The sequence below is a fragment of the Pelobates fuscus genome, chromosome 9 (assembly GCF_036172605.1).
Source record: "Pelobates fuscus isolate aPelFus1 chromosome 9, aPelFus1.pri, whole genome shotgun sequence".
In the NCBI taxonomy this organism is placed as follows: domain Eukaryota; kingdom Metazoa; phylum Chordata; class Amphibia; order Anura; family Pelobatidae; genus Pelobates; species Pelobates fuscus.
The window spans coordinates 168,642,684-168,886,503 of NC_086325.1; the positions used below are offsets into that span (position 1 = coordinate 168,642,684).

Consider the following 243,820-nt stretch of genomic DNA (forward strand, 5'->3'; position numbering starts at 1 on the left):
ACTCTAACCATAATCCTCAAATATAACCAAATTACCTAATTCAATCCACACTCACTAACTCTACCTATAAAACCTAACTATAACCATAATCCTCAAATATAACCAAATTACCTAATTCAATCCACACTCACTAACTCTACCTATAAAACCTAACTCTAACCATAATCCTCAAATATAACCAAATTACCTAATTCAATCCACACTCACTAACTCTAACTATAAAACCTAACTATAACCATAACCCCCAAATATAACCAAATTACCTAATTCAAACCACACTTACTAACTCTAACTATAAAACCTAACTCTAACCATAATCATCAAATATAACCAAATTACCTAATTCAAACCACACTTACTAACTCTAACTATAAAACCGAACTCTAACCATAATCCTCAAATATAACCAAATTACCTAATTCAAACCACACTTACTAACTCTAACTATAAAACCTAACTCTAACCATAACCCCCAAATATAACCAAATTACCTAATTCAAACCACACTTACTAACTCTAACTATAAAACCTAACTCTAACCATAATCATCAAATATAACCAAATTACCTAATTCAAACCACACTTACTAACTCTAACTATAAAACCGAATTATAACCATAATCATCAAATATAACCAAATTACCTAATCCAAACCACACTTACTAACTCTAACTATAAAACCTAACTCTAACCATAATCCTCAAATATAACCAAATTACTTAATTCAAACCACACTTACTAACTCTAACTATAAAACCTAACTCTAACCATAATCATCGAATATAACCAAATTACATAATTCAATCCACACTCACTAACTTTAACTATAAAACCTAACTCTAACCATAATCCTCAAATATAACCAAATTACTTAATTCAAACCACACTTACTAACTCTAACTATAAAACCTAACTATAACCATAATCCTCAAAAATAACCAAATTACCGAATTCAATCCACACTCACTAACTCTAACTATAAAACATAACTCTAACCATAATCATCAAATATAGCCAAATTACTTAATTCAAACCACACTTACTAACTCTAACTATAAAACCTAACTATGACCATAATCCTCAAAAATAAACAAATTACCTAATTCAAACCACACTCACTAACTCTAACTATAAAACCTAACTCTAACCATAATCATCAAATATAACCAAATTACCTAATTCAATCCACACTAACAAACTCTAACTATAAAACCTAACTCTAACCATAATCATCAAATATAACCAAATTACATAATTCAAACCACACTTACTAACTCTAACTATAAAACCTAACTATAACCATAATCATCAAATATAACCAAATTACATAATTCAAACCACACTTACTAACTCTAACTATAAAACCTAACTATAATCATAAACCTCAAATATAACCAAATTATCTAATTCAATCCACACTCACTAACTCTACCTATAAAGCCTAACTCTAACCATAATCCTCAAATATAACCAAATTACCTAATTCAATCAACACTTACTAACTCTAACTATAAAACCTAACTATAACCATAATCCTCAAATATAACCAAATTACCTAATTCAATCCACACTCACTAACTCTACCTATAAAACCTAACTCTAACCATAATCCTCAAATATAACCAAATTACCTAATTCAATCCACACTCACTAACTCTACCTATAAAACCAACTATAACCATAATCCTCAAATATAACCAAATTACCTAATTCAATCCACACTCACTAACTCTACCTATAAAACCTAACTCTAACCATAATCCTCAAATATAACCAAATTACCTAATTCAATCCACACTCACTAACTCTAACTATAAAACCTAACTATAACCATAACCCCCAAATATAACCAAATTACCTAATTCAAACCACACTTACTAACTCTAACTATAAAACCTAACTCTAACCATAATCATCAAATATAACCAAATTACCTAATTCAAACCACACTTACTAACTCTAACTATAAAACCGAACTCTAACCATAATCCTCAAATATAACCAAATTACCTAATTCAAACCACACTTACTAACTCTAACTATAAAACCGAATTATAACCATAATCATCAAATATAACCAAATTACCTAATCCAAACCACACTTACTAACTCTAACTATAAAACCTAACTCTAACCATAATCCTCAAATATAACCAAATTACTTAATTCAAACCACACTTACTAACTCTAACTATAAAACCTAACTCTAACCATAATCATCGAATATAACCAAATTACATAATTCAATCCACACTCACTAACTTTAACTATAAAACCTAACTCTAACCATAATCCTCAAATATAACCAAATTACTTAATTCAAACCACACTTACTAACTCTAACTATAAAACCTAACTATAACCATAATCCTCAAAAATAACCAAATTACCGAATTCAATCCACACTCACTAACTCTAACTATAAAACATAACTCTAACCATAATCATCAAATATAGCCAAATTACTTAATTCAAACCACACTTACTAACTCTAACTATAAAACCTAACTATGACCATAATCCTCAAAAATAAACAAATTACCTAATTCAAACCACACTCACTAACTCTAACTATAAAACCTAACTCTAACCATAATCATCAAATATAACCAAATTACCTAATTCAATCCACACTCACAAACTCTAACTATAAAACCTAACTCTAACCATAATCATCAAATATAACCAAATTACATAATTCAAACCACACTTACTAACTCTAACTATAAAACCTAACTATAACCATAATCATCAAATATAACCAAATTACATAATTCAAACCACACTTACTAACTCTAACTATAAAACCTAACTATAACCATAATCATCAAATATAACCAAATTACATAATTCAAACCACACTTACTAACTCTAACTATAAAACCTAACTCTAACCATAATCCTCAAATATAACCAAATTACTTCATTCAAACCACACTTACTAACTCTAACTATAAAACCTAACTCTAACCATAATCATCAAATATAACCAAATTACTTCATTCAAACCACACTTACTAACTCTAACTATAAAACATAACTATAACCATAATCCCCAAATATAATCAAATTACCTAATCCAAACCACAATTAATAACTCTAACTCTAAAACCTAACTCTAACCATAATCCTTAAACAAAACCAAATTACCTAATCCAAACCACAATTACTAACTCTAACTATAAAACCTAACTCTAGCCATAACCCCCAAATATAACCAAATTACCTAATTCAAACCACACTGACTAACTCTAACTATAAAACCTAACTCTAACCATAACCCTTAAACAAAACCAAATGACCTAATTCAAACCACACTTACTAACTATAACTATAAAACCCAACTCTAACCACAATCCCCAAATATCACCAAATTACCTAATCCAAACCACATTTACTATCTCTAACTATAAAGCCTAACTCTAACCATAATCCTCAGATATAACCAAATTACCTAATTCCGACCACACTCACTAACTCTACCTATAAAACCTAACTCTAACCATAATCGTCAAATATAACCAAATTACCTAATTCAATCCACACTCACTAACTCTAACTATAAAACCTAACTATAACCATAACCCCCAAATATAACCAAATTACCTAATTCAATCCACACTCACTAACTCTAACTATAAAACCTAACTCTAACCATAATCGTCAAATATAACCAAATTACCTAATTCAATCCACACTCACTAACTCTAACTATAAAACCTAACTATAACCATAACCCCCAAATATAACCAAATTATCTAATTCAAACCACACTTACTAACTCTAACTATAAAACCTAACTATAACCATAATCATCAAATATAACCAAATTACCTAATTCAATCCACACTCACTAACTCTAACTATAAAACCTAACTCTAACCATAATCATCAAATATAACCAAATTACCTAATCCAAACCACACTTACTAGCTCTAACTATAAAACCTAACTATAACCATAATCATCAAATATAACCAAATTACTTAATTCAATCCACACTCACTAACTCTAACTATAAAACCTAACTATAACCATAATCCTCAAATATAACCCAATTACCTAATTCAAACCACACTTACTAACTCTAACTATAAAACATAACTATAACCATAACCCTCAAATATAACCAAATTACCTAATTCAAACCACACTTACTAACTCTAACTATAAAACCTAACTCTAACCATAATCATCAAATATAACCAAATTACATAATTCAAACCACACTTACTAACTCTAACTATAAAACCGAACTCTAACCATAATCCTCAAATATAACCAAATTACCTAATTCAAACCACACTTACTAACTCTAACTATAAAACCTAACTATAACCATAATCCTCAAAAATAACCAAATTACCGAATTCAATCCACACTCACTAACTCTAACTATAAAACATAACTCTAACCATAATCATCAAATATAGCCAAATTACTTAATTCAAACCACACTTACTAACTCTAACTATAAAACCTAACTATGACCATAATCCTCAAAAATAAACAAATTACCTAATTCAAACCACACTCACTAACTCTAACTATAAAACCTAACTCTAACCATAATCATCAAATATAACCAAATTACCTAATTCAATCCACACTCACAAACTCTAACTATAAAACCTAACTCTAACCATAATCATCAAATATAACCAAATTACATAATTCAAACCACACTTACTAACTCTAACTATAAAACCTAACTATAACCATAATCATCAAATATAACCAAATTACATAATTCAAACCACACTTACTAACTCTAACTATAAAACCTAACTATAACCATAATCATCAAATATAACCAAATTACATAATTCAAACCACACTTACTAACTCTAACTATAAAACCTAACTCTAACCATAATCCTCAAATATAACCAAATTACCTAATCCAAACCACACTTACTAACTCTAACTATAAAACCTAACTCTAACCATAATCCTCAAATATAACCAAATTACTTCATTCAAACCACACTTACTAACTCTAACTATAAAACCTAACTCTAACCATAATCATCAAATATAACCAAATTACTTAATTCAATCCACACTCACTAACTCTAACTATAAAACCTAACTCTAACCATAATCATCAAATATAACCAAATTACTTCATTCAAACCACACTTACTAACTCTAACTATAAAACATAACTATAACCATAATCCCCAAATATAATCAAATTACCTAATCCAAACCACAATTAATAACTCTAACTCTAAAACCTAACTCTAACCATAATCCTTAAACAAAACCAAATTACCTAATCCAAACCACAATTACTAACTCTAACTATAAAACCTAACTCTAGCCATAACCCCCAAATATAACCAAATTACCTAATTCAAACCACACTGACTAACTCTAACTATAAAACCTAACTCTAACCATAACCCTTAAACAAAACCAAATGACCTAATTCAAACCACACTTACTAACTATAACTATAAAACCCAACTCTAACCACAATCCCCAAATATCACCAAATTACCTAATCCAAACCACATTTACTATCTCTAACTATAAAGCCTAACTCTAACCATAATCCTCAGATATAACCAAATTACCTAATTCCGACCACACTCACTAACTCTACCTATAAAACCTAACTCTAACCATAATCGTCAAATATAACCAAATTACCTAATTCAATCCACACTCACTAACTCTAACTATAAAACCTAACTATAACCATAACCCCCAAATATAACCAAATTACCTAATTCAATCCACACTCACTAACTCTAACTATAAAACCTAACTCTAACCATAATCGTCAAATATAACCAAATTACCTAATTCAATCCACACTCACTAACTCTAACTATAAAACCTAACTATAACCATAACCCCCAAATATAACCAAATTACCTAATTCAAACCACACTTACTAACTCTAACTATAAAATCCAACTCTAACTATAATCCCCAAATATAACCAATTTACCTAATCCAAACCACACTTACTAACTCTAACTATAAAACCTAACTCTAACCATAATCCTCAAATATAACCAAATTACCTAATCCAAACCACACTTACTAACTCTAACTATAAAACCTAACTATAACCATAATCATCAAATATAACCAAATTACCTAATTCAATCCACACTCACTAACTCTAACTATAAAACCTAACTCTAACCATAATCATCAAATATAACCAAATTACCTAATCCAATCCACACTCACTAACTCTAACTATAAAACCTAACTATAACCATAATCCTCAAATATAACCCAATTACCTAATTCAAACCACACTTACTAACTCTAACTATAAAACATAACTATAACCATAACCCTCAAATATAACCAAATTACCTAATTCAAACCACACTTACTAACTCTAACTATAAAACCTAACTCTAACCATAATCATCAAATATAACCAAATTACATAATTCAAACCACACTTACTAACTCTAACTATAAAACCGAACTCTAACCATAATCCTCAAATATAACCAAATTACCTAATTCAAACCACACTTACTAACTCTAACTATAAAACCCAACTCTAACCACAATCCCCAAATATCACCAAATTACCTAATCCAAACCACATTTACTATCTCTAACTATAAAGCCTAACTCTAACCATAATCCTCAAATATAACCAAATTACCTAATTCCGACCACACTCACTAACTCTACCTATAAAACCTAACTCTAACCATAATCGTCAAATATAACCAAATTACCTAATTCAATCCACACTCACTAACTCTAACTATAAAACCTAACTATAACCATAACCCCCAAATATAACCAAATTACCTAATTCAATCCACACTCACTAACTCTAACTATAAAACCTAACTCTAACCATAATCGTCAAATATAACCAAATTACCTAATTCAATCCACACTCACTAACTCTAACTATAAAACCTAACTATAACCATAACCCCCAAATATAACCAAATTACCTAATTCAAACCACACTTACTAACTCTAACTATAAAATCCAACTCTAACTATAATCCCCAAATATAACCAATTTACCTAATCCAAACCACACTTACTAACTCTAACTATAAAGCCGAACTCTAACCATAATCCTTAAACAAAACCAAATGACCTAATTCAAACCACACTTACTAACTCTAACTATCAAACCTAGCTATAACCATAATCCTCAAATATAACCAAATTACCTAATTCAATCCACACTCACTAACTCTAACTATAAAACCTAACTCTAACCATAATCCTCAAATATAACCAAATTACCTAATTCAATCCACACTCACTAACTCTAACTATAAAACCTAACTCTAACCATAATCCCTAGCTGAAATCAAAATCTCTAACTCTAACCATAATTTCTTATTATCTCCATAATAACCCCCATAACTTTAAACATGCACAAACCCTACTCTCGAGCCATCCCTGAATATCCATTACCTTAAACTCTCATCCACTATGCTTATTTCTAAATTTCCCAAAACATCACCAATCTCTAATCCAACCCGTAATCTTAACCTAAATCTCCCAATTCTAAATATCCATAAACTCTAATCCTAATTCCCTCAATCTAATCCTAAACCTTTCAACCCTAAACACACACAACTATTCCAACTTCCTACTCGTAATCCTAAAATCCCTTATCCTGCAAATGATAATCTTAACCCGAACCATCTAAAAACTAATCCTAACCTTTAATTGAAATACTAATTTCACTTTCCCTTAGCACCCCCAAACTACACCCTCCTAACCCCAGTACTATCTTCCTGAATGTTATACCGTCTCCTGCTTCCTTCTGACAGGATGGGAGCAAAAATGTTTCCCTCATGGCCCAGATCATCTGGAATAAAGCCCTCTGCTGGCCCTGGCATTGCTCATGGATTCTGAGCGTGGTCAGGATTCTGATCCATCCACGTTCTAGCTCACTTTTAGGTGCTGGGCAGAGAAGAAACATTGAGAATGTCGCACAGATACATGACCCAATAGGCTGGATGGCCTGGAGTGATTTTAAAATCTCCTAGCATGGTTGGGCACACCCCATGTAAATGTCTTATTAACCAAATTATATTGTTAACCCTGCCACACTTAATCCTCAATATAACATACCCTTGAACCCAGCACAATTAGTTCATAGAAATGTTTCTATTATGTTATTATTTAATTGCAGTGTGTCTATTAATGAATGTTGATATTAATGTAACAATGTTTCATTACTATAAACTGCGTCATTATAGTAAAAAACAGAAAGTTAGCATTTAGAATTTATAAAAAAAAAAACAGAGTGGAAGATAGACAGATCTATAAGATTAGGCAGAAAGAGGCTAAGCAAGTTATAAGAGCTTCCAAATCACACACAGAAGAGAAAATAGCACAGTCAGTAAAATATGGGGGACAAAACTTTTTTTAGATACATAAATGAGAAAAGAAAAGTAAATCAAGGATTAGTTAGATTAAAAACAAAAGAAGGAAGGTATGTAGAAGAGGATAAAGGTCTAGCTGACTGCCTCAATTAATATTTTTGTTCAGTATTTACAGATGAAAATGAAGGAAAGGGGCCTCAGTTGGGAAAAAGGACAAGTTAGTCATTTGTTACATGTGAGTTTACAGAGGAAGAGGTTCTATTTCAACTGTCAAAAGTAAAGACAAATAAGTCAATGGGGCCTGATGGAATACACCCAAAGTTAGTAAAAGAGCTTAGTGGTGTACTAGCAAAACCATTAACAGATTTATTTAACCAATCATTGTTAACAGGAATAGTCCCAAAAGATTGGAAGTTAGCGAATGTTGTGCCCATTCACAAGAAAGGTAGTAGGGAGGAGTCGGGCAACTATAGGCCAGTAAGCCTTACTTCAGTAGTGGGGAAAGTAATGGAAACCATGTTAGAGGATAGGATTGTTGAACATCTAAAATCACATGGATTTGAAGATAAGAGACAACATGGGCTTACTTCAGGGAGATCATGCCAAACTAATCTTATTGATTTTTTTGATTGGGTAAATAAAATAATAGATCAGGTTGGTGCAGTAGACATTGCTTACCTAGATTTCAGTAAGGCTTTTGACACTGTTGCACATAGAATGCTTATCAATAAACAGCAATCTTTAAGTTTGTATTCCAATATTGTTGAATGGGTAGGGCAGTGGCTGTTTGACAGGCAACGGAAGGTTGTAGTCGATGGAGTATATTCGAAGCTTGGGCTTGTCACCAGTGGGGTACCTCAGGGATCTGTACTTGGATCCATTCTCTTTAATATTTTTATTAGTGATATTGCAGAAGGTCTTGATGGTAAGGTGTGTCTTTTTGCGGATGATACTAAGATATGTAACAATGTTGATGTTCCAGGAGGGATAAGCCAAATGGCATATGATTTAGGTAAACTAGAAAAATGGTCAGAGTTGTGGCAACTGACATTTAATGTGGATTAGTGCAAGATAATGCATCTTGGACGTAAAAACCCAAGGGCAGAGTACAGAATATTAGATAGAGTCCTAACCTCAACATCTGAGGAAAGGGATTTAGGGGTGATTATTTCTTATGACTTAAAGGTAGGCAGACAATGTAATAGAGCAGCAGGAAATGCTAGCAGAATGCTTGGTTGTATAGGGAGAGGTATTAGCAGTAGAAAGAGGGAAGTGTTTATGCCATTGTACAGAACACTGGTGAGACCTCACTTGGAGTACTGTACGCAGTACTGGAGACCGTATCTTCAGAAGGATATTGATACCTTAGAGAGAGTTCAAAGAAGGGCTACTAAACTGGTTCATGGATTGCAGGATAAAACTTACAAGGAAAATGTGACGGAGCTCCCTGTACTCCAGCTGGGTACCTCCGCCAAGGATCGCTTCCTAGCTGGAACAGGGGACAACCGCAGCACTTCTGCCCACAGTCGCCGTGGCTTGACTGGGGCCCTGGAACCGTTCCTTCCTGGAGCCGAATGGGGAATTAGCTTTAGACACTCCCAGGCACTGGACGACACTCAGTCCTGGGAGCTTTAGTCCTTATAAGGACTTTCCCATTGAATCTCCTGCAAGCTGGAACAGCAGACATAGGAGTAAATCTTCTTTCCCACCAATAACAGGACGACAAACCGTTTTGGAGAATAAGCTGGAATAGATTTTAATGGTGCCACACTTGGCCTTTTATGCAAGTCCCCAAGCAAGGGGTACGCCCACATGGACCTTGTTGGGGACAGGGACACAAACTTAACAACCAATAACAACACGGTTACAAAGTGTGACACACCCAAAACAAACATACAATCCCTCCCCTCTGCTTGGGAGATAATGGAGGCAGATATTGCATTAACCCAATTATCTCCAGGCAGCAAAAACACATATTTTACAAAACCCGAAAAGTACCCCAAAAACACATAGAATCCCCACAATTATTATTATTATTATTAACCCCTGATCTGGGTGACCAACATATCCAAAATCACCCAGATCAGTTCAGGGGTTCAGGAATTCTATGGAAGTCCCATTTTGACCGACCACACGCATGGTTTCATGCCCAAAACAGTTCCAGAGAATCAAGCTGTGCGGCCGGTCTACTTCAAGTATTCAAAATAATGTTCGAATTACCGAACAAAGTTGTTCATGGATATAGTTAGTGTATAACTCTGGTTCTAGGGCATCTTCTTACCGAACGCCGTTCGACTCCCATTCGAATAGCTGAACATCCATGGAAGGTAAAGTTTTAGCGGTGTTTGTGCCTCCGAGTATCTGATTTGAGTTCCATGCACTCGAAGACCAAACACTGCTGGATGCGTTTAATTAAACAAGATGGCCCCCACGTGTTCGAACGCCACTTCGAATGGCGTTGGGAGTTCGACAGTTCGAATGCCACTTCAAAAGTTTGAATTGTTCCTGTTACAAGTCCCAACAGGCAACAATAGTGCTTTTAAACATAGGCTACCAAAGGGCCATAATAACAGGGCAGGATGCTGGCAAACAGGCCCCTCCAAGAGCTCTTGGCAAACTCAGATAAAAAGAAAGGTTAAAGGATGCATGGGTAGTGGATGCATGGAATAGCCTTCCAGCTGAAGTGGTTAAAACAGTGAAGGAATTTAAGCATGTGTGGCATAGGCTATCCTAGATATAAGATAAGGCTCTTATCTGCCGTCACATTCTATGTTTCCATGTTTCTATTATTTAAGTGTAAGTTAGCCAATGTTGTAACAATGTTTAACCCCTTAAGGACCAAACTTCTGGAATAAAAGGGAATCATGACATGTCACACATGTCATGTGTTCTTAAGGGGTTAATCACTCTGATCATGTCTGTACCTGAAACACTGTGAACATTTTTTGACAAAAATTTAATTCCATTTTTTTAATAGCATACCTGAAACTACTAGCATTGCTTTTATTTAAACAAGGGGTACCTAGCTTGCACATGATTGAATGATAAAAAGCATGTTTTTGTGTGTATAGATTGCTGTATGAGGACATGTAAACAAATAAAATTATAATAACATAGGAAAAAAAGAAAAGAAAATGCTTTAATAAAAAATGAAAAAATCTTCTGCAGTTATGAGGCATCAAGAGACACAGGATAATTGGATGAATTTCAACGCAGAGTCTACGAGATCGACCACAGTACCCGAGGAACTCCCAGCAGACCTGCTCAATCTCAGATAAAACAAGCTGTGTTAGGAGAGCGTTGCTTTGTGGACAAGAGGGCTGGATATTATCGGCACCCCCCTGAAGGTCTAAGAGCCCCTTGTGCTAAAAGTGATTTATCTTATGTCCACAGCTTCTGGCTGCCACTGGTCCTGTGGCCAGAGTATGTGATTCCTATATTAACAGGTCTTTGCAGACTGCTCTCAATTTATATATAACATTTTATTATCTAGAAACTTAATGAGAACCAGAAGCTTTGTGATCTCTTAAAATCTTGTGCTTTCCATCCAGCCAACACACAGCTCCTGAGTCCATGTCTGTTATAATTCTGATCTCCTGGGAAGCCAATAAACACTTAATGAAACGTTATATTAAATTCTACAGGAAAGGTTGGTACATCTTGTATCATTCAAAAAAAACATTTTATGTATGATTAAAGTACAAACTGTATTATAACTCCAGGGCCTGGCAACATTAAATAGGATGTGTTGGAAATTATTATTTATTCATTATATGTAATTTATTTGTATCTTCTTTTCCCATCAGTTAGGATGAAGGTTGGATGGTTCCTGCAGTAGATTAGTTTAAGGTGAAGGTTGGACGGTTCCTGCAGTAGATTAGTTTAAGGTGAAGGTTGGACGGTTCCTGCAGTAGATTAGTTTAAGGTGAAGGTTGGATGGTTTATGCAGTAATTTAGTTAAGGTGAAGGTTGGATGGTTCCTGCAGTAGATTAGTTTAAGGTGAGGGTTGGACGGTTCCTGCAGTAGTTTAGTTAAGGTGAAGGTTGGATGGTCCTGCAGTAGATTAGTTTAAGGTGAGGGTTGGACGGTTCCTGCAGTAGATTAGTTTAAGGTGAAGGTTGGATGGTTCCTGCAGTAGATAAGTTTAAGGTGAAGGTTGGATAGTTCCTGCAGTAGATTAGTTTAAGGTGAAGGTTGGATGGTTCCTGCAGTAATTTAGTTAAGGTGAAGGTTGGATGGTTCCTGCAGTAGATTAGTTTAAGGTGAGGGTTGGACGGTTCCTGCAGTAGTTTAGTTAAGGTGAAGGTTGGATGGTCCTGCAGTAGATTAGTTTAAGGTGAGGGTTGGACGGTTCCTGCATTTGTTTAGTTTAAGGTGAGGGTTGGATGGTTCCTGCAGTAGATTAGTTTAAGGTGAGGGTTGGATGGTTCCTGCAGTAATTTAGTTAAGGTGAAGGTTGGATGGTTCCTGCAGTAGATTAGTTTAAGGTAAGGGTTGGACGGTTCCTGCTGCAGATTAGTTTAAGGTGAGGGTTGGATGGTTCCTGCAGTAGATTAGTTTAAGGTGAAGGTTGGATGGTTCCTGCAGTAGATTAGTTAAAGGTGAAGGTTGGATGGTTCCTGCAGTAGATTAGTTTAAGGTGAAGGTTGGATGGTTCCTGCAGTAGATTAGTTTAAGGTGAAGGTTGGATGGTTCCTGCAGTAGATTAGTTAAAGGTGAAGGTTGGATGGTTCCTGCAGTAGATTAGTTTAAGGTGAGGGTTGGATGGTTCCTGCAGTAGATTAGTTTAAGGTGATGGTTGGACGGTTCCTGCAGTAGTTTTGTTAAGGTGAAGGTTGGATAGTCCTGCAGTAGATTAGTTTAAGGTGAGAGTTGGACGGTTCCTGCATTTGTTTAGTTTAAGGTGAGGGTTGGATGGTTCCTGCAGTAGATTAGTTTAAGGTGAGGGTTGGATGGTTCCTGCAGTAATTTAGTTAAGGTGAAGGTTGGATGGTTCCTGCAGTAGATTAGTTTAAGGTGAAGGTTGGACGGTTCCTGCAGTAGATTAGTTTAAGGTGAGGGTTGGATGGTTCCTGCAGTAGATTAGTTTAAGGTGAGGGTTGGACGGTTCCTGCAGTAGTTTAGTTAAGGTGAAGGTTGGATGGTCCCGCAGTAGATTAGTTTAAGGTGAGGGATGGATGGTTCCTGCAGTAGATTAGTTTAAGGTGAGGGTTGGATGGTTCCTGCAGTAATTTAGTTAAGGTGAAGGTTGGATGGTTCCTGCAGTAGATTAGTTTAAGGTGAAGGTTGGACAGTTCCTGCAGTAGTTTAGTTAAGGTGAAGGTTGGATGGTCCTGCAGTAGATTAGTTTATGGTGAGGGTTGGATGGTTCTTCAGTAGATTAGTTTAAGGTGAGGGTTGGATGGTTCCTGCAGTAATTTAGTTAAGGTGAAGGTTGGATGGTTCCTGCAGTAATTTAGTTAAGGTGAAGGTTGGATGGTTCCTGCAGTAGATTAGTTTAAGGTGAGGGTTGGACGGTTCCTGCAGTAGTTTAGTTAAGGTGAAGGTTGGATGGTCCTGCAGTAGATTAGTTTAAGGTGAGGGTTGGATGGTTCCTGCATTTGTTTAGTTTAAGGTGAGGGTTGGATGGTTCCTGCAGTAATTTAGTTAAGGTGAAGGTTGGATGGTTCCTGCAGTAGATTAGTTTAAGGTGAAGGTTGGACGGTTCCTGCATTTGTTTAGTTTAAGGTGAGGGTTGGATGGTTCCTGCAGTAGATTAGTTTAAGGTTAGGGTTGGACGGTTCCTGCAGTAGTTTAGTTAAGGTGAAGGTTGGATGGTCCTGCAGTAGATTAGTTTAAGGTGAGGGTTGGATGGTTCCTGCATTTGTTTAGTTTAAGGTGAGGGTTGGATGGTTCCTGCAGTAATTTAGTTAAGGTGAAGGTTGGATGGTTCCTGCAGTAGATTAGTTTAAGGTGAAGGTTGGACGGTTCCTGCAGTAGATTAGTTTAAGGTGAGGGTTGGATGGTTCCTGCAGTAGATTAGTTTAAGGTGAGGGTTGGACGGTTCCTGCAGTAGTTTAGTTAAGGTGAAGGTTCTATGGTCCTGCAGTAGATTAGTTTAAGGTGAGGGTTGGACGGTTCCTGCATTTGTTTAGTTTAAGGTGAGGGTTGGATGGTTCCTGCAGTAGATTAGTTTAAGTTGAGGGTTGGATGGTTCCTGCAGTAATTTAGTTAAGGTGAAGGTTGGATGGTTCCTGCAGTAGATTACTTTAAGGTGAAGGTTGGACGGTTCCTGCAGTAGATTAGTTGAAGGTGAAGGTTGGATGGTTCCTGCAGTAATTTAGTTAAGGTGAAGGTTGGATGGTTCCTGCAGTAGATTAGTTTAAGGTGAGGGTTGGACGGTTCCTGCATTTGTTTAGTTTAAGGTGAGGGTTGGATGGTTCCTGCAGTAGATTAGTTTAAGGTGAGGGTTGGATGGTTCCTGCAGTAGATTAGTTTAAGGTGAGGGTTGGATGGTTCCTGCAGTAGATTAGTTTAAGGTGAGGGTTGGATGGTTCCTGCAGTAATTTAGTTAAGGTGAAGGTAGGACGGTTCCTGCATTTGATTAGTTTAAAGGACCACTCTAGGCACCCAGACCACTTCAGCTTAATGAGGTGGTCTGGGTGCCAGGTCCTTCTAGGGTTAACCCATTTTTTCATAAACATAGCAGTTTCAGAGAAACTGCTATGTTTGTGAATGGGTTAATCCTTCCCCCTATGTCCTCTAGTGGCTGTCTCATTGACAGCCGCTAGAGGCGCTTGCGTGCTTCTCACTGTGATTTTCACAGTGAGAGCACGCCAGCATCCATAGGAAAGCATTATGAATGCTTTCCTATGTGACCAGCTGAATGCGCGCGCAGCTCTTGCCGCGCGTGCGCATTCAGCCGACGGGGAGGAGAAGAGGAGGATCGGAGGAGGAGAGCAGGAGGAGATCTCTCCGCCCAGCGCTGGAAAAAGGTAAGATTTAACCCCTTTCCCCTTTCCAGAGCCGGGCGGGAGGGGTTCCCTGAGGGTGGGGGCACCCTCAGGGCACTCTAGTGCCAGGAAAACGAGTATGCTTTCCTGGCACTAGAGTGGTCCTTTAAGGTGAGGGTTGGACGGTTCCTGCAGTAGTTTAGTTAAGGTAAAGGTTGGAAGGTCCTGCAGTAGATTAGTTTAAGGTGAGGGTTGGATGGTTCCTGCATTTGTTTAGTTTAAGGTGAGGGTTGGATGGTTCCTGCAGTAATTTAGTTAAGGTGAAGGTTGGATGGTTCCTGCAGTAGATTAGTTTAAGGTGAAGGTTGGACGGTTCCTGCATTTGTTTAGTTTAAGGTGAGGGTTGGATGGTTCCTGCAGTAGATTAGTTTAAGGTGAGGGTTGGATGGTTCCTGCAGTAATTTAGTTAAGGTGAAGGTTGGATGGTTCCTGCAGTAGATTAGTTTAAGGCGAGGGTTGGACGGTTCCTGCAGTAGTTTAGTTAAAGTGAAGGTTGGATGGTCCTTCAGTAGATTAGTTTAAGGTGAGGGTTGGATGGTTCCTGCAGTAGATTAGTTTAAGGTGAGGGTTGGATGGTTCCTGCAGTAATTTAGTTAAGGTGAAGGTTGGATGGTTCCTGCAGTAGATTAGTTAAGGTGAAGGTTGGATGGTCCTGAAGTAGATTAGTTTAACCCCTTAAGGACCAAACTTCTGGAATAAAAGGGAATCATGACATGTCACACATGTCATGTGTCCTTAAGGGGTTAAGGTGAGGGTCGGATGGTTCCTGCATTTGTTTAGTTTAAGGTGAGGGTTAGACGGTTCCTGCATTTGTTTAGTTTAAGGTGAAGGTTGGAAGGTTCCTGCAGTAGTTTAGTTTAAGGTGAGGGTCGGACGGTTCCTGTAGTAGTTTAGTTTAAGGTGAAGGTTGGACGGTTCCTGCAGTAGTTTAGTTAAGGTGAAGGTTGGATGGTTCCTACAGTAGATTAGTTAAGGTGAAGGTTGGATGGTTCTGCAGTAGATTAGTTTAAGGTGAGGGTTGGACGTTTCCTGCATTTGTTTAGTTTAAGGTGAAGGTTGGACGTTTCCTGCATTTGTTTAGTTTAAGGTGAAGGTTGGAAGGTTCCTGCAGTAGTTTAGTTTAAGGTGAGGGTCGGACGGTTCCTGCAGTAGATTAATTTAAGGTGAGGGTTGGATGGTTCCTGTAGTAGTTTAGTTTAAGGTGAAGGTTGGATGGTTCCTACAGTAGACTAGTTAAGGTGAAGGTTGGATGGTCCTGCAGTAGATTAGTTTAAGGTCAGGGTTGGATGGTTCCTGTAGTAGTTTAGTTTAAGGTGAAGGTTGGATGGTTCCTGTAGTAGTTTAGTTTAAGTTGAAGGTTGGACGGTTCCTGCATTTGTTTAGTTTAAGGTGAGGGTTGGATGGTTCCTGCAGTAATTTAGTTAAGGTGAAGGTTGGATGGTCCTGCAGTAGATTAGTTTAAGGTGAGGGTTGGATGGTTCCTGCAGTAATTTAGTTAAGGTGAAGGTTGGATGGTCCTGCAGTAGATTAGTTTAAGGTGAGGGTTGGCTCGTTCCTGCAGTAATTTAGTTAAGGTGAAGGTTGGATGTTCCTGCAGTAGATTAGTTTAAGGTGAGGGTCGGCTGGTTTCTGCAGTAGATTAGTTTAAGGTTAAGTTTGGATGGTCCTGCAGTAGATTAGTTTAAGAGGAGGGTCGGATGGTTCCTGCATTTGTTTAGTTTAAGGTGAGGGTCGGATGGTTCCTGCATTTGTTTAGTTTAAGGTGAGGGTTGGACAGTTCCTGCATTTGTTTAGTTTAAGGTGAGGGTTGGATGGTTCCTGTAGTAGTTTAGTTAAGGTGAAGGTTGGATGGTCCTGCAGTAGATTAGTTTAAGGTGAGGGTTGGATGGTTCCTGCAGTAGATTAGTTTAGGGTGAAGGTTGGATGGTTCCTGCAGTAGATTAGTTAAGGTGAAGGTTGGATGGTCCTGCAGTAGATTAGTTTAAGGGGAGGGTCGGATGGTTCCTGCATTTGTTTAGTTTAAGGTGAGGGTTAGACGGTTCCTGCATTTGTTTAGTTTAAGGTGAAGGTTGGAAGGTTCCTGCAGTAGTTTAGTTTAAGGTGAGGGTCGGACGGTTCCTGCATTTGTTTAGTTTAAGGTGAGGGTTGGATGGTTCCTGCAGTAGATTAGTTTAAGGTGAGGGTTGGATGGTTCCTGCAGTAATTTAGTTAAGGTGAAGGTTGGATGGTTCCTGCAGTAGATTAGTTTAAGGCGAGGGTTGGACGGTTCCTGCAGTAGTTTAGTTAAAGTGAAGGTTGGATGGTCCTTCAGTAGATTAGTTTAAGGTGAGGGTTGGATGGTTCCTGCAGTAGATTAGTTTAAGGTGAGGGTTGGATGGTTCCTGCAGTAATTTAGTTAAGGTGAAGGTTGGATGGTTCCTGCAGTAGATTAGTTAAGGTGAAGGTTGGATGGTCCTGAAGTAGATTAGTTTAACCCCTTAAGGACCAAACTTCTGGAATAAAAGGGAATCATGACATGTCACACATGTCATGTGTCCTTAAGGGGTTAAGGTGAGGGTCGGATGGTTCCTGCATTTGTTTAGTTTAAGGTGAGGGTTAGACGGTTCCTGCATTTGTTTAGTTTAAGGTGAAGGTTGGAAGGTTCCTGCAGTAGTTTAGTTTAAGGTGAGGGTCGGACGGTTCCTGTAGTAGTTTAGTTTAAGGTGAAGGTTGGACGGTTCCTGCAGTAGTTTAGTTAAGGTGAAGGTTGGATGGTTCCTACAGTAGATTAGTTAAGGTGAAGGTTGGATGGTTCTGCAGTAGATTAGTTTAAGGTGAGGGTTGGACGTTTCCTGCATTTGTTTAGTTTAAGGTGAAGGTTGGACGTTTCCTGCATTTGTTTAGTTTAAGGTGAAGGTTGGAAGGTTCCTGCAGTAGTTTAGTTTAAGGTGAGGGTCGGACGGTTCCTGCAGTAGATTAATTTAAGGTGAGGGTTGGATGGTTCCTGTAGTAGTTTAGTTTAAGGTGAAGGTTGGATGGTTCCTACAGTAGACTAGTTAAGGTGAAGGTTGGATGGTCCTGCAGTAGATTAGTTTAAGGTCAGGGTTGGATGGTTCCTGTAGTAGTTTAGTTTAAGGTGAAGGTTGGATGGTTCCTGTAGTAGTTTAGTTTAAGTTGAAGGTTGGACGGTTCCTGCATTTGTTTAGTTTAAGGTGAGGGTTGGATGGTTCCTGCAGTAATTTAGTTAAGGTGAAGGTTGGATGGTCCTGCAGTAGATTAGTTTAAGGTGAGGGTTGGATGGTTCCTGCAGTAATTTAGTTAAGGTGAAGGTTGGATGGTCCTGCAGTAGATTAGTTTAAGGTGAGGGTTGGCTCGTTCCTGCAGTAATTTAGTTAAGGTGAAGGTTGGATGTTCCTGCAGTAGATTAGTTTAAGGTGAGGGTCGGCTGGTTTCTGCAGTAGATTAGTTTAAGGTTAAGTTTGGATGGTCCTGCAGTAGATTAGTTTAAGAGGAGGGTCGGATGGTTCCTGCATTTGTTTAGTTTAAGGTGAGGGTCGGATGGTTCCTGCATTTGTTTAGTTTAAGGTGAGGGTTGGACAGTTCCTGCATTTGTTTAGTTTAAGGTGAGGGTTGGATGGTTCCTGTAGTAGTTTAGTTAAGGTGAAGGTTGGATGGTCCTGCAGTAGATTAGTTTAAGGTGAGGGTTGGATGGTTCCTGCAGTAGATTAGTTTAGGGTGAAGGTTGGATGGTTCCTGCAGTAGATTAGTTAAGGTGAAGGTTGGATGGTCCTGCAGTAGATTAGTTTAAGGGGAGGGTCGGATGGTTCCTGCATTTGTTTAGTTTAAGGTGAGGGTTAGACGGTTCCTGCATTTGTTTAGTTTAAGGTGAAGGTTGGAAGGTTCCTGCAGTAGTTTAGTTTAAGGTGAGGGTCGGACGGTTCCTGTAGTAGTTTAGTTTAAGGTGAAGGTTGGACGGTTCCTGCAGTAGTTTAGTTAAGGTGAAGGTTGGATGGTTCCTACAGTAGATTAGTTAAGGTGAAGGTTGGATGGTCCTGCAGTAGATTAGTTTAAGGTGAGGGTTGGACGTTTCCTGCATTTGTTTAGTTTAAGGTGAAGGTTGGAAGGTTCCTGCAGTAGTTTAGTTTAAGGTGAGGGTCGGACGGTTCCTGCAGTAGATTAGTTTAAGGTGAGGGTTGGCTCGTTCCTGCAGTAATTTAGTTAAGGTGAAGGTTGGATGTTCCTGCAGTAGATTAGTTTAAGGTGAGGGTCGGCTGGTTTCTGCAGTAGATTAGTTTAAGGTTAAGTTTGGATGGTCCTGCAGTAGATTAGTTTAAGGGGAGGGTCGGATGGTTCCTGCATTTGTTTAGTTTAAGGTGAGGGTCGGATGGTTCCTGCATTTGTTTAGTTTAAGGTGAGGGTTGGACAGTTCCTGCATTTGTTTAGTTTAAGGTGAGGGTTGGATGGTTCCTGTAGTAGTTTAGTTAAGGTGAAGGTTGGATGGTCCTGCAGTAGATTAGTTTAAGGTGAGGGTTGGACGGTTCCTGCAGTAGATTAGTTTAGGGTGAAGGTTGGATGGTTCCTGCAGTAGATTAGTTAAGGTGAAGGTTGGATGGTCCGGCAGTAGATTAGTTTAAGGGGAGGGTCGGATGGTTCCTGCATTTGTTTAGTTTAAGGTGAGGGTTAGACGGTTCCTGCATTTGTTTAGTTTAAGGTGAAGGTTGGAAGGTTCCTGCAGTAGATTAGTTTAGGGTGAAGGTTGGATGGTTCCTGCAGTAGATTAGTTTAAGGGGAGGGTCGGATGTTTCCTGCATTTGTTTAGTTTAAGGTGAGGGTCGGACGGTTCCTGCAGTAGATTAATTTAAGGTGAGGGTTGGATGGTTCCTGTAGTAGTTTAGTTTAAGGTGAAGGTTGGACGGTTCCTGCAGTAGTTTAGTTAAGGTGAAGGTTGGATGGTTCCTACAGTAGATTAGTTAAGGTGAAGGTTGGATGGTCCTGCAGTAGATTAGTTTAAGGGGAGGGTCGGATGGTTCCTGCATTTGTTTAGTTTAAGGTGAGGGTTAGACGGTTCCTGCATTTGTTTAGTTTAAGGTGAAGGTTGGAAGGTTCCTGCAGTAGATTAGTTTAGGGTGAAGGTTGGATGGTCCTGCAGTAGATTAGTTTAAGGGGAGGGTCGGATGTTTCCTGCATTTGTTTAGTTTAAGGTGAGGGTTAGACGGTTCCTGCATTTGTTTAGTTTAAGGTGAAGGTTGGAAGGTTCCTGCAGTAGTTTAGTTTAAGGTGAGGGTCGGACGGTTCCTGCAGTAGATTAATTTAAGGTGAGGGTTGGATGGTTCCTGTAGTAGTTTAGTTTAAGGTGAAGGTTGGACGGTTCCTGCAGTAGTTTAGTTAAGGTGAAGGTTGGATGGTTCCTACAGTAGATTAGTTAAGGTGAAGGTTGGATGGTTCTGCAGTAGATTAGTTTAAGGTGAGGGTTAGACGTTTCCTGCATTTGTTTAGTTTAAGGTGAAGGTTGGACGTTTCCTGCAGTAGTTTAGTTTAAGGTGAGGGTCGGACGGTTCCTGCAGTAGATTAATTTAAGGTGAGGGTTGGATGGTTCCTGTAGTAGTTTAGTTTAAGGTGAAGGTTGGACGGTTCCTGCAGTAGTTTAGTTAAGGTGAAGGTTGGATGGTTCCTACAGTAGATTAGTTAAGGTGAAGGTTGGATGGTCCTGCAGTAGATTAGTTTAAGGTCAGGGTTGGATGGTTCATGTAGTAGTTTAGTTTAAGGTGAAGGTTGGATGGTTCCTGTAGTAGTTTAGTTTAAGTTGAAGGTTGGACGGTTCCTGCATTTGTTTAGTTTAAGGTGAGGGTTGGATGGTTCCTGCAGTAATTTAGTTAAGGTGAAGGTTGGATGGTCCTGCAGTAGATTAGTTTAAGGTGAGGGTTGGATGGTTCCTGCAGTAATTTAGTTAAGGTGAAGGTTGGATGGTCCTGCAGTAGATTAGTTTAAGGTGAGGGTTGGCTCGTTCCTGCAGTAATTTAGTTAAGGTGAAGGTTGGATGTTCCTGCAGTAGATTAGTTTAAGGTGAGGGTCGGACGGTTCCTGCAGTAGATTAATTTAAGGTGAGGATTGGATGGTTCCTGTAGTAGTTTAGTTTAAGGTGAAGGTTGGACGGTTCCTGCAGTAGTTTAGTTAAGGTGAAGGTTGGATGGTTCCTACAGTAGATTAGTTAAGGTGAAGGTTGGATGGTCCTGCAGTAGATTAGTTTAAGGTGAGGGTTGGACGTTTCCTGCATTTGTTTAGTTTAAGGTGAAGGTTGGAAGGTTCCTGCAGTAGTTTAGTTTAAGGTGAGGGTCGGACGGTTCCTGCAGTAGATTAGTTTAAGGTGAGGGTTGGCTCGTTCCTGCAGTAATTTAGTTAAGGTGAAGGTTGGATGTTCCTGCAGTAGATTAGTTTAAGGTGAGGGTCGGCTGGTTTCTGCAGTAGATTAGTTTAAGGTTAAGTTTGGATGGTCCTGCAGTAGATTAGTTTAAGGGGAGGGTCGGATGGTTCCTGCATTTGTTTAGTTTAAGGTGAGGGTCGGATGGTTCCTGCATTTGTTTAGTTTAAGGTGAGGGTTGGACAGTTCCTGCATTTGTTTAGTTTAAGGTGAGGGTTGGATGGTTCCTGTAGTAGTTTAGTTAAGGTGAAGGTTGGATGGTCCTGCAGTAGATTAGTTTAAGGTGAGGGTTGGACGGTTCCTGCAGTAGATTAGTTTAGGGTGAAGGTTGGATGGTTCCTGCAGTAGATTAGTTAAGGTGAAGGTTGGATGGTCCTGCAGTAGATTAGTTTAAGGGGAGGGTCGGATGGTTCCTGCATTTGTTTAGTTTAAGGTGAGGGTTAGACGGTTCCTGCATTTGTTTAGTTTAAGGTGAAGGTTGGAAGGTTCCTGCAGTAGTTTAGTTTAAGGTGAGGGTCGGACGGTTCCTGCAGTAGATTAATTTAAGGTGAGGGTTGGATGGTTCCTGTAGTAGTTTAGTTTAAGGTGAAGGTTGGACGGTTCCTTCATTAGTTTTGTTAAGGTGAAGGTTGGATGGTTCCTACAGTAGATTAGTTAAGGTGAAGGTTGGATGGTCCTGCAGTAGATTAGTTTAAGGTGAGGGTTGGACGTTTCCTGCATTTGTTTAGTTTAAGGTGAAGGTTGGACGTTTCCTGCATTTGTTTAGTTTAAGGTGAAGGTTGGAAGGTTCCTGCAGTAGTTTAAGGTGAGGGTCGGACGGTTCCTGCAGTAGATTAGTTTAAGGTGAGGGTTGGATGGTTCCTGTAGTCGTTTAGTTTAAGGTGAAGGTTGGACGGTTCCTGCAGTAGTTTAGTTAAGGTGAAGGTTGGATGGTTCCTACAGTAGATTAGTTAAGGTGAAGGTTGGATGGTCCTGGAGTAAATTAGTTTAAGGTGAGGGTTGGACGTTTCCTGCAGTAGATTAGTTTAAGGTGAGGGTTGGACGTTTCCTGCATTTGTTTAGTTTAAGGTGAAGGTTGGATGGTTCCTGCAGTAGTTTAGTTAAGGTGAAGTTTGGATGGTTCTTGTAATAGTTTAGTTAAGGTGAGGGTTGGTTGGTTCCTGTAGTAGTTCCGTTTAAGGTGGAGGTTGGATGGTTCCTGTAGTAGTGTATTTTCAGGTGAGGGTTGGAAGGTTCCTGCAGTAGTTTAGTTTAAGGTGAGGGTCGGACGGTTCCTGCAGTAGATTAGTTTAAGGTGAGGGTTGGATGGTTCCTGTAGTCGTTTAGTTTAAGGTGAAGGTTGGACGGTTCCTGCAGTAGTTTAGTTAAGGTGAAGGTTGGATGGTTCCTACAGTAGATTAGTTAAGGTGAAGGTTGGATGGTCCTGCAGTAAATTAGTTTAAGGTGAGGGTTGGACGTTTCCTGCAGTAGATTAGTTTAAGGTGAGGGTTGGACGTTTCCTGCATTTGTTTAGTTTAAGGTGAAGGTTGGATGGTTCCTGCAGTAGTTTAGTTAAGGTGAAGTTTGGATGGTTCTTGTAATAGTTTAGTTAAGGTGAGGGTTGGTTGGTTCCTGTAGTAGTTCCGTTTAAGGTGAAGGTTGGATGGTTCCTGTAGTAGTGTATTTTCAGGTGAGGGTTGGATGGTTTGTGCAGTAGATTGGTTTAAGGTAAAGGTTGGATGGTTCCTTCAGTAGTTTTGTTTAAGGTGAGGGTTGGATGGTTCCTGCAATAGTTTAGTTCAAGGTGAGGTTCGGACAGTTCCTGCAGCAGTTTAGTTTAAGGTGAGGGTTGGATGGTTCCTGCAATAGTTTAGGTTAAGGTTCGGTTCGGACGGTTCCTGCAGTAGATTAGTTTAAGGTGAGGGTTAGATGGTTCCTGCTGTAGATTAGTTTAAGGTGAGGGTTAGATGGTTTCTGCATTTTTTTAGTTTAAGGAGAGGGTCGGTCAGTTCCTGTAGTAGTTTAGTTTAAGGTGAAGGTTGGATGGTTCCTGTAATAGCTTAGTTAAGGTGAGGGTTGGTTGGTTCCTGTAGTAGTTCCGTTTAAGGTGAAGGTTGGATGGTTCCTGTAGTAGTTTATTTTCAGGTGAGGGTTGGATGGTTCGTGCAGTAGATTAGTTTAAGGTAAAGTTTGGATGGTTCCTGGAGTAGTTTAGTTTAAGGTGAAGGTTGGATGGTTCCTGCAGTAGTTTAGTTAAGGTAAAGGTTGGATGGTTCCTGTGATAGTTTAGTTTAAGGTGAAGGTAGGATGGTTCCTGTAGTAGTTCCGTTTAAGGTGAAGGTTGGATGGTTCCTGTAGTAGATTAGTTAAGGTGACGGTTGGATGGTTCCTGTAGTAGTTTAGTTTAAGGTGAGGGTTGGATGGTTCCTGCAGTAGTTTAGTTTAAGGTGAAGGTTGGATGGTTTCTGTAGTAGTTTAGTTTAAGGTGAAGGTAGGATGGTTTCTATTATTAGATTAGTTTAAGGTGAGGGTCGGACGGTTCCTGCAGTAGATTATTAAATATTTCTTACTTTGTCTCTCTTGAAACTCTATTTTCCTGATTTATTGTGGGTCTTTTTTCAGTTCATAAATGTGTCGCTTCTATCGTATTAAACTAGATGTGCAATATTGCGTCTGTTTTCTTTTTTTTTTTTTTTTTTGTTTACCAAATATTGCATCACTGTCAGAATTGTGGTTTTCTGTTACAGGTAAAAAAAAATAGTTCATATAAAGTAGCGAACAATCAGAAAAAGAACTAAAACATGACACAATGATGAGTAACAATTTATATATATAAGACACATTCATACAAAACTCTGTAAATGTGACATGGAATCAATGTAGCAATCTCACAATTCTTCTGTCTGTCTTGTTACTGCTAACTCCTTACTCCACTAGAATTATTAGTGCGGTGTAAGTGACAGAAGACTTATACCAGTAAGTGGAGCGCTTTAACACATATAGCTTACCAAATGGTTTCTCATTCAATCATAGAATATAAGGTACATGTCGAGAAAAAAATATAAGAGATACAATATAGTGTAGACGGTTTTAAGATAATAATAGTTATTATAATAAAATGGTGGTGTCTTGATAAATGGAACACTCACATTTTAAGGAGCCTGTATATAAGAACACTGGCTCCGTATATTGTCTTGTGTGCTTGTTTAGGGTAGCACCGCCCGTCTCCTTCGATGCGGGGTATTTCTCAAAGACAAAAGATAGGAAAAGCAGACCAATGTGTAGATGGTATTTGTAAAACACAATATTTTAGAAATAAGTGGTGTGCTCACCTGGTCCTGAGCCTGTGGGTACTGGCTCTAGGTATATAGATATTGTGCCAATTTGAATGGGGATGGCACTACCCCTAGGAAGATATTCTTGAGGTTTCCAAAAAAAGGACTTAAAGGATCTTAAACGAAAAGTAATACATTTATTATAATATAAAACAAATAAAAACAATAGTAGCAAAGAGTCCTTAATAAAACGTCCTTTAAAAAAAGCCAATACGCGTTTCACTCCTTGCTATGGAGCTTCCACAGCCGACTGAGGAAGCTCCATAGCAAGGAGTGAAACGCGTATGGAGGATCGACCAGGAATTGCAAGATTTTCTGGCTGAAAATAGTTCAAGGGCATTCGCGGTTAAGTCCCCCTGAAGTCTATTTGCGGTTTTGGTCCATGCAAACAAGATGGCAGCCACCACGTGTTCGAATGTCGAATGGCGGCCACTTCGACTATTCAGGAGTTTGAAGTTCCACTTTGAAAGCCCAAAATGTGGCCATAAAAATCCAAAAAGGCACGAACAGTGATTTAAACCAAGTTATATCAAAGGCTGGCTAGTATGCCTCTCCAAGAACCAGTGGCGAGGTTACTTTCGCCACAATCATCTATCCCTGTAATACTTTTCTTTTACACATATCCCAGATACATAATTATTAAACAAAATCCAAATAAATCAAGGTTATTGGCTTAAACGATATGTAGAGATGGTAACAATACAAAGTGTGTCGTCAGCTAGTGTTGAACAAAAAAATCCAACGCAGTATCTTCAGTATATTCAGTGTGTCTAGAAAGGTTTAAGAGATAGTAAAAATTCCCAACCGGCAGATCTCTAACAAAATAGGGGCATCTCAAGTAAACAGTTCATATAGTAGGGATCAGTAAATATAATGTCAGGAATCCTCTAATTGATCCTTTTCATTGGGGATTTTTGCTGTCTCTTAGGGTTTTAGGGTTAGGTCCTTTCTAAATTGGAGAATTGACTCTTTAGACGATTTCCCCCTTTTTTTTCTTTATCTGGTAAGGGTGAAATGTGACTGCAGTCATCCACTAATAATATGTTTAACTTCACAGCAAGTGAATGCCGGGATACAGAATGGGGAAAGTCAGCTTGAGTCACGAGATAAGGACGTAGTGGGAAGACACAGACCAGCGTAATAAGCTTGTACTACTATTCAGTTCCTCCAATCCAAACCCCTGTAATGTTTAACAATACGGTGACAGAGTTTATCATTCTTGGTTTTTCCGCCTTCACTGATATCCAATTTCCATTCTTCTTCCTCTTTTTCTTCATATACCTGATCATTCTGTTGGGAAATGGGACTGTTGTGTACATTGTGAACTCCGACCCATCACTGCACTCTCCAATGTACTTCTTCCTTTGTAACCTGTCAACACTAGAGATTGTGTACTCCTCAGTTGTCATCCCAAAAATGTTGGCCAACCTTATCTCTGAGGACAAACGGATATCGTTTCATGGTTGTGCTCTTCAGATGTTTTTGTTTTTATCTTTGGGAACCACTGAGTGTCTTCTTCTCGCTGTCATGGCTTATGATAGGTTCACAGCCATTTGTCGCCCTCTAAGTTATAGCCTTATCATGTGCCAAGTAAGGTGCCAGCAGTTTTCTGCCTTTGCATGGTGGTCAGGAATTCTCCTATCTTTGATCCAGACCACCTTGATTTTTGTGCAGCCATTCTGTGGTCCCAATGTCATTGACCACTTTTTCTGTGACATTCCCCCTGTTTTGAAGTTGGCATGTGCAGACACGTACCTGAACGAAGTTTGCATTTTCAGTGTCTGTGTAGCCATCCTGCTGGCACCGTTCCTACTCATTCTGGTTTCCTACAGCCAAGTTCTCTACACCCTTCTTAAAATGAGTACAGTCGAAAATCGTAGGAAGGCGTATTCTACATGCATGTCCCACTTGACCTCAGTCACATTGTTCTACGGTACTGCGTCCTTCATGTACCTTCGTCCCAGGTCTCAATACTCCCTGGAGATAGACCGCTTTCTGGCATTGTTTTACAGCGTGGTGACGCCTTTGTTAAACCCTTTAATATATAGCCTGAGGAACCAGGAAGTGAAAACTGCAATTTTCAGACTTTTTAATATAATCTTTATTAGAAGTAAATAATTTCTATTTGTCCAAAACTATGGATTCTCCTGTCCACCAAAATTCAATGTATCCCTAAACATAGCACCCCAATGTTAATTGTAACCCACACATCACTTTTTATCTCTGCCCCCAACATTCACTATGCCCCACACATCCCTTGATACCCCTTCCCCCATCATTCACTATACCCCACACATCACTTATTACATCTGCCCCAACATTCATTGTACCCCACACATCACTTGTTACCTCTGCCCCATCATTTACTGCACCCCACACATCACTTGTTGCCCCATCATTTACTGTACCCCACACATCACTTGTTACACCCTCATTCACTATACCCCACACATCACTTGTTGCCCCCTCATTCACTGTACCCCACACATCACTTGTTACCCCCATCATTCACTGTACCCAACACATCACTTGTTACCCCATCATTCACTGTACCCCAGGGCATGAGCCCTGCTGGAACGCTTGGGAACAGCGTTCCTGTATTTTTTCCACAGCAGGAATGCCGTTCCCATTAGTAGTCCTGTAGGACCTGCCCTTTGATTAAGTATAATGCTGCATTTATTTGCCTGCCGCCAGAGCCCGGTGCACAGCATTCGGACTGCATCAGAAGAGCAGCGCGGGGAGCAGAGTCTGTGCGTCCCAGCCCCTGCCCTGTGAGTGGGGCAGTCGTATGGGAAAGGGGAGGGGCCAAAGAACAGGACAGGAAGTGGGGCAGCAGGGAGCACAGAGGACCTGGCAAGCTGGGCATCCAGAATAGGGAGATACTACCTGCATGCTGTCACCAAGCTGATCACAGCACTCCGGACACGACACAGAGATCCCCATGATGAAAGTACTGCTGCTTCAGCTGCATTTCACTAGATGGAATAATTGCTATGCCTCACTTGCTGTCTGACTATTTACATCAAAAGGATTTAGACTTTTACAAATGTGTGGCAAAGGGTTTAGTGTTCTGTTTATATCATGTTAAGCAGTATTCAGTTAGGAGGAAATATGAAAGACGTAAATATGAAAGACGTAAATATGAAAGACGTATTTAGAGATATTATATAAATGATATTGCAGCTTATGGCAATATTTAGTTGCATTTATAAAGTAATATGTTATAGTGTTTTGCTGTGGGAAATCACCATGCTTCCCCCTTACTGGGTCTGTGATTTAAGTCAGGGATAGCTAAAAACAGGGCTACAATTAATTTGATGCTGTGCTAGTCAAGGATGGTTAAGCATCATGGGAGGTGTAGTTCAGAAACTAAAGAATCAATTTTTGGGGGCATTTTCTGGTCTTCTGCATTGTTTAGGTTTAAGACACCCGGAGATTTTATGTTTTGGTTTACACACTCATTAGCAGAGCATAAGCATTGCAGCATCTGAGTCTTGGACCCAGGCAGTACCATGTCTTAAGCCGGCCCTGGTCGTATGGTACGGTCGGGCTCCCCTCAAGCCTGTCACTGTATGTAATGTGTATGTAACATGTATGTAACATGTATGTAACGTGGATGATCGGACCGCAGGTAGAGAGGTGGATCTTGGGTGAGTTCCCACACTTTTTCCCCCAGGACTTGACCGCTGCTGTACCCTACATATAACTTGTTACCCCTTCCCCAAACATTCACCTTACCTCACACATCACTTGTTACCCCTTCCCCCAACATTCACCTTACCTCAGTGGTGTATCCTGGTTTTGTGCTGCCCTAGGCAGGACAAAACTCAGGCGCCCCCCTCCCCCCCCCCCCCCCCCCGCGCCACCCCCTCCCAACCCTTCCTGCCTTCTAAATACACACACACACATTCACTGACAGATAGGCATACACTAGCTAACAGAAACACACACTCACTAACAGACACACACACACTAACAGACACACACAGTCAGACACACACACACACACACTAACAGACACACACTCACTCACTCACTAGCAGACACACACACACACACACCACACACACACACACTAACAGGCAAACACACACACAGTCAGAGACACACACACACTAACAGACACACACACACACTAACAGGCACACACACTCACTAGCAGACAAACACACTCACACTCACACTAACAGGCAAACACACACACAGTCAGACACACACACACACACTAACAGACACACACACACACACACACACTAACAGACACACACTAACAGACACACACTAACAGACACACACACACACACTAACAGGCACACACACACTCACTAGCAGAAACACACACTCACCAACAGACACACACACTCACACTAACAGGCAAACACGCACACACAGTCAGACACACACACACACACACACACTAACAGACACACATACAGTCAGACACACACACACACACACACTAACATTAACACATATATATATATATTTTTTAATTTAACCTTTATTTTACCTTTGGGAATGCTGGGGGGGGGGGGGGGGTCTCTATCTCCCTGGTGGTCCAGTGGCTGCTGGGTGGGCGGCACTGGCGGGCTATCTGCTGGGCGGGCGGCACTGGCGAGGGAGCACTTCTCCTGAGCACTCTGCTCAGCTCCCTTGCGCCGCAAAGTGAGGCTGGGAGCCGGAATATGACGTCATATTCCGGCTCCCAGCCTCACTCTGCGGCGCGCGAGGGAGCTGAGCAAACAGCTCAGAGGAAGTGCTCCCTCGCCAGCCGCCCGCCCATCAGCCGCAAGGCTAACAAGGCATTTGCCCTGGGCATTTGGGGGCGGCATTTTTTGCCGCCCCCTGAAAAATGCCGCCCAAGGCAAATGCCTTGTTTGCCTCGTGGCTAAAACTTCCCTGCCTTCTCTCACACATCACTTGTTACCTCTGCCTCCACCATTCACTGTACCCCACACATCACTTGTTACCTCTGCCTCCAACATTCACTGTACCCCACACATCACTTGTTACCTCTGCCCCCAACATTCACTGTACCCCACATATCACTTGTTAACTCAGGTAAATACAGCAGCTGTAGATGGCGCTGTGCAGTTCGGAGTACTGTTTATATATACCAGTGATGGCGAACCCACGGCACGCGTGCCACAGGTGGCACACCGGGCCCTCTCTGTGGGCACGCGGCCATAGGTTTGCCATCAATGCAGAGTAGGCACCTGCCTGCCCGAAACAGCAGTCGCCTACTCTGCTTCCGTGTCTGGAGGACCGGAAGCAGGGGGGAGGGATCGAGGAAGCAGCTCTCCTATCCTCTCTCGAGCTGTGTGGAGCGTTGCCGCACGTTACCATGGCAACGCTCCACACAGCATCGCGCGGGAGGACAGAAGAGCTGCAGGACCTGTCCTCCTGTCCTGCATACCACCACCGGACCACCAGGGATGGCTGTGTCCCCCCCCCTCCCCTTCACCAAAGGTAAGAAGAAGGGAAGGGAAGGGGGGGGGGATACTGATTTAAGAAGTATTTAATATGTAAAAAATAAATAAATAATTTAATGCATCTTCAACTCCTACCCACAGTGCCCCTACCCCCCCTACCCACAGCACCCCTACCCACCTGCACACAGCACCCCAACCCCCCCTACCCACATCACCCCTATCCCCCTACCCACAGCACCCCTACCCCCAGCACCCCTACCCTAAGGTGGGGGGGATACTGATTTAAGAAGTATTTAATATGTAAAAAAAATAAAATAATTTAATGCATCTTCAACTCCTACCCACAGCGCCCCTACCCCCCTACCCACAGCACCCCTACCCCCCTACCCACAGCAACCATACCCCCCTACCCACAGCACCCCTACCCAAAGCACCCCTACCCCCCTACACACAGCACCACTACCCCCCTACCCACAGCACCCCTACCCCCTACCCACAGCACCCCTACCCCCCTACACACAGCACCACTACCCCCCTACCCACATCACCCCTACCCCCCTACCCACAGTACCCCTACCCCCCTACACACAGCACCCCTACCCCCTACCCACAGCACCCCTACCCCCCTACCCCCCTACCCACATCACCCCTACCCACAGCACCCCTACCCACCTACCCATAGCACCCCTACCCACAGCACCCCTACCCCCTACCCACAGCACTCCTACCCCCCTACCCACAGCACTCTTACCCCCCCACACACAGCATCCCTACCCCCTACACACAACACCCCTACCCCCTACCCACAGCACCCCTACCCCCCACACACAGCACCCCACACACAGCACCCCAACCCCCCCACCCACAGCACCCCTACCCCCTACCCACAGCACCCCTACCCCCCCACACAAAGCACCCCACACAGCACCCCTACCCCCACTACACACAGCACACCTACCCCCTCTACACACAACACCCCTAACCCCCACACACACAGTACCCCTTCCCCCCACACCCACACCCCCCCCACACACAGCACCCCTTTCCCAAACACACACAGCACCCCTTTCCCAAACACACACAGCACCCCTTCCCCCAAACACACACAGCACCCCTTCCCCCAAACACACACAGCACCCTACCCCCCCACACACAGCACCCCAACTCCCCACACACAGCACCACTATCCCCCCCCCCCACACACAGCACCCCTCACACACACACACAGCACTACACACAAACACATACACTGTACCCCTCAATGCAGTATATGTGTGTGTGTGTTCAGCAGTCTTTATTTATTCAGCAGACTCCGTGTGTATTCAGCAGACTGCGTGCGTACTCAGCAGACTGCGTGCGTGTATTCAGCAGACTGTGTACTCAGCAGTGTGTGTGTGTACTCAGCAGACTGTGTACTCAGCAGTGTGTGTGTGTACTCAGCAGACTGTGTACTCAGCAGTGTGTGTGTGTACTCAGCAGACTGTGTACTCAGCAGTGTGTGTGTGTGTGTATTCAGCAGTGTGTGTATTCAGCAGTGTGCATGTATTCAGCGGACTGTGTGCGTGTTTGTGTGTGTGTATTTAGCGGACTGTGTGTGTATTTAGCAGTCTGTCTGTGTGTCGGTGTGTGTATGTATTAAGCAGTTGGTGTGTGAATGTGTTCAGCAGTCTGTGTGTATGTATTGCATTTGTTGGAGATACTAATAAATATAAGCTTAATTTAGATCATTATTTAAAATTTGTATAATTGAACTCTCTGTTGTGAGAGAAAGTTGTTAACTGTACGAGTAGTTTTTTCTAAACGTAATCCTCAGTATTCAGGTTTAATTGCTGTGTTGGCACTTTGAGGGAAAAAAAGTTGGCATGTATTGCGGTTTAGGCACTCGGGCTCAAAAAGGTTCGCCATCACTGCCCTATGAGGTGCCATTTTTCCAAACTAAAGAGGTTTACATTTGTTGATCTTTCTTTACAGCAAAAATGCTCTATTCCATTTATTAGCCCACAGGGGAGGGCTGGCAGCCTTAGGCCTGGGGGGCAAATCCAGTCAAGTGGCCCATTGCACAAAGAGGAGAGTAAAAACACCTTTCCCATGTGATTGAAAGTGTGTGTGTGTGTGGGGGGGGGGGGGGGGGGGGACAATCAATGACAGGCACACACACTTGCTGATTTGGCACACACTAAAAAACACACACTCACTGACAGGCACACGCTAACTGACAGGCACACAGACACACACAGAAAGACACATTGTTACAGGCATACTGACTCAGACAGACAGACATACTGACACACACAGGCATACTGGCTGACACAGACAAATTGGCACACACACAGAGACATACTTGCACACAGACATACTGACACACACACACAGAGATACATACTGGTACTCACACAGACACACACAGAAAGACACACTGTTACAGGCATACTGACTCAGACAGACAGACATACTGACACACACACACACAGGCATACTGGCTGGCACACACACACAGACATACTTGCACACACATAGACAGACATACTTGCACACACATAGACAGACATACTGACACACACACAGACAGACATACTGACACACACACAGACAGACATACTGGCACACACACAGACATACTGATGCGCACACACACAGACATACTGACATACTAACGCACACACAGACATACTGACATACTGACGCACACACACACAGACATACTGACATACTGACTGACACAGACATACTGACATACTGACTGACACAGACATACTGGCATACTGACTGACACAGACATACTCATACACACAGACATACTCATACACACACACCCAAACTTTACACTTTTAAAACCAGTGGACAGGGGCTGAGTAAGGGGACAAGGCTGTAGTGGGGGACAGGGGGTGGTAGTGGAGGGTATAAGCTGTAATTGGGGGTTTAGGAAATGTACGGGGGGATAGGGGCTGAAGCAAGTTGATGGCTACAATTTGGGAAAGGGGCTGTGGTGTGGGTAATATGGGTTGCAATTGGGGGAGAGGAGATGTAGTGGGGATGTTATGGGGCTGTGGTGGGGGGCATGGGGCTGAGGAAAGGGGCAGGAGCTGAGAGGGGGGAAAGGAGCAGGGAAAGGGTGGGACAGGGGCTGACCAAGGGGACAGGGGCTGAGGTAGGGGACAGGGGCTGACTAAGGGGACAGGGGCTGACTAAGGGGACAGGGGCTGAGGAGGGGGGACAGGGGCTGAGGAGGGGGGACAGGGGCTGAGGTAGGGGACATGGGCTGAGGTAGGGGACAGGGGCTGAGGTAGGAGCTGACTAAGGGGACAGGGGCTGACGAAGGGGAGGTGGGGACAGGGGCTGAGGTGTGGACAGGGGCTGAGGTGGGGACGGGCTGACTAAGGCTGAGGTGGGGACTGGGGCTGAGGTAGGGGAACGGGCTGAGGAGAGGACAGGGGCTGAGGAGAGGACAGGGGCTGACGAAGGGGAGGTGGGGACAGGGGCTGAGGTGTGGACAGGGGCTGAGGTGGGGACAGGGGCTGACTAAGGCTGAGGTGGGGACAGGGGCTGAGATGGGGATAGGGGCTGAGGAGGGGACAGGGGCTGAGGAGGGGACAGGGGCTGACTAAGGGGACAGGGCTGAGGTAGGGGACAGGGGCTGAGGAGGGGACCGGGACTGAGGAGGGGGGACAGGGGCTGAGGAGGGGACCGGGACTGAGGAGGGGGGACAGGGGCTGACTAAGGGGACAGGGGCTGAGGAGGGGAATAAAAAAAAACACTAAAGTGTATTTCCCCCCCCCTCCCTGAGTCTTACCTTAGGCCAGGGAGGGGTGGACAGCAGCCAACAGGAGCAGCAACCAGCAGTAGCCAGTGAAGTCGTCCTCTCCTGATGATGTCAGGAGGAGGGGCCGTGACTTCCTCTGCTCTTCTCCCAGACTCCCCAGCGGTCCTGTGAGAAGAGCAGTGAAAGTCACACCCCCTCCTCCTGACATCATCAGGAGAGGCCGGCCGACTCCACTGACTGCAGGCTGCAGGGAGAGTGAGGGAAGTTGAAAAATCTGACTCCTCAGCCAGAAGCAGGAGATTCAGATTTTTCCTTTTTTTGCTGGGTGTGGGCGGCCCTGGGTTTAGGGCGGCCTGGGGGGCAATTGCCTCCCTGCCCCCCTTCCCAGCCCGCCCCTGTTAGCCCACCTACTTTTTCTAGTGTCAAAACATCCTTCTTTAGAACAGGTGCCCAAAATTGCACAGCATATTCAAGGTGTGGTCTTATCAGCGATTTATAATTTATAATTTTCAGGCAAAGCTTTTGAACCGTTTTTGAATATAGAAACCTCATCTATCTTCCTCCAATCCTCCGGTACAATACCTGAAGGAAAATGATCTTGTTGTTTGTTGTTTCCACACGGACTCCTTTTGTTTTCACTCTTTCACCGCTTTATCTCTAGCCGAGACCATTTTATCGTTAATTGTGAAGAGACATTGCAATCTTTTCTAAAAACTGCAATGTACTAACTGGTGACATCACCTTTATCTCAAACAGTGATGGACTAACAGAGAATTACAGACTACATTTCATTTTCTGCTCAGACAACCCAGAGACAGGCTGGGCATCATGGGAAATGTAGTCTATCACAGCTGCATTGCGGTGCCAGACATTGGCCATCAGTGCTTTAGAGATTACACCCTTAGTAAGTGAACGATGTAGCTCGGTTTGTATAGTAATAAATTGTGATTTTAATGATCTTCCATTTTTAGCATATATAAGTGACATGATTCCAATGAACCTGCATCTATAAATACAAGATGGCGGCTGCTTGTAGGATCAATATTTTATCAATATTAGAATGGTTTGGTATTGTGAGGGAAGAACATGCTATAATTATAAGCTAAATTAAGTGTTACTCTCTTTTAATAAAGATCTCATTGTCTTTGCTAGTCCTTTATTAGTATAAAACCCTTGGTTTATGTTGCCTTTGATGACATCAAATGCTCTCTGGTATTCATTGATGGCCGCAAAAGGATTATATAACATTTTGGGCAAAATATGCAACCCAGAAGTCCCAAAGTTGACAGTAATATGGCAAAAACCTCAACGGCTACCACATATTTCCCTTTGGTGCTGAGATAGGCTGGGATGAAGGATGCCCACACAGTGAGGAAGATCAGCATGCTGAATGTGATGTGTTTGGCCTCGTTAAAACTGTCCGGCAAGTTTCTGGCTAGAAAAGCCACAACAAAACTGACCAGGGACAGGAAACCCAGGTAGCCCAAAGTGCAGTAAAACATCTCGAGGGATCCTTCGTTACATTCCAAGAGGATCTTACCCACCATCAGTTGTGTGTTGGATTCCAGAAATGGGGGGAACATGACCAGCCACACCATGATAATAATCACCTGGACAGAGGTGGAACTGAAGACCACAAGTGCTGCTGTTTGGTAACCAACCCATATCCTCAAATTACTCCCCGGTTTAGTGGCTTTAAAGGCTATGACAACAATGATGGTCTTGGCCAAGATGCAGGAGATACATACAGAGAAGGTAAGCCCAAAGAGGGCTTGTCTGACAGTACAGGTCAGCTTGACTGGGGTGCCGATGAATGCCAGGCAACAGAAGAAGCAGGCAGTCATGGAGAGCAGGAGAAGATAGCTGAGATTACGGTTATTTGCTTTAACCATTGCAGTTTCCCGAAACATGATAAAGACGAACAGGACCATCAGCGAAACGAGGGAGAAGACAACAGAGAACGAGGCCAAGACCAGCCCCAGCGGCTCCTCGTAGGAAAGGAATTCGATGACTTTAGGGATACACATGGTCCTCTTGCTATTCGGCCATTGATCCTCTGGACAATTAAAGCAATTGACAGAATCTGCAGGAGACAATAAGAAGAATCTCCATAAATCAATGTGACCAATGATATCTTTCAAACGCTGCATTAAATAATGTCTCCTAGAAGAAATGCTTCAAACGGTTAATTATAATTCACAGCAACTACATCAGAATAGGCAGTGTGGCAGACCTCTCGGCCTCTGGATTGTTATTTTAGACTATTTTGTCCGTTTGTTTGCCAGTCCCCGGTTGTTTGTGTGTTCCCTGATTACATTCCCTAAAAGACAAATGAACTACCTAATGGCGGGCCACCCTGCAGGGGGAACCTTTTTGACCTTATTAACATTATGGTTAACCGCAGCCACTTCCAACTCCTGAACAGTCGGCTGGGTGGTCGTCGTTCGTATGAACGAACACGTGGAGGCGGCCATCTTGGACAATTGAACGCCCAGTGGTGTTCGTCGACAACTACATGGAACTAATTTCGGACACTGTTTCCCACGAACACTGCTGAGATCACCAACCATCCATCTTTTCGTTCCAGTTCATACAAACGCCGTGCCGTTCGGTATATTGACAATCCACGAACGGAACTGTCCCAGATAGCTAAACCCATGGAGCTTATGCTTTCTGCCGAACACACAATGAACACCCTTTCAGCTCCAAGGCGATTTGACTGTATGTATGGGATCTGAGCGCTGTTTGGTTATATTGAGCGTTTAGATCCAAGCTATCTGGGGATATGCCGAACGTGGGGGTTCCGTTCGGTAAAATAAGACTTGTGTATTTTTATGTGTTTTTCTGTTTTTGAAAAATCAGTGATATTCTCTATACCTGGAGATAATTGAGTTACTTCATGGCTCTTAACCCAATTATGTCCAGGATAGAGAGGAGGAGTTGCACTGTTTGTGTGGGAGTGTTTGTATACTATAAATGCATATGATTGGTCACTGTAAAAATGTCTCAGTCTTCCACAAGGTCCCTATGGGAGTGTCCCTTGCTAGAGGACCTGCATACAAGGCTGACATGTGGCCACCATTAAACAGATCCTGCTTGACTCTCAACACAGAGCCTCGTCTCGTGCTTGGGGGGATAATTTGTATGATTCCTGTTCGGCGCCTAAGAGTGTTCGGTAGCTGACTTCGCATTCGGGAAAAAGAACAGCTTTGGCGGCGTTAACCCCTTCTCATACCCGGGGTGCCGGTACATCCAGCATTGTGTACAGTATACACATTTATAGATTCAACTCTTTATAATTGTTACATCATGACTTTATACCATCTCTAATCGCTGGATGAGACCACACCTTGAATATGCTGTGCAATTTTAGGCACCAGTTCTAAAAAAGGATATCATGGCACTAGAAAAAGTACAGAGAAGAGACGAGCTACAAAATTGACAAAAGGAATGGAACATTTTATTACGAAGAAATTTAAACCTCTTTAGTTTAGAAAAACGTTGCCTCAGAGGGGATATGATAACATTATACAAATACATTCTGGGCCAATACAAACCATTATCTGGAAATCTATTCATAAACATGTCTATACATAGGAGACAAGGTCACACATTTAGACTGGAAGAAAGGAGATTTAGTCTAAGGCGAAAAGGTTTTTTTACAGTAAGAACTATAAGGATGTGGAATCCTCTGCCTGAAGAGGTAGTTTTATCAGAGTCTGTACAGATGTCTAAACAGCAATTGGATTAATACTTGCAAAAACATAACATACAGGGATATCATTTCTAATTAGTGGGGTAATAGCTGCTTGATCCAAGGAGATATTTGACTGCCATTTTGGGGTCAAGAAGGAATTTTTGCTATTTTGTTGCCCAAATGGAAGCGCTTCAACTGGGTTATTTGCCTTCTCTTGGATCAAATAAAAAAAACATGTGAGAAAGGCTGAAAAAGATGGACGCAAGTCTCTTTTCAGCTATGTAACTATGTAGAAGGCTACACGGGCCATTTAATCCCTGACATGCCGGCATCACGGATAGGTAGTACTTTTATATTGTTTAAACTGAAATTGACAAGAAACATCTGAAACAGATTAATTTATTTTTTGTACTCACTTGTTTGGTTGGAAATTGTCCCGTCAGGGCACAGGACACAGTCAAAGCAGCAAACGGGCTGACCTCTCTGGGGCACTTTCCAAAACCCAGCCACGCAGTTGTCACTGCAGACTGAGCGAGGAGGCTAAAGGGGATATAGGGATCAGAACATTAAAGAAAAACAGAGCTCACTATTTTTATCCACTAAATAGGTAGATAGATAGATAGATAGATAGATGGATAGATACTAGGTAGAAACTCTGATCTACTGAGACAATGATGGAATTCTTATTCCTTGACTTGTAGAAAGTATTGGGTCACTAAATATAGTTTCTAAACTTTAGGTAGAACTTCAGCTATAGTCTCATGTTTCTCTAGAACAGTTCTTGATTGAGTACAAGTGCTCACTAAATCCCCTGCTTGTTGAGCAGTTATATTATTTTCCATTATTCAAATCTGGCCCCCACTGACCTCAATTAAGATGTAACTCAGGAGAGAAAGTTAGTGAAGTCACAATTGATCATGGTGACAACAAAACTAAGTCAATCACCCATCTTATTTCAGATTAGGACTTGGATTTCTTAACCATCTTTCCGTAATGATGACTCAGGTCAGCTCTATCTGGGTTTTGGGAATCAACAGCAGAAAGGAGCTAAGAACAGGATGGAAACTTTCATCAACTAATATGGGGACAGAGCAACTTCCTTTTGTGAAGATCAGAAAAAGTGCTATTCTGAAATAATAATAATAATAATAAGTGATCTCAGAGTTCTGTGTCTGAAGGCCTGATACACACATAATAAATTCGAGGAAAAGGAAAATAAAAGATAGAAAACCGACATGCAAACAGAGGACATTAAGGCTATTCTAAGAGAGCATTATAAATTAAAGACTAAATTCTATCTGTGAAATGAGGACAAGGTTCTCACAGTAACGTGTCCACCTGCCCACCGGATAAGTGACTCATTGAGGGCCAGATATTTATCGAAGGTTCCCACTTTCACATAACGGCCAATATTATTTCCGTCCAACTGCCAGTTCATGATTTCGAGGTATCCGTAAATATTCCCATTGGCGTCAAACGCGATCAATTCACCGGCCGTATTAACAAACTGCACTCTCTTCAAATAGTGCAGAAGCTGTCAGCCAAACAAAGACACATCCAATATTTCAGCTGGTTTTATTTAAATGCAATTTATCAGGCTATAATGTTTCCACAGAGAATACAAACTGAATTTCAAATTTAAAGCCAAAATAACTGAACTGAAAAGATTCTCCTAGTCCGTTTAACTTCTAGTCCAGATACTTTGGACTTACATTTGCAATTCACTTTGGTTTTACTTTGAATTCCTCACAATTCTCACAATATTAAATAACCCTGTGTGTGTTTTATAGACTGAGCTTATAATAAAATATATCAAACCTGCAAATATCTCTTAGCCACACTTATACAATGACATACCTTTATTGATATCATTGTACATTGATAAGTCACAACAATAAAACCATCTGCCTAATATCGTGTAAGTCCCCTGTCGGGCTGCCAAAACAGCTCTGTTTTTTCAAGCCATGGACTCTACAAGACCTCTGAACTTGTCCTGTGGTATCTGGCACCAAGACATTAGCAGCATGTTCTTTAAGTCCTGCAAGGTGAGAGATGGGGCCTCCATGAATTGGATTTGTTGTTCCTGCACATCCCATAGATGCTCAATCTAATTGTGATCTGGGCAGTTTGGAGACCAAGGCAAGGGGTTAAACTCTTTGTTATGTTCCTCAAACCATTCCTAAACAATGTTTGCAGTGTGGCAGGGTGTGTTATCCTGCTGAAAGAGGCCACTGCCATTAGGCAACACCATTGCCATGAAGGGGTGTACGTGATCTGCAACAATATCTAGGTAGGTAGTACATGTCAAAGTAATATCCACATGAATACCAGAACCCAAGGTTTCCCAGCAGAACAATGCCCAGAGCCTATCACTGCCTTTGCCAGCCCTCCTCCTTCTCATGCACTCAGTCATCCACCTGATTTAATAATTCATTAGATCAGGGACCTTCTACCATTGCTCCATGGTCCAGTCCTGAGGCTCATATCCCCACTAAAGGAGGTTTTGGTGGTGGTGGTGCTATGCGCATCAAACTACGATGCACTGTGGGTTCTGACAACTCTTTATCATGGCCAGTATTGCGTTTTTTTTAGAAAATTGAGTAACAGATGTTCTTTTGTGTGACTCTGATGCTGGTTCACTGGTTGTCATTCCATGCACCACTTTTGGTAGGTGCTAACCATTGCATACCGGGGACACCCAGCAAGACTTGCTCTAAACCAGGCCATCTAGCAATCACTATTTGGTCCCGCTTCCAACGCGTGAAATTCAAAAACTGACTGATCACTTGCTGACTATTATATACCATACCTTGACAGGTGCCATTGTAACAATATAATCAATGTTATTCACTTCACCTGTCAGTGGTTTTAATGTTGTGGCAGATCAGTGTCTGTGCAGCTTTCCAAATTGCCAAAAACATCATGAGTTAAACAATGCAGTGGTGTTCACATAACTCCATTATTTTACATATAAAGATTCAAGACATTTTGTGCTATGATAGAAATTAAAATGTATATTGTCAGAGTCACTCTGAACAGAGCAGACTCCATTTTGGTATTTTCAAGCTAACAAAAGACACAAGATTTCTATCTCTTCTGTAAAACTAACCACTTTGCCTCAAGTGATAAGAAATGAGAACGGGGGATGGACAGACTGTCTAAATGCTAATGGAATAGAATAAATTCTAAACCCAGACATTTGTGACAGAGAAGATTAAATAATTTAATTTTACTTTCGATATTGTATAAGATCCCATTGTAATTTAGAGGTCATATTTAGTTTATAACTGTCATATTAGAAATTACAGCAGGAATTGGAGACACACTGTCTGAAGAAAATTCAAAGAAACTCTTTGAACTGACAGAAAACTTAAGTTACAGATAACCATAAAGTTAAGCTAAATGACATTGACCTATTGAAAAAGTGGGCAATTCTCAACTATTTACTATTATTATCCCATAAATATCCCCACAATAGTGTGTAGCAGGGCCGCCATCAGGGGGTGACAACCATGATGGTTGTCATGGGACCGGCGGCCCTGGGGGGCCTGGACTGCTCTGGCAGTCCCGGGCCCCACTTTCTTTCTCTGCACACATAGATAGCGAATATCGCGATCTATGTGTGCAGCCGCGGGCCCCCGGCTCCCTGTTACCGCAGAGGGGGCCCAGCACACTGCTTCTGCTCTTCTCTTCTAATAACTCTCGCGAGACCCGGTTACCGTGGCAACGCTCTGCGGGTCTCGCAAGAGTTATTCGAAGAGAGAAGAGAAGAGTAGAGGCAGTGTGCTGCCTGGGCCCCCTCTGCGGTATCAGGGAGCTGGGGGGCCCCCCCACCGGACCACCAGGGATGGAATCTCCCCACTCCCTGAACACAGGTAAGCAGGGAGGGGGGAGAAACATTTAATTTAATAAAAAATTAATGGTAAAATGCCCCTTCCTCCCCCTCCCCCAGATTGCACATTAACACACACACTGCATACACTAACACAACACACACGCTGCATGTAGCGGAACGCTGGTCTCTCACAGACTATTTCCGCTGGTAGTCCAGGTGTGGCTCAGCAACCAGCAATCACCCCAGGCACAATAGCCACACTGAGAGAATAATCCAGCAGCATAGTAATCACCATCAGCAATAACATCCAATAATATCCCATCACATTTCCCAATCACTGGACGACACACAGTATCAGGAGTAGAACTGAAATTTAATGGCAACATTCCTGCTTTTATGAGATTCTCCCATGCAAGGGAGGGACTCACTGTTACGGTTACCCCCAGGCTAGCTGGAAGCTGGACCGCTTGGATAGTCTGGATCCCGCTTCAGCTAGTCGACCAGAAGAATCCTGTAAATGTAGAGCAATTCCACTAGCTATGGTACAGCTAGGATACCCTTTTCCCCACAAAACGAGTCGAGGCTGCGATTTGATGGTCAAGCAAGAACTGGTTTTAATGGCACACAGGTATCGGTATTTATGCAAAATCTCAGGTCCAGGGACAGCCCCCTCTGGACCTGATGGGATACATGGATAATAAAAGTGGTCAACCAATAGGAATTCATTGTATCTTTTGAATTTGTCACCGCCCAGCTTGGAGATAATGAATACAATGGTTGTGACAATGCAATTATCTCCAAGCACCCAAAATACCACGTTTCATAACTTCAACAGTTTTATACATAATTCGTGCATTCCACCATTCATTATATGGCCCTGGTCTGGGCGAAAAAGCTCACCGAAGAGCGCCCAGAACCACGAATTGTACGCTCAGTTTCATTGTTATAAAGTCCGTTCGTGTCTTTGGTTCCGAGCTTGAGATGGCGGCCATGTTTTTAAGTGAGTCAATAGGCAGCGGGACCTCGACCGCAAACTCGTGGAACGAGTAACGGCTAGAGGGTTGCACGAATCCCCGCTCTGTTACTGGATGTCTCAGTTGTTCGGGAGACAAACGTAGACCGCCGGGAAGGGGTACTTAACCTGCGGTTAACCGCAAAACTCAACGTTCTAATTGAGGCCACACGCCAGGCTGTAGGTGGTCCCTGTTCGTGAACCTTTCGGTAGTTCCCGTATCGGGAGATGGGGCACGAACGTAAATGCCCTGGGGCCGTCAATTAGGTTGCAGTTAACCGCAGACCGCAACTCTCTGGGTGATCAATTGGAGACACGCTCCACTCGTAGGGTGGTCGGCCGTTCGGTTGTTAGAAAGGTGACCTGGGTTAAGTGGCGGCACACGCCAGGGACCGGGTGCTCCGTTGTTCGTTTAACGAATGGGTTCAGGTAATCAGTTTGTGAGTTGGGTACAAAATTATAGTACCGAAGCAAAACATAGCAAAGGAACAACATATAACTTGTCTGTAGTGATTTTGTAACACTCACCACAATTAGCACAGTAACCAATCCAATAGACGTTACCTCCCACACATCTCCTCCCCTTAGATTAACAGTTAACATAATTATACAGTGGATACTTTTCCCCAATTCTTGGATGTACTCCAAATATGGGGGATACACCTTTAAATATATATATATATAGTACCCCTTGGTAGTCGTGATCTGGGTGAGGAACATATCCAAAAATCACCCAGATTGAACAGGGGTTCGGGAGTTATGAGAAGGTAAAGATTTGACCGACCGCATGGGTAAAGTAGCCGAAAATAGTTCCATGAGATCTGGCCCTGCAGTTGGTCTCTGTTTGTGCCTCAAAAGTCCCGAAAGGCTATGCCATCCATAGTTAGGTTTGTAACTGGATGAATCCCCTAGTTCGTGGGCCGTTCAACAGCACTTTCTGAACATGCGTTTCAACAGCACTTTCTGAAGCCCTGGAGGTCTTAGCGGTGTTCGGTTAGTCGAGTGTCCGTTTTTAGTTCCAGACACTCGACAACCAAACACCGCTGTTCGCGGGTTTAAGATGGCCGCCGCAACGTGTTCGGCTGCCGAAATGGCAGCCACCCAGGGAATACAGCAGAGGGTTTGTACGTTCAAGGGAATGTAGCAAGCAATCAGGGAGGTAAATTACAGCCCCACTTCACACCAGGGTGGTCTGGTGTTCGGTAGATTAAGTTTGTATACCGAATGCAGGGAGACAGTACAGTGTTAGGTGAACAATCAAACGAATTCTTCATATATAGGACAATTTTACAACCCACAGTCTTGCAGACAGCTCAATGTTCTTTGCTGCATAACTTATAGAGTCTGAAGTCTTTGCAATGTTATTTTATATGACCCTGGCTGGTTCTTAAAGTGCCCTACCAAAACTCCCATTAAGCCCAGCCATATTGTTTAACCCCTTAAGGACACATGACGTGTGTGACACGTCATGATTCCCTTTTATTCCAGAAGTTTGGTCCTTAAGGGGTTAAAGGGTCCCATCTTCCTGGGACCATAATAACTGGGCAGGCGGCGAGCAAGCAGCCCCCTCCAGGAAACCAGGGCAGAATCTTGTACAGCGCTTAGTCCGCTACACTGCATACACTAACACAACACACACACTGCATACACTAACACAACACACACACTGCATGCACTAACAAAACACACACTCTGCATACACTAACACAACACACACTACATACACTAACACAACACACACTGCATACACTAACACAACACACACACACACACACTGCATACACTAACACAACACACACTGCATACACTAACACAACACACACTCTGCATACACTAATACAACAAGCACTGCATACACTAACACAACACACACACTGCATACACTAACACAACATGCACACACACTGCATACACTAACACAACACACTCTGCATACACTAATACAACAAACACTGCATACACTAACACAACACACACACTGCATACACTAACACAACACACACTCTGCATACACTAACACAACACACACACTTCATACACTAACACAACACACACTCTGCATACACTGACACAACACACACTGCATACACTAACACAACACGCACTCTGCATACAGTAACACAACACACACACACTACATACACTTACACAACACACTGCATACACTAACACACACACACTCTGCATACACTAACACAACACACGCACTGCACACACTAACACAACACACACACTGCACACACTAACACAACACACACACACACTACATACACTAACACAACACACACACACTGCATACACTAACACAATACACACACTGCATACACAAACACAACAAACACTGCATACACTAACACACACCCACACTGCACACACTAACACAGCACACACTCTGCACACACTAACACAACACACTCTGCATACACTAACACAACACTCTGCATACACTAACACAACACACACTCTGCATACACTAACACAACACACACACTACATACACTAACACAACACACACTCTGCATACACTAACACAACACACACTCTGCATACACTAACACAACACACACACTACATACACTAACACAACACACACACTGCATACACTAACACAACACACACACTACATACACTAACACAACACACACACTGCATATACTAACACAACACACACACTCTGCATGCACTAATGCAACACACACTGCATACACTAACACACCCACTGCATACACTAATACAACACACACACTGCATACACTAATACAATAATACAATACACACACTGCATACACTAAGACAACATACACTCTGCATACACTACACACTAACACACTCACTGCATCCACTACACTGCCACACACTCTGCATTCACTACACTAACACACACTCTGCATTCATTACACACTAACACACACTCTGCATTCACTAAACAATGCACATACTCTGGATTCACTATACTGACACACACTCTACATTCACTACACTAACATACACTCTGCATTAACTGTACACACAGCATCCACTACACAAACATCCTGTATTCACAGTACACACACTACATCCACTACAAATTGAAACACTCTGCATTCACTATACACAGACACTGCGTCTAATACATCCACTACAGACACTGCATCCACTAAACACATTTCATCTAGTACATACTGTAACGGATCGACGGGCACCCCCGACTGGCTACCTCCGTTGAAGGATGCTCCTAGCGCTTCCTGAGGTCTCCAAGCACTGCAGCATACACCACAACCACCGAACCGGAGAAGCATACGAATGCTCTCAAGCATATGAATGCTGTAAACAGCTGAACAGGAAAAGCATACAACCAGCTTACACTCCTGGCAATCAGCATACAATCCAATTCCCCCAATAACGAGACGACACTTCGTTTTGAGGTCAAGCAGAACTGACTGTACTGGCACATACAGCCTCTTTTATTCACAATCCACAAACATAGTACTGCCCACAGGGTTTTGAAATACAACCAATCAATCCGTACAATACACACAGACACTCCCACACAAAATCCTCCCCTCTGCCTGTGATATGATTACTGAACACAATGGGTAATATGTAACGGATCGCCTGGCACCCCGACTGGGTACCTCCGTTGAAGGATGCTCCTAGTGTTTCCTGAGGACTCCAAGCACTGCAGCAGACACCATAACCACCGTAGACTCCTTCAGAGAGCTGACCAGGAACAAGCAGAACAAGAGCTTAGCAGTGATTCAGCAAGGGAGTATGACAAGCATAGCAATCCCTTGTAGCAGATTCCCCCAATAAGAGACGGCACTCCAAATTGAGGGTAAAGTAGAACTCAGGTTTAATGACACACACTCTGCTTTTATGCAATTCTCCCATGCAAGGGAGACGCCCACATACAATTATACATTACCCAATCACACAATGGTTACATCCCACAGATTCCCTCCCCTTAGCCTGTAACACAATTATCCGTACAGTTTAAACATACTTTTTACCCAACTTTCATAACTCTAAAACCATACATCCAATATTAATAAAAGTTACATATTATTAATCAGCACTAGTGATGTACCGAACTGTTCGCTGGCGAATAGTTCCTGGCGAACATAGCGTGTTCGCGTTCGCCAACGCGGGCGAACACATGGGCGGTTCGATCCGCCCCCTATTCGTCATCATTGAGCAAACTTTGACCCTGTGCCTCACGGTCAGCAGACACATTCCAGCAAATTAGCAGCAGACCCTCCCTTCCACACCCTCCCACCTCCCTCCCAGCATCCATTTTAGATTCATTCTAAAGCTGCATGCTTAGTGAGAGGAGGGAAAGTGTAGCTGCTGCTGATTAGATAGGGAAATTGATAGCTAGGCTAGGGTATTCAGTGTCCACTACAATCCTGAAGGACTCATCTGATCTCTGCTGTAAGAACAGCACCCTAAAAAGCCCTTTTTAGGGCTAGAACAGTAGAAATGTAATTGCAGTTGCCTGCCTGCCAGCTTCTGTGTCAGGCTCACAGTGCATACTGTGCCCATTTGCCCAGTGCCACCACTCACTCACTGCTGGTGTCACAATAGCTTAAGCTTGCATTTAAAACCAAAAAAAGTTTTTCACTGTAATAGATTGAAGAAGAGCAGTTAGTTGTCTGCCAGCTTCTGTGTCAGGCTCAGTGGATACTGTGCCCATTTGCCCAGTGCCACCACTCATATCTGTTTTCACAATAGCTTATGCTTGACATTTAAAAATATTTTTTTTTCACTGTAATAGATTGAATAGCAGTTAGTTGCCTGCCAGCTTCTGTTTCAGGCTCACAGTGGATACTATGCCCATTTGCCCAGTCAGTGCCACCACTCATATCTGGTGTCTCTATAGCGTGCTTTTACAAAGAAAAAAAGTTTTCCAGTGTAAGCTAATAGCAGTCAGTGTCCTTAAAGCGGGTGTGTCAGGCCTTCCTTCAGTGTGTGCCCTGCAGAACCCTGCCAGTGTACTTTGACAGTTGCCACTCATATCTGGTGTCTCTGTAGCGTGCTTTTACAAAGAAAAACAGTTTTCCAGTGTAAGCTAATAGCAGTCAGTGTCCTTAAAGCGGGTGTGTCAGGCCTTCCTTCAGCGTGTGCCCTGCAGAACCCTCCCAGTGTACTTTGACAGTTGCCACTCATATCTGGTGTCTCTATAGCGTGCTTTTACAAAGAAAAAAGTTTTCCAGTGTAAGCTAATAGCAGTCAGTGTCCTTAAAGCGGGTGTGTCAGGCCTTCCTTCAGCGTGTGCCCTGCAGAACCCTGCCAGTGTACTTTGACAGTTGCCACTCATATCTGGTGTCTCTGTAGCGTGCTTTTACAAAGAAAAAAAGTTTTCCAGTGTAAGCTAATAGCAGTCAGTGTCCTTAAAGTGGGTGTGTCAGGCCTTCCTTCAGCGTGTGCCCTGCAGAACCCTGCCAGTGTACTTTGACAGTTGCCACTCATATCTGGTGTCTCTATAGCGTGCTTTTACAAAGAAAAACAGAAAAAGCAGTTAGTTGTCTTCAAGCGGGTGTGTCAGGCCTACAGCCTATGCTCTGCAGACCTGTGCCAGTGCACATTGCCACTCATATCTGGTCTCACAGTAGCTTGCACGCATAGTACCACTAATTAAAAAAAAAATGACAGGCAGAGGTAGGCCACCCCGCAGGGGCCATCATGGTCGTGGTGCTGTGATTCCCTTTGCCCCTAGAATAATGGCCAGTTTTCAGAGGCCACGTACCCTGAACTTGAAAAGTTCTGACGACATAGTTGACTGGCTAACACAGGACACCCAATCTTCTACAGCTTCCGCTCGGAATCTTGACGCACCATCCTCCTCCAGCTTAGCTTCAGGCACCTCTCAAGATACCACTCACCCGCCTGCCGCCACCACCAAAACTAGCACCACAGCCGCTTCACTTGGTATGTCAGAGGAGTTATTCACACATCCGTTTGAAGAAATTAGTGATGCGCAACCATTATTGCCAGAGGATGTAGATAACAGGGATATGTCTCAGGCAGGCAGCATTACATACATGGATGTACGGTGTGATGATGATGATGTTGTACCCACTGCTGCTTCCTTTGCTGAGTTGTCAGATACAAGTGAAGCGGTTGATGATGACGATGCGTCCATGGATGTCACGTGGGTGCCCGCTCGGCAAGAAGAAGAACAGGACGAAAGTTCAGATGGGGAGACAGAGAGGATTAGACGAGTTGGAAGCAGGGGGAGGTCGTCGCAAGGAGCTAGTGGCACAGTCAGACAGCATGCATCGGCACCCGGGGTCAGCCCGACAGCACGCCAATCAACGCATGCTGTGTCCACCACCAGAATGCCGTCATTGCAGAGCTCAGCAGTGTGGCATTTTTTTTGTGTGTCTGCCTCTGACAACAGCGATGCCATTTGCAACCTGTGCCAAAAGAAACTGAGTCGTGGGAAGTCCAACACCCACCTAGGTACAACTGCTTTGCGTAGGCACATGATCTCACATCACAAACGCCTATGGGATCAACACATGAGTACAAGCAGCACGCAAACTCTAAGCCAGTCTCTATTCTGCTCTGTGTCAGTGTGTATCATGGTCTCTGAGGACGGGGAACAGTCTCTATTCTGCTCTTTGTCAGTGTATATCAGGGGCTTTGAGGACAGGTGTCAATCCATATCTGCCAAGTGACCCTATGTAGGGGGAACAGTCCCTATTCTGCTCTGTGTCAGTGTGTATCATGGTCTCTGAGGACGGGGAACAGTCTCTATTCTACTCTGTGTGAGGAGGAGGAACAGGAAATGAGTAGCTCGGCATCCAACCTTGTGCAAATGGGGTCTTTCATGCTGTCGTGCCTGTTGAGGGACCCTCGTATAAAAAGGCTGAAGGAGAACGACCTGTGCTGGGTGTCCACGCTACTACTATTCTGCTCTGTGTCAGTGTGTATCATGGTCTCTGAGGACGGGGAACAGTCTCTATTCTGCTCTGTGTCAGTGTGTATCAGGGGCTTTGAGGACAGGTGTCAATCCATATCTGCCAAGTGACCCTATGTAGGGGGAACAGTCCCTATTCTGCTCTGTGTCAGTGTGTATCATGGGCTTTGAGGACAGGTGTCAATCCATATCTGCCAAGTGACCCTATGTAGGGGTAACAGTCTCTATTCTGCTCTGTGTCAGTGTGTATCATGGTCTCTGAGGACAGGTGTCAATCCATACCTGCCAAGTGACCCTATGTAGGGGGAACAGTCCTTATTCTGCTCTGTGTCAGTGTGCATCAGGGTCTCTGAGGACAGGTGTCAATCCATATGTCAAGGTGTCAATATGTCATATGTCAGGTGTCAATCCATATCCATTGCGATTTAGGAATGTTAGGTGATTTCTGCCCTTTATGGATTAAAACCAGACTCTGCATCAACTGTGTAATTTTCCATGGGAGTTTTGCCATGGATCCCCCTCCGGCATGCCACAGTCAAGGTGTTAGTGCCCTTCAAACAACTTTTCCATCACTTTTGTGATGGAAAACTTTTCCATCACTTTTGTGGCCAGAAACAGTCCCTGTGGGTTTTAAAATTCGCCTGCCCATTGAAGTCAATGGCGGTTCGCCCGGTTCACCGGTTCGCGAACGTTTGCGGAAGTTCCCGTTCGCCGTTCGCGAACCGAAAATTTTGTGTTCGCGACATCACTAATCAGCACATTCCAAACACAAACATACCCAAAAATCATACGAATACGTCCAGCCGTTCGGGAGATAGTTATAAGTCACTTTTGACCGACCGCAGGCACCTTTTCATGCCCAAAACAGTTCCATGGATTTGGGCTGTGCGGTCGGTCTATTTTACACCGTGAAAACGACTAAGTCCCATTCGAACGAGCGTTCAAATCTTCGAACGGGACTTAGTCTCCAGCCGCGGTGTCAAAGAGGTACGGGTCAGCGGTGTTCGTGCATTTGGGTAGCCGCAAACAGTTCCATAGATTTGGCTGCACACACCGCTGACCGCGTTCGAATAAGTTAAAATGGCCGCCACCACGTGTTCGTTTGTCGAATGGCGGCCACTTCGACGACTTCGACACTTCGGCACTTCAACTGCATTCGAAGTGCCAGTTTAAAAGTTGTAACACTGCTCCCAAGTATTTAAAGGGCCAGGAACAGCATACAAAAATCCATTGTGCCCAAATACACTTCTTAAAGGGTTAATACACCCCAGGGCCATAGTCGCAGGGCAGGAGGCTAGCAACCAGGCTTCTCCAGTTCACAGTGGTGAGGTTGGTTCCGCCACATAATATAATTATCACAGGCAGAGAAATACAGTTTTTACAAAATATTAATAACTTCCAAAATATACATGTCATTCACATGAAACATACATTTTCAGAATCAGCATGCTTGAAATATACACATACTCAAAAATCAGGGCAATCGGTTCAGGGGTTAAAAAGTTAAGGGAAAGTCCTATTTGACCAAATGAAGCATGGCTTTTCTGCCCAAAACCAGTTCCACAGAGTCTTCTATCCTGGAGACAATTGGGAATTGGGAGGGGGGGGGGGAGATGGGGGCAACATTTCTGATGGCGGCCCTGGTGTGTAGTAATGTGCAATCATAGTGTGTAGTAATGTGCGATCATTGTTCGTATTAAGTACAATGATTTCAGTGCGTTACAATGCTTGTTATAGAATATCACTGAATCACTTCATACTATTGCCAATATATATTCCATGAAGTCTCTGAACCCTACGGACATGAGTCCAAATGGAAACAATAAGGGAGTTCGTACCAAGGAAGGATGAGACCATGAATAGACCTCAGGATCCTGGAATAATCGGGTTATTGGGTGATGATATATTTATATCGTAAGTGTGTAAAGCACTGTGTGCACAGCCTGCTATCTACTACCACATAGACCTATTACTTGACCTTTACATTTCCTACCAATTTGTCTGACACCTTCTAAAGATCAATGGTTTTCCTCTACAGAAAGCAAGTCCTATATTTGGATTATCTTACCTGCCAAGGTTGGAAGTTATTCTTATCAGCACATGACTTGCCACTGAATGGACCTTGGTTGGGTTTGCAGGACAATAAATTGTTTAAAGCGTGGGTTATCGCATAGAGAGCGTTGTACGCCATGTACACAGATTGGGATGTTGGATCGTTGTATTCTGTGATATCATTTGTAACGATCTTCTCTGATCCCTTACAAACTGGAACCTGGGCAATAACGCTAATATTGGCTGCACTCCACTTACAGTTAAATAATATCTCCCAGAACTGCCTTATAGAGAGCATCCTGGGGTATTTGAAAGGATTTAAGGATTGAAGGAACCTGGTGAAACTTGGTAATATTTTACGGCTCTTAGCAATTCCAATGGTATTATTGAGAAGGTGCCGAAATTCTGGTTGGAGAAGCACTGGAGAGGTGAACCAAGATTCTGTTCCTAGCCAAACCTTTCCAGTGAGGTTTTTCCGAAGAACTTCGACTAATACTACATATACCTCGGGAGCAGAGCAATAGAGGATGATCACTCTGGCTGTCGACCTTCGTACCATTTCTATAATCTTTTGCATCTGGTTGCCGGCTTGTTGGTAGCTGACTGGTTCGAAGAAGGCAATACAAATACTGTTCCTGATAGCTTCTGTCTTAAGTATTGATCCCCCTACCGTGCCATAGTCTGATGAGGATATCAGAATCCCGATCCAGTTCCACCCAAACTTTTTACATATCTCAATCAGGGCAGCTGCCTGGCCATCAACACTCACAATGGTCCGTAGAAAAGACGGGAATTCCAGCTTATTGCTCAGAGATGACGATGTTGCAGAATAACTGACCTGAGAACATAACAAAACAGTAATAGTTATTGTAAGCTGTCTTATTGTAAGTTGGGCCTCAATTTAATATTCTTGGATAAAGCTTTTCAAATAATCTCAATCTTTTACAAAACTCCCCATAGACTTTAAAGGTGACTTCTGTAGATGAAGAGTGCGTGTATGTGTCAGAGTGTGTGTGTGTCAGTCTCTGAATCTATGTGTGTTTATTTGTCAGTGTGTATCTGTGTGTCAGTGTGTGTATCTAAATATCAGTGTGTATCTGTGTGTCAGTGTGTTTCTGTGTGTCAGTGTGTGTATGTGTCAGTCTCTGAATCTGTGTGTTTATTTGCCAGTGTGTATCTGTGTGTCAGTGTTTGTATGTGTCAGTGTGTGTATTTAAATATCAGTGTGTGTGTGTATCACTGTGTATCTGAATGCGTCAGTGTGTTTATATGTGTGCATCACCAACACTACACACAAAAGCGCCCCTGCATAAACATTGCTCAGTGCTAAATACAACCCGACAAGCATGGGCAAAGGGTGGATCCCGAGCTGGCAAAGCATCATGGGAGTTTACAACAGATGGGTATCTTCCTGGCCACTCTTGCGATAGAGGGGGCTCAGTCTATATTAGTTCCGCTACTGCCTATATGTGACTGGACAGATACTGCCTATATGTGACTGGACAGATACTGCCTATATGCGGCTGGACAGATACTGCCTATATGTGACTGGACAGATACTGCCTATATGCGACTGGACAGATACTGCCTATACGTGGCTGGACAGATGCTGCCTATACGTGGCTGGTCAGATACTGCCTATATGTGGCTGGACACATACTGCCTATATGTGGCTGGTCAGATACTGCCTATATGTGGCTGGTCAGATACTGCCTATATGTGGCTGGTCAGATACTGCCTATATGTGGCTGGACAGATACTGCCTATATGTGGCTGGACAGATACTGCCTATATGTGGCTGGTCAGATACTGCCTATATGTGGCTGGACAGATACTGCCTATATGTGGCTGGTCAGATACTGCCTATATGTGGCTGGACAGATACTGCCTATATGTGGCTGGTCAGATACTGCCTATATGTGGCTGGTCAGATACTGCCTATATGTGGCTGGACAGATGCTGCCTATATGTGGCTGGACAGATACTGCCTATATGTGGCTGGACAGATACTGCCTATATGTGGCTGGACAGATACTGCCTATATGTGGCTGGACAGATACTGCCTATATGTGGCTGGACAGATACTGCCTATATGTGGGACAGATACTGCCTATATGTGGCTGGACAGTTACTGCCTATATGTAGCTGGACAGATGCTGCCTATATGTGGGACAGATACTGCCTATATGTGCCTGGACAGATACTGCCTATATGTGGGACAGATATTGCCTATATGTGCCTGGACAGATACTGCCTATATGTGGGACAGATGCTGCCTATATGTGGGACAGATACTGCCTATATGTGCCTGGACAGATGCTGCCTATACGTGGCTGGTCAGATACTGCCTATATGTGGCTGGACAGATACTGCCTATATGTAGCTGGACAGATACTGCCTATATGTGGGACAGATGCTGCCTATATGTGGGACAGATACTGCCTATATGTGCCTGGACAGATGCTGCCTATACGTGGCTGGTCAGATACTGCCTATATGTGGCTGGACAGATACTGCCTATACGTGGCTGGTCAGATACTGCCTATATGTGGCTGGACAGATACTGCCTATATGTGGCTGGACAGATACTGCCTATATGTGGCTGGACAGATACTGCCTATATGTGGCTGGACAGTTACTGCCTATATGTAGCTGGACAGATGCTGCCTATATGTGGGACAGATACTGCCTATATGTGCCTGGACAGATACTGCCTATATGTGGGACAGATATTGCCTATATGTGCCTGGACAGATACTGCCTATATGTGGGACAGATGCTGCCTATATGTGGGACAGATACTGCCTATATGTGCCTGGACAGATGCTGCCTATACGTGGGACAGATATTGCCTATATGTGCCTGGACAGATACTGCCTATATGTGGGACAGATGCTGCCTATATGTGGGACAGATACTGCCTATATGTGCCTGGACAGATGCTGCCTATACGTGGCTGGTCAGATACTGCCTATATGTGGCTGGACAGATACTGCCTATATGTAGCTGGACAGATACTGCCTATATGTGGGACAGATGCTGCCTATATGTGGGACAGATACTGCCTATATGTGCCTGGACAGATGCTGCCTATACGTGGCTGGTCAGATACTGCCTATATGTGGCTGGACAGATACTGCCTATACGTGGCTGGTCAGATACTGCCTATATGTGGCTGGACAGATACTGCCTATATGTGGCTGGACAGATACTGCCTATATGTGGCTGGACAGATACTGCCTATATGTGGCTGGACAGTTACTGCCTATATGTAGCTGGACAGATGCTGCCTGTATGTGGGACAGATACTGCCTATATGTGCCTGGACAGATACTGCCTATATGTGGGACAGATGCTGCCTACATGTGGGACAGATACTGCCTATATGTGCCTGGACAGATGCTGCCTATACGTGGCTGGTCAGATACTGCCTATATGTGGCTGGACAGATACTGCCTATATGTGGCTGGACAGATACTGCCTATATGTGACTGGACAGATACTGCCTATACGTGGCTGGTCAGATACTGCCTATATGTGGCTGGACAGATACTGCCTATATGTGGCTGGACAGATACTGCCTATATGTGGCTGGACAGATACTGCCTATATGTGGCTGGACAGTTACTGCCTATATGTAGCTGGACAGATGCTGCCTATATGTGGGACAGATACTGCCTATATGTGCCTGGACAGATACTGCCTATATGTGGGACAGATATTGCCTATATGTGCCTGGACAGATACTGCCTATATGTGGGACAGATGCTGCCTATATGTGGGACAGATACTGCCTATATGTGCCTGGACAGATGCTGCCTATACGTGGGACAGATATTGCCTATATGTGCCTGGACAGATACTGCCTATATGTGGGACAGATGCTGCCTATATGTGGGACAGATACTGCCTATATGTGCCTGGACAGATGCTGCCTATACGTGGCTGGTCAGATACTGCCTATATGTGGCTGGACAGATACTGCCTATATGTAGCTGGACAGATACTGCCTATATGTGGGACAGATGCTGCCTATATGTGGGACAGATACTGCCTATATGTGCCTGGACAGATGCTGCCTATACGTGGCTGGTCAGATACTGCCTATATGTGGCTGGACAGATACTGCCTATACGTGGCTGGTCAGATACTGCCTATATGTGGCTGGACAGATGCTGCCTATATGTGGCTGGACAGATACTGCCTATATGTGACTGGACAGATACTGCCTATATGTGGCTGGACAGTTACTGCCTATATGTAGCTGGACAGATGCTGCCTATATGTGGGACAGATACTGCCTATATGTGCCTGGACAGATACTGCCTATATGTGGGACAGATACTGCCTATATGTGCCTGGACAGATACTGCCTATATGTGGGACAGATACTGCCTATATGTGCCTGGACAGATACTGCCTATATGTGGGACAGATGCTGCCTATATGTGGGACAGATACTGCCTATATGTAGCTGGACAGATACTGCCTATATGCAGCTGGACAGATACTGCCTATAGAAACATAGAAACATAGAAACATAGAATGTGACGGCAGATAAGAACCATTCGGCCCATCTAGTCTGCCCAGTTTTCTAAATACTTTCATTAGTCCCTGGCCTTATCTTATAGTTAGGATAGCCTTATGCCTATCCCACGCATGCTTAAACTCCTTTACTGTGTTAACCTCTACCACTTCAGCTGGAAGGCTATTCCATGCATCCACTACCCTCTCAGTAAAGTAATACTTCCTGATATTATTTTTAAACCTTTGTCCCTCTAATTTAAGATTATGTCCTCTTGTTGTGGTAGTTTTTCTTCTTGTAAATATAGTCTCCTCCTTTACTGTGTTGATTCCCTTTATGTATTTAAATGTTTCTATCATATCCCCCCTGTCTCGTCTTTCCTCCATGCTATACATGTTAAGATCCTTTAACCTTTCCTGGTAAGTTTTATCCTGCAATCCATGAACCAGTTTAGTAGCCCTTCTTTGAACTCTCTCTAAGGTATCAATATCCTTCTGAAGATAGGGTCTCCAGTACTGTGTACAGTACTCCAAGTGAGGTCTCACCAGTGTTCTGTACAATGGCATGAGCACTTCCCTCTTTCTACTGCTAATACCTCTCCCTATACAACCAAGCATTCTGCTAGCATTTCCTGCTGCTCTATTACATTGTCTGCCTACCTTTAAGTCATCAGAAATAATCACCCCTAAATCCCTTTCCTCAGATGTTGAGGTTAGGACTCTATCAAATATTCTGTACTCTTCCCTTGGGTTTTTACGTCCAAGATGCATTATCTTGCACTTATCCACATTAAATGTCAGTTGCCACAACTCTGACCATTTTTCTAGTTTACCTAAATCATTTTCCATTTGGCTTATCCCTCCTGGAACATCAACCCTGTTACATATCTTAGTATCATCCGCAAAAAGACACACCTTACCATCAAGACCTTCTGCAATATCACTAATAAAAATATTAAAGAGAATGGGTCCAAGTACAGATCCCTGAGGTACCCCACTGGTGACAAGCCCAAGCTTCGAATATACTCCATTGACTACAACCCTCTGTTGCCTGTCACTCAGCCACTGCCTTACCCATTCAACAATATTGGAATCCAAACTCAAATATTGTAGTTTGTTGATAAGCCTTCTATGTGCAACAGTGTCAAAAGCCTTACTGAAATCGAGGTAAGCAATGTCTACTGCACCACCCTGATCTATAATTTTAGTTACCCAATCAAAAAAATCAATAAGATTAGTTTGGCATGATCTCCCTGAAGTAAACCCATGTTGTCTCTGATCTTGAAATCCATGTGTTTTTAGATGTTCAACAATCCTATCCTTTAACATGGTTTCCATCACTTTCCCCACTACTGAAGTTAGGCTTACTGGCCTATAGTTGCCCGACTCCTCCCTATTACCTTTCTTGTGAATGGGCACAACATTCGCTAACTTCCAATCTTCTGGGACTACTCCTGTTATCAATGATTGGTTAAATAAATCTGTTAATGGTTTTGCTAGTACACCACTAAGCTCTTTTAATAGCTTTGGGTGTATTCCATCAGGTCCCATTGACTTATTTGTCTTTACTTTTGACAGTTGAAATAGAACCTCTTCCTCTGTAAACTCACGTGTCATAAATGACTCATTTATCATTTTTCTTAACTGAGGTCCCTTTCCTTCATTTTCATCTGTAAATACCGAACAAAAATATTCATTGAGGCAGTCAACTAGACCTTTATCCTCATCTACATACCTTCCTTCTTTTGTTTTTAATCTAACTAATCCTTGTTTTACTTTTCTTTTCTCATTTATGTATCTAAAAAAGGTTTTGTCCCCCTTTTTTACTGACTGTGCTATTTTCTCTTCTGTGTGTGATTTGGAAGCTCTTATAACTTGCTTAGCCTCTTTCTGCCTAATCTTATAGGTCATTCTGTCTTCCTCACTCTGGGTTTTTTTATAATTACTAAATGCTAACTTTTTGTTTTTTTACTATTTTGGCTACATCTGTGGAGTACCATAGTGGTTTCTTGAATTTTTTGCTTTTACTGACAAGCCTAATGCAATTTTCTGTTGCCTTCAGTAGTGCAACTTTTAAATAATCCCATTTCTTTTGGACTCCATTTAAATTGCTCCAGTTTGATAATGACTCCTTTACACATATTCTAATTTTGGAAAAGTCTGTTTTTCTAAAGTCTAAAACTTTTGTTTTTGTGTGGTGTGACTCAGTCACTGTTCTTATATTAAACCACACTGACTGATGATCACTGGATCCTAAACTTTCACCTACAGTAATATCTGATACCAAATCTCCATTTGTTAACACTAAATCTAGTATGGCCTCTTTACGAGTTGGCTCTTCAACGACTTGTTTTAGAGACAATCCCAGTAGGGAGTTTAGAATATGTGTGCTCCTGGCACAAGTAGCTATTTTTGTTTTCCAATTTATATCAGGAAGATTAAAGTCACCCATGATGATAACTTCCCCCTTCATTGTCATTTTAGCTATTTCTTCAACTAGTAGATTATCTACCTCTTCTATTTGTCCTGGGGGCCTATAAATCACACCTACACGAGTTACTGTGTGATTACCAAATTCTAACGTAACCCAAACTGACTCTATGTTCGCCTCACTAACCTTTATTAGGCTAGATTTTATGCTATTCTTTACATACAGGGCCACCCCTCCCCCTTTCTTGCCTTCCCTGTCTTTTCTATATAAAGAGTACCCTGGTATTGCTATGTCCCAGTCATTTTTCTCATTATACCATGTCTCAGTAACAGCGACTAAATCTACACTATCAGTTGCCATTATTGGGACAGATACTGCCTATATGTGGGACAGATACTGCCTATATGTGGGACAGATACTGCCTATATGTGGGACAGATACTGCCTATATGTAGCTGGACAGATACTGCCTATATGTGGGACAGATACTGCCTATATGTGGCTGGACAGATACTGCCTATATGTGGGACAGATACTGCCTATATGTAGCTGGACAGATACTGCCTATATGTAGCTGGACAGATACTGCCTATATGTGGGACAGATACTGCCTATATGTGGGACAGATGCTGCCTATATGTGGGACAGATGCTGCCTATATGTGCCTGGACATATACTGCCTATATGCGGCTGGACAGATACTGCCTATATGTGGGACAGATACTGCCTATATGTGGCTGGACAGATACTGCCTATATGCGGCTGGACAGATACTGCCTATATGTGGGACAGATACTGCCTATATGTGCCTGGACAGATACTGCCTATATGTGGGACAGATACTGCCTATATGTGGGACAGATGCTGCCTATATGTGGGACAGATACTGCCTATATGTGGGACAGATGCTGCCTATATGTGGGACAGATACTGCCTATATGTGGGACAGATGCTGCCTATATGTGGGACAGATACTGCCTATATGTGGGACAGATACTGCCTATATGTGGCTGGACAGATACTGCCTATATGTAGCTGGACAGATACTGCCTATATGTGGCTGGACAGATGCTGCCTATATGTGCCTGGACATATACTGCCTATATGTGGGACAGATACTGCCTATATGTGGGACAGATACTGCCTATATGTGGCTGGACAGATACTGCCTATATGTGGCTGGACAGATGCTGCCTATATGCGGCTGGACAGGTGCTGCCTATATGTAGCTGGACAGATACTGCCTATATGTGGCTGGACAGATGCTGCCTATATGTGCCTGGACATATACTGCCTATATGTGGGACAGATACTGCCTATATGTGGGACAGATACTGCCTATATGTGGCTGGACAGATACTGCCTATATGTGGGACAGATGCTGCCTATATGCGGCTGGACAGGTGCTGCCTAGAATTGCTTGGAGATCAGAGGACTCAATATAGACAAATACTTCAGAATTTCTATATCCTGTCTGTCTATTTACTGTCAGGGTTATTGAATGAAGTGAGAATTGTAAAATATGCAAAGGAAATTGAAATTAAGGCCAAAGTAGCTGAACTGGAAGCATAGTTGAAGGAGAATTTTCCCAGTTTGATTATATTGGCCTTAAATTTGAAACTGACTTTGAATTTCTCACAATTCTGACTTTGTAAATAACCTTATAATTTTATTGCTGTGTGTTTTATATTCCGATACCCCACTCTCCCTGTTTACCTGGTCTTGTTTCCACTTACTTGGGGCACAGCCCACAGACTGAGCAGTCTGCCCATTGCCACGGCTGGTCCTGACACGGGATCCCCAATAACCGCCACAGCTGGTGCCTCGGAGACACACTTGTAATTTGGGATGTAGTTCCCATCGCCAGATATCGCCTGAAATGTCGCTCGAAGGGCTGGAATCTCGGAGAAACAAGAATCCCAAATCCGAAACCCCAGCGTGATGTTTGGCAACAAACTGGCATTTTCACTCACTTCTTCTGTGGCGAATAGCAACGCCAGGCTGGATTTATAGAGATCCAACCGAAATCTACAGAAACACAGAAAACTTATTTTAGACTCCATTGTTTGAGCTGTACGTGTCCCCTTTCTATTATTGTACAGCGCTGCAGAATAAGATGGCGCTATATAAATGTTAATAAAAATAACGAGTAGGACATTGCTCAAAAACCAAAATGATAAAAGTTGCTAGCTAGTTGCCTGTCCCTATGTCCTGGTGGTATGGGATGGCGTGAACCGTGCAGTTACCATAGGAACATATCATAGCTGGAATATCTGGTAACATTGCTATATAATCCAATATAATCTCAGTCAGTAACTCTGTATCAAACAAAAGAACAGAACTGAGAGTTACAGAAATCTCCCCGATGTGGGAAATACAGATTTCTCACTTTGTTTACAAATCTTCCTAAATCCACCAAATTCAACCTGACTTCCAGTCTAGCTACCTGTGCCCCCGGGCTCCCACCTGCCCTGCGCTGGGCCCCTCTGGGCCTCATTCCTACCTCTACATCCTGCCAGGGAGAGCTTATCCTGGCTCTCCACATTCAGTACCTGGACTTACACTCAGTGTCTATACTCACACTCAGTACCTGCACTCACACTCAGTACCTGGACTTACACTGAGTGTCTACACTCACACTCACTGTCTACACTCACACTCACTGTCTATACTCACACTCAGTACCTGCACTCACACTCAGTGTCTATACTCACACTCACTGTCTATACTCACACTCACTGTCTATACTCACACTCAGTACCTGCACTCACACTCACTGTCTATACTCACACTCACTGTCTATACTCACACTCAGTACCTGCATTCACACTCAGTGTCTATACTCACACTCAGTACCTGCACTCACACTCAGTGTCTATACTCACACTCAGTACCTGCACTCACACTCAGTGTCTATACTCACACTCAGTACCTGCACTCACACTCAGTACCTGCACTCACACTCAGTGTCTATACTCACACTCACTGTCTATACTCACACTCACTGTCTATACTCACACTCAGTACCTGCACTCACACTCAGTACCTGCACTCACACTCAGTGTCTATACTCACACTCAGTACCTGCACTCACACTCACTGTCTATACTCACACTCAGTACCTGCACTCAAACTCACTGTCTATACTCACACTCACTGTCTATACTCACACTCAGTACCTGCACTCACACTGAAGGTCAATACTCACACTCAGTACCTGCACTCACACTCACTGTCTATACTCACACTCAGTACCTGCACTCACACTCACTGTCTATACTCACACTCACTGTCTATACTCACACTCAGTACCTGCACTCACACTCAATGCCTGCACACACACTCAGTACCTGCACTCACACTCAAGGTCAATACTCACACTCAGTACCTGCACTCACACTCAATGTCTATACTCACACTCAGTACCTGCACTCACACTCAGTGTCTATACTCACACTCAGTACCTGGACTTACACTCAGTGTCTACACTCACACTCACTGTCTATACTCACACTCACTGTCTATACTCACACTCAGTACCTGCACTCACACTCAATGTCTATACTCACACTCAGTACCTGCACTCACACTCAGTGTCTATACTCACACTCAGTACCTGCACTCACACTCAGTACCTGCACTCACACTCAGTGTCTATACTCACACTCACTGTCTATACTCACACTCAGTACCTGCACTCACACTCAGTACCTGCACTCACACTCAGTGTCTATACTCACACTCAGTACCTGCACTCACACTCACTGTCTATACTCACACTCAGTACCTGCACTCACACTCACTGTCTATACTCACACTCACTGTCTATACTCACACTCAGTACCTGCACTCACACTCAATGCCTGCACACACACTCAGTACCTGCACTCACACTCAAGGTCAATACTCACACTCAGTACCTGCACTCGCACTCACTGTCTATACTCACACTCAGTACCTGCACTCGCACTCAGTGTCTATACTCACACTCAGTACCTGCACTCACACTCAGTGTCTATACTCACACTCAGTACCTGCACTCACACTCAAGGTCAATAATCACACTCAGTACCTGCACTCACACTCAATGTCTATACTCACACTCAGTACCTGCACTCACACTCAAGGCCAATACTCACACTCAGTACCTGCACTCACACTCAAGGTCTATACTCGCACTCAGTACCTGCACTCACACTCAAGGTCTATACTCACACTCAGTACCTGCACTCACACTCAGTGTCTATACTCGCACTCAGTACCTGCACTCACACTCACTGTCTATACTCACACTCAGTACCTGCACTAACACTCACTGTCTATACTCACACTCAGTACCTGCACTCACACTCAGTGTCTATACTCACACTCAGTACCTGCACTCACACTCACTGTCTATACTCACACTCAGTACCTGCACTCACACTCAGTGTCTATACTCACACTCAGTACCTGCACTCACACTCAGTACTGTCTATACTCACACTCAGTACCTGCACTCACACTCAGTACCTGCACTCACACTCAGTACTGTCTATACTCACACTCAGTACCTGCACTCACACTCAGTACCTGCACTCACACTCAGTACCTGCACTCACACTCAGTGTCTATACTCACTCTCAGTACCTGCACTCACACTCAGTGTCTATACTCACACTCAGTACCTGCACTCACACTCAGTGTCTATACTCACACTCAGTACCTGCACTCACACTCAGTGTCTATACTCATACTCAGTACCTGCACTCACACTCAGTGTCTATACTCACACTCAGTACCTGCACTCACACTCAGTACTGTCTGTACTCACAGGTCGCAGGGTGGTGGTCCTGGCTGGGCTGTAAATGGAATCGCCGGTTTAGATAACATAGTGTTGACGGGACCAATAAAATCCAAAGTGATATTTCCCTTCTCTCCATAGTCTGTAAGAGAAGAGGAGGACAGGAGACATTGTGGCCCTGAGGAGCCCCTAACAGCCAGGGGCCACATCACAAAAATCAGCTGCAAACACAACGCCATAATTTTATGAATTTTATGTGTAAGGTAAAATCTTTTTTCTGTGTGCGCAAATCACCTTTTTCTTCCTATTTTACGAGTTACGAAAAACCATCATTTAGAATCTGGAGAAGAGATTTCTGTGGAATCTGCATAAATTGTATTCCTGAAAAAAGACACAAATAATGTTATAATTCTATTTATTTATACAATAACAGAGTATTTCAGCTTGCAAACTTTTTATTGGATTAACATAATATTTAAAATATTAGGGAGCACACCCCACACTCAGCATTTAAAATCACTATATAAAAGTGCATATTTTTCTGACAATTTGGCACTTTTATTAATAAATAAAGGAACGCCCCGCCCCTGGCTGTCAATCCCCTGCTTCTCTCCGCTCAGCTAACGGGGCGCATTCTACTTTACCTTGATAAATAGCAGAAGACGTGCCTGAGAGTGATAGGTGCAGATTGGCTGAGAGTAGTCAGGACAAGTAAATAAATAGAGGAGAGTCTATAAAATCAGAGAAAGGAATATAAATATACAGCTACATATATGTGTTTATAGAAATTGCACAAATGGCGAGAGTATTGATAAATAAACAAATAAAAACAACAATGTATGTGAACACAACCCAGTGAAAAAGATTATATATATGTGATTCAAAGCACACCAGGACTTCCCTCAATGTTTTCAGGTGAAGTATCCCGATGAATCCCCGAAGACTTCCTCTTGTCTTCAATAGGTATATACACATAGATTAGGGGAAAGTCTTCTAAATGTAAATACAATAAAGAAACATAGCGTTTAACTGTGTGGGGACTGGCACTGGTTAATAGTTACAATTGGTCACTCACAGATTTGCAGAATTAAAAAAGCCTTGAGTGGTATCTTTCAGTGTCCAATATGTTGTCCCTCCTCACATGTTCCTTCACAGAGCAGAATGTATGTATCTCAAAAGGAAAAGATATATACACGAATGTAGTACACTTCCAGAGTTAGATATAAAAAAGTATTTAATGACTTACATAATAGTAAAAAACAAACGTCTTGTCACCATGCACGTCCTACGCGTTTCGTCCTAGATATGGACTTCCTCAGGGACTTGGTGCAGTAAAGTGCAAAAACGAAATAGCAGCATAAAACATATCCCCCCTCCCAGTCCTTATATACATCCCCATTTAGTCCCAAATGAACGTCAGCTGGTTTTCAGTTTTCGCGGTATGGAACCCGGTGACGTCATCACGTGTATCACGATGTTTCTCCTGATGACGTCATTACGTCCAACGTGTGCGTTCCATCTAGCGTTTCACAGACCGGGAAGTGGGTCGCAGCCATTATGAGTCTCTTATTCAATCGTATTGGCTCAGAACATTTGTATGCAAATAAAGGGAACCGGGGTAGGGGAGAAGAGAAAACAGTTAAGAGAACTCTGGATGGTACTACTCAGAATAAATAAAAAGCAAGATTATGTGTTCCTACTGCAGTTAATATTTATCATACAAACTGTGATTACAGGGTTTGTAAATACATCTCGCTATACAAAATAAAATATAATAAAAAAATATATAAAAAAATATAAACGGATGGAAATTCATGTGCAAACATGAATTAACTATTCTACATATGTATATATACAATTCTTGGATTTCCATGCATGTATCATTCTTACTGTTTGAAGGTTTTATATGGTACAGATATTACTGCTCTTCAGTGTACATTGGTCATACATTACAATACATTGGTCATACAGTGTTAGTTATCTATACACATTATTGTGATTGGTGAAACCCATTTATATCACACTTCTGTCCCTTTCTACTTAAAGGTGAATGGAGTTCATTTTATCCTTGAATTGAATGAAATCCAATATATGAAAAAATGATGAATATAAATAAAGAATAAAAAGCAGAGTAATAAAAAAAAAGGGTAAAAAATAAGTACGTAATCAAACATACTAATAAATATAAAATGAAAATAAAAATAAAAATGAAAATAAAAATAAAATAAAAATAAATATAAATAAAAATAAAAATAATAATACAAATAATAAAAAAAAAAAAAAAAAAAAAAATTAAAATATGTATCATTTAAGTCTTCAATTTTTTTTCGAATGGGAGAGAAATGTGATGATGTCCATGCACTACACAAGAAATGGAAAGAAGATAATTTATTTAGTCTTCAAAAAAGCTCCACAGGTCAATGTCTAAGTTTAGACCAAGAGGTTGGAGAGTTTTTAATTTGCTGATCCAAAAAGTCTCTCTTTGAGAGAGTTTTTTGGTCAAATTTCCTCCTCTCCAATATGGATCCACCTGCTCAATACCCAGGAACATAAAACTCCGCCAGTCAAATTTATTACAAGTGTTGCAATGTAGTGGTACTATATGTTTAATTGATTTCTTTCTAATATTGTTTTGGTGTTCCAATATTCTCTCTTTTAATTTTCTGCATGTTCTCCCCACATACTGTTTCCCGCAGGGGCATTGTAACATATAGACCACATTCCTCGTATTGCAATTAATATTAGATTTTATTTTGAATTTTTCTTTTGTGGTGAAGCTTATAAAGTCCCTTTTTTGTATAAATTTTTTTGTAACACATTTTTTAGGTTTTTTGTTCGCCTGAAAATCACTGGTGTTTTTTTTGGTAAAACTTTACCTAGAATAGGGTCTTGACGCAAAATGTCCCAATGTTTATTGAGGATCTTTTTTATTTTCCAGTGTTGTGTGTTGTATTGGGTGGTTGTGTTCACATACATTGTTGTTTTTATTTGCATATTTTTCCTCACTATTGTGACACAATCATTATGGCAAATCATTCATTTGCTAATATTCAAAAAGGTAGAAATGTAAGATTCGAAAAAATGTTCCACCAAAATACAGACAATATCCCTTTAAGGGATTCTGACAATTACTACTTCACCAAATTAGAACGTCTAATGGTGAAAGAAACAAAAAAGTGGTGGGAAGTGTCTTATCTAGAGGGTTATCTCAAAGAGGGATTAATCCCCAGAGGACTGAGAGTGGAGAAAATCCCAGCATGTGGCGTAGAGAATGAGGAATTCCTAAGAAAATGGGACTCAATCCTAGACACATGCTCTCAAAACCTCATGAAATTAATAATTGAATTTGAAAAACAAGGTAGAGAACAAATAGAGAGAGACATAAAAACACTGGAATCTGAGGGCAGTCAAAATATAGAACCCAATAAATATAAAGAAAAGGAACAAGAAATTTGCAATGTAATTAATAATCTGGAAGAAAAAATTGCAGACACTAAAAATAACAAAATGAAAAGGGATAGACGAGATAAAACCTTTAACACTTTTTCCACTAGTAATAAAATTAAGAATAAACACAAACGATTTTTTGATAGAGATAATAGAAACTTTGAGACATCACAAAAAAACACCCACTTCAGAAAATTTGACACATATAAAAGAAACACCTCACCCATTCGAACAGGAAATTCACCAATTAATCATATACAAAATTCACCCACTAAAATGAAAAGACTTATTAATAATCACACACGAAGTCCAATCGTCACAAGACGAAAAACCACAAACACTGTTTCACAGACTCAAAATCCCACTAAACAAAGGGGAAGAAAAGAATCGTTCTCCCCTAACCGACGTGACACTCCCCCTAGGAGATCCTATGCCCAAGCAATAAGAACTAATCTTGAACATCCAGACGAAAGGGAGGATCTTTTTTTAGAGGGAGGGGCCCACAGGGATGGGAGAATAACCCAATTTTTCAAACCACGCCACAATCATCAGGGAATCATACCAGACACTCACTCAATTTCCCCCAAAAGAAAAAGAATAGAGGAGAATCCACGGAGGGAGGACTCTCTAAGACAAAGACACTAGAGAAACATTATGGAATCTATAACTTAACAGATGTTGAGTTAAGTGATACGGATTTGAAAGCCTTAAGCAATGGCCTCAAATTTGCACCAAATCAGAAAATGAATTTTTTCAACACCTACATTGATGTTCAGAAATACATCCGTAAAATGACACTAAAAAGATTATTTTTAAAGAGAGAGACAGAAGAAAATACACTTACAAAAAGTTCAGATGAAACCAGCTTAGAACAGAAACAATTTAAAAAGAAATCACATTTTTACCCAGTAGGGGATAGAGGTCCCTTCTTAGACACATTTAATAGCATGGTATGCCATGACCTAGAGGAATTAGAAAAAGAAAAAAATTCAGGGGTAAACAAATATAACATGAGTAAGGAAGAATCAGCAAGCATAACAAAATTAAAAAAAATGGACACCATAGTAATAAAAGAAGCTGATAAGGGGGGAGCCATAGTCATCATGACGAAAGAATATTATATGAATGAGGCATACAGAATTTTGGGAGACATAGAAACTTACATCAAACTCACAGGAGATCCAACAAAAAAATGTAACACCATCCTAGAACTCCTGTTAAACCAGGCTTATGAAAATAATATAATTTCTAAAAATAATAAAGAATATCTTTTTAATAATTTTCCAATTATACCTATTTTTTATTTTCTCCCCAAACTACACAAGAACCCAATAACACCCCCGGGGAGACCAATCATCAGCGGTATAAACTCTGTATCCGCTCACCTATCAGAATTTGTGGACCATCACCTTCAAAAATATGCGCAAGAAGCACCTTCTTACCTAAAAGACACCGCCCATGTTCTAAGAATTATGGAGAACATAATTTGGGAGCATGACTATGTTTGGGTGACCCTAGATGTCACATCATTATATACAATAATAAAACATAAGAAAGGCTTGGGTGCAGTGGAAAGAATTATGGAGAAAGATGAAAATATATCATCAAATTTCCGAAATTTCATCTTAAATAGTATCCACTATATCCTTAAACATAATTATTTTTTCTTTGATGATTCATTTTACCTTCAGACCACTGGCACAGCCATGGGGACCAGGTTCGCCCCCAGCTATGCAAACATATATATGCGGGACTGGGAATCCAGCCACATATGGAGTGGGCATGGCTGGGTAGCGAACCTGGTCCTATGGAAGCGTTTTATTGATGACATTATTTTAATTTGGCAAGGACCACAGGATGATCTGTCATCATTTATAGATTACATTCACCGAAATGATTATGGTTTAAAGTTCACATATGAGATCAACACTACCACCATCAATTTCCTTGATTTAAATCTCTTTGTAGAAAACAACCAGATTCAATCAAAATGTTTTTTAAAAAAAACTGAAGGTAACAGTTTTATTCATAGAAAAAGCTGCCACAAAGACAAATGGTTGGAAACCATACCGAAAAGCCAGCTAATACGAGTAAGAAGAAACTGCTCGAAAAATTCAGATTTTAGAGAACAGGCTGAGCATTTAAAAAACAAATTGGTGGCAAAAAAATATGAAACAACACTGTTAGACAAAGAAATTAAAGAAATAGGAAAAAAGAATAGAGGGGACCTGATAGCTCCAAATCCCAATAGACAGTTTAAGGATAATTATAATTTTTCTTTCACCACCCAATACAACGCACAACACTGGAAAATAAAAAAGATCCTCAATAAACATTGGGACATTTTGCGTCAAGACCCTATTCTAGGTAAAGTTTTACCAAAAAAAACACCAGTGATTTTCAGGCGAACAAAAAACCTAAAAAATGTGTTACAAAAAAATTTATACAAAAAAGGGACTTTATAAGCTTCACCACAAAAGAAAAATTCAAAATAAAATCTAATATTAATTGCAATACGAGGAATGTGGTCTATATGTTACAATGCCCCTGCGGGAAACAGTATGTGGGGAGAACATGCAGAAAATTAAAAGAGAGAATATTGGAACACCAAAACAATATTAGAAAGAAATCAATTAAACATATAGTACCACTACATTGCAACACTTGTAATAAATTTGACTGGCGGAGTTTTATGTTCCTGGGTATTGAGCAGGTGGATCCATATTGGAGAGGAGGAAATTTGACCAAAAAACTCTCTCAAAGAGAGACTTTTTGGATCAGCAAATTAAAAACTCTCCAACCTCTTGGTCTAAACTTAGACATTGACCTGTGGAGCTTTTTTGAAGACTAAATAAATTATCTTCTTTCCATTTCTTGTGTAGTGCATGGACATCATCACATTTCTCTCCCATTCGAAAAAAAATTGAAGACTTAAATGATACATATTTTAATTTTTTTTTTTTTTTTATTATTTGTATTATTATTTTTATTTTTATTTATATTTATTTTTATTTTATTTTTATTTTCATTTTTATTTTTATTTTCATTTTATATTTATTAGTATGTTTGATTACGTACTTATTTTTTACCCTTTTTTTTTTATTACTCTGCTTTTTATTCTTTATTTATATTCATCATTTTTTCATATATTGGATTTCATTCAATTCAAGGATAAAATGAACTCCATTCACCTTTAAGTAGAAAGGGACAGAAGTGTGATATAAATGGGTTTCACCAATCACAATAATGTGTATAGATAACTAACACTGTATGACCAATGTATTGTAATGTATGACCAATGTACACTGAAGAGCAGTAATATCTGTACCATATAAAACCTTCAAACAGTAAGAATGATACATGCATGGAAATCCAAGAATTGTATATATACATATGTAGAATAGTTAATTCATGTGTGCACATGAATTTCCATCCGTTTATATTTTTTTATATATTTTTTATTATATTTTATTTTGTATAGCGAGATGTATTTACAAACCCTGTAATCACAGTTTGTATGATAAATATTAACTGCAGTCGGAACACATAATCTTGCTTTTTATTTATTCTGAGTAGTACCATCCAGAGTTCTCTTAACTGTTTTCTCTTCTCCCCTACCCCGGTTCCCTTTATTTGCATACAAATGTTCTGAGCCAATACGATTGAATAAGAGACTCATAATGGCTGCGACCCACTTCCGGGTCTGTGAAACGCTAGATGGAACGCACACGTTGGACGTAATGACGTCATCAGGAGAAACATCGTGATACACGTGATGACGTCACCGGGTTCCATACCGCGAAAATTGAAAACCAGCTGACGTTCATTTGGGACTAAATGGGGATGTATATAAGGACTGGGAGGGGGGATATGTTTTATGCTGCTATTTCGTTTTTGCACTTTACTGCACCAAGTCCCTGAGGAAGTCCATATCTAGGACGAAACGCGTAGGACGTGCATGGTGACAAGCCGTTTGTTTTTTAATATTATGTAAGTCATTAAATACTTTTTTATATCTAACTCTGGAAGTGTACTACATTCGTGTATATATCTTTTCCTTTTGAGATACATACATTCTGCTCTGTGAAGGAACATGTGAGGAGGGACAACATATTGGACACTGAAAGATACCACTCAAGGCTTTTTTAATTCTGCAAATCTGTGAGTGACCAATTGTAACTATTAACCAGTGCCAGTCCCCACACAGTTAAACGCTATGTTTCTTTATTGTATTTACATTTAGCAGACTTTCCCCTAATCTATGTGTATATTGATAAATAAACGCATGAAACATTAAGACGTGTTTATAGAACGTTGTGGTATTGTGTGAAATTCATTAATAAAGATTCGGTAGGGGCGAAATGTTGCTGCCAATAAAGCAGCTCTTTCTGTTATCTCAGAGTGCCCGAAGCATATCTTGGAAGGGAGGCCTGGCCAGCCCTGGGTTCAGAGACCTGGGTTATTTGGTGAGTGTGATATCCAGTACGTCTCTACAATCTACATGACGTCCTTTATTCATGGTGCTGAAATCTTCTTTTTATGATTGTTCGTGTTGTTTAATCTTGATAACGTTGAGGTTTCGGACGGTCGATCAGTCTGGGTGACGTGACCCCCAGCAGGGAGCAGTGTTTGTTTTCCTTGTGTTATTGATTGAGTGTCTGTGTGGGTTCATTGTGAGATTCAGCTTAAGGCCAGTTTTGTCACACACCGTACACCGTATCATGCACTCCTCGTTTGGAGATGTGTATGAATATGATCCCTTGATGTTTTACGGTTTGTTATTGTGTCTGGCCTTGTTATTGTCACATATATGTTGGCACAATTTGCAGAGGGATTTGTAATAAATATATATTTATATACTAGGCCCCCATTATAGAGAAATAGAGATATACAGGGGCCCCATTATAGAGAAATAGAGATATACAGGGGCCCCATTATAGAGAAATAGAGATATACAGGGGCCCCTTTATAGAGAAACAGAGATATACAGGGGCCCCATTATAGAGAAATAGAGATATACAGGGGCCCCTTTATAGAGAAATAGAGATATACAGGGGCCCCATTATAGAGAAATAGAGATATACAGGGGCCCCTTTATAGAGAAACAGAGATATACAGGGGCCCCATTATAGAGAAATAGAGATATACAGGGGCCCCTTTATAGAGAAACAGAGATATACAGGGGCCCCATTATAGAGAAATAGAGATATACAGGGGCCCCTTTATAGAGAAACAGAGATATACAGGGGCCCCATTATAGAGAAATAGAGATATACAGGGGCCCCCATTATAGAGAAATAGAGATATACAGGGGCCCCATTATAGAGAAATAGAGATATACAGGGGCCCCTTTATAGAGAAATAGAGATATACAGGGGCCCCGTTATAGAGAAATACAGGGAGTGCAGAATTATTAGGCAACTTGTATTTTTGAGGATTAATTTTATTATTGAACAACAACCATGTTCTCAATGAACCCAAAAAACTCATTAATATCTAAGCTGGATATTTTTGGAAGTAGTTTTTAGTTTGTTTTTAGTTTTAGCTATTTTAGGGGGATATCTGTGTGTGCAGGTGACTATTACTGTGCATAATTATTAGGCAACTTAACAAAAAACAAATATATACCCATTTCAATTATTTATTTTTACCAGTGAAACCAATATAACATCTCAACATTCACAAATATACATTTCTGACATTCAAAAACAAAACAAAAACAAATCAGTGACCAATATAGCCACCTTTCTTTGCAAGGACACTCAAAAGCCTGCCATCCATGGATTCTGTCAGTGTTTTGATCTGTTCACCATCAACATTGCGTGCAGAAGCCACCACAGCCTCCCAGACACTGTTCAGAGAGGTGTACTGTTTTCCCTCCTTGTAAATCTCACATTTGATGATGGACCACAGGTTCTCAATGGGGTTCAGATCAGGTGAACAAGGAGGCCATGTCATTAGATTTTCTTCTTTTATACCCTTTCTTGCCAGCCACGCTGTGGAGTACTTGGACGCGTGTGATGGAGCATTGTCCTGCATGAAAATCATGTTTTTCTTGAAGGATGCAGACTTCTTCCTGTACAACTGGCAGTAGGACTGGGAGTTGAGCTTGACTCCATCCTCAACCCGAAAAGGCCCCACAAGCTCATCTTTGATGATACCAGCCCAAACCAGTACTCCACCTTGCTGGCGTCTGAGTCGGACTGGAGCTCTCTGCCCTTTACCAATCCAGCCACGGGCCCATCCATCTGGCCCATCAAGACTCACTCTCATTTCATCAGTCCATAAAACCTTAGAAAAATCAGTCTTGAGATATTTCTTGGCCCAGTCTTGACGTTTCAGCTTGTGTGTCTTGTTCAGGGGTGGTCGTCTTTCAGCCTTTCTTACCTTGGCCATGTCTCTGAGTATTGCACACCTTGTGCTTTTGGGCACTCCAGTGATGTTGCAGCTCTGAAATATGGCCAAACTGGTGGCAAGTGGCATCTTGGCAGCTGCACGCTTGACTTTTCTCAGTTCATGGGCAGTTATTTTGTGCCTTGGTTTTTCCACACGCTTCTTGCGACCCTGTTGACTATTTTGAATGAAACGCTTGATTGTTCGATGATCACGCTTCAGAAGCTTTGCAATTTTAAGAGTGCTGCATCCCTCTGCAAGATATCTCACTATTTTTTGACTTTTCTGAGCCTGTCAAGTCCTTCTTTTGACCCATTTTGCCAAAGGAAAGGAAGTTGCCTAATAATTATGCACACCTGATATAGGGTATTGATGTCATTAGACCACACCCCTTCTCATTACAGAGATGCACATCACCTAATATGCTTAATTGGTAGTAGGCTTTCGAGCCTATACAGCTTGGAGTAAGACAACATGCATAAAGAGGATGATGTGGTCAAAATACTAATTTGCCTAATAATTCTGCACTCCCTGTAGAGATATACAGGGGCCCCATTATAGAGAAATAGAGATATACAGGGCTCCCTTTATAGAGAAATAGAGATGTACAGGGGCCCCATTATAGAGAAATAGAGATATACAGGGACCCCTTTATAGAGAAACAGAGATATACAGGGGCCCCATTATAGAGAAATAGAGATATACAGGGGCCCCTTTATAGAGAAACAGAGATATACAGGGGCCCTATTATAGAGAAATAGAGATATACAGGGGCCCCATTATAGAGAAATAGAGATATACAGGGACCCCTTTATAGAGAAACAGAGATATACAGGGGCCCCATTATAGAGAAATAGAGATATACAGGGGCCCCTTTATAGAGAAACAGAGATATACAGGGGCCCTATTATAGAGAAATAGAGATATACAGGGGCCCCTTTATAGAGAAACAGAGATATACAGGGGCCCTATTATAGAGAAATAGAAATATACAGGGGCCCCTTTATAGTTGTGATGGGATCCCTTATTACAGTGTGTTACTACAGGTAAGTGTATACAGTGTGTCACTACAAAATAATGTATACAGTGTGTCACTACAGATAATTGTATACAGTGTGTCACTACAAAATAATGTATACAGTGTGTCACTACAGGTAATTATATACAATGTGTCCCTACAGGTAATTGTATACAGTGTGTCACTACAGGTAATTGTATACAGTGTGTCACTACAGGTAATTGTATACAGTGTGTCACTACAAAATAATGTATACAGTGTGTCACTACAGATAATTGTATACACTACAAAATAATGTATACAGTGTGTCACTACAGGTAATTATATACAATGTGTCCCTACAGCTAATTGTATACAGTGTGTCCCTACAAAATAATGTATACAGTGTGTCACTACAGGTAATTATATACAATGTGTCACTACAGGTAATTGTATACAGTGTGTCACTACAGGTAATTGTATACAATGTGTCACTACAGGTAATTGTATACAGTGTGTCACTACAGGTAATTGTATACAGTGTGTCACTACAAAATAATGTATACAGTGTGTCACTACAGGTAATTGTATACAGTGTGTCACTACAGGTAATTGTATACAGTGTGTCACTACAGGTAATTGTATACAGTGTTTCACTACAAAATAATGTATACAGTGTGTCACTACAGCTAATTTTATACAGTGTGTCACTACAGCTAATTGTATACAGTGTGTCACTACAAAATAATGTATACAGTGTGTCACTACAGCCAGTGTGTCCCTACAAAATAATGTATACAGTGTGTTACTACAGGTAAGTGTATACAGTGTGTCCCTACAAAATAATGTATACAGTGTGACACTACAGGTAATTGTATACAGTGTGTCACTACAGGTAATTATATACAGTGTGTCAGTACAGGTAATTATATACAGTGTGTCACTACAGGTAATTATATACAGTGTGTCACTACAGGTAATTGTATACAGTGTGTCACTACAGGTAATTATATACAGTGTGTCAGTACAGGTAATTGTATACAGTGTGTCACTACAGGTAATTATATACAGTGTGTCAGTACAGGTAATTGTATACAGTGTGTCACTGTGAGTCTGTTTAACAATACAGGACTGTCTGTAGAATATTAGAATATGCAATACATTCTACATTGTACATTGTCCCACAATTTGACTTTGTCTATCTTACCAACTTACGAATCTGTCTGTCTCACAATCCAAAACTGTCTGTCGCACAATACAAGTTTGTCTGTCTGTCCCGCAATATGGATCTGTCTGTCCCACAATTCAGGTCTGTCTGTCCCACAATACAAGTTTGTCTATCTGTCCCACAAAATGGGTCTGCCTGTCTGTCTCACAATACACGTCTGTCTGTCTGTCCCACAAAATGGGTCTGCCTGTCTGTCCCACAATACACGTCTGTCTGTCTGTCCCAGAATACAGGTTTGTCTGTCTGTCCCACAATATGCGTCTGTCTGTCTGTCCCACAAAATGGGTCTGCCTGTCTGTCCCACAATTATGCGTCTGTCTGTCTGTCCCACAATACAGGCATGTGCTGACACCCCCAATTTACTATTTTTATTTTGACATTGTTTCCCCAGTCTAAGTCCTCTGGTTGCCTCACTGTATGGAATGGGTAGTAGATACCTGGAACAATTTACAGAAGACATAAAAATGGCTCTGACGTAGAAAGGGTAGTTGGTACCTAGAGTAGCTGTCCAGTAGATGTGGTAAGGGTAAAGAGAGCATAGAAAATGAAGACTTGAATGTGGATCTGGTCAGTTTGAAGTGCAGAGTGAGCCCTTTGTGCCTGGTGCTGAATCCCTCAGTATCTGTTATTAACATGGAGATTACTGTGTGAATATAATGACAGAGTATATAACTTACCTGGTGCCTCACATAGAATCCGGACTCAGATTTGGCGATATTTCCCAGTGATTGTTCACACACAGTTTATAATCTGCTGGCCCAGTGGGGACTGCCGTGACCCTGCTGGGGTTTCTGAGGCTCCCTGTAATTATCACTTCCATTCTGTCACTTCCAATCCCTGAACATCACCACCCACTAATATGGATCACTATAATCTACCATTTATAATTATACGGTGCGTCCTCTAATTACAGGGCTGCTGGGCTCTCTACTATGATTAACGCCAGGGGTAGTTTGACGTGCCAGCTAACTGCCCCCGGGGCAATAACTCCCAGAGGAGGCATCAGGTGCAGTGGCCTGGTTTATTGACAGGTTTATGCCAAGTAACTTGTTTTTTAAATATTATAATCAGTTAATACGATGTTAGAGATATCGTGTTCTCTGGCTCCAGGGCCCATTTTATTTTAATTACAGTGACAAGCTATAAGGAAGTAAGAAAGAAAAGTATTGTAGTTAAACTAAACTCACCAACTCAGCCCCGATTCTGTTATTCTTAGCAATTCAACTGGTTACAATTGAAAACAAGGGAATTTAAGGAGATCCCAGTTGGTACAAAGGGGCTTTAGGCGATCCAAGCTATTGCAAGAGTATGTTAGAAGATCCAGCTGTTACAATAGTACTGTAGGGGATCCAGCTGTTACAAGGGTACTTTTTGAGGCCCCCCCCCCCCCATGTAAGCTCACTGAGCAGGGCCCTCAGTCCCTCTGTTACTGTGTCACTATACCCCACTCCCTCTAGCATGTAAACTCACTGAGCAGGCCCTCAATCCCTCTGTTACTGTGTCACTATACCCCACTCCCTCTAGCATGTAAACTCACTGAGCAGGGCCTCAATCCCTCTGTTACTGTGTCACTATACCCCACTCCCTCTAGCATGTAAACTCACTGAGCAGGCCCTCAATCCCTCTGTTACTGTGTCACTATACCCCACTCCCTCTAGCATATAAACTCACTGAGCAGGGCCTCAATCCCTCTGTTACTGTGTCACTATACCCCACTCCCTCTAACATGTAAGCTCACTGAGCAGGCCCTCAATCCCTCTGTTACTGTGTCACTATACCCCACTCCCTCTAACATGTAAACTCACTGAGCAGGCCCTCAATCCCTCTGTTACTGTCACTATACCCCACTCCCTCTAACATGTAAACTCACTGAGCAGGGCCCTCAATCCCTCTGTTACTGTGTCTCTATACCCCACTCCATCTAACATGTAAACTCACTGAGCAGGCCCTCAATCCCTCTGTTACTGTGTCACTATACCCCACTCCCTCTAACATGTAAGCTCACTGAGCGGGCCCTCAATCCCTCTGTTACTGTCACTATACCCCACTCCCTCTAACATGTAAACTCACTGAGCAGGGCCTCAATCCCTCTGTTACTGTGTCACTATACCCCACTCCCTCTAACATGTAAACTCACTGAGCAGGGCCTCAATCCCTCTGTTACTGTGTCACTATACCCCACTCCCTCTAACATGTAAACTCACTGAGCAGGCCCTCAATCCCTCTGTTACTGTGTCACTATACCCCACTCCCTCTAACATGTAAACTCACTGAGCGGGGCCCTCAATCCCTCTGTTACTGTGTCACTATACCCCACTCCCTCTAACATGTAAACTCACTGAGCAGGCCCTCAATCCCTCTGTTACTGTGTCACTATACCCCACTCCCTCTAACATGTAAACTCACTGAGCAGGCCCCAATCCCTCTGTTACTGTGTCACTATACCCCACTCCCTCTAGCATGTAAACTCACTGAGCAGGCCCTCAATCCCTCTGTTACTGTCACTATACCCCACTCCCTCTAACATGTAAACTCACTGAGCAGGCCCCAATCCCTCTGTTACTGTGTCACTATACCCCACTCCCTCTAGCATGTAAACTCACTGAGCAGGCCCTCAATCCCTCTGTTACTGTGTCACTATACCCCACTCCCTCTAACATGTAAACTCACTGAGCAGGCCCTCAATCCCTCTGTTACTGTGTCACTATACCCCACTCCCTCTAACATGTAAACTCACTGAGCAGGGCCTCAACCCCTCTGTTACTGTCACTATACCCCACTCCCTCTAACATGTAAACTCACTGAGCAGGCCCCAATCCCTCTGTTACTGTGTCACTATACCCCACTCCCTCTAGCATGTAAACTCACTGAGCAGGCCCTCAATCCCTCTGTTACTGTGTCACTATACCCCACTCCCTCTAACATGTAAACTCACTGAGCAGGGCCTCAACCCCTCTGTTACTGTCACTATACCCCACTCCCTCTAACATGTAAACTCACTGAGCAGGACCCTCAATCCCTCTGTTACTGTGTCACTATACCCCACTCCCTCTAACATGTAAGCTCACTGAGCAGGGCCTCAATCCCTCTGTTACTGTGTCACTATACCCCACTCCCTCTAACATGTAAACTCACTGAGCAGGGCCCTCAATCCCTCTGTTACTGTGTCACTATACCCCACTCCCTCTAACATGTAAACTCACTGAGCAGGGCCCTCAATCCCTCTGTTACTGTGTCACTATACCCCACTCCCTCTAACATGTGAACTCACTGAGCAGGGCCTCAATCCCTCTGTTACTGTGTCACTATACCCCACTCCCTTTAACATGTAAACTCACTGAGCAGGCCCTCAATCCCTCTGTTACTGTCACTATACCCCACTCCCTCTAACATGTAAACTCACTGAGCAGGCCCTCAATCCCTCTGTTACTGTGTCACTATACCCCACTCCCTCTAACATGTAAGCTCACTGAGCAGGGCCCTCAATCCCTCTGTTACTGTGTCACTATACCCCACTCCCTCTAACATGTAAACTCACTGAGCAGGGCCTCAGTCCCTCTGTTACTGTGTCACTATACCCCACTCCCTCTAGCATGTAAGCTCACTGAGCAGGCCCTCAATCCCTCTGTTACTGTGTCACTATACCCCACTCCCTCTAACATGTAAACTCACTGAGCAGGCCCTCAATCCCTCTGTTACTGTGTCACTATACCCCACTCCCTCTAACATGTAAACCCACTGAGCAGGCCCCCAATCCCTCTGTTACTGTGTCACTATACCCCACTCCCTCTAACATGTAAACTCACTGAGATGGGCCCTCAATCCCTCTGTTACTGTGTCACTATACCCCACTCCCTCTAACATGTAAACTCACTGAGCAGGTCCTCAATCCCTCTGTTACTGTGTCACTATACTCCACTCCCTCTAACATGTAAACTCACTGAGCAGGGCCCTCAATCTCTCTGTTACTGTGTCACTATACCCCACTCCCTCTAACATGTAAACTCACTGAGCAGGGCCTCAATCCCTCTGTTACTGTGTCACTATACCCCACTCCCTCTAACATGTAAACTCACTGAGCAGGCCCTCAATACCTCTGTTACTGTGTCACTATACCCCACTCCCTCTAACATGTAAACTCACTGAGAAATGCCCTCAATCCCTCTGTTACTGTGTCACTATACCCCACTCCCTCTAACATGTAAACTCACTGAGCAGGGCCTCAATCCCTCTGTTACTGTGTCACTATACCCCACTCCCTCTAACATGTAAACTCACTGAGCAGGGCCCTCAATCCCTCTGTTACTGTGTCACTATACCCCACTCCCTCTAACATGTAAACTCACTGAGCAGGGCCCTCAATCCCTCTGTTACTGTGTCACTATACCCCACTCCCTCTAACATGTGAACTCACTGAGCAGGGCCTCAATCCCTCTGTTACTGTGTCACTATACCCCACTCCCTTTAACATGTAAACTCACTGAGCAGGCCCTCAATCCCTCTGTTACTGTCACTATACCCCACTCCCTCTAACATGTAAACTCACTGAGCAGGCCCTCAATCCCTCTGTTACTGTGTCACTATACCCCACTCCCTCTAACATGTAAGCTCACTGAGCAGGGCCCTCAATCCCTCTGTTACTGTGTCACTATACCCCACTCCCTCTAACATGTAAACTCACTGAGCAGGGCCTCAGTCCCTCTGTTACTGTGTCACTATACCCCACTCCCTCTAGCATGTAAGCTCACTGAGCAGGCCCTCAATCCCTCTGTTACTGTGTCACTATACCCCACTCCCTCTAACATGTAAACTCACTGAGCAGGCCCTCAATCCCTCTGTTACTGTGTCACTATACCCCACTCCCTCTAACATGTAAACCCACTGAGCAGGCCCCCAATCCCTCTGTTACTGTGTCACTATACCCCACTCCCTCTAACATGTAAACTCACTGAGATGGGCCCTCAATCCCTCTGTTACTGTGTCACTATACCCCACTCCCTCTAACATGTAAACTCACTGAGCAGGTCCTCAATCCCTCTGTTACTGTGTCACTATACTCCACTCCCTCTAACATGTAAACTCACTGAGCAGGGCCCTCAATCTCTCTGTTACTGTGTCACTATACCCCACTCCCTCTAACATGTAAACTCACTGAGCAGGGCCTCAATCCCTCTGTTACTGTGTCACTATACCCCACTCCCTCTAACATGTAAACTCACTGAGCAGGCCCTCAATACCTCTGTTACTGTGTCACTATACCCCACTCCCTCTAACATGTAAACTCACTGAGAAATGCCCTCAATCCCTCTGTTACTGTGTCACTATACCCCACTCCCTCTAACATGTAAACTCACTGAGCAGGGCCTCAATCCCTCTGTTACTGTGTCACTATACCCCACTCCCTCTAACATGTAAACTCACTGAGCAGGCCCTCAATCCCTCTGTTACTGTGTCACTATACCCCACTCCCTCTAACATGTAAACTCACTGAGCAGGCCCCCAATCCCTCTGTTACTGTGTCACTATACCCCACTCCCTCTAACATGTAAACTCACTGAGCAGGCCCTCAATCCCTCTGTTACTGTGTCACTATACCCCACTCCCTCTAACATGTAAACTCACTGAGCAGGCCCCCAATCCCTCTGTTACTGTGCCACAATACCCCACTCCCTCTAACATGTAAACTCACTGAACATGGCCCTCAATCCCTCTGTTACTGTGTCACTATACCCCACTCCCTCTAACATGTAAGCTCACTGAGCAGGGCCCTCAATCCCTCTGTTACTGTGTCACTATACCCCACTCCCTCTAACATGTAAGCACACTGAGCAGGGCCCTCAATCCCTCTGTTACTGTGTCACTATACCCCACTCCCTCTAACATGTAAACTCACTGAGCAGGGCCCTCAATCCCTCTGTTACTGTGTCACTATACCCCACTCCCTCTAACATGTAAACTCACTGAGCAGGGCCCTCAATCCCTCTGTTACTGTGTCACTATACCCCACTCCCTCTAACATGTAAACTCACTGAGCAGCCCCCAATCCCTCTGTTACTGTGTCACTATACCCCACTCCCTCTAACATGTAAGCTCATTGAGCAGGGCCTCAGTCCCTCTGTTACTGTGTCACTATACCCCACTCCCTCTAGCATGTAAGCTCACTGAGCAGGCCCTCAATCCCTCTGTTACTGTGTCACTATACCCCACTCCCTCTAACATGTAAACTCACTGAGCAGGCCCTCAATCCCTCTGTTACTGTGTCACTATACCCCACTCCCTCTAACATGTAAACCCACTGAGCAGGCCCCCAATCCCTCTGTTACTGTGTCACTATACCCCACTCCCTCTAACATGTAAACTCACTGAGATGGGCCCTCAATCCCTCTGTTACTGTGTCACTATACCCCACTCCCTCTAACATGTAAACTCACTGAGCAGGTCCTCAATCCCTCTGTTACTGTGTCACTATACTCCACTCCCTCTAACATGTAAACTCACTGAGCAGGGCCCTCAATCTCTCTGTTACTGTGTCACTATACCCCACTCCCTCTAACATGTAAACTCACTGAGCAGGGCCTCAATCCCTCTGTTACTGTGTCACTATACCCCACTCCCTCTAACATGTAAACTCACTGAGCAGGCCCTCAATACCTCTGTTACTGTGTCACTATACCCCACTCCCTCTAACATGTAAACTCACTGAGAAATGCCCTCAATCCCTCTGTTACTGTGTCACTATACCCCACTCCCTCTAACATGTAAACTCACTGAGCAGGGCCTCAATCCCTCTGTTACTGTGTCACTATACCCCACTCCCTCTAACATGTAAACTCACTGAGCAGGCCCTCAATCCCTCTGTTACTGTGTCACTATACCCCACTCCCTCTAACATGTAAACTCACTGAGCAGGGCCTCAATCCCTCTGTTACTGTGTCACTATACCCCACTCCCTCTAACATGTAAACTCACTGAGCAGGCCCTCAATACCTCTGTTACTGTGTCACTATACCCCACTCCCTCTAACATGTAAACTCACTGAGAACTGCCCTCAATCCCTCTGTTACTGTGTCACTATACCCCACTCCCTCTAACATGTAAACTCACTGAGCAGGGCCTCAATCCCTCTGTTACTGTGTCACTATACCCCACTCCCTCTAACATGTAAACTCACTGAGCAGGCCCTCAATCCCTCTGTTACTGTGTCACTATACCCCACTCCCTCTAACATGTAAACTCACTGAGCAGGCCCCCAATCCCTCTGTTACTGTGTCACTATACCCCACTCCCTCTAACATGTAAACGCACTGAGCAGGCCCTCAATCCCTCTGTTACTGTGTCACTATACCCCACTCCCTCTAACATGTAAACTCACTGAGCAGGCCCCCAATCCCTCTGTTACTGTGCCACTATACCCCACTCCCTCTAACATGTAAACTCACTGAACATGGCCCTCAATCCCTCTGTTACTGTGTCACTATACCCCACTCCCTCTAACATGTAAGCTCACTGAGCAGGGCCCTCAATCCCTCTGTTACTGTGTCACTATACCCCACTCCCTCTAACATGTAAACTCACTGAGCAGGGCCCTCAATCCCTCTGTTACTGTGTCACTATACCCCACTCCCTCTAACATGTAAACTCACTGAGCAGGGCCTCAATGAGCAGGGCCTCAATCCCTCTGAGGAAGAGATCCATCTAGTGGAATCTAAGAATAATAAAGCCTTTGATGAGGATACGATTAAAGAAAACAGCAAGTTACTGAATAAAAATGTAGAATAATTGGAAGAGAAGATCCTAAATATAAAAGAAAATAAATTAAGTAGAGACAAGGGTGATTATAAGAAGGGTATACAAAGGGAATGGAGGAAAAAATAATTTTAGAGGTCCCCAAAATAGAAATATAAGGGAAAATAGGTCCAACAAATTTAATGATGGGACTAGAACTAGGTATGAAAAGAACAATACCCCCAAGGGACCCAGAATTAAAAAAGCAACAATAAGGAAGAGAGTAGGGGACCCGATATCATGAGAAGTGGTAATAATGAAGAGATGAACAGGGTAGTAAGACGAAAAGAGACTCAGAAAAATAGCAGAATAAGGGATAAGCCCGACCAACAGGAGTTTTTTTTAGAGAGCCGCCCAAGGGACACTTATTAACGAGGCTAAAATGGCTTGTTCCACAGGAACAGGTTTTCCCCTTTGCAGACCACTCAAACACCCCCCAAGAAAAGGAAGCTCTTGGGAGCAACCGGAGGATTAGGGGAAGTAGAGGAAGGGGAAATGTCAGATTAAATGAAATAAGGGACATTGGAGGCATTTTTAATTTATCAAAGGAGTTTTTTACTATGGAACAACTACAGATTTTAAATAAAGGACTAAAATTCGCCCCGCAAGCAGATCCCAATATGTTTGAACTATTTATAGATACTCAAAAGTTCTTAAGAAAGTTAACGATAAAAAGTTTTTTTGAAAAGAAAAAGGAGGTAGATCTCGAATGGAGTGGCAATCCAAGTGATTCTGTAGCAATCATGGCCCCACCAGAAGTGGAACCCATGACACCTGATAATCCATTCAGGTTTGAAAAATAAGTCAACGTTTTTCCCTACTTGGGACAAATGAGCGAATTTGAAAAACTTTATAAAAGCAGAGGTAAAGAGAACTTAACAAAAAAGGAGAAACACGCTTTAAAGGATCTAAAAGACAATAAGGAGATAGTAATCAGACAAGCTGACAAAGGTGGGAGTATTGTGATTTTAAATAGAGACGATTACATGAAAGAGTCCCAGAGAATATTAGGGGACTCTAATACCTATAAAATTTTAAAAGGTAATCCTATATATGGATTTAAAGAGGAATTACGTGGTATTTTAACGTTGGGTATGGATAAAGGGATTATAAATAAGGATGAATTTCACTATTTATTTATCACTTCCCCAAAGACTGTCTTTTATTACTTGCCTAAAGTTCACAAGTGTCTTGAGTCTCCACCAGGAAGACCTATTATGAGTGGTCTTGGTTCACTGAATAGTAATATCTCCCAGTATATTGATTTTTTTCTACAGAAATATGTAACGTTAGCTAGATCATACACCAAAGATTCCGCCCAAATCATTAAAGAATTTGAGGATCTGGATTGGAAAGATGAATACCTCTGGGTACGACAGTGGACGTAACATCTTTATACACTGTGATAGATCATGACAAGGGCATAAAAGCTGTACAAAATGTTTTAATTAATGACCCCAGATGAATTTGGAACAAGCGTCTTTTATCTTAGACCTCATCAGGTTCATCCTGTTCCACAATTTTTTTGGGTTGGAAGGGTTATATTACCTTCAAACATGTGGGACAGCGATGGGCACCAGGTTCGCACCGAGTTATGCCAATATTTTTGTGGCAGATTGGGAATCAAGCAATATTTGGTATAATAATCCATTCGGTGCGAGCGTGGTGCAATGGAGGAGATATATAGACGATGTTTTAATTATTTGGAAAGGGGGCAGGAGTCTTTTAGCTAATTTTTTTACTTATATTAACAATATGTATGGTGTTAGATTCACGGAAGAGATTCACGATACATGTATTAACTTTTTAGATCTCACTTTGTTTGTAAAAGAAGGGAAAATCCATAGTAAGACTTTTTTCAAACCAACGGATGGAAATGGTTTTATTGAGTTCTCAAGTTGTCACCATCGTAAATGGTTAACCAATATCCCTAAGGAACAACATATGAGGATTTTTAGAAATTGCACAGAGAAGGAGGATTTTAAAGAACAGGTTCATATTTTAAATAAGAAGTTTATAAACTACCCCAGAGAACTTTTACTCAATGCACAGTGAGAGGTAGAGGGTCTTCAGAGAAAAGACCTTCTAGCAAACATTAACAAAAATAGGAAGGATGTAAAGAACTGCTCGGAATTTGCCTTTTTAACAAAGTTCAATAATAAAGCTAATCTAATAGAGAAATCGATCCGTAAAAACTGGCCAATCTTGTTACAAGACAAATATTTAAAAGAGACCTAATAATTTAAGGAACATTTTAGCCCCTAGTATTTTACCTAAGAAAGAGGTTGTTAATGAGAGAGTTAATGTTCTATCGGAGAAACCCAATGGCTTTTTTAGATGTGGAAGGTGCAGTACATGCAAATTCCAGAAAAAGAAGGATACGGAATTTTGCAGTACGGTGACCAAAGAAACCTTTAAGATTAAGCACTTTATTAATTGCCAAAGCAGGTTTGTGGTATATATGTTACAGTGCAAATGTGGTGTCCAATATGTAGGATGTACTATTAGAAAATTACACATAAGATTACTAGAACATTTTAATGGAATTAAGAATAAGAACGTGAAGCATAGTGTACCTAAACATTGCAATGCCTGTAGAGAGTTTGATTTTAAAGATTTTATTTGCATTGGGATCGATATGATTATACCACACTGGAGGAGCGGGGATACTGAAAAGATGTTAGCCATGAGGGAGACAGAGTGTATATTTAGAATGAAATCCTCTGTCCCCTCAGGACTTAATACTGATCGGGACATATTGGCTTTTATTGATTGACTATATATATTTTTATATACTAATTTTATACTAATCCCTTTCTCTTTTTTATCACTTATTTTTTATCTCTTATTTTTTATTTTATTTTATTGTATTTTAGCTTTTATTTTAATCTGGATTGATTTTTATTGATTTTTCCTCCTGTCCATTTTAATATATGTCTCAATATATGTTATTTATAAGTATTTTTTTATGAGTATTTATATGTTCTATGCCTCTATTTTTAAGATTGTTTGTTTACAAGTATGTACCACACTATGGTCCTCGAAACTTACATATTTGCTATTGTGCAACTATATATATATATATATTATACTTGATTTTGCGATTGATATGTCCTTATTGTCAATATTTATATCTTTCAAGTCCGTTGATGTATGGTTAGATTGTTACTATTATGTATAGATAACCATGAATATATGGACTCTATGTATACCTGTATTGTGTATTTGAAATATAAATGGACTTACTTTCATACAACATACGTTTTCCTTCATTCATTTATATTCATCTATATGTTTTTACATTTAAATGCATTTTTATTTCCCCTCACCTATTTTTCATTTATTTTTACCCCACCAGTCCTATTTATATTTATCTCTAGGCTGGTAGTAATTGTTGTTTGGGGTTAGCTGGGAGTTAGGTAGGTCTGTACACACAGACCGCATTGATTATGAACGCTTTTGATGTAGGGCGTTCATAATGCGGACGTGTATAGGACCAATAGTTATCTTGCGTTCCAGTGTGGTCGCGCATGCGCGGTTCGTTCACGTGTGCGTCATGACATATGTCGATGCGCAGGACGGGACGTGCGCAAGCGCGATTACGGAAGTGGTTGGACGGACCAGCGGATTTAAAAAGGAAAGAAGACTGGAAGATAGTAGAAGCTCCTGAGGAAGTCGTACAGACGAAACGCGTTGAGCACGCCCTAGGACCCTGTAATTTGGTATCAGCGGTTTCTTATTTACATGTTTACTGGTTCCATATACTGCTTGTGCATTATTTGTTTTGGACTGCTGAGTGTATTTTACCTAAATTAGTGACTGGCTTTGTGCTCTCTCACTTTATTTGTCTTGCACTCCAGCATCTGCACTTTTCTACTTAGCACAGTACCATGATATATTCAGCTGCTATACTTATGGGTCCTTAGCCTATTGTGGCTTTTATATTCTTGATATATTGCACATATGTTGTGCTGTGATTGTCTATATGTTTTCATTAATACATTTTTGCTGTTTTTACCTCATCATTTATATTCCTTTCTAAAAAACCCCATTTATCACATTACCAGCATAGTGACTGTGGCGCCCTGTACTTTTTAGTTTTTGTCTCTTGAAAGGAGAAAGAATCGTTCATTTACTGAAGTGGTAGTTACATTGTAAAACTTGTTTCATTACTAACATCTGTTATTTAGTTACATAGGCTGAAAAGGGACATGTGTCCATCAAGTTCAGTCTTCCTCACATCTGTTTTTTGCTGTTGATCCAAAAGAAGGCAAAACGACTTTTTACAACAAACTAGAAAAAAAAATATTTCTTGACCCCAGAATGGCAGTCAGATTTATCCTTGGATCAAGCAGTTATTACCCTACATTGAAAAAGTATTTCCTTGAATATTCTGTTTTTGCATGTATGCATCTAGTTGCTGTTTGAACATCTGTATGGACTCTGATAAAACCACTTCTTCAGGCTGAGAATTCCACATCCTTATTGTTCTTACAGAAAAAAAACCTTTCCTGTGCCTTAGACGAAATCTTCTTTCTTCCAGTCTAAATGCATGACCTCGTGTCCTATGTATAGCCCTGTTTATGAATAGATTTCCAGATAATGGTTTGTATTGGCCCCGAATATATTTGTATAATGTTATCATATCCCCTCTGAGGCGACATTTTTCTAAACTAAAGAGGTTTAAATTTGTTAACCTTTCTTCATAGCTAAAATGTTCAATTCCTTTTATAAATTTTGTAGCCCGTCTCTGCACATTTTCTAGTGCCATAATATCCTTCTTTAGAACAGGTGCCCAAAATTGCACAGCATATTCAATATGTGGTCTTACCAGTGATTTATAAAGAGGCAAAATGATATTCTCATCCCGAGAATGAATGCCCTTATTCATGCATGACAATACCTTACTGGCCTTAGCCACTGCTGATTGACATTGCACATTGTTGCATAGTTTGTTGTCTATAACAATTCCCAAGTCCTTTTCGTGTGCTGTTATCCCTAATTCGCTTCCATTAAGGGTATACGTTGCTTGTGTATTCTTTACGCCGAAGTGCATAACTTTGCATTTTTTAACATAAAATTTCATCTGCCATTTGAGTGTCCAGTCCTCCAGTCTATCTAAATCCCTCTGCAGCAAAGTAATATCCTGCTCACATTGTATTACTTTACAGAGTTTTGTGTCATCTGCAAACACTGAAACATGACTTTCAATGCTTTGGTAGTCAAGAATTTGAATCTGAAATTTTATTCATGATGGCCACCCAAAAAATCTCAAGATCAAAAACATCTAATTAAAAAAGACAAAAAGCAATGAAGGAAGTGGAACATAGAATAGAAAGAAAGGTTCCAGCGTTCTTCTATCCAACAACCCAGCGAAGACTAGCGAAAATGTCACTAAATACCTCCGAAATAGGTGGAGAAACTAATTCTGTGATACAAACTACAATAGAAGATAGAAGATTTAAAAAGCATTCTGGCAGTTACTTTATCAAATAAAGTCCAAAATACAGCAATGTTCCAAAGTAATAAAGAGTGATGTATTCTCCCTAGAGAACAGACAGATCTCTGCAAGAAAAGAAACACACATGGAGGTCAGATCTTTCGACTACGAAACATTTCTGAAACTGTAACTGATGATAAATTTTAAAAACTTTTTGGGGGATTTTTTTTTAAATTTTGAAGTTAAGCTAGACAAGAAAGAATAAATAATTGAACTCTGTCATAGGAAAAACAGACCGAAATCAATGTCAGAATCAGTTCCAAGGGATGTCATAGTTCTCTTGAGAGTCCTATAAAATAAAAGATTTTTTCCTAAGAGCATCACGATTTAATAATTTAGAAGACGGAAAAAATAGTTTTGTCTTTCCAGACAAGACAATTTAGAAGATCATATACACAAGTGACAAAAGAACCAAGAGAGAGAAGCATGCAATACAAATGGGGACATCCTGTTAGTTTGATTATTTAAGAAGAAGGTGCAATATATACTTTCAAAGTGCCAGGAAAGGTGAAAGAATGGCTCGTAAATAAATAAATTCTGCTAAGGGTGTAACGTAATAGCCAATGTGCAGAATGTAAATCCTTCAAAGGAATAGAGACAGAGAAAAGGTCCTTAAACCGGTCCTTAGAGTGGCCGGTGTAGACAGGATAAATCACAGGAAAATAGGAATGTCAGACCAAGCCAAGGTCAAGGGAAGCCAGAAAATCCCGAAAACGAGAAACAGAGCCAAGTCAAGGGAACCAGAGAGACAGAGTAGTCAAGATAAAGGCGAGTCAATACCAAAATATTAAACATAAACCAAGATACACACTATTGGGAGACTAGAAGTCTTAGAACAACCACGGGCTGATTGTGATTTTAAAAAAAAAATTATTATTATTGATAGCTGATTATGGTTTTTATGTTTTTATGTTTGGGGGGCGTGTTTAGGATAACCACGCCCCCAAAATGTGAGTGTTCGTTGATCTCTAGTGATTAGAGCTCCTCTTACATCACGACGCCGGAGTGGCATGCTGCGTGGGAGCGGTAGTCCACTTGATTGTATTAACAGTTGATCGGCGGACCACCAAGGTAAGTACATGAGACCTCACAAAGGGGAGAGAATAAGACAATAGAACGAGAAAGGAGAAAGGAGAAAGAAGACTATACAATATATATATATATATGGGTTCTTTTGGGTTTTTTTTTATTATTATTAAAGAGAACCAGTGTAATAGTATAATATAGGAAAGAAAATCACGTGGCAGATTTAGATTTTAATTTTAAATCTGAGATAATTAGTCACACCTCTTATAATGAGGTCACAAAATTATTCAAATTATAGGATTGATAGGATGTATACGGATACTGAAATATTGTTTGTGTTAGAGTTTTTTTTTCTTTTTTTTTAGAAGATTGAGAGAAAAATAAAACAAAAGTGTAAATTTGAAGAAGTACACATATAAACACAGTTAATTTTATATTGAAGAAAAGTATTGTTAGACACATAATCATTCATAATTAAATGTGAAAGAAACTCACACAAGTATGGTTGTTATAAATGTAATTTAAATATAAATTATAAAGAAACACAATGGAGATAGCTGTAAATTTTATTCATAAGTTTTTACCGAAAGAAAAGGGAAAAAATGAAGAACAACAATGATCAAAACAATGGAAGTGATATAAATATTCAATATACTATGAGATTTAAATTATAAATCTGAGATAATTAGCCACAAGTTTGAATGTATAAGGTGCTCATAGTAAAAATAGCACAAAATTATTAAAATTGTAGGAGTGATAATATACACTGTAGCGGAGAGCCGATCTTGCACAGCTATTCTCCACTAGAGATTCCAGTGAGGCTCAGGAACAAGGTGATGTTAAGTCCATAGGCAAGGTTTCCAGCAGGTAAAGTAATACAGCAGTATCCCCATCGCAATCCCAATAACTGGACGACACACAGTTTCAGGAGTAGACTGACAAGCTTTATTCCACAGTTCCTTATAAAGCCCTCTCCCATGCAAGGGAGGAGGTTCTAACACTTAAGACATTATCCAATCTCTAAGTAGTAACCTCCCACAGATCTCCTCCCCTCCTCTAGCATCATAATCCCCTTATTGTGTACACAGTTTTCCCCGAGTTTTGGATGTACCCTAAATACTTGGGGTACATCCACAAATCCAACATCCCCAGATAGCTCTATTCTGGGGGACCAACATACTTAAAAATTAGCCCATTCGGATGAATGGTTCGTGAGATATGGGGTTCCAAAGATTTGACCGACCGCATGGGTAAAGTATCCGAAAACAGTTCCATGCATTTTGGCCCTGCGGTCGGTCACAAACAAGGGAATGAAAACAGGCGAATTGCCTGTGTTATAGAGCCTGGAGAGGGTTTGAATGAATTCCCTTGTTTATGGGGCTCTTTCTACCGAACGGCGGGTCATTCGGTAGTTTCCATACGAATTTCTGGAAGTATGGAGGTCTCAGCGGTGTTTGCCTAGTCAAGTGTCCGATTTTAGTTCCAGACACTCGACGGCAAAACACTGCTGTTCGGTAGTTTAAGATGGCCGCCGCCACGTGTTTGTTTCCCGAATGGCGGCCACCCAGAGGACAAAGACCACACTGCACTGATTGCCAATTACCTGTTTGCAACATTGTTGCAAACGGTAATTGGAGGCACACTCATTCCTGGGTGGTCTGGTTGTTCGGTAGTTTCATTCCCTTGTTTTATTTGAATGATTCTACCGAACAACTAGAGGAATACAATTCTTTGCATACATTTAACTGTCATTATACCCGGATACCATGCTTTCTATACATGTACATACACATTAAACCAGCCATATGACCAAATACACTTATTCTCATACATGTCGTGGGACAGCCCGGTACCAATCCGCTACACTGCTCCCCCTTGCCCACAAGCCGGCATACACAGTCTGATCCAACACGGATCGGCTTGGGGATGTCCGGGGGCTCACGGATCATTTCTCTAAGTCAGTTTGTCTTGACAACCCGTCAGCATTTCCATTCTGCTTACCCGGCCGGTACTGGATATTAAAGTCAAAAGGCTGTAGCGCCAAACTCCAGCGCAGCAGCCTGGCGTTGTCTCCAGCCACCCGGTTCAGCCAGACTAACGGGTTGTGATCCGTGAGCAAGGAAAAGGGCTGTCCATATAAATAGGGTTGTAGCTTCTTTAGGGCCCACACCACAGCCAGGCATTCCTTTTCGATGGCGGCGTAGCTTACTTCTCGAGGTAACAGTTTGCGACTGATGTAAGCCACTGGATGTTCCCCGCCATCGGCCCCGACTTGACTCAGTACTGCCCCCAATCCAAACATAGAAGCGTCTGTGTGAACAAGAAAACGTTTAGTTGGATTGGGAGCTGCCAAGACAGGGGCATTTATCAGTGCATTTTTCAATTGTTGGAATGCCTGCTCACACTCCGGGGTCCAGTTTACTTGGCGGGGAAGGTTCTTACGGGTCAGGTCAGTGAGGGGTTTGGCCAGGGCGCTATAATTGGGAACAAACTTCCGGTAATACCCTGCTGTCCCTAGAAACGCTAAAACCTGGGTCTTAGTCCTAGGGGTGGGCCACTGGGCTACAGCCTCTACTTTGGCGGGTTCGGGTTTTTGTTTACCGCACCCTACTCTATGTCCCAGGTATTGTACCTCAGCCATGCCGATACTACACTTGGCCGGCTTCAAGGTCAGACCTGCTTCCCTTATCCTATCTAGTACAGCTCCGATGTGAGCTAAGTGTTCCTGCCACGTATTGCTAAAAATAGCAATATCGTCCAGGTAGGCACATGTATAGTCCTGGAATCCATCTAGGAGTCGATCCACCATCCTTTGGAAGGTGGCTGGGGCGTTTTTCATCCCAAATGGCATGACCTTAAACTGGTACAAGCCAAATGGGGTGACAAAGGCCGACTTCGGGATGGCGTCTGGGGCCAGGGGGATTTGCCAATACCCTTTACACAAGTCAATAGTGGTGAGGTATTGGCCCCTGGCCATTCTGTCCAGTAACTCGTCTATCCGGGGCATCGGATAGGCGTCAGATACAGTCTTCTCGTTCAATCTCCTATAGTCCACGCAGAAGCGGGTCGTACCGTCTCGCTTTGGTACGAGGACTACAGGAGATGCCCAAGGACTGTCTGAGGGTTCAATCACCCCCAGTTGGAGCATTTCGTCGATCTCCTTACGCATGTTTGCCCGTACCGCTTCTGGAATGCGGTATGGCGTCTGGCGCATGGGTAGTTGCCCTGGGGTCTCGACCCGGTGAGTTGCCAGAGGCGTGTATCCAGGTACATTAGAGAACGTGTCGCGTTTCTCTTCCAATAGTTGCTGTACCTCGATCCGCTCCTGTGGGCTTAGCCGATCTCCCAGCGTAACCTCCCCTAAATCTCCGGACAGCTGCCCATCCCCCAGCAAATCGGGGAGGGGTAAGCTGTCAAACTCTTCCGTGTTAGGGGCACAGATGGCGGTTACCTCCTCAGTACGCTCGTGGTAGGGCTTCAGCATGTTCACATGGAGCATGCGTCGCCCCCCAGTCCCTGTGCAGGGGCCGATAATATAGGTGGTATCGCATCTTTGCTCCACCACCTTATATGGGCCCTGCCAGGCGGCCTGTAACTTATCATGTCGGACAGGTTTTAAAATTAGTACCTTCTGCCCGACCTGAAAGCTACGGTCCCTGGCTCCCCGATCATACCATGTACGCTGGCGGGTCTGGGCCTCCTGAAGGTTTTCCCGTACCGTCTTGGTCAACGCTTCTAGGCGGTCCCGAAAGGCCAACACATATGGTAGGATGGGAGTGCCATCTGTGCTCCGGTCTCCCTCCCAATGCTCTCTAATAAGATCCAATGGGCCTCGGACCCTCCTTCCAAACAATAATTCAAACGGGGAGAACCCTGTGGATTCCTGCGGCACCTCCCGGTATGCAAATAGGAGGTGCGGCAGGAATCGTTCCCAGTCCTTGTGGGTCTCTGCGAAGGTTCGGAGCATCTGCTTCAAGGTACCATTGAATCGCTCGCAGAGCCCGTTCGTCTGGGGGTGGTAAGGGGCGCTGATAATAGGCTTAATGCCACAGATCCTCCAGAGGTGTTGGGTGAATTCTGCGGTAAACTGGGTACCCTGATCCGAGATAATCTCCCTGGGTAATCCCATCCGGGAGAATATCCGCATGAGGGCATCCGCGACCGTCTCAGCGTGGATGTTGGTCAGAGCCACTGCTTCTGGATACCTGGTGGCATAATCTACGACCGTTAAAATATACCGTTTTCCTGACGGGCTAACTTTATTGAGGGGGCCTATCAGATCCACCGCTATTCGGCTAAAAGGTTCCTCTATTATGGGTAAGGGGTGAAGTTTAGCCTTCCTGCGATCCCCCCTTTTTCCCACTCTCTGGCAGGTATCGCAAGTCGTGCAATATCTGCGTACTTCCTGGCTAATCCCTGGCCAGAAGAAACTCTGGGTTAGTCTGTACCTGGTGCGACTAACCCCTAGATGTCCGGATAGCGGAATATCATGCGCTATCCGGAGTAATTCAGCCCGGTACCGCTGTGGTACCACTAATTGTCTCCTCGCTATCGGGTCTAACCCCGTAATCTGTTTGGTTGTTTCCCTGTATAAAAGTTGTTTATCCCAGATAAACTTCTCTCCCTCCGCCCCGGGGGAACCCGTGCCAACCTTGTCCCTATACACCTGAAGCGTGGGGTCTGTTGCGACTTCAGCTACAAATTCATTAGGTGGAGCCCAGGGGACACATTCTAGAGGGGGGGTAGGGTTGCTTACCTGGACCTCCGGCAGTGTGTTGTGGTCCTGGGTGCGGGCCTGTTGTCGGGTGACTACAGGGTTGACCTCTCCTGTGGTGGGTGACTGGGGCTCAAAAGCAGAAGTGAGCCTCCCCAGATCGTTCCCCAATAAAACCTCCGCCGGTAAATGTGGCATCAACCCCACCTCCACTTCCCCTGCCCCCGCTCCCCAATGTAAATGTACCCTTGCTGTAGGTAGCCGGTACACTGCTCCCCCAGCTACCCGGACGGCAACAGTTTTGTTCAGTTTTGCCTGATCTGAAATCAGGTGGCTCTGTACCAAAGTGATGGTGGCTCCCGAATCTCGTAATCCCCGGACTGCTGTACCATTCAGATATACCGTCTGTCGATGGTGCCGTAGATTATCCACATTGGCCTGGACCGGATCTGCCTCGTGCAGTACCTCCCATTGTTCCACAGTAGTAATGGGGACTGCGGAACCATATGGGGTGGTGACTAGGTCCTGGTAGTGGTGGGCTGCGGCCGCCCTGGGTGGAGGTGGGCCTGGACGAATCCAGGTGGAACGGTCCCGTAGCTGTGGGCATTCCCTTTTATAATGTCCCCACTTCTGGCAGTGATGACAGGGGCCAGCGGTGGGTTGTCGGAACCGGGGCTGTGCAGCGGGTGGTGGAGGTGGTGGTAGCGGTCTCGGTGGAGCTGGGGTGTAGTTGTTTCCCCTGAATGTTTTAAAGGTTGCTTTTGGAGCTGCAGGTTTTTGTGACCTGCGTGCATCCAGGTAGTCATCCGCTTTCCTAGCCGCCTCGGTAAGGGAAGTAGGGTTTCTGTCCCTTACCCATTCCTGGACCTCATTGGTTACTCCCTCATAGAACTGCTCCATCAGCAACATTTGTATTACATCCTCCATAGAACGTGCCTTGCTAGCTTGCACCCACCCGAGCGCTGCCCCCTGTAATCGGCATGCCCACTCTGCGTGCGAGTCCTTCTCTGTTTTCTTTAGATCCCGGAACCTCCGCCGGTATGCCTCGGGTGTTATAGCATACCTGGCGAGTATAATTTCTTTCACTTTACTGTAATTCCTTATTTCGTCATTAGGTACAGTCCGATATGCCTCTGCTGCCCTCCCGGTTAACCTTCCGGCCAAAATAGGTACCCAGTCCTCTGCGTTAATTTTATGCAGTGCACACAGTCTTTCAAAGTCTTGCAGGAAAGCGTCTATATCTTCCTCTGCCTCCACATATGTTTTAAAAGCCTGGTATGGTATTTTAGGCTTACCTTCCTGTGGCACATTAATTGCAGAGCTTTGTTCTGGTGCCTGTGTCCTTAGGATGAATTCTTGTACCTCGGCCATTGTCCTGGTAACAATTTCTGTTGGGGGGTTTTCCCCATAAAAGGATAGCCTGAACTGAACCTGCCTCTGGAATTCCGATCCTTGTGGTGTTCCTCCCGGCTCCCTCTGTGCCGGAACTGAATCGCCCTCCATTCTGTACTCTGCCATGAGTTCTGTAACAAGTACTGCTTTCTTCTTATTGCTGGCTTGTATACCCCTTGCCTCTAGGAGGTCCTTTAGCGTGGAGCGTTTTAGCGCAGAAAAATCAATCTCCATCCGTACTCCATTTACGCTTGTTCCTCTGTGAGTTTGGATCTCAGCGCTGCCAACCAATGTAGCGGAGAGCCGATCTTGCACAGCTATTCTCCACTAGAGATTCCAGTGAGGCTCAGGAACAAGGTGATGTTAAGTCCATAGGCAAGGTTTCCAGCAGGTAAAGTAATACAGCAGTATCCCCATCGCAATCCCAATAACTGGACGACACACAGTTTCAGGAGTAGACTGACAAGCTTTATTCCACAGTTCCTTATAAAGCCCTCTCCCATGCAAGGGAGGAGGTTCTAACACTTAAGACATTATCCAATCTCTAAGTAGTAACCTCCCACAGATCTCCTCCCCTCCTCTAGCATCATAATCCCCTTATTGTGTACACAGTTTTCCCCGAGTTTTGGATGTACCCTAAATACTTGGGGTACATCCACAAATCCAACATCCCCAGATAGCTCTATTCTGGGGGACCAACATACTTAAAAATTAGCCCATTCGGATGAATGGTTCGTGAGATATGGGGTTCCAAAGATTTGACCGACCGCATGGGTAAAGTATCCGAAAACAGTTCCATGCATTTTGGCCCTGCGGTCGGTCACAAACAAGGGAATGAAAACAGACGAATTGCCTGTGTTATAGAGCCTGGAGAGGGTTTGAATGAATTCCCTTGTTTGTGGGGTTCTTTCTACCGAACGGGGGGTCATTCGGTAGTTTCCATACGAATTTCTGGAAGTATGGAGGTCTCAGCGGTGTTTGCCTAGTCAAGTGTCCGATTTCAGTTCCAGACACTCGACGGCAAAACACCGCTGTTCGGTAGTTAAAGATGGCCGCCGCCACGTGGTTGTTTCCCGAATGGCGGCCACCCAGAGGACAAAGACCACACTGCACTGATTGCCAATTACCTGTTTGCAACATTGTTGCAAACGGTAATTGGAGGCACACTCATTCCTGGGTGGTCTGGTTGTTCGGTAGTTTCATTCCCTTGTTTTATTTGAATGATTCTACCGAACAACTAGAGGAATACAATTCTTTACATACATTTAACTGTCATTATACCCGGATACCATGCTTTCTATACATGTACATACACATTAAACCAGCCATATGACCAAATACACTTATTCTCATACATGTCGTGGGACAGCCCGGTACCAATCCGCTACATACACAAATATAAATATTGAAATATTACTTGCAATAGGGTTTTTTTTAATAATTTTTTTCTGTTCTCTTTTCTGATATATATTAAATGGAACCAGTGTAATAAGTGTACTATAGGGAAAATGATATATTAGGTAGATTTAGATTTTAATTATAAATGTGAGATAATTAGTCACAAGTCTGAATTAAGAATGTGGTTATAGTAGAAATTGCACAAAATGATTTGTTATAAAAATAATGAGATACACATGCAAAAATATTGAAATATTGTTTGTATTAGAGTGTGTTCCTATGGTTTATTTATTTTTATTTATTTTTTTGTCTCTTTTAATACCTCTAAAAAAGAAAAAAAAAAGTTAAAGCAAAAAAGGGAAATTAGAAATTGGATTTATAAGTTATAAATCTTATACGATTTATAAGAGAATGATTTTGGCAGACGTTTTATAAAAGGAATAAGTAGATGTAGCTGTCCTACAGGAGACTTACTGGATTTAAAAGAAAATGTAAAACACCTCAATTAAGGGATACTCTAATATTATAGATTGTTCTCTGAAAATATCACACTAGGCCTGCTAATAATAGCTGGGTGGTTTTATTATGTTATTATGATAGCAGATGTTCACATGGATAAAAAATACTTGTGAAAAATGGAAATATCTAAAAAAAAAATTAAAACAAATTAGAAGTTTTCAGTCAGTTTTGAGACAATATTTTTTTTATGATCTTTGGAGAGTTTTTCATCTTCCTCCCCCCAAAAAAAGATTCCCACATTTTTCCCGGGTGCATTATTCATATTTTCAAATACATTTATATAAAAAGTTTATAAAATAAATAACACGGACAGATCACAATGGCGTAATAATGGAAACAAAAAATGCTCAGAAAAAAAAAATAAGACCAGAAGGACGATTGGACAACAATTTATTAACACAAGAAGAAAACAGAGAAAGTATAAATAGGATAACTGAATGTTTCTCAAATGTTTCTACATTCCTCAAATACACACTCTGGATCCCCTATGCACACACTAGATTCCTTGTAAGCAAACACATACTACATTCCCTAAACACACACTCTATTCAACCCCTACACACACTACATCCCGTATGCACACACTCACTACATCCCCTATACACACACTCTCTGCAGCACCTAGACACACATACATTACATTACACCACAGACACAACACGGCTAAAACCAACCCATTTACACAATACCACAATCAGCTCACTCTACACACACGCAATCACACAAGCAGGTCCAAACACATGCACAATAGTCTTTCTTGGCATGTTTGTATTATGGCATCCCACTTATGGAGACAACAGATACAAGTTTCAAGGAAACATGGTGCAAGCATGTTATTAAATTTACTTGCGCTGCGCAGAACAAATACAGGGCTTTTTCCTCATGCTAGAGCTCTTCAGCAGAGCTCTGTGCATGGTCTGCCCTGGAAGAGCAACATGCTCACTGTAAGAGCAGGTGTGCTTGTTATTGGTGATGACAAAACGCACCCTATCTGGACCCGCCCCCTTCTCAGTGGGCCTCTGTGATTAAAAAGTGCACAAATCTTCTTCCCAGTCCGGCCCTGATTGTAGGTATATATTTGCCATCCTAATCGTTACCTTTTTTTCCTCTTCTCGATTATTTATTTTTATTTGAATTAGATTAGTTGCTGCCTAAAATAAAAAAAAACATTTTGAGTGGAGACAAATTACGTAAAGATATAAAAGGTGTGATATGAGGACAGAGTTAAAGATCTGTTTGTAAGATATTCCAACGGGATTCTCCTATCTCCTGAGAATGTCCCCGTAATGTACATAAACCATGTCGTTTCCTTCGGCAAACTCTCCAGCTTTTAACGTGAGTGGACCAACAACGTAAGTCGGACAAGCGTTTGGTCAGTGACTTGAGAACCAATTTGCAAAATTTCAGCTCAAATAAAGTCTCCCAGCTCGGCTACAGTGCAGATTTATTTAGTCACTTTGCTGTGAGCAGACCTGTGTGTTCATGCTACAATTATAATTAATATATCATTAAAATATTCTGCAGAGCTGTACAATGTGACAGACGCCATGCAGAAACTGTAGCTCCGTAGGAGATCTCCAGAAAGCAGTTTATTTATTTGGCTTGGTGTCAACTCTTTAACTGAGATCAAACAGATCTGGAATCTGGAATAAGGAAGGGAGTCCTTGTATAGAATATCATAACAAGATCTCCATCTAGCCCAGTGAACGTGTTGAGTTACTGAGTGCTGTGTTTGCGTTAAATGACTATCATGCTTTGAAAGCAGTTATCTAGATATTAATTTAAATATTTCTTTGGATAATGCATATTGAACAGTTTAGATAATTAATGAACAAACGGCCATATTTATAACTTAATGAGATAGTTTACATTTTCCAGGAAGGTTTACTTACATCTTCTTTTCTTGTATCACTTTTTCCTTTTATGTCCAAATAGCAGATATAAATATCTGTTCCTATTCATGGAAATGGATGAGAGATATCCAATATTGCAGAAATACTCAGAAAATTAAACAGGGATAAATTATAAAGAGTAATATGGAATTTCAAGAAATCACCTAGAACATCTGCACCTCATCTAGAGCATGCATAAGTCCTCTACATAGTTACATAGTTACATAGTTACATAGCTGAACATAGACTTGCGTCCATCAAGTTCAGCCTTCCTCACATATGTTTTTGCTGTTGATCCAAAAGAAGGGGGAAAAAATCCCAGTCTGAAGCACTTCCAATTTTGTAACAAACTAGGAAAAAATTCCTTCTTGACCCCAAAATAGCAGTCAGATGTCTCCTTGGATCAAGCAGCTATTACCCCACTAATTAGAAAGTATATCCCTGTATGTTATGTTATTTGCAAGTATTTATCCAATTGCTGTTGAAACATCTGTATGGACTCTGACAAAACCACCTCTTCAGGCAGAGAATTCCATATCCGTATTGCCCTTACTGTAAAAAAACATTTTCTTTGCCTTAGATGAAATCTCCTTTCTTCCAGCCTAAATGTGTGACCACGTGTCCTATGTATAGCCCTGTTTATGAATAGATTACCAGATAATGGTTTGTATTGGCCCCAAATATATTTGTATAATGTTATCATATCCCCTCTCAGGCTCCGTTTTTCCAAACTAAACAGATTTAAATTTTTTAACCTTTCTTCATAACTAAAATGCTCCGTTCCTTTTATCAATTTTGTAGCTCGTCTCTGCACTTTTTCTAGTGCCATGATATTTTTCTTTAGAACAGGTGCCCAAAATTGCACAGCATATTCAATATGTGGTATTACCAGCGATTTATAAAGAGGCAAAATTATATTTTCATCCCGAGAATTTATGCCCTATTTATACATGACAAAACCTCACTGGCCTTAGCAACTGCAGATTGGCATTGCATATTGCTGCCTAATTTGTTGTCTATACAATTCCCAAAACCTTCTCGTGTGTGGGTATCCCTAATTCACTAACATTTAGGGTGTAAGTTGCTTGTGCATTCTTGACCCCAAAGTGCATAACTTTACATTTCTCTACATTTTCTCTAGAACATGTCTACAGGGAACCTCCACTTTCCAAATAAAAATCACTATTTAATAGATATGCCCACAACTAAAACACACATGCATTTCATTATAAAACGATTTAATTGGTGGAATATCCAGAAACGGCTTGTAAAATGTTCTTTTTTTTTTTTTTACTTTTTGTAAAATAAAATTAAAATGTTTCAAGTGTTCCTTTAACTTGCCTAGACTATGTAAGACACACATAGAATACCTATATCTCACATTGACCTTCCATGATTCTACCAACGCTTTGTAGAGTTTACACTGTCATTTGTTCTCTTTATTTCTTTGGACTTTTGTGAACTTCTGACCTTTTATATCTTAAAGTCCGTTATTAGTGTGATGGACGTGGTTCGTGGTGATCGATGGGAGAATAATCAGACAGAAGTGAATGAATTTATCCTTCTGGGGTTTCTACATATCTCAAACTGGAAATGTGAGATGTTTATTGTCTTCTTGATCATCTTTCTCATGACCTTGATAGGTAACAGCCTAATTATTTTAGCCATTAAAGTTAATGTGGAGCTGCATAGTCCCATGTATTTCTTTTTGGGGAACCTTTCTTTCCTGGAGATCTGTTACACCTCTATCACAATACCCAACATACTGTCCGACATCTTACAAAACAGTATTGTTATCTCCTACACTGGCTGTATGACCCAGGTCTATCTTTTCACTTTTTGTGCCACTGCAGAATGCATCCTTCTGGCCGCCATGGCTTGTGACCGCTATGTGGCCATCTGCCAACCTTTACGCTACACGACAATTATTAATAGGACCGTATGCAACTATCTATCAGCATTTGCCTGGCTAAGTGGGCTTCTTAACTCCACTATCAACACCCCTCTCACAGCAAGTCTCATGTTCTGCGGTGTCAACGCAATAGACCGCTTGTACTGCGAGATCCAACCCTTAATTCGGCTCTCCTGTGCAGACACTTGGCTCAATGACATGTTTGCCACTGCCTCTGCTGCCGTATTTGGGGTGAGCTGCCTTATTTTTATTTTAACTTCTTATATTTTCATTGTCTCTGCCATCCTGAGGATCCCACGCCAGAACAACCAACATAAGTCTTTCTCCACTTGTGCTTCCCATATCACGGTGGTCATCCTGTACTACGGATCACTCATCTTCATGTATCTTCTGCCCAATTCCTGGACAAAGCTGGACTTTTTAGTGTCTATGATTTACTCCATATTTACCCCCATGCTTAACCCTATCATTTACAGCCTGAGGAACCGGAAGGTCAAACAAGCACTACTCATTTTGAAATGTGCACCAATGACTCACAATATGGGGAAAATAAAGTTAAGGAAGAGGTAAAAACAATTATCAACCCTTTGGTAACAGGACATCAATTTCTTATTGATAATTGTGTGACACAGACTCAAGTCTGACTCGTATTTTCCTTTATCTTAGTTGCTTCTCCTTGAAGTCATTAATGATGACCACCAAACACGCAAAACTGTGCTTGATCTCCACAAACAACTCCTGTCTTCCGTAATAAGCCATCTTTAGATTAATCAATATGCCGGACCTTACCCTTTTTATCTCCAAAAAGATCACACAATTAATAGATGATGAAACTTTATAATAGACATGGTAAAAGAAGTAAAAACTGCCTAAATATCATGAAAAATAAATTCTGCAAACATCTTCAGTGCTGAGGTTAGCCATCACTCTTAACAGGGGTATAATACACTCTTCAGTTGTTACCTTACACCCGTATGCTTACACCAAATGCAAGTTACTAAATCGAACAGATTTTGGAGGGGCTGTGGCCAGACTGGGATGTATTATCATCAGTGCCCCTTTCTACAACCATAGTGGACACCGGTGGCAACATGGCTATCGAAAGCCTTAGATAAACCTATCTCCCTAAATCCATGGACCTTTCTTCTCTCCAGATCAGTCAATGCACTACAGGGGAATGAAAAAAGATTATTTCCACTGTGGCCTTAGCGGCTAGAAGAGCATTAGCCCAGCATTGGAACCAACTGACATTGCCATCCCAGGTAGACCTGCACAATACTCTGACCGTTATCAGAGACATGGAGCAACTCACAGCACAGATTCATTATTATCCACAATAAAAAACCTGGTCATCCTGGATACAGCATTCTTATTATTCTTATTATTCTTTTTCTTCCTCAAAGTAGTTTATGTACAACAATGATTTGTTATATTTATGTCACAATGGGGGTGCTAGTTTTATATTAATATGCTAGTGTTTTAATATATTAATATATATATATATTTTTTTAAAGCAAGGAACATTTTTAAGATTATTTTTATGTGGTTTATAAATTGATGTTTAGTTATATATTTGCATATGTATATAAAGTCTTTATGAGAATGTATAAAAGATGCAAAAGTTACTAAATTGCCCTTTTAGCTGAACTGGAAATGCATATTTACTGTGGGCAAAAACAATAGGATCGGAGAAAGATCCGTCCCACAGTATATACGTCACGGCGTTATGACGAAGGTAGCGTCGTGACGTCATTGAAGAGAGACGGAAGCCGCGAGGATGCACGCCGAATTGGATGATGCGGCCACGCCGTCGGGATTTAGAACGGAAGCTCCATGACGTCAGGACGGACGGGAAAAAAAAGGCGCTAAATTTGAAGATATTTAAATCGTCAGAAGGAAAGGTGAAAGAAGGACTTTTGAAAAAGGCTTTAGCCGAAACGCGTTAAGTCTGATTTGCACAAAGTGGACTTTTTAGACAGAATTGTATTTTAATTGTTTTTTACCAACTGCTTCAGAAAGTGTGTTCAATAAATTGTTTGCAATATTTTTCCTGCATCCTGGAATATTTTAAAGCAACAAACACCCTGAAGGACCTCGAAGGGGGAGCAGTTTGGAGTCTGATTTCCACGTGTATTCACCTATTATACGCCTAGTCTGAGCCAGCTTTTATTAAGTGGCTCAAGACCATGTGAGTGTAACCTGTTACTCAATTAAGTTACACTGTTAATTTGTACGTTATTACCCTATGTTGTGGTTTTCTATGTTTTAATCGACAGGATTTTAAAGCATTGGTATACCCAAGTGTACAAAAGGGTAATGTGCCATTTTCATTAAGAGTGCTCTCACCATTTAAAGTTCTTTCACTGTATGGTATATGTTTTACGTGAATAAGTGACTCACATAGGTGATAGTAGCACCATTGATTTTAATCTTTTAACTTTATTTTATCTTATATTTAAACAATGATTTGTGTTTAGTGATGTCCCGAACGTTTCGCTGGCGAATAGTTCCTGGCGAACATAGCGTGTTTGCGTTCGCCACAGACAGCGAACATATGCGATGTTCGGTCCGCCCCCTATTCGTTATCATTGAGTAAACTTTGACCCTGTACCTCACAGTCAGCAGACACATTCCAGCCAATCAGCAGCAGACCCTCCCTCCCAGACCCTCCCACCTCTTAGACAGCATACAATTTAGATTAATTCGGAAGCTGCATACATTTTTTTTTGTATTATTTTTTTGTGTGTGTTTATTATACATTATCCTCCATAGCCAGTAACCTGTGTTTATTATACATTATCCCACATAGCCAGTAACCTGTGTTTATTATACATTATCCCCCCATAGCCAGTAACCTGTGTTTATTATACATTATCCCCCCATAGCCAGTAACCTGTGTTTATTATACATTATCCCCCCATAGCCAGTAACCTGTGTGTGTGTGGGGGGGGGACCCAATGTCCTCCCCCCTGGCCCCCACCCCTGTGTGGTGGGTGGGGGCCCTAAACAAAAGTAAGGGGGGAGGACCTAATGTCCTCCCCCCCTGGCCTCCACCTCGGAGCTGTGGGTGGGGGCCCTAAACAAAATTAAGGGGGGGAGGACATCTGGTCCCCACCCCTGAGCGGTGGGTGGGGGCCCTAAATACAAATTCGGGGGGGGACCTAATGTCCTCCCCCCTAGCCCCTATCCCTGAGCGGTGGGTGGGGGCCCTAAACAAAAGTAAGGGGGGGGAGGACCTAATGTCCTCCCCCCTGGCCCCCACCCCTGAACGGTGGGTGGGGGCCCTAAACAAAAGTAAGGGGGGGAGGACCTAATGTTCAGGGGTGGGGGCCCTAAACACAAATTGGGGGGGGGACCTAATGTCCTCCCCCCTGGCCCCCACCCCTGAGCGGCGGGTGGGGGCCCTAAAAAAATGTCCCCCCAGGTGACTAAGGGTCCCCAAACCCCTAGTCACCCCCTCCCCCCCAAAAAAAAAGTATCCCCCTACCTATCCCCCTCACCCTAAAAATAATGAGGGGGGACCTTTAACTAAGAACCTGTAAAGAAAAAGAAAAAAAACTTACCATTGGATGTTTTCTTTCTTCTAAAATCCACCAATCAGAGTGTTATGAGTCAAATTACACAGCGTGGGAAAATTCCAAAGAGCTTTCCCACGCTGTGTAAAATGACACAGAGCACTCTGATTGGTGGATTTCAAACCAACCAATCAGAGTGCTGTGACAGGTAAATGTAGAGACTTACCTGTCAGTCTCTTCATTTACCTGTCAGAGCACTCTGATTGGATGGCTTAAACCCACCAATCAGAGTGCTCTGAGCCTAATTGCAGGGCGGGGCAAGGCTTTATAAGCCTTCCCCCGCCCTGCAGAGCTCAGTCTGCGCGGAGCCCTCCATGGGTGAAGATGGATTTTTTTTGGGGGGGCGCTCGTTTGTTTTTTTTGGCATCGGTTATTATGGTTTTTTATGCTGTTGCTTGGTGGTATTTACGTAGAGCCTGGCCTACTTTTGCCTGCTTTTACCTTTGCGTGACTCCAAGTATATCCTGAGGTGGGGATCATACCACCCACGCTGATACCATTGTGCAATTTGCCTGCACTCCACTTGTGAGTACAATTTTACTTATGTTTATTGCATTTTTATTTTACTGAGAGCACTATTAGTTGTCTTTTATTTTTTCCTCTCCTGAGTGTTGGACATCACCCCTCTGGAGGACTCCTATTACACATCCTTTAAGTGGGGATTATACCGCTGTATGCTCTTCACACCTGAGCTGAATATAGCGCCTTTAAATGTGAGTTGAACCTACTTATCCATTTATTTTATCTTCACTTGTCAGTACATATTGCACCATTGGCTTTGTCCATTCTTGTTTTACATACGAGCAAGGAGGCTGAAAAACTTAAGCAACTGAGGACACTACACCCAAAATCCAGCACTCCATAAAGACATTGACCTCTGTGTGAGACTCTGTTTTTGGCTATTTTATTTTTTGGTTAACTCATCTTTTTGGTGATTTTATTAGAACTTTAGTCCCACTGATTTAGTGAGACTATACTAATTATATTGTCTTTGGACTATTGTATATACTATTATTACTACTTTTATTATTAATACCTACCTCTTGGCGCAGCCCTTCTTCTGTTTTTGTGTCACATGTTTTATCTTCAGAGGGTTTGAGCGTTACCCTTTGTTGGGCCGCTGCCTATATTATGTTTCTATTAGCACCGACCTTCTCCCACTCTTTTTATTACTGCACTATCTCTAAAAAAGGGAAACCCTCTGCCACTAAATATGTATTGGCAAATGAACTGCGTACCACAACCACATACTAAATATCAAATTCAATATATAATAATGATAACAACCAATCACATAATAATAATCATCAAAATTAAAAACACAGACTACACTACAAAGATACAGCAGTTCCTAGATACCTTACCACTGCTGAAAGTGACAGGGACAGAAGCCGCCGGCCCTGCGGGCCCCTATAGGCTCAGAGGAAGTGGCGGTAGCCATAGCAGCCCTTAAGAGGAACCGAGCCCCGGGACCTGACGGATATGATATCTCATACTACATAAAAAATTCAGAGAAGAACTATGCCCACACCTCACTTCCCTATACAATCATTTTATGCACCTAACAAAGATAGTACAAATTAAAACAGGTAGGCACACTCAAACGTGTTGATAAGAAATAGAAAATAGCCAAGCAACAATGGACAGTCTAATCATGGGTGCTCACTCGTATAAGGCCATATTCCTAAAGGCCAAAAAAGTTACATCTATTGCTTAAACAAGGGGCACAACCACAAATGTATATGAAAAGATTTTTATTATATGGGTCGCAGTAATAGGCTATCTCATTAACTGTATCAATGAATGAAAAAGACATTCAATGTCAAATGAAAAGTACAATGTAACACCTACACATTTTACAGTAGCCTATAGGCAGTCTACACAATGCATAAATCACTGAATACAAGTATCCAAAAGTAGCTGTATGCGATACCAAAAAATATTGTAAACCCAAAAACAATTATAAATAAAAAGAAAAGAAAAGCATACCAGACCTAGTGAGAAGAAGGACAAGAGTCAACCAATCAGCCCCCAACGTTTCGGCAAAATGCCTTTATCAAGGGAGCCTACAGTTAATGAGATAGCTTATTACTGTGACCAATTTAATAAACATCTTTTCATATACATTTGTGGTTGTGCCCCTTGTTTAAGCAATAGGTACACCTAACGCAGACATGGCCACTGCCAATATTGTCCTCATCCCAAAACCTGACAAAGACACAATTATCTGGCGGCACAACTGACGCAAATTGTTCACTGGCCCTCACCACCAGACAAAAGACGATGGGTAGACATTGAGTCCCTGATGACAGGTCTAGATTTCCCCCAATTCTATATATGGATTCCCAGGACCCAGAGACACATTCTGAAAACCTCTTGCCCCGCCATACTTAACATAATACAACTCTGGGACAAATTTAGGCAAAAATACTCTCTGGTAGAACTCCCCTCCCCGCTTACGGCAATACTGCGAAACAGAGCTTTTCCACCGGGTATGCAAGCCAGGGATTATAAGGGATTGGAAACCAATGGGCTTCAAAGATATGTACACCTATACCTAAATAAGAAAGTAGTCTCCTATGAACATTTAAATAATATCACACCACTGTGGTCCCGAGACTACTTCCGTTACATACAAATACAGGATTTTGCGAAACAAAAAGACATAGAGCGAGTGGCCGCTAAGCAGCTGACCACCTACACAGGGCACTGGGAAGCCGATCTTGGGGAGACCCTGGAGGGGGTGGAATGGTAGGACATCTGGGAGGCATGCACACAGGTGTCAATGTGCGTGACTCTCCAAGAACAGTCCTACAAGATGGCGAAGCAGTACCGAATGAAATTGGTTCCACAGATGCCTGCTGGCATCAATGTGCAACAAAGGAACCTACATCCACATGTGGTGTTCCTGTCTGGTGACAGCAATCTTTTGACAAAAGTTGAAAGCGATGGGTTACTGCATTATGCAACCAAGGTTAAAACATGCCTACTCTGAACAAGACATGAACAAAAACTCTTGAACATGATATATTTTGCGGCCTGAAGGGCCTTAGCACAGAAGTGGTCCTGTTTGGAGGCCCACATACACACTAGTCACCAATAAAATCAGAGACAACTACTTCATGGACAAGCTAACCGCCCAAGTGCGGAATACTACCACAATGGTCAACAAGGTCTGGGATCTATGGTAGCAATTCAACACTAGCTGAGACCCCACCTCAGACACCACAACACGCAACAAACTACAAGATGGAGTAAGGCTGGGGAGTGGAGGGCATCACACCTTTGGTCTAAGATAATGCAGCAACTTTCTTCTCTTTACTTTTCTTTTCTCTCTTTCACATCCTGTACAATATAAACCTTGATAAGAGCACACTGGGCCCCTAGTGGAGGGAGCGGCACCTCATACTATAGGGACCCCCAGCCAGATCGAATGAAGGGTCCTTCAGATCTGACTGCCTGTGAGCATAGGGAAGAAGAGGGCACGACCCACCACCTAACAGGATAGCTACCGGTTGTCACCTACCTCTACCTCTGTCTCTATCCCTCACACCTATGTTTCCTCTTCTACTTCCTATTTTACTGAAATTATAAAATGAGGCAGTAGACAGAGTACACCAGCAATGTTTAGCGACAGACCCTCTTCGCCTGCGTGCGATCTAGCATACGCTATAAAGTACAAAAGGGTCGTTTAACAATATTTTTATGTAATGCAATGTTATGTGAAACATGTTGTTTACTGTTCATATCCTATGCTTCTGTACCCACTGAACATTCTGTTATCTACCTCATCTACTTGCCTTCACTGAAAATAAAGATTTTTTTTTAAAAAGTAATGTGTTTTTGACACAAGCAGCACTCTTAGTAAGACTACGCGAGTCACGCAACCGTTCGTTATGGTCGGTGCACATGACCCGGTCAGAAGGAGCAGTGCTCAAGCCGCACGCAGCTCAAACAGAGAATCACAGCCAGCTTGAGGATCGGGTGAGTTGTGTCACAAGTGCACTTTCTATCTAGGATCGCCCTGTGTTCTGATTCGTCTATCTTAAAATGAGGGAGGTTGGAGATTACTCCCCACTTACCTCCATGACCATTTATCCTCATAGTAATCGGGTCAGATATGCCTTCTCCCTGGTCACTTTACTGATTGCACAAATGCCTCTCCTGATATGCACGAACAACGATTTGCCCAGGTTTGCCCCCTTTCTACGAAGGGAGAGTATAATTTGGCAAAGACTAAATCCATTTGGGTCAGGATGTTTAATTGAGCCGCCTTGCATAGCCCGTCGGTGGACATGGCCACCCGCCGTCTTGGAGAAATTGCCGTACGGTCTCTCCGCTCATGCTATGTCACCTAACAATCTTTTGACATCAGGGAAGCCTCCTGTGGGAGGACCGGGATGACCCTAGCCAGTGGTAACAGGGCTTGTATGCCCCTGTGACGGCTGCTGGGTACCCTCAGGATGAAAGGTCGGCTGCTGCAACTGCCGGATGTGTGCCAGACCACAAGATCTAGCTAGAGGTAGGTAGCAAGATCTATCAGGATAGGACACACAGACAAAATGTTCAGCGCTGAGCAACCAACCAAATAAAGTTTAGAATGTTAGATAGGTAGGCAGCACACCTTAGGATGCAGGGCTCCCTCTTAGTCTCACACAATAAATACAATAGTAAAAAAAAACATAATGGGAAAGGTTGCGCCAAAACAATATTATTCTAATGTGTATATAAGCATCCCAAAAAACGATTGCAACAGGATATAGCAAATATATAACCAGGATGACAAAGAAAAAATAAAAATAAATATAAAAATAAAATTAAAAAACAGTGGATATTATAGAAAATATCCAATATAGGGAGATGAACTTGCCAGAGGAAATGGTTTTGGCATTCTTCAGAGGGTATTCTTCTGCCTGGAGGTTGAGGTCAGAAGAAATCTTGGAATTCGTATACAAAATCAAAGAGAGACTAATGGTGTAATATATCCCAGAAATTTGTGTATAATAAAAAGTCTATATGGTCCTACTCATGTTTTCTAGAGCTTTGTCCAGCTCTAGTATGGATAGCGTACAGTGGTACAATTCCCACTTATAGGATACGTGAGAAATTGATAGTAGGCTCAATAATGTGAAGAGTTCATTCATTATTTGGTAAATTGTAAACCATAGTGGGTAGTGACATCTCTTCTTTAGGATGAAGCTGTTTACATCCACCTCTTTTAAAAAAGATCTTTATTTTCTATTTTTCTTTTTCCGTATATATAATAAAGTTTAGGAATTCTACTGATGTCTTGCTGTATGTAGTAGTTAGTTGCACGCCCAAAGTGTTTGAGTTTCAGTATTGTAAGAATTCCTCGAAGCTATCACTCTCTCCTTTCCAGATATATGATTATTTCCAATATCTGATTATTTCCGAATATATTCCTTTTCCCATTCACCCATGAATACATTCGCAGAGCTTGGGGCAAATTTCATACCCATTGCCGTTCCTTGTTTGTATGCTTTATGTTCAAACCAGAAGTAGTTGTGGTTCAGTCTAAATTCTATTCCATGTAAGATGAATTCTGTCCGGGTTTCTTACAGGTTTTGTTTTGCAGATTGAAGTGCATTGTAAATGGCATTAAATCCTTCATCTATTATAGTATATAGTGATGCCACATTCGCCACTTCTAAACAGCGCTCTGAAGACCATATGAAATGTTGTACAATGTTTATAATGCTAGTGGTATCTTTCAAGTGGGAAAGAACTTGGATGATGTAGGGCTGTAAAAATGGATCTATATATTCCGATACATGTGCTGTTATGGAGTCGATACCTGACACCATCCGTCTTCCAGTCTTATCCTTATGGACTTTTGGTAGGAAGTAAAATACTGAAGTCTTAGGGTGCTGTATGCTTTAAAAAATCCAATAATTTTTTAGTTAATATGCTGTCTTCTTTGGCTTTTTTGATGACATCTTGTAAAGTCTTGGATATTTCTTTGTAAGGGGTTTTACCTGAGGATGTTGTATGTCTCATCATCCCCTAATAATCTATTTGCTTATGTAAGATAGTCTTCCATGGAGAGGATGACAATACCTCCTTCCTTATCTGCCAGTTTAATAATAGTGTCCTAATTTCGTGCCAAGTCTTCTAGATCTTCTATTTTCCCCTATTGAGGTTATGTCTTGGGTATTTCGCGTTTGAGAAATGGTTGCTACTGAAAAAAACACTCTCACCACCCTACTTTACTCACCAAGAGGAAGTAAAGTGATTTTTCACACTCGGAAAACTGCTGGAAAGCCACACAGAGGACAGTGGAAGTTCTAGCATTTTTTCTTATAGTTTTATGGCATTTCATATATTTTTGTTATTTTTGGCATATCAATAGAAATTCTGATCATAAGAATTGTGCTATTGTTTATGGGTCCCCAACCTAGACCTCATGGACCACCAACAGTCCAGGTTTTGGCAGTATCTCCGTTTGAATAAGAAAGGGAAATACACAAATACTGGACTGTTGGTGGGTCATGAAGACTGGAGACCACTGCTATAGATAATAGCCTTTATACACAATAAGATCAATAAATTATATTTATTACTTATATGGTTGGTTGTTATCATTATTATATACTGAATTTGATATTTTGTATGTAGTTGTGGTACGCGGTTCATTTGTCCCTATATATTTATCAGCAGAGGTTATTCCTATTTTAGGGATAGCACAGTCCCTTTTTCTGTATATTTTACCTGCATGTCTAGGTTAGCGGTCAGCTGCCGTCCCTGTTAGTCCCACCCCTTCTCCCTGTTTTTTGTATTTTTTTGTATTTTTTTCCTCTTCTTGAGTATTAATTTTTATTTGAATTAGATTAGTTGCTGCCTAAAATAATAATAAAAAAAAACATTTTGAGTGGAGACAAATTACGTAAAGATATAAAAGGTGTGATATGAGGACAGAGTTAAAGATCTGTTTGTAAGATATTCCAATGGGATTCTCCTATCTCCTGAGAATGTCCCCATAATGTACATAAACCATGTTGTTTCCTTCGGCAATCTCTCCAGCTTTTAACGTTAGTGGACCAACAACGTAAGTCGGACAAGCGTTTGGTCAGTGACTTGAGAACCAATTTGTGAAGTTTTAACCATTATGTCTCCCAACTTGGCTACAGTGGAGATTTCTTTCAGTCACTTTGCTGTGAGCAGACCTGTGTGTTCATGCTTCAATTGTAATTAATATATCACCAACATATTCTGCAGTGCTGTACAATGTGACAGACCCCATGCAGAGCCTGTGGCTCCCTAGGAGATCTCCAGAAAGCAGTTTATTATTTGGCTGAATCCTTGTATAGAATATCATAATAAGATTTCTAATGACAAGAAATGTAAAGATCTCCATCTAGCCCAGCGAACTTCTTGTTAATGAGTGCTGATTTATACCTAAGTTCATTTACATTTCCTAGGACCTATTTATTTACACCTTCTTTTCTTGCGTTCCTTGGTCCTTTTAAGTCAACCCATAGTCATAAATATCTGTTCCTATTCTTTCTTAATTGAAATCTGCACTTTTTGTAAAATAAAAAAGAGTGTTTCAAGTGTTCCTTTAACTTGCCTAGACTATGTAAGACACACATAGAATACCTATATCTCACATTGACCTTCCATGATTCTACCAACGCTTTGTAGAGTTTACACTGTCATTTGTTCTCTTTATTTCTTTGGACTTTTGTGAACTTCTGACCTTTTATATCTTAAAGTTCGTTATTAGTGTGATGGACGTGGTTCGTGGTGATCGATGGGAGAATAATCAGACAGAAGTGAATGAATTTATCCTTCTGGGGTTTCTACATATCTCAAACTGGAAATGTGAGATGTTTATTGTCTTCTTGATCATCTTTCTCATGACCTTGATAGGTAACAGTCTAATTATTTTAGCCATTAAAGTTAATGTGGAGCTGCATAGTCCCATGTATTTCTTTTTAGGGAACCTTTCTTTCCTGGAGATCTGTTACACGTCTATCACAATACCCAACATACTGTCCGACATCTTACAAAACAGCATTGTTATCTCCTACGCTGGCTGTATGACCCAGGTCTATTTTTTCACTTTTTGTGCCACTGCAGAATGCATCCTTCTGGCCGCCATGGCTTGTGACCGCTATGTGGCCATCTGCCAACCTTTACGCTACACGACAATTATTAATAGGACAGTATGCAACTTTCTATCAGCATTTGCCTTGCTAAGTGGGCTTCTTAACTCCACTATCAACACCCCTCTTACAGCAAGTCTCATGTTCTGCGGTGTCAATGCAATAGACCGCTTGTACTGCGAGGTCCAACCCTTAATTCGGCTCTCCTGTGCAGACACTTCGCTTAATGACATATTTGTCACTGCCTCCGCTGCCGTATTTGGGGTGAGCTGCCTTATTTTTATTTTAACTTCCTATATTTTTATAGTCTCTGCCATCCTGAGGATCCCACGCCAGAAGAGCCAACATAAGTCTTTCTCCACCTGTGCTTCCCATATCACGGTGGTCATCCTGTACTATGGATCACTGATCTTCATGTATCTCTTGCCCATTTCCTGGCGGAAGCTAGACTTCATAGGGTCTATGATTTATTCCATATTTACCCCCATGCTTAACCCTATCATTTACAGCCTGAGGAACAGGAAGGTCAAGCAAGCACTAGCAGCCGTGTTCATTGGGCTATGTGCACCATTGACAAACAATTTGTGGAAAATAAAGTTAAGTTAGAGGCAAAAACAATTATCATCGCTTTGGTAACAGGACAGCAATTTCTTATTGATATATTGTGTGACACAGACTCGAGTCTGACTCATATTTTCCTTTAACTTAGCAGCTTTTCCTTGAAGTCATGAGTGATGACCACCAAACACTCAAAATGGCCCATGATCTCCTCAAACATCTCCTGTCTCCCGTAATAAGCCATCTCTAGATTCATCAACAAGCCGGACCTTACCCTTAATGTGGATTTCCTCTTATACAAATTCTGGGGGTTCACTAGGCGATATAAGGGTCTCTCAAGCTACATACATTGTTTCCTTTTCTATTTACGGGGTTCACGAGATGCACTTTGCATTAATTGTAATATTACAGATACATGTGTTATGTCATTTTGAAATGATCATATATAACGTTTGTTTGGTTCTTGTTTTGTTGGTATTTTTTGCAGTCACTTGACTATGTCTTTTCACTTTCGAGACACTCTTTGGTTATCCTCACCCTGTGCCAATGGTTGGAATTACAACACGTCCCGGTTTGCGACCCCACAGGCTCCTATCTGGGGGTATAAATCAGCACCTAGAATCTAGGGGGACATTTCTTTACTCTCACAGTGCCACTACCATCTAAAGGACCGCTCCCCCTTTTATCGCCCATCAGGCAGATCATTCTCATTCAACAAATGAAAAACTCTTTAATGTTTATTGGATTTGTTTTCAGTGTTTGTTCTACATAAACATTTGCTGGAAAATGTACTGGGTTTCAGCGCCATCTGCTGGATAACGAATGGGGTCCACACTTCTTCTTACAAGGCACATCCACTGACGAAGCTGCTCACATCTTTGTTCTTGCAGTAGTTGTTCCATGCAACCCTAAAAATAAAATACAAAACACGTTAAATAAAAGGTTATTGTTCTCAATCATTTTTATACAGAATAAAGAAATACTGAATATTATATAGTTACATAGTAACATCGTTACATTAGACGTGTGCCCATCAAGTATTCCCACAATGAAGAAAACAGAATGATCTTTCCTGCAATAACCTCGTCTGTCCGATATTCTTGGAACAAAGCTAAACAAGCTGAAGCAATTCTAAATATTTCTTTTTTAATTATTTTTCACCTATTATCACAGCTTGTTGTGTCTATGTTTGTATGTTACATGTATGCTATACGTTGTGTCTATGTTTGTATGTTACAGGTATGCTATAAGTTGTGTCTATGTTTGTATGTTACATGTATGCTATACGTTGTGTCTATATTTGTATGTTAAATGTATGCTATACGTTGTGTCTGTGTGTGTATGTTACATGTATGCTATACGTTGTGTCTATGTGTGTATGTTACATGTATGCTATACGTTGTGTCTGTGTGTGTATGTTACATGTATGCTATAAGTTGTGTCTATATTTGTATGTTAAATGTATGCTATAAGTTGTGTCTATGTTTGTATGTTACATGTATACTATACGTTGTGTCTATGTTTGTATGTTACATGTATGCTATGCGTTGTGTCTATGTGTGTATGTTACATGTATGCTATAAGTTGTGTCTGTGTTTGTATGTTACATGTATGCTATACGTTGTGTCTATGTGTGTATGTTACATGTATGCTATACGTTCTGTCTATATTTGTATGTTACACGTATGCTATAAGGTGTGTCTATGTTTGTATGTTACATGTATGCTATAAGGTGTGTCTATGTTTGTATGTTACATGTATGCTATACGTTGTGTCTATGTTTGTATGTTACATGTATGCTATAAGGTGTGTCTATGTTTGTATGTTACATGTATGCTATAAGGTGTGTCTATGTTTGTATGTTACATGTATGCTATAAGTTGTGTCTATGTGTGTATGTTACATGTATGCTATACGTTGTGTCTATGTGTGTATGTTACATGTATGCTATAAGGTGTGTCTATGTGTGTATGTTACATGTATGCTATAAGTTGTGTCTATGTGTGTGTTAAATGTATGCTATATGTTGTGTCTATGTGTGTATGTTACATGTATGCTATACGTTGTGTCTATGTTTGTATGTTACATGTATTCTATACGTTGTGTCTATGTTTGTATGTTACATGTATGCTATAAGTTGTGTCTGTGCTTGTATGTTACATGTATGCTATACGTTGTGTCTATGTGTGTATGTTACATGTATGCTATACGATCTGTCTATGTTTGTATGTTACATGCATGCTATAAGGTGTGTCTATGTTTGTATGTTACATGTATGCTATAAGGTGTGTCTATGTTTGTATGTTACATGTATGCTATAAGGTGTGTCTATGTGTGTATGTTACATGTATGCTATAAGTTGTGTCTATGTGTGTATGTTACATGTATGCTATAAGGTGTGTCTATGTGTGTATGTTACATGTATGCTATACGTTGTGTCTATGTGTGTATGTTACATGTAAGCTATAAGGTGTGTCTATGTGAGTATGTTACATGTATGCTATACGTTGTGTCTATGTGTGTATGTTACATGTATGCTATAAGGTGTGTCTATGTGTGTATGTTACATGTATGCTATAAGTTGTGTCTATGTGTGTGTTAAATGTATGCTATATGTTCTGTCTATGTGTGTATGTTACATGTATGCTATACGTTTTGTCTATGTTTGTATGTTACATGTATGCTATAAGGTGTGTCTATGTTTTTATGTTACATGTATGCTATAAGGTGTGTCTATGTTTGTATGTTACATGTATGCTATACGTTGTGTCTATGTTTGTATGTTACATATATGCTATACGTTGTGTCTATGTTTGTATGTTACATGTATGCTATAAGGTGTGTCTATGTTTGTATGTTACATGTATGCTATAAGGTGTGTCTATGTTTGAATGTTACATGTATGCTATAAGTTGTGTCTATGTGTGTATGTTACATGTATGCTATAAGGTGTGTCTATGTTTGTATGTTACATGTATGCTATACGTTGTGTTTGTATGTTACATATATGCTATACGTTGTGTCTATGTTTGTATGTTACATGTATGCTATAAGTTGTGTCTATGTTTGTATGTTAAATATATGCTATAAGTTGTGCCTATGTTTGTATGTTACATGTATGCTATAAGTTGTGTCTATGTTTGTATGTTACATGTATGCTATAAGTTGTGTCTATGTGTGTATGTTACATGTATGCTATAAGTTGTGTCTGTGTTTGCATGTTACATGTATGCTATACGTTGTGTCTGTGTTTGTATGTTACATGTATGCTATAAGTTGTGTCTTTGTTTGTATGTTACATATATGCTATAAGTTGTGTCTATGTGTGCATGTTACATGTATGCTATATGTTGTGTCTATGTTTGTATGTTAAATATATGCTATAAGTTGTGTCTGTGTTTGTATGTTACATGTATGCTATAAGTTGTGTCTGTGTTTGTATGTTACATGTATGCTATAAGTTGTGTCTATATTTGTATGTTACATATATGCTATAAGTTGTGTCTATGTTTGTATGTTACATGTATGCTATAAGTTGTGTCTATGTTTGTATGTTACATTTATGCTATAAGTTGTGTCTCTGTATGTTACATATATGCTATACGTTGTGTCTGTGTTTGTATGTTACATATATGCTATACGTTGTGTCTGTGTTTGTATGTTACATATATGCTATAAGGTTTGTCTTTGTTTGTATGTTACATATTTGCTATAAGTTGTGTCTATGTGTGTATGTTACATGTATGCTATATGTTGTGTCTATGTTTGTATGTTACATGTATGCTATAAGTTGTGTCTATATTTGTATGTTAAATGTATTCTATAAGTTGTGTCTATGTTTGTATGTTACATGTATGCTATAAGTTGTGTCTATGTTTGTATGTTACATTTATGCTATAAGTTGTGTCTCTGTTTGTATGTTACATATATGCTATACGTTGTGTCTCTGTTTGTATGTTACATATATGCTATACGTTGTGTCTGTGTTTGTATGTTACATATATTCTATACGTTGTGTCTGCGTTTGTATGTTACATGTATGCTATAAGGTGTGTCTTTGTTTGTATGTTACATATATGCTACAAGTTGTGTCTATGTGTGTATGTTACATGTATGCTATATGTTGTGTCTATGTTTGTATGTTACATGTATGCTATAAGTTGTGTCTATGTTTGTATTTTACATGTATGCTATAAGTTGTGTCTATATTTGTATGTTAAATGTATGCTATAAGTTGTGTCTATGTTTGTATGTTACATGTATGCTATAAGTTGTGTCTATGTTTGTATGTTACATGTATGCTACAAGTTGTGTCTATATGTGTATGTTAAATGTATGCTATAAGTAGTGTCTATGTTTGTATGTTTCATGTATGCTATAAGTTGTGTCTATGTTTGTATGTTACATGTATGCTATAAGTTGTGTCTGTGTGTGTATGTTACATGTATGCTATACGTTGTGTCTATGTTTGTATGTTACATGTATGCTATAAGTTGTGTCTATGTTTGTATGTTACATGTATGCTATAAGTTGTGTCTATGTTTGTATGTTACATGTATGCTATAAGTTGTGTCTATGTTTGTATGTTACATGTATGCTATAAGTTGTGTCTGTGTGTGTATGTTACATGTATGCTATACGTTGTGTCTATGTTTGTATGTTACATGTATGCTATAAGTTGTGTCTATGTTTGTATGTTACATGTATGCTATAAGTTGTGTCTATGTTTGTATGTTACATGTATGCTATAAGTTGTGTCTATGTTTGTATGTTACATGTATGCTATAAGTTGTGTCTGTGTGTGTATGTTACATGTATGCTATACGTTGTGTCTATGTTTGTATGTTACATGTATGCTATAAGTAGTGTCTATGTTTGTATGTTACATGTATGCTATACGTTGTGTCTATGTTTGTATGTTACATGTATGCTATAAGTTGTGTCTGTGTGTGTATGTTACATGTATGCTATACGTTGTGTCTATGTTTGTATGTTACATGTATGCTATAAGGTGTGTCTATGTGTGCATGTTACATGTATGCTATAAGGTGTGTCTATGTGTGTATGTTACATATATGCTATACGTTATGTCTATGTTTGTATGTTACATGCATGCTATACGTTGTGTTTGTATGTTACATATATGCTATACGTTGTGTCTATGTTTGTATGTTACATGTATGCTATAAGTCGTGTCTATGTTTGTACGTTAAATATATGCTATAAGTTGTGCCTATGTTTGTATGTTACATGTATGCTATAAGTTGTGTCTATGTGTGTATGTTACATGTATGCTATAAGTTGTGTCTGTGTTTGCATGTTACATGTATGCTATACGTTGTGTCTGTGTTTGTATGTTACATGTATGCTATAAGTTGTGTCTTTGTTTGTATGTTACATATATGCTATAAGTTGTGTCTATGTGTGCATGTTACATGTATGCTATATGTTGTGTCTATGTTTGTATGTTAAATATATGCTATAAGTTGTGTCTGTGTTTGTATGTTACATGTATGCTATAAGTTGTGTCTGTGTTTGTATGTTACATGTATGCTATAAGTTGTGTCTATATTTGTATGCTACATATATGCTCTAAGTTGTGTCTATGTTTGTATGTTACATGTATGCTATAAGTTGTGTCTATGTTTGTATGTTACATTTATGCTATAAGTTGTGTCTCTGTATGTTACATATATGCTATACGTTGTGTCTGTGTTTGTATGTTACATATATGCTATACGTTGTGTCTGTGTTTGTATGTTACATGTATGCTATAAGTTGTGTCTATATTTGTATGTTAAATGTATGCTATAAGTTGTGTCTATGTTTGTATGTTACATGTATGCTATAAGTTGTGTCTATATTTGTATGTTACATGTATGCTATAAGTTGAGTCTATGTGTGTATGTTACATGTATGCTATAAGGTGAGTCTATGTTTGTATGTTACATGCATGCTATAAGGTGTGTCTATGTTTGTATGTTACATGTATGCTATAAGTTGTGTCTATGTGTGTATGTTACATGTATGCTATAAGGTGTGTCTATGTGTGTATGTTACATGTATGCTATACGTTGTGTCTATGTGTGTATGTTACATGTATGCTATACGTTGTGTCTATGTGTGTATGTTACATATATGCTATAAGTTCTGTCTATGTGTGTGTTAAATGTATGCTATATGTTGTGTCTATGTGTGTATGTTACATTTAAGCTATACGTTGTGTCTATGTTTGTATGTTACATGTATGCTATAAGGTGTGTCTATGTTTTTATGTTACATGTATGCTATAAGGTGTGTCTATGTTTTTATGTTACATGTATGCTATACGTTGTGTCTATGTTTGTATGTTACATATATACTATACGTTGTGTCTATGTTTGTATGTTACATGTATGCTATAAGGTGTGTCTATGTTTGAATGTTACATGTATGCTATAAGGTGTGTCTATGTTTGTATGTTACATATATGCTATAAGGTGTGTCTATGTTTGTATGTTACATGTATGCTATAAGTTGTGTCTATGTGTGTATGTTACATGTATGCTATAAGGTGTGTCTATGTGTGTATGTTACATGTATGCTATACGTTATGTCTATGTTTGTATGTTACATATATGCTATACGTTGTGTCTATGTTTGTATGTTACATGTATGCTATAAGTTGTGTCTATGTTTGTATGTTAAATATATGCTATAAGTTGTGCCTATGTTTGTATGTTACATGTATGCTATAAGTTGTGTCTATGTGTGTATGTTACATGTATGCTATAAGTTGTGTCTGTGTTTGCATGTTACATGTATGCTATACGTTGCGTCTGTGTTTGTATGTTACATGTATGCTATAAGTTGTGTCTTTGTTTGTATGTTACATATATGCTATAAGTTGTGTCTATGTGTGCATGTTACATGTATGCTATATGTTGCGTCTATGTTTGTATGTTAAATATATGCTATAAGTTGTGTCTGTGTTTGTATGTTACATGTATGCTATAAGTTGTGTCTGTGTTTGTATGTTACATGCATGCTATAAGTTGTGTCTATATTTGTATGTTACAGATATGCTATAAGTTGTGTCTATGTTTGTATGTTACATGTATGCTATAAGTTGTGTCTATGTTTGTATGTTACATTTATGCTATAAGTTGTGTCTCTGTATGTTACATATATGCTATACGTTGTTTCTGTGTTTGTATGTTACATATATGCTATATGTTGTGTCTGTGTTTGTATGTTACATGTATGCTATAAGGTGTGTCTTTGTTTGTATGTTACATATATGCTATAAGGTGTGTCTATGTTTGGATGTTACATATATGCTATAAATTGTGTCTATGTGTGTATGTTACATGTATGCTATATGTTGTGTCTATGTTTGTATGTTACATGTATGCTATAAGTTGTGTCTATATTTGTATGTTAAATGTATGCTATAAGTTGTGTATATGTTTGTATGTTACATGTATGCTATAAGTTTTGTCTATATTTGTATGTTACATGTATGCTATAAGTTGTGTCTATGTTTGTATGTTACATTTATGCTATAAGTTGTGTCTCTGTTTGTATGTTACATATATGCTATACGTTGTGTCTGTGTTTGTATGTTACATGTATGCTATAAGGTGTGTCTTTGTTTGTATGTTACATATATGCTACAAGTTGTGTCTATGTGTGTATGTTACATGTATGCTATATGTTGTGTCTATGTTTGTATGTTACATGTATGCTATAAGTTGTGTCTATGTTTGTATGTTACATGTATGCTATAAGTTGTGTCTATATTTGTATGTTAAATGTATGCTATAAGTTGTGTCTATGTTTGTATGTTACATGTATGCTATAAGTTGTGTCTATGTTTGTATGTTACATGTATGCTACAAGTTGTGTCTATATTTGTATGTTAAATGTATGCTATAAGTAGTGTCTATGTTTGTATGTTACATGTATGCTATAAGTTGTGTCTATGTTTGTATGTTACATGTATGCTATAAGTTGTGTCTGTGTGTGTATGTTACATGTATGCTATACGTTGTGTCTATGTTTGTATGTTACATGTATGCTATAAGTTGTGTCTAGGTTTGTATGTTACATGTATGCTATAAGTTGTGTCTATGTTTGTATGTTACATGTATGCTATAAGTTGTGTCTATGTTTGTATGTTACATGTATGCTATAAGTTGTGTCTGTGTGTGTATGTTACATGTATGCTATATGTTGTGTCTATGTTTGTATGTTACATGTATGCTATAAGTTGTGTCTATGTTTGTATGTTACATGTATGCTATAAGTTGTGTCTATGTTTGTATGTTATATGTATGCTATAAGTTGTGTCTATGTTTGTATGTTACATGTATGCTATAAGTTGTGTCTGTGTGTGTATGTTACATGTATGTTATACGTTGTGTCTATGTTTGTATGTTACATGTATGCTATAAGTAGTGTCTATGTTTGTATGTTACATGTATGCTATAAGTTGTGTCTATGTTTGTATGTTACATGTATGCTATAAGTTGTGTCTGTGTGTGTATGTTACATGTATGCTATACATTGTGTCTATGTTTGTATGTTACATGTATGCTATAAGTTGTGTTTATGTTTGTATGTTACATGTATGCTATAAGTTGTGTCTATGTTTGTATGTTACATGTATGCTATAAGTTGTGTCTATGTTTGTATGTTACATGTATGCTATAAGTTGTGTCTGTGTGTGTGTATGTTACATGTATGCTATACGTTGTGTCTATGTTTGTATGTTACATGTATGTTATAAGTTGTGTCTATGTTTGTATGTTACATGTATGCTATAAGTTGTGTCTATGTTTGTATGTTACATGTATGCTATAAGTTGTGTTTATGTTTGTATGTTACATGTATGCTATAAGTTGTGTCTATGTTTGTATGTTACATGTATGCTATAAGTTGTGTCTATGTTTGTATGTTACATGTATGCTATAAGTTGTGTCTGTGTGTGTGTGTATGTTACATGTATGCTATACGTTGTGTCTATGTTTGTATGTTACATGTATGTTATAAGTTGTGTCTATGTTTGTATGTTACATGTATGCTATAAGTTGTGTCTATGTTTGTATGTTACATGTATGCTATAAGTATACTATAAATATTTAGGCACTAGTATTTTCTTCTGTGTTTTATTTCCCCTTTATATATTCAAGTACACCAGAACCTCCATACTTGATTTAAAGGGGTAATCAATGTTTGCATGTTAAGTACCACTAAGCGCTCCACCTATTTTTTAATTGAGATTAATTCTTGGTGATTGTCTGTCCTATTATACCAGAGGTATCAATGGACGTCAGCGATCTCTTTCTCGCCATTCCCTTACCATGCACCCATGCCGTTGGGATCGCGGACAACTCTCTTGGCGCATGTGATGTCATCAGAGATGTTGTCGTCCATCAGACCTTGAGGAATGAAACGTACGATAAGACGTCAGTAAATTGTTCCAGTAATCACCACGTGAATGAAAGATGAGGTTATTTACTAAGTTTGCAGGAATGCAAAGTGAATTAAACATTTTAAGTCCAATATTATTATTTTAAGTCCAATATCTGAAATATTCTCCAAGACAGCGAGGTTTTCAATTATTTTCAGTTTACTTTGAATTAATTTAGAATTCCTAACAATTCACACATTCGTGAAACACCATTAGTGAGAGAGATCTCGTGATTATAATGGTGAAAATACTCACTGGAACAGTTAATGCTACACGCTGACACAGCGCCTGAGGTCTTGCCATCGTTGCACCACCAGTAGCTGTTAATCTGGAAAATCCCATAGTCGCGGCTCCAGCCGTTATCGTAGAGGGCGTTGGTGGTGTACTTGCTTTCGTAGTAAGACAAGCACATCCCTGATTCATCAATCGATCAGAACATGTAGAAATAAAGGAACTTGGGTTATTTCCTTAACAAAGCTTATTTGTTATAAATGGATTTTCTTTTCGAAACATAGATCCTGCATTCTGTCTCACATGCTGTAGGCCCAGCCTGCTATATGTGTTTGTTCTTCTAATTTATGTCAAAAGAAAACCAAATACCATAACAGCCAGGCCTGGACTGGCCATCGGGCAAACCAGGCAAATGCCCAGTGGGCCGTGATGGCCATGGGCTTAGGGTGGCAAGGAAGATCAAAAAATCTCCCCTGCCGGCCCATGCATAACAGCTTGGCCCCCGGGAGAGGGTCTGAACACCTCATCGTCCGAAAATGAATTTGGTTACGGAGCAAAGAGCCTCCAGGCAGCCCGCAGGGCAACCCTCTGGTAACCCATGGCAATGTTCTGAAACTCCAGCTCTCGCGAGAGAAAGGCATGTTCTGTGCCCTGCGGAGGTACAGACCACATCACAAGCCCACTGGATCACCAGGGATGATCATCAGCATGCTCCCTCTCCCCCTGCAAGGTAATAAGGGGAAAGGGGAGTAAATGTGTAGGTTTAAAAAAAAAAAATTGGCAAATTGATTATTTAACCCTATCCAGCCCTTATATACATAAACTATACCCCACCACTTACACCCCCTATATACACCCCCTATATACACACTACCCCTCCTGCACCTACACGCTATACCCCTATATATACACACTACCCCTCCTGCACCTACACGCTATACCCCTATATATACACACTACCCCTCCTGCACTTACACACTATACCTCCTATACATACACACTACACCCCCTGCACCTACACACAATACCCCCTATACATACACACTACACCCCCTGCACCTACACACTATACCCCCTATATATACACACTACACCCCCTGCACCTACACACTTTACCCCCTATACATACACACTACAGCCCTGCACCTACACACTATACCCCCTATACATACACACTACACCCCCTGCACCTACACGCTATACCCCTATATATACACACTACCCCTCCTGCACCTACACACTATACCCCCTATACATACACACTACCCCTCCTGCACCTACACACTATGCCCCCTATACATACACACTACACCCCCTGCACCTACACGCTATACCCCTATATATACACACTACCCCTCCTGCACCTACACACTATACCTCCTATACATACACACTACACCCCCTGCACCTACACACAATACCCCCTATACATACACACTACACCCCCTGCACCTACACACTATACCCCCTATACATACACACTACACCCCCTGCACCTACACACTTTACCCCCTATACATACACACTACAGCCCTGCACCTACACACTATACCCCCTATACATACACACTACACCCCCTGCACCTACACGCTATACCCCTATATATACACACTACCCCTCCTGCACCTACACACTATACACCCTATACATACACACTACCCCTCCTGCACCTACACACTATGCCCCCTATACATACACACTACACCCCCTGCACCTACACGCTATACCCCTATATATACACACTACCCCTCCTGCACCTACACACTATACCCCCTATACATACACACTACCCCTCCTGCACCTACACACTATACCCCCTATACATACATACTACACCCCCTGCACCTACACACTATACCCACTATACATACACACTACACCCCCTGCACCTACACACTATACCCCCTATACATACACACTACATCTCCTGCACCTACACACTACACCCCTATACATACACACTACACCTCCTGCACCTACACACTATACCCCCTATACATACACACTACACCCCCTGCACCTACACACTATGCCCCCTATACATACACACTACACCTCCTGCACCTACACACTATACCCCCTATACATACACACTACACCCCCTGCACCTATACTCTATACCCCCTATACATACACACTACACCCCCTGCACCTACACACTATACCCCCTATTCATACATATTACACCCCCTGCACCTCCACACTATACCCCCTATACATACACACTACACCCCCTGCACCTACACACTATACCCCCTATTCATACATATTACACCCCCTGCACCTCCACACTATACCCCCTATACATACACATTACACCCCCTGCACCTACACACACTATATACACACTACACACTATACACCCTATACACACACTGCACCCTCTGCACTCACACACACTCTATACCCCCTATACACTGCACTCAAACACTACACACACTCTATATTCCCTATAAACACAAACATTAATTTTTGTCCCAGTTCAGCCCTGATAACAGCTATCTGAAACCTGGGGTGAGCTGCTGCAAGATAAGTACAGAATCAAAATTGCCTTAAATCATGCTATCCTTTTACACAATTGTGTTGTTTCATTAATTTGCAGGTGGAGCAATGCTCTCTCCGTCATTTCTGGTCCCTCTGCGCGATGCAGAGAGACTGACCAGGGTCGGGGGAGATAGGACTCTCCACCAGATGAAGAGTATCATTCGAGAAACAGTAAAATATAAATGGAACATCATTGGTGAGGTTTAAGGCCACGTGCACTTTATTTGAGTATACACGGCCAGGTCCTCACTAAAAAAAGAAATGGCAGTAAATGAAGAGATTTAACCCTGAGATCACATGGACTGTACATAATAACAGACCGTATAACCAAACTCTGCCCGGCGAATGCAGGCTGATCAGGCGAACTCACTTTAAAATTAATAGGAAAGCCACCTAGGGACACACCCTATTCTGCTGGATGAATACTGACTGAGGGGCTGAGGGGCTGAGGGGCTGAGGGGCTGCACAGGAAAGATGCTTCTCTGACGTGTGTAGTAGAATTAAAATACTGTACGTGGGAAATCCCATCATTCGCCTTCCAGTTACTAATACCAGGCATTAGTCGGCCAGTCTTATACAAAAACTCTGGGCGAATGTTGCACACGCTGGTAAAAAAAGTTCCCATAAACACAGTCATTAATACTTTTCCCAGTCTGCCCTCGGTTTGGTGAGTTGTGGGGGGGGGGGGGGGGGGGCCTAATGCTGAGTAAATGTATTACAAATTTATATCAAATTTAAAAGGGTGCGAAGTCTAGATCCAGAAATCTTTTTTGTTTTCCGTCATCTTGCTACATGGTAATCGTACTTTGATGAAACTTTGTAGCCAGTGACAGATAATGTCTTCCTCCTGAATTCTCTGTACCAGTGAACAAACAGATAACTGGATTTTTTGGGGGAGGAGATGGCGCCTGAGATGTATATACTCACAGTTGGCCAGGCTGTATCCGTTATAGCCATCCATCCCAGCTTTCTTCAAAGTAGAAGCCAGCTCACATTTTGTGAACACCTTAGCCTTGATTCCCACGCAGAGAGCGAGGAGGATGAGACTGAGGAAAGCCTTCATAGTGGCTATATTTGGAGTATCCAGTGGCAGAGTTCTGGGTACACGGCCGGGCTTTATATAGAGGCATTGACATCTAGTGACTGATTAACCTCATACGTCATAAATGATTAAACCATATCACTCTCTTTACCTTCAATACGGGAAAACACACATGCACCTATTATATAATGTTTGTATCACTCAAAATAGACTTGGAAATAATCCAAGATTTATATATACGAGGGGCTGGAAATTTCCACTAGCCATTGGCGAGTGTAAATCAGGCCTAGCAAGGAGAAACTCACCCGTGGTGAATGTCCTATGGACCCTGCAGACTTGCCATTGGCTTGGTCAGGGAGTGATAGGCAGGGCCGCCCCAGCACATTGTGCTGCCTGACTCCAAAGATGAAATGCTCCCACCCGGGAGGGATGTTTGTAAAGGATTTTCCTGTATTCACCTGTGTTCATTCGGTTATGTCCTCTTCCTGCTGTTATGTCCTCTCCCGAATGCGGTCAGCGGGACTTACTCGTGGATTGCCTGGAACTGTTTTCGGCATGGCAATCACACGAACATCCGGTCATTATGGAAGTCCCGGCTGACTCTTTTCTACTCAAAGCATCAAACCGGCATTCGGGAGTTTTCATCTACCGAACGAGGGGAGCATTCTCATGTAACAAGCAGCATCATACCTATGGTAGTTTTCGTGTAATTATGCGCGAACGGAGACCGGCTCTTGCTACTGATTTCATGGAACTCTAAATCGGATACCACCACAATGCGAGCCGGTCAAACTTCCACACGATGCGACACGGAAACTACCGAACTGATTTTTTGTGAAATTTGGACAGGTGACTCCTAGTATCCTCAGCTACCCAAGGATGTGGGTTTATATATTTCTAGGTTAGGCAGAAAGTACTTTTTTACGAATGTTAAAAATTGGAATGTTTCTGGCCAGCAGATAATTGAGTTTAGTATGTTGCTGAAACTCAATTATCTAGCCTGGCCCAGAGGAGGAGTCTGCTATTGTATAAATTGAATGCTGTTGCTTCCAGTAAATCAGTCTTGTTCCAGCATTAAGCTTTGGCTCATGTGTGGATTATTTGGCGATACCAGCGATATTTATTCCTGTGGATTATTGTTATTATTCTACCATTGGGGAAAAAGGGAATACTGGACGTTGATACCGTTTACTACCGTCACAGTATATTATATTGATTTTTTGTATATATTATAGACATAATGGTATATAAAAATTAAGCTTACTATATACACAAATATTAATACACGAAATACATGCATAAATATGTAGATATAGATATTACTCTCAGAAATCAAATACATTGAGTTTTGAATATTTTTTTAAATAAACTTTGTCCTTTTCATTGACCCATATTAGTGCACAAATCCACACTGACCCATGCAGATACACATACTCGCTCACACGGACTCCGTGACCTGTACACACAAGCACACACAGACTCAGAGACCCATAAACACACTCAGTGACCCACACAGATACACACACACTCAGTGACCCATACAGAAACACACACACTCAGTGACCCATACAGAAACACACACACTCAGTGACCCACACAGATACACACACACTCAGTGACCCATACAGAAACACACACACTCAGTGACCCATACAGAAACACACACACTACGTTGACCCACACAGATACACACACACTCAGTGACCCATACATAAACACACACACACTCAGTGGCCCATAGAGAAACACACACACTCAGAGACCCACACAGATACACACACACTCAGTGACCCATAGAGAAACACACACACTCAGAGACCCATACATAAACACACACACACACACACACACACACACACAGTGACCCATACAGAAATACACACACACTTAGTGATCTATGCACACACAGACCCACAAAGACACTGACACACATTAAACTTTGCTGAAACATACAAACACTTACAGCTTGTCCCCTTCAATTTACTAGAGTCTTTCAGAGAGTGTGGCCGCCGGGATATGACATTATATTTCCCTGCGGACTCTATAGCTCTCTGTAGAGCAAGGAGCAGCTATCCGCCATCACTCCTCGCTCCTCCCTTACTCCTCGCAGTGGAGTGAGAGAGCCTAATAAGCAGTCAGCTGTCCGGTTACCTGTTGGGCTAGTCGGGCACTGCAGACAGCTAGGGAGATGCTCCATGCAAAGCGGCAACGAGAGGGGCAGCCTGTCAATGCAACGAGTGGGCAGCCCAGCGGAGGTGCTGATTGGGGAAGACGAGGACCTGTGTTACAAAAGGAGGTGATAATCTGCGTCTGGTGGAAAAAATGCGTTACGTGATATTGAATGCCCTTAACCCCTTAAGGACCAAACTTCTGGAATAAAAGGGAATCATGACGTGTCAGGCACATCATGTGTCTTTAAGGGGTTAAAGAGGGGGTGTATAAATACATATATATGTACTTTGGTTTCTCTCTGTCCTTTGTTTAGGTCTCAGTGGGAACGTCTGTGTGAGTTTGGATTAGCTTATCATTTTATTTAAGTGGACCCCTGTATAGACATTATCATTGATGCACAAAATGTATATTTTTGCTACAGCTGTATATTTTTAATAATGTTTAAATGGTAATTTTCTGTGGGTGCATACCCTAATGTAATATATATTTGTGATTGGTTACAATAGTGATCTATGACGGACCACCTGGCACCCCGACTGGGTGCCTCCGCCAATCACTGCTTCCTAGTACCTCTGAGTACTTCCAAGCACTCCACCAGACACCATCAGCACTGTAGTCCCCACTTCCAGTGTTACAGCTTGGCTGGGGTCTCGCTGTCCTCCACCCACCCTAGACCCAAGACCAGGATCCATCTTCCAGTGGGTAGACCTCTGCTCCAAGAGAGTGTAGCAATATGCTCTTAAAAAAGAGAGTGATTATAATGCTATTAAAAAAGAAAGTGATTATAATCCCAGGGGAATATAGTGATATAGCAATCCCCAGGGTAGATACAGCCGTTTCCCTCACACATGTTGAGGGTAAGCAGGAACTCGTTTAATGGTAGCCACAACTAGCCTTATATTCATGTCCCCATGCAAGGGGCACTCCCCCCTGGACCTGAGAGTAAACCACAGTAGAAAGAAATACACAATTACAGATCCAGGACACTCCCATACATAATAAGATAATCCCTCCCCTGTGCCTGGGAGATAATTGAGTCATCCACGGTAGTAAACTCAATTATCTCCAGGCACAGAAAACATAAATTTTTACAAAACCCCAAAAATACATTTAAACACACAAAAACATTACATCCCCTGATAGCCCCGATCTGGGTGACCAACATATCCAAAAATCACCCAGAACGGTTCAGGGGTTCAGGAATTTCCTGGAAGTCATAATTTGACTGACTGCACGCATGGTCCCATGCCCAAAACAGTTCCAGAGAATAACGGCTTGCGGTCAGTCTGGTACGGTAGTTTAAAAACCGAACAAACTACCAAACAGGGTCAATGTTCTTACCCTGGAGCTTGTTTTCCTTGTTCGTGGGAACGTTTCCACTGAACAGTGTCTTTCTAAATGTTGTAGAACCAAACAGAGGTGATCATGGAAGTCCAGTGGTGTTCGGGAGTTTCAGTGTCCGAAAATAGTTCCATGAACTCGACGACCAAACACCGCTGCCTGCGTTCATGCGAACAAGATGGCCGCCACCTCGTGGTCGTCCATAGGAAGTGCGGCCACCCAGACGAACACTTAGAACACTGCAAGGGAAATTGCTACAAAGTATCAATTAGACTTAACAAGCTCCAGAGTGGTCTCCAGTTCATGCGGCTGTTCGGTTCCCAAACCATATAGTCCAAATATATACGAACTGAGACTTTTACATTACATTTTACAGGGTCCATACTCTGTGGGCAGGAGGCTGGCAAGCAGGCTCCTCCAGGAACTCGTGGCAAACTCACTTGGAAAGGGGAGTTTGTCACACAATCTAATTATGATAAAAGGATTAATATGTAATTTAAGATAGAAGAATGTCGGTTGTGGTCGGCCTGGAGAAAATTAGGGGAAAAAAGGAATTTCACCCAAAATTCAACCTGGACATCGTTTATTATAGGTTGGATAGCCTATTATCTATATTTCGTGTTCCGTTAGACCAGGTTTAGTCTGTTATTAGTGAGTAATAGCACATAATGGTCTTCTCGTCCATTGAAATCTTCTATCTTGCGTTTGGTCGGGTCTGAATTACTGGCTACTGTTAACGCTTTTGGTCTAACCGCAATGAGCTAGATATTTGGCAGTCTTAATGACGGTGTTTTGTGACTCTCTCAAATTGACCGGTGTCTAAAATATCTGAAAGAGCTCTGAACCTGGGGCCGTCGATTGATAGCCATTTCGGAAAGTCTGGTATATCTAACCTTTCTATGCCTCTTAATAGACTTGCGACTGGGTAGGTTAACACAAATACTTTGTTACTATGTTAGTTATGGTGTTGTAAGCCCGTTAAGTAAAGTTTAATAATATTGTAGAAGAACTTTAAGCTGAGTTGGCAAAGGATAAACACAGTTATTATGTCTAGGGCAGAAATCTCCCATGTGTGAAACTCTTAGGCAAAGTGGTTCAATATTCAGAATGCTCTGACGTAAAATTTGATAGCCGTACCATTCCAGGCTTCCAGAAATCTTTGTCACATTTTAAGGTCACTCCTAGCACCCTTGTCCAATATTACCCTAATGTAATCATCTGGGAGGCCCGGCATGGCAAAGTTCAGTGTACCGAGCCACGATGGTAACCCTTTCTGTGTGCAAGAACACAGCAATAAGCGTGCCCTGATGGTGTCCTGGGTAAGCAGAACTTTTTCCATGGGTAGACTTGCTTGCCATGGTGTCCAAGTGAACTCCTAGCGAGGTGATTCCATTAAGGGGACCCTCTGCATTAACAGATACTGAAACGCCAAGATTGTCGGACAGAGTATTAGTCTCTCTGATGCCAGATGGTGTCATGTCAGCTTTCTCGATCAACCGGAAATGGTCTAGATAATGGGCGACTGTTGGACATCTGCAGCGCTTGTGAAGGAGACACTGCAAATTCCCTGCAAACATGTCAAAACTCTCTGGCTGCTCTTGGTTCCAGAGGTGAGCCATGTCACAAAATAATATTTATCCCCTCATATAATGTCACAAACATGTCACAAATGTACATATTCCATGTGTTTACTACCCTTTCTATATCATCTGTTTCTTCACTTCCAATATATATAAGAGAAAAGCAGAAACATTGCGCAGAAATCCAGGTATAATAAACAATTTATTTAAGGTTGCACTTACAAGATAAAAGAAAGTGTCAGGCACATCAATAGCTTGCTTCCCTGGAGCAGGACCCAGAAACAGGACCTTGGTGAAGAAACCTCTAGGAGGGATGTGCAGCAAACACTGACCAAACGTACAATATATAATAAAACTACAAAACAATAATAGAAAAACCCTATGTCTCTAGCCCTACGCGTTTCGTCCTACATAGGACTTCCTCGGGGTGGCTGTAGTGTGGATGAAGGTCTCAGTCTCACTGCGGTTTAAAAGGCCGTTTTTCAAGAAGGCGAGAAACAGGTACAAAAGGGGAGAGGGGAGAGACAAATGGAGGGGCTGGTGGGGATGGAATGGGACACATTCGGGTGTTCTGGAGAAGGGAATGGAACACATGGAGGGGCTGAATCGTAATTCCCCACTACGTACATACAAGAGGAAGGCTGAACTTGATGGACGCAAGTCTCTTTTCAGCTTTGTAACTATGTAACTATGAGGAAGGCTGGGGTGAGACACATGGAGAGGAATGGAGAGAAGGAATGAGACACTTGGAGGGGCTTTGGGGGGGAATGAGACACATGGAGGGACTTTTGGGGGAGATGAGACATGTGGAGGGGCTTTGAAGGGGAAATGAGACACTTGGATTGGGACATAATGAGACACATTGGTGGGCTGGGGGAGAAATGAGACACAAGGAGGGGCTTTTGGGGGAGAAAATGAGATACATGGAAGGGCTTGAGACACATAGATGGGCTTTGGAGAAAAATTAGACACATGGGTGGGGTAGGGCAGTTTTTACACTGGGGCCCAGTGGTTTCTAGTTACACCTCTGTCCATGTATCTAGTACCCTTTTTATATCACTGTTAGCTTGTATTGCTTCCATTGGAAGGCTATTCCAGGTATCTACTACCCTTTCTATATCACTGTTACTGGTCCCACTGGAAGGCTATTCCAGGTATCTACTACCCTTTATATATCACTGTTACCGCTCCCACTGGAAGGCTATTCCAGGTATCTACTACCCTTTCTATATCATTGTTACTGCTCCCACTGGAAGGCTATTCCAGGTATCTACTACCCTTTCTATATCACTGTTACTGCTCGCACTGGAAGGCTATTCCAGGTATCTACTACCCTTTCTATATCACTGTTACCGCTCCCACTGGAAGGCTATTCCAGGTATCTACTACCCTTTCTATATCATTGTTACTGCTCCCACTGGAAGGCTATTCCAGGTATCTACTACCCTTTCTATATCACTGTCACCGCTCCCACTGGAAGGCTATTCCAGGTATCTAACCCCTTTCTATATCACTGTTACTGCTCCCACTGGAAGGCTATTCCAGGTATCTACTACCCTTTCTATATCATTGTTACTGCTCCCACTGGAAGGCTATTCCAGGTATCTACTACCCTTTCTATATCACTGTTACTGCTCGCACTGGAAGGCTATTCCAGGTATCTACCACCCTTTCTATATCACTGTTACTGCTCCCACTGGAAGGCTATTCCAGGTATCTACTACCCTTTCTATATCACTGTTACTGCTCCCACTGGAAGGCTATTCCAGATATCTACTACCCTTTCTATATCACTGTTACTGCTCCCACTGGAAGGCTATTCCAGGTATCTACTACCCTTTCTATATCACTGTTACTGCTTCCAGTGGAAGGCTATTCCAGGTATCTACTACCCTTTCTATATCACTGTTACTGCTTCCAGTGGAAGGCTATTCCAGGTATCTACTACCCTTTCTATATCACTGTTACTGCTCCCACTGGAAGGCTATTCCAGGTATCTACTACCCTTTCTGTATCACTGTTACTGCTCCCACTGGAAGGCTATTCCAGGTATCTACTACCCTTTCTATATCACTGTTACTGCTCCCACTGGAAGGCTATTCCAGGTATCTACTACCCTTTCTATATCACTGTTACTGCTCCCACTGGAAGGCTATTCCAGGTATCTACTACCCTTTCTGTATCACTGTTACTGCTCCCACTGGAAGGCTATTCCAGGTATCTACTACCCTTTCTATATCACTGTTACTGCTCCCACTGGAAGGCTATTCCAGGTATCTACTACCCTTTCTATATCACTGTTACTGCTCCCACTGGAAGGCTATTCCTGGTATCTACTACCCTTTCTATATCACTGTTACTGCTTCCACTGGAAGACTATTCCAGGTATCTACTACCCTTTCTATATCACTGTTACTGCTTCCACTGGAAGACTATTCCAGGTATCTACTACCCTTTCTATATCACTGTTACTGCTCCCACTGGAAGGCTATTCCAGGTATCTACTACCCTTTCTATATCACTGTTACTGCTCCCACTGGAAGGCTATTCCAGGTATCTACTACCCTTTCTATATCACTGTTACTGCTTCCACTGGAAGGCTATTCCAGGTATCTACTACCCTTTCTATATCACTGTTACTGCTCCCACTGGAAGGCTATTCCAGGTATCTACTACCCTTTCTATATCACTGTTACTGCTCCCACTGGAAGGCTATTCCAGGTATCTACTACCCTTTCTATATCACTGTTACTGCTTCCAGTGGAAGGCTATTCCTGGTATCTACTACCCTTTCTATATCACTGTTACTGCTTCCACTGGAAGACTATTCCAGGTATCTACTACCCTTTCTATATCACTGTTACTGCTTCCACTGGAAGGCTATTCCAGGTATCTACTACCCTTTCTATATCACTGTTACTGCTCCCACTGGAAGGCTATTCCAGGTATCTACTACCCTTTCTATATCACTGTTACTGCTTCCACTGGAAGGCTATTCCAGGTATGTACTACTCTTTCTATATCGCTGTTACTGCTCCCACTGGAAGGCTATTCCAGATATCTACTACCCTTTCTATATCACTGTTACTGCTTCCACTGGAAGGCTATTCCAGGTATGTACTACCCTTTCTATATCGCTGTTACTGCTCCCACTGGAAGGCTATTCCAGGTATCTACTACCCTTTCTATATCGCTGTTACTGCTTCCACTGGAAGGCTATTCCAGGTATCTACTACCCTTTCTATATCACTGTTACTGCTTCCACTGGAAGACTATTCCAGGTATCTACTACCCTTTCTATATCACTGTTACTGCTTCCACTGGAAGGCTATTCCAGGTATCTACTACCCTTTCTATATCACTGTTACTGCTCCCACTGGAAGGCTATTCCATGTATCTACTACCCTTTCTATATCACTGTTACTGCTTCCACTGGAAGGCTATTCCAGGTATCTACTACCCTTTCTATATCACTGTTACTGCTTCCACTGGAAGGCTATTCCAGGTATGTACTACCCTTTCTATATCGCTGTTACTGCTCCCACTGGAAGGCTATTCCAGGTATCTACTACCCTTTCTATATCGCTGTTACTGCTCCCACTGGAAGGCTATTCCAGGTATCTACTGCCCTTTCTATATCATTGTTACTGCTCCCACTGGAAGGCTATTCCAGGTATCTACTACCCTTTCAGTATCACTGCCTTTACTGAATTGACAGACACAGGATGCTATTAAATAATAATATTTGATAGTCATTGTGAGCAAACACATGAAGAAATGGGGAAACACGTCTTAGAAAACCCACCTTTTTGCCTCACAATGTTGTTGGGGTACACTGATGTTTGGGGACCCCAGTTGCCATGCTGACATTGTTAAACAGTGGAGGGATGGTCTCATGCGTGGGGTTTCAGTCTCCTGATAAATGCTGTTAGATTGAACAATGATTTAGTTAAAAACACTTTGTTTTTGCAGGAAAAAAACAGCATCATAACAGCTAAATATAAATCAACTGTCGCAACGTGCAGCTGGCTGGGAGTCCCATAGCGTCGCGCCCCCCTTCACCCTCCACCCTCACTCTCTGTATGGGAATCAGACACTTGGACGACAAGGTCGACCTTGCTGGGTTTATTATTATTCCAGGTGAAGATTGGATCCGTCAGGTGAGTGATGTCAGCCAGCTGATTGGTCGTCGAACCTGGCGGAGCACAATATTAATACTGTGATGTAATTCCAGTAAAATACAAGTTTAGCAGGCTAAGATTGCCACAAGGCATATGTATGTATATGTGTTTGTAGTATCAGTTAGTTAATAACACGTAGCTAAGATACTGTCATCACTGTACTGACCAGGTGCAGGAATGTAAGAACTGGAATTACGCGTCCCTCTCCTTTGTATCAGATGAGCCACGTGGTTAGACCGGATGGATGAGTTTAGACTCTATTCATTAAATAGGTTAAGGGTATGTGTGGGTGTAGTTAATTGTGGGAGGAGCTACAGTGCTATATAAGGAATGTACTCTATGTATTCAGTACTCAGACTTTGCTGTATTTTGGTGACGCTAGTCCCTCTGAGTCCCGATCGGTGATCCAATAAAGAATCTCTTCCTTCCTGAAGAAACCTGTGTCCATCTCTCTGTGCTTGGCTTCCGTCAGTTTCTCCGGTATCAATACCTCTGTCATCTGACGCACTGACTGCCTGCGACACTTTGTCTCCACCTCTGTGTGTGGATTGTATGACGGTATCATGGCGGCTTTCAGAGTGTACCCCGAGAAATGCAGGCGCTGAATGGACTAAGCCATGTCTGTACATACCACGCAAAGAGCAAAACGGGTGTAACAATAATTTGTATTATAACAGACAGACAGAGGGAGACAGACAGACAGACAGAGAGACAGACAGACAGACAGACAGAGAGGCAGACAGACAGAGAGAGAGAGAGACAGACAGAGAGAGAGAAAGACAGACAGAGGGAGACAGACAGACAGACAGAGAGAGAGGCAGACAGAGAGAGAGAGACAGACAGAGAGAGAGAAAGACAGACAGAGGGAGAGACAGACAGACAGAGGAAGAGACAGACAGACAGAGAGAGAGGCAGACAGACAGAGAGAGAGAGAGACAGACAGAGAGAGAGAAAGACAGACAGAGGGAGAGACAGACAGACAGAGAGAGAGAAAAACAGAGAGGGAGAGAGACAGAGAGAAAGGGAGAGAGACAGAGAGAGACAGACAGAGAGAGAGAAAGACAGACATAGGGAGAGACAGACAGACAGAGGGAGAGGCAGACAGACAGAGAGAGAGAGAGACAGAGAGAGAGAAAGGCAGACAGAGGGAGAGACAGACAGACAGAGAGAGAGAAAGGGAGAGAGACAGAGAGGGAGAGAGAGACAGACAGAGGGAAAGAGAGAGAGATTGAGAGGGACGTGTAAATTGAGGTGGAGAGAGAGAGAGACTGGCAGAGGTAAATAGAGACAGAGGGAGAGAGAGACTGATAGATTGAGAGAGACAGAGAGCAAGACAGTCAGAGGGAAAAAGAGACAGAGATAGAGTAAGGGAAATATACTGATAGATTGACAGAGAGAGACAGAGAGCGAGACAGTCAGAAGGCAAGAGAGACAGAGCTAGAAAAAGGGAGAGAGAGACTCATATATTGAGAGAGACAGAGAGAGACCGAGAGCGAGACAGTCAGAGGGAAGGAGAGATAGAGTAAGGGAAGAGAAACTGATTGATTGAGAGAGAGATATGCAGAGAGTGTAAGACATCAATGGGACAGAGAGTGACTGAGTACAGAGAGACAGCCAGAGTTGAGAGGTTTATTTACTAAACTCCTCGTTTCACTGAATTGAAAACCGAACGTGACATTCAGACAATAGCTGACAGATACTCCATCCCAGCTGCGGTCACCGTTTGACGTATTTAGCCGGAATTTCGGATTTCAATTTATTACAATTTGATATTTATTTAACAGCCGTCAGACAGAGCAGTACGTCCATCTCTATGTGGCAACCATTCAGTAACACAGGCCGGCTCATTTACTAAACGGTGAACTATTGGCCCGGGGCTGAGAAATCTGAGCTGGAACATAGCTGGGGATTATTCACTAAACGGTGAACTATTCGGCCTGGGGCTGAGAAATCTGAGCTGGAACATAGCTGGGGATTATTCACTAAACGGTGAACTATTGGCCCGGGGCTGAGAAATCTGAGCTGGAACATAGCTGGGGATTATTCACTAAACGGTGAACTATTGGCCCGGGGCTGAGAAATCTGAGCTGGAACATAGCTGGGGATTATTCACTAAACGGTGAACTATTCGGCCCGGGGCTGAGAAATCTGAGCTGGAACATAGCTGGGGATTATTCACTAAACGGTGAACTATTGGCCCGGGGCTGAGAAATCTGAGCTGGAACATAGCTGGGGATTATTCACTAAACGGTGAACTATTCGGCCTGGGGCTGAGAAATCTGAGCTGGAACATAGCTGGGGATTATTCACTAAACGGTGAACTATTCGGCCTGGGGCTGAGAAATCTGAGCTGGAACATAGCTGGGGATTATTCACTAAACGGTGAACTATTGGCCCGGGGCTGAGAAATCTGAGCTGGAACATAGCTGGGGATTATTCACTAAACGGTGAACTATTGGCCCGGGGCTGAGAAATCTGAGCTGGAACATAGCTGGGGATTATTCACTAAACGGTGAACTATTCGGCCCGGGGCTGAGAAATCTGAGCTGGAACATAGCTGGGGATTATTCACTAAACGGTGAACTATTGGCCCGGGGCTGAGAAATCTGAGCTGGAACATAGCTGGGGATTATTCACTAAACGGTGAACTATTCGGCCTGGGGCTGAGAAATCTGAGCTGGAACATAGCTGGGGATTATTCACTAAACGGTGAACTATTGGCCCGGGGCTGAGAAATCTGAGCTGGAACATAGCTGGGGATTATTCACTAAACGGTGAACTATTGGCCCGGGGCTGAGAAATCTGAGCTGGAACATAGCTGGGGATTATTCACTAAACGGTGAACTATTCGGCCTGGGGCTGAGAAATCTGAGCTGGAACATAGCTGGGGATTATTCACTAAACGGTGAACTATTGGCCCGGGGCTGAGAAATCTGAGCTGGAACATAGCTGGGGATTATTCACTAAACGGTGAACTATTCGGCCCGGGGCTGAGAAATCTGAGCTGGAACATAGCTAGGGATTATTCACTAAACAGTGAACTATTGGCCCGGGGCTGAGAAATCTGAGCTGGAACATAGCTGGGGATTATTCACTAAACGGTGAACTATTGGCCCGGGGCTGAGAAATCTGAGCTGGAACATAGCTGGGGATTATTCACTAAACGGTGAACTATTCGGCCCGGGGCTGAGAAATCTGAGCTGGAACATAGCTGGGGATTATTCACTAAACGGTGAACTATTGGCCCGGGGCTGAGAAATCTGAGCTGGAACATAGCTGGGGATTATTCACTAAACGGTGAACTATTGGCCCGGGGCTGAGAAATCTGAGCTGGAACATAGCTGTGGATTATTCACTAAACGGTGAACTATTGGCCCGGGGCTGAGAAATCTGAGCTGGAACATAGCTGGGGATTATTCACTAAACGGTGAACTATTCGGCCCGGGGCTGAGAAATCTGAGCTGGAACATAGCTGGGGATTATTCACTAAACGGTGAACTATTCGGCCCGGGGCTGAGAAATCTGAGCTGGAACATAGCTGGGGATTATTCACTAAACGGTGAACTATTCGGCCCGGGGCTGAGAAATCTGAGCTGGAACATATCTGGGGAACTAACAATAACATCTGTCAGAAATAGCGGGGCTGTGACTGTGGCGCAGATAAAGATTTTTTCCAAATCTTCTATACTTAGTTTAATTCTCAGTTTAATGTTTAGTAAATAAGTCCCAGGACACAGGTGTTCTAATAGATATTTGGTTTTGAAATTAGAAATTTCCAGCAGTTCACAGTTTACTAAATAACCTGAAATTTTCTTCAGAATTCACTGTTTCAAATAGATTCTGCAAATAACTTCCAGGATTCTAGATCACCAGGGTTAAAGTGACACGCCATCTCCAACGTCCTCTACTATACTACCTAGACGTCTCTAGAATACCACCTCGAATGCCCTCTAGAATACCACCTAGAACGTCTCTAGAATATTACCTAGAATGCCCTCTAGAATGCCACCTAGAACGCCTCTAGAATATTACCTAGAATTCCCTCTAGAATACCACCTAGAACGTCTCTAGAATATTACCTAGAATGTCCTCTAGAATGCCACCTAGAACGCCTCTAGAATATTACCTAGAATTCCCTCTAGAATACCACCTAGAATGTCCTCTAGAATACCACCTCGAATGTCCTCTAGAATACCACCTCGAATGTCCTCTAGAATACCACCTCGAATGTCCTCTAGAATACCACCTAGAACGCCTTTAGAATACCACCTAGAACGCCCTCTAGAATACCACCTAGAACGCCTCTAGAATATTACCTAGAATGCCCTCTAGAATGCCACCTAGAACGTCTCTAGAATACTACCTAGAACGCCCTCTAGAATACCACCTAGAACGTCTCTAGAATACTACCTAGAACACCCTCTAGAATACCACCTAGAACATCTCTAGAATACTGCATAGAACGCCCTCTAGAATACCACCTAGAATGTCCTCTAGAATACCACCTAGAATGTCCTCTAGAATACTATCTAGAACATCTCTAGAATACAACCTAGAATGCCCTCTAGAATACCACCTAGAACGCCTCTAGAATATTACCTAGAATGCCCTCTAGAATGCCACCTAGAACGCCTCTAGAATATTACCTAGAATTCCCTCTAAAATACCACCTAGAACGTCTCTAGAATACCACCTAGAACGCCCTCTAGAATACCACCTAAAACGCCTCTAGAATACCACCTAGAACGTCTCAAGAATACTACCTAGAATGCCCCCTAAAATATCACCTAGAACGTCTCTAGAATAGTACCTAGAACACCCTCTAGAATACCACCTAGAACGTCTCTAGAATACTATCTAGAATGCCCCTAAAATATCACCTAGAACGTCTCTAGAATAGTACCTAGAACGCCCTCTAGAATACCACCTAGAACGTCTCTAGAATACTGCCTAGAATGCCCTCTAGAATACCACCTAGAACGTCTCTAGAATACTACCTAGAATGCCCCCTAAAATATCCCCTAGAACGTCTCTAGAATAGTACCTAGAACGCCCTCTAGAATACTACCTAGAACGCCCTCTAGAATACCACCTAGAATGTCTTTAGAATACCACCTAGAACGTCCTCTAGAATACCACCTAGAACGCCCTCTAAAATACCACCTAGAACGCCTCTAGAATACCACTTAGAACGTCTCTAGAATACTACCTAGAACACCCTCTAGAATGCCACATAGAATGTCTCTAGAATACCACCTAGAACGTCTCTAGAATACTTCCTAGAACGCCCTCTAGAATACCACCTAGAAAGTCCTCTAGAATACTACCTAGACCGTCTCTAGAGTACCACCTAGAATGTCCTCTAGAATACTACCTAGAACGCCTCTAGAATACCACCTAGAACACCCTCTAGAATACCACATAAAATACTATTTAGAGCCCATCTTACAACACCACGTGAAATGTTGTCTAGAATGCCACCTAAAGCACTGGGTGGGTGTTATCTAGAACAGCATGTGAAATGCCATCTAGAACATCACCTAAAGTTTGCAAAACTAGCCACTTATTTGTACAAGAGACTGAGTTGGTTCGACTATTTAAAGGTTCCCAAATAGAATATGGATATATTGTTCGTAAGTCGAACCAACCACCGAACGGGGAGAGCACCCAAGGGAGTCATGTGCCTCCAATTGACTATTGTAACACCAAATAACCGCAAGGTTCTAAATGGTCGGATGGGTGGCCGACGTTCGTATAACCATCTTTGCGCACGAACGCACAGCTGTATTTGGTTGTCAAGTGCGTGGAACTATAATCGGCCACTCGACCGCACAAACACCGCTGTACTTCCATCTCATTCGTATATTCATTTCCCTTCGTCTAGAATAAGCAGTATTCGACTGAATTGAACAAACGAACACTAGGCACACGACTGTCCAATTCATGAACAATTGCATTCGTTATTTTAATAGTGAAAACTCCCGAAAGAAGACCGGTCAAAGCATATAACCACATAGAACTGTTTTGGGGCTTTGCCTCGTGGTTGACTGGTCTAACCTTCACTCAAATGGCATTCCTGGTCTACCGAACGGATCTGAGCGGTATTTCGACAGATTGGGGGCTCAGATCCCCGCTATTCGGTGAAGTGTCTTCTGTGGAGTTCTGATTAATATTATAGGAGTAATGATGTTTTAAAATATTGTTTAATTTTCTGTAATTGTGACATAATCTAATTAAAGGATTATCCTTACGCAATTATCTTCCAAGTATCGAAAGGGAGTCTGGGAAACATGTACCGTGTTCTATATATTATTTATTATATAGCACTGACTGTGTGCCCTGCTCTATATATTATTTATTATATAGCACTGACAGTGTGCCCTACTCTATATATTATTTATTATATAGCACTGACAGTGTATCCTGCTCTATATATTATTTATTATATAGCACTGACAGTGTGCCCTGATCTATATATTATTTATTATATAGCACTGACAGTGTGCCCTGATCTATATATTATTTATTATATAGCACTGACAGTGTGCCCTGATCTATATATTATTTATTATATAGCACTGACAGTGTGCCCTACTCTATATATTATTTATTATATAGCACTGACAGTGTGCCCTGATCTATATATTATTTATTATATAGCACTGACAGTGTGCCCTGATCTATATATTATTTATTATATAGCACTGACAGTGTGCCCTGATCTATATATTATTTATTATACAGCACTGACAGTGTGCCCTGCTCTATATATTATTTATTATACAGCACTGACAGTGTGCCCTGCTCTGTATATTATTTATTATACAGCACTGACAGTGTGCCCTGCTCTATATATTATTTATTATATAGCACTGACTGTGTGCCCTGCTCTATATATTATTTATTATACAGCACTGACAGTGTGCCCTGCTCTATATATTATTTATTATAGAGCACTGACAGTGTGCCCTGCTCTATATATTATTTATTATACAGCACTGACAGTGTGCCCTGCTCTATATATTATTTATTATACAGCACTGACAGTGTGCCCTGCTCTATATATTATTTATTATACAGCACTGACAGTGTGCCCTGCTCTATATATTATTTATTATACAGCACTGACAGTGTGCCCTGCTCTATATATTATTTATTATACAGCACTGACTGTGTGCCCTGCTCTATATATTATTTATTATACAGCACTGACTGTGTGCCCTGCTCTATATATTATTTATTATACAGCACTGACAGTGTGCCCTGCTCTATATATTATTTATTATACAGCACTGACAGTGTATCCTGCTCTATATATTATTTATTATACAGCACTGACAGTGTATCCTGCTCTATATATTATTTATTATACAGCACTGACAGTGTGCCCTGCTCTATATATTATTTATTATACAGCACTGACAGTGTGCCCTGCTCTATATATTATTTATTATACAGCACTGACTGTGTGCCCTGCTCTATATATTATTTATTATACAGCACTGACAGTGTGCCCTGCTCTATATATTATTTATTATACAGCACTGACTGTGTGCCCTGCTCTATATATTATTTATTATACAGCACTGACAGTGTGCCCTGCTCTATATATTATTTATTATACAGCACTGACTGTGTGCCCTGCTCTATATATTATTTATTATATAGCACTGACAGTGTGCCCTGCTCTATATATTATTTATTATACAGCACTGACAGTGTGCCCTGCTCTATATATCATTTATTATACAGCACTGACAGTGTGCCCTGCTCTATATATTATTTATTATACAGCACTGACAGTGTGCCCTGCTCTATATATTATTTATTATACAGCACTGACAGTGTGCCCTGCTCTATATATTATTTATTATATAGCACTGACAGTGTGCCCTGCTCTATATATTATTTATTATATAGCACTGACAGTGTACCCTGCTCTATATATTATTTATTATATAGCACTGACAGTGTGCCCTGATCTATATATTATTTATTATACAGCACTGACAGTGTGCCCTGCTCTATATATTATTTATTATACAGCACTGACTGTGTGCCCTGCTCTATATATTATTTATTATACAGCACTGACAGTGTGCCCTGCTCTATATATTATTTATTATATAGCACTGACAGTGTACCATGCTCTATATATTATTTATTATACAGCACTGACTGTGTGCCCTGCTCTATATATTATTTATTATACAGCACTGACAGTGTGCCCTGCTCTATATATTATTTATTATATAGCACTGACAGTGTGCCCTGCTCTATATATTATTTATTATATAGCACTGACAGTGTGCCCTGCTCTATATATTATTTCTTATACAGCACTGACAGTGTATCCTGCTCTATATATTATTTATTATACAGCACTGACAGTGTATCCTGCTCTATATATTATTTATTATACAGCACTGACAGTGTATCCTGCTCTATATATTATTTATTATACAGCACTGACAGTGTGCCCTGATCTATATATTATTTATTATACAGCACTGACAGTGTGCCCTGCTCTATATATTATTTATTATACAGCACTGACAGTGTGCCCTGCTCTATATATTATTTATTATACAGCACTGACAGTGTGCCCTGCTCTATATATTATTTATTATACAGCACTGACAGTGTGCCCTGCTCTATATATTATTTATTATACAGCACTGACAGTGTGCCCTGCTCTATATATTATTTATTATACAGCACTGACAGTGTGCCCTGCTCTATATATTATTTATTATACAGCACTGACAGTGTATCCTGCTCTATATATTATTTATTATACAGCACTGACAGTGTGCCCTGATCTATATATTATTTATTATACAGCACTGACAGTGTGCCCTACTCTATATATTATTTATTATACAGCACTGACAGTGTATCCTGCTCTATATATTATTTATTATATAGCACTGACAGTGTATCCTGCTCTATATATTATTTATTATACAGCACTGACAGTGTATCCTGCTCTATATATTATTTATTATACAGCACTGACAGTGTATCCTGCTCTATATATTATTTATTATACAGCACTGACAGTGTATCCTGCTCTATATATTATTTATTATACAGCACTGACAGTGTGCCCTGCTCTATATATTATTTATTATATAGCACTGACAGTGTGCCCTGCTCTATATATTATTTATTATACAGCACTGACAGTGTGCCCTGCTCTATATATTATTTATTATACAGCACTGACAGTGTGCCCTGCTCTATATATTATTTATTATATAGCACTGACAGTGTGCCCTACTCTATATATTATTTATTATACAGCACTGACAGTGTGCCCTGCTCTATATATTATTTATTATACAGCACTGACAGTGTGCCCTGCTCTATATATTATTTATTATATAGCACTGACAGTGTGCCCTGATCTATATATTATTTATTATACAGCACTGACAGTGTGCCCTGCTCTATATATTATTTATTATATAGCACTGACAGTGTGCCCTGCTCTATATATTATTTATTATACAGCACTGACAGTGTGCCCTGATCTATATATTATTTATTATACAGCACTGACAGTGTGCCCTGATCTATATATTATTTATTATACAGCACTGACAGTGTGCCCTGCTCTATATATTATTTATTATACAGCACTGACAGTGTGCCCTGCTCTATATATTATTTATTATACAGCACTGACAGTGTGCCCTGCTCTATATATTATTTATTATATAGCACTGACAGTGTGCCCTGATCTATATATTATTTATTATACAGCACTGACAGTGTGCCCTGCTCTATATATTATTTATTATACAGCACTGACAGTGTGCCCTGCTCTATATATTATTTATTATACAGCACTGACAGTGTGCCCTGCTCTATATATTATTTATTATATAGCACTGACAGTGTGCCCTGCTCTATATATTATTTATTATATAGCACTGACAGTGTGCCCTGATCTATATATTATTTATTATACAGCACTGACAGTGTGCCCTGCTCTATATATTATTTATTATATAGCACTGACAGTGTGCCCTGCTCTATATATTATTTATTATACAGCACTGACAGTGTGCCCTGCTCTATATATTATTTATTATATAGCACTGACAGTGTATCCTGCTCTATATATTATTTATTATATAGCACTGACAGTGTGCCCTGATCTATAGATTATTATTTATTATACAGCACTGACAGTGTGCCCTGCTCTATATATTATTTATTATATAGCACTGTCAGTGTGCCCTGCTCTATATATTATTTATTATACAGCACTGACAGTGTGCCCTGATCTATATATTATTTATTATACAGCACTGACAGTGTGCCCTGATCTATATATTATTTATTATACAGCACTGACAGTGTGCCCTGATCTATATATTATTTATTATACAGCACTGACAGTGTGCCCTGCTCTATATATTATTTATTATACAGCACTGACAGTGTGCCCTGCTCTATATATTATTTATTATATAGCACTGACAGTGTGCCCTGCTCTATATATTATTTATTATATAGCACTGACAGTGTGCCCTGCTCTATATATTATTTATTATATAGCACTGACAGTGTGCCCTGCTCTATATATTATTTATTATATAGCACTGACAGTGTGCCCTGCTGTATATATTATTTATTATATAGCACCGACAGTGTGCCCTGATCTATATATTATTTATTATATAGCACTGACAGTGTGCCCTGCTCTATATATTATTTATTATACAGCACTGACAGTGTGCCCTGCTCTATATATTATTTATTATACAGCACTGACAGTGTGCCCTGATCTATATATTATTTATTATATAGCACTGACAGTGTGCCCTGCTCTATATATTATTTATTATAGCACCGACAGTGTGCCCTGATCTATATATTATTTATTATATAGCACTGACAGTGTGCCCTGATCTATATATTATTTATTATATAGCACTGACAGTGTGCCCTGCTCTATATATTATTTATTATACAGCACTGACAGTGTGCCCTGCTCTATATATATTATTTATTATATAGCACTGACAGTGTGCCCTGATCTATATATTATTTATTATATAGCACTGACAGTGTACCCTGGTCTATATATTATTTATTATATAGCACTGACAGTGTGCCCTGCTCTATATATTATTTATTATACAGCACTGACAGTGTGCCCTGCTCTATATATTATTTATTATATAGCACTGACAGTGTGCCCTGCTCTATATATTATTTATTATATAGCACTGACAGTGTGCCCTGATCTATATATTATTTATTATATAGCACTGACAGTGTGCCCTACTCTATATATTATTTATTATATAGCACTGACAGTGTGCCCTGCTCTGTATATTATTTATTATATAGCACTGACAGTGTGCCCTGCTCTATATATTATTTATTATACAGCACTGCCAGTGTGCCCTGCTCTATATATTATTTATTATACAGCACTGACAGTGTACCCTGGTCTATATATTATTTATTATATAGCACTGACAGTGTGCCCTGCTCTATATATTATTTATTATATAGCACTGACAGTGTGCCCTACTCTATATATTATTTATTATATAGCACTGACAGTGTGCCCTGCTCTATATATTATTTATTATACAGCACTGACAGTGTGCCCTGCTCTATATATTATTTATTATATAGCACTGACAGTGTGCCCTGCTCTATATATTATTTATTATATAGCACTGACAGTGTGCCCTGCTCTATATATTATTTATTATACAGCACTGACAGTGTACCCTGCTCTATATATTATTTATTATATAGCACTGACAGTGTACCCTGCTCTATATATTATTTATTATATAGCACTGACAGTGTGCCCTGCTCTATATATTATTTATTATATAGCACTGACAGTGTGCCCTGCTCTGTATATTATTTATTATATAGCACTGACAGTGTGCCCTGCTCTATATATTATTTATTATATAGCACTGACAGTGTGCCCTGCTCCATATATTATTTATTATATAGCACTGCCAGTGTGCCCTGCTCTATATATTATTTATTATATAGCACTGACAGTGTGCCCTGCTCTGTATATTATTTATTATATAGCACTGCCAGTGTGTCCTGCTCTGTATATTATTAAGTGTTCTTGCATAGCAAGACCACTTACTGTTATCTCACATATATATTATTATTATTATTATTATAGCCAAATTTGCCACCCTAACTCCTCCCACAGTTTTTACACTACATAGACAAAAATATACCAAAACGTGCAGATTGTTCCCGATCGGATTGCTATTACTTTGTGGAACGTTTTGGCGAATGGTTCTCGGAATATCGTCGTTCTTGTGGCGAAATTTGTCCCATAGGAATGAATGGCAAAGCTAGAGTGGGAGCTGGCAAAAGCTGAAAAATCAGGACATGATTTCTAAACTGACACCACTCCCTCATTTTCAGGCCCACCTACACAAATCTTATATCAAAACGTTCAGCTATCCCTGCTGCCACTAAAAATGTCCACGGCTAAGCCATAGTCCTGATTGTTTTCACAATATGACCATTTGTTTGCAACTCACGCAGTCCGTTGACATTCATTGAAACTCCACTCTGCAAAGCTCACATTTGAAGGGCAATTTCTAAACTGCGACTGTGCCTTCATTGTTAATAGTGCAGAGACATACTATGCATCAAAATGTAGGTCTGGGTCTTGTGATTCTCACAATATAAAGCTCTTCACTGTAGGATTTATAGTTTTTAAAATACGACCGTTTGAAGATGGCAACCGCAAAAATACTCTGACCTGTGCCAGGCTGCAGCAGCAAGTGATGTCATAGACAGGGCCTTTTGCACCTGCTAATGTTTTTATCACTGTATGTTTTAATGTAACTGTGAAGCACTTTGGGCAACAACATTGCAATTAAATGTGCTATATAAATAAATAATAACAGTTACTCCGCCCATTCCAGTTGTAGACTACTGGTGGAGGCAAGAACACTTCACACAATTTCCTCAGAAATTGTAGCTTTTCTAGTTTATTATATAGCACTGACAGTGTGCCCTGATCTATATATTATTTATTATACAGCACTGACAGTGTGCCCTGATCTATATATTATTTATTATATAGCACTGACAGTGTGCCCTGCTCTATATATTATTTATTATACAGCACTGACAGTGTGCCCTACTCTATATATTATTTATTATATAGCACTGACAGTGTGCCCTGCTCTATATATTATTTATTATACAGCACTGACAGTGTGCCCTACTCTATATATTATTTATTATACAGCACTGACAGTGTGCCCTGCTCTATATATTATTTATTATATAGCACTGACAGTGTGCCCTGATCTATATATTATTTATTATATAGCACTGACAGTGTGCCCTGATCTATATATTATTCATTATATAGCACTGACAGTGTGCCCTGATCTATATATTATTTATTATATAGCACTGACAGTGTGCCCTGCTCTATATATTATTTATTATACAGCACTGACAGTGTGCCCTACTCTATATATTATTTATTATATAGCACTGACAGTGTCCCCTGCTCTATATATTATTTATTATATAGCACTGACAGTGTGCCCTGCTCTATATATTATTTATTATACAGCACTGACAGTGTGCCCTGCTCTATATATTATTTATTATACAGCACTGACAGTGTGCCCTGCTCTATATATTATTTATTATATAGCACTGACAGTGTGCCCTGCTCTATATATTATTTATTATACAGCACTGACAGTGTGCCCTGCTCTATATATTATTTATTATATAGCACTGACAGTGTGCCCTGCTCTATATATTATTTATTATATAGCACTGACAGTGTACCCTGCTCTATATATTATTTATTATACAGCACTGACAGTGTGCCCTGCTCTATATATTATTTATTATACAGCACTGACAGTGTGCCCTGCTCTATATATTATTTATTATACAGCACTGACAGTGTGCCCTACTCTATATATTATTTATTATACAGCACTGACAGTGTGCTCTGATCTGTATATTATTTATTATATAGCTTGCTGCTAATATACACACTGCTGTAATGAGCTGTTTCTTGTTTTGCAGGGCACTGGGTACATTTCCCGTTAATGGAGCAAGCAGTATTGTTTATGCTTATATCTGTCCCTCTCTGTGGTAAGTGAAGCCAAATTCATTGACTAAAAAGGTAGTGGAGGCATGAAACAATTTCCAGTCAGAGCTGGGAGAGAGAAAAAACAAACAGAGGAACACAATGATTGAAATGTGAAACCCCAACCCTTCCCCCCTCAATCAAAAATTGTGCAGTTTTTTGTATGTGCCTGTGTGTGTCTGTGTGTCAAGGTGTGTGTATCTGTGTTTGTATGTGCCAGTGTGTATATCTGTGTGTCAATGTGTATCTGTGGGTGTGTGGGTGTGTGTATATGTATCTGACACACAGATACACACACACACTGGCACACAGATAAACACCGACACACACACCTTGACACACAGTGTGTATCTGTGTGTATGCGTGTGTGTGCATGTTTGTATGTGTCTGTGTATCAAGGTCTGTGTATCTGTGTTTGTATGTGCCAGTGTGTATGAATCTGACACACAAATGCACACAGATACACACATTGACACAGATACACACACCTTGACACACAGTGTGTATTTGTTTGTGTGTATGTATCTGTGTGTCAAGGTGTGTGTATCTATCTGTCAAAGTGTGTGTATCTGTGTTCATATGTGCCAGTGTGTGTATCTCTGTTTCAGTGGTTACTCTGTGTGTGTGTGTGTGTGTGTGTGTGTGTATCTGACACACAGACACACACACCTTGACACATAGATACACACACTCAGATACACACAGTAACATATACACACACACTTGCACCCACATATACACACACTGGCACATACACACACTCAGATACACACATTGACACATACACACAGTGTTATATACACACACTGATACACTCAGAGACACACACACCGAAAAACGCGCACACACAGGCACATAGAAACTCACTGATACAAACTGACACATACACACATACTGACATACACACTTAGATACACACAGTGACACATACACAAACCTTAACATAGATACACACACTGACACACACACACACATACTCTTTGACAGACACACATACACTCTCACTGACAAACACACATACTCTTTGACAGACACACAAACAAATACAAACTCCCTAACAGACACACATACAATCTATTTATTTTTTTCTAAATTTTACTCCATCCAGCCCCCTTACATTTGGGAGTGCTGGCTGGATTGGTAGTCTAGATGTCCCATTGGTCCAGTGGGGCTGCTGGGCTGAACGTGCAGTCCCTAGGGTCCAGAGGGGCTGCTGAGCGGCTGGCGTATGTGGGTGGCGAGGGAGTTCTGATCTCCCTGCTCAGCTTCCTCATGCGCCTCTTAGTGATGCCGGAGCCGGACTGATGTCATATTCCGGCTCCCGCATCACTGCTGTGCGCGCAAGGGAGCTGAGCAGGGAGATCACAGCCATTTTGTTTTTAAAAATTATAACGGAACACCATAAGGGTTTCGCGGAACACCAATTGGGAAATGCTGATCTAGAGTGTTAACTCCCATTAGTCTCAGCCATCTCCCAGCGGCTGGAGTCCCGCCCCCCCTTTACTGGCCATACAGGTTTAAGGGGCTACGCCACCTTATATAATATTTTATCATTTTATATGTCTGTCCACGTGTCTCAGAGATTTTCATTGAAATGTGAAATGTTAGGAATTCAATAATTATTAACCCCTCGGCTGGGGGGCACCACAGGCATTCATTCAAACTGTTCCCTGCGGAGGGCTTTTTTAGGCTTGTTTCATACATTATATTATTAGTCTTTTTTTTTTTTTAACATTATTGATTTTTATCATAGGGTCCTCCACATTCGATGTCCGCCAGCCCAGACGAGTCTCTTCTCCCATGGACAGCTCCGCCATGTTGGAATGCTCGCTGGAAGGGGAGGTGCTGTTGGATTATAGCGTCCATTGGATGAAGCAAATCCCGGGAGCGGCGCCCAATCACATCCTGAGTCAGGAGAACGACTCTAGCATCCGGTGGTCAGATACGTACTCCAAGCGTTTCCAGCCAATTAGAAACAGCCACAAAACAAATTATCTGCAAATTACCCAAGTCGCTACAAACGACAGCGCCATCTACTGGTGTGTAGTGGTGACGAAATCTTACTACCCCGTGTGGGGCGGAGGAACAAAGCTCAGTGTTTTTGGTGGTAGGTGTCTGTTAGTAACTCACCAAAATTAAACTTTAAAACATTCTTGACACAAATGTTAATATTAAAAAATAAATCCTCAAAAATCTAAATAGTGCAGATTTTTCAAATGCAATCGACCACTCCCACTGCGCCTTCTTTATTTTTTCATTGGCGCAAATTCACAAGAAGGCCAGCAACCCCAGCATTTTATTCTTCACATACCGTACCTCCTCCAGCGTGAGGATTTCCTATACTGCAAGGGGATTTTTTTTCATGGAAAGACGATGTGTCCAGTGTACACAAGAACCTGGCGGGTCTGTCAGCCGTCTGACGAGTTTCGAAATAATATTGAATCTCATCTGATGGATTGGGGGGGTTCGTTTGTGATCACTAACATGAGAAGTGTTGGGAATTCAAATTGAACCTGTAAGAGGTTAAATCTCTAAGCTGTGATTTGTAATGAATTGCACAACACAATTCCTTGTTTACTAAATAAACCCCATAGAGATTAAACTCTCGCTTCAAATGACCCCCCAAAAAAAATCTATTACAAAGAAATATACAGATTTGGAAACAGCGGCTGAATTATCACCAGAATATGGAATCAATGGGAGTTTCTCTGAAAATCTTTTACATTTTACAGGAATTTGTAGATTTGGATTTCAGTGATTTAATGGTTAAATATTTAACCCCGTCTCGTGATTTTCCTTTAACCCCTTAAGGACCAAACTTCTGGAATAAAAGGGAATCATGACATGTCACACATGTCATGTGTCCTTAAGGGGTTAAAGGGTTAAACGATGACTAATGAAGTGCCCACATATTTTCTGACAGAGATTGAAATATTTTTCCATTTTGCCTTTAGATTGGCAGCTCTTTAGGGTAGAATTTGATCTAATTCATCTAATAACTGATAAAGTAATGCTCTGTAATGAATTAACCTGATCACAGAGAATTTCTGTCTCCTGAGTCTGGTATTAAGGGGTCCATAGATTTTTATTGTAGGGATTGCTGGTGCTGGGCAGATACAGTGTTGGACTTGCCCAGCATCCTGATCAGAGGGTTATAGTGCCACCATGTGGTCATTTTAGGGTATGACAATCCGTATTGTAATAAAGATTTGCATTCCTTTTGATTAGCGCACCTCGTGATTTCTGTGCTAACGCATTCTAATCTCAAAGCATTACTGCATAGTAACCACAGGTGGGCGCTGTAATCATTCAGGGAAGTAAAATATGCCGAATATTTTATTTTTAGTTTGTTTTTTTAAGAAACAGGTAGCTTTTATGTTGATAAAAAAAAATAATCAATGTTGGCCTTAAAAAGGTAGATGTGCGGCCTTGGCAGGAAGGAGTGAGCAAATTTATATTTGGTGGGTGCCCGTGTTTAGTAATGCCTAGGGCAGAACAAAACCAAAATACACCACTGATACTGAGCACTGTCTCTGCTGTCCCCAAATATTGCAAATATCCCAGCGGGCAGCTCAGATAATACCCAAAGCAATACCTGCTTACTGACTCTGTCCTTCATCATAGTGTCAGAAGACGCGGCAATGCACCTACCATTTTAATTTACATGCCCTTTTGCCAGCCCTACCATGGCCACAGACAATCTATATAAAAAGGAAAGATATGTATGGACCTTTAATGTATAGAAGGAGCATGGGTAGGATGAGGCCGCGAATCACCCACACCAGGTGACGTGAATATGTGACACCCAAAAACTGATCTTTTTATTTTTTCAGGCCAGGATGTCATGGCTCCATCTGTGACTCTTCTGAGCGGCAGAGACTCTTTGAATAACTCATCCATTCTGCTCGTTCTTTGTTTGGTCAGTAATTTCTATCCTCCAGTTATCGAGGTGACCTGGAAGCTGGAAGGCCAAGTAAAGTCAAGAGAAAGCACCTCAATGCCCTCGTTCTCAGCTGGAGACAATTCGTTTAGTTTGGCCAGTGTCTTAGAGCTTCCCGTCCCCCCAGAGCTGACATTCTCATCTGTTTCATGTGAAGTCCGTCATGATTCTTCGAGGACACTGATTTCCAAAAACATACATAACTGCTATAGCAATACATTGGATTAAATGAATTCTGTTAGTTGTACTAGAATAATACACAATAAATGTCTTCACAAACTAAATCTGATTCTAGTTTATTTATATCCTTCTTCATGTGAAAGCTCACCACATATCAATTTAAATGATGTGGACCTGGCTACGTCAAGGCAAGACGGAGGATTGGGGAACCCAGACATTTTCCGATGTTACCTGGCTAGCAGACTTTTCCACATATTGCTCTCCAAAAACTATACAGCAACCAAAGAAACATGGTACAAAATGGAAGAAATGAAAACTGGGGTCATCAATCTGCCCTCACTATTTTGGGTTTTAGACTTGAATAAAAATCTATTGAATAAAGAGACTATTACTAGGGCTGGGAGGAGATATTTATGGTGACAAGAGTACCAAGGCCTGAAACACAGAAACACCAGTTAAAATATTCAAGGCGAGTACACGTCTGAAATATAAGAAAAAACGATTTTGTGGATTTGTGTTTTGAGTAACCGTAGGCACTACGCCTGGCTGTGGTATGGACTGTTATCTTGAATAATTACATAGTCAGCGTTATTTGTTCTTGTACTAAAATACTGTAGCTCTCCCAATAATATCCATATTTACTTTACTTGATAAAATGATCTTTGTTCGCTATTGTTGTATCAAAGGAGGATAAACTTGACAATCCTCCGTCACTTCAAATCAAACCCCTTTACTACCAAAAACATGTATACAGGTTTTTACTTTCCTTGGCAAAATGAAATTTAGTCCATAAAGCCTCCATTCACTTACACCCCAGGAATGATTACAGGTCGGTAAGGAAATACAATTATTGGCAGGAAACCCATTACACCAATAAGATATCTGGAAATGACACTCCGAGGCCTAGAGTCCCTTGTTAAGTATTCTAAGCTCTGCCATTATCTAATGGAGGAACCTGATCAGAACATTACACTGAACTCCGTCAGGATCAGACAATTAAACAAACGGACTATGTACTTACAGCTTCCACTGTTTGGTGGTTTGTGTTACGGGAATGGGACGAGAATCCCGATATAGAATATTGAACAGGGGGTCAGTGAGGATCTATGTCTGACTCCTGATGTTTGGACACAAATTTGGGTATGCAGCGATGCAGACCGATGAGACCTCAGCAGGTGTTCGTAGTATAACGACCTTCAAGAGTTTAATTTCAAGCACTTTTAGATTTCAATCGTTTGGGAAGACAACACATGCATGAAAAAATCTAGAAATATTATATAAGAGAGGGCGATGTGTAAACTGAACCAGACGTACTTGTGAACGTTCATAACGAGTCTGTCCGGTATCTTGAGACAGCTGAAGTCTACATCATGATGTTTTGGCTATTGCTAGCCTTGGCTCTGGTTAATACAGCCTTGGCCAAAGTGAGCACAAACTTCAATGACTGCCGTGGCCACTTCTATGCCAGTACTCCTCCACAAGGATTCGATAAAGTTTCCAATCAGGCCGGTGTCATCACACCTCTCTGCCTAATGTACGAAAACTACAACAACCCTTTCTTTGCCTCCCTGTATCACAAGCAGAACCATTACCCTTTATATGCTGCCTACATCTTGGACGCCAGACCTGGCGATGTGACGGGTTCAGATCAGACTTTCCGTTTGGAACCACAGGTAAGAATACTCAGGATCCACCGTAGACATGTGTACACAAACCGTTTCACACCATGCAATCATATCTAAAAATAGGAGAAGATTTATAAACAAATTGCCCGGGGTCTAATTTACTAAAGAATGATATATTTCTAGACGATATATTTCTAGACGTTTATGTGGGTTTTAGATATAGAGTGCGTTGGGGTGAGATGTTATAAGAGTAAAAGAGTAAACCCTGTTTGTTTGCTCCTGTTGAGTGTTAGCTCCAGTTATCAGCAAGCCAGGGTCAGGTTATATACACAGCTATACACCGATATCCCTGACTACTGTGCTCAGAGAAGGGATCACAGTGTTTAAACGCTATAGAAATCTATCAAGATATAGGCAAAGAGTAACGGCAGCACATCATTACGATTATAATAACATTTATTTAAATAGTGGAAACATATTTGGCAGAAATGTACAACAGGTAAAACAAGACAAACAATACAGGTTTCACATAGAGGAACAGTAGGTGAGGACAAGATCACAATCTATAGAGGGTACATAACTAGGAATCGGAGGAGAATAAAGCCATCCAGGGATTCTATGTCACTATGATAAACCACAGGACTGCCAGTCTGCAGAAACAGACGTTTCATGCTTTTATAGGGTTAATTAACTAGCAGCACTGAGCGTTGAGAGGATCGTATTGTGACACGTAGAAATTAACTGATTCTCTAATCGAGGGACGTTCTATGGGAATGTGACAGAATATCACAAGCCATTACATGCTTTTATAACAAGTCGACCATTATTTAGCAAATTTCAACAAGAATAATCTATATTTCATATGCTTAAATGTCAGCAGAACAAACACAACATAGAAACCACAAACAGCGCCACTTGCAGAGACATTCAGCTCAGAATGACTGTGTGAAGGTTTGCAGTTTCAGTAACACATAGAGAGTCAGTATTGTTGGAACCTCTTCTCGGACAAACCAAAAGCAGAACAAAGAAGAACCTCGGACAAACCATCACCCAACAGAGACACCAACATTAATCCAAAGCCCTCCAGCTCTCCCTTCCTAAATACAAGATGGATGATATGACATACTCCCCTTCCCACGTGAGTTTGCCACGAGTTCCTGGAGGAACCTGCTTGCCAGCCTCCTGGCCACAGATTGTGGGCCCTGCAGGGAAACCTGTAAAAGACTACCGAACTTGACCGAGCGTTAGCACTCATTTCATGGAACTGTTTTGGACGCCCAGATCAGGGGTGTTTGAGGATGTATAATTGGTGTGGTTATTATGTATTTTTATTATGTTTTGGGTGTTTTATGATTTTGTGTATATTTTCCTGTAACTGAGAGATGATTGAATTAAGGTCATTTAGACTCAATTATCTCAGGAGTTTATGTAAGAACCTGAACGGAGACTGTGTATTGTGCGTGTGTTCTACCTAATGTAATTATTGCTGTGCATTGTGTATAAAAGCAGGCCATCTGGCCAGATTAAACATTCCATCTTGTACTCCCAGAACTATGAGTCGTCTGGTTACTGGGAGGGGAAAGGGCTAATCACTACTCCAGCTTGTTCCAGTGTGGAGGATTCAATGGAGAAAGGCCTTGTAAGGACTCGATGTCCCAAAACTGAGTGTCGTCCAGTGCCTACGAGTGGATAGAGCGAGTTCCCCATTCGGTTCCAGGAAGGAGCAGTTTGTTCCCTGTTCGAGCTAGGAAGCAGTCCTTGGCGGAGGTAGCCAGCCAGGGGTTCAGGGAGCTCCGCTACAGATGAAATAGACACACTTTCACATACATTTATATACTGTACATATATATTACTTCTACAAAGCCCATTTTCTACTATGGTTAGTGTTAGGGTTAGTGTTAGGGTTATTATACAGGTTATTTTTAGGGTTACTGTTATAGTTAGTGTTAGGGTTATTGTACAGGTTATGGTTAGGGTTACTGTTATAGTTAGTGTTAGGGTTATTATACAGGTTATGGTTAGGGTTACTGTTATGGTTAGTGTTAGGGTTATTGTACAGGTTATGGTTAGGGTTACTGTTATGGTTAGTGTTAGGGTTATTGTACAGGTTATGGTTAGGGTTACTGTTATGGTTAGTGTTAGGGTTATTGTACAGGTTATGGTTAGGGTTACTGTTATGGTTAGTGTTAGGGTTATTGTACAGGTTATGGTTAGGGTTACTGTTATGGTTAGTGTTAGGGTTATTGTACAGGTTATGGTTAGGGTTACTGTTATAGTTAGTGTTAGGGTTATTGTACAGGTTAGGGTTAGGGTTACTGTTATGGTTAGTGTTAGGGTTATTGTGCAGGTTATGGTTAGGGTTACTGTTATGGTTAGTGTTAGGGTTATTGTACAGGTTATGGTTAGGGTTACTGTTATAGTTAGTGTTAGGGTTATTATACAGGTTATGGTTAGGGTTACTGTTATGGTTAGTGTTAGGGTTATTGTACAGGTTATGGTTAGTGTTAGGGTTAGTGTTAGGGTTATTATACAGGTTATTTTTAGGGTTACTGTTATAGTTAGTGTTAGGGTTATTGTACAGGTTATGGTTAGGGTTACTGTTATAGTTAGTGTTAGGGTTATTATACAGGTTATGGTTAGGGTTACTGTTATGGTTAGTGTTAGGGCTATTGTACAGGTTATGGTTAGGGTTACTGTTATGGTTAGTGTTAGGGTTTTTGTACAGGTTATGGTTAGGGTTACTGTTATAGTTAGTGTTAGGGTTATTGTACAGGTTATGGTTAGGGTTACTGTTATGGTTAGTGTTAGGGTTATTGTACAGGTTATGGTTAGGGTTACTAGTATGGTTAGTGTTAGGGTTATTGTACAGGTTATGGTTAGTGTTATGATTAGTGGTAGGGTTATTGTACAGGTTATGGTTAGGGTTACTGTTATAGTTAGTGTTAGGGTTATTGTACAGGTTATGGTTAGGGTTACTGTTATGGTTAGTGTTAGGGTTATTGTACAGGTTATGGTTAGGGTTACTAGTATGGTTAGTGTTAGGGTTATTGTACAGGTTATGGTTAGTGTTATGATTAGTGGTAGGGTTATTGTACAGGTTATGGTTAGGGTTACTGTTATAGTTAGTGTTAGGGTTATTGTACAGGTTATGGTTAGGGTTACTGTTATAGTTAGTGTTAGGGTTATTGTACAGGTTATGGTTAGGGTTACTAGTATGGTTAGTGTTAGGGTTATTGTACAGGTTATGGTTAGTGTTATGATTAGTGGTAGGGTTATTATACAGGTTATGGTTAGGGTTACTGTTATGGTAAGTGTTAGGGTTATTATACAGGTTATGGTTAGGGTTACTGTTATGGTTAGTGTTAGGGTTATTATACAGGTTATGGTTAGGGTTACTGTTATAGTTAGTGTTAGGGTAATTGTACAGGTTATGGTTAGGGTTACTGTTATGGTTAGTGTTAGGGTTATTGTACAGGTTATGGTTAGGGTTAGGGTTGCTGTTATGGTTAGTGTTAGGGTTATTGTACAGGTTATGGTTAGGGTTACTGTTATGGTTAGTGTTAGGGTTATTGTACAGGTTATGGTTAGGGTTACTGTTATAGTTAGTGTTAGGGTTATTGTACAGGTTATGGTTAGGGTTACTGTTATGGTTAGTGTTAGGGTTATTGTACAGGTTATGGTTAGTGTTATGTTTAGTGTTAGGGTTATTGTACAGGTTATGGTTAGGGTTACTGTTATAGTTAGTGTTAGGGTTAGTGTTAGGGTTATTGTACAGGTTATAGTTAGGGTTACTGTTATAGTTAGTGTTAGGGTTAGTGTTAGGATTATTATACAGGTTATTTTTAGGGTTACTGTTATAGTTAGTGTTAGGGTTATTGTACAGGTTATGGTTAGGGTTACTGTTATGGTTAGTGTTATGGTTAGTGTTAGGGTTATTGTACAGGTTATGGTTACTGTTTTGGTTAGTGTTAGGGTTATTGTACAGGTTATGGTTAGGGTTACTGTTATGGTTAGTGTTAGGGTTATTGTACAGGTTATGGTTAGGGTTACTGTTATGGTTAGTGTTATGGTTAGTGTTAGGGTTATTGTACAGGTTATGGTTAGGGTTACTGTTATGGTTAGTGTTAGGGTTATTGTACAGGTTATGGTTAGGGTTGCTGTTATGGTTAGTGTTAGGGTTATTGTACAGGTTAGGGTTACTGTTTTGGTTAGTGTTAGGGTTATTGTACAGGTTATGGTTAGGGTTACTGTTATGGTTAGTGTTAGGGTTATTGTACAGGTTATGGTTAGGGTTACTGTTATGGTTAGTGTTATGGTTAGTGTTAGGGTTATTGTACAGGTTATGGTTAGGGTTACTGTTATGGTTAGTGTTATGATTAGTGTTAGGGTTATTGTACAGGTTAGGGTTAGGGTTAGGGTTGCTGTTATGGTTAGTGTTAGGGTTATTGTACAGGTTATGGTTAGGGTTACTGTTATGGTTAGTGTTAGGGTTATTATACAGGTTATGGTTAGGGTTACTGTTATGTTTAGTGTTAGGGTTATTGTACAGGTTATGGTTAGTGTTATGTTTAGTGTTAGGGTTATTGTACAGGTTATGGTTAGGGTTACTGTTATAGTTAGTGTTAGGGTTAGTGTTCGGGTTATTGTACAGGTTATGGTTAGGGTTACTGTTTTGGTTAGTGTTAGGGTTATTGTACAGGTTATGGTTAGGGTTACTGTTATGGTTAGTGTTAGGGTTATTGTACAGGTTATGGTTAGGGTTACTGTTATGGTTAGTGTTATGGTTAGTGTTAGGGTTATTGTACAGGTTATGGTTAGGGTTACTGTTTTGGTTAGTGTTAGGGTTATTGTACAGGTTATGGTTAGGGTTACTGTTATGGTTAGTGTTAGGGTTATTGTACAGGTTATGGTTAGGGTTACTGTTATGGTTAGTGTTTTGGTTAGTGTTAGGGTTATTGTACAGGTTATGGTTAGGGTTACTGTTATGGTTAGTGTTAGGGTTATTATACAGGTTATGGTTAGGGTTACTGTTATGTTTAGTGTTAGGGTTATTGTACAGGTTATGGTTAGTGTTATGTTTAGTGTTAGGGTTATTGTACAGGTTATGGTTAGGGTTACTGTTATAGTTAGTGTTAGGGTTAGTGTTAGGGTTATTATACAGGTTATTTTTAGGGTTACTGTTATAGTTAGTGTTAGGGTTATTGTACAGGTTATGGTTAGGGTTACTGTTATGGTTAGTGTTATGGTTAGTGTTAGGGTTATTGTACAGGTTATGGTTAGGGTTACTGTTTTGGTTAGTGTTAGGGTTATTGTACAGGTTATGGTTAGGGTTACTGTTATGGTTAGTGTTAGGGTTATTGTACAGGTTATGGTTAGGGTTACTGTTATGGTTAGTGTTATGGTTAGTGTTAGGGTTATTGTACAGGTTATGGTTAGGGTTACTGTTATGGTTAGTGTTAGGGTTATTGTACAGGTTATGGTTAGGGTTACTGTTATGGTTAGTGTTAGAGTTATTGTACAGGTTAGGGTTAGGGTTGCTGTTATGGTTAGTGTTAGGGTTATTATACAGGTTTTGGTTAGGGTTACTGTTATGGTTAGTGTTATGGTTAGTGTTAGGGTTATTGTACAGGTTATGGTTAGGGTTACTGTTATGGTTAGTGTTATGATTAGTGTTAGGGTTATTGTACAGGTTATGGTTAGGGTTAGGGTTGCTGTTATGGTTAGTGTTAGGGTTATTGTACAGGTTAGGGTTAGGGTTGCTGTTATGGTTAGTGTTAGGGTTATTATACAGGTTATGGTTAGGGTTACTGTTATGGTTAGTGTTAGGGTTATTGTACAGGTTATGGTTAGGGTTACTGTTATGGTTAGTGTTAGGGTTATTGTAAAGGTTATGGTTAGGGTTACTGTTATGGTTAGTGTTAGGGTTATTGTACAGGTTATGGTTAGGGTTACTGTTATAGTTAGTGTTATGGTTAGTGTTAGGGTTATTGTACAGGTTATGGTTAGGGTTACTGTTATAGTTAGTTATGGTTAGGGTTATTGTACAGGTTATGGTTAGGGTTACTGTTATGGTTAGTGGTTAGTGGTTAGTGGTTAGTGTTAGGGTTATTGTACAGGTCATGGTTAGGGTTACTGTTATGGTTAGTGTTAGGGTTATTGTACAGGTTATGGTTAGGGTTACTGTTATGGTTAGTGTTAGGGTTATTGTACAGGTTATGGTTAGGGTTACTGTTATGGTTAGTGTTAGGGTTATTGTACAGGTTATGGTTAGGGTTACTGTTATGGTTATTGTACAGGTTATGGTTAGGGTTACTGTTATAGTTAGTGTTAGGGTTAGTGTTAGGGTTATTGTACAGGTTATGGTTAGGGTTACTGTTATGGTTAGTGTTAGGGTTATTGTACAGGTTATGGTTAGGGTTACTGTTATGGTTAGTGTTAGGGTTATTGTACAGGTTATGGTTAGGGTTACTGTTATAGTTAGTGTTATGGTTAGTGTTAGGGTTATTGTACAGGTTATGGTTAGGGTTACTGTTATAGTTAGTTATGGTTAGGGTTATTGTACAGGTTATGGTTAGGGTTACTGTTATGGTTAGTGGTTAGTAGTTAGTGGTTAGTGTTAGGGTTATTGTACAGGTTATGGTTAGGGTTACTGTTATGGTTAGTGTTAGGGTTATTGTACAGGTTATGGTTAGGGTTACTGTTATGGTTAGTGTTAGGGTTATTGTACAGGTTATGGTTAGGGTTACTGTTATGGTTAGTGTTAGGGTTATTGTACAGGTTATGGTTAGGGTTACTGTTATGGTTAGTGTTAGGGTTATTGTACAGGTTATGGTTAGGGTTACTGTTATGGTTAGTGTTAGGGTTATTGTACAGGTTATGGTTAGGGTTACTGTTATGGTTAGTGTTAGGGTTATTGTACAGGTTATGGTTAGGGTTACTGTTATAGTTAGTGTTAGGGTTAGGGTTAGGGTTATTGTACAGGTTATGGTTAGGGTTACTGTTATGGTTAGTGTTAGGGTTATTGTACAGGTTATGGTTAGGGTTACTGTTATGGTTAGTGTTAGGGTTATTGTACAGGTTATGGTTAGGGTTACTGTTATGGTTAGTGTTATGATTAGTGTTAGGGTTATTGTAAAGGTTATGGTTAGGGTTACTGTTATAGTTAGTGTTAGGGTTATTGTAAAGGTTATGGTTAGGGTTACTGTTATAGTTAGTTATGGTTAGGGTTATTGTACAGGTTATGGTTAGGGTTACTGTTATGGTTAGTGGTTAGTGGTTAGTGTTAGGGTTATTGTACAGGTTATGGTTAGGGTTACTGTTATGGTTAGTGTTAGGGTTATTGTACAGGTTATGGTTAGGGTTACTGTTATGGTTAGTGTTAGGGTTATTGTACAGGTTATGGTTAGGGTTACTGTTATGGTTAGTGTTAGGGTTATTGTACAGGTTATGGTTAGGGTTACTGTTATGGTTAGTGTTAGGGTTATTGTACAGGTTATGGTTAGGGTTACTGTTATAGTTAGTGTTAGGGTTAGTGTTAGGGTTATTGTACAGGTTATGGTTAGTGTGAGCATTAGGGTTAGGTTACTGTTGGATTAAGATTTAGGTTAATGTTAGGGCATATGTTACATGGATAATTAAGTAGGTAGATAGATGGATAGATAGATAGCCAGCCTAGTTTGCTTTGGAGTAAGACATCTCTGCTTAATTTATACAGAGCATCAGACTACTCTATAACATGTGAGTAAGCTATATAAAGTATTTCTTTAATTTCACCATTATATGGATGTGTTTTCATTAGTTTTTCTATTTAATAACATCGCTAGGAAGTAGTAGTAACATGTTACTCTGCTCTCCGGTATTAATGGTAATAATTTCTGTTTCAGCTGGTGGATACTCGACTTCCCAATGAAATGATGCTTCAGCCGCAGACAGAAACCTCCATCCGTAATATAGGTCTATCTGGAACTCCTGCCGACCTGATCAAAAAAGCTCAAGCCGTAAATTCAGACTACACAGGAAGCAACTACCATAAGGGTCATCTTAACGCCAATGCCGACCACCCCGCTGGGCCAGGACAGCAGGCCACGTACACCCTGGCCAACGTGGCTCCCATGTACGGGTCATTGAACAGCGGGAATTGGAGGAACAATGAGGCCAGGGTAAGAAACATTGCTGCCTCATGTGGGAAAATGTATGTAGTTACTGGAGCGGTGCCTGGAAATAACTGGATCTCAGTAAACGGGGTGCAACGGGTCAACATTCCCAGCCACATCTGGAGCGCGTTCTGCTGTCTGGACAACAACAATCGGCCAATCAGAGCAGAGGGATCCCTGGCACCGAATAATGCCAACAGCGTTCAGACAGGGCTCAGTATTTCCAACCTGACGAGTCAGCTCAGTTCTCTGCTTAAAGTCAGTGTTACCTTGTTTAATAATAACTGCTCATAGAATGTGTGAGACGCTGTGTAATAAATGAGGTGGTGACATCCACCAAGCATCATCCATGATGTTACTGTTTATTATTTACATACACAGATACACACATTCCTACCACACACACAAACACGCACACATACACAATCACTCACAGAACAAGGCAGAGCCCGTTTTTAATTACAGTGAGCAGTCACTGGCTAGTCACTGTTTAGCAGACATGCCCTCATCCTTGGCACGTACGGTCAGCTGGTATCCAGTTGGTTGCTAGATTGACCTGCAAGTGTACCAACCTAACACATCGTGCATGGCTGCAGTATCCCCCTAAATGACACTGACATACGAAGTGCATTGCTTACAAACCCCCCGTATCAGTCATACACGTCACATACCACAAAGGTTGGGAGTTATAAGATTTACTTTTAGATTTGGTTTAGTGTTTTCTATACACAACATTCTGTAATTAATAATTGTCAGCAATGGCTAAATCCAGCACTGAGCGAGTCAGAGATCCCAATATAGAAGGTGGGCCAGCCAGTGTGAGGTACACTAGTCAGCATGGGTGGGCTAGATGATGTGGTTAACTGCATGAGGTGGGGTAGCTGACAGAAGGTAGGATACCTGGAATGAGGTGGGCTAGCTAGTGTGAGTTTGGCTAGCTAGTTTGAGATGGACTACCTGGTGTGTGATGAGCTAGCTTGTTTGAGTTGAGAAAGCTGGTGTGTATTGAGCTAGCTGGTGTGAGGTGGGCTAGCTGTTTTGAGGTGGGCTAGCTGGTGTGTATTAAGCTAGCTGGTGTAAGTTTGGCTAGCTGGTTTCAGGTGGGCTAGCTGGTGTGTGATGAACTAGCTGGTGTGAGGTTGGCTAGCTGGTTTGAGGTGGGCTAGCTGGTGTGTATTAAGCTAGCTGGTGTAAGTTTGGCTAGCTGGTTTCAGGTGGGCTAGCTGGTGTGTATTAAGCTAGCTGGTGTGAGGTTGGCTAGCTGGTTTGAGGTGGGCTAGCTGGTGTGTGATGAGCTAGCTGGTGTGAAATTGTACCAGGTATTTGGGGACTGGTCTGAGTAGAGGATGTGAAGCCCAATTAGATCTTAGCAGATATTCGTAGCATGCTATCATGTCCACGATCTTTAGATTTCAGTAATTCGGAAAGTTAGCTGTGGACAATATGCATTCCAGGTCTTACTTTTTATCCAAATGATTAACCAGAAGTGTTTATTGTGATATAGTGAGATGGGACAATGTACATTCAACAGCATACATGAGTAGTGACTACACAAAAATGACAAATAAGGACAGATTAAAACATGAGACTTCACATTAGTTTTGCAAACCTCTATGTTACATAAATTATTATTAATGAAATGGTCAAAACAGAAAGGTAGGATGCAGAGTTAGATTAAGGTTGTCCATGGCCCTGGCAGCCAGATTTATCCAAACTGAGTAACAATGAAGTAGCCATAATAGTGAGCTGTAGAGTACAGAGGGGATATCGTTCTCAGGTCAATAAGTGCAAAGAGTAGGTCTTTATATGATCATGCAACCAGCACGTATCAAATAATACTGAATAATTATAGTACCCAAGATAAGTAGTTCCCAGATAAACTCGGGGTTCTTGTGCCCTCCTGATTAAAGATCCTTACTGACAGATAAGTAATTACCCAGACAGACTCGGGGGTTCCGATACCCTTACTAGATATAAATCTCAACTAGTAGTAAGCTAGAAATAAGATATGTCTCTAACCCGCATCAAATCAGATTTCAAGAGTCAATATATCCAGGTGGACCCTAGGTAGCCACTGTAAACTCTAGACTGCTAGGTAACTAACAGCCACTAAAGGGTAACGGCTAACTAAACCTCAACATGCTGTACTTAATAACTCAAGGGATCCATAAAAGTAAAAGCCCAAATCATAACACCAAAAATCGAAGTGAAAATAAAGCATTTAAAACGCCCGACACGCATTTCGGTGCCACTAAATTGTGCCTTCGTCCGGGGCTATTCTAAAAATGCCCCCCCCTCCCCCATGGGTACCATATTTAAATGCCCGCGCCAATTATCTCGTGCCGCCCCTTTCATGTATTCATCCAATTGGGATGCAAAGTGGGCATAGAACGAAGTGTGGCACTCCTCCCCTTCAGATAGACGGGGAAAAGGCTGGAAATATTTAAGTTATTCAATATTCTAGCAATCTTGTATGTTTTTCATGCCGCCAGCATACGAACGCTAGAGTTCACCTGAAACACACATTACACATACATTCACTTGGTTCTTAAAGTGGTACATACATATTTAAACAAACATAGTTTAAAAGTGGCTGCTTTTGCCACAAGATCCATTAATAGTCTTGGTAGTGAATGCGGCAGCAGTTCAGTTATAGATCGGTATCACCATAATGGCTATAGTGAATGTGATTGCCGAATGCTGAATTATATACATGCACACACTTGCAATCGAGCAGCAAAAATGTTTAAAGGTTTTTACTAGCTCAGTCAGTGCATAGCTGTCGCACTCACGTTCCCCACAAAAAATGGGTATCCATTAAAAGTAGACACATCCTATTATGGACGAATCTGTAGAGGTGATGATACACTTTTCCCTACTAAAGGGAAGTGGGTAACTCCAGCCTAACGTAAATAGATGATTAAATGGGTTCATAGTGGGTGATAAAATATCAAAAATAAAATTGGAATTGAGGAGTATGATATAATAAAGAAACCACGGTAAATTATTGGAAACTATGTCCCATTAACTTAATGATTAAATGATAAAATGATAAGCATATAGAGATTTCTACATGTATATATAATGAAGGAAAAAGGACGTTGATTATGATTGATTTACTGTAGCAAAGATGTCACCATTACTGCAACTTAGAATTGGTTAAAAAATGGAGTATATGTAAACCCTTCATTAAGGCCTAGGGGTGCTAAGTTCTTTAATTTGTAGATCCAATAGCATTCCCTTTGTTTTAGGAGGCGATCCATATCCCCACCTCTTTGGTCTAATTTCACGTGTTCTATCCCAGTAAAGCGTAGGTCCTGTGATCGGCCTGAGTGATGTTCCCAAAGGTGTCTTACGATTAGTGTGTCATTTGTGTATCTTGCTGAGTGCATGTGTTCCAAGATACGCAGTTTGAAGTGTCTAAAAGTTTTCCCAACTTATTTTTTTCCTACAGGAGCAGGTCAGATGATAAATATCCCCTGTGGTGTTGCAATTAAAGAAATCTCTCACTTGGATCTTATTGTTACCAGAGCTGTCCTCCATGACTTTAGAATTCCGTAAGACAAACTTACACGCCGTGCACTTGCCACATTGGTATGCGCCTCTTTGTGTATTCTTGAGCCAGGTCTCCGTAGGTTTTTTAGGTGAAGGATGTTTCAGTACCAAGAGATCCTTAAGGTCCTTCCCCCTTCTGGCAGTTAGAGATGCATTGGCAGTTAGTACATTGTTTAGGTGTAAATTTAGTGTAAGTATTGGCCAAAATTGGTTCAATATCATTTTGGCTGGTCCCCACCCCAAATCAAAATCTACAATACATCTTATCTGTTGGTCATCTGTTTTCTGTTGGACATTTTGTAACATCACATCTCTGTCCATATCCAAGGCCCTCTAGTATGCTGTAACAGATCGATGGGCACCTCCGTTGAAGGATGCTCCTAGCGCTTCCTGAGGACTCCAAGCACTGCAGCAGACACCACAACCACCGAACCGGAGAAGCATACGAATGCTCTCAAGCATATGAATGCTGTAAACAGCTGAACAGGAAAAGCATACAATCAGCTTACACTCCTGTCAATCAGCATACATTCCAATTCCCCCAATAACGAGACGACACTTCGTTTTGAGGGTCACGCAGAACTGACTGTACTGGCACATACAGCCTCTTTTATTCACAATCTATACACATAGTACTGCCCACAGGGTTTTACAGAACAACCAATAACACACGTACATTACAGAAAACACTCCCAGCAATTATACACAAAATCCTCCCCTCTGCCTGTGATCTAATTATGGTACAAGCAGGAAAAATACAGTTTTTATACATGTACTATAACTTGAAAAATATATCTTCATGCAAATTACATATTATTAATCAGCATACTTTAAACATAAACACTCTCAAAAATCAGACAAATCCATCCAGTAGATCAAAAGTTAGCTGGAAGTCCTTTATGACCGACCGCAAGCACAATTTCCTGCCCAAAACAGTTCCATAGATTTGGGCTGTGCGGTCGGTCCATTCCACACAGAAAAATGACTAAGTCCCATTCAAATGCACGAACGCGGTCGTTCGTGCATTTAGCTTAGTATTGCAGTGAGTTCAAACTGCCGAACGGGACTTAGTCTCTGCAGCTGAAAACAGAGTGTAGCAGAAGGTAAGGGTCAGCGGTGTTCGTTGAAATGTGTAGCCGATTTCAATTCCATGGATTTGGCTACACATACCGCTGACCTCGTTCGAATGAACAAAGATGGCCACCGCCACGTGTTCGTTTGTCGAATGGCGGCCACTTCAAATACTTCAGCACTTCGACTACTTTGGCACTTCGGCTGCATCCGAAGTGCCAATTTAAAGCTGCAGAACAGGCAATATCTTCCAGGGGCCATAGTCTTAAAGGGGCATTGTTCCCAAAAGTCACAGTATGTCCCCAGATGGTTCTTAAAGGGCCAGCAGCAGCATAATAAAATACAATATGCCCAAATACTGTATTTAAAGAGCCAAATCTCCCAGAGGCCATAGTCAGCAGGCAGGAGGCGGGCAAGCAGTCCTCTCCAGGCACAAGTGGCGGGGCTGTTTCCGCCATAGCTCCTCTGCAAAAACCACATTCTTTTCCCACCATCCTAGGTGTAGGTTGGCATACGATCGGGTACAAGCTGTCCCCATTACATTCCCCTGCACCTGTGGGTAGAATGAATTGTTAAAAAGAAAAAAATTATGGGTAAGAATAAACTTTAATAGGTTTATCACAAATTCGATGTGTGCCTTGTGATTTGTCCTCTTTGTTCCAAGAAGTTCTTTGTGTGTTGTAGTTCAGGGTTTCTTTGGTATCCTTCAAATAGGATGGTAAAGTGACAACAAACGTCTCTTAAAATCTTATCTACATATAAACTCCCATTTTGAGTCAAGTTGCCTACCCCTGACACTATTGGTCTACCAGTTGTGAGTATTGTTTGTGTATTTTGGGTAGGCAACACAAAGTTGAAATCTTAGGGGATTTATTGTAGATAAAGGTAAATTCCTCTTGTAGAGAGTATTGCATTGTCTACGGCTTCATCCAAGAGGGATTTATATTCGTTCATATACTGGATTGTGGGGTTCTTCTTGAGTCTCATCCATCAAATTCCTTTCTACCATAGAGGTATAGTCATCTCTATTCATGACCACCACATTTCCCCCCTTATCGGCAGGTTTAATTATCAAAGATCGAGTCTTCCTGAGATCTCTAAGGGCTAACCATTCTTGTCTAGAAAGGTTACCATGGGGGACCAACTCAAGGGTGTCTTCCTCTATTTGTTCGATAGCATTGACTGTCATCTCAACAAAATGTCAAAGCTACGATATTCCTTGAAATTTGGTGTAAAAGTACTTTTAGGTCTTAATGACGTATATGTGTTAGTTTGTGTAGTTACATAAGTATCATCTAGAAGGGCTACTAGATTAGATAGGCATTCTAGATCTTTCACAGATAGCCCAAGATTCTTAGCTCTCTTCTCTTGGATTTCATGGAATTTGTGTAATGCCAGACGTCGGGCAAAGAGATGAATGTCCCTTGTCCAATTAATTTGTTAAATTCTGGGATGGGAATGAAAGATAGACCCCTTTCCAAAATCTTTTCTTGATCTTTTGTTAATCTGACATTACTCAAATTTACAATTCTTGAATTTGACCCTATTGTCTGCCCCTTTTGCCCTGTGACCTCAATTGTCTTGTCCGATACAGATGGTTTGTTTTTTGCGGGGTCAATCCTAATAAATGTACTCCCTTCTTTAGTATTCCTTTCTGATTTATGTTTTGCGTGGTTTCTGAGGCTTGGGGTTCTGAATGGGAGGGATCGGCATCTGTGTCATATATTGATCTGAGTCAACCTGAACCACTAGATCAGGAGGTCACAAAAATCCAGAAATTTAAGAATGAAGATCAATTTTAACAAATGGAAGTGAAACTCAAAATTAATCTTGATAAATATAAGAACACTATTAAAACGAGGAAGCACCAGAAATTCATTAGAGATACTATAGATTACAAAACAGGTAATAGTTATAGAAAATTTTAAAAAGTGGTTCAGGTTGACTCAGATCAATATACGACCTCAAATTACGAATCATCGTACACATTGTGGACCCCCTTCCCCTCCCAAAAATAAAATAAAATGAAAATAAAAAAAAATTAAATGCTGTTGCGTAAACCTTTCAATAAGCAAATTTAGCTATTTTGGTTTTTTTTACTATATATGCACACTATTAAACAGATTGCTGATTCTATGGAACTGTTTTGGGCATTGGACCATGCGTGTGGTGGGTCAAACAAATGACTTCCAGGAAATTCCTAAACCCCTGAAGTGATCTGGGTGATTTTTGGATATGTTGGTCACCCAGATCATGGCTATCAGGGGATGTGACTTTTGTGGGTTTTTATGCATTTTTAGGATACTTTTGGGGTGTTTTGGAAAAATTCAGTTTTTTTTCTGTGCTTGGAGATAATTGGATTATCTTAGTACAGTTCCTGATCCAATTATCTCACAGGCACAGAGGAGGGATTATCTGATTATGTATGGGAGTGTCCTGGATCTGAGAGCCAATGTAATTGTGTATTTGTTTCTACTGTGGTTTACTCTCAGGTCCAGGGGGGGTGCCCCTTGAATGGGGACATGCATATAAGGCCAGTTGTGGCTGCCATTAAAGTGTTCCAGCTTGCAATCCAAAGCTGTGTGTCTTCCTGTTATTGGAGGGAAGGAAGATTTAAACCCTGTGTCTGCTGCTCCAGCTTGCAGGGGATTCAACGGGGAAAGTCCTTGTAAGGACTAGAGCTCCCAGGACTGAGTGTCGTCCAGTGCCCTAGGGTGTCTAGAGCTAATTCCCCAGTCGGCTCCAGGAAGGAGCGGTTCCAGGGCCTCAGTCAAGCCATGGTGACTGTGAGTAGAAGTGCTGCGGTCTGTCCCCTGTTCCAGATAGGAAGCGGTCCTTGGCGGAGGTACCCTGCCAGGGGTAAGGGAGCTCCGTTACAGAGTCCATTGTCTTTTGGCAGGAGGCTGGCAAGCAGGCCCCTCCAAGAACATGTTGCAGAGGCATTTCTGCCACACACAGAACATTAAATACAATATTGCAGCATTTTGCATATCAATTTCTTACACAGAGAAAATGCTAAGTTACCAGAGAAATATTTCAAAATAGTTCCAGCTTAATTTTACTTGAACCGATAGCAAAGTATGATAAATAGTTTTAACCTAATTTTACTTGAACCGATAGCAAAGTATGATAAATAGTTCCAGCTTAATTTTACTTGAACCGATAGCAAAGTATGATAAATAGTTTCAGCTTAATTTTACTTGAACCGATAGCAAAGTATGTGTAAATAGTTTCAGCTTAATTTTACTTGAACAGATAGCAAAGTATGTGTAAATAGTTTCAGCTTAATTTTACTTGAACCGATAGCATGATATATTAACCTTTTCAATTCCTCCTTTTACTCAGCAGGAATAAACAAAGTCAGGCAAGCTTAGGAAGGTGGGTCAAAATCATTAAGTTACGACCGTGGGGCAACAAGTGGGGCAACCTTCCCATAGGTTAGCTCACAATAGTAGTACAACCTGGTGGGAAAGGTAAGGGGAATTAAGGTAAAGCAATATTTTGAGGTTTCCCCTTCAATGTTTTCCTTCTCCACTCAGGGGAGAGAAAACTCCCTCGGGACAACCTTAGGGGAACCATAGCAGATATGAAAATAAATGTTCCCTCTGGGCCTTCGGTATATTGCCACACAGGTCCGGACTGAGAAAAAAAACTGGCAATTTTTTTTATCACAGTGGCCCTTTGAAAAGGGGGCGGGCCAGATAGAGGATGTTTTGTTGTCCCCTATCAATGTAAGCATGTTTGTTCAATGCTCTTCAAGGGCAGCCCACGCACAGTGCCTTGCTGAAAAGCCCTGTGATTATTCTGTGCAGCGCAAACTAATTTTATGACGCGCCTGTGCTGCATTTGCTTGTGACTTGTCTCAGGTGTCTCCATAATTGACAAAAGGGCAAGGAAAGTGTAGTGTGTGTTTGTGTGTTTGTGTGTGTGTGTGTGTGTAGAGTGAATTAATTGTTGTGTAGTATTTTGTGTAAATAGGTGTCAGTTTCAGTCGTGTTGTGTTTGAAGTGTAAAATGTGTGGCTAGGATCTGTACAAAATGAGAGTGTGTGTGTTTATAGGAGCATAGTGTCTGCATTGGGGCTGTAGTGTGTTGGTGTATTGATGTAGTGTGTGTAGCAGTTGTAGAGAGTGTGTGTTTAGGTAATGTAGTGTTTTTATTTGCATACAGGGGATCCAGAGTGTGTATGTCAGGAATGCAGAGTATGTGTAGATGGTGCAGTGTGTGTAGATGGTGCAGAGTGTGTGTAGATGGTGCATAGTGTGTGTAGATGGTGCAGTGTGTGTAGATGGTGCAGTGTGTGTAGATGGTGCAGAGTGTGTGTAGATGGTGCAGTGTGTGTGTAGATGGTGCAGTGTGTGTGTAGATGGTGCAGTGTGTGTGTAGATGGTGCCGTGTGTGTGTAGATGGTGCCGTGTGTGTGTAGATGGTGCCGTGTGTGTGTAGATGGTGCAGTGTGTGTGTAGATGGTGCAGTATGTGTAGATGGTGCAGTGTGTAGATGGTGCAGTATGTGTAGATGGTGCAGTGTGTGTAGATGGTGCAGAGTGTGTAGATGGTGCAGAGTGTGTAGATGGTGCAGAGTATGTAGATGGTGCAGAGTGTGTAGATGGTGCAGAGTGTGTGTAGATGGTGCAGAGTGTGTGTAGATGGTGCAGTGTGTGTGTAGATGGTGCAGTGTGTGTGTAGATGGTGCAGAGTGTGTAGATGGTGCAGTGTGTGTGTAGATGGTGCAGAGTGTGTAGTTGGTGCAGTGTGTGTAGATGGTGCCATGTGTGTAGATGGTGCAGTATGTGTAGATGGTGCAGAGTGTGTAGTTGGTGCAGTGTGTGTAGATGGTGCCATGTGTGTAGATGGTGCAGTATGTGTAGATGGTGCAGAGTGTGTAGATGGTGCAGTTTTTTCAGATGTGCATAGTGTGTAGATGGTGCAGTGTGTGTAGATGGTTTAGTGTGTGTAGATGGTGCAGTGTGTGTAGATGGTGCCGTGTGTGTGCACTAGACAGCACATTGAGATAGTTACTTGTGCGGGTCCCGTCGCCCTGTATAGATGGCACCTCCCACGGGGTGACGAGACTGCCTACTGACCTCCCACACCGCATATGCGTTCCAACACACTATGACGCATGCGGTCCACCGATATCAAGTACACGAACGCACGTCACGTGATTATTTTCTAAGTTAAATTTTCAAAGTTTTTAGGTCTCGGTTTTTATTTTTGTTTATATGCATAGTCTCCCTACTTATTCTATATAAGAATATGCACTTTTATGATGTTTCTCATTCAAGTAAATAATGCTTCCTCACCTATGACGCCGATGATGTCATTTTGGCGGGAAATTCAAATATTCAAATATTTCCTATATAAACAGTGTCTGTCAGGTCTGTTTCTACTTGATGAAGCCAGCAGTGGCGAAACGCGTCTAGAAACCTTTAAATATTTATTGTTAAGTGTTAATAAAGGAATTTTTTGGCTGTTTTACCACATTGTCGCCATATTCCTTTTTTCACTATATTACCATCTTTTATTATTATTTTTATTTTTTATTTTCTGGAATTTTATTATCCATTTTTTATCCTGACCTGACACCACTGTTCTACGATTCATAAGAAGTACCAAGAATCCCAAGGTGCGGATTGTACCACCCACGCGCTATTCATCGAGCAGTGCGTCTGCTCAATATACCGTGAGTATATTTTATACTACTCTTTATAATTGTTATCAGCTATACAGGGAGCACTATATATTTTATTTCATCTCACCACGAGCTGGATTATCCTACTGGGCCGGTCTATTGAAGATCACTAGAGACACTCCGCATATCCTTGAGTGGGGATTGTTCCACTTCATGCCATTCAAACCAGAGCTGGACTTAAGCTCTGGATAGTGTGAGTAGTTTCATTTTATTTATCCGATATTTTATTGATTAAGACATACTGTACCACTGGAGTCTTTTGTCTTCTGCTTATCCCATACATATATACTTCTGGACTACGAGTTTCCACCTGTGACCATACACCCTAGTCGTTTTCCTTTTCCTGCCAATGTGGATCATTCAAATTTTGGACTATTGCAGAACTGCTTGGACTTTGTATATTTATATAAGTATTACTTTCACTTATTTTTAAGGCGCACCCTTTACCCTTTTTATCTTCTATACTTATCCTGAGGGGATTAGAGGGGACCCCCATTCTATAGGTGTGCTGCCTATACTTTATATTATTCCATTCCTGTTGTCATGTCACCTGACCCTTTTTTGTGTTTTTCCTCATATTCTGAAGTAGTAAAATGGTCCGAGTCTATTCTCACTTTTCTCCTAGTCTGGCGATAGACCCTACCTGTTTCGAAGTCAGCTGTGTCCCTTACAAATTTATTATGCTTCTTGATTTTTATCTGATGTGAGAATCTATCCAAATTGGTCTTTAATTTATTTATTTATTTATTTTTATTCTTTATTTTTGTTGTGCGGGTAGGTACAGAATATAATCAGGCGCCACAACTGCGTATTGCAGTACAGTAACATACATTAGGTCGTGGCATGAGAATTCGCACGTTTTTATAATTTTAACCAGCTTAATTAAACGATTATACTTTTAGCGTAAAAGCGAATAAAACAAGTGAGCAAAATCAATGCCTAACAGGTTTAGATTAGCTCTGTTAGTGTCAGTATGATGTGGATAACATTCAGGCTTGCCTCGCCATAACCGCTGTATGCAACCGCGCATGCTAGTGAGATTTAGCTAATCTACATGTTATATGTTAGGCAACTTTTAACACGGGCAGTTTTTCCATGGGGCTGCGTGACTGGCTGGGGCGGTTAAGCCTGTGGGTAATCAGTAAAGCTAGGACACATTTCTTAATACTGTTCTATCAAGGCGCGTATCTAGACAGTTGTGGGTAGGTATTAAACTATTACGCATATTAGGCAAATTTGGAGCTTGCGTTGCGCTTTACAGTGTACAGAGGCATATAACATTTGCATCTAATATGTGCAATCAAAACTGGAGGCATCCAGGGGTAGTAAGGCAGTTCTTTCGCACCTAGCAGAGTAAGGCTGATGGATCCCCCTGGTGCACCCTTATTATAGTCCAGAGTCACCCTATACCTTGCATCGGTAGGGCACATTCCCTGCCCGCACTGGGGCATGCCAAGCTTTGGGGTCCAGATGATAGGCAGTGACCCTCGATCTCTATGTTTCTAGAGGGTTGAATGAGAACCTCAAGGCCCCTTGGGATGATTTTCTTAGATATACAAGTGTCCAAGGTTGATATCTCCCAGCTAGTTTTAATTTGTTGTTTAAATATTTTAGTTAATTTATTGAAGCTGGCATGTATATCCTGAGGGGGGAGGGTTTGAAGCGACAGGTTGTTAGAAAAGATAGTGTCAGCATCAGAACACCATTGTTTAGGGTCTATCTTTTTAGAAAGGAAACCAGCCATAGCCCAATGGTCAAACTATGGGGTGTAAAGGTAATTATTGCAGTTTATAAAAAGTGCAATAATTACACTTGCAGGGTTAAGGGTGATGGGAATTGGCACCCAGACCACTCCAAAGCGCAGAAGTAGTCTTGGTGCCTGGAGTGTCCCTTTAACTGTTGTGTTATATAGTCTTCTGTGTCCTACATCCAAGGTTAAACACCATAAAACCTTTAAACCCTAATACCTTCCAAACTGACTACATAAAGAGGAAATCATGGGGGGCGGGGCCTGGCAGCAAACATGGCCGGTCGCACGCTTTAGGAGCTCCAGCTAAGACAGGCACAAGAAAGCCACGATCGAGTGACCCAAAAGTACCAACGGCAAACAGTGACCAGAAACGTACACAGCACGACGAGAGCAACTGAATGGTACCGAACCGGCACCGGTGCGCCGCAGACAAACCCGATCCGGCTATGCGGCCTAAACCTGAGCGAAGTCTGGGACCCGGGGGAGATGGCCGTCCTCCTGCCACTGGACGGGCTCCCAGGAATTGGCACACTGCAGCCCTGCTGCCCCCCCCCTCTGGACCGGCCGGGGGATATCCCGGTCCTCGCAGGGGTCGAATAGCCCCATGAAGCAAACAACCCAAGCGACACAAGCCCTGTCCACCAGGGCCAAGCTAAAATGGCGGCGCAGAAGCAGCGCAGAACGAGGCACAAGATGCACAAACCACCTGAACACATAACAGTGTTCTTTGAAAAGCTTCGCACGTACCTTTGGGAGAAGTGTAGGGCCAAGAGACAGCCCTTCCAACAAGCGGTGAAAGCGGCGGCGAAGTGGATCCGCCCGGCGGTTCGGCGCTGCCTGAGGGGAAATCCCCCACGCGGCCCCAGTACAGCCTCCCAAGGCGACACAGGTACCCGCAGGCGACCACACACAAGTGAGCCCTCCATGAAAGCGTCTACTAAGGCATCACCAAGCCTCCTTCCCAGCACCCGGCACAGCACGACCTGGATCCCTGCGGACACATCCACAAAGAAAGTATCAGAGCGGCTGCATACACTTCTGAGCGGGAAAAACGGGGGGTCTTTCCCTCCATGGGAGCCGGCTGAACGGCCTAAGACATTCTACCATAGTGGAACTGTGGGTCATCTCTCCCTTGGGCTGGACTGTGCTCTGCCCCTCGAGGGCATCGGATGAACTGAGCCGGCAAGTGGGACTCTCTGGGACTGACAACCAAAGAGTGTTCCTTATGATCGCTTATTATTTTTTCCGTTCACATTATTATTTTCTTTTCCTTACATAAGATGCTCCCAGCAGCCCTGATAGCCGATGTACCAATATTCGGCCCTCGATTACTAATGCCTTTCATTATCACTCCAAAGGCGCCTCCTAGGGGGTTAATGCTGACAGGCCAACAACAAGTTCGGTGTTTAACTGTTACCCTCATACAATGTTTTAATGCTCCGGCACCGCTGGCCTCCCTGCTCGGCCTTTACTTAAATGTTTAGTTAATACCCATGCCTAGAATGCGTAGGACGGCTATTTTGACTAACAAGCTGGACATAGTAAAGTTTTTCAGGGCAGGCACCTAGGGAGAATAGCGATGTTTAGGCATGCTATATATTATAGGCGAGTTATAGGTTGTATTTATATTTTGATTCTACTGAGAACTTCTGCCAGGCTATGCGCTACCCTGCTTTAAGCTTTTCACGTCATGGCCTACATATGTATACTGTGACCGTACTATGTTGCTAGCTATCCCTATCTAAACCTAAGCCCAGCTAGCAATGTTTTATACACGTAAGGCCTGGCATGATATACTCCAAAAATCGATGTCAAGCATATCCTAACACAAACAATAAGCTCTGTTCAGCTTGTTAATATTGACAGTGTTGATGTCAAAATTGTGCATACATCCTTTCTAACATACCTGTTCCTGCACCTCAAGCACTGCACACCCAGCAGGTTTAATTAGCACCATTAACCCACGCTAGTAACTCGCTTTAAATGGTCAAGCTACCTGTATATTTTTCTGCCTCATAGGTGAGACAGCGTACGTCCACATATTTTGTAGGGGCACATATGTCTACCGAAGCAAGCCTGTAACCCTATCATGTCTTACTGCCCTAGACATAATAATTCAGAGTGTTTCACAATTCAAATCGCATGTTTTACCACGCTTTGTATTTCTATGCAACTGCCTACATCTTGTTATTTTCATGTTCTAAAACATAAAAAATTGTGCTGTATAACAAGCCACATGTTGAATTGATGACAACAGCTGTTGTGGCGCTGTACGCTTTACTGTTACTCCATGCACGAATAAAAATAAAGAATAAAAAAAAAAAAGGAAATCATTTAGGGCTCACTTTTCATTGAATACACTCAGATCAGAAGAAGGAGACTTTGTGTTAGTTGTGCAAGCTTCAATATTATGTAAATAATTACAAAGAATAGGTAAAAATGAAAGAGTCTATTTTTTTTTAATCATATGTTCCTCTTTAAACCTGATGTAATTAACCACAAGTGACACATTGTGCTACACGTTTACCATTCCTGTTCAAGCTTAAAACACCATAAAGTCTTTAACCCTAACATCTCCCAAATCTTTAGCCTTATCTATACATTGTAACACATGACCATGAAACTGTATATAAAGCAGGAACCCGTGGGGTGATATATTATCTGGTTGTGAAGCTCACATAACGGGTCTTTCCATCTTCTCGAGATTGTCCAAGAGTTGCTGTTTCTATCATGATGTTTTGGCTATTACTAGGCTTGGCTCTGGTTAATACAGCCTTGGCCAAAGTGAGCACAAACTTCGATGACTGCCGTGGCCACTTCTATGCCAGTACTCCTCCACAAGGATTCGAGAACGTTTTCAATCAGAACGGTGTCATCACACACCTCTGCCTGATGCTAGAAAACCAAAATAACCCTTTCTATGCCTCGCTGTACCATAAGGAGTTACGATATCCTCTATACGCTGCCTATATTCTAGACATAAGACCCGATGACCCAAAAAGCTCTTCAAAGACATTTCGCCTGGAACCGCAGGTAAGTGACTTTATTCACACTCATATCAACCATTCAATTCACTAAATTTTATAGAAATTTAACTTAATATTAACCAACTACATTTCCACTTCCGTAAGATTAAATCATAAATTCTGTGTGATTCTGGGGATTTCCACCAGCTGGTGGCACCGATCTCCAAAACCATACAACTCACAGTAATATGCAGTGTGTATGAGTGTATCACAGAGCTCCACAGCTATACAACTCACAGTAATGTGCAGCGTATAGGAATATATCAGACTCCACAGCGATAAAACTTACTGTACTATTCATTGTGTATAGGTGTGCCACAGAGCTCCTACTGGGAACAAAAATTTGTCCCGGGCCTTTTTCCATCACAGCGGCCCACTGAGAAGGGAATGAGGCGAGAGAGGGGTGTCATCACCAATGACAAGCACAGCCCCTCTCAAAGTGAGCCTGTTGGGTCAATGCCCCACCAGGGCAGCCCATACGCAGAGCCCCGATGAAGAGCTCTAGCATGAGAAAAGGGCCCTGTATTTGTTCTGCGCAGCACAAGCAAATGTATTAGCGTGCTTGCACTGTGTTTGCTTGTGACTTGTCTCTGGTGTCTCCATAAGTGGGATACAAGAGGACAATAGGGCCAGGAAATCATATCGGAGCCTGCTTGTAGGATTGCGTGTAAGAGTGAGAGAGTGTGTGCATAGGGGCTGTAGTGTATGTGTGTATATGATGCAGTGTGTGTAGGGGTTGTAAAATGTGTGTGTTTAGGGAAAGTATTGTGTATTTGCATACAGGGGATCTGGTGTGTGCATAGGTGATCCAGAGTGTGTATGTCAGGAATGCAGTGTGTGCCTATAGGGGATCTTTTGTGTGTGTAGGGGATATAGTTTGTGTGAAGTACCCAGAGTGTGCAAAGGAGGTTTAGTGTGTAGAGGATTCAGAGTGTGTATAAGGATACTAGTGTGTGTGTGTGCAAGTGGTGTAATGCGTGTCTGGAATGTAATGTGTGTAAGGGTGCACTGTGTATGTGACGGGTGCACTGTGTGTGTGTGCTTGAGGGGTGAAGTGTGTGTGTGTGTGTGAGGGGTGCAGTGTGTGTGTGGGAGGGGGTTGCATTGTGTGTGAGTATCACAGAGCTCCGCAGCAAAAAAAACTCACAGTGGGGTGGGATTCTCTATAGAAGCTAATATGAGACTATGGCTGAACCTAAGATGGTACAAGTGTCATGCCAGCAAAATAAATAATATATAATAATTGTGGTGAAACCGACCACTGGGCACTGGAGAAGCCTGGTTGCATGCCTGCTGTCGCTGGACTATGGCCCTATGTTAAAGCTTTTATTTTCCCCTGCAGAAAGGCTTGTTCGTGCCTTTCTGTCTGGGCGTTCGGTAGATTGAATCTACCGAACCAAGACACGAATGACCGGACCACCTGGGTGCGGAGTGTGCCAGTAGTTTACCTCCCAGAAGCTGCGGTTAACCGCAGCTTAATTGGTGAACGCTGGGTGGCCGCTGTTCGTATAGCCGAACACGTGACAGCGACCATCTTAAACTCCCGAACGACCAGCGGTGTTCAGCTCCAAAACTGTGGAACTCAAAACGGACAGTTAAACTCACGAACACCGCTGAGCCGCCTGGCTTCTCCTGCCTTCAGTCATTTATCCGAACGCCGGTCCAATCGGTATTTTAATGTATGAACAGTGTTACCCCAGATAGCTATGCCATGGAGCCTATTCGTATAACGAAAGACTATGTGAAAGACTTTGGCTCCATGGCGATTGAACTGTATGTATGGGATCTGAGCGCCATTCGGTAATAATGTGCGCTCAGATCTAAGCTATCTGGGGATATGTTGAACATGCCTATTTCATTTAATAGTTTTCACATTATATATTTTTATGTGTTTTTATTACCATGTGTGTTATGGAGTTTTGCCTCTGTCCTTGGAGATAATTGGATTACTTCCCAATTATCTCCAGGATAGAGAGGAGGGATTATAATGTACTATGGGAGTGTTTTCACTATGTATGTCTGTGATTGGTCACTGTGCAATTTGTGTCCCAGTCTTCCACCAGGCACCACTGTGCAATTTGTGTCCCAGTCTTCCACCAGGCACCACTGTGCAATTTGTGTCCCAGTCTTCCACCAGGTCCCCTATGGGAGTGTCCACCTGGTGGAAGACCTGCATAAATACCGGGCACTGCTTGACCCTCAACACGAAGCATTGTCTCGTTCTTGGGGGGATTTGATTGTATGATGTTCCAGTTCAACTGCTAGGAGTGTAAACCGTTCGTGTGGTTTTTCCTGTTCGGCTGTTTGAAGCATTCCCGGTTCGGGAGTTTGGAGAATTTGTATGGTTTCCTGTTCGGGAGATTGGTGTATGGAGTAGCTGCCTGTGAATCTGGAAGGGAATATCTCCTAAACGGCTTTTAACCCCTTTTATGCCTGGGGGTGCCGTTACAATAATAATGCAGAAAAGAACATAAAACGTTGTAACGGATCGACGGGCACCCCGACTGGGTACCTTCGTTGAAGGATGCTCCTAGCACTTCCTGAGGACTCCAAGCACTGCAGCAGACACCACAACCACCGAACCGGAGAAGCATACGAATGCTCTCAAGCATACTGGCCGTGGTTTGGGCTCTCAAAAAGTTGCAGCCGTATTTGTATGGACAACCTTTTTCCTTACTCACAGATCACAACCCGTTGGTGTGGCTTAACCGTGTGGCCGGGGACAATGCCAGGCTGCTGCGCTGGAGTTTGACGCTGCAGCCTTTTGACTTTACAATTCATTACCGGCCAGGGAAGCAGAATGGTAACGCCGACGGGTTGTCCAGACAAACTGAACTTGAAAAATGATCTGTGAGTACTCCTCCGGACATCCCCAAGCCGATCCGTTAGGATCAGACTGTGTGTGCCGGCTTGGTTATGGGGGAGCATTGTGGCAAACCTAGCCACTTCAGACTATAGAACTGTGACTCTAAAGGTTGTCCTAAACACTACTGCCATATTGTGTTTGAATGTACTTTGCATTCTGTGTTGAAATGTATACTTGTCTGTAATCCTTATAGCATTCGTATGCTAGCAGCCGAAAGCCGCTAGCATTTACATGGTTGTTTCACGAACAGCAACTTTACCGGCTGTTCGTGAAACGAATTATGTACCGAACCCAAGCCCACACACTGAGGGTCGTGTGGCACCAATTACCAGATTGCAACATTGTTGCAAACGGTAATTAAGTGCGTTCCTAGGTGGCCGTTGTTCGACTACCGACCACGCGGCGGTCGGCCATCTTGGATCCTTTGTCTCCCCAGCGGTGTTTGGTCGTCGAGCGCGTGGAACTAAAAATGGCTACTCGATGACACGAACACCACTTCCAGACTGTTCGGGAGCTCCGGTCTTTTCCTATTGTGGTTCCCCATCGGTGTTCGGTACTTTTAAACTAATTTAATAAGCAAATGTATTTTGTGCGGCGTTCGGTTGTTTTAGCTGGGATCTGAGCGGTATTCACACAAAATGTGCACTCAGACCCCAGCTATCTACCGAACGTCGGTTCGTGCAAATAAGGTGAATATTGTTCGAGTTATGGATTTAAATGTGAAATGCCGGTTCTGCTGCACGGAGGGATAATCCACTTAACGGTATATTACAGTGGGAGTATCCCTCTTGTGCAGCAGTGCCTGATGGGAGAATTGCTCCAAATGTTAAGTCCCCCATGTAGTCCCTTACTGTATTACCCCTGCTATGTCAGTAAGGAAACCCCTTGCATGGGGACTTGCATAAATACTAGAAGCTGTGAATAAAGACCTCAGTTGACTCCCAGAACTGTGTTTAGTCCGGTTACTGGGGGATTTGGGATATTGCCTTACTTTTCCGCGCTGACTGTGGATTACCTTTAATACCAGCGGAGATCGTGGGATTTAATATTGCCGCTCCGCTACAGCTCCCCTACCACTGGTACAGGTATGAGATCTCGGGCATCCAAGTCCGTTTTTTCTGAGGAGGGAAAGGGTGATCTGTGTGTCAGGACTGTTCTGATTGGTTTGTAAGCTTTGTGCCCCTGTCCCCCACAAGGTCCATGTGGGCCTATACCTTGCTTGAGGACTTGCGTAGAAGGCCAGCTGTGGCTTCCATTAATCACACTTGTTTTACCCTTCATGAAGTCTAGGCTCATGTTTGGGAGATTGGAGAACTACATTCACTCTGGGGATTGCTGTAATCACTATATTCCCCTGAGTATAATCACTAAGATCTTGTAAGAGCTGTTACTGTTACGCTCTCTGGACTAGGAGAGGTCTACCTACTGGAAGCTGGATCCTGGTCTTGGGTCCAGGGTGGGTGGAGGACCGCGAGACTCCAACCAAGCTGTGGCAGTTTGTGGGGTTTACAGTGGTTATGGTGTTCCAGTGCAGTGCTTATGGTACTCGCAAGTACTAGGGAGCAGCGATTGACAATGGTACTCAGTCGGGGTGCAGGCGGTCTGTTACAAGGTTCTTGTGACAACTCCCCTTTTCAAGTGAGTTTGCCACGAGTTCCTGGAGAAGCCAACTTGCCAGCCTCCTGTCCACAGACTTTGGACCCTATAAAATGTAATGTAAAAGTCTCTGTTTGTGTATATGAACTATATGGTTCGGGAACCGAACAGCCGCATGAACTGGAGACCACCCTGGAGCTTGTTAAGCCTAATTGATACTTTGTAGCAATTTCCACCACAGTGTTCTAAGTTTTTGTCTGGGTGGCCACAATTCCTATGGACGACCACGAGGTGGCGGCCATCTTGTTCGCATGAAACCAGGCAGTGGTGTTTGGTCGTCGAGTTCATGGAACTATTTTTGGACACTGAAACTCCCGAACACCGCTGGTCTTACATGATCGCCTGGGTTCCGTTCTACAACATTTAGAAAGGTGCTGTTCGGTGGAAACGTTCCCACGAACAAGGGGGAAAAGCTCCAGGGTAAGATTATTCACTTTATTTTCCCGAACCAACTAATGAACACCTCTGGAAGCATATAAAATCCAGCTATGGCAAAGGAAAACAAAGTCTAGGAGCGGGTACTTGGTGGAAATAAAACATTAGCATGGAGGCCCACACCATAACCACTGTAGGAGAGAACCTAACTACCAAAACTACTGCAAATCGAAGAGGGATTTTGTTACATGGCTCCCTCTTTGTGGGACACTCTGGTAGACCAGGCTTGACCCCTTTTCGGGGGCAACTTGGGGCTGTCCAGACGCTGTTATTCGAGGTCAGTTTGCCGAGATAATCCATCCACGTTGCTGTTCTGCTTACCGGGTCAGTACTGAATGGTAAAGTTGTAGGTAGGGTTGGAGTGCAAGACTCCATCTAAGTAGCCGGCCATTGTCCCCAGCAACGTGGTTTAGCCACACCAGGGGATTATGGTCTGTAACCAGGGTGAACTCCTGTCCTTACAAATATGGGGTTAATTTTTTTAATGCCCACACCAGGGCTAAGCACTCCTTCTCCACTGCTGCATAGCTGACCTCTCGGGGAAGAAGTTTTCTACAGATGTAGGCAACAGGGTGCTCTCCTCCATCCTCTCCCACCTGGCTTAAAAATGCCCCCAGTCCAAACATTGAAGCATCTGTATGAACAATAAATTGTTTGCTAGGGACTGAGGCAGCCAGGATAGGAGCATGAATCAATGCAGTAATAAGAGCTTGGAACGCAGTTTCACAGTTGGGAGACCAAAGGAACTGTCGGAGTAAGTTTTTCTTGGTCAAGTCAGTCAGGGGTTTAGCAATGGTGCTGTAGTCAGGGACAAAGTGTTTGTAATACCCAGCAGTGCCCAGGAAGGCCAGAACTTGGGCCAATTAGCGACAGCCTCAATTTTAGCAGGCTCAGGGCGCTGTTTCCCACACCCCACCCGGTGTCCCAGGTACTGGACTTCAGCTATCCCAAAATGGCATTGGTCTGGTTTCAGGATCAGGTCAGCGGTCCGAATTTGATCCAGCATGGTTCCTACGTGAGCTAAGTGTTCCTCCCAGGACTCACTATAGATCGCTATGTCATCCAGGTACGCACAAGCGAAATCCTGGAAGCCATCAAGGAGTCTATCCACCAAGCGCTGGAACGTGGCTGGGGAATTCTTCATCCCGAATGGCATGACCTTAAACTGGTACAAGCCAAATGGAGTGACAAATGCCAACTTGGGGATAGCCTCCTCGGCCAGGGGAATTTGCCAATAACCCTTGCAGAGATCAATGGTGGTTAGGTAGTGTCCCCTGGCTCTGCGATCTAAGAGCTCATCTAATCGGGGGATAGGGTATACGTCAGTCACCGTCCTGTCATTTAACTTGCGGTAGTCCACACAGAATTGGGTGGTACCGTTTTTCTTGGGTGCTAAAACTATGGGGGGATGCCCAGGGGCTGTCTGAGGGTTCAATTACTCCTAACCGTAACATCTCGTGGATTTCCTTCCGCATCCCTTCTCTAACTGCCTCCGATAAGGGGGTTGTCGGAGTGGGGCTTGTCCTGGGGTTCCGACCCTGTGGGTCATGAGGGTAGTGTATCCAGGCTCCTGAGAGAAAGTGGGAATCTTGGCTTGTAATAGGGCATTTAGCTGCTCCCTCTCAGTGGGAGTGAGTTTGTCACCTAACTGGACCTGGCTAAGGAGGTCCGTGGGTGACCCCTACTCTAAAAAGGTCCGGTAGGGGAAGGCTCTCATGGTCCTCGGTAGCAGGGCTACATACAGCGGATACATTCTCCGGTCGCTCTATGTATTCTTTTAACAAATTAATGTGAAAAGCTTTCTTTAGCCTTTCATCTCTGCAACTGGCTATTACATAGGTTGTATCGCACAGCTTCTCTACTACCTTGCCAGGAAGCCTGTGGGTTATCCTGCTTAACAGGCTTCAGCACTAGGACCTTCTGTCCTATATAGAATGTACGTAGTCGTGCACCCCTATCATACCACACCTTCTGTCACCCTTCTGCCGCCTGGAGGTTGTCTTTGACTGTCCGAGCCAACTGCTCCACACGGTCCTGAAACTTCAGGACGTATGATAGTATGGGGGTCCCTTCATGCTCTGTTTCCACCTCCTAGTGCTCCCTGATGAGATCAAGGGGCCTGTAACGGACCGTTTTGCTCACCAGAGGTTAAAAACCGTTTAGGCAATATTCCCCTTTCCAGATGCACAGGCAGCAACTGTAAGCACCAATCTGTCAGGATCGGGACAGGGAACAACACGCAGAGTACAAAAAGTAGCAGATACGTATACCGGACCTTAGAATGGCCGGACTTAACGTAATACTACGTATAGAATGGTCAGGGACAAGCCGAGGTCGAGGGAACGAGAAGACAGGTAAGCGAGAGACAAGCCGGGTCAAGGATAACAGAGAAGACAGGTAAGTAATAACAAAGCCGGGTCAGAACCAAAAGACAAGAGAATACAAGAGCACTGTGTGACTAGGCTGGCTAGAACCACGACAGGGCAATGAGCAAATGCTGAGAGCTCCCTTAAATACCCTGGTTCTAGAGACTAATCACGCCTCCGCCGAGACCTGATTCGTGTCCGGGATTTGACTGACAGGTCGGGCTAGAATAGCGTCATGACGTCGACTATTGAGCGTCACGTTACAAAAAGGCATAGTTCTCTCGCGGCCGGCGTTTACATGCGCGAGGGAACCGCGAGGAACGGGAGAATCATGCCGTCTGGATGGAAAAACGTCTAAGTCTCTACCCGTCTCAGGGGTAGAGACTACAGGTACCCTGACAGTACCCCCCCTCTCAGAAACGCCCACCGGGCGGAAGGAACCGGGACGAGATGGAAAGCGGGAATGAAAAGCCCTGCGAAGACGAGGAGCATGGACATCCTCCTGTGGTACCCAGGTCCTCTCTTCTGGACCATATCCCTTCCAGTCAACCAGGTATTGAATTTTCCCCCGGGAGATTCGAGAATCGATGATGGAGTTGATTTCGTACTCCTCCTGACCCTCAACCTGAACAGAGTGAGGAGAGGAGACCTTGGAGGAGAATCTGTTACAGATCAGGGGTTTTAGCAAGGAAACATGAAAGGAATTAGGAATACGTAAGGCAGAGGGGAGCGCTAGGCGATACGCAACAGGATTAATTCGATTCAGGATCCTATAGGGTCCAATGTAGCGAGGAGCGAATTTCATAGACGGTACTTTCAAACGAATGTTTCTAGTACTCAACCATACCCTATCACCAGGGACAAAACTAGGAGCCGGCCTTCTGCGTTTGTCAGCGTGTTTCTTATACAGTATAGAATTATGTAGGAGAATTTGTCGAGTCTGATCCCACAACTTCTTCAGATTGGCAACATGAGTATCAACCGACGGTACCCCCTGGGAAGAAGGAACCGACGGAAGAATGGAAGGATGAAAACCATAATTCATGAAAAAGGGGCTAGAGCGAGTTGAATCGCAAACAAGATTATTGTGTGCGAACTCTGCCCAAGGAATCAGACCGACCCAATCGTCCTGGTGTTCAGAAACAAAACAACGCAGATATTGTTCAATCTTTTGATTGGTTCGTTCAGCGGCTCCGTTAGACTGAGGGTGATAAGCAGAAGAAAAATTCAATTTAATGCCTAGTTGAGAACAGAATGATCTCCAGAAACGTGAAACAAACTGGGAACCTCTATCAGAAGTAATCTCGGAAGGTATCCCATGTAAGCGAAAGATCTCTTTAGCAAAAATCTCCGCTAATTCAGGTGAAGTCGGAAGTTTAGGTAAAGGCACGAAATGGGCCATCTTGGTAAACCTATCCACCACTGTGAGAATAACAGTGTGCTTTTTCGAAACAGGCAAATCCACAATAAAATCCATCGCCAAACAGGACCAAGGTTTTTCTGGAACTTCCAGGGGATGTAAGAGACCACAAGGAAGCGAATGAGGTAGTTTAGTCTTAGTACAGACCTCACAGGCTCCGATAAAATCCTTAATATCCCTCCGTAAAGAAGGCCACCAGAAATCCTTAGAGATCAAGGAATATGTTTTGCGAACGCCCGGATGACCAGCCACCTTACTCTCGTGAAGACACTGTAAGAGCTCCAGTTGGAGTTCAGGAGGAACGAAGTGTCTAGACGCAGGAGTCAGTCTAGGTGCCAGATGCTGCAAGCTCCTGATCTGATCCAGAAGCGGAGAATGGATTTTGAGAGTTGTGTTAGCGATAATATTACACTTAGGTACTATAGAGGATAAAACCGGCTCAGATATGGCAGAAGGTTCATGTTGGCGAGACAAGGCATCAGCTTTAGAGTTCTTAGAACCAGGCATATATGTGAGTATGTAATTGAAGTGAGTGAGGAATATAGACCAACGGGCAGGGCCGGATTAAGAGCACACTGGGCCTGGTGCTGACAATTATGATGGGCCTAATTACGGAATCTTATTGACCAAAAACACTAAAACAGTCATGCCTCCCAAAAAGGGGGCATGTCTGTCTAAAGAATTTGAAGGACAGCCTGGTATGAATGCATGTCAGGCTGCCAGCCAATCCTGCAGGCTGTCCAACTAAGGGCATACTATGCAGGCAGCATCCTGAGCTTGACATAAATGCATCCTAAAATGCGCTCACTCCATGCTTTCTAAGGGCGGTCCCCTAGCACTCACATGTCCACTTGTCTCCTTACCTTCTTACTAGCAGGCAGAAGTTCCTGGTATATAGTCTGAGACAGAGAAAAGGTGTATGTAGTGAGTGTAGAAGAAAGGGGACATGCCACAGTGTTAGAGAGACCAGCGTCTGCATTACCCAAACTAATTTTATTGTCAGCCAGTCCACACAAGTTTTGTTCCCATACATCCCTCTTAAGCTTCCAAACTTAAAGGGACACTATAGTCACCATAACAACTACAGCTTATTGTATTTTTTTTCTGGTAAGTAGAATCATTCCATCCAGGCCTTTTGCAGTAAACACTGTCTTTTCAGAGAAAATAACTCCACTGGGCACTCCTTAGATGGCTTCTAGAGGTGCTTCCTGGGGCAGTACTGCCTAGTGTGCAGCACTGCCATTCAGTGTCTCCACCCTCGGCATGCAGACACTGAACTTTCCTCATACAGATGCATTGATTCAATGTATCTTTATGAGGAGATGCTGATTGGCCAGGGCTATGTTGGACTTGTGCTGGCTCTGCCCCTGATCTGCATAGTTGACAGTCTCAGCAAATCCTATGGGGAAGTATTGTAATTTGCTCAGACCACCACTTCTGATGATGTCAGCAGACAGTCAGTTCAGAGGCAGAGCCAGCAGCTGCAGACTTGAATACAAGTTATATTTAACTATACTTAGGGAGGCAAGAAGGGGCCAGGGTGGTGGTTTTAACATAATAGGGTCAGAAATACATGATTGTGTTCCTGACCATATAGTGCTCCTTTAAACAAGAGTATGTGAAGAGTAGTTAGGGTTGCCACCTTTCTTGGAAAAAAATACCAGCCTTAATCATTTGTATAATCACAAGGAGTGACATCAGAGAAAATTCTGTAAAATCACCAACAGACTACTCACAGTTTGATTCTGCTGTATAGGTGGATTGCTCCCAGTGTCTCAGTCTCACAAGTCACCCAGTGTCTCAGTGTCCCTAGGTATCTCAGTGTCCCCATGTCGCCCAGTCCCCTAGTCTCTCAGTGTCTCAATGTCCCCATTTCTCCCAGTGTCCCAATGTCTCAGTGTGTCCCCATGTCACTAGGATACTGGGGACACAGTGAGACATGGGGGCACTGAGAGACCCGGGGACACTGAGACACCCGGGGACACTGAGAGACCGGGGGACACTGAGAGACCGGGGGACACTGAGACACCCGGGGACACTGAGAGACCGGGGGACACAGAGACATGGGGACACTGAGACATGGGGACACTGAGACATTTAGGGAAACTGGGAGAAATGGGGACACTGAGACACTAGGGAGACATGGGGACACTGAAACATTTGTGGACACTAGGGACACAGAGACATGGGAACACAGACACTGAGAGACTAGGGGAAACTGGGAGACTAGGGGACACTGGGGACACTTGCTGGGAGACAGACACTTGGAGACACTGGGAGACATGGGGACAGTTGTGGACATAGACATGGGGACACTGGGACATATAGGGACACTGGGAGACATGGGGACACTAGGCACACTGAGACACTAGGAACACAGACACTGGGAGACATGGAGACACTGAAACATTTGGGGACACTAAGACACTAGGGACACAGAGACATGGGGACACCGGGAGACTATGGGACACTGGCTGGGAGACAGACACTTGGGGACACTGGGAGACATGGGGACAGTTGTGGACATAGACATGGGAACACTGGGACATATAGGGACACTGGGACACATGGGGACACTAGTGACACTGAGAGACATGGGACACAGACACTGGGAGACTTGGGGACACTGAGACACTAGCGACACTGGATGGGGGACATGGGGAGAAACGAGGACATAGTGTCTCTGTGTCCCAATTTCTCAGTGTCTCCCAATGTCCCTATGTTTCACAGCATCCCCATGTGTCTCAGCATCCCCATGTGTCCCAGTGTCCCCTAGTGTCTCAGTGTCCCCATGTTTTCCAGTGTCCCCAAGTGTCTGAGTGTTTCCAGGTCTCCCAGTGTCTGTGTCCCCATGTGTCCTAGTGTCTCAGTGTCCCCTAGTGTCTGTGTCCACATTTGTCCCCTAGTGTCTGTTTCCCCTAGTGTCTCAGTGTCCCCATATGTCCCCTAGTGCCTCAGTGTCCCCTAGGGTCTCAGTGTCCCCGTGTGTCCCTGCTGCCTTTCCCCCCATCCCTCTCTTACCTGAGCTGTAGAGCTGCTGTCTGGACTCTGTGCTGTATTGCTGCTCCCCCACGGATCAGTAAGTAGTAGAGAGAGGCAGGGATATGCTGTAACTTCCTATCCCTGCCTCTCTTCACACACACAGTGACCCCTACTGGCCGGTGCTGGTATTGCAGAGTAATCTCCATTTATTCTGAGAAAAATACCTGCATTTGTATTGCCGGTATTACTGCAATACTGGCACGGCCAGGCAGCCTCAAATACCAGTCAGGTGGCAAACCAGTAAAATACCAGTCAGATGGCAAACCTAAGAGTAAACCTAGAGTAGTGTGTAAAAAAAAAAAAAAAAAAAAAAAAAAAAAATTTATTTTTTTTATTTTTATTTTTTTAAATGGGCCTATTCCATGGGCCTGGGCCTGGAGCTGCAGCTCCATCAGCCCCTATGTTAATCCGGCCCTGCCAACGGGCCTGTCTCGATGATAATCGTTTAGCCTCCCCAATATAGGATAAGTTTTTATGATCCGTCAAAATGGTAACAGGATGCAAAGTCCCCTCCAATAGATGTCTCCACTCCTTTAAAGCCATGATAACCGCTAGGAGTTCCCTGTCACCAATGTCATATCTGCTCTCAGTACCCGATAATTTTTTGGAAAAATACCCACATGGATGTAATGGTTTATCCACGCCCAACCTTTGGGACAGGATGGCACCTATACCCGTCTCAGAAGCGTCAACTTCGAGTAGGAAAGGTAGATTAGTATCAGGGTGAACTAAAATTGGTGCGGAAGCAAACAGCTCCTTGAGAGTCTTAAAAGCCAGAAGTGCTTCAGTAGACCAATTCTTAGTGTCAGCCCCTTGTCTGGTCATATTGGTGATAGGAGCAATAATAGAGGAGTAGCCCTTAATGAAACGTCTGTAATAATTAGAGAAACCAATAAATCTCTGAATGGCCTTGAGACCCTTAGGTAAAGGCCAATCTAAAATGGATTGGAGTTTCTCCGGATCCATTTCAAACCCCTCTCCAGAAATCACGTAACCAAGAAAGGTAGTCTGGGATTGGTCAAAGCTACATTTCTCTAATTTGCAGTACAAGCCATGTTGAAGAAGTTTGTGCAAAACCCTTCTGACCTGTCCGTGGTGAGTCTCAATATCCCTGGAATGTATAAGTATATCATCGAGGTATACAATAACACAGTCCTGCTGAAACTCCCTAAGAACCTCATTAATAAGATCCTGAAATACCGCCGGGGCATTACAGAGACCAAAAGGCATTACAGTATACTCATAGTGCCCATAACGAGTATTGAACGCAGTCTTCCACTCGTGTCCCTGCTGAATTCTCACCAAGTTATAAGCACCTCTGAGGTCTAACTTAGTGAAAATCTTGAAACCCTTTAATCGATCAAAAAGCTCGGTGATCAAGGGGATCGGATAGGCATTTCTAATGGTTATCTTGTTCAAACCTCGGTAGTCAATGCAAGGTCTTAAAGAACCATCCTTCTTTTTAACAAAAAAAAATCCAGCCCCAGCAGGGGAGGAGGATCTCCTAATGAACCCTTTGTCTAGGTTTTCACGAATATACTCCTCTAAGACTAAGTTCTCATTCGTAGACAAAGGGTATACATGGCCCCTGGGAGGCATAGTACCAGGAAGTAAATTAATTTTGCAATCAAAAGGCCTGTGTGGTGGTAAGGTATCAGCCTTTCCTTTGTCAAATACCGCCTTTAAATCTAGATACAAGGACGGTATCTGTACTTTAGTAGAGTCGGTAGAGTTATTAAGTGTGTTAACAATACAAAGGGGTGACACTCTCTTTAACCCCTTAAGGACACATGACATGTGTGACATGTCATGATTCCCTTTTATTCCAGAAGTTTGGTCCTTAAGGGGTTAAACATCTCTCTTGACAATCCTGACCCCACGAGACTATTTCCCCTGATTTCCAATCTATAATGGGGTTATGTCTCTTCAGCCAGGAGTATCCCAGGACTATGGGAACAGAAGGAGATGAAATGAGTAGTAGAGATATCTCCTCCTTGTGTAGAATACCAGTAGTTAAGTTAAGAGGTGTGGTCTCCCGGAAAATCACAGGCTCAACTAAAGGTCTACCATCTATGGCCTCAACAGCCAAAGGTGTCTTCCTTAACTGGGATGGGATAGCGTGTTTGGTGAGAAAAACTTGGTCGATAAAGCTCTCAGCAGCTCCGGAGTCTATTAATGCCACAGTCTCTAAAGTTCCCTTCTCCCAAGTTAAAGAGACGGGTAATAGAAGCCTGTGTTCTTTGTAGTTATGAGTAGAGGACAAAATAGAAACACCCAAGGCCTGTCCTCTAGAGAGACTTAGGTGCGAGCGTTTCCCGGGCGATTGGGACAATTCAAACGTAAGTGACCTCTGACTCCACAATACATACACAGTCCCTCCCTTCTCCTGTACTGTCTCTCCTCTTCTGAGAGGCGAGTAAGGCCTATCTGCATAGGTTCTGGAAACTGTGGAGTTTTGGTTTCAGAACTTTGAAATGAAGGAGCTAATCTAAAGGAAGGTCTACCGGTTCTATCTCGAGTGTTCTGCCTCTCTCTTAGACGTTCGTCAATGCGAGAGATAAAGGAAATTAAGTCCTCCAAATTCTCGGGAAGCTCTCTCGTCGCTACCTCGTCAAGTATTACATCGGATAATCCGTTTAAAAATATGTCTATATAAGCCTGTTCATTCCACTTAACCTCTGCCGCCAAAGACCTGAACTCTAGTGCGTAATCCACAAGTGTTCGGTTCTCTTGTCTAAGGCGCAACAGTAATCTAGCTGCATTGACCTTTCTGCCAGGGGGGTCAAAAGTTCTTCTAAAAGCAGCTACAAAGGCATTATAGTTATAGACTAATGGATTATCATTCTCCCACAACGGATTAGCCCATCTCAGAGCCCTCTCAATGAGTAAGGTGATAATAAATCCCACCTTTGCCCTATCAGTAGGGTAGGAACGGGGTTGTAGCTCGAAATGGATACTGATCTGGTTCAAAAAGCCACGACACCTTTCAGGAGAACCAGCATAACGTACAGGTGGGGTAACTCGGGAAGAAGCACCTACAGTGGCTACCTCTAGCCCTGAACTCACAGGAGGAATAGAAGTATTACGCATCTCCTCAGGTGGATTATTAGGACGTGATAGTAACGCCTGTAGTGCTAGTGCCATCTGATCCATTCTATGATCCATGGCGTCAAACCTAGGATCAGGAGAACCAAGCTGACAGTTTGTACCTGCAGGATCCATTGGCCCTGTCGTAATGTCAGGATCGGGACAGGGATCCAACACGCAGAGTACAAAAAGTAGCAGATACGTATACCGGACCTTAGAATGGCCGGACTTAACGTAATACTACGTATAGAATGGTCAGGGACAAGCCGAGGTCGAGGGAACGAGAAGACAGGTAAGCGAGAGACAAGCCGGGTCAAGGATAACAGAGAAGACAGGTAAGTAATAACAAAGCCGGGTCAGAACCAAAAGACAAGAGAATACAAGAGCACTGTGTGACTAGGCTGGCTAGAACCACGACAGGGCAATGAGCAAATGCTGAGAGCTCCCTTAAATACCCTGGTTCTAGAGACTAATCACGCCTCCGCCGAGACCTGATTCGTGTCCGGGATTTGACTGACAGGTCGGGCTAGAATAGCGTCATGACGTCGACTATTGAGCGTCACGTTACAAAAAGGCATAGTTCTCTCGCTGCCGGCGTTTACATGCGCGAGGGAACCGCGAGGAACGGGAGAATCATGCCGTCTGGATGGAAAAACGTCTAAGTCTCTACCCGTCTCAGGGGTAGAGACTACAGGTACCCTGACACAATCTCCCGAACTGCAAACTAATCTACGAATCCTGGAAACAGCCGAACAGGAAAACCATATGAAAGGGTTACACTCCTGGCAGTCAGCATACAATCCAATTCCCCCAATAACGAGACGACACTTCGTTTTGAGGGTTAAGCAGAATCTGGCTGTACTGGCACATACAGTCTCTTTTATTCCCAATCCACAAACATAGTACAGCCCACAGGGTTTTACAGAACAACCAATCAATCCGTACAATACACACAGACTCTCCCACACAAAATCCTCCCCTCTGCCTGTGATATGATTACTGAACACAATGGGTAATCTCATTATCACAGGCAGAGGAATACAGTTTTTCCACATTATTCATAATTTTAAAAGTATGAATCACATTCACATAAAACTTACATTTTCAGAATCAGCATACTCCATACGAACATATGTCAAAATCATCCAAATTGGTCCATTGGTTCAAAAGGTAGATCAAAGTCCTTTGTGACCAAATGAAGCATGGCTTTTCTGCCCAAAACCAGTTCCACAGAGTCTTCTATCCTGGAGATAATTGAGAAGTAATCCAATTATCTCCAAGGACAGAGGCAAAACTCCATTAAGCACATGGCAGTAAAAAGACAGTAAAATACAATAAAATACACAAGTTTACATTTATTACATAAAATACAGACATTCTACCTATCCCCAGATAGCTTAAATCTGAGCGCACATTATTACCGGATGGCGTTTAGATCACATACATACAGTTCAATCGCCATGGAGCCAAAGTCTTTCATACAGTCTTTCATCTGGGGTATCTGGGGTAGCATGACTTTAACAGTCCGCAGAAAGGCACAAACCAACCTTTCTGCAGGGAAAAAGAACAGGGGCCATAGTCTAAAGGCAAGAGGCGGGCAAGCAGCCCCCTCCAAGGACACGTGGCGAGGTCGGTTTCGCCACAGGGCCCTCGCACCTTTCTCCCATATAAGAGCTCAAAGGGGGAAAGCCCAGTTTACTCCTGCGGCACCTCCCGATAGGCAAAGAGGAGGTGCGGCAGGTATCGCTCCCAGTCTTTGTACTCTCTGGTGAAAGTCTTGAGCATTTGCTTCAAGGTTCCATTAAAACGCTCACAGAGACCGTTAGTCTGGGGATGGTAGGGCGAACTAAGTATCTATTTGATACTGCAGACCTTCCACAATTATTGGGTCAGTTCTGCAGTAAACTGTGTGCCTCGGTCCGAGAGGATTTCCTTGGGAAACCCGACTCGGGAGAAGAATTGTACCAGAGCATTAGCCACAGTGTCTGCCCGGATATTCGACAGCGCCACTGCCTCTGGATAGCGAGTATATACTTATTGCCAGATGGTCTAGGGTTGGCGAGGGGTCCCACAAAGTCAATGGCGATCCTGCTGAAGGGTTCTTCAATAATTGTCAGGGGTACCAAGTGAGCCTTGGGGTGATCCCCTCGTTTCCCCACTCGCTGACACACATCACAATTTCCGCAGTATTCTCGTACAGCAGCGTGTACCACAGGCCATAAGAAAGCCTGGGTTACCCGGCGTAAAGTACGAGTGGTCCCTAAGTGTCCGGCCATGGGAATGTCGTGCCCAATCCTAAGAATTTCCCTTCTATATTTGTGGGGTACTACTAACTGGCATTTTTGGTAGGGATTCTGCCCTTTCTTTTCCGTGACTCAGTGCAGTTTATCAGAATCCCACATATAAACCTTGTTTTCTGATCCCCCAGCCCCTCTCGCTGCCTTTTCCCTGTATTTTCGTAGGGAGGGATCCTCTCTAGTGGCTTTCCCAAACTCCTCGGGAGTGTCCCAAGCTATCGTAGTCTGGGGGTCAGTCACAGTCGGGGGGGGTGTCTTACCTGGGTCTCCCGGGCTGGTGAGCTGGTCCTTTCGCTGCTTGCTAGTGCCTTGGTCATCACGGGTTGAGCGACTGCAGCAAATCGTTACCCAGAAGGACTTCTGCAGGTAAACTGTCCATTATCCCGACTTTTACTGTACCGGATCCGGCTCCCCAGCCGAGGTGGACGCGGGCAGTAGGTAGACGAAATACAGATCCACCAGCTACTCGAACAGACACGGTTTGGTCTGTATGCTTATGAGCGGGAACCAGGTGCTTCTGCACCAGCGTAATAGAAGCCCCAGTGTCTCGTAACCCTTGGGCGGTCTGCCAGTCGACCTTGACCTCTTGTCGGTGCTGCTGTCTGTTATCCTCAGAGTCAGCATAGATAGGGTTAACTTCATACAGTACACCCATATATTCCACGGGGTGAGTATCGGTGTCCACGTAGTGTGCAGCCGGGGTACGGGATGCCACAAGGGCTGGCGCCGGTGGTGAGTTGTTCCAGGAAGATCGGGGTTTACTAAAAGGGCAATTGGCCATCAGGTGTCCTGGGTTGTGGCATCAGTGACGCTTCATCCTAAAATTCTCCGAACCATGTCTGGGGGGACCAACATACCGAGTTGGGCCGGGTGGAACAGGGGCTCTACATTCTGGTTGTGGAGAGAATTTGGCTACAAGGGGGCCGGAGACTCCACTCGAGGGTGAGGTCGGGATAATGCAGGGTCTAGTTGTCTGCTATCCACATGTTCATCAGCCAGGCAGGCTGCTTTGGTGAGGGTATGGGGATGTCGGTCTTGTACCCAGTGGCCCAAGTCCTGTGGCAAGTTATTAAATAAGTGTTGCAGGAGAAACAGCTGTAGCACCTCCTCCGCAGATACTGCTTGACAACCCTTAAGCCAATGGGTAGCGGTGTGGTGCAGCTTGTGGGCCCATTCCCTGTGGGTATCACTGTAGCGGAGAGCTGGTATTTCACAGGTTAACTCCACTAAAGATCCCAGTGAGGTTTAGGAATAAGTGATAAAATCCCATATAACAATAGTCACAGCAAGCAAGGTAATCCAGGCATATCCCAATACAGATCCCAATGACTGGACGACACACAGCATCAGGAGCAGAACTAAACTTTTAGTCACAGAGTCTGCTTTTAAGCATTTCTCCCATGCAAGGGAGACACCTACAATAATTATCCAGTACACCAATCATATATGAGTTGCCACCCCCACATCGCCTTCCCTTATGCAGGACACAGTTCTCCTCATTTTCTGGATGTACCCCTAAACCTAGGGGTACACCTCTACATTTTACATCCCCTGGTAGCCCTGATCTGGGTGAGTATCATATTCAAAAATCACCCAGATCGGACCAGGGGTTCGGGAGTTATGGAGGTTTAACGTTAGGACCAACCGCACAGGCAACAGTAGCCGAAAATAGTTCCATAAGTTTTGGCCTTGCGGTCAGTCTCCGTTCGCGGAATAAAAGTCACAAAATGTCTGCCATCCATGGCTATACAGGGGTTCGTGTGAATCCCCCTGTTTGCATTATTCTTTCTACTGAACGGCGGCTTGTTCGGTAGTTTCGGCACAAATTTCTGGAAGGCTGGAGGTCTCAGCGGTGTTTGCCTAGTCGAGTGTCTGATTTTAGTTCCAGACACTCAACGGCAAAACACTGCTGTTCGGGAGTTTAAGATGGCCGCCACGTGTTCGTCTCCCGAACGGCGGCCACCCGGAGGACAAAGCACACACTGCACTGATTGCCAATTACGGGTTTGCAACATTGTTGCGAACAGTAGTTGGAGGCACACTTATTCCTGGGGTGGTCTGATTGTTCGGTAGTTTCACTCGTATAATAAACTGAGTGATTTTACCGAACAGTCAGGCGAATGCTGCATACAATACACATACATACGGCAAAAATTTAACGAAAGCATATTACAACACATAATTTTGTGGACAGCCCTATGCCATCTGCTACAATCGCATCCTCGCTTCTTAGTGTCCCGGAATTTCTGCCTATGGGGTTATGGTATACCGCTTAAGTAGAGTGTCTTTGACAAGGTGATATTGGGTTAACTCGACCGCTGGGATAGCCCGGAAGGCTTCTAAGGCTTTCCCGGATAGCTTGCCAGATAGTATGGTGATCCATTCCTCTGTGAGTACCTGGTGGAGTGCGCACTGCCTTTCAAAGTCCCCAAATAGCCGTCAATCTCCCCCTCTGCTTCCAGGAACACTCTAAATGCAGAAAACGGTACCTTTTGCTTCTCCGGGGGGGCAGGAGCAAGTGTGACTGGGTCTGGTCACCATACTCCGCCTGTATTCTCTCTTCTGCTGTACTTTTTCTCTCACCTCTGCAAAGGTCCGCTCGATCCGATCTTTGGACGGGTTTGGCCCATACATCACCAGCCTTTCTCGGACAATCCTGGTAATTTCATCCCCAGAGGCCATGGTGGAGTTACGATCCAGTTGCTGTAGTGCCGCAATCAGCTCTCTTTTAGGACGGCTGCTAGCAATCCCTCCACCTTTGTAGCGGAGCTGCAATATTAAATCCCACGATCTCCGCTGGTATAGAAAGTAATCCAAAGTAAAGCGCTGGAAAAGAAGGCAATATCCCAAATCCCCCAGTAACCGGACGAAACAGTTCTGGGAGTCAACTGAGGTTTTTATTCACAAGCTCCAATATTTATGTGGTTCCCCATGCAAGGGGTTTCCTTAGTCACATTACAGGGGTATTACAGTAGAGGACTACATGGGGAACTGAAAATACAGAGCCTTTCTCCCACCATGCACTGCTGTACGAGAGGGATACTCCCGCTAGAATATCCTGTTAAGTGGATTATCCCTCCGTATAGCAGAACCGGGTTTTAACATAAAAATCCATAACTTTAGCCTTATTCATGTGATTATAATAAATGACCGTTCGGTAGATAGCTGGGGTCTGAGCGCATACTTCGTGCAAGTACCGCTCAGATCCCAGCATAAATAACCGAACGGCGCACGAAAACATACTTTATATCACATTCTCCTAAAAGTACCGAACACCGATTGGGAAACACAATATTGAAAGACGGGAGCTCCCGAACGGCCTGGAAGCCCAGCGGTGTTCGCGCCGTCGAGTAGCCGATTTTAGTTCCAGGCGCTCGACGACCAAACATCGCTGGGTTAACAAAGGATCCAAGATGGCCGACAGCCGCGTGGTCGGTAGCCGAACGACGGCCACCCAGGAAAGTAATTAACCGTTGATTGCAACAATGTTGCAATTGGCTAATGGGAGCCACACGACCCTCTGTGTGTTGGCTCCCGTTCGGGACTTTATTAGTTTCACGAACAGCATGTAAAGTCAGCTTTTGGCCGCTAGCATACGAATGCTCTATAGTACAACATTACAGGCATACATTTAAACACAGAATTCCAGCGGCTTTTTACAGACAACCTTTAAAGGTACAGTAATATGATCTAAAGTGGCTAGGTTTGCCACAACCTTCTTTCCAGTAGATCCTTGAGGGTTTTCCTTTTTAGCTGCCCATATCGGTTTTCCATCCGATCTGCACGTCCCCTGGGGTAAAAGGACCATCCCACTGCTGCCAACCAGGTGTGACGGTTACCCCTATAGAGTGGGGGTATTTACCGTCTCCACGTCCTTCTTCCCAGAATTTGAGAACGCTGCAGAGCTCCAACTCTGTATCCTTAGGAGCTGGTAGAGCGGACTCCCTCCTCCAGGATGGTATAGCTGGGTCTCTCCTCCAGGAGAGTATAGTGGTATAGCTGAAGAGCTAGTACTGATATAGCTGTTCCCTACACACGAGACGAGGCTGCGAGTGAGGGTAAGAAGGTCTGGTTTATTGAGTACAAAGAACATTTATTTAATACATTTTTTTCAGACCAGAGGCACACCCCCTGGACCTGGACACAAACCAATAGAAACAATAATTGGTACAGTAATGCCTCGTTTCCACTGAGCGGAACGGTTCAGGTCGGTACAGTTTGGAAGGTTAAAGGATGCTTCTAGCGTTTCCTGAGGTCTCCAAGCACTCTGGCAGACACCACAATCACCAAACCGGAGAAGCATATAAATCCTCTCAAGCCTCTGAATGCTGTAGACAGTCGAATAGGAAACCATACGAATAGGTTTACACTCCTAGCAGTCAAACTGGAACAGCATACAACAAATCCTCCCCCAAGAATGAGACGACACTTCACGTTGAGGGTTAAAATAGGAACTCCCTGTACTGGCCCATACAGCCTCTTTTATTCCCAATCCCCAAACACATTACAGCCCACAGGGTTTTGCAGAACAACCAATAAACACATTACAACACATACAATACAAGTACAGCAGCCAATCAGACACAATGGGACAATAGAAACACACCCAGCATATTCCTCCCCTCTGCTTAGGAGATAATTGAGTCAATTACTGTCTACTATCTACTCAATTATCTCCAAACTGAAAAGTTACACTTTTTATACATTTTTATAACTTGGTGAGTTAACATCGTACATACATAAAACTTATATTATTTTAACCAGAATAACTTGGGGACAAACATATCCACAATTCACTTGAATAGGTTCAGGGGTTTAACAGTTAGGTCGAAGTCCTTTGTTTCACTTGCAGGCATGGCTTTTCCTGCTCAGACCAGTTCCCACTGGTCTGGCAGTGTCCCTGGGAATACACCGTGCTGGAGAACAATGGATCCGGGGGAGGGGAAGAGGAAGTGTCCAAAAAGTTTCAGTAAGTCTATTCACTGTGCTTAAAGGGCCAGTAGCCGCACAATAAAATACAATATACCAAATACTGTATTTAAAGGGCCAAACCTCCCAGGGGCCATAGTCAGCAGGCAGGAGGCGGGCAAGCAGCCCCCTCCAAGGACATGTGGCAAGATCGGTTTCGCCACACCGGTCTATTTAGGTGAGTGTTTCCACTGCAAGTCAGACCTTCAGGGGCCATGCAGAGTTTAGAAAAAAATGCTTATGTGGAATGCAGACAGACTGCGATTAATGTAACGTTACTGGAATAATCTATAGAGAATGTACAAAGCATGGACGCTTCCTGGCAGGATTGGTGGCGAATGGGAAACTAATCTGCATTTCACAGGATTATTCAACTCGTTTATTGGTCTTCTGGTACAGGGAGCCAATTTGGAATCCCCCAATAATCCCAGTCCCGTGTAACTCCCTGGCCCGGAGGGAAATTACAACAATAATCCAATTATCTTCTGCCATTTCTTCCTGTTTACATACATTTTCTAATAGACAATTTTATCCAGCAACAAACATTCATTCATATCCCGTTATTATCACTTTCCTCAGGGGTGACACAGCAGGTGTGGAGGTTACAAGTAATGGTTTATATAAAACTCTGAATTCATTGAAGGATTTGGTGTCACAATGACTTTCCTGTCTTCCAATCAATGGATTGTATAGTAGCTCTGCCCTTTCCTATGGCCCTACATCTGAAGCAGGACCCTGAATGGTGCGGTACGGTTTGCTTGTATGGACCACTTTCATAATGGAAACACCCAAAATAGCGAACCGTACCGAACTGAACCGATCCGCTCAGTGGAAACGAGGCATTACACAAAACAGTTCCACAGGCTGTGCGGCCGGTCTATCTTCTGATTTACATAATGTCCAAATTGCACGAAAGGATCTGTTCATGCATTACTTCATTAGATGCGCCTCGTTCGGTAGATTATTCACAAGAAATAGCACTCTGTTCGTATGTATTTAGTTCGTGGAAATAGTAGCCGAAAATAGTTCCAGGCGTTTGATGACAAAACACAGCTGAGCGCATTCGGCTAAACAAAATGGTCGCCACCACGTGTTCGTTCATACGAACGCCGACCACCCAGCTTTTAGTCAATTAAGCTGCGGTTAACCGCAGCTTCTGGGTGGTTAACCAGCAGCACACTCCACATGAAGGGGGGTCGGTCGTTCGACATTTGGTTCGGTTGCTTGAATACTGTAATCCTGTTCGTAATAATGTCTTTATTTACCCACCAACTAGCAAACACCTCAGGAAGCATATACAATCCAGCTATGGCAAAGGAAAACAAGGAGGCCCACACCATAACCACTGTAGGAGGGAACAAAACCACCATAACTACTGCAAATTGAAGAGGGGTTTTGTTACATGGAGTACCCTCCAGCACTCATCCAGTTGCGATTCGGTTTCTAGGCAATGGGCTGCTGGGTTTGGTCTCCTATCTGTGGTATTGTTGTGCATGGGGCGGCCCCAAGATGGTCGAGAAGGCTCCAATGGGCAGTTGCTGCGGAGAAGCACAGCAACACACAGCTATTACATCTACCCACACAGCAACACACAACAATCATATATAGTCACACACAGCAACACACAGCTGTTACGGGAGCTTTATAGACTGTTATAAGAATTACCCCTTTTTTTTTCCACCGTGTACCTTGTTTCGGTATTTAGACTGTGTAAACCCATTCCACGAACCGTCAGGACTATGCATTCGTACATACGAACGACGGACCACCCGGCTCTTGGCGTGTGCCGCCACTTAACCTTTGTCACCCCTGAAATAACCAAATGACCGACTACCCTACAAGCGGAGTGTGCCTCTAACTGACCACCGGGAAGCTGCGGTTTGCGGTTAACCGCAGCCTAATTGACTGTCTCAGGGCGGACAATTCACTGAACTGGAACACACGAAAGACTCCCGAACAAGGACCACCTGCATCCTGGCATGTAGCCCCAATTAGAACGTTGGGTCTGCGGTTAACCGCAAGTTAAGTACCCCCCTTCATGGCGATCCCCGTTCGGCTCACGAAGGACTGAGACAACCATCCTCTGAGCGGGGTTCACGCAACTGCTCAGCCGCTATGGGTTTTAGGTCCAGGTCCCGCTCTTTATCTGCCTACCTGAAAACATGGCCACCATCTCGCGTTCTGGACAAAAGGCACGAACGGACCTTGTCATGAAGAAACTGGCTATACCGTTCGTGAGATCTGAGCGCTATTCGCCTATCTGTTGCACTCAGATCTGGGCTACCTAACGAATGGTTTAAAATATTAAAGTTATATATTGTTATACTGTTTTACCTGTTAAAATAAAACGTGGGATTTTGGGCGCTTGGAGATAATTAAATTGTCATAACCGTTAATTTCATTATCTCCAAGCTGGGCGGTAACAATTTCAAATGATACATTGTAATGCCATAAGTCAACTGTTTGTATTGTCCCTGTATCCCATCAGGTCCAGAGGGGGCTGTCGCTGGACCTGGGGTCTTGCATAAATTGCCATGCCTGTGTGCCATTAAACTCAGTTCTTTTTGACCCTCAAATTGCAGTTTTGTGGGGAAAAGGGTGTCCTAGCTGTACCATAGCTAGTGGGATTGCTTTATAATCACAGGATTCTCGTGGTATGTTGATCGGAACAGCTCTCCTCTCTCTCCACACTTGGGAACCAGGACATCCAAGTGGTCCAGCCCTCAGCTAGCCTGGGGGTAACCGTAACAACAGCATTCACATATACCCACACAGAGCAACACACAGCATTCACATATACCCACACACAGTAACACACAGCATTCACATATACCCACACACAGTAACACACAGCATTAACATATACCCACACAGAGCAACACACAGCATTCACATATACCCACACACAGTAACACACAGCATTCACATATACCCACACACAGTAACACACAGCATTAACATATACCAACACACAGCAACACACAGCAATCATATACACCCACACAAAGCAACACAGAGCATTCACATACACCCACACACAGCAATCATATACACCCACACACAGCAACACAGAGCATTCACATACACCCACACACAGCAACCATATATACCCACACACAGTAACACACAGCATTAACATATACCCACACACAGCAACACACAGCATTCACATACACCCACACACAGTAACACACAGCATTAACATATACCCACACACAGCAACACACAGCAATCATATACACCCACACAAAGCAACACAGAGCATTCACATACACCCACACACAGCAATCATATACACCCACACACAGCAACACAGAGCATTCACATACACCCACACACAGCAACCATATATACCCACACACAGTAACACACAGCATTAACATATACCCACACACAGCAACACACAGCATTCACATACACCCACACACAGTAACACACAGCATTAACATATACCCACACACAGTAACACACAGCATTAACATATACCCACACACAGTAACACACAGCATTCACATACACTTACACACAGCAACACACAGCAATCATATACACCCACACACAGCAACACAGAGCATTCACATACACCCACACACAGCAACCATATATACCCACACACGGCAATCACATACACTCACACACAGCAACACACAGCAATCATATACACCCACACAAAGCAACACAGAGCATTCACATACACCCACACACAGTAACCATATATACCCACACAAAGCGACACAGAACATTCACATACACCCACACACAGTAACACACAGCATTCACATACACCCACACACAGTAACACACAGCATTCACATACACCCACACAAAGCAACCATATATACCCACACACAGCATTCACATACACCCACACACAGCAACACACAGCAATCATATACACCCACATTACATATTATTATACACAGTTACATATTATTACTCAGCATACTTCAAATATAAACATACCCAAAAATCAGACAATTCCTTCCAGGGGTTAAAAAGTTAGCTGGAAGTCCTTTATGACCGACCGCAAGCATACTTTCCTGCCCAAAACAATTCCAGAGAATCAGGCTGTGCGGCCGGTCTAATTCCCATGTTAAGGTCAGTTCAAACAGACGAACGACAACCATTCGTATTGTCGATGGAATTGGCAAACGGCGTTCGAATTGTCGAATGCATTAGTTCCAGGGACAGTAAAACTTCAGGGTGTTCGCGCCGTTTTGTTCGCGATTTTAGTTCCATGAATTTGACGGCACACACCGCTGACCGCGTTCACCTAAATAAAGATGGCCGCCGCCACGTGTTTGACTGCACGAACGGCAGCCACCCAGCGTTCGGCAATTGACCTACATCAGGCTCCCAGCCTAGGAGGTAAATTAGCCGCACGTTTCCACTTCTGGGTGGTCCGTCTGTGCAGTACTTGGTTCGGTAAGCCCCATTTATCGAACCAAATAGGAAAATGGCATGCACAAAGTAGTTTAACAGTCTGGGGACACGGTTTTAAAGGGACATTGTCACAAAAAGTCTTAACATGTCAATATACTGTTTTTAAAGGGCCATACACCCCAGGGCCATAGTCACAGGGCAAGAGCCTGGCAAGTAGTCCTCTCGAGGACCAAGTGGCGACGGCACTTCGTCACAGTTATTAATATTATTATTATTATTATTACTGTGAGTTTTATTGCTGTGGATCTCTGTGATACACTCTCACACTGCACATTACTGTGAGTTTTATTGCTGTGGAAATCTGTGATACACTCATACACTGCACATTACTGTGAGATTTATAGCTGTGGAGCTCTGTGATACACTCATACACACTGCACATTACCGTGAGTTTTATTGCTGTGGAAATCTGTGATGCACTCATACACTGCACATTACTGTGAGATTTATAGCTGTGGAGCTCTGTGATACACTCATACACACTGCACAATACTGTGAGTTTTATTGCCGTGGAGCTCTGTGATACCCTCATACACACTGCACATTACTGTGAGTTTTATTGCTGTGGAGCTCTGTGATCCTCATACACTACACATTACTGTGAGTTGTATTACTGTGGAGCTCTGTGATACACTCATACATACTGCACATTACTGAGAGTTTTATTACTGTGGAGCTCTGTGATACACTCATACACACTGCACATTACTGTGAGTTTTATTACTGTGGAGCTCTGTAATACCCTCATACACACTGCACATTACTGGGAGTTGTATTACTGTGGAGCTCTGTGATACGCTCATACACACTGCACATTACTGTGAGTTTTATTACTGTGGAGCTCTGTGATACACTCATACACACTGCACATTGCTGTGAGTTTTATTACTGTGGAGCTTTGTGGTCTGCTCATACACACTGCACATTACTGTGAGTTTTATTACTGTGGAGCTCTGTGATATGCTCATACACACTGCACATTACTGTAAGTTTTATTGCTGTGGAGCTCTGTGATATGCTCATACACTGCACATTACTGTAAGTTTTATTACTGTGGAGCTCTGTGATACGCTCATACACACTGCACAATACTGTGAGTTTTATTGCCGTGGAGCTCTGTGATACCCTCATACACACTGCACATTACTGTGAGTTTTATTGCTGTGGAGCTCTGTGATCCTCATAAACTACACATTACTGTGAGTTGTATTACTGTGGAGCTCTGTGATACACTCATACATACTGCACATTACTGAGAGTTTTATTACTGTGGAGCTCTGTGATACACTCATACACACTGCACATTACTGTGAGTTTTATTACTGTGGAGCTCTGTAATACCCTCATACACACTGCACATTACTGGGAGTTGTATTACTGTGGAGCTCTGTGATACGCTCATACACACTGCACATTACTGTGAGTTTTATTACTGTGGAGCTCTGTGATACACTCATACACACTGCACATTGCTGTGAGTTTTATTACTGTGGAGCTTTGTGGTCTGCTCATACACACTGCACATTACTGTGAGTTTTATTATTGTGGAGCTCTGTGATATGCTCATACACACTGCATATTACTGTAAGTTTTATTACTGTGGAGCTCTGTGATATGCTCATACACTGCACATTACTGTAAGTTTTATTACTGTGGAGCTCTGTGATATGCTCATACACACTGCACATTACTGTGAGTTGTATTGCTGTGGAGCTCTGTGATACCATAATACACACTGCACATTACTGTGAGTTTTATTGCTGTGGAGCTCTGTGATATGCTCATACACACTGCACATTACTGTAAGTTTTATTACTGTGGAGCTCTGTGATACCCTCATACACACTTCACATTACTGTGAGTTTTATTGCTGTGGAGCTCTGTGATATGCTCATACACTGCACATTACTGTAAGTTTTATTACTGTGGAGCTCTGTGATACCCTCATACACACTTCACATTACTGTGAGTTTTATTGCTGTGGAGCTCTGTGATATGCTCATACACTGCACATTACTGTGAGTTGTATTACTGTGGAGCTCTGTGATATGCTCATACACACTGCACATTACTGTGAGTTTTATTACTGTGGAGCTCTGTGATATGCTCATACACTGCACATTACTGTGAGTTTTATTACTGTGGAGCTCTGTGATATGCTCATACACACTGCACATTACTGTGAGTTTTATTACTGTGGAGCTCTGTGATATGCTCATACACTGCACATTACTGTGAGTTGTATTACTGTGGAGCTCTGTGATATGCTCATACACACTGCACATTACTGTGAGTTTTATTACTGTGGAGCTCTGTGATATGCTCATACACTGCACATTACTGTGAGTTTTATTACTGTGGAGCTCTGTGATATGCTCATACACACTGCACATTACTGTGAGTTTTATTACTGTGGAGCTCTGTGATACACTCATACACACTGCACATTACTGTGAGTTTTATTACTGTGGAGCTCTGTGATATGCTCATACACACTGCATATTACTGTAAGTTTTATTACTGTGGAGCTCTGTGATATGCTCATACACTGCACATTACTGTAAGTTTTATTACTGTGGAGCTCTGTGATATGCTCATACACACTGCACATTACTGTGAGTTTTATTGCTGTGGAGCTCTGTGATACCATAATACACACTGCACATTACTGTGAGTTTTATTGCTGTGGAGCTCTGTGATATGCTCATACACACTGCACATTACTGTAAGTTTTATTACTGTGGAGCTCTGTGATACCCTCATACACACTTCACATTACTGTGAGTTTTATTGCTGTGGAGCTCTGTGATATGCTCATACACTGCACATTACTGTAAGTTTTATTACTGTGGAGCTCTGTGATACCCTCATACACACTTCACATTACTGTGAGTTTTATTGCTGTGGAGCTCTGCGATATGCTCATACACTGCACATTACTGTGAGTTGTATTACTGTGGAGCTCTGTGATATGCTCATACACACTGCACATTACTGTGAGTTTTATTACTGTGGAGCTCTGTGATATGCTCATACACTGCACATTACTGTGAGTTTTATTACTGTGGAGCTCTGTGATATGCTCATACACACTGCACATTACTGTGAGTTTTATTACTGTGGAGCTCTGTGATACACTCATACACACTGCACATTGCTGCGAGTTTTATTACTGTGGAGCTCTGTGATATGCTCATACACTGCACATTACTGTGAGTTTTATTACTGTGGAGCTCTGTGATATGCTCATACACTGCACATTGCTGTGAGTTGTATTACTGTGGAGCTCTGTGATATGCTCATACACACTGCACATTACTGTGAGTTTTATTACTGTGGAGCTCTGTGATACACTCATACACACTGCACATTGCTGTGAGTTTTATTACTGTGGAGCTCTGTGATATGCTCATACACTGCACATTACTGTGAGTTTTATTACTGTGGAGCTCTGTGATACCCTCATACACACTGCACATTACTGTGAGTTTTATTACTGTGGAGCTCTGTGATATGCTCATACACTGCACATTACTGTGAGTTTTATTACTGTGGAGCTCTGTGATATGCTCATACACTGCACATTACTGTGAGTTGTATTACTGTGGAGCTCTGTGATATGCTCATACACACTGCACATTACTGTGAGTTTTATTACTGTGGAGCTCTGTGATATGTTCATACACACTGCACATTGCTGTGAGTTTTATTACTGTGGAGCTCTGTGATATGCTCATACACACTGCACATTGCTGTGAGTTTTATTACTGTGGAGCTCTGTGATATGCTCATACACTGCACATTACTGTGAGTTTTATTACTGTGGAGCTCTGTGATATGCTCATACACTGCACATTACTGTGAGTTTTATTACTGTGGAGCTCTGTGATACCCTCATACACACTGCACATTACTGTGAGTTTTATTACTGTGGAGCTCTGTGATATGCTCATACACTGCACATTACTGTGAGTTTTATTACTGTGGAGCTCTGTGATACCCTCATACACACTGCACATTACTGTGAGTTTTATTACTGTGGAGCTCTGTGATTCACTCACACTGCACATTACTGTGAGTTTTATTACTGTGGAGCTCTGTGATATGCTCATACACTGCACATTGCTGTGAGTTTTATTACTGTGGAGCTCTGTGATATGCTCATACACACTGCACATTGCTGTGAGTTTTATAGCTGTGGAGCTCTGTGATATGCTCATACACTGCACATTGCTGTGAGTTTTATAGCTGTGGAGCTCTGTGATATGCTCATACACTGCACATTACTGTAAGTTTTATTGCTGTGGAGCTCTGTGATATGCTCATACACTGCACATAGCATTAATGTTACTGTGCTCTCCGTGATTCATGGTGATCTCTCTCTCTCTTTCAGTTGGTGGATCCCAGCCTTCCTGATCACATGATGTCCCAGCCAGAGTTACAAACAAGCATCAGAAAAAAGCGTCTGCCTGGCCAACCTGCTGATCTGATCAAGCAAGTTCAAGCCATAAATTCAGACTATTCTAACCCAGATTACCATAAGGGTCACTTGAACCCAAACGCAGATCACCCCGCTGGGCCAGGACAAGAAGCCACTTACACCCTCGCCAACGTGGCTCCCATGTATGGGAGCCTGAACTGTGGACAATGGAGGACCAATGAAGAGCGAGTGAGGAACATAGCCAAAAAGTGTGCAAAAATGTATGTAGTTACTGGAGTGGTGCCCGGAAGTGAGTGGATCCCAGTAAAAGGGGTGCAGCAACGGGTCAACATTCCCAGCCACATCTGGAGCGCGTTCTGCTGTCTGGGCAACAACAATCAGCCAATCGCAGCAGAGGGATCCCTGGTAGTAAACAATGCCAGCGGCGTTCCAACTAGGCACAGTATTTCCAACCTGCAGACAGAGCTCTTTAATCTGCTTCATGTCAGTGTTACCTTGTTTAATAATAGCTGCTCATAGGATGTGTGGGACGCTGTGTAATAAATGAGGTGGTGACATCCACCAAGCATCATCCATGGTGTTACTGCTTATTATTTACATACACAGACAGCAAGGCAGAGTCAGACATTGCATTTTATAGCATGACAGGAGCACGGGCGTAGGAACCGGGGGGGATGGGGAGGACGCAGCAAATCATGGGGGGGGGGGGGGGGGGGGGGGGGGGACAGGTATGGGGAAATCCCCCCCAGCTCTGCCGGCCGGGCGCAGCCAGAGGAGAGGGACTAACATTAGGGAAGCGCTCCCTCCTGTCACTCCCTCAATGGAGGGGGGAGGGAAGAAAGAAACAGGGAGGGCGGAGGGGAGAAAGAAACAGGGAGGGAGGAGGGGGGAGAAAAAAACAGGGAGGGAGGAGGGGGGGAGAAAAAAAAACAGGGAGGGAGGAGGGGGGAGAAAGAAACAGGGAGGGAGGAGGGGGGGAGAAAAAAAACAGGGAGGGAGGAGGGGGGAGAAAGAAACAGGAAGGGAGGGGGGGAGAAAGAAACAGGGAGGGAGGGGGGAGAAAGAAATAGGGAGGGAGGGGGGAGAAAGAAATAGGGAGGGAGGGGGGAGAAAGAAATAGGGAGGGAGGGGGGAGAAAGAAATAGGGAGGGAGGAGGAGGAGAAAGAAACAGGGAGGAGGGGGGGAGAAAGAAACAGGGAGGAGGGGGGAGAAAGAAACAGGGAGGAGGGGGGGAGAAAGAAACAGGGAGGAGGGGGGGAGAAAGAAACAGGGAGGAGGGGGGAGAAAGAAACAGGGAGGAGGGGGGAGAAAGAAACAGGGAGGGAGGGGGAAGAAAGAAACAGGGAGGGAGGAGAAAAAAACAGGGAGGGAGGAGGGGGGGAGAAAAAAAACAGGGAGGGAGGAGGGGGGGAGAAAAAAAACAGGGAGGGAGGAGGGGGGGAGAAAAAAACAGGAAGGGAGGGGGGGAGAAAGAAACAGGGAGGGAGGGGGGGAGAAAGAAACAGGGAGGGAGGGGGGGAGAAAGAAACAGGGAGGGAGGGGGGAGAAAGAAATAGGGAGGGAGGGGGGAGAAAGAAATAGGGAGGGAGGAGGGGGGAGAAAGAAACAGGGAGGAGGGGGGGAGAAAGAAACAGGGAGGAGGGGGGAGAAAGAAACAGGGAGGAGGGGGGAGAAAGAAACAGGGAGGAGGGGGGAGAAAGAAACAGGGAGGAGGGGGGGAGAAAGAAACAGGGAGGAGGGGGGAGAAAGAAACAGGGAGGAGGGGGAAGAAAGAAACAGGGAGGGAGGGGGGAGAAAGAAACAGGGAGGAGGGGGGGAGAAAGAAACAGGGAGGGAGGGGGAAGAAAGAAACAGGGAGGGAGGGGGGAGAAAGAAACAGGGAGGAGGGGGGGAGAAAGAAACAGGGAGGAGGGGGGGAGAAAGAAACAGGGAGGGAGGGGGAGAAAGAAACAGGGAGGGGGGGGAGAAAGAAACAGGGAGGGGGGGAGAAAGAAACAGGGAGGGAGGAGGAGGGGGAAGAAACAGGGAGGGAGGGGGGGGAAGAAACAGGGAGGGAGGGGGGGGAAAGAATCAGGGAGGGAGGGGGGGAAAGAATCAGGGATGGGGAGAAAGAAACAGGGGGGAGAAAGAAACAGGGAGGGAGGGGGGGGAGAAAGAAACAGGGAGGGAGGGGGGAAGAAACAGGGAGGGGGGGAAGAAACAGGGGGGGGGGAGAAAGAAACAGGGAGGGAGGAGGGGGGAGAAAAAAAATGGGAGGGAGGAGGGGGGGGAGAAAAAAACGGGGGGAGAAAAAAACAGGGAGGGAGGAGGGGGGGAGAAAGAAACAGGGAGGAGGGGGGGAGAAAGAAACAGGGAGGGAGGAGGGGGGAGAAAAATACAGGGAGGGAGGAGGGGGGAGAAAAAAACAGGGGGGAGAAAGAAACAGGGAGGAGGGGGGGAGAAAGAAACAGGGAGGAGGGGGTGGAGAAAGAAACAGGGAGGAGGGGGGGGGAGAAAGAAACAGGGAGGAGGGGGTGGAGAAAGAAACAGGGAGGGAGGAGGGGGGGAGAAAGAAACAGGGAGGAGGGGGGGAGAAAGAAACAGGGAGGAGGGGGGGAGAAAGAAACAGGGAGGAGGGGGGGAGAAAGAAACAGGGAGGAGGGGGGGAGAAAGAAACAGGGAGGAGGGGGGAGAAAGAAACAGGGAGGAGGGGGGAGAAAGAAACAGGGAGGAGGGGGGAGAAAGAAACAGGGAGGGAGGGGGGGAGAAAGAAACAGGGAGGGAGGGGGGGAGAAAGAAACAGGGAGGAGGGGGGGAGAAAGAAACAGGGAGGAGGGGGGGAGAAAGAAACAGGGAGGAGGGGGGAGAAAGAAACAGGGAGGAGGGGGGAGAAAGAAACAGGGAGGAGGGGGGAGAAAGAAACAGGGAGGGAGGGGGGGAGAAAGAAACAGGGAGGGAGGGGGGGGAGAAAGAAAAAGGGAGGGGGGAGAAAGAAACAGGGAGGGAGGGGGGGGAGAAAGAAACAGGGAGGGGGGGAGAAAGAAACAGGGAGGGAGGGGGGGGAAAGAATCAGGGAGGGAGGGGGGGGGAAGAATCAGGGATGGGGGAGAAAGAAACAGGGAGATGGGGGGGAAAGAAACAGGGGGGAGAAAGAAACAGGGAGGGAGGGGGGAGGAAGAAATTAGTAGGGGAGGGGGAGAAAGAAACGGGGGGGAGAAAGAAACGGAGGGAGGAGGGGGGGAGAATAAACAGGGAGGGAGGGGGGAGAAAGAAACAGGGAGGGAGGGGGAGAAAGAAACAGGGAGGGAGGGGTGGAGAAAGAAACAGGGAGGGAGGGGGGAGAAAGAAACAGGGGGGAGGGCGGGAGAAAGAAATGGGGGAAGAAAGAAACAGGGAGGGAGGAGGGGGAGAAAGAAACAGGGAGGGAGGGGGGAGAAAGAAACAGGGAGGGAGGGGGGGAGAAAGAAACAGGGAGGGAGGGGGGGAAGAAACGGGGGGGGGAGAAAGAAACAGGGAGGGAGGGGGGGAAGAAACAGGGGGGGAGAAAGGAACAGGGAGGGAGGGGGGAGAAGGAAACAGGGGGGAGTGGTGGAGAAAGAAACAGGGGGGAGGGGAGAAAGAAACAGGGAGGGAGGAGGCGGGGGAAGAAACAGGGAGGGAGGGGGAGAAAGAAACAGGGGGGAGAGGGGGAGAAAGAAACGGGGGAAGAAAGAAACAGGGAGGGAGGAGGGGGAGAAAGAAACAGGAGGGAGGAGGGAGAAAGAAACAGGGAAGGAGGAGGGGGGAGAAAGAAACAGGGAGGGAGGGGGGGAGAAAGAAAGAGGGAGGGGGGGGAGAAAGAAACAGGGAGGGAGGGGGGGAAAAACGGGGGGGGGAGAAAGAAACAGGGAGGGAGGAGGGGGGGAGAAAGAAACAGGGAGGGAGGAGGGGGGGAGAAAGAAACAGGGAGGGAGGGGGGAGAACGAAACAGGGAGGGAGGGGGAGAAAGAAACAGGGAGGGAGGGGGAGAAAGAAACAGGGGGGAGAGGGGGAGAAAGAAACGGGGGAAGAAAGAAACAGGGAGGGAGGAGGGGGAGAAAGAAACAGGGAGGGAGGAGGGAGAGAGAAACAGGGAAGGAGGAGGGAGGAGAAAGAAACAGGGAGGGAGGGGGGAGAAAGAAACAGGGAGGGAGGGGGGAGAAAGAAACAGGGAGGGAGGGGGGAGAAAGAAACAGGGAGGGAGGGGGGGAGAAAGAAACAGGGAGGGAGGGGGGGAGAAAGAAACAGGGAGGGAGGGGGGAGAAAGAAACAGGGAGGGAGGGGGGAGAAAGAAACAGGGAGGGAGGGGGGGGAGAAAGAAACAGGGAGGGAGGGGGGGGGGAGAAAGAAACAGGGAGGGAGGGGGGGAGAAAGAAACAGGGAGGGAGGGGGGAGAAAGAAACAGGGAGGGAGGGGGGGGAGAAAGAAACAGGGAGGGAGGGGGGGAGAAAGAAACAGGGAGGGAGGGGGGGAGAAAGAAACAGGGAGGGAGGGGGGGAGAAAGAAACAGGGAGGGAGGGGGGGGAGAAAGAAACAGGGAGGGCGGGGGGAGAAAGAAACAGGGAGGGCGGGGGGGAGAAAGAAACAGGGAGGGCGGGGGGGAGAAAGAAACAGGGAGGGCGGGGGGAGAAAGAAACAGGGAGGGCGGGGGGGGAAAGAAACAGGGATGGGGGAGAAATAAACAGGGGGGAGGGGGGGAAGGGGGGAGAAAGAAACAGGGAGGGAGGGGGAGGAAGAAATTAGTAGGGGAGGGGGGAGAAAGAAACAGGGTGGGAGAAAGAAACAGGGAGGAAGGGGGGAGAAATAAACAGGGAGGGAGGGGGGAGAAAGAAACAGGGAGGGAGGGGGGAGAAAGAAACAGGGAGCAAGGGGTGGAGAAAGAAACAGGGAGGGAGGGGTGGAGAAAGAAACAGGGAGGGAGGGGGGAGAAAGAAACAGGGGGGAGGGCGGGAGAAAGAAACGGGGGAAGAAAGAAACAGGGAGGGAGGAGGGGGAGAAAGAAACAGGGAGGGAGGGGGAGGAAGAAATTAGTAGGGGAGGGGGGAGAAAGAAACAGGGTGGGAGAAAGAAACAGGGAGGGAGGAAGGGGGGGAGAAAGAAACAGGGAGGGAGGGGGGAGAAAGAAACAGGGAGGGAGGGGTGGAGAAAGAAACAGGGAGGGAGGGGGGAGAAAGAAACAGGGGGGAGGGCGGGAGAAAGAAACGGGGGAAGAAAGAAACAGGGAGGGAGGAGGGGGAGAAAGAAACAGGGAGGGAGGGGGGAGAAAGAAACAGGGAGGGAGGGGGGGGAGAAAGAAACAGGGAGGGAGGGGGGAAGAAACAGGGAGGGAGGGGGGAAGAAACAGGGGGGGGGAGAAAGAAACAGGGAGGGAGGAGAGGGGAGAAAAAAAATGGGAGGGAGGAGGGGGGGAGAAAAAAACAGGGGGGGAGAAAAAAACAGGAAGGGAGGAGGGGGGGAGAAAGAAACAGGGAGGAGGGGGGAGAAAGAAACAGGGAGGAGGGGGGAGAAAGAAACAGGGAGGGAGGGGGAGAAAGAAACAGGGAGGGAGGGGGGAGAAAGAAACAGGGGGAAGGGGGTGAGAAAGAAACAGGGTGGGAGGGGGGAGAAAGAAACAGGGAGGGGGTAGAAAGAAACAGGGACGGAGGGGGGAGAAAGAAACAGGGGGGGAGGGGGAGAAAGAAACAGGGAGGGGGAAGAAACAGGGGAAAGGGGGAGAAAGAAACAGGAGGGGAGAAGGAAACAGGGAGGGAGGAGGGGGAGAAAGAAACAGGGAGGGAGAAAGAAACAGGGAGGGAGGGGGGAGAAAGAAACAGGGTGGGAGGAGGGGGGAGAAAGAAACAGGGAGGGAGGAGGGGGGAGAAAGAAACAGGGAGGGAGGAGGGGGGAGAAAGAAACAGGGAGGGAGGGGGTAGAAAGAAACAGGAGGGAGGGGGGAGAAAGAAACGGGGGAGGGGGGAGAAAGAAACAGGGAGGGAGGAGGGGGGAGAAAGAAACAGGGAGGGAGGGGGGAGAAAGAAACGGGGGGGAGAAAGAAACAGGGAGGGAGGAGGGGGGAGAAAGAAACAGGAAGGGAGGAGGGAGAAAGAAACGGAGGGGGGGAGGGGAGAAAGAAACAGGGAGGGAGGAGGGGGCGAGAAAGAAACAGGGAGGGAGGAGGGAGAAAGAAACGGAGGGAGGGAGGGGGGAGAAAGAAACAGGGAGGGAGGAGGGGGGAGAAAGAAACAGGGAGTGAGGAGGGAGGGAGGGGGAGAAAAAAGAGAGTGAGGAGGGAGGGAGGGGGAGAAATAGAGTTACAAGGGAGGGAGGGAGGGGGAGAAAGAGAGTGACGAGGGAGGGGGAGAAAGAGAGTGACAAGGGAGGGAGAGAGATTGACATCCATCACACACACACACACACACACACACACAATCATGCCACCCTTACACACACAAAAACACACAATGCATCCTTACACACACTCAATGCACCCCGTGCACACACACACACACAATCACACAATCATGCAACCCTTAAACACACAGAAACACACAATGCATTCCTTACACACACTCAATGCACCCCGTACACACACTCAATGCACCCCTTACAGACGCACACACTGCATCCCGTACATACACAGAAACACACCTTGCAGCCCTTACACATACAAACACAGATTCACACAATGCATTCCTTACACACATATCAGGACATCCCCTACACACTCCACCCCCTGTGAACAAAATCATTGGAGGAACATGAAGGTGGACCCTGGGACCAGGGGAGGGCTGGCTGTGTTAGGCCTGGGGGGCAAATCCAGTCAAGTGGCCCATTGCACCAAGAGGAGAGTAAAAACACCAGTCACCTAAACAGACACTCAATGACAGGCACACACACACTTGCTGATTTGGCACACACTAAAAAACACACACTCACTGACAGGCACACAGACCACACACAGAAAGACACACTGTTACAGGCATACTGACTAAGACAGACAGACATACTGGCGCACACACACACAGACATACTGGCGCGCACACACACAGACATACTGACACACACAGACATACTCATACACACACATACACCCAAACTTTACACTTTTAAAACTAGTAGACAGGGGCTGAGTAAAGAGACAGGGCTGTAGTGAGGGGACAGGGGCTGTAGTGGAGGGTATAAGCTGTAATTGGGGGTTTAGGAAATGTTGGGGGGGGATAGAGGCTGAAGTAGGTTGAAGGATACAATTTGGGAAAGGGGCTGTGGTGTGGGTGATATGGGTTGCAATTGGGGGAGAGGAGCTGTAGTGAGGATGTTATGGGGCTGTATTGGGGGGCATGGGGCTGAGGAAGGGGACAGGAGCTGAGAGGGGGAAAGGAGCAGGGAAAGGGTGGGATAGGGGCTGAGAGGGGGGGCAGGGGCTGCGGAAGGGGCATAGGGGCTGAAGAAGGGGATAGGGGCTAAATAAGGGTATAGGGGCTGAGGAAAGGGACAGGGGAGGGGCAAAAAAGGACAGTTGCTGAGGAAGGGGGACAGTTGCTGAGGAAGGGGGACAGGGGCTGAGGAAGGGGGCAGGGGTTCAGGAAGGGGGCGGGGGCTGAGGAAGGGGACAGGGCTGAAGAAAGGTAATGGGACAGAGGCTGAGCAAGGGGACAAGGGCTGAGGAGGGGATAGGGGCTGAGGAGGGAGGACAGGGGCTGACTAAGGGGACAGGGGCTGAGGAGAGGGGACAGGGCTGAGGAGGGGGGACAGGGGCTGAATAAGGGGACATGGGCTAAGGTAGGGGACAGGGGCTGAGGAGGGGGGACAGGGGCTGAGGAGGGAGGACAGGGGCTGACTAAGGGGACAGGGGCTGAGGAGAGGGGACAGGGCTGAGGAGGGGGGACAGGGGCTGAATAAGGGGACATGGGCTAAGGTAGGGGACAGGGGCTGAGGAGGGGGGACAGGGGCTGAATAAGGGGACATGGGCTAAGGTAGGGGACAGGGGCTGAGGAGGGGATAGGGGCTGAGGAGGGAGGACAGGGGCTGACTAAGGGGACAGGGGCTGAGGAGAGGGGACAGGGCTGAGGAGGGGGGACAGGGGCTGAATAAGGGGACATGGGCTAAGGTAGGGGACAGGGGCTGAGGAGGGGGGACAGGGGCTGACTAAGGGGACAGGGCTGAGGAGGGGGGGGCAGCGGCTTACTAAGGGTACAGGGCTGAGGAGGGGGGACAGGGGCTGACTAAGGGGACAGGGGCTGAGGAGGGGGGACAGGGGCTGACTAAGGGGACAGGGCTGAGGAGGGGGGGGCAGCGGCTTACTAAGGGGACAGGGCTGAGGAGGGGGGGCAGGGGCTTACTAAGGGGACAGGACTGAGGAGGGGGGGCAGGGGCTTACTAAGGGGACAGGACTGAGGAGGGGGGGCAGGGGCTTACTAAGGGGACAGGACTGAGGAGGGGGGGCAGGGGCTTACTAAGGGGACAGGACTGAGGAGGGGGGCAGGGGCTTACTAAGGGGACAGGACTGAGGAGGGGGGGCAGGGGCTTACTAAGGGGACAGGACTGAGGAGGGGGGGTAGGGGCTTACTAAGGGGACAGGACTGAGGAGGGGGGGCAGGGGCTTACTAAGGGGACAGGACTGAGGAGGGGGGGCAGGGGCTTACTAAGGGGACAGGGCTGAGGAGGGGGGGCAGGGGCTTACTAAGGGGACAGGACTGAGGAGGGGGGGTAGGGGCTTACTAAGGGGACAGGACTGAGGAGGGGGGGCAGGGGCTTACTAAGGGGACAGGACTGAGGAGGGGGGGCAGCGGCTTACTAAGGGGACAGGACTGAGGAGGGGGGGCAGGGGCTTACTAAGGGGACAGGACTGAGGAGGGGGGGCAGGGGCTTACTAAGGGGACAGGACTGAGGAGGGGGGGTAGGGGCTTACTAAGGGGACAGGACTGAGGAGGGGGGGTAGGGGCTTACTAAGGGGACAGGACTGAGGAGGGGGGGCAGGGGCTTACTAAGGGGACAGGACTGAGGAGGGGGGGCAGGGGCTTACTAAGGGGACAGGGCTGAGGAGGGGGGGCAGGGGCTTACTAAGGGGACAGGACTGAGGAGGGGGGGTAGGGGCTTACTAAGGGGACAGGACTGAGGAGGGGGGGCAGGGGCTTACTAAGGGGACAGGACTGAGGAGGGGGGGCAGCGGCTTACTAAGGGGACAGGACTGAGGAGGGGGGGCAGGGGCTTACTAAGGGGACAGGACTGAGGAGGGGGGGCAGGGGCTTACTAAGGGGACAGGACTGAGGAGGGGGGGCAGGGGCTTACTAAGGGGACAGGACTGAGGAGGGGGGGCAGGGGCTTACTAAGGGGACAGGACTGAGGAGGGGGGGCAGGGGCTTACTAAGGGGACAGGACTGAGGAGGGGGGGCAGGGGCTTACTAAGGGGACAGGACTGAGGAGGGGGGGCAGGGGCTTACTAAGGGGACAGGACTGAGGAGGGGGGGGTAGGGGCTTACTAAGGGGACAGGACTGAGGAGGGGGGGTAGGGGCTTACTAAGGGGACAGGACTGAGGAGGGGGGGCAGGGGCTTACTAAGGGGACAGGGCTGAGGAGGGGGGGTAGGGGCTTACTAAGGGGACAGGACTGAGGAGGGGGGGCAGGGGCTTACTAAGGGGACAGGACTGAGGAGGGGGGGCAGGGGCTTACTAAGGGGACAGGGCTGAGGAGGGGGGGTAGGGGCTTACTAAGGGGACAGGACTGAGGAGGGGGGGCAGGGGCTTACTAAGGGGACAGGACTGAGGAGGGGGGGCAGGGGCTTACTAAGGGGACAGGGCTGAGGAGGGGGGGCAGAGGCTTACTAAGGGGACAGGACTGAGGAGGGGGGGTAGGGGCTTACTAAGGGGACAGGACTGAGGAGGGGGGGCAGGGGCTTACTAAGGGGACAGGACTGAGGAGGGGGGGCAGCGGCTTACTAAGGGGACAGGACTGAGGAGGGGGGGCAGGGGCTTACTAAGGGGACAGGACTGAGGAGGGGGGGCAGGGGCTTACTAAGGGGACAGGACTGAGGAGGGGGGGGTAGGGGCTTACTAAGGGGACAGGACTGAGGAGGGGGGGTAGGGGCTTACTAAGGGGACAGGACTGAGGAGGGGGGGCAGGGGCTTACTAAGGGGACAGGACTGAGGAGGGGGGGCAGGGGCTTACTAAGGGGACAGGGCTGAGGAGGGGGGGCAGGGGCTTACTAAGGGGACAGGACTGAGGAGGGGGGGTAGGGGCTTACTAAGGGGACAGGACTGAGGAGGGGGGGCAGGGGCTTACTAAGGGGACAGGACTGAGGAGGGGGGGCAGCGGCTTACTAAGGGGACAGGACTGAGGAGGGGGGGCAGGGGCTTACTAAGGGGACAGGACTGAGGAGGGGGGGCAGGGGCTTACTAAGGGGACAGGACTGAGGAGGGGGGGCAGGGGCTTACTAAGGGGACAGGACTGAGGAGGGGGGGCAGGGGCTTACTAAGGGGACAGGGCTGAGGAGGGGGGGCAGGGGCTTACTAAGGGGACAGGACTGAGGAGGGGGGGTAGGGGCTTACTAAGGGGACAGGACTGAGGAGGGGGGGCAGGGGCTTACTAAGGGGACAGGACTGAGGAGGGGGGGGTAGGGGCTTACTAAGGGGACAGGACTGAGGAGGGGGGGTAGGGGCTTACTAAGGGGACAGGACTGAGGAGGGGGGGCAGGGGCTTACTAAGGGGACAGGGCTGAGGAAGGATGACAGGGAATGACTGAGGGGACAGGGGCTGAGGAGGGGACCGGGACTGAGGCGGGGACAGGGCTGATGAGGGGGGACAGGGGCTGAGGAGGGGACCGGGACTGAGGCGGGGACAGGGCTGATGAGGGGGGACAGGGGCTGAGGAGGGGACCGGGACTGAGGCGGGGACAGGGCTGATGAGGGGGGACAGGGGCTGAGGAGGGGACCGGGACTGAGGCGGGGACAGGGCTGAGGAGGGGAATACAAAACAAACTAAAGTGTATTTCCCCCCCCTCCCTGAGTCTTACCACAGGCCAGGGAGGGGTGGGCAGGAGCAGGAGCAGCAGCCAGCAGTCAGTGGAGTTGGCCGGCCTCTCCTGATGATGGGCCGTGACTTCCTCTGCTCTTCTCCCAGACTCCCCAGCGGTCCTGTGAGAAGAGCCGTGAAAGTCATGCCCCCTCCTCCTGACATCATCAGGAGAGGCCGGCCGACTCCACTGGCTGCAGGGAGAGAGATAAGTTGAAAAATTTGAGTCCTCAGCCAGAAGCAGGGGATTCAGATTTTTCAAATTTTTGCTGGATGCGGACGGCCCTGGGTTTAGAGCGGCCTGGGGGGCAATTGCCTCCCTGCCCCCCTTCCCAGCCCGCCCCTGCCTGGGACCCAGACCTTGAGCTGTGTAAAGGGCCCCAAAAAATGGAGCTGCTTCCCGTTCTCCCAGAACATTGATTTTTGTGACCACAGTTACAAACCGCCTCTAGAGAGCCTGTTCTACACCAGACCAGTGGAGCCAAACTGCAGCCAGAGCCCATCATCATCCTCATCTGGTTGTAAGTAGGCAATCTAGCATATTATTCGTGGCACTAATCTCTAATTTACCTCACATTAAAGGGACACTATAGTCCCCAGAACCACTGCAGCTTAATGTAGTGGTTCTGGTGTCTATAGCCTGTCCCTGCAGGCCTTTTAATGTAGGCACTCCAGCACTGGCGTTAGTTACCATGGCAGAAAAATAATTGGAAGGGGTTAGGGGGGCTACTAATAAGGATAGGGGAGAGGGGTAGGTAGAAAAATAATTGGAAGGGTTTAGGGGGGCTACTAATATGGATGGGAGGGGGGGGGAGGTAGAAACATTATTGGAAGGGGTTAGGGGAGTACTAATATGCATGGAAGGGGTAGGGTGGGTTCTAATATGCATGGAAGGGGTTAGGGGGTACTAATATGCATGGAAGGGGTTAGGGGGTACTAATATGCATGGAAGGGGTTAGGGGGTACTAATATGCATGGAAGGGGTAGGGTGGATTCTAATATGCATGGAAGGGGTTAGGGGGTACTAATATGCATGGAAGGGGTTAGGGGGTACTAATATGCATGGAAGGGGTTAGGGGGTACTAATATGCATGGAAGGGGTTAGGGGGTACTAATATGCATGGAAGGGGTTAGGGGGTACTAATATGCATGGAAGGGGTTAGGGGGGTACTAATATGCATGGAAGGGGTAGGGTGGGTTCTAAAATGCATGGAAGGGGTTAGGGGGTACTAATATGCATGGAAGGGTTTAGGGGGTACTAATATGCATGGAAGGGGTTAGGGGGTACTAATATGCATGGAAGGGGTAGGGTGGGTTCTAAAATGCATGGAAGGGGTTAGGGGGTACTAATATGCATGGAAGGGTTTAGGGGGTACTAATATGCATGGAAGGGGTAGGGGGTTAATATGCATGGAAGGGGTAAGGGGTTAATATGCGTGGGTAGGTGGGGTTCTTTTGTGCATGGAAGGGGTAGGGGTGGTTCTAATATTCATGGGAAGGGTAGGGGTGGTTCTAATCAGGAGGATCCCGGCGCTGTATCCGGGTAAGTAAAACCCCTTCCCTGTTGTGACCCTTTAATGTTATTATTTAATCATTTATATAGCGACTGCAAATTCCGTAGCGCTGTACAATAGGATAAACAACTCCTAGTTTACGGAATAAGAATATACCCGGCGAGTAAAAATGCTATCCCCCCCAGATTTTTGGGGGTTCTTACGTCCATGGACAGGAGGGTTCATATTTGCTTAAAGGACCACTATAGTGCCAGGAAAACAAACTCATCCCCTCCACCCTCCTCAGGGTCCCACTCCTCCCGGGCTGAAGGGGAAGGAAGGAGTTCAATTCTTACCATTCTCCAGCGCCGGGCTCCCTCGGCGCTGCGGAAATCTCCTCCCTCTTCCGACGTCAGCGCTGAATGCGCATGTGTGATAGAATTTATCTTGATTCCAAGGCTCTAGTTTATAGGTGTCATATAATGATATCCTATATTAAAATTGTCTAACTTGGACTCAGGAAATAGACCATATATGTCTAAGTTCCGGGAGCAGAGAGCCCCCACCTGAGATGTCTCTTCTCTAATCTTTTTGTTCTCTCTTACCTTGGAACTTATTTGTTATGTGTACATGACGTTCATCCCTATGTCTTATCTGTACTCCCTTCCTATTACTGTTCTATGAGTATTTGCACGTAAGCACTTACTTTTTAATGTATAAAACCCAGTTGATTAATAAAACAGCAGAGGCTTATTTTGAATACCCACAGGTGTCTGGTGTCTAATTCTCGCTTCCCCAAGTACTTGTAATAATAATTTGGGCTTCCTCTGAATATAACAAAGATCATTATTTGGATCCACAACACATGCGCGGCAAGAGCGCATTCAATTAGTCCATAGGAAAGCATTTCTCAATGCTTTCCTATGGACGGCAGCGTCTTCTCAATGTGATTTTTACAGTGAGAAGCGCGGAAGCGCCTCTAGCGGCTGTCAATGAGAGGCTGGATTAACCATATTGTAAACATAGCAGTTTCTCTGCTATGTTTACAGCAGGCAGTGTTACCGTAACCTTAGATGGACCTGGCACCCAGACCACTTCATTGAGCTGAAGTGGTCTGGGTGCCTATAGTGGTCCTTTAAGCCATTAGAAATAATCACCCCTAAATCTTTCCTCAGATGTTGAGGTCAGGGGCGTACCTAGAGCATTTGGCACCCGGGGCGGGTCCTATTTTTGGCACCCCCCCCAAAACTTTAAAATGTAAAAAGCAACCACAATTTTTTTTTTTTTAATGTATTTTGTATTAAGCAGTGTTTATGCTTTTAAATGTAAGCATGTTTTTGTATGGAGTATGTTTGAGTGAATGTAGGATGTGTGTCTGTATGTGGTGTTGGCGTTTGAATGCAGGCATGCATTTTTATGTAGTGTGGTTTTTGAAGGCAGTGGTGTGGTTATATATAATGGTGACGTTGAAATGCAGGGTTGTATTTGTGTGTAGTGTTGGCGAGATTCTGAGATGTATGCACATATACACATACACACACCTAAATACACACTGACACACATGCAGATACATAGACACATAGGAACAATATATAGGGGGTAAGATACCACAATCCAAACTGGGGGGGGGCACTAAAACTTTTCACTAAGGGATGGGGTAATGTGCTGCCATTGGCAGCATGCAGTGCACGTTGGCATCAGTCAACAAATTTGCATATAATTCACATTAGCCACCCAGATTTCTTGTTCGTGGGCTAGCTGACTTCCTTAACGTCGATCTTTGTTTATCAGATAACTCCCTTATTTGCTATCCTTATGTGGGATTGCCATATTTAGGGACACCAAATAAGGATAAGGAGCCATCTGCTAAACAGAACCCTAATTTGGTATCTTTAAATATGGAAATCTCCCATAAGGACACCAATTTAGAGAATTATCAACTAAACAGCTAAAAGATGAATTAAAAAAAAAAAAAACCCTTTTCCTAATTTCAGTTGTTTAGTAGATAACGCCCTTATTTGTTATCCTTATGTGGGATTGCAATATTTAAGGACACCAAATAAGGGAGCTATGTACCAAACACATACACATTTATATACACACACAATAACACAATAGGTGTATGTCTGTGTGTATATCTGTGATTGTGTGTGTGTATGTATATATATACACGTGTGTATGTATGTGATGTTTGCGTGTGTATATCTAATTATGTGTGTTTGTAATTGTATGTGTGTGGGTCTGTGATTGTATATGTCTGTGTTTATGTGTGTGGTTGTGTGTGTATCTCTGTAGTTAAGTGTGTTGTGTGTGTATATATATGTGTGTAATATATATATATATATATATATATATATATATATATATATACACACACACACTTAACTACAGAGATACTCACACAACCACACACATAAACACATACATACACAATCACAGACCCACACACATACAATTACAAACACACATAATTAGATATACACACGCAAACATCACATACATGCACACATTTAATAATTAAGAGGTCCACCCAGCCTCCCTACCTTGCTCTGGGAGGGCTAGAGTGGATCCTCAGTCCCTGGTAGTCAGTGGTTGCTGCTGGGATCTCTGTGCTCTTCATGCACACGTCCCTTGCACATCCTGTAATATGACGCTGATGCTTGGATGATGTTATGTGCCGACTCACTGCAGGGCGAAGACAGTCAGATACAGTCAGATGTACACAGTTATACGCATATACTGTCAAATACAGCCACATGCACACCGTACCAAACACATAGTCACTTGCACACTGTCAAACGCACAGCTGCAGGCAGACAGTAACACACACAGTTACAGACCGACAGTCACACACACACAGCTACAGGCAGACAGTCACACACACACAGCTACAGGCAGACAGTCACACACACACAGCTACAGGCAGACAGTCACACACACACACACAGTCTCACACACACACAATTACAGGCAGACTGTAACATAGTTACAGGCAGCACACAGTCACACACACTCAGTGACATGCAGACAGTCCCAGGTAGACAATCACAGGCAGACATTCATACATACAGGCACAGGCAGACAGTCACACACACAGTCACCAAAAGTCAGTCTCATGCACAGTCACAGGCAGACATTCACACACACACAGGCACAGGCAGACAGTCACAAACGTAGTCACAGGTAGACAGCCACAGGCAGACATTCACACACAGTCACAGATAGCCACAGGCAGACATTCACACAAAGTCACAGATAGCCACAGGCAGACATTCACACACAGTCACAGATAGTCACAGGCAGACATTCACACACACAGTCACAGATAGTCACAGGCAGACATTCACACACACAGTCACAGATAGTCACAGGCAGACATTCACACACACAGTCACAGATAGTCACAGGCAGACATTCACACACACAGTCACAGATAGTCACAGGCAGACATTCACACACACAGTCACAGATAGTCACAGGCAGACATTCACACACACAGTCACAGATAGTCACAGGCAGACATTCACACACACAGTCACAGATAGTCACAGGCAGACATTCACACACATTCACAAACACAGGCTGACATTCACACACAGTCACAGACAGTCACAGGCAGACATTCACACACAGTCACAGACAGTCACCGGCAGACATTCACACACAGTCACAGACAGTCAAAGGCAGGGATTCACACACAGTCACAGATAGTCACAGGCAGACATTCACACACACAGTCACAGATAGTCACAGGCAGTGGCGTACGTACCGCGGTCGCAGGGGTCGCAGCTGCGACCGGGCACGGCACTCCAGGGGGCCCGGCCGCCCTGCGGCCCCCCGCGACCGGGTAGCAGCTGCCATGCTTTGCGGCTTTGTCTGTGTCTTTGTCTCTTCAGAATGGGATAAAGATAATAACCTGGCAGAGGGTGTTTAAATAGGGCTGTGGTAATTGAAATATTGCGCCAAAACTGTGATTGGCCAATCAGAAACTGTTTTTGAGATAACAATTAAAATTACATTTTCAGGGGGGCGGAGTCTGACCGCCAAGCTGAACAGACGTGCAGGGAAGGAGCTCCTGCTGGGCGGGTAGAATAAATAACCATATCGGAGGCTACTCAGCCCAAAAACACACTGAGGTGCGCTACCCACATTGGGGGTGCACCACAGACTCGATAGATACCTTTCTGGAGCCTGTCGGAGCCCAGAACCCGAAAAGCAACCTGCGGCCTACGGGAGTTGGGGCCGGGGAGAGGCGGCCGCTCTCTTCGACACCAGATCCCCTCAGAGGCGCTCCTGATCTCTCACCCCCCCCCCCCCCCTGGACCGGTGGGGGTTATCCCGGTATCCACTAACCAAGCGGACCGACACGACAATAAATGACTGCAGCTTCGCAGCCAGCAGAGGCCCCAGCCTGCCAGGGCACACCCAAGATGGCCGCCCAACACGGGCCAAAGAACGGGAACACCAGCGGCCAGACACACGCTCGCCAACTGGAAGCTCTAGACCAACTCTGCTCAGGCTTCCACAAACTCCTATGTGACAAGGGGCTGTCCTACCGTCAAGCGGCTCGAAAGGTGGCCTCTTGGCTCCGTCCGGAGACCCGCCGCCGCCATTACGGATTTCCACAATAAGCCCTCAGGGCGGCCACCCGACCGAGCGCACAACGACGACCGCAAGGGCGGGAAACCTCGGACGCAAGCACCCGCGCTTCCACAACCCAGAGAGGGACCTGCCAACCTGCACAACATGCCCCACACACAGCGGCCCCCGACAACCTCAGGCCAGCAGGGCTCAGCCCCACACAGGAGGAATTGGATCCGGAAACTACAAACCCTCTATGGCACTGCCATAAAGATGCAACCAGGCGATCAGGAGAAATCCCAGGGAAGACATGGCTCTACCAAGCCGAGGTATTGGCTGATCGTGCTACATACCCTCGAGTAAGGTACCCATGTCCCCTAATTCTAATAATAACATAGTAATTGTAACGGATCACCTGGCACCCCGACTTGGTACCTCCGTTAATGGATGCTCCTAGCGCTTCCTGAGGACTCCAAGCACTCTGGCAGACACCACAATCACCGAATCAGAGAAGCATAGGAATCCTCTCTAGCATATGAATGCTGTAGACCGTTGAATAGGAACCATACGAATAGGCTTACACTCCTAGCAGTCAACTGGAACAGCATGCAATAAATCCTTCCCCCAATAATGAGACGACACTTCACTTTGAGGGTAAAACAGGAACTCTGGACTGGCACATCCAGCCTGGCTTTTATTTCCATCTTACACATTTAAGCCTGCCCACAGGGGAGGTGTAAAATATCCAATAGCATAGATGTTACCTCCCACACATCTCCTCCCCTTAGATTAACACTTAATCCAATTACACATACAGTTAAAACATACTTTCTACCCAACTTTCATAACTCTAAAACCATACATCACATTCACATAAAAATACATATCCACAATCAATCCATTCAGGGGAACAACATATTAAAAAATGGCATGAATCAGACCAGGGGTTCAAAAGTTAGTAATAGTATCTTTTAAAACCCCTGTCAGCATGACTTTCCAGCTCAGACCGGTTACCTCCCACAATGCCTCACAATCCCTCCCCTCTGGCCTGGAGATAATTGAGGAAGGAATCTAATTATCTCCAAGGACTGAGGCAAAACTCCATTACCCACATGGCAGACAAAAAGACAGTAAAAGACATAAAATACTTTAAAATACAGAAAGTTACTTTTTATCCATAACACACAGACATTTCACATATCCCCAGATAGCTGGGATCTGCGCGCACAAAACTACCGAATAGCGCGCAGATCCTACTCACACAGTTCACTCGCCACGGAGCCAAAGTCTTTAACTACACGAATGGGCTCCATGGCATAACTATCTGGGTTAACACATTCACATAAGGTCTGGTCCATAGTCCAAAGGCAAGAGGCGGGCAAGCAGCCCCCTCCAAGGACACGTGGCGAGTTCGGTTTCGCCACAGTAATGTTGTTGTCCTAGCTTGACAATTGAATGATTATCCGCCAAATATATTACTAAACCTAGTAACACCTAGAAATGTCATATGCATGTCTAAACTGTAGCAAAACTCGCTGTTTCATGTAAAAAAAAAAGTGCTGTATCACAATGAAATGAAATGCCATGAATATGCCTGCAGTTGCTGTCGTGGCCCTGCACGCTTGTCTGTAACCTATATGCACATGCAAAAATAAAGAATTTAAAAAAAAAGTACATTTTCAGATGTGTGGGGGCGATAATATAAGTATTATAAGTCATTATAAATTATTTAGATGTAAAAACGAAGGTTAAAACAGGGTTTATAGTATAAATAATGCGAGTCACGTGACGCGCATTAAGTCCGTCCACGTGGTGTATGGGGGCGTGATACGGGAGGGCAAACTGACTGATCGCGTCATGCGATCAGTCAGGTGCCGTCGGCCACGTCCCCATAAACCACGCGGACAGGTTTAAAAGATAGACTATCATCGGGGAAGACACAAGCTTTAAATACACTAGATCTCTCCACGGATCTAGAACAAGTAACGCTAACCCCAGATTTATTAAAATCTTTACTAGAAATGCAATGGGAATGAATAAGAGCCAAAATTCAATCAAATGCCCAAGATATCAAAAAGGATATTAATGCAGATCTCTTAGAATTAGGAGTTAGAGTTCAGTCTCTGGAAGTGAAAATAGAATCAACACTGTTACGGTATAACCCGGTATAGTGAGGGTTAATGCCGGTCTTAATGCGGGTCAAGGGATTCACCTTTCGAAGAGTGCAGTAGTTCACGATCACTCGAACCCACCGGACTGGAAACATACGATGTTCTCCTCTCCTGGAACAGGCAAAAGAATAACCCACAGTAGTAATTCCCCCCCAAGTACGAGACGAGGCTCCGTATTGAGAGTAAAACAGGAATCTGGTTTATTGAGGGCTACCTGCCCAGTATTTATGTCGGTCTCCCACCTGATGGACACTCCCCTAGGGGACCAGATGGAAGACTGTGACACAGAACAGACAAGTACCAATGGTAGACATACAGTGGTAAAACATTCCCACAATGCATCACAATTCCCTCCTCTCTATCCGGGAGATAATTGGAAAGTAATCCAATTATCTCCCAGGACAGAGGCAAATCGCCATTATCCACGTGTTGACTACAGGACAAAAAAATACAATAAAATATCCATAAATATGCATATAAAATATGTTACACTTATTACCTGAAATATATACATGTAATATATCCCCTGATAGCATAGGTCTGAGCTCACATTATTACTGAATGGCGCTCAGAACACACACATACGTTTCAATTGCCATGGAGCCAAAGTTTTTTATTACACAAATAGGCTCCATGACATGGTTATCTGGGTAAACAGCATTCACATGGTTAAATACTGCAAGAACCAGTGTTTGGTTAAACAGCCGAAGGCAGAAGAAGGAAGGCTGGTGGCTCAGCGGTGTTTGTGAGTAAAAATATCCGTTTTCAGTTCCGTTCGTGAGCTGCAGACTGCCGTCATCGTGTGTTAGCTCTGTGTAACCGCGACCACCCAACGGTAGTCAATTAATCTGCGGTTAACCGCAGCTACTGGGAGGGAGGTCAATTGGTGGCACACGCCAGCTCTCCGGTGGTCGGTCGTTCGGTATTTCTTCGGGATAAAACAAGGGAACACACGGGTACTGTACGGGCAAGGGAATAACCGAACAAACAGACGAATGGAGGAGAATAAAAGCAATCCATAGACAGACGGTTCTGTCACACTTTAAATCATAGTACAGCACTGAGTGATACACTGTATATCATAGGACAGTACTGAGTGATACACACTGTATGTGACAGAACCATCTGTCTGTGATCTACTTCTATTCCCCTTGGTTTCGTCTGTTTTTTCAGTTAAGTGCAAAACAAACAGAATATAGGCGCTCACTATAGTGTGAACAGGTGATATTAAATGGGCAGCAGTGATCAGCACAAGGATTCCCCACCTTATGAGAAAATAATAGTGAACAACAGTAAAAGAAAACCGCGCCCTTATTGTGATACGAACATACGTACTCAAGTCCTTACAATTTCAGCGGTATACCTCAAAAAAAAGAGAACATACAAAATAATAGTGTAACTCTGTGGGTAATCTGAGAGTGAAAAAAGAAATATATAGTTGTACACTCACATTTGGCAGAGCTAAATACAGAGCTCTGCTGTTTTTAGCGCATAGACGGAATGATCCCCGTCCTAGGATATATGTGGAGTAATCAGCGTCTTGATGGTCTCAAACAGAAAAAAACAGACAGGAATATCCACATAGTGTAGTAGGTACTAGTCTTAGTATGGGTGATAAGTGAATAAAAGGTATCGTACTCACATTTACTAGAGCGTACCTCGCTCTAGTTAGTAGCGCATAGGTGGTATGATCCCCACCAAGGAATATAGACGAAAACCAGGAACAAAAAATATAGTATGGAGATCTCAGAGTAGTAAAAAAAGTAATAAAAAGTATATTAAAACTATTTATTAACATATATATTAGTAAAAAACAGAATACATAAAATACTCTATGAGAAAGTCCATATAAAATCCACTTTACGCGTTTCACCTATAGAGGCTTCTTCAGAAGTGTGGATAGAGTCCTGGTAGTGTCCAAATATATAGCAGAAGTAATAGAAACAATTGGTAACATGTGATAGGAAAATTCGTTTGCTTACTGTGTCCTGATTTCGCGCGCGCTGTCAAACCGGAAGTGACGCGGCGCCATACTTTCCAATGATTTCAAGGAAGTGGGTTTGTTCTAACCACCGGTGGAACGCACGCGTCATACCGGAAATGACGAGGCGTGACCGGCCGGTGGTATTCTGTGCGTTCCAGCGTGGAACGCATATCGAAAACGGGCCAATCAGGGGCTATAGCTGGTCTCTGTGGGTGATGCCGGGTTGATGTCCGTGGGCAAATAAAAAATGAATGTCCAAATCTGGCAGGCAATCGACCAATATGCAAGCACAATATGAAGTACAAAAACAATAACATAGACCTTATTAACCCGTTAACGCCGTTACGGCGTTCCATGCCGTCCCCATTATAATGGGCTTTAAAGCCGTTGCGGCGGCATGGAACGCCGTAACGGCTTTGAGCCCCAGGAGGTAAGTTATACTTACCTCCGCCGCGATCCTCTTCTGGGGGGCTGCCTGACAGCCCAGGCAGCCCTCCCACGGCAAATGAGGCCCCCGGGGGCCATGTGATCGCTCTCAAAGAGCGATCACATGGCCCCCTATAGCTGGCTATGGATCTGCCAGCAGGGGGACTGTCTAAAATATTAGACAGTCCCCCTGCTGGTAGGTAGTGTAAAAAAAAAAAATATTAAAATGTTATAAAATAAATTAAATGCCTTTTTATATATATATAATATGTGTATATATATTATATATATATAATATATATACATATTATATATATGTAACGTCATACGTAATGTATTTTAATATTAATATTAGTGTATATATTAGTATTAAAATACACTTAGAATGATTTTACATATATATAATATGTATATATTATATATAATAGATCTACATATATATATTATATATATATATATATATATATATATATATACGTATAATTACAATAATAAATAAATAAAATATTGAAACAAAATTTAAAATAAATTATATATTCATATGTAATTTCATTCTAACTGTATTTTGTTATTAATATATATATATATATTGGAAACAGAATACACTTAGAATGACATTCTATATATATCTATCTATATATAAAATACAAATAACCGCAAATATATATAGAGAGATAAATACATATAATTACATAAAAGATTACATTAGTATACACGTAGAATTTTTATACCTATAAATGCATATATATTAAAATTCTACGTGTATATTTAAGTAATTTTTTAACATAATTATGTGATTTGATTAATTAAAATTTGATTGACATGCCTGACAACACAGGGAGAAAGTGCAGAGAATTTAATACGCAAGCACTATATTTGACCCTGTAACTCTCCACGACACCATAAAACCTGTACATAGGGGGTACTGTTTTACTCGGGAGACTTCGCTGAACTCAAATATTAGTGTTTCAAACTGGTAAATTGTATTACAACAATGATATTTTAAGTAAAAGTGAAGTTTTTTGCATTTTTTACAAACGAACGACACTTTTATGGACTATATTATTGTTGTAATAAGTTTTACTGTTTTTAAACACTAATATTTGTGTTTAGTGAAGTCTCCCGAGAATAACAGTACCCCCCATGTACAGGTTTTATGGTGTTTTGGAAAGTTAGAGAGTCACATATAAGGCTTGCATTTCATTTTTTTCACATTGAAATTTGCCAGATTGGTTATGTTGCCTTTGAGAGCGTATGGTAGACCAGGAATGAGAATTACCCCCATGATGGCATACCATTTGCAAAAGTAGACAACCCGAGGTATTGCAAGTGGGGTATGTCCAGTCTTTCTTAGTAGCCACTTAGTCACAAACACTGGCCAAATATTCTTTTTTTTGCTTTTTTCACACAAAAACAAATATGAACGCTAACTTTGGCCAGTGTTTGTGACTCAGTGGCTACTAAAAAAGACTAAACATACCCCACTTTCAATACCTTGGTTTGTCTACTTTTTCAAATGGTATGCCATTATGGGGATAATTCTCATTCCTGGGCTACCACACCGTCTCAAAGATAACATTACTAATCTGGCAAATTTCAATTTGAAAATGGAACGTTCTATATTTGACCCTGTAACTTTCCGAAACACCATAAAACCTGTTAATGGGGGGTACTGTTGTACTCGTGAGACATCGCTGATTACAAATATGTGCATTTTGTTGCAGTAAAACCTAACAGTATTATGACATTTACAGCTAAAATGTGAGGCGGAACTACAAATGTAAAAAAAAATAAAAAAAATCTGTTTTTTTTATTTTATTCATAATAAATTATGTTCCATATATGAATAGTTAATGGTAAATTAAAGCCCTGTTTCTCCTGAACAAAATGATATATAATAAGTGTGGGTGCATATAATTTGAAAGAGGGGAACTACGGGTGAACAGACATATAGCGCAAATTCCAGTTTTTGTTTACGTTTGGTTTTGATCAGAACGTGCACTATTGACTCCGTCCTGAAGGGGTTAATAAGAAGTATATATGTATACATAACTATAATAATGGTGTTAATATACAAGTAAAGGGTACATAAAATTGCACATAAAAAATCTAAGTGAGTGACTCCACTCCATGGCTGGAGTGTCTACATGTATACACAAACATAGATATCCATGTAAGTAAGTGATATATTGGATATATGGGTCACATAAATGATAGAAGGCTTGGATAAAAAGCAATATACCGGTAATAGAAAAAATTAGAATGAGGTAAATAAAATACTGATAAAGTATAGAAATAGAAAAAATGAGTGAATAAATATATAATATGATATATGTCAAGGGTATAATTAATATGGATGGGTGTATATAGACTCTATGTCTGTATATACATGTGTATACAGTATAAAATGTATATGTATAACGAATATATATATATAAAGAAGGGGAAATATTTAAACAGTTGAAAAAGGGGAGAATGGGGCTAAAAAATTGAAATAAAAATGGAATAAAATACAAGAAGAACGGCAATAAATATTACAAAGGAAAAATAAATATAGCAAGCATGGGTCAATATTATAAAAAGTTAAAAAGGTCAAAATCTATATTTAGGCCGTTCGGATGTAACGTATCAATTTTGAACACCCATTCCATCTCCTTTTGACCTATTTTTTTGATAAAATCACCTCCTCTCCAATGGTTTTTTATTGTGGCAATTCCTATAAATGTAAGAGATTTAGGGTCACTATCGTGTTCGCAGAAGTGAGCAGACACTGAATGTTGTTCATATTTCTTTTCAATATTTCTACAGTGTTCTGCTATGCGTATTTTTAAAGGTCTAATGGTACGACCAATATACTGGAGGCCGCACGGGCATTCTAACAAATAAATAACATTCTTGCTTTCACAAGTAATAGTTTCTTTAATATTATAGATCTTATTGTTGTTGTTTGATTTGAAAGTCGACCTTCTTTTCCCTGTTGGTTTTGTTTTTTTGCAAGCTATGCAGCTGTTGCATTTAAAGAAACCATTGGCGAGGGGTAAAAAATCCTTTATGTGTTTGCTTACTACTTGATCTTTGGTGTAGTTATTCGTCAGATGCATTTTTAAATTTGGGGCACCTCTAAAAACAATGCGTGGTTTATTTGGAATTATGTCTTTCAGAATAGGGTCTTCTTTTAAAAGTTGCCAATGTTTGTTCATTATCCTTTTTAGATGTTTGTTTTTATCATTGTAGTCTAATACTATCGGTAGATTAACTTGATCTTTTTGATTAGGTTTTATTTTATGTATAAGCTCTTTTTGATTGATCTCCAACGTTTGCTGTATGGTAGACTCTATTTGTTCTTTATTATAGCCTTTGTTAGTTAAGCAATTTTTAATCTTATTCGCCTGTTCTAAAAAAACTTTGTTATCCGAACAATTTCTCCTGAGTCTAGTAATTTGGCTCTTTGGGATGCTATTGAGCCAAACTTTATTGTGGCAGCTTTTTGTGTTAATATAATTGTTCACATGAACATCTTTGAAATGAGTTTTGGTATGGATAGCAGTTAAGTGCCTGTCCGTACCCCCCGTTCGTTTATTTCCTTAACTCCCGAATAAACTGATGAACAGCCGGCCACCCAGCATGGAAGTGTGCTGCTGGTTAACCTCTTGGCCCCATTCGAACGTTGTGGTTAACCGCAGACACCTCTTAATTGTCCAAGGTAGGCTTGGTGGTCGTTGTTCATATGCCGACCACGAGGCGGCGGCCATCTTGGACGCATGAATGCCCAGCGGTGTTCGTCAACGATTCTCTGGAACTAAAAACTGACACTATTTCTCACGAACACCGCTGAAGCCGCCGACCTCCCTTCCCCGTCATCCGGCATACGAACACCGGCCCGTTCGGGACTTTTTCCGCACGAATGGACTTAACCCAGATAGCTATGCCATGGAGCCCATTCATATACCGAAAGACTATGTGAAAGACCTTGGCTCCATGGCAATTGAACTGTATGTATGTGATCTGAGCGCCATTCGGTAATAATGCGCGCTCAGATTTAAACTATCTGGGGATACGATAATTGTACCTAGTGCATTCGGTATTTTCCCTGTTATACATTTTTGTGTGTTTTTACTGTTACATGTAAAATGGCGATTTGCCTCTATCCTGGGAGATAATTGGATTACTTCCCCAATTATCTCCAAGATATGGAGCTTGGTCTCGTACTTGGGGGTATTGGATTCGTATGGTTTACTTATTCGGCTGGTTGATACGTGAAGGATTTCGTATAGTTCCTGTTCGGCTGATTGGAGCTTTCGTTAGCTGTCTCTCCATTCGTAAGATGAACGTCCTCAGTGGTATTAACCCCTTTTATACCTGGGTGTACCGTAACAACTGGTGGCAAGCGACGTGATGGTTCTCCCAGGAGGTCAGCTGCACAAGAACATAGACAGATGGAAGTACAGTACTAAAGATTTAAACACTCTACCCTTAAAGATCTGCTGGAAGCCAGGGCCGACCGGCCAGTAACCTCAAGAAAAGGGATATCATCGCAAAGCTAGTCGAGATGGATGGAGCTGAAGGAACTGAAAGAGTCAACATAGCCGAAAGGCCCAGCATTTTAGACAGAACCCCCGAAGAAGAAAGCTTTGACCGGGCGGTTAAACTCAAGCTGGCACATTATGGTCCTAACCCAACCATGGATATTATAGATAGACAGACGTGGTCGCTGCTGGAGTTCCCAACAGGGGACTTGAACCGGGGAACTTCTCAGTCCTGGTCCTGCTTTCTGCCTCTGAGCCACAGCAGCTTTATACAGCGACTACTGATTCCGGTCCTGTTCATCCTGGCATGGCTACTACACTGGGGGCTGCACCTTGACTTTGCTGTGTTTCACCTGACCCTGATCAGTCATCATCAGGGTATTTAAACCCAGCCTCGCCCTGTGCTTAGTGTCAAGTCTTTGATCCTGTTTTGTACCAATGTTCCTGTTGTTTCATCTGCTTCTATTATTGACCCTGGCTTCTGACTACGTTTACTCTGACCTCTGGCATCCCTTGACTTTGGCGACTCCTCGTTGTTCCTGTCCTCTGGCATCCTTTGACCTCGGCTATCCCTCGACAATCCTGCTGGTTCAGTCCTTGCCTGTACTGCGTATTGGTACTTCATCCTGCACAGCCCCCGTGCACAGACCCACAGGCCGGGTGAATTCTTACCTGACCACCTTGGCCTGTGGCTATCTGCAAGGGTGAGCAACATATCTGCGCTACAGACTCCCAACTCAGGTAAGACCCTGACAAAAGACTTGACCAAAATGGAGTCCGCAGAGATGTGCTCACCCTCGCCCCAGCAAGTGTCCAGCCTGGCCCAGACTGTTTCGGAGCTGCAGCAAGAATTTTGTTTTCTTAAAGGCGCAGTACGTCCAGCCTCGGAACCGGCTTATCCTGAACCGTTTGTCATCATGCCCGACCGTTTTGATGGTAGCCGCACGTCCTTTCAGTCCTTCAAGATGGATTGCGAGGTGTTGTTTTCTTTAAAGCCTCGAACATATGCCACAGAATTCATCCAGGTCAGAGCGGCTATCAACCTGTTGTCTGGACGCATCAAAGTTTGGGCTCCCCAAATGTTGCTGACGAAGAGTCCTGTCCTTGTCAGTTGGGAATCCTTTTCTGCTATGGACTCACAATGCAAGACCACTATGCCCAAGCCAGCTCCACGTACTAAAAAAAATCGCAGAGTCTTCGTAACCAAGGAACCGAGTACCATCACTACACCCCAGTGATGCCCCCTTATGATCCAGTTCCCAGGAAAACTCCAGAGGTATCCAGGGCCGTCTATAATATGATTAGGACCCTGGGCAAGGCATTTTCTTGGGCCCCCTGGGCCCTGCCCCTCCCAACCCTCCCCCCAATGCGCAATCACACTGACAGACGTACTTGCACATACAGACACAGACAGACATTAAAACATTCACAGATACATACTGACACACAAATATATACTGGCAGACATACTGACACACACAGACACATACACTGGCAGACATACTGACACACACAGACACATACACTGACAGATATACTGACACACAAACAAACACATACACTGACAGATACACAGACACATACACTGACAGACGTATTGACACACACACACAGACATACATACACACACACACACATACACTGACAGATATACTGACACACACGCAAACACATATACTGACACACACATACACTGACAGATGTATTGACATACACACAGACACACTGACACACACAGGCATACTGACATACACATAGACAGACGTACTGGCACATACACACAGACAGACATTAAAACATTCACAGATACATACTGACACACACATACACTGACACACAAATATATACTGGCAGACATACTGACATACATACACACACACACACACACACAGGCACATACACTGACATATATAATGACACACTGACAGATATACTGACACACACACAGACACACTGACAGACGTATTGACACATACACACAGACATACACTGACAGATATACTGACACACACACAAACACATATACTGACACACACAGACACATACACTGACAGACGTATTGACACGCGCGCACACAGGCATACTGACATACACATAGACAGACATACTGGCACATACACACAGGCAGACATTAAAACATTCACAGATTACATACTGACACACATACACTGACACACAAATATATACAGGCACATATACTGACACACACAGACACATACACTGACAGATGTATTGACACACACACACAAGCATGCTGACACATACACACACACACATACATACACAGACAGACATACTGACACACAAAGACATACTTCCACACAAGCATACATTTTGCCACCCTCTAGGTTCTTACCTTTTTCTGGAGGGTGGTTTCCCTGGTCCAGTGGCAGGCTGAGGCAGATGGGAGTTCCCCTCTGGAACTCCCCTCTTCCTGCCATTCTCCTCCCGCGCGGCTGTGCTCTCCGTCGGGAGGAAATGACGTCACTTCCTCCCAGCCGGTACAGGAAGGGGCCCGGTCGCGCTGTTTAAGCGCCAGACCGGGCCCCTGCTCACACATGCTCCCCGGGTGGTTCTTAGTGAATGTTACTACTGTGGAGAAAAGGGGCATTTCATCACGCTTTGTCTTATTCGTCCTCCTAGAACTCCAGCTCTCTGACTGGGTACTAATTTCCTTCGCCCTGTGTACACTGCATGCCAGCCTAAAAAGCTACATAGAAGCCGTTGTTCTTGCCCATGCTTGGCTTCCACGGGAAAAACTACATCCCCTGCTCCAGAGCCGCATGCATCTACTCCCGAAGTTACTTCCTGTGATACCATCACTACTTCCTGACGACCCGAAAAGGATTTACCTGTGGATTGTGCCATTGCTTCTAATGGCACTACATTCCGTGCAGAAGATCTTGAAATGTTCAAAAAAGCATTGTTAGCTATGAACACTGCTCCTGCCAAAGTTATGGAAGTGCTTACCACCTGTACCCAAATCCTGAAAGACCTGGACAGTTCTTCAGCCGTACCAGAAGCTGGTACTGGGAAATCCCAAGCTGTTAAGGGATTTCACACTGAGGACTTTGACTATGGGTACTCACTGGATTCTGATAGTGACCCTAGAGAGATGTACTATTACGATGGAGAACCTACTTACACCCGGAGGTCGTTTTTAAAAGGGGGGGGGGGGGGGTACTGTCACAGTTCTCACCAGATAGACAGACAGCCAGACGTGGTCGCTCCTGGAGTTCCCAACAGGGGACTTGAACCGGGGAACTTCTCAGTCCTGGTCCTGCTTTCTGCCTCTGAGCCACAGCAGCTTTATACAGCGACTACTGATTCCGGTCTTGTTCATCCTGGCATGGCTACTACACTGGGGGCTGCACCTTGACATGGCTGTGTTTCACCTGACCCTGATCAGTCATCATCAGGGTATTTAAACCCAGCCTCGCCCTGTGCTTAGTGTCAAGTCTTTGATCCTGTTTTGTACCAGTGTTCCTGTTTCATCTGCTTCTATTATTGACGCTGGCTTCTGACTACGTTTACTCTGACCTCTGGCATCCCTTGACTTTGGCTACTCCTCGTTGTTCCTGTCCTCTGGCATCCTTTTGACCTCGGCTATCCCTCGACAATCCTGCTTGTTCAGTCCTTGCCTGTACTGCATATTGGTACTTCATCCTGCACAGCCCCCGTGCACAGACCGCACAGAATGCTGTGTACACCGCACAGAATCCCACTGGGTCGCTGGATGCCAAGCTGTATCTGGGGAAGAGATGCTGCAGCTGTTCTTACTGGAGCACTTCTTTGATAAGTTGTCCCCAGGAGTCAGAGAGTGGGTCCGAGACCGAAAACCCTCCACCATGCTTGAAGCTGCCCGCCTGGCAGATGAGTACACCGATGCCCGCAAAGTGGATAACTCTGTAACCAAAGCAACAGCTCGAGTGGAATATCGACCAGCAGCACCCTTTACAGCTACCGCCTACGAACCGCCGGCGCACCGCTCTCCAGCGGCCCCTTATGCACAGCAGTCCAAGTTCAATGCCCAAGACTATTCCCAGCCCATCCGGTGTTATGGGTGTTAGCAACTGGGGCACAAGAGACCCGAGTGCCCATTAAACCCAGCCAGACAGTCCCAATCGTGGAGACGGCCAGCCGTATGTTATTGCCAGCTGTGCAGATGAAAGGATCCAGCGATCTTTTCATGTGAACATGCTGAAGGAGTACCAGGAAAGACAGGAGAATGTCGCTGCAGTGTGTGCCCCTGCTGCAGATGACTCAGAATGCTTACCCCTCCCTGACCTACTAGAGAAGGAACCCCAGACTGACTTGACTAGTCTTGTACAGCTAGGGGATCGGTTAAGCACAATAGAGAAGGAACAGGCGAAGCAGCTTCTGTAGGAGAAGCAGGAGACCTTCTCCCAAGAACCCGGCTATACAACCCTAGCTGTACATAAGGTAGAGACCCCTGGACAGACCCCCCTGCGACAATCCCCTTAACATATCCCTGAAGCAGTCTGAGAAGGAATGCGGAAGGAGATACAGGAGATGACTCGGCTTGGAGTTATTGAACACTCTGACAGTCCTTGGGCCTCGCCTGTAGTCCTAGTGCCTAAGAAAGATGGGACCACCCGGTTCTGTGGTGACTACAGGCGACTCAACGAGCGGACCACCACTGACGCCTACCCGATGCCCCGGGTAGACGAGTTATTAGACCGTATTGCCAGGGGACGCTATCTGACCACCATAGACCTGTGTAAGGGCTACTGGCAGATCCCCCTGGCCGAGGATGCTATTCCTAAGTCGGCCTTCGTCACCCCATTTGGCCTGTACCAGTTTAAGGTCATGCCATTTGGGATGAAGAATGATCCGGCTATCTTCCAGCATATGGTGGACAGACTCCTCGATGGCTTCCAGGAATTTGCTTGTGCATATCTGGATGACATTGCGGTCTACAGTGAGTCCTGGGAAGAACACCTGGTACATGTAGGGGTGGTTCTGGACAAGATTTGGGCCGCTGGCCTGTCCTTGAAACCAGACAAGTGCCATCTAGGCATGGCTGAAGTACAGTACCTGGGTCACAGGGTGGGGTGTGGGAGCCAGAGTCCAGAGCCAGCCAATGTAGAGGCAGTGGCTAACTGGCCCACACCTATCACGAAGACCCAGGTGCTGTCCTTCTTTTGGACAGCAGGGTACTACCGACTCTTTGTCCCTTACTACAGTACTATCGCCAAGCCCAACTGGGGGTCATTGATGACCCAACTGGGGGTCATTGATGGCCCAACTGGCGGTCATTGATGACCCAACTGGCGGTCATTGATGACCCAACTGGCGGTCATTGAACACTCAGACAGTCCTTGGGCCTCGCCTGTAGTCCTGGTGCCTAAGAAAGATGGGACCACCTGGTTCTGTGTGGATTACAGGCGGCTCAACGAGAAGACAACAGACTCCTACCCGATGCCCCTGGTAGACAAACTACTAGATCGCATCGCCAGGGGGCGCTATCTGACCACCATAGACCTGTGTAAGGGTTACTGGCAGATCCCCCTGGCCAAGGATGTTGTCCCCAAGTCGGCCTTTGTCGACCCGTTTGGCTTGTACCAATTTAGAGTCATGAAATTCGGGATGAAAAATGCCCTGGCTATCTTTCAGCGCATGGTGGATAGGCTTCTTGATGGCTTCCAGGATTTTGCTTGTGCATACCTGGATGACATTGCAATCTATAGTGGTTCTTGGGAAGAACACCTGGTCCTTGTAGGGGTGGTACTGGACAAGATTCGGGCCGCTGGCCTGACCTTGAAGCCAGAAAAGTGCCATCTAGGTATGGCTGAAGTCCAGTACTTGGGGCACAGAGTGGGATGTGGGAGCCAGAGACCAGAGCCAGGCAAGGTAGAGGCAGTGGCTAACTGGCCCACACCCCACACTAAGACCCAGGTACTGGCCTTCTTGGGGACTGCAGGGTACTACCGACACTTTGTCCCCGACTACAGCGCTATAGCCAAGCCCCTGACAGACCTGACGAAAAATAATTTACCGAGGCAGGTCCTGTGGTCTCCAACTTGTGAAGCCACGTTTATTGCTCTCAAACAAGCACTTGTAAATGTCCCTGTCTTGGCTGCCCCAGTACCTAACAAATGTTTTCTCGTCCACACAGACGCTTCCATGTTTGGACTGGGGGCTGTGCTAAGCCAAGTCGGGGAGAATGGAGGAGAGCACCCTGTCGCATACCTCAGCAGAAAGCTACTACCACGGAAAGTGAGCTATGCGGCAGTGGAGAAGGAATGTTTGGCCCTGGTTTGGGCACTGAAAAAACTGAACCCTTATCTGTACGGACAGGAATTTTCCCTTGTGACTGACCACAACCCATTGGTCTGGCTTAACCGGATCTCAGGAGACAATGGCAGGTTGCTGCGGTGGAGTTTAGCCCTGCAGCCATATAACTTTACCATCAGCTATAGACCTGGTAAGCAGAATGGCAATGCTGATGGGTTGTCCCGACAAACAGACATCACTCCGGCCTACTAGTTACGGTCATCCTCAAGTTGAACCACAAATGGTCAAGCCGGGTCTGCCGGAGTGTCCCACAAGGAGGGAGCCATGTGACAGAACATCTGTCTGTGAACTACTTCTATTTCCCTTGGTTTCGTCTGTTTGTTCGGTTAAGTGCCTGTCCGTACCCCCGTTCGTTTATTTCCTTAACTCCCGCATAAACTGACGAACAGCCGGCCACCCAGCATGGAAGTGTGCTGCTGGTTAACCTCTGGCCCCATTCGAACGTTGTGGTTAACCATAGACACCTCTTAATTGTCCAAGGTAGGCTGGGTGGTCGTTGTTCGTATGCCGACCACGAGGCGGCGACCACCTTGGACGCACGAATACCCAGTGGTGTTCGTCGACGATTATCTGGAACTAAAAACGGACACTATTTCTCATGAACACCCCGCTGAAGCCGCCAACCTCCCTTCCCCGTCATCCGGCATACGAACACCGGCCCGTTCGGTACTGTGACGTAACGCTGGCACTCCGACTG

At 43.1% G+C, this 243,820-nt stretch overlaps 9 protein-coding genes across 10 annotated transcripts; 6 read left to right on the plus strand and 3 right to left on the minus strand.

Moving 5' to 3' along the window:
* The first annotated feature begins 26,237 nt into the window (after positions 1-26,237).
* LOC134572691 (olfactory receptor 10A3-like) lies at positions 26,238-27,170 on the plus strand. The gene has a single exon (XM_063431800.1). The coding sequence runs from the start codon at positions 26,238-26,240 to the stop codon at positions 27,168-27,170; it is 933 nt and encodes a 310-aa protein (XP_063287870.1).
* A 7,851-nt stretch (positions 27,171-35,021) lies between these two features.
* Positions 35,022-38,783, minus strand: LOC134573734 (vomeronasal type-2 receptor 26-like). Its single transcript, XM_063433511.1, has 3 exons — positions 38,745-38,783; positions 38,358-38,481; positions 35,022-36,327 (listed from the first exon to the last, which is right to left on the minus strand). The coding sequence occupies exons 1-3, from the start codon at positions 38,781-38,783 to the stop codon at positions 35,423-35,425; spliced, it is 1,068 nt and encodes a 355-aa protein (XP_063289581.1). The 3' UTR covers positions 35,022-35,422.
* A 118-nt stretch (positions 38,784-38,901) lies between these two features.
* LOC134573736 (extracellular calcium-sensing receptor-like) lies at positions 38,902-66,180 on the minus strand. The gene is made up of 7 exons (XM_063433512.1): positions 66,163-66,180; positions 64,123-64,209; positions 63,509-63,699; positions 60,432-60,723; positions 51,758-52,579; positions 39,266-39,475; positions 38,902-38,988 (listed from the first exon to the last, which is right to left on the minus strand). The coding sequence occupies exons 1-7, from the start codon at positions 66,178-66,180 to the stop codon at positions 38,902-38,904; spliced, it is 1,707 nt and encodes a 568-aa protein (XP_063289582.1).
* A 379-nt stretch (positions 66,181-66,559) lies between these two features.
* LOC134573737 (olfactory receptor 5V1-like) lies at positions 66,560-102,251 on the plus strand. Its single transcript, XM_063433513.1, has 2 exons — positions 66,560-66,937; positions 101,256-102,251. Exons 1-2 carry the CDS (start codon positions 66,560-66,562, stop codon positions 102,249-102,251), a joined length of 1,374 nt encoding a protein of 457 aa, XP_063289583.1.
* Positions 102,252-108,074: 5,823 nt separating this feature from the next.
* On the plus strand, positions 108,075-113,988 carry LOC134573738 (olfactory receptor 5V1-like). Its single transcript, XM_063433514.1, has 2 exons — positions 108,075-108,230; positions 112,990-113,988. Exons 1-2 carry the CDS (start codon positions 108,075-108,077, stop codon positions 113,986-113,988), a joined length of 1,155 nt encoding a protein of 384 aa, XP_063289584.1.
* A 681-nt stretch (positions 113,989-114,669) lies between these two features.
* Positions 114,670-127,267, minus strand: LOC134572692 (lysozyme C-1-like). The gene is made up of 4 exons (XM_063431801.1): positions 127,097-127,267; positions 123,650-123,808; positions 123,284-123,362; positions 114,670-114,848 (listed from the first exon to the last, which is right to left on the minus strand). Exons 1-4 carry the CDS (start codon positions 127,230-127,232, stop codon positions 114,782-114,784), a joined length of 441 nt encoding a protein of 146 aa, XP_063287871.1. The 5' UTR covers positions 127,233-127,267; the 3' UTR covers positions 114,670-114,781.
* A 9,107-nt stretch (positions 127,268-136,374) lies between these two features.
* LOC134572693 (immunoglobulin lambda-1 light chain-like) lies at positions 136,375-154,849 on the plus strand. Of its 2 annotated transcripts, none has more exons than XM_063431802.1 (4): positions 136,375-136,464; positions 150,562-150,630; positions 152,379-152,732; positions 154,459-154,849. In XM_063431802.1, exons 2-4 carry the CDS (start codon positions 150,585-150,587, stop codon positions 154,791-154,793), a joined length of 735 nt encoding a protein of 244 aa, XP_063287872.1. In that variant the 5' UTR covers positions 136,375-136,464; positions 150,562-150,584; the 3' UTR covers positions 154,794-154,849. The 2 variants fall into 2 exon arrangements, with proteins under 2 accessions (XP_063287872.1, XP_063287873.1); XM_063431803.1 differs by lacking the exon at positions 136,375-136,464 and adding an exon at positions 137,042-137,104.
* Positions 154,850-156,031: 1,182 nt separating this feature from the next.
* On the plus strand, positions 156,032-164,873 carry LOC134572694 (endonuclease domain-containing 1 protein-like). Its single transcript, XM_063431804.1, has 2 exons — positions 156,032-156,418; positions 164,254-164,873. The coding sequence occupies exons 1-2, from the start codon at positions 156,116-156,118 to the stop codon at positions 164,815-164,817; spliced, it is 867 nt and encodes a 288-aa protein (XP_063287874.1). The 5' UTR covers positions 156,032-156,115; the 3' UTR covers positions 164,818-164,873.
* A 14,361-nt stretch (positions 164,874-179,234) lies between these two features.
* On the plus strand, positions 179,235-211,208 carry LOC134573358 (endonuclease domain-containing 1 protein-like). Its single transcript, XM_063433060.1, has 2 exons — positions 179,235-179,626; positions 210,593-211,208. The coding sequence occupies exons 1-2, from the start codon at positions 179,324-179,326 to the stop codon at positions 211,157-211,159; spliced, it is 870 nt and encodes a 289-aa protein (XP_063289130.1). The 5' UTR covers positions 179,235-179,323; the 3' UTR covers positions 211,160-211,208.
* Positions 211,209-243,820: the final 32,612 nt, after the last annotated feature.

Coding starts and splice junctions, on each gene's coding strand:
- LOC134572691 (XM_063431800.1), top strand. CDS start 26,238: ATGTTTAACAATACGGTGACAGAGTTTATCATTCTTGGTTTTTCCGCC.
- LOC134573734 (XM_063433511.1), bottom strand. CDS start 38,783: ATGGAAAATAATATAACTGCTCAACAAGCAGGGGATTTA. Junction 38,482..38,744: donor CTCAACAAGCAGGGGATTTA/GTGAGCACTTGT, acceptor TATCCCCTTTAG/CCTCCTCGCTCAGTCTGCAG. Junction 36,328..38,357: donor GACAATTTCCAACCAAACAA/GTGAGTACAAAA, acceptor TGTCTCCTGCAG/ATTCTGTCAATTGCTTTAAT.
- LOC134573736 (XM_063433512.1), bottom strand. Junction 63,700..64,122: donor GTCTTCTGCTATTTATCAAG/GTAAAGTAGAAT, acceptor TTGTGTTTGCAG/CTGATTTTTGTGATGTGGCC. Junction 52,580..60,431: donor GTCTGTGGGCTGTGCCCCAA/GTAAGTGGAAAC, acceptor TTATGTTCTCAG/GTCAGTTATTCTGCAACATC.
- LOC134573737 (XM_063433513.1), top strand. CDS start 66,560: ATGTTCCACCAAAATACAGACAATATCCCTTTAAGGGATTCTGACAAT. Junction 66,938..101,255: donor AGGAACAAGAAATTTGCAAT/GTAATTAATAAT, acceptor TATATCTTAAAG/TCCGTTATTAGTGTGATGGA.
- LOC134573738 (XM_063433514.1), top strand. CDS start 108,075: ATGGCGAAGCAGTACCGAATGAAATTGGTTCCACAGATGCCTGCTGGC. Junction 108,231..112,989: donor TACTGCATTATGCAACCAAG/GTTAAAACATGC, acceptor TATATCTTAAAG/TTCGTTATTAGTGTGATGGA.
- LOC134572692 (XM_063431801.1), bottom strand. CDS start 127,232: ATGAAGGCTTTCCTCAGTCTCATCCTCCTCGCTCTCTGCGTGGGAATC. Junction 123,363..123,649: donor GTGTAGCATTAACTGTTCCA/GTGAGTATTTTC, acceptor TCATTCCTCAAG/GTCTGATGGACGACAACATC. Junction 114,849..123,283: donor CCCAACGGCATGGGTGCATG/GTAAGGGAATGG, acceptor TTTTATTTTTAG/GGTTGCATGGAACAACTACT.
- LOC134572693 (XM_063431802.1), top strand. CDS start 150,585: ATGGAGCAAGCAGTATTGTTTATGCTTATATCTGTCCCTCTCTGTG. Junction 150,631..152,378: donor TATATCTGTCCCTCTCTGTG/GTAAGTGAAGCC, acceptor TTTTTATCATAG/GGTCCTCCACATTCGATGTC. Junction 152,733..154,458: donor AAAGCTCAGTGTTTTTGGTG/GTAGGTGTCTGT, acceptor TTATTTTTTCAG/GCCAGGATGTCATGGCTCCA.
- LOC134572694 (XM_063431804.1), top strand. CDS start 156,116: ATGATGTTTTGGCTATTGCTAGCCTTGGCTCTGGTTAATACAGCCTTG. Junction 156,419..164,253: donor CTTTCCGTTTGGAACCACAG/GTAAGAATACTC, acceptor TTTCTGTTTCAG/CTGGTGGATACTCGACTTCC.
- LOC134573358 (XM_063433060.1), top strand. CDS start 179,324: ATGATGTTTTGGCTATTACTAGGCTTGGCTCTGGTTAATACAGCCTTG. Junction 179,627..210,592: donor CATTTCGCCTGGAACCGCAG/GTAAGTGACTTT, acceptor TCTCTCTTTCAG/TTGGTGGATCCCAGCCTTCC.